Source organism: Anolis carolinensis, chromosome 6 (assembly GCF_035594765.1).
Source record: "Anolis carolinensis isolate JA03-04 chromosome 6, rAnoCar3.1.pri, whole genome shotgun sequence".
Classification (NCBI taxonomy): Eukaryota; Metazoa; Chordata; class Lepidosauria; order Squamata; family Dactyloidae; genus Anolis; species Anolis carolinensis.
In genome coordinates, this window is record NC_085846.1 from 22,612,048 (window position 1) to 22,827,618 (window position 215,571).

Below are 215,571 nucleotides of genomic sequence, written 5' to 3' on the forward strand. Positions count from 1 at the left end.
TATTTTCCGGGGATCCCAAAGAGTGTAAATACATATAGGCAGATAGGTAGATAAAGGAGAATCCATAAAGGTGGGTGGCATTGCATAAAGGGGAATCATGAATGATATAAACAATATAAATGAGCAATAGAAAACATTTGATAGGAACGAAGTTCACAACATCTGGGGAATCCAACATAGAAGTAGGGTTCAAGCAGCATGATTTCACAATCCATGAAGTTAGCCCAACAGTTTGAAATTCATACAACAGTGAGTCATGTACATAGAATATAAAAATTCACAAATACATGAGGGGAAAGAGTTCATAAGGAATTCATTGAGATGGCATGGGGAAGGGGCACATATGGGTTAGTAAGTCTTTGGAGGTATAGGATTTCATAAGTCCAAGGGGTAGGTGTGGGGAAGAGTGTTCTTCTCTTTCATAAAATTATGAAATTATGAATGAAACGTGGAGGGCCCCCGTCCGGGCATCCCTTGGCAGCTGTAGAGGGTGAGGGTCCTTGGTGAACTATGTCTCCCCCGCGAGAGAGCGATCCCCCCCATCCCCATTTCACAGAAGGGGGCCAGGGAGAACCATTCCGCGAGTCGCGGGGAGAGAAAACCCCGGGATAAAGCAGCAACTTGGCTTGGAAAGAAACGCGGTTCTGTTTGACAGTCAGCTGTTGAGATGCCGAAAACTGGACCGATTCCGGGTCTGCTGGTTGTCTTCGAGTCAGGAGCCTTAGAAAGGGTTAAGACTAAAAGAGGAGCGTTCTAGGGGTAATTTTGATAGAGATATGAGCCAATTTATATCGTCCGCCATGTTAATCTATGGCGGAGAACCTCAGCCGGAGTTAAAGGACGGGAGGGAGAGAAACCGCATGCAAAAAGGAAGGAGTCAGAGGGAGATACAAAATAACCAGGTAGAGAGTGTTACTGTTAAAATAAATGCTACTTTTATTGGGGGGATTTGTTACATAGTTCAGGGAAAGGGAAAATGAAGGAAAAAAGGTCTTTTAATAGTGGTCTGTTGCGGTCCCGCTCCGTTCTTTCGGAGAGTAATCTATGGAACTCTCTGCTGCGTTTTCAAATTAATTTGAAAGCGGGGGCGACGGTTATCATACGAAGGTAGATAATCTACAATATCTGCTTTGAACTGGCTTATCTGAGTCCATACTGCCATATAATTCCGTGTTGGATTTTGGGTGCACCTACACTGTAGAATTAATGCAGTTTGACAATACTTTAAAAGCCATAGCTGGACGCTATGGAATCATGCAAGGCCTATAGCTTTCTCTGCCAAAAGCCCCATCTACCCTACACTATATGAGTCCTACACTGACCATATACGGTAATGTGATTTCAAGATGCATCATATGGCAGTGTAGATGGGGTCAAAGATTGCTGGCGTCTCACCAAACTTCACAACTTCCAGTATACCATCCCATAGAGTGGTGTCAAACTGCATTAAATTCTACAGTGTAAATGCATCCGAAGTCGTAGTCCCTGAGGTCTCTTTTACAATGCCATATAATCCTGATTATCAAAGCAGATAATCTATTTTATCTGCTTTGAACTGTATTATGTGAGTCTATGCTGCCATATAATTCATCTGAAAGATAATCTGGGTTTTATATGGCAGTGTAAAAGGGTCCTGAAATATAGCCTACAGGGCATGGTGTTGTTGGCCGTCTCCCATCCAAGTACCAACCAGGGCCTACCCTGCTTAGCTGCCAAGATTAGAGGGCATCAGGCGCCTTTGGGCCAGTGATCCCCTAGTTCTAGGTCTTTTTTGGACTTCAACTCCCATAAGTCCCAGACAGCTTGGCCAAGGGCTAGGAATTCTGGGGGATGGAGTCCAAAACATTTAGAAGACTAATGTTTGGGAAACTGCATTTGGAGGAAGTGATCCATGAATGCTCAGTTTCATATTGCCCTTGGGTGCATCTACTTAGTGGAATTAATGCAGTTTGACACCACTTGGCTTAATGGTATGGAATCATGGGGCTAAATAAAGATCTTGTAAAACTACAACTCCCACAATCCCTTCGCATTGAGCAAAAGAACTGTCCATCTACGTTCTTTCTATAGGGCTGATCCAATTTAATAACACAGGGGCGGGGCCTCTCCGAAGCCACGCCCCTTATTCTCCCTCCGAAGAAGGAGGAAATGAAACTGCCGCCGGCAGCAGAGAGTGAGTGACGCATGCGTAGAGCTGACATTGGAGTTTCGAATTTCTTTGGAGGAGTTTTAAAAGTTTCAGGTGAGTAGCTGTGTTTCTTTCCTGGTTGGGGACTAACTGCGATCGAAAGAGGAGAGTGACGACCGACTGTCTCTAACATGATGGGAATCTAACTTGATCCATTCATCATCCCCAAAAGGGTGAGTTTTTTGGGAGGAGAGAGAGAGATCCCTGGAAAAGTAAATGAATGGGAAAAGGTAGAGAGAGTAAAAAAGGATGAAAGCAGTCATCCAGGGGCTATACTATAGCCATGTATTTCTGTTAACCTGTAAGTGAATCTCATCGAACTCAGTGAGTAGAAAGGATCACACTGCCTCTGTGAAAAAGTGTGCATGTCAGTAAACGAGGAGTAAAAGTTTACAGGATATTGAAATATATTGTAAAAGTTGAAATATATTGTAAAAAAAACTGTACTATAAAGTACAGTTGTTTCTGGGTTGCTGTGAGTTTTCCGGGCTGTATAGCCATGTCACAGAAGCATTCGCTCCTGATGTTTTGCCCACATCTATGGCAGGCATTCTCAGAGGTTGTGAGGTCTGTTGACAACTTGGCAAGCAGGGCTTATATATCTATGGAATAATGTCCAGGGTGGGAGAAAAAACTCTTTTTTTTTTTTTTTTTTTTTTTTAGGTTGTGTCTTTTTTTTTTTTTAATTTTTTTATTGTTGTTTTGTCATCTTATCCCACTCCCACCCTCCCACCCTCCCCTCCTTGTACATACACTTTATACAACAAACTACAGAAGTTACATTTGAAATATCAATCTCAATCTTAATTTTTCCACTCCACATCTTAGTACATTCTCTAAATAGTTCTTAACTGGTTCCCACATCCCCTTGATTATTGCAATATTTTCAATTTTATCTATATTATTCCATTTGCAATTTGTGATTTCTACATTTAACATATCAATTATATACTTATACCAATTCGTCAGAGTCCATTTTGTTTTATCTTTCCAACCGCTCACTAAAACAATTTGTGCACATGCTATTAATTTGTCAATCATTTTTTCTTTTTGTATATTCTTCACTTCTGTTATCCTTGCATGTAGTACATTTCTATTAACTATTACTATTTGTAGATTTAGCATTCTATTGATTTCTCCTTCAATCATTCTCCAGTATTCTTGCACCCGATCGCACTCCCATATCATATGATTGAACACCCCTCTTTGTTCACAACCGTGCCAACACCTATCTTTCATCCCTGGTAAAAACCGTGAAAGTTGTGCAGGGGTTCTGTACCATTTTTGTAACATTTTCCTTCTTGCTTCCCTTAATACATTGTACTTTTCTTTTGCTATATTACTTATTTCCCTTTGTATATCTTCCCTCTCAATTTCCATGTCCATTCTCCATGTTTGGAAAATTTCCTCTACTATTTCTTCTTTTACCGTTATAATTTGTTCATACAGATCTCCTGCCACCTTCTTTTCCTCTCTCAAACATTTCCTAATCGCCTTCTCAAATGGACTGTCCTGTTCTCTAATTTTTTCTCTCAATCTAAAAATTTCCTGTCTTATAGCCCAGCTTTGAATCCAATTCCCTGATCCTATCCAATTCTGAATTTCTTTTTGTTCTACAGGGTCTCCATCTATTGTGTACAAATCCTCCACTAACCTTTTCCCTCTACTTTCAATTGATCTCAATGTTCTGCCTATAATTTCGTTGTTATTGTAATTAATTTGCCATATAGTTGCCATCTTATTCTCATTGCCTGGACTTAGCTTCTTCTTTCTTTTTTTCCACACTTTTATTGTTCCTTTAAAAGGTTCCTTAAATTCTGCTTCTTCTCTCCTACTCCATTCCCTAAATATTATTTCTTTTTCTTTAGTATTATTTATTATCTTCTCCATATTTGCCCATTTTTTTTTAGTATACTGTATTTCCAATAATCTTTGGATTTGAAACGCATCGTGATAGACTTCTAAACTTGGAATCCCCCAGCCTCCCTCTTCCTCTTTTGCATTTAACCATTTGTCCCTTATTCTGGGCCTTTTTCCTCCGACTGCCCATTTTCTTATTCTCCTGTCCCATGTCTTTAGTGTCTTCCTATCTACTGTGTTCGGTAATGTTTGAAATAAATATGTCAATTTTGGTATTATGAACATTTTTAGTGCCCTTATTCTGTCCACTCTTGTTAATGTTTTTCCTTCCCAATTCTTAAACTGTTTCTCTATTACCTTCCATTTTTGTTTATAATTCCCCTTGACTATACTCTTTGGGTTTTTATATATCCATACTCCTAAGTATTTCAGCTTCTTTAATCCTAATCTTAACCCTGATATTTTCCTAATCTCCAGTTGTTCCCTTGGTGGGGTATTAAGACATAGTATCTCTGACTTTTTAATATTAACGAATAGTCCTGATATATTTTTAAATTCTTCCAGTTTTTTAATAATATCTTTTACCATAATTAACGGTTGACTTGTAATAATCATTGCATCATCGGCAAAGAAATTAAGCCTTATTTCTTCCTTTTGTCCTCCTCCCTTTTCTATTTTGTACCCTGTCCAATTGGTGCTATTCCTGATACTTTCAGCTAGCATTTCTATCGCTATTACAAATAAAGTGGGGGATAATGGACAACCTTGTTTTGTACCATTTAAAATTGGTATCTCTCCTGTCCTTCCATTATTCACCCTTATTTTTGCTTTACAGTTGCTGTACAATTGTTGCAGCGTTTTGCAAAAGTTTTCCCCCATATTCAACTGTTGACATAATCTTAACAGATAATTGTGATTGACTTTATCAAATGCTTTGTAAACATCCAATTTGAGAATTCCCATTTTTTTCTTATTCGAATTTGCATGATTCATTGCAATTACTACATTTTTTATTGGATCCCCAATTTTTCTTCCCTTCACAAATCCATATTGATCCTCTTTGATTATTTTTGGCATTATTGTTTCCAATCTTTTTGCTAAAATTTTTGTAAATATTTTATAATCTTGATTGCATAGACTAATGGGTCTGTATGACCCTGGTTGTGTTAAATCTCTCCCCTTTTTGGGTATAGTTATAATTTCTGATACTTTCCATGTTAGGGGGACTTTTTGCTTAGTGTATATTTCATTGAACAATTCTGTTAGGTGTGGTGCCAACTCTTCCATAAATGCTTTATAATATTCTGCTGGAAATCCATCTGGCCCTGGTGACTTGCCTCCCTTTAACCCTTTAATTGCCCTTATTGTTTCCTCTTGCGTTATTGGTTGGTTTAATAACTCTCTGTCTTCCTCTGCAATTTTTTCTCTGATATTTAAGTTCCCTTGCATTACCCTCTCTTCCTTATATAGATTTTTATAATATTTTGCCATTATCTCCCTAATCTTACTTTGCTCCTCTTGTTCTTTCCCATTTTCGTCTTTCAATCTCTTTATCCATGTTTTTTCTTTTTTCTTTTTCAAATAGTAAGCCATCCTCTTCATTGATTTTATATTCCAACTTTGGGAATAGCTTTTAACGTATAGATATTTATTTATTATATTCCTTTCCTCAAATGCTTCTAATTGGTTTTTTTTCTCCTTTAGCTCTCTCCAAATCTGTCTATCCTTAGTCCTTTTATGTTTGTCTTGCAGGGTTTCTATTTCTTTTATTCTCTTATCCTGTTCATTCCTCCATCTTCTTCTAAGATTTACCTCTAAACTTATACAGTGACCCCTTATCACTGCCTTACTTGCATCCCAAATTATATCTTTAGTTACTTGTCCATTGTCATTGGTCTCAAAATACTTATTTATTTCTTTCCTAATTGTTTCATATTCTTCCTCTCTACTGTTTAAAACTGTGTTATATCTCCAGGTTCTTTCTTTTCTTTCTATTTCTAATTTTACTTTTACTCTTAATGGTGCATGATCCGATAAATGTATTGGAAGTGTTTTTGCTTCTAGAATCACTGATTGGTTTGTATTTTTCCCCAGAATATAATCTATTTTGCTATATGTGTCATGTCTTCCCGAGTAATATGTCCATCTATTATTCTCTGGTTCCCCTTCTAATAAATCATTCATGTTGTATTCCCTTATATTTAACTTTCTATTACTATTTTGCCTTGTTGTTACCAATTCCAGGTTATAATCTCCTGCACAATACACTTCTCCTTGTGCAAACTTATCAATTTCCCCAAATAGCTTTTTTAAATACTTTTTTTGATTTTTGTTTGGGGCATATATACACACTAAAGTGATTCTAATTTTTTCAATTTTCCCTTTAATCATTACCCATCTCCCATCTGAATCCCTTTTTACCATTTCCACTTGGAAGTCTATTGTATTTTTAATTAAAATTGCCACACCCCGTGCTCTATTTGAACCTCTCGATTCATACACCTGTCCCCAAATCCTATCATTAAATAATGGAGTATGGTCCTTTCTCTTATGACATTCTTGTAAAAGCAGAATGCCAACTTTATAATCCTTTACCATTTTCATAACTTTTGCCCTTCTTTGTGGAGTTGATAAACCATTAACATTATGAGACATTATTACTACTTCACCCATAACCAGGTATTATTTGCATTTACCCTCCTGTAGTTTCTTTCCCCTGTCTGCTTGTCTTCCCATCCTCCCCCATGCCCCCCAGAGTCCAGACCTCTCCCTCCTCCCATCAGAGGGAGACCTGAAAGAGTTTTCCCTTTGTTCTCTTCCATTCCCAGACTCCCTCCCACCGGTGGGTGACTGCGTTGCCATCCACTGCTCTCCCCTCCTGCATCATCTTTTACCCCTTTAACCCCATTTGTCCAAATTTCATTATTCCACAAATGTTAGGCTGTTCATTCTTAAGTCTCTGTACTAGATCTCGTTTCAATTCTTCTATTCTCCTCTCTAATTTTCTGTTTTTTAAGATCTCTTAATTGTTTTTCTATAGATTTAATTTGTTCTAAATCCAGGTCCTTCAAATTCCTTAAAGTTCTCTTTTCTTCCCTGTCCTTTGGATCTCCCATTGCAAATAGACTCTGAAGTAAGTCTGTCTCTGTTGGTCCGCCTCTCTCTGCAGTCTCCAGCTCCCTCGATGCTTCTTGTCCAGTCGGCTTGTCCTTGGTCTTATCTGATTCCTCCTCCAGACCGTCTGTTTCTTTTCCGTCTGTATCCAGTTTTAACTGTTTAAGCATTTTCCTCCCACTTTCCAAGTCGGAAGCTTTATATAATTTATTGTCTTTATATACAATTAGGGTGGCTGGAAAAGCCCAGGTATAACGTTGTCCTTTCCTTTCCAAAGTTCCTGTAATTTCCCTCATTTCTGCTCTCTTTCCCAATGTCTCTGAAGATAAATCCAGGAGTGGCCATACTTTACTGCCAGCCAAGGTCAGGTTCTTCATTTTCCTCAATTTTCGATAAACAATGTCCCTTTCAGCCTCCCTTGTGAACCGTATCAAAATATCCTTGGGTTTCCTGCCTCCTCTGAAAGCCCAATGTATCCTCTCGATTCCTTGCGATGGGACCTGAGCATTTGTTGCAAGCCACTCAGCTATAACTCCCTTCAGATTCTCCTTTATCTGAAGACTCTCTCCTGCTGCTCTCAAACGCAGATTGGCTCTTCGGGATCTGTCCTCGAGGTCAGCAACTTTATCTAGAAGTTTTCTATTAATGTCTCTCAGAGTGATTAATTCACCTTTTTGTCTTCTGATCTCCGCTGCTGCCTCCTTAAACTTTTCTTGGCATTCTTCCACTTTATTCTCTATCAGCCCGAGTTTGCTATTAATTTGTGTGATTTGCTCTCTTGTCTGCTCATTTCCCTGTCTTAAAATCTCCATGTTTAATTTAAGATGTTCCAATGTAGTTATAATTTTGTTCAATTTTTCTTCCTCCCCTTCCTTCTCCTTTCTGTCCGCCATACTCACAGTTGTCCGAACTTCTGTTTGGATTCTGAGATTTATGGCTTCAGTCACCTTTGATTGTGACCTCCCAGCCTTCTCTCTTTTCTCCTTTGATCCGGACTCCAGTTAAGGAGAGATTTATGACCCTTTATGGGCTTTTTGAGGCTTTAATTGCCTTTATAGTTAGGAGAGCAATTAGGCACGTCTACTCTCGTTGACGCATGCGCAGCTCCCCCCTCGGGAGAAAAAACTCTTGTCTACTTGAGACAAGTGTGAATGTTGCAGTTGGCCACCTTGATTAGCATTGAATGGATTTGCAGATTCAGAGCCTGGCTGCTTCCTGTTGGGGAGATCCTTTGTTGGGAGGTGTTAGCTGGCCCTGATTGATCCTTGTCAGGAATCCCCTGTCTTCTGAGTGTTATTCTTTATTTACTGTCCTGATTTTAGAGTTTTTTATATATTGGTAGCTAGATTTTGTTCATTTTCATGGTTTCCTCCTTTATGTTCAAATTGTCCACACGTTGTGGATTTCAGTGGCTTCTCTGTATAGTCTGACATGGTGGTTGTTAGAATGGTCCAGCATTTCTGTATTCTCAAATACTGTAATATGCTGTGTCCAGATTGGTTCATCAAATGCTCTGCTATGGTGGACTTCTCTGGTTGAGTTAGTTTGCAGTACCTTTTGTGTTCCTTGATTTGTGTTTGGTCAATGCTGCATTTGGTGGTCCCTATGTAGACTTGCCCACAGATTCATGATATATGGTAGACTCCTGCAGAGATGAGAGGATCCCTCTTGTCCTTTGCTGAACATAGCATTTGTTGGATTTTCTTAGTGGGTCTGTAGATAGTTTGTAGGTTATGTTACTTCATCAGCTTCCCTGTGCGGTCAGTGGTTCCCTTGATGTTTATTTTGATTACACTATGTAACACATTTTTTGTTACTGGTTTATAAATGTCATCTCCTAATTGGTTCTCTCATAAAACATGGGAAAAGTTTACTAAAACTGCAAAAACAGTGCTCTCTGTGGCACGAATTGGACCTCAATTGTGTGAGTTTGGATTGTGTTAATTTGTGTTGATGAAGAGGGAGCCTTGTCTTTGGTAGGCAGCTGTTCTGAAAGGCTTCTGGAATCATATGATTCTTGCCAGCTGGTTGGGTTGGCAATGGCTGAAAAGCCCTTAGTGTAAAGAAGTATGTATGCCTGGCCTTCAGTTGCCCAAAGAATGAAGAAGGGATGATGGGGAAAAGAGTGACTATATAATAGGAATAATACTTATTGTATGCTCGGTTTAATTTTCTTCCTTCCAGGGGTGATGATAAAATTGAAAGCAATACATTTTTATCCTGTTGTTGAGTGTCAGCATCTTCTTCATGGCCAAGAGCTCTCTACCCAACAAGAAATGCGTAAAAGAGGAAACGCGCTTGGTGCTGGAAGCATTCCTGCAAAGGGCTGCACTCAACGGACGGCCGCCAGGTCATGTGGGCCGGAGCTACCATGACCCCCAAAGTTATATGTATAGGTCAGTAATAGATTGAATGATGTTCTGTTCCCCCTGAGAAGGAAATGAAATGCAGGAAAGTGAATGGTAGGTTTTGATTTTGCTATAAGGCAGTGGTTCTCAACCTGTGGGTCCCCAGATGCTTTGGCCTTCAACTCCCAGGAATCCTAACAGCTGGTAAACTGGCTGGGATTTCTGGGAGTTGTTGGCCAAAACACCTGGGGACCGACAGGTTGAGAATCACTGCTATAAGGGAAGACAATCCTGAAATGTCAGTTTCTGGACTGGGATTTCGGGTTCGGTAGAAGAACTGTAATGTAAAAGAAACTGCAAGGGCGTGCACCAAGAGCATTCTTCTGGCTTCTCTTTGGGGAAAATAAAGAGGCTGGCCATTTATACTTGAAAGGACAAGTAATTGGGAAATGAAGCTTATGATCTTTGGGCAAAGATGGATTTAAATTTGAGACTATCTTAAAAATGCTATTTCTCTGAATCCCCTGATTTGCAAGGTAAAACAAGTGATTTGAACCAGGGCCGTTATGGCAGTAGTGCCCCATAGAATGCCTTTTTCAGTGGGTTCACTCAATGCCACCTTTGCTTTAATTTTTTTTCTAATAACGTGTAAAGTAAGTAGATATTGTTTTCTTTGCCCAGATCTTTTCACTGCTGTTAAAGAAAAATATATATTGAATTTAATTGTAAATGTTTCTCTTCACTCCCATCTGCTCTACTTCTTTTTTAAATTAATTTTTATTCAGAAATAAATGTTTTTTAAAAGACAAAAAGGAATTTTTGTAATGTGTAAAACTAAAATTGTAATGTGTAAAACTAAAATTGCTACTTTTAACTCAACTAAATCTAAGATAATCACCCTAACATAAAACATACCTAAACTAATAAACACATATTGGTCACCCAACTACTGGGACTATTATCTCACTCTTCGTTTGTTAATCTTTACTCTTTGTTTTCCTACTCCCTGTAGAGGAGTTCATAATACTCCTGTAATTTGTAGTTTCAAGTTTACCTCCATCTGTGCTATAGAAAATGATAAATAAGTTCCAATCTTTTTTAAAGTTGGCCAATGATTTCTCCTTGATCTCATTACCAGTTTGTTCATGTCAATTAGCTCGCCTACTTTTTATGTGATGTACAGTTTCTATTTTTTTTATTGAGTTATGCTTTCGAAGTGTTTGTATGTTAGAGACTGGACGATTGAATCAAAAGGCCACATTCATAATTTTAAAAAGATACTTTTTGTACTACAACTCCCAAGAAGTGTTCAGCCAGCATGATGAGTGGCCTTGCTAAGTGGGGGAGTATGGAAGTGGTAGTCCAAAAAGGTAACCTGTACAACTTTTGGGTCACCATTCTTTGTGCCTCCCTGATATTGCAGATCTCCAATTGAACATGCCCCGAACTGTCCAACTTGGACCACTGTCCATGAGGAAATTAACCGTGTGGAGGAGAAAAAGCATGGCTGCAGCACCAGTTTCAAGCGTTTCTTGCGGCGTCGACCCAGTCCGCAGAAAACCCCAGACAGCCCAACTGCCTCCAAGGACTCCTTAAAGCGGCCCAAGGCAGGGGGAGAAACCGGGGAAAAGGCCCGCCAGAAACGCTTCTCCTTCAAGAATCTCCTGAAGAAGAAAGGATCCACTTCAGGGGAGACAGCAAACCCCTCTGCTCCCCCTCAGCGCCCAAACACATTGCCTCTTGTTCACTGCTATTGTGGAAGTCAACCAGAGGAGCGACAGGGAGCCCAGGCAGCTGGTAAGGAACAACCAGAGATGAGGCTGATACCGCGTTGTCAAAGGCTTTCATGGCCGGAATCACAATCTTTTTGTGTGTTTTCTGAGCTGTATGGCCATGTTCTAGAAGTATTCTCTCCTGATGTTTTACCCAAATCTGTGGCAGGCATCCTCAGAGGTTATATACCTCACAACTTCTGAGGATGCCTGCTATAGATGTGGGCAAATCGTCAGGAGAGAATACTTCTGGAACATGGCCATACAGCCAGGAGAACACACAACAACCCTGAGGCTGATACCATTTCCGTGTGAAGCATCACGACTCTCATGCCTCACCCAGTGATATACACAAAATGGGTGGAGTGAGTTATTGTACAGTAAGCCTTTCTTCGCCTCTTGAGTAGGTGTTGCACAGTGGGGTTTTTTTTTCTTGCCAAAGTCCATGCTGGTCGAGGGTTTCGGTATCTCCACCTACAAGCATAGTATTGTTGTTGTTGTACTGCTTTATTACTGGAAAGCCCTAAACAATCCGTAAATGGTTGCTTTGCTGATAAGGTTCAGAGGTAGTTTTTATAAGGGTTTGAATTACTCAGCATTGTAGTCTTCCTTATTACCACCTTGCTGTGCCACTTTCTCTCCAGAGAGCTTAAGATAGCATGTGATTCTTCCCTTGCCAAGCAGTTTTGGTTGAAATCTAATGTATAGAGTTTGGAAAAATTACCTTTGGGACTGCCCCCAGAATTTCCCAGGCATCGTATCCCCATGCTGACTGGGAGTTTGTTAAAAGATATAATAATGGAAGAAACTTTCCAAACCTGTTTATATTTGAGATGCCCCCAATATGTTGAGACACCATGAGTCCTTATGTCCCTATACTGTGAAAAAATAAAGTAGATAAATAAATAAATCTAAGATTTACAGGTAAATTGAGTTTTTAACCCAGGTATTTCTAATCCTTGTCCAGCATTGTGTACCATACTAGTTGTGGTCCACTAATTTCACTCTCTAGCCACTCTTCTCTGACTTTATGTTTCCACATGATTGGAGTACAACTCTTACCCAGTCCGGTGGAGATGGTGGATGATGGGGATTGCAGTTCAGCCCTTCTTGAGGGCTTTATGTTTAGTAAGGCTGTGTTAAACTGTTTGAAAATGTACAGCCATAACTCCTGAGACTCCAATCTGACTGTGTTCACGTATGTCTTTTTGGTTGACAGGTTTTCAGAATGATCAACTTGTTTTCATAAGTAGGAGTGGCCAAAGCATAGCCTTTCATCCATTGCTGGACTGTAATTCCCATTATCTCTAGCCAGTAGAGCAAATTGTGAGGAATTCTGGGAGTTTTCAGTCCAACAATATTTGGAGATCTGTACTTTGCTAATCCTGCTCTAAAGAAAAACAAATGAGCAAACCAAAGATTTCTCTGACTCCTCTTTCCAAACAGATTCTGGCCCTTACCCTGGGAGCAGAGTGTGTGGATACTCTGGAGGAACATAAAAAGCAATACTTTTGTATAGGATCTGCTTCTTATTAGCAAAATATTATCCATCTAGAAATTTTAATCAAACAGCCAATTCTTAAAGAACAATTGTTTACAGTGCTTCAATTCAAAATATAGGAAGGCGAAAACAATTAGTAAAACCAAAGTGGTTCTTTTTTCTTTGCTTACCTTTCCTTCTTACCCTTTGGAGTGTTCTGTGTAACTCCAAAGTTAGCATATTTTTCACCAACAGAAATTGGTCATGGTGCAAGAGTTATCTGAGTGCAGAATCACTTAACTTCTGCTATATGGTTTAGCAATAAATATCTCACTAGTCCCAAATTTGTTTTGTGCTTTTTTGATTTTACAGCTTTCTGTTCTTTATTCCAGATCATGATGCTGAAGGTGCTGAGCTTTATACACTGGTGGCCCAGAAACTGGACTACTTGGTGAAACAGCAACAGTTGATCAGCCCCGCGAAACCAAAAACCTGGCCTCTTTCCAAACAGCAGCTCAACTCTCTTCCCACAGACACACGATCCAGCACACCAGGTACTGGCTTTATTTATTTAATATGAGGCTTTCTCATCCTGTCAAAAAGTGACATCCCCATCCCTTGTTATTGCTTGAACCAGAGCTTGGAAAAATTATTTTTTTCCTGCGAAAATTCTTCAGCCAACATGGCCAGTGGTCATGTTAGATGAGGGAATTTGGAAACTGTAGTTTAATTTTCGAAAGATCTGGGATTAGGATTGACAAATTCTCTTCTTGCTCTTAACACAGCATGGTCTCTAGTGGGGGGTGTTGTGTTGCATGGTGACAAAAGCAACAAAGGTAGACATAGCTGTCTAAAATTAGGTTCCAGCGGGTAAGGAAATGGGCTTCAGTAAATAATACAATGTAACAAAATTTGAAAAAAATCTGTTCCTGGTTTGAAAGTGTTATTTCCTGTTTAATTGTGTGGTTCTTACTTTGAAAGTAGTTGTTGTACTCCAAAACTTTGTTTTTGTAGCTGCCACAAACTATGTTGAATTGGTTGAGACTCTATGAGATATTAATTGAGATATAGCAAAATGTGCTGCAGGATGTATTGCAAGTTTGTGCAGTGTAATAACCTTTTCCCATGTTTTTATGATAGAACCAATTAGGAAATGACATTTATAACCCAGGAACAAAAATATGTTACATAGTGTAATCAATGGCAGTCTATAAAATACTGAACTCAGGCTATTGTAGATTTTTCCTCTTTTTACATCTCTTCTCTAATTGTCCATATATGTATTACCTCTTGGAATTTCCATGTTCTCTTCTTACAGTCAGTTCAGAGGAAGTGCCAGTGGAACTGGATGAGAAGCAGAAAGAGCAGATCTTCCAGAAGCTGATTACTCTCCTTGAAGAGCAGGCTGGAAACATCAATGCGAAGGTATGCAATTGCAGTCTTGCAGTTTGAAGGGCTCCTGTTCTGCCCTATTCCATTGTATCCCCTTTTCTCTCCTGCCTTTTTCAATTTATTGCTTTTTATGGCCAATAAAAGTTAGTCTTCTGTGGCCTTAGAACGTGCTCAATCTTCCATGGGAGATTTTGAATCCTATTCTCCTCCAACAACTTTGAGATTTCTGCAAACCTTGGGTTTCTCCAGCCCTTCTATTCCCCTTTTTGTCCATGGGTAGTACACTCTGCACAAGAATCCACATTTGAGAATTAGTCCACATCCTGATAGGATTTTTTTCCCTGAAAGTTGCGTCATTGAAATTGTCTCCCTTTAGTTCTTGTTTTGCCTTGTAGCACAATAGAATATGAGTTTGTTTCGTCTTTTGCAAGACCAGCCTCAAATGTTTTGAGGGCAAGTTTTGCCTCCCTGCTTAATCTTTTCTTTTTCAGGCAAGACACGCATGGCTTTTAGAACTATTTTTCATAGTATTAGATTGGCAGATTAATTTCATTGTTTGCCCTCCTCTGAACTTGCAGCAGTTTGTCCATTTTATTCTTAAAATACAAGAACTGGTTGTAAACTCTCACAGTAGAAGAGGCAGATGTTTGTAGACAGCTGTTCAAAGTGGGTATTTACACACAAAGCAGGGTTTGCTTCTTCTTTTCCTACCCAACCTGTTTGGTGGAGCAGTGGTCTTGGATGGAAACAGAGAACGTGTGGCCTTTGTGATACATTGGACTGCAACTTCCATCGGTCCTAATTAACATAGCTCATGGAGAGGGATAATGAAGATGTAACTCTTCACTAAATTGCTAGATTGCATGTAGGCTACAGAATGTGCAAGCAAGAGATGAACTTTGAAAAGGAGAAAGGATATACATCAGCCCTTGGACTGGTTCTATGTATATTATCCAAGGATGCTTACGTTTTGTTTTATGTCTGATATAACAGGTTTCATTTTAAATTTAATTTTAGTTAAGTCATATTTATGTTTATATGTTGGGTTGTCAATTTTCGTTATTATGGGTGTATTGTTGTTGTTTTCAGGCATGGAATGTTTGCCTTTTGTGTTTGGAATCTGCCCTGACTCTCTCCGGAGAGATAGGGTGGGAATATAAAGATGATGGTGATTATTATTATGGTACTAAATGAATGCCGAAGATAATGTGAGACTTGTAAGGTGCTCCAGGTATCATTGAACTACAAATCCCAATATTCTTCAGCATTGGCGACTTTGACTAGGGATGCAGCATCTGAGGAGTTGTGTAGTTCCCACGCTAGCACAGCAGGTCCTCCAAATTTGAATTTACAGTTCACTCACATGCAAGTTCTTACATCCTTCCGCTCTTTTCTTTCCTTGGCAGATTGAGGCTGACTCGTTTCTACGCAACTCCCTCACCCGCCTCTCATATGGTAGTTTTTCTCGCCTGGTGGAGGCCTTCACCTCACGCGCCACGTCTGGCGCTCCCAGTCCACAGCTGGCCAAACTGGCTCTCACCATGGAGCTGACACGGAAAGTGGCCGGCATCAACAGCCATGCAGTACACACTCTCATGGGCTACAGCCTGCAGTATATGGATATGTTTATACCTTGGCTGCAGCAGCAAGGTGGATGGGTATGTAGCACTGGAGTCTTTTTTTGTCAGAACTACAGCCCTTCTTTTCTTTAAATGGCAGGGATGGTGAAGTTTGAGTCTGCAGACCAAATTTAATGTAGTCCATAAGAAGTTCCCCTCAAGCTTGTGACTTGTGCTATTATCTCTGACCAGTGATTGGGAATAAGAGGTTATGTAAAGCCCAATAATTTATCTGTGGGAGACTGAGCTCTGGTTTATACACCAGGAGTTGTTGCACTGGAATTTTCTCCTGTGCAGACATGGTTAGAATTGAGTTCTGATTTTTCAGATGGTGAACCTATTGCATTGGAATATTGCAGTAGACATGCATAGAGTGGACTGTGGGGTTGGAGAGGGAATCTCCAAATGGGTAAAAATAGCCCTGGCCCTGGCTATTTCATTTTGCATCTATCCTGTGACTTTAGCCATGCTCTTGAGCATTGGGCTATGACTCTGAAGACCAGGTTTCAAATCCCCACACAAACATGAAACACCCTGGGTAGCTTTGGGCAAGTCACACTCTCTCAGCCTCGGAGGAAGACAACGGCAAGCCTCTTCTGAACAAATCTTGTCAAAAAAATCCATGATAGATTTGCCCAGAGTAGAGTTTCTTTTCTGAGTTCTGTTCCCTTTCTTGTATTATAGAAGCTTTAAAGATTTAGCCTGGATTCTAGAATTCAAAGTCTTCCCCATTTGATTCTGCCCTTGAGTCATGCCTTTTGTAAAGACTGCTAATTCCTCAGGCAAGTTGCACATCATGGTCCCAATTTCAGGAATTTTTTTAGCTAGAAGAGGCTCTTACCTGACTAAAGGATGTTTCAAAGATGGCACAAAATATGTCATATCAAGATGCTGTGGAAATGACTAGCAATTATAATATGTATTTCTTTCTCTTTAGGAAAAAATTGTAGGCCAAGAAGAGATATTTGACCTGCAGCTCGACTAGTCCTCAATCAGTGTCAAAGATGTAACTGGGAGACAGAAGAGCCTTTGGGAGTTTTGTTTTAAAAAATGACTGCTGGTGGAACCGTTAGCTTTTTAAAAAAATTCCTCATGGAAATTTCCATATCCTCTTCCAAAGTGAAAGCCAATCAAAGGAAACAGTTGTCCTATGAACACTAAGTGGAGTTTGGTTTTTACTGTACTTCTAGGATTAAGACATCAGCATTGATTAGTTATGAATGATATCAACAATTGCACTACTTGACGGGCTGTGTATATACGACAAGACAGTTCTTGTAAAATTTGGATTTTTCTTTTTAAATACGACACTTTAAAAGAAGGAGAAGGGAAAAGCCTAACAAATTGCATGAAATTTTACTTTGCTGATGGAAAAAAAGGACTTGTTAGATGTGCCAGTTTATTCTCTGTGACAGATTTCCCCAACCTGGTGTCCTTCAGATATCTGAATTACAGTCACCCTTCACGTTTGTGGATCTGACATTTGCAGATTTTATTAAAAAGTTTGTTCTAGGATTCTCTACATCTTCCAGTATAACTTTGTTGGATGTTGACTAGAGTCATGCTGGAGGACATAGAGTAAGGGTGTCAAACTCATTTTCATTGAGGGCCACATCAGCCTTATGGTTCCTTCAAAGGGCCGTTGAATCCATGGGTGGATACAGAGGGAGATATATATATATATATATATATATATATATATATATATATATATATATATAAAAACATAGTGGTTGGTGTTCTTTAGTTTTTAACCGACTCTAGGTCGCTAGATGTTATTTAACAACTCCCAACACTTTCGATTATAACAACTCCCATCACTTTTGTGGACTGGGGATAATGGAGATTGCAACCCAACAGCACTTGTGGTCCAGAGGTTGAAGAAAAGTTAAAGGGCATCATATTCAAAGGCTTTGTATTTAAATTCAAACTCCACTCTCCTGACTCAACAAAACAAATTGCAGCCTTTCAGATGAGCTGTATCACAACTCTCATTAGCTCTAGGAATGATGTCTCATGATGAGGAATACAAGAGATGTAGTCCAGAATCTGAAAGGCCACATAAAATGACATGGTGGGACAGATTCAGCCCGCAGGCCTTGCCTTTAAAATGTGACCTAGAGAGTAATATAGAGAACACCTCTCTAGAAAGCTCTAGGTCTTCCATACAATTCTATGGTCAATTTCCAGTTCCAGTTCACATAGTGTCATGCTGGAGGACATAGAAATTCTTAGAGAGGTATTATCTGAAGCAAAAAAAAGCCATTTTCCACTTTTGTCTAATTCCAGCAAATGTGAAAGGATGACTGTCCTTGACCATAGGCCAAGTTTGTCAAGCTAATGCAAGTTGCATTTCAAAGGACCTGATAGACAACAGATTAGAGAAAGCTGGACTTTTTAAAAAATTATTTCTTTAGGAAATGAAACAATACCTGAGATTTCTAGGATTAACAGGAAGGACATAGCCCTCTCATCCTTTAAAATGTCATTGCTTTTTGGGACAGTGCAATATCTTGCTGTGTAACTAATTTCAAAGTTCCACCTCATTCTCAAGGAAATATGCAAAGGTTTGTAATGTAAGGAGCCCTTAAATTACAACCTTGTTCTGTGATAAATATCTCTGGAAATTGAGGCTTTCCTTAGAAGCTGTTTTATGACGTTAGGATAAGGAGTTGCTCAAAGCAGGGCCTTTGTGCTCACTTTATTTTACAGGTGCCAACTGTTGCTTTCCCAAGTTTTTTTTTACAAGAGTTAATTCTGGTTTCTTTGTGTGACTTGTTTTTTGTTTTGCTGTTTTTAAAAAATATATTTATTGTGTTGTTTTACTGCTTGTTAATTTTATTGATTTTATAGAAGCTTTTGAAGAGTGGGATCAATGCTGTAAGATCCCTATAAACATGGAACCTATATCCATGGCTTCACTTATCCACACCAGAGGAAAAATGATCTCTGGGAATTTGCTAGGTTTTCCAGGTGATTCTGTAGTATGTTTTCTCTGGAAGTTACCATAGGGTTGCACTGGAGGACCTAGCAAATTCCTAGAGATAATACTTATATAGGAATCTTTAGATCCTAGTGCATCACTATGATATGCTGGGACTGGAAGTCATGTGATTTAATAGTGTTCAGTTATATCCCAGTGGATATGAGGGTCCTACTATACATGGGAAATTTATCCTGTACAAAATGTACTTGCAAGCTAGTTCCATTAAAGAATGTGAAACACAATGTGAAAATTTACAGAATTTTAACTGCAAATCTCTGAAAATAATTTAATCCACAAACTCAGGGATTCGAGTGTGTTTCTGTGAAGTGTAAGCTTCTTTGAAGCACTGTTTATTTTAAAATAAAACCTTTTAATCAAAATATACATTTTCCCTCAATACTTTTATTGGTACATGTTGCTTCATTCTCTGTAATTCCCCTTTTGTCACATCAGTTTTCCTTTTGCTTTTGTACATGCTTTTATAAAAAATGTATCGTATGGTTAACTATATTTAAACAAGGCTGTTTCCTGAGTGGCTTTTAACTGAAATGAAGGCGGAAAGAACCCTAAAGTATAGTGTCATAAAATAGCAATGTTCATTATAAAATTCCCAGTAAAGCAAAGAATTAGACGTAGATAACTAGAAATATACAGCCATAGAAACAGAACATGTGTTCACGTTTGAATATGAATCTCCTTGTAGAGAGAAAAAGTGGGGTATAATTATACATATTATATATTATTTGAAGAGGTCTGACCATTCACTTATATCAGGATGATTGGTGCCTGCTACTTGTGAGTAGAGACCTAACTACCTAGTAAGGTATCTATATATCTATGTGTGTGTGTGTGTGTGTATGTGTCTCCTAGGCTTCGTGGCCCAACAGCCGGCAAGGCTGGGGGGACGAGGAGGGGGGTTGCGGTGATATATAGGAGTAACATCTCCATGTCTAAGATCCCCTTGCCCTACTCAGAGGATTTTGAAGGTGTCTACCGTAGAGTAAGTGATTGGGACAGACTAAGGATCTTGCTAGTGTACTGGCCATCTCGCTGCTCAACAACCTCCCTACCTGTGCTGATGGAGTTGATTTCAGGCATGGTCTTGGACTCTCCCAAACTTGGTTTTGGGAGACTTCAGCATCCACGGCGAATCAACCTTTGTAGGTGCGGATCAGGACTTCATGGCCTCAATGACATCCATGGGGCTGTCCCAAGTGATAGCTGGCCCCACTCATAAGGCTGGACACACTTTGGATCTGTTTTGGTAGGCGAGGTAAAGATAAAGGTTTCCCCTGACATTAAGTCTATTCGTGTCCGGCTCTGGAGGTTGGTGCTCATTTTCATTTCTAAACTAAAGAGCCAGCATTGTCCGTAGACACCTCCAAGGTCATATGGTCGGCATAACTGCATGAAGCGTTACTTTCCCACCAGAGCGGTACCTATTGATCTCACATTTGCATGTTTTCAAACTGCTAGCTTGGCAGAAGCTGGTGCTAACAGCGGGAGCTCACCCCACTCTCCAGATTCAAACCAACCTTTCGGGTTGGCAAGTTCAGGAGCTCAGCGGTTTAACCTGCTTCACCACCAGGGGCTCCAGGGAGGCAAAGGAGATGTAATCTGATAGTGGAGGAACTGTCAACAGTTCCTTTTACCTGGTCAGTTTTAGACTCACTGGGACCCCTTTCGTCTGCGGAGGTGGCAAATTCATTAAGATGGGCCACCCCAGAAGACTTATGGATCCGGATGGATTCCTGATGTCCCTTGGGAAGTTGCCAGCTATCAGGGTAGGTGATCCTATTGATGCCCTGGTCAGGCTGTGGAATACAGAGGCGGGCAGGGTGATTGATACGATCGCTCTAAAGCTTCCCCTTCCCAGTTGCAGAGCTAAGTCATCCCCTGGTTCTCCATAGAGCTATTAGCAATGAAACAGATGGGAAAGAGACTGGTAAATCACCAGCAGTAATAAGATCTATCAACCGAAAGGTGGCCAGTTTGAAGCCCGGTCAGGGTGAGCACTTGACTGTCAAGTCCAGCTCACTGTTTACCGAAGCTTAGAGCTGTAAGTAGAGAAATTAGGAACCGCTAATTAGTGTGGGAGGTATTTTACCACACCATAAAGAACAAGACCAGAAATGTGATGGTCAAAGGGAAGGTGGAAGGAGGAAGTCCTGATGGCTCTTTGTCATAGAGAATGGAGCAACAGCACATCCCTGTGATTGAATCCGAACTCAACCTCCAAGGCATCGAAGCTGGACTTTGAGACAACACACCTCCTTTCTGTCTGTTCTGTCCTTCCTGTCCAAACGGCATTGAATGTTGGCCGTGTATATGTACTGTGATCCACCCTGCGTCCCCTTGGGGAGATTGGGCAGAATATAAATACATTGTTGTTGTTGTTGTTGTTATAGTATAAGAGTGTGAGTGGTGGAATAATCAAAACAAATCCAACTTGCAGAGGGCAAAGCTCCATCAAAAGGCCTACCTACAGTGAAGTCATATCTGAGTCCACACTGCCACATAATCCAGTTCAATGTGTATTTTATACCGCGGTGTAGAAGGAGCCTAAGAAGGTGAGTTTGAGTTCCAGGGTGTATCTACACCAGTCATGGGCAAAGGCTGTTAGGAATTGTGGGATCTGAAGTCCAAAATACCTGGAGGGACCAAGTTTGCCCAAGACTGGTGTAGCATCACTAGGAAGGCTGCATTGTCTATCCCCTACTAGTACTGAATTCTTAATTATCATGGCAAATAAACATAACTACATCTAAAACCTCATTTAACATAATATACAAGGTGTCCATAAAGTCTCTTTACCATTCAAAATGGTAAAAAGACTTTATGGACAACCTTTATATAGCTGAGCTAGAATGAGAGGCAACAAGGGCTTGGAGGACTGAGGCAGCATAGACGTTCCCTTTGACAGAGCGTCTCGAAACCTGAGGCCGTTTCCTGTTTCCGGTGCTGAGGAGGCAGAGCCGGCTGCCGCTTCGAGACGGCGCGAGAGACGGCGGGAGCAGCAGCATGGCAACGGCGGCGGTGAGCGAGAGCGTCGTTTCCCTCCTTAAAAAATACCCCGGATCAGTAGTTTTATAGTAGTTTAGCCCCTGTTTTTTCTCTCTCTTTTTAAATCTTGTAAAGGGAAGCCCAGAGCAAAAGCACTCCCTGATTTAGTTGGAGTGTATCTTCCATCATCACCATCACCTCTCATCTTTGGCGATGTAGTTTATCAGAGGCCTGCAGTGCCGAAGAATCCACACTGTAGAACAGGCATGAGCAAACTTGGGCCCTCCGGGTGTTTTGGACTCCAACTCCCACAATTCCTAACAGCTGGGTGGAGCGCTCAGTCTCAAAGGTGCAACTGATCCCACTTTCTAGTAAACAACCAACCCATCTTCTACTTCCGAGTTATATAATTAAGATTTAGAAAACTGCAATGGGAAGCACATAAACTACATCAGATTTTAATATGGAAAAAGCAGTGTGGAAGGAGCCTAAGGTGGGTTTGAGTTCCAGGGTGCATCTACACCAGACATTGCCAAACTTTGACTGTTAGGAATTGTGAGAGTTGAATTACAAAACATCTGAAGGGCCAAAGTTGCCCATGCCTGATCTACACAATAGAATGAATGCAGTTTAACTGCTATGGCTCGTTGCTATGGAATCCTGGGATTTGTAGTTTGGTGAGGCACCAGCACCTTTTGGCAGTGAAGTTTAAGGGCCTTGTAAAATTTCAGTGTCCATGACTCCATAACATTGAGACATAGCAATTCAATTGGGGTGAAATTGCATTAATTCTACAGAGACAGGAAAGTCTTATTGGAAATTAACTTTTCTGCTGCTATGGCACTCTAGATCCCAGTGCTCTCACCACTCCATAGATTTGGCTTGTTTGTGTTTCTGTGTTTATATTCTTGCACATATTATCTACCAACATGTTTCTTATTGAGCTGCTGAAAGGGATTTGTTGTTGATTTTGGGAGACTAGTTTTATTTATTTATTTATTGCATTTATATACCTCCTAGGGGGACTCAAAGTGGTTCACAACATACGTAATTAATGGCAAAATTCAGTGCCTTACACATAAAAACATCACATATCAAACCAACCACATATAACAATAAATTAAAACCTATTAAAATTATAGACCTATAAACAGCAATCAAACACCACATAAAACATTTAAACCTTGGATCGATCCTGAAGTTATCTTTAACTAGCTTTTATCTTCTTTTCATAGTGTGTATTTGATAATAATTGTGAATATGAATAGTTTCTTCTTTAAAAATTAATTTACATGGGGATAGGGGGAAAGAAACTTTGGGGATCTGATAAATCATACTAAGTATGTGCTCTTTCTTCAGGCAACCAAGGTCCCTGAAGTCCGAGATGTCACCCGAATTGAACGCATTGGTGAGTTTCCATGGTCTTCTGTTCTTGGATTTACCTCCAGCTGCTTCCATGGAATGGATAGCTAAGATCAGCACCTGGTAAAAGGGCGGCATAAGACTAGATGTGGCTTTAGTTCTGAATCTATTTTCCTACATATTCATCACCCCCATCCTGAACTGTCTCTTTGTCTCTAGGTGCCCACTCCCACATCAGAGGGCTTGGCTTGGATGACACATTGGAACCCCGACAGGTACTTAGAATAAAGAATTTTGGGTGTCTTGCTGGATGAGGACCTATATAGTTAGTAAGAGTAGATCAAGTGAAGATGCTAGGAGATTACAGTAGATGTACAAGCAGTATGGGGAACCTTAGATCTCCCAGATGTTTGTGTGAAAGAAGTACACATAAGTAAATTAAGGGTTGCATTTTCTGAAATATCTAGAGATTTCTTCTCTGAATTATCTGTTTATTTTAGTTTGTCCCTGGGAAGTTAACTGCCTTTCCTATCACTGACTGTAGATGATAGACAACTGTGGTCCTCCGTATGTTTTTTCGGCTATAATCCTTCACAACTGACTAGCTAGATAGGGTTGGTGGAGATTGTAAACCAAAAACCTATTCCTATGCTACTTTGTGTGGAGGAGATAAGTAATACAGATAACATTCTGGGTTCTGATTTTTGCACATTCTACATTTCTTTGATTATGTAACAAAATTTGAAACATTTTCTGTTCCTGGTTTGAAAGTGTTATTTCTTGTTTAATAATAAAAGGTACTTATTTTGATACTCCAGAAACTAGGTTGAATTGGTTGAGAGTCTATGAGATATTCATTGAAAAACTCAAGCAAAATGTGCTATAGGATATCCCTCAAAAACAAAGTTTGTACAGTTTAATATACTTCCTATTTTTTATGATAGAGCCAATTAGGAAATGACATTTATAACCCAGAAACAAAAATTGTGTTACATAGTGTTATCTTATTCCGGCCAGCTTGCTTTAAAAGTTGAAGGTGGTTTTTGTATACAAGCAGGAGGAATATGTTTCTGGGATGGAAATGAGGATGGGGAGAAGATATGGGACTGTTTTGTCTTCCTATTTCTCCACTTCCCCTTCTGTGTTTTCCACGGCTAGGTGTCACAGGGAATGGTTGGCCAATTAGCTGCTCGTCGTGCTGCTGGTGTGATCTTGGAAATGATCAAGGAGGGCAAAATTGCTGGCCGAGCCGTCCTGATTGCTGGGCAGCCAGGCACAGGAAAAACTGCCATTGCCATGGGTAAGGAGCTGATGCTAGAATCCAGGAGAGATTTGCTGATTACTCCATAGGAATAGCTTTGCTAACTTGTGATTTCCCTATTCTGGTGTCTCTTCTTGAGTTGAATGCACTCAGTTGTATCTTTGTGTTAAGCTAACCTTGCTCTCCTTTCTCAGGAATGGCACAGGCGCTGGGCCTTGACACCCCTTTCACAGCTATTGCTGGCAGCGAGATCTTCTCCTTGGAGATGAGCAAGACAGAAGCACTGACTCAGGCCTTTCGCCGTTCCATTGGTGTCCGCATCAAGTGAGAAGTGTCTGGGTTAATTTTGTTCTCTACGGGTGGCTTGGAGTTACTGTTGGGATAGGGAAAATGAGCCCCTCTAGAAAACGTTGAATAGGTTTTTCCTTTATTTCCCACCATTGGCTATACTGGTATAGGAGTTCAAGTTTAGCAATATTCAGAGTCACATACCCCATTTCCTAGTTTAGTGGCTTCAGTGAGAAAGAAAGGGGCTGAAAAGTTGAAACTGGAGCTGGGTGAATTAAACCAGAAATAAGGAAATAAACAACTGGGATCTTAGAGCATTGGAAAACTAGTAGATTTTGGCAGTTGACCAAAAACATGCTTATTGTTTGTTTTGTAGCACTCAATTTTTGTAAAATTGTATATGCTGTCTTTAATGTTATTTTGGGAGATAAAGGTGAGTATAATAGATTGAAAAATTGCAGATAAAATAGTGTAAGCCTAATGGATTTGGAGTAGGAATGAATGGATACAACAGAGCTTGCAGGATTACTTGCTTTTCCAGTTATTTATTATTTATTTACTCTATTTATATCCCGCCTTTCTCTACCCCAAAAGGGACTCAAGGCGGCTTTACATATGACAACTATTTCCATCTTTGTAGGAACAGAGTCTTAACTGGTTTGGAGTTTTCTTTACTTTACCCTTTATCTCCTGTAACTGGTTTGACAATCTGTGCTTTTGTACTTACAGGGAGGAAACAGAAATAATTGAAGGTGAAGTGGTAGAGATCCAGATAGATCGCCCAGCAACTGGTACTGTAAGTAGAGTCTGGGGCAGATATTGTTATATCCATTTGCCTAGTAATGATGGCACTATCTTCTGCAGACTGTTTATTAAATGTAACAGCTATTAGAAGAGTTTGATTGTCCTCTTTCTCCCCTTGTAGGGTGCAAAGGTGGGGAAGCTTACCTTGAAAACAACTGAAATGGAAACCATCTATGACTTGGGCACCAAGATGATTGAATCACTGACCAAAGAAAAAGTACAGGCTGGGTAAGTTTGGGTGATATACAGAACTCGGGATTCTTGAATTCTCCATAGCAAAGGGCTTGTCATCACTGGATGCTGCAGCCAGACACAGAGGGGTTGCTACCATAAGTGCTCTGGAAGCATAATTAATGCAGATGCAAAAGCAGACATGGAAAAAGAGTGAACCCTTCAAAACATTCTTTAAAGTTCTTGAGAATGTATCTTGTCTTTCTGGGGTCGTCGTTTGGAATTGGGGAGGTTGTTCATTTTGTAGGTATCTTCCTTCCAGGGGAAAATAGTATTAAGATTTCCTTTTTCTGTTCCTCAGAGATGTAATCACCATTGACAAAGCCACTGGAAAGATTACCAAACTTGGACGTTCTTTTACTCGCGCACGAGACTATGATGCCATGGGTTCACAGGTATGGTAGTGGGGTTAAGATATAGGGATCTCAAGGTTCAGCTGTTAGTGTGACAGACTGCAGCCTTTACAGCTCATAACTGAATGGTGACTTACCTGATTTGCATGCAGAATGTATTTAGTTCATTCCCACTTTGGGCCATGAGGGGAGGCGGGTAAGAAATACAATGTTTTACTGTTATCCCCAAATATATCAATGGAGAATGGTTTAGGCTCAATACAACATCCCCTCATCATTGTATAAATATTGGCATATAAACCTATGCTATGTTGAGCCACTCCTCTGCATAGCATTGTCACTGTCCTGCACAGCTATTTCATGTCTCATAGTAAGCAGGCAGGTTTTGTGGTGTATTTGTCTACATTCCCCATAATCAGAGATGACATGATTTACAACAGAGCTGAGACCCTGTGAGGACAGCAGTGGATCTCAGGACTGATGTCATCCTTTTGGGTCTGGTTATGAGGGATGTAGCCAGATACTCCTCCAAGCCAACCTGCTCACCAAGAAACATGTAATGGCTATGTGGCATAATGTCAAGAAGCAGGGTTTTGGATGCTGCCGTGAGAAGTGAATACCCCCATGGTGCCCAAAAACAGACAACTGCCTTAGTAAGGGAAATTTGGATGTGCGGATGTCCCTACTAGAACTCTGGCCATTGAGTAGCATCCTTTGTAATCATTCCTATCCTACTTTGTACTGTAGGCACAGCTCAGAGTTTAAGGGCTTGGGAGCAGTGCCTTCAGTCCTTTAATTGTATCTTTCTCTTTCAGACAAAATTTGTGCAATGTCCTGATGGGGAGCTGCAGAAGCGCAAGGAAGTGGTGCATACAGTCTCGTTGCATGAAATTGATGTCATCAACAGCCGCACACAAGGCTTCCTGGCCCTGTTTTCTGGTATGAGGATGGGGAAGGACTTCTGGGAGAAAGAGATAGGGTCAGACTCTGTTGGAAAATTGGATGTGTTACATCAGTGAAAAGAAGTAGGATGTATAGTTAGGTATCATATCGGGCATGGGCAAACTTCGGCTCACCAGGTGTTTTGGACTTCAACTCCCACAATTCCCAGCAATCAGTAGATTGTTAGTAATTGTGGGAGTTGATGTCCAAAACACCTGGAGGGCTGAAGTTTGCCCACCCACGGCTGCTTTATATTCTAAAATGTCATATGAATAAGACCATAAGGTTGTGTGTGTGTTTTGTGCATTTTTATGGGATATCAGACTTTTGAGTTGATAGTGCTCCAGACAATTAGGTTTGAGGCATGAGAGTGGATTTAGTTTTTTAAAAAAGAGTTAAGAAGAATGTGGATAATTTGATTTATTAATGTAATTATAGCTGAAATGCAAATACAGAATCCACAGGCAATTTTTCAAAAAAAATTCTGCAGAGAATGCAGCACAAAAGTAATGCACATAGAGCTAAGTAGTACAGAAAATGGTTTTAGTACTAGATGAGGACCTTTTTTGCTTGATCTGTTTAACTTAACTTAAAAAGAAGTTTATAGTAATATCAGCTTTACTATTACAAATAGGACATTTAATGGGCAAATGTTTTGAGCCCGTAGGAAAGAAAGATAAAATAAGGTTAATTTGCTTGTGATGTGAAACGTGCATGGAATTATGACACTGTTTTCTTACGATGTTGTGGAAATATGATGGTAAAAAAATTTGACAGAATAATCCACAGGGAGAGCCACGTATATTACTCCAATGAAGAAAAGGTTAAAAATGTAACAAATAATTACCTCTTTCCTGCTTTTACTGGTTTGAGTATTCTGGAGCAGTATTATCTTGAGAACACAGCCTGAGATATAAAGTGGATGTTTTAATATAATGAATTAAAATGGTTGGCAAGGCTCTTCAGCTTTTTTTGTAACTTAAAGTTCTCTTCAAACTTCACCGTGAAGTTTGGTTATGTAATGTATCCCTTATTTGCGGGAGGTGGGGGGAAGAGAGAGATAGATAATGTAGGAAAGTAGCTTCTCATAACCATCCTGTCCTATGTGTGTCCCTAGGTGATACCGGAGAAATAAAGTCAGAGGTCCGGGAGCAGATCAATGCCAAAGTAGCTGAGTGGCGAGAGGAGGGCAAGGCTGAGGTGATCCCAGGGGTGAGTTCTATGTTTTAAGGCACATCAATACTTGTATGCCCACTTCTTCCATACCGTTTTGTTTGGAGGATTGTAAGGATTCTTTTCTTCCATCCAGTGTGATTTCTTCTCCCTTCTCCTTAGGTTCTGTTTATTGATGAAGTCCACATGCTGGATATTGAGTGCTTTTCCTTTCTCAACCGGGCCTTGGAGAGTGACATGGCACCTGTCCTCATCATGGCTACTAATCGAGGCATCACCAGGTTAGCCTGATCACTTTAGCACAGGTTTCGCACTATGCCATTTGGTTGTGAGGGACTGATAGTAAAGGTGGGTACAGTCTGCACCAAGGCACATGACTTGGCGTAATCTTCTTTGTTGTGTATCAGCTAAAAGTTAGAATAAGCTGCATCAGACACCAAAATGCTTCCTTTCGCTACTGAAAATCCTGCTGTAATCATGGCTCCTAGTCATAGAGCCTGACATCACATAGAGATGGGCCTTTGTTTAGGGCACTCCGGGGAATGCAATGTTAGACAAGGGCACAGTTAGGCAGAACTTGGGTTAAGGTTACTGTTCGATTACAGTGGCCATACTGAGTTGTAGAGAGTTGTAGTTCAAAGAAACAATGTTTCCTTTGTAGTTTGGGGAAGGATATTCAGGAATATTCAAGAAAATGCCCTCGAGCTGTGTTGGTACTACAAATCCCATAATGCCCAGTAAATTAGTAGCCATCATAGCAGGGGACTGTGGCGCACCCTATGCCAGCACGAATGAGTAATGGGTTTTAGAAGCATGATGATCATGATGATGATGATTTATGTACTTGATTTCTACTCCACCTTTTTCCTCAAGGGGGATCAAGGTGCCTTACAGCCACACACTTTGATCAGTTTAAATCAAAGCACATACAAAAATTTAAACCAATTAAATAGTACTGTGTGTATTAGGTTAAAAATGCAACTAAAATACAACTAATGCAATTAAATGCATTTTAAAACACACAATTCCACCCCAAATCTCATCCACAACCTCCCCAGCAACATCCCCCCCCCCCCCCCACTGAACATGAATAGAGCTCAACATGACAGCAAATGTTGAAGTCTCACTTTTTGTGCCTGTATTTTCTTTAAAAAGATTTCTGTACTTCCCATGCTTTACTCTGGCTTAATGGCCCTGCAGCTCTCCCTCCTTCACTGTTTGTGTTCTTCTTTGGCATAGGATTCGTGGCACCAACTATCAGAGCCCCCATGGCATCCCTATTGACCTGCTGGATCGCATGCTCATCATCTCAACCTCTCCCTACAGTGACAAGGAAACTAAACAGATCCTCAAAATCCGGTGAGGGCTTGTGCTGTTAATGCGTGCCTTTAAGACATTCCTGACATATGGAGACCCTCAAGTGACCCTCTCACAAAGTTTTCTTGGTAAGATTTGTTCCAAGGGGCTTTACCTTGCCTTCTCTGAGGGGAAGAGTGTGACTTATCCAGGATTAACCAGTGAGTTTTCATGGCTGAATGGAGATTTGAACTTTGGTCTCCAGAATCTGAATTCAGCATTCAAATCACTTCATCACACTGGTTCTGGTAGAGTACTTTTTCTGCCAAGGAAAGGAACGTGTGCATTTCCATTCCCTTACGCCACCCATCTTCCTTCTCACAATTATTGTTTTTATTTGTTTCTTGGTGTCTTCTGTGTGGTTAAGAGGAGGCGTTTAAGTGCCATCCTTCTTTTCCTTGCAGATGTGAGGAGGAAGATGTTGAAATGAATGAAGATGCCTACACAGTGCTTACTCGGATTGGCCTGGAGACTTCCTTGCGCTACGCCATCCAGCTCATCACAGCAGCCAACCTGGTGTGCCGCAAGAGAAAGGTGAGCTCTGATCCTGGAGAGTCCTATGGGAAAGAAGATCTTCAAATGAATGTAAAAATATGGACCAATTTCCAGCATGCTGGTTCTCTTATGTGTCCAAGTAACCTGTATGATTCCCCCCATTCTCAGTCTGACATGCAACCCCAAGAATTTCTTGGGGTCCTACTGTGTATACATACCAAGACATCTTGTCCTGTAAAAAACTTCTTTAAACTGGTCTGAAACTGTGGATTAGAATTGGTAGCAAAGCCACTTGATGCTTTTGTTAATGGGCTCAAGATGTTGGATAGATTATGGGTGTATGTTGAAACTAGACAAGTAGAAGGATCTTCAAATGCAGGGACCCCTACATCCTTAGGGAGTTGAGGGATAGAAAGCAAGGGAATGTTTGGAAGCTGAGAGTATGCAGTTCTGTTGTCTTCACTTTAGTTGGTGCTCTCTGCCTTGGATTATGGAAGCTTTCTTTTTTACCCTGGAGTCAGTGAGGACCTTTATTGGCTGGTCCCGTTTCTGCAGGGAGCACTAACTCTCTCCTTTCTCATCCACAGGGGACGGAGGTTCAAGTGGATGACATCAAACGTGTGTACTCATTGTTCCTGGATGAGTCACGCTCCACTCAGTACATGAAAGAATACCAGGATGCCTTTATGTTCAACGAAGTCAGTGAGTAAATGTGGCCACAGAGGGTGGGGAAGGAGAATTGGTTCATATCTCACTGGGGTCAGCCTGGCCATTATTTTGCTTTTGATGCAAAGTCAGTCTTTGCTAACAAAGGATGCAGAAAGCATTCCCCAAAAAATAAAAGAGCTCAGCTTTATCCAAAAATGCACAGGATGGCTTTTCACTAACACTGTAATATTCTTCGTATGAAAGAAGCTCAACAGCCAGCAGAGTCTTGTAGGAAAGAGTTTATTCCAAACATTAGGAAGGCTACTGAGGCTTTGGGTGCACAAAAGCTATATATCCCAGCAATCAGTAGTTCTTACATTACAGCTGTAACAACCAGAGAGTGTGGCTTAAAGGCACAGTATACCACAAACACGATAGTTGAATTCTTAGTTTTGCCTTTGAGGTTTATCATAAATGTTTTCGCCGAAAATAACAAGAGCCACAGTTAAACATCCTGCCTCAATTCCTGTGGCTATATGTGAACCTCCCTTGCTATGTTTGCTCCCTTCCCTGACATTTCAATCTTTAGGCAAAGTATATAAAAATCCTATGTACATCAAGAACTAGTTAGGATTATTCATACTTAGTTCCTTCCTTTTAACACATTTCTGTTTTGTTTTTCAGAGGGAGACACCATGGACACATCTTGAGGGCCTTTGAATACCGGACTGGGTTTGAGTGTGTTAGAATGGATGTTCTTTTATTATTAATTTTTTTTTTGTAAAATAAACCTTTTGGGGAAAATGACTGCTGTGCAGTTAAGTATGTTGTTGCTCCTAGGAACCTTCCCTTTTTTAAAGTGAGTAGGTGCCATAGTTCTTTAACAGAGTCTTTCTTCATACCAGTATAATGGTGGAAAGGAAGGGCGGCATTCATTTCTGAACAATTAGAAGTTTGCCAATGTACTGCTAAAATCATATGGTACTCGATTCATAAATCCAGTCTATGATGTGCCTCTAGATCAAGATCGTTTCCCTAAAGCAAAAACTACAGCAGTATTTTAGAGGAGTCCTTTTTAAAAAATGTATTAAGAAGAGAACAACTATTTGGGTTTCAAAACCTTTATTTTGCATTACTTCCAAAAAAATATTCCAAAGAAATCATGCTTAAACCAAGGTTGCCCTCTGACCAGCAGGGGGAGCTCAAACACTTCAGATTCATGCCTTCTGAGGCAAAGGCAGTGCATTTCCAAAAGACCAGGTCGGACATGGTGTTTAGTAATGGGGCCAGGGTGCTGATGTCCTGTGGGTTTGCTGTCATCCTTCCGAAAATAGACGGTAAAGTGATTCCTTTTGAGAGTCTGCAAACTGAGGTACAAAATGAATCTTGAGGATTTCAGAGAAACCTTCTTCTAGTGATGGTTCCACATACTTGCTCCTGTCAAAATAAAAGATGGCCAGTTAAGAAGTTCCAGTACTGAATGGAGCCTCACCAGCGGTGGTTCTCAACCTGTGGGTCCCCAGATGTTTTGGCCTTCAACTCCCAGAAATCCTAACTGCTGGTAAACTGGGTAAGATTTCTGGGAGATGTAGGCCAAGACACCTGGGGACCCACGAGTTGAGAACTACCACCCTACGGACAATCTTTTTCTTAAAAATAGCGTTTGTCTCAAAAGTAATAGAACTGCATAATGTTACATGACAAAATGACATCATAAAATATTTTAGAGAGTTGAAGACCACTGGGGAAGGTGAGGTAACTTTCATCACAGAGATCAGCTATAACCTGAAGCATATTTTTTCCTCCTGTATAACAATGAAACCTTATATATTAACTTGTTTTATTCAAGGGAAACTGGATTGTGGTCATAGGAGTTAGTTACTTGTTGAAGTAGCACAAATCATAGAATAATTTTGTTAACCTTGCAATATTTGCAGATATACATATTGGGTGCTTTATTCCAGAACAACTCTTTTGAATTATGCAGGGGGCACATCCCAAGAAACAATACCCCCCTTTCACAGCAAGCCACCCTCTCCTGTGTAGGACATACAGAAACTCACTTGTAAGTGTTCAGAACAATATCATTGACAGGCACGTGTCCCTTTTCCGTCATCTCCCGAAACTGAAAAAGAACCAAAGACCTTTCTTTGTGGGCTTTACATGCATACTTTTTTTTTTAAGACAGGAATTCTCTACTTAGAAAACATTTAGAAAATGGTAATCATCTCACCACCTCTGTCTTAAGGAGAGGGAATTTACCCACAAAAATGCTATATCATATATATGGCTATTTTCATGTTAAAATTTAGGATGGAGGCTGCATTTTGCCTACATTTGTCTTAGAGAAACAGGCTTCAACTGTGGTTTAGAACAGAGCTTTCCAAGCATTTCATGTTGGTGACACATTTTAGACATGCATCATTTTGCAATACAGCAATTCAGTTTTACTAGCAAACCAGAGGTTGAATCACCCTTTTGTAAAAGATTCAGAAACCTAATAACAAAATGTATGGGGACACAAATTATCTCATAAAAACCTTTATATATATTTTAAAATATGATTTATTACTTATTTCACATAGATTCAGAGGCTTCTCATTAGGTTTGCTCGACACACTTACACACTGCAGCCCACACACAGTTTAGAAAGCTCTGGCTAGAAAGTTGGCAGCCCTTCTGCTTTGTTTATAAGCTTCATCTACAATATGAGAAGAAACTGAATCCTTTGCATTTTAATTCATTTTTCCAAAACTGAAATTAGAGGTGAAATTAGAATAATGGAAAGGTATTTGATGTGATTCCAGCCAAATAACCTAGTTTCTCTGTTGGTATAAGGAGAACTAAAAAGTGCTGTCATCTTGACAGGGTACTTACTCTATTGTTATGCTTAGCTTGTTCCAATGACGCAGTGAAGAGGAAACAACGGCAGGGAACACCCGCCTCCTTAGCACACTCAATGAACCTGGGTGGATTAAAGGAACGGTGCTTTTTCAGAAAACTGGAGGCATATTTCCTTCTGGTAGTAATCTTACCCTCCAGGACTAGGAACCTAATAGTATCTGATGACAGGGGGATCCTCACCTCTGTCTTGATTCCAGGTCAGGATTGGTATTGTCCACTACTACACGCTTCCCTGCTTGCAGTGATGCCTGGCACATAGCTACACATTTCTGCCAGGAACCAAGTGTGTCCTGTGTGGAAAGGGAATACAGGTTGCAAGAAGAGAATAGTCTCATAGAATAAAGCTAAGGGAGACTTCATATCCTCAGATTTTGGGGCCTATAACTCTACTCCCATCCAGCATGGCCAAAGTAAGGAACTGTGAAAGACGAAAGTGTAATACATCTAGAGGGTGGAATGGCCCCCACTTTTATATTACAGCAACCTTCTCCAATCTTGTGCTCTCCAGGTGCAATGAGCTAAACTTCCTGTCTTTTTTAGCTTGAACAGCCAGCCATACTAACTGGGAATAATTGGAGACACTGGCTGAAATCCTGTATGGCTCACTACATCATAATCATTGGAGCCCCCGATAGTGCAATGGGTTAAATCCTTGTGCCAGCAGGACTACTAACCAAGAAGTCGGCGGTTCGAATCTGGGGAGAGCGGGTGAGCTCTCTGTCAGGTCCAGTGCCCCATACGGGGACATGAGAGAAGCCTCCCACAAGGATGGTAAATCATCAAACATCTGGCGTCTCCTGGGCAACATCCTTGCAGACGGCCAACTCTTTCACACCAGAAGCGACTTGCAGTTTGTCAAATTGCTCCTGGCACGAAAAAATATTATTATTGTATGACACAGCAAACAAGATAGATATGCTGGATTTCGTTTCACAAAATCATAAGTCGAACACTTCCCAAGTGTCTTTAATTATTATTATTATCATTATCATCATCATCTATACCCTGCTCTTTCTTTCCACAAAGGAGACTCAGAGTGCCTATTATGACCGAAGTGTGGGATTGTTAGTTGCCTTGAGCCTCTATGGAGAGAAAGATGGGCTATAGTTGTTAATAATAATAATACACTATACCTGGCCATTCACTGTCCCAGTTGTAAGGTGCTGCAGTCCCTTCAGCTCAATGCCATTTGGTGGGTGGTGAAAGAATGGGACAAGCATCTGGCTATGACCCAGTAGTCATATATGAAATTATTACATCATCTACTGATAACCACCAGGATCTTCTGGAGGTCTCTGTAGATGATGTAATTGTTCTACATCTGACATAGCTAGACATTTCTTTATTCCATTCTATCCCTTCCTCTCCATGACCCAAAGAATGACCATGGGGAAAGTTGCAGGGGCTCTATGGCAAATTTTAGAGGGAGGGAGGGAGGGAATGCCAGACTCCTTGATTACTTCCAGGTGTAAGGTTGACTTATACCTGCAGAGGATGCCAGTCTTAGTCTGAAATATTTGGAGAAGAGTGGATTGAAGTTTATCAACTTACTCGGTTGGAATGGACATAACCAACAGAGACCAAATGTTTCTTCAAAAAAGTTGACTTGCCAGCTGGAATTGGATGAGAAAAGGGTAACATTACTGTTAGAATATGGATGTACAATGGTGATGCAGAAAGCTGAAGGTGCAGCAAACTAAGCCTCACTCAAAGAATAATCTAAACGTCAGATGTCCTGAATGCAAAATTTTGTGAAACTGCTCATTTTTTTTGCACCTCCCGAAGTGCCCTAGTGTATCCATTTTCTTTCTGTGTTTCATGACTTCTGGTGACTACTGCTATGCCAATTACAATAAAGAGACAGAGAAACTTGTTCAGTTCACCTCAGTTTCTCTGGATTTTTCCTGGAGTTTGGAAAAAAATAGTTTTGGATGGTAAACAAGGCATCAAAGCAAACTGGGACATCTAATCCAAAATAGTAACTTTCCTAAGCTCTCTTTGCCAAAAGGGATCTGACTGTTATACTGTAAAGGTTACCTTATTTCAGAGTCCCACTAGAAATCTCTTGCTGTAGTTACCTTCAATCAACTATGACTTATGGTGACTTTTATCATCGGGTTGTCTTGGCAAGTTAAACATTGCTTTTCTCTAGTCTCCCGATATCTTAATTCAACACAAACCATGACATCATGTTGTGGCTCAGACTCTAGAGCAGGCATGGGCAAACTTCAACCCTCCAGGTGTTTTGGGTTTCAACTCCCACAATTCCTAATAGCCTACCGGCTGTTGAAGTCCAAAACACCTGGAGGGGTGAAGTTTGCCCATGCCTGCTTTAGACCCCTTTAGTCGACTACATTTCCACATTCTAAGCTTCATTTCTCCACCTTCATGATCTAAGTGAGAAAAAGACTTAAACCAACACAAGTTCCAACAAGTGAAATTGCTTCTGATTGTATAACAGTTTTGCGGAACTACTGCTGCTCTGATCAAAAATCAGGATCAAATGCATGCTGAAACTACTCCAGGGAAGGGCTGCAGCTTTTGTTTTGGTCTTGATATTCTGAGACTAGAGGAAGAATTAACTTCAAGTTTTCTGGGCATGACCCGAAAGTGCAAGCACAACAGGGTTTGGAAAATGACAAGCTAGAATGAAACTAAAAAAGTGCACAATGAAGTTCTCACCAGCAGGGAAGCCAACAGCTACAACCAGTTCTGAGGAGGATGAAGTCAGACATGCTTCTGGAGGGTCATAAAGGCGCGCTTTGGGATCTAGAGTCCTCTGGGAGGAAGAGTCAGCATGTGATCATAAGGTAATACAACACAACGATTTACATACAAATTGAAGGTGCTATGAATTTGGTGATATAATCTTCTTGGTTCTGTGTGTGTGTGTACGTGTACATAATACACACACACACACCTTCAACTGCCCTCCTGCTAATCATCGGGTGGGGAGGAAGGCAGGTAGCTACTGATGTGTTACATCTCATTTATCGAAGTCATGGGGAAATTAACATTTTGTAAACTGCTCTGAATGTTTTTGTGGCTGAAGAGCAAGATAAAAAAATCTCTAAATAAAAAATAGCAACAAACGTTATGTTCGTTTCCCTTGCAATATTGCTGTACAGATTACACAAAAATACTGCACAGGAAGTGCTTTGACTATTCAAAAGTGAGTCCAGTTACAGAAGTGACTGTTGCTTTTATTGTTTGTTTACAGAGCACCATCAAACAACTGATAACAGTGTGTCCTGTCAATCTGCAACACACAGAGGGAAGGAATAAATGATAAAACTATACAATACCATTATAAAATAAATTATCCAGATAAAATACAAAAAATACAATGTAACGTAAGACAAACTGATAAAAACATGCACACAAAATATAAGGAGTATAAAACAAAATAACATTAAGCTAAATTCCAAAAGTTTTGGAAAACAACAAAGCTTTCAAGTGAGATTTAAAAAATAATAAAGGTAGGGAAAACAATAGTCCAAAGAGTTTTAGCAACAGGATGTTGAATGGAAGCAAGGGGAGTAAAGTGAGATACAGCAGAGTCTCACTTATCCAAGGTTCTGGATTATCCAAGCCATTTTTGTAGTCAATGTTTTCAATATATCATGATTCTAAATGTGTAAATACAGTAATTACAACATAACATTACTGCATATTGAACTACTTTTTCTGTCAAATTTGTTGTATAACATGATGTTTTGGTGCTTAATTTGTAAAATCATAACCTAATTTGACGTTTAATAGGCTTTTCCTTAATCCCTCCTTATTATCCAAGATATTCGCTTATCCAAGGTTCTGTCGGCCCGTTTAGCTTGGATAAGTGAGACCCTACTGTAACAGAAAACCAGTCAAAAGAAGTTTACAAGAATCAATGCAAAAAATGAAGGAGGCACGGTTTGAGAAAATACTTACCGGGTCAAAATTGGGGAGTACAAATGGTGCCTTTTTCCAGCCTAGAAAATACTCTTCAGGCGTGTAGAAGGGCAGCCCAACATTCAGAGCAAACTGTAAGGATGAACAGAAGGAGAGATATTAATCTGGAGGAAGATGCCAGAGAGAAATGTGAACAGATGAGGACTACTTGTTCCAGAACAGATGCATTCTGTGCAAAGTACATGGAGGACATGCAGTTTGCATTTGTTTGTTCATTTGGCTTAATTCTCCCACTGCCTACAAACACTTCATTTTATAGAAGTATTTTAAAAAGAAAAAAATCCAGGTCTTCAGGTTTTTGTGTTTCAAAGCCAAATACAAACCAAGTACATTAACTTGTACACATGAAATGTGCCACAGACTCTTAGTTAGCCAAAAGATCAGTAAGATTTATTCCATACCAGGCGATCGCTGCAAGAGAAATCCTTCTTCTTATGTCCAGGGGCCCAGTTTGCTGGACGCCCGGCTGCATCTATGGGGAGCAGGGAAGAGGACATAAACATCTCTATCACAATGAGCTAGAAAACAAATGCTCAGGTGGCAAATTATAACCAAAACTCAGAAATGATACTTTTGACCTACATTACTTTAAATCACCTACCAGAATTCCTCTGGCTGGAGAAATTTTAGATTTAAGATCTATAATGTTAAAAGGGTTTTCCAAGCTCCATTCTGTAAACATATAGATCACTGTCCCTTGTAAACAGCTGGACTACTCTGTTGCAAAACGGAAACCAATTTTCATTGCAATGTGGCCAAATTAGCAAATGTAGATCCAAAACAATCATATTCAACTGTCCATTAGATACATTGATTGAAATCTGTTGCTTACCTCCTACATAGACACTTTGTTGCAAAGATATTGCTAAGCCACCATTTGCCTTTTGGGGGAAAGTAAACAAGGAAAGTCAGGACGTGCAGCTTCACAGACCCCCTTATTCCTTCTTTTCGTCCTCAAACCAAAGTTACCTTCTCACATAGATGATCCCACATGCCAAGGACAGGTTTACGGTAAATGCCAGCGCCAGTTGCCACAAAGACCTGCAGGGAAAGAGAGGTGACCCAGTTGTATCTGACTGCCTTGATATTTATTGTATTGTCGAAGGCTTTCATGGCCAGAATTACTGGGGTGCTGTGAGTTTTCCAGGCTCTATGGTCATAATTCAGAAGCATTCTCTCCTGATGTTTCGCCCACATCTGTGACAGGCATTCTCAGAGGTTGTGAGGTATATTGGAAACTAGGTCAGTGATGTTTCTATATCTGTGGAAGGTCCAGGGTGAGAGAAAGAAGTGTTGTCTGTTGGAGGCAGGTGTGAATGTTGTAATTAATCATTGATTAGCATTGAAAAGCCTTGCAGCTTCAAAGCCTGCCTGAGGGAATCCTTTGTTGGGAGGTGTTAGCTGGCGCTGATTGTTTCATGTCTGAAATTCCTGTTTTCAGAGTGTTCTTTATTTACTGTCCAGAGTTTTTTCTCCCAACCTGCACCTTACACAGATTTATAAACATCACTAACTTAGTTTCCAATATACCTCAAACCTCTGATGATGCCTGCCATAGGTGTGGGCAAAATGTCAGGAGAGAATGCTTCAGGAACATGGCCACACAGCCCGAAAAACTCACAGCAACCCCTTGATATTTATTTATTTACAAGACACTTATTCTACATTTCCTTAATTTACAACCCTAAGTACAGTCTATTTACCCAGACTGTGTTTGCACTGACATCTGGCACATCTGTTTCTAAGTAATAAACCCCAAGTAATGTCTGATTGATGGTGACAAGGAGGGAACACATAAGCATTATTAGTGAATTAAAAATTGGGATGTTTCATCATAGGGATGGGAAACTGTTGGCCATGAGGGGGTATCACTAGATCCACACCTTTGAGCCCCCTTCCCAATAAAATAATTCCAATTATTTGCCCTCAAATGCCTCCTGAGGCCACCAAGGTAATTTCTGACTTTGAAAAAGGTCTCTCCTGGACTTACAAGCTGTCAATTTCTAGAGGGGGGATTTTTTGCTCTTTTAATTCAGTTTGTGGCCTCCGTTTGAGAAGGTACATCTATTCCAGATTTCGTTTCCTCTTTATTTTCTATTTTGATCCTGTTTTCATTATCATTATCATAATTTGGCTCCAACGGACCACTTTGCTCATTGTGGCACCCCAAATTGATATGAACCTATAGCATAAAATGAGTTGAGAGGGTGGGATCTAGAGATAGTCACAATTCATCCACTTTCATGGGAGTCTTTATCCTGAAAGTCCCCAAAAAGTGGAGGGTTAATTGAATATACATATAACCCATTAAAAATTATCACAGTCCAGGGTTATAGAAGGCAGTACCTATTTCACATCCTGTCATGCCATAGGCATCTGATGCCAGCATCTCCCTCTGCTACTTGCATTGCCAAGCATTTTGGGAGATGCATCGTGTCAACAGCCAACTCACCTGCAGTGGAACCCCCAGCCGCTCAATCACAGCTTCTGCTTTTGATTTAAAAACCTCAGGCCTTAGACGTCCACGGCTAATGCCCATCTGGTTGGTGAAGATCACAAGCTGCTCATGTGATGGGGAAGAGAGAAGAGATGTGTGAAGTTGCGCAACAGGAAAGAAACAGCAATGAAGACAGATTAGGAAAGGAGCATTCTGCCAAAGGACTGTACCTTATAACCCTCACTCTGAAGCTGCTTCAGCTTACGGGGGACTTCAGGGTACAGGATCCTACAAAAGTGGTTGAAAACAATCATTACACACTTTTTGGCCCCTATATGGAAACAAGACAACTATCACTAATATTAAGAAAAGCACACAATGGTGAAACGACATGCAAATCCCAGTTTCGGCCTCTTTTTTCTCACAGTATTACATTTTATGTCTTCTTGTACATCTAGGATGCATCTCCAGCATTTTAACTTTTTTCATTACATTTTTATCCCATGCTTGTTCTGAGGATGATAGGGCAACACATGGTGTTTGCTTCCTCAATTATTTTAAACATCAAATCAATCCTGTGAGGCAGGAAAAGGTGGGAAAAAGTGACTGGTCCATGTCACACTGGGCAGCATAGCTAGATGGAGAGAACCAAGCCTCCATTATCCTCAACTGTTATCTTACCTCCTGACAATTGGCTCATTTTAATTGACTGATATTGGTTTCCATCAAAAGATGTTCTCTGGTGGCTAATAGATCCTCATGGCGAACAAATTAAAACATTTAAAAAATCAAGATGTAATAATAAAGAATAAAAAATAACGAGCATACCCTTCTAATGTATTTCTATGTAATAGAGGTATGAGAGGCTGGGACAACAGCTGACAAAATGAACTTCATGATTAAGTGAGAATTTGAACCCAGGTCTCATCCCGGTTGAATCTCTACAACACCTGAGCTTATACCACCCCCAGCACCCCATACCCTACTATGTAGCCAGGTGCTTACCTCCAGTCATCAGGGCTGGTTGGGAACACTTTCCCAGATTGAGTAGTGATGAGAGTCCCATCTAGATCAAAGCCTGCCACCTGGGCAGAAAGGCAACAAAGGATCAGACCACTGACAGGAGATGAAGTTTGAGACATAATTTTCCAACAGACGTCTTCAATGTTCCTTAAGAAACAAACAGTGCCCTTTGGCAGTTAAGCCCCCAGAGAAAAGAGTTAACAGGCCTTACTTTGGAGCTGGGCACCACTCCTTTCTTTGTAAAGACCAGGAGCTTGCCATGGTCCTCCCAGGAGTCACGGGGCTGGGGAGCCATCTGATAGGCAGGCTGTTTCTGGGGCGATGGATGGGTCTCTTCTGCCAGAGCTGCCGTCTCCTGCAACTGCCTTAGTTTCTCAGTCACATGGGGGTCATCTTCGTCTTCTTCCTCATCCTCAGAAGGGGAGGAAGACTTGATTCGCTTGGCTGTCTGGGCCTTTCTGTCCTTCTCCTCCACCTCCTCCTCTTCTTTCAGAGGGCGTTTGGGACTGAAGAAATGTAGCAGGTTTTTCTTTGGGGAGCTGGGATCTTGCTCAAAACGAACGTGGTATGGATACAATCTATTCACCAAGAACAGAGTCTCTCCTTCCTGGAGTGTTGTGCTGTCCCCACAACGCAGATGTATTTCCTCCACCGATGTAGGGTTCACCCCTCGCTGACAAGACATGAGTTGCATTAGGAATTGCACCCCAAAACCATCTCCCACAAGGACGGGTAGACAACTGTTGTCCTTCAAATCCTTTTGGCCGGAAACTCAAATGAATCCAAACCAGAACAATCAATGGTGAGGCATCACAGCAGTTGCTGCCCAGCAGTATCTGGAGCCCGAGGCCCCTTCCACATAGCTGTATAAAATCCACATTGAACTGGATTATATGGCAGTGAGGACTGAGATAATCCAGTTCAAAGCAGATATTATGGATTATCTGCCTTGATATTCTAGGTTATATGGCTGTATGGAAGGCCCCTAAAGTTATCCATCTGTCACAGGCCCCTTCCACACAGGCCCCTTCCACATTATCTGCTTTGAACTGGAATATATCACAGTGTGGACTCACATAACCCAGTTCAAAGCAAATATTGTGGATTATCTGCCTTAATATTCTGGGTTATATGGCTGTGTGGAAGGGCCCTGAGAGTGCACAACACCTTCAAGATAAAAGAAAACTCTCTATTCTTCCTAGACCAAAAGTTTCCATCTGATCAGAAAATTCAGAATTTCCTCCATCTTACCTGTGTGACTCGAACTGATCGGTAGGCATAGTTTGCCAGCAATTCCACTGCAAGTGAATAGAAAGAGAAAAGAGAGATTGTTATATACAAGAAATTCAAAGTTCCTATGCAAAGTAATTCAGACAGAGCAGGTCACTAAGCCTTTAGCACTAGACTAGAAGAATTAGAGGTGGTGATAGTAGGATTTTTATTTTTCAGAGTAAGAAAGACATGCATAGGTAACAGGCATAAAAGGATTAAAGAGTAAAATCATCTAAAGCCTTTTTCCCTCCAAGGATGTAAGAGCAAAAACTAGTACCCTCAGGGCAGGACATTGAGCACTCACCAATCTTAATACCAATCTTTTGTAATGAGGTGTTTTAAGGCAAAACATTTTTGTCCGACTATATTATTTTTCAATTAAGCATGCATCTACATTGTAAAATTAATGCAGCCTGACACCAATTTAACTGTTCAATGCTATGGAATGGTGAGATTTGTAATTTGGTGAACACCTGCACTCTCTGGCAGAGAAGGCTAAAGACCTTGTAAAATTACAATTCCCATGATTTCAAAGAACTGAGCCAGGACAGTTAAAGTGACGTCAAACTGCAATAATTCTACAGTGTAAAGGAATACAGTTAGATCAGATACAATGCAAAGAGACCACTGGAAATCCTTTTGCATTATTGTACCAGAAGCATCTTCTATCCAGCATCAGGTTACATACCTTGTGTCCGAGAACATTTCTTATCCGTGACTCGTGACTCGGGGCCCCTGCCCAGAATTACAGTTATAGCATCAGGCAGCACAATGGGATCATGACGCTTGTCCTGGCTGACGAGGAGACACCGCATGGTGCAGGGTAAGCTGGGCCTGAAGGAGGAATTATTTCTGTTATAGACAGCACAGCATCATAGACAGACCTTTGCACAAAATCAGGAAAGTCCAAAGACACTTATTTCATCCCATCTTAAGCAATGAGATGCTTTCATTTTCAGAAGTACAAAGATATCCCACCATAAATACAGGGAATAACGACTCTCATTCATAAGGTGACTGTAAGTAACAGCTGCGTAGATAATACACAACAATATGTGTAAGAATGGACTCTAAATTAGGAGAGTTCCATTTTCAGAGATTGGAAAAAAATGTGTAGGCAAGAAAAGCCTCATGGAAGTAAATATACAAAAGATTCTCAAGCAATTGGGAAAAAACCCAAAAATACTTTACATTCACAGAGCTGTTTTTTATAACACAGTAAAATTATGTTACATCAGGCTTCCCTTTATTTGTTTTAATCTGTTTTTATTCAATATTAATAAGTCAATAGAGTTTATGGTATAGTATTAGTTAGGCCTATTTGTAATAGTAACTCTCAAGCAACCAGAGGCTATATTTATCCGACACCTACCAATCCCCAGGAGTGCTAGATTATTATTATTATTGTTGTTGTTTATTTATTATTAAAATAATTATTATGTTTAATGTGTTTTTGAAGGCTTTTGTGACCGGAATCACTGGGTTGCTGTGAGTTTTATGGGCTGTATGGCCATGTTCCTGAAGCATTCTCTCCTGACGTTTCACCCACACCTATGACAGGCATCCTCAACAGTTGTGAGGTCTGTCAGAAACTAGGCAAGTGGAGCTTATATATATGTAGAATGTCCAGGGTGGAAGAAAGAACTGCTGTCTGTTTGAGGCAAGTGTGAATGTTGCAATTGGCCACCTTGATTAGCATTGAATAGCCTTGCAGCTTTAAAGCTTGGCTGTTTCCTGCCTGGGGGACAGTAAATAAAGAACAACACTCAAAAACAGGGATTCCAAACAAGATTCCATCTTGGAATTCCAAGATTCCAAACAAGAAACAATCAGGGCCAGATAACACCTCCCAACAAAGGATTCCCCCAGGAAAGAAGCAGCCAGGCTTTGCAGCCGCAAGGCTATTCAATGCTAATCAAGGTCAACACAATTTATAATCTGCAAATATACAAACATCGAAACAGGATTACCTATCAGCGGTATTTTTAAAAATCGCTGTTTAAATCCATATAAAACGAATTAAAATCGTATTAAAACCTAAAACCGCAGTGAACTGAGAGTCCAGATGGGACACTGCGACGACTCCTAGAAGAAAACCTATACCAATCCTTTGGGAAACTCCATTAACTTCTGTAGGAATTGACACAAAATCCATAAGGGACGCATGTTGGCTTAAATTCCACATTTAGGACTATGCCGTGTTCCCATAATTGGAAAAAGCAACATTTTTACCAGATTTACACATTAAATTAAGGTGATGGTGTACCTCAAGAACTCCACAATCCATAAGGCTGGGCAAACAGTAAGAAAAAAATCCCCAATAGTCAAAGTTTCAATCCCTTCTCTTCAAAGAGGAGCCTCGACTCCCCTCCTCACACTTTCAAGTGGTAGATTCCCGCATTGCTTTTGCTTGGCTCCCTTCGATAGCAGATCCAAAAAGAGGGTGTTACTTTTTTTTTCACGTCTACGGGAAGCGCGAGAGGCCTAAATGACTTGGCTTCGCACATCAGCGAAGAGTAGCCTGGTGTCGAAAGTCACTCTAGCCCGCCATTCTCTATGGGTGCAAAATGGCGTCGCTGAAACCATTGAGGCTCTTATGGCAGTGTGCTCAATTTGCGGCGCCTTTAGATACTTTGGACTTCAATTCCCAGAAGGACTAGCCAGCAGGGCTCATAGTAGGGAATTCTGGGAAATGTAGTTCAAAACGCTGGGCAACTCAAAACGCCTATTCTGTTGTGATGCTGCAAATGAATTACCTCTTTCTGGATCCAGTTAAGTTCCACCTCGCTCCCACAGCTGTGCAAATAAGCTTTATACCAATTATCAGCCTCTGCTGCGTTGGAAGAAAAGCGGTTGGTCTTAAAGGGGCCGCTACATATTCTTTCCTTGGCATAGAATCATAGAATAATAGAGTTGGAAGAGACCACGTGGGCCATCTAGTCCAACCCCCCCCCCCCCCCCGGAAAGCACAATCAAAGTATCCCTGACAGATGGCCATTCAGCCTCCGTTTAAAAGTTTCTAAGGAAGGAGCGTCCATCCTACTCTGAGGCAAGAGTTCCACTGCTGAACAGCTCTTAGTAAGTTATTTCTAATGTTCAGGTGGAATCTCCTTTCCAGAAATTTGAACCCTAGTCCTAGCTTCCAGAGCTGCAGAAAACAAGCCTACTCCCTCTTGTGACACCCTTTCACATGTTTATACATGGCTTTCATGTCTCCTCTCAACCTTCTCTTCTTCAGGCTAAACAGACCCAGCTCTTTAAGCCACTCCTCATAGGGATTTGTGGTCTCCAGACCATTGATCATTTTAGACGCCCTCCTCTGGACACATTCCAGCTTGTCAATATCTCTTTTGAACTGTGGTGCCCAGAACTGGACACAGTATTCCAGTATTCCAAAGCAACATACAAAGGCACCATGACTTCCCTTGATTTAGACACTATATTCTTTTTGATGCAGCGCAAAATCCCATTGGTTTTTTAAGCTGCTGCGTCACACTGTTGGCTCATGTTCAACTTGTCCACAAAGACTTCAAGATCTTTCTCAAAAGGAGTGTTGTCAAGCCAGGCATCACCCATCCTGTATCTCTGCATTTCATTTGGCAGTATCTTACATTTGTCCTTGTCGAAATTCACACCGTCCTAGCCTCAGAGGAATGCAAAGGCAAACCCCCTCTGGACAAATCTTGCTAATAATGATAGGTCCACCATAGTGTTCCTATATATCAGAACTGGCAGGAAGACATATAAAACAAGAAGAGGAATAAATTGCTGTATTATTCCTATTCTAATATTTATTTATACCCCGCTTTATCTCCCCCAAAGGGAACTCAAAACGGCTTAACATAAAAGCATCAGCATAACCATTTAAAATATACAAATATATGAATGTTAAAACAAAATTAAATATAAACAGTATTTTAAAATTCCCAGTTAAAAAACATTAAAACAAATTCAAAGTAAAAACTATGTTGGCTTAAATTCCATGCTTTAGGAATATGCTATGTTTCCATAACTGGGAAACAGCAACATTCTTATTAGATTTACGTATTAAATTAAGGTGAAGATGTACCTTAAGAACTCCACAATCCATAAGCCTGGGTAAACTATATGGGGGGAAACCCAATAGTAAAAAGTTTCAATCCCTTCTGTTCAAAGAGAAGGAGTCTCTACCCCCTGCCCCCACACACTTTCAATTGGTAGATTCCCACATTCCTTCAACAGCAAATCCAAAAAAGGGGGTGTTCCTTTTTTCATATCTATAGGCAGTGAGAGACTGAAATGACTCGGTTTTGCGCATCAGCAAAGGGTGGCTTGGAGTCGAAACTCATGTGACCTTTCGGGCGGCCTTGAAACCACTCTAGACTGCCATTCTCTATGGCCATAAAATGGTGTCACTATATTATTATTATTATTTTATTATGACACAGCAAACAAGATAGATATGCTGGATTTCATATCACAAAATCACAAGTTGAACACTTCCCAAGTGTCTAGGACTGTGTGATGTATTTTTGGATGATGCGTGCAGATCCCAGTAGGGTGGCCTTTTGCAGTTGGCAGATCGTGATTTTGTCAATGTCTATTGTTTCCAAATGCCGGCTGAGATCTTTTGGCACGGCACCCAATGTGCCAGTCACCACCGGGACCACCTGCACTGGTTTCTGCCAGAGTCTTTGAAGTTCAATCTTGAGGTCCTGATAGCCGCTGAGTTTTTCCTGTTGTTTTTCGTCAATGCGACTGTCACCTGGGATGGCGACATCAATGATCCAAACCTTTTTCTTTTCCACAACTGTGATGTCTGGTGTGTTGTGTTCCAGAACTTTGTCAGTCTGGATTCGGAAGTCCCACAGTATCTTTGCATGCTCATTTTCCAATACTTTTGCAGGTTTGTGATCCCACCAGTTCAAAAGTATTGGAAAATGAGCACGCAAAGATACTGTGGGACTTCCAAATTATTATTATTATTATTATTATTATTATTATTATTATTATTATTATTCTGTTGCCCTGCAGACTAGGACGCGGAACAATGGCTTCAAACTACAGGAAAGGAGATTCCACCTGAACATCAGGAAGAACTTCCTCACAGTGAGAGCTGTTCGACAGTGGAACTCTCTCCCCCGAGCCGTGGTAGAGGCTCCTTCTTTGGAGGCTTTTAAGCAGAGGCTGTATGGCCATCTGCCGGGGGTGCTTTGAATGCGATTTCCTGCTTCTTGGCAGGGGGTTGGACTGGATGGCCCATGAGGTCTCTTCCAACTCTACTATTCTATGATTCTATGATTATTATTATTATTATTATTATTATTATTATTATTATGTTTATTTGTATCCCACCTTCTCTCTCCATACAGAAACTCAAAATGGTACACAATTAAAAGTATTACAATACAACTCAAAATATACAATATACAAATATTTAAACATCATTAATATTAAAAAACATTCAAGTTAAAACATAAAAGCATATAAACCTCAGCACCCCTGACTTAAACATCTTCATCTTAAATGCCTGTCTGAATAAAAAGGTTTTATCCTGCTGCCGGAAGGACAGCAGGGAAGAGGCATCCAAAGTCAAGGGGCAGCCACCAAGAAGGTCCGCTCTCTCGTTCCCACCAACCAAGCTTGAGATGGAGGTGGGACCGAGAGAAGGGCCTCTCTTGAAGATCTCAGGACCCGGGCAGGTTCGTACAAGGAGATGCTGTCAGCAAATAGCCTGGACCTGAACTGTCTAGTGTTTTAAAGATCATAACCAGCACTTTGAATTGTGCCTGGAAACAGACTAGCAGCCAGTTGTCCGTTCCTTGTAGCCAGCTCGTCAGCAACCTGGCTGCAGCTCTTTGGGCCAGTGGAAGTTTCCGAGCACTCTTCAGAGGCAGCCCCATGTACAGTGTGTTACAGTAATCCATACGGGATGTAACTAAGGCATGGACTACTGTTTGGAAGGGGCCTAGGATTTGGAGCAATGGGTTCAAACTACAGGAAAGGAAATTACACCTGAACATTTGGAAGAACTTCCTGACCATAAGATTTGTTCAGCAGTGTAACTCTCTGCCTTGGAGTGTGGTGGAAGCTCCTTCCTTGGAGGCTTTTAAGCAGATTCTGGATGGCCATCTGTCGGGGTGCTTTGATTGTGCTTGATTGTGGCAAGGGGTTTGACTAGATGGCCCTTATGGTCTCTTCCAAGTCTATTATTCTATGATTTTAAGGGCCCTTCTACACAGCCATATCAAGGCAGATAATCCACAATATCTGCTTTAAACTGGGTTATCTGAGTCCACACTGCCATATAATCCAGTTCATTGTGGATTTTATACAGCTGTGTAGAAGGGGCCTAGGTTAAACCAATGATCCAGCAATTGTGCACTCTAGCTTTCCCTAATCAGATATTCTCCCAACATGGGATGTTGCAGTCCAATACATTAAAGCCCTTCCACATAGCTATATAAAATCCCACATTATCTGCTTTGAACTGGGTTATATGGCAGTGTGGACTCAGATTACCCAGTTCAAAGCATTGTGGATTATCTGCCTTGATATTCTGGGTTATATGGCTGTGTGGAAGAGTCCTTAGAGGTCATCAGATTGGGAAAGACTGGCCTGGTGTGGTTCACACTACACACAAGGGCCTTGGACATGGTTTGAGCTGCATATGCTTTGTCCTTGTCCCACCTTTTCGGCTTTCCATTGAGACATCTGGCTCACCCCTGGGAAACAAAATGCTCTGCTGTGTAGACCTTTGATCTGATCCAGCAGGGTTCATCTTATATTTCTGACTTTCCTTCATCTAGTATGTCTACTTCTTACAGGAGACACCAGGCACTGAACTGGATACTTTCTGAGCACAAAGGTGTATGTTCTTATATCCTCAGTCATTCTCATTCATATTACACAAAGATAAATATTGCATTTATCCAAGAAAATCTAACAAAAGTTAAGCAAACAAAGATACATATTTATTCATTTGAACTGCTGTCATGTTGAGTTATTCTTTTAAATTGTCTATATCACATTCATTCGCACAGCAGCCTTTAGAGGTGTTAGATCACTCTTGTTTTGATTGCAGAAATGGAAACTATGAGTGAGAGACAGGGTTCTTGCAGGTGAGTTGAACCTGGAAGCAGCAGCAGTTACTTCATAGCCTCCGGGTTTGGTCCTTCCTTCTGTCCAAACATGAGATGTTTAGAATTGTCCATCAGCAATACACAAAGAACGATCCTGTAGTTTTTTTTTCATGTTTGGTTTCAAGTGGAGGTATTTGATTCTAAATGTCTTTAATCAGGGCTAGAGTCCATATGGCTCTAAGTCAACTTGGTGATTTGAAAAGTGCTTATTTCCTGGGCCTAAAACAGCCCAAAAACATTGTAAAATTGCCCTTCCATTGGCAAAAGCACATGAGGCATTTTGCTTTTGCTTTTTTCACACACAACGGTTTAAAAATTCAGTGGGGATAGGAGTGCAGTAGGGAGATGTAACTCTTTTTCTGTGCAGGGCAATGTAGCCCTGAAATCCTGATGGATAGATTGCTACAGATGGCACAAACTGTCCCGTTTCTTCATAAGTGTTTGTGGCAAAGCCATTGGCAGCCTGATGTCTGTCTGGTTTCCACAGTCTTCTGACAATGAGATATGCCTGAGATTTTGTAAGTGGCCAGATGCAAGAGCAATTTACCTCTCCTGAGTAAATGCTAGTCCTTCAAGAAGTTCAGTCTGCAAGAAAAGAGACCAACATGTGAATGGAAAAATATCCCATTGGAAGAATTGCACCTTTTGTGGACTAACCAGGCTAAATTTATACATTATATAAGCCTCACTGAGGCCCTTTCTACGCAGCCATATACAATTCAGATTATCTGCTTTGAAATGGATTATATGGCAGTGTAGACATATAATCCTATTTAAAGCAGATAATGCTTTAAATAGATTATATGGCAGTGTAAAAGGGGCCTAAATGGAAGGATGATTTCAAGAGTGCTGTAGTTGTGTATTCCTGCATGGCATGATTTGGACTAGATAGCTCTTGTGGCCTCTCTCAGGCCCCTTCTACACTGTCCTTATACCCTAGGATCGGACCCCAGATTATCTGATTATCCCAGATTATATGGCAGTGTAGACTCATATAATCCAGTTCAAAGCAGATAAGCTGGGATCAGATCTTGGGATATAAGGAGAGTGTAGAAGGGGCCTCAGACATCTGATTTGAACTGGATTAGTCTACATTGCCATATAATCCAGTTCAAAGCAGATAATCTGGATGTAGAAAGGACGTCAGGAATTAAATTCTATGATCTGAAAACACTGGAAGCAGCTGCCAGACAATGTAGGCAATGTTGAATAAGATAGAGGAGACAGCACCCTTTGCTCCTCATTCTCGAGTAGTGCAGTCTTCTTCATATCTATGTTTATCTTATGGAGAATACTGCATAATGTCTAATTAAACTCATATAAATGGACAAGCATCCTGTTAATACCTGCAAACATGCACACAGAGTGATGTACATTAATAGTATTGTATTTTAGTACTCATGATATACATAGTCAATATTTGTAAAGTCCACTCATCTGAATTGATGTTTTATATCTTACATGTGTTTTATTTTATTGTATTTTATACCGTGTTCACTTTTATGTTGTTTTTCGGCACCTTATGTCGTCTGTAAGCTGGCCCGAGTCCCTTCAGGGAGATGGAGGCAGGATATAGGAATATTATTATTATTATTATTATTATTATTATTATTATTATTATTATTATTATTACATACCCTTCTTCCGAGTGGGAGGAGCCTGCCTCCCCTTTGCCATGTCACTTTGAGCCAAGACATCAACCATCCAAGACAGGACACTGGTGCAGTACTCCATCTAGTCAAAGTAAGTATAGGATAAGAAGTGAGATGGGGGGAACATATCCTGTTGGGTCCTCAACAAAAATGTGGTTCCGTTTCTTTTCCTGTTCTTTATGAATCAACTTGACTGCCTGTCCTCATTTTCCAGAGACTATCATTTTGGTCCCCCTTCCACATAATCCGCATTATCTGCTTTGATCTGGATTATATGAGTCTACACTGCCATATAATCCAGTTCAAAGCATATAATCTGGATTGTATATGGCAGTGTAGAAAAGACCTTTGTGTATCTTGGTCACTGATTTCCTCCCTATTCTATCACAAATAGTTCACAGCCAGAAAAATCCAACAACACTTGCACTAAGGACTGAGTTTCTACAAGGAACACTAGAGAAATACACCTAGGACTACCTAGATTTCTCCTCTTCTCTTGTGTAATCTAATTTCACTTTTCCTATCACAGAGGTGTCTTCCTTTCCTTTCACTCCTCTTTCCTCCAAGAATGTACCGGTAACTAACCAATAACATTCCAGGCTTATCTTACTATCTTTAGGTATAGTGCCCATTATTTCTTTCTCTCTAAAAGGTAGAGGTGCGTGCGATATTTGTTCCATTTGTTTCATTACAGTATTTGTTTCATACCATCCATTCAGATGGCACGAAACAAAAGAGCCCATTTTTGGATGAAACAAAATGTGAAACGAAAGAAAAGTTGCACAGTTTCTGTTTCTTTGTTTGGTTTTTGGCCGCATGGCTTTCCTCATGCGGCCCAGGGAGTTCTTCTGCATGTGTCAGAAGAGGAGGAGGTGATGTTTGGAGATTTTGGCCAATCAGAGGCCAATGAAACTGATGTTGCCAGAGTATTTAATGGGGCGGCTGCCCCCAAAGAAGGGGACCTCTGTAGCTTCTATTTGGTATACTGTAATATTTTAAAATCTTTAAATCTTTTATCTTAATTCTTTGTTTAAAACCCCTCTTTTTTCTCCCTCTGGGTAGTATTGTTTTTTTTAAAACAAACAAACAAACAAACAAATATTTTTCAAAGGAAAAAAACTGTTGGTCTTCTGCTTTTCTTTAGAAAATCTTTTAAAAGTTGGTGGGCTAAAAGGGGTCGATATGCCTTCCATGTATGGCGATTTTCACCCCTCTGGCCCTAAAACTGAGGCGTGTGTAAACCTTGGAAACTTTACCCTTGCCACCAATGGTCTGAAATTTTTCATTTTTTTCAGACGCGAGACAAAAATCCCATTCGGATAGGGTCCCATTTTCAGAAGTGGCAAACAGAAACAAAAACGGAATGGAATTAATGAAACAAAACAAAATGGATAGCGATTTCATACAAATGCACATCACTACTAAAAGGCCTTTACTGTATCATGTACGGGCAAATCACAGTCATCCCCCTCCCTCCCTCATACCTGTGTCTCAAGGGTTCTCAAACGTCGCTCTGATTCCTTGATCTCGGAAAGCTGCTTCAAAACCTGATCAACTCTGCAAGGTGATAGGAGTGAGGTGATTATTACCAAAACGGTTCTCTCCACTCTAGCATGTGCCAAACTGGAAGTCACTTTCCTACCTCCTATAAGGATGCCTGAGATTGTACCTTATAAACTCACTTGCCTCAAAGATCCTTAATGCCCTTTAAAAATGTAGCAGCCACCACAATCAGTGGAGGTCTATTCTCTTGTTGACTGGGGAAAAGCTAACCAATGTTCCCACCTCCTCTTGTGAGCAACCTCCGGTGTAATGGAAAGAGTAAGGATCCTGTCAGAATTCCCCCTTGTGCTGTGGATTTGTCATATAAGAGGAAGTGGATTGATCAACTACTTTGAAGAGATCATGAATAAAGGTTATATAGGGATTGGCCCAGATCCGTGTATTCATCTCCTGTTTTCTAACATTTTATTTTGTATGTTGACCTTTTATGACTGTTTTATTGATGCTGATGTTTTATTGTTGAGTAATTTGTTTTATTGTCTTGCTATTGTTATTATATTGTTGTGTTTGGGCATGGCCCCATGTAAGCTGCCCCGAGTCCCTTTGGGGAGATGGGGCGGGGTACAAGAATAAAGTTGTTATTATTATTATTATTATTATTATTATTATTATTATTATTATTATTATTAACATAAAACCGTGATAAGTGTGTACAGTAAAAACCCCGTATCTGCAGGCAATAGATTCTTTAACTTACTGTGGATGTAGAAAACCATGGATAACAGCAAACCTTATTGAAATGAATAACTTCTATTAGAAGTCACCATAGCGTTGTGCTGGAGGACATAGGAAATACTTTAAAAGGACGTATTTTGTGAGATGCAGGTACAGAGGTCGTACTGTATCTGTTGGTTATGAACTCATAACTACTTATCAGAATTTTGCCTGTGCGTTTTAGGATCAAGTCCCTTAAAGTGTGGATACTTAGAGAGAAATGCATATTTTATGAGAAAAGAGTTGACATATTTCTGTATAAATGGAAAGGTCTGTGGATATTGCTTTGTTCAAAGTTCACAATTTATACAGGAATGGGAAGGAATGCATGTATAAAACACTAAAAACTGACAATGGGCAGAAACAGATCATTTTCACTTGATTTTTCCTGTCATCCCATCCTACTCCTAGCTTCTACATCTCAATCTTACTTTTGGGAGGTTCGCCGAAGCCGCTCTGTGTCTTCATCGCGTTTCTGCCGAGCCTGAGTGACTAAGTAATTTTCTTTCTGCACTGATTCCCAGGTGAGCAGCCGTCCATCTTGAGCCTCAGAAAGTTCCAGCACTGTGTCGGAACAAACAGTTGGACCCAGGGCAAAAGAAAGAACAAAAAACTTCATGTGAGGAAGACATATATTAGGGAAAATATTTCACTGCATTCATAAATGCCCCAAGTCAGCCATCTCTCAATATAATGTCCTCCAGGCAATATAATGTCCTCCTGTCAGCTCCGGCCAGCCCATTGGAAGCGGCAGAGAGTCTACGCTATAGAATTAATTCAGTCTGTACTTTACCTGACAGTGTTCAATGATAAGGAATCCTAGGAGTTATAGTTTGATGAGATGGCAGCCTTTTTGGTAGAAAAAGCTAAAGCCCTTATAAAACCACAACACCCAGGATTCTACAGCATTCAGCCGTGGCAGTTAAAAGACCTTTTCACATGCGGCATTTTTGCCTTGTTTTGCTGCTTTTATGTGCAGCTTGGACGGGGCCTACCGTGTGCCAACACACGGTGCATGGCAGACGCTGCCCACATTATTCCCAAAGTGGTTTCCTCCACCACTACGGGGAGGAAAGCATTGTTTGGGCAGCTCCAATGAACATACTTACACTTTCTTTCCCTCTTTGCCATGTGATGGCAGAAACTGTGATGGACAACGTGCCCCATCTGGACCCCGCACCCTGGACCCCACCGTGTGGTGTGGGGAGGAGGCACCACAGCACACTCCGAAAGGGCCGTGTGAAGAGAAGGAATGTGGTGCCAAACTGCATAAACCCTAAGGTGTCGATGCACCCTGTCCAGTCAAATGCATTATGTTACTTATAAGAGACTAACATGACTGCCTTCTTGGAAACATTCTGAACAATAGCATTCCCTTCCCTGCTGCACTCACAGAAGTGGCGTCCCTTGGCCGACTGCACCTTGCGGATATGGCGCTTGAAGAAAAGGTGGAGATGGCTGATCAGGATGAAAGGTGGGGCCAATGCTGGGCGGCTGTGATACTCCAGAATCAGGTTGTAGCGCTGGGATTTCCAATAGATGTCACTGTTGCCTTGCACCTTGGAAAATGTATAGCTATGAGGGAGCAAGAAAAGGAAATGCTGAATAAAGATTTACATAAAGAATAGGCAGGTGCAAGAATCAGTGCGCTATGCAGTGTGAAAGTTGAACGATGACTCTGGAGATGAGGGTTTTGCATTATAGATTAAGCTACGATATTTTGTATTTACAAACAGTCCAAACCTCCTTGGGTCCCATATGGGAGAAAAGTGGGATATAAATTAAACAAATGAGACTATGGAGAACTATTACAGGTCACAGCATGAAGTACTCGAATAGCTGAACCAATGGTCTGACTTGGCATCAGGCACCTTCCTGTGTTTATAGTTTAATGCATTCATGTCATACATAAAGACCTTATACAATGCACTGTGGTACAGCATATTCACTTGATTATATATTCACTCCAAAAACTCATTCAACAACAACAGTGATACCTGAACATGGCAATGAGCAAATTGAGAAGCAGTATGTTGGCTACAAGAAGGAAGACCACAAGGAGAATGAGCACCAGCCAGTTGGCATACGTGTTGGTGCAGGGCTGTGCGTTCTCCATCACGATGGCCACAGGATCATAGGTGCAGTTTGATGCCGCAATCAGAGCAGCTGGGAGGCAAAAGACAAAAACAAAGTGGAGGGTTACATTATTCATGAGATATAAATCCCTATCATATTGACCCAAACAATAATCACCTTCCATTTCCCCAACTATAAAGACCCCTAAATACTTAAAAAAATAAAAATAAAAACACACACACACACACACACACACGATCAGCTCCTTGATTTTTTTTTACATGACCAAAACACACATTTATTAAAATCGACTTCCATCTATTATGTGGTGTTCCTTATATTATTCCCTTGGTACTTCCAGTACCCTTATATCTCCTATCTTGTTTCTGCATCTGTTCTCTATTCTTTATTCTGAGACAATTCTTTTGCCCTCATCTAGCTCCTTGATGTTTTTGATTACCCTTTTATTTATCTTTCACATTGCTATCCCAATTCTATACTTAAGCATGAGCCCCATCACCCTGGCTGGTAGAAGAGATAGAAATTTGAAGAACTGAACAGAATTAAAACTTCATTTCCCATCCTCTCTTCAACCCAAATGGAACAGAATTTAATTCCCGGAATGTTTCTCTATTTTCTGAAGCTGTTAGAGCTGGAGAAGTAATAGAAGTGTCTGTCCCCTTCTTGTGAATAGAAATCATATAAGCTCCTAGAGAAGAGAAGCCCTCTCCTCCATGCCAAGTATAGAAATACAACTTCTTATCACTCCACTGCCAGCTCCCAGGGGACTGGTAAGAATTATTGCCAAAGTACGAACTTAAATAGCCTCATTTTATACAGTTATTTTCAAGACATGGCAGCCCAAAGCCTTTGCAAATTGAGAATGGATGCTGCTGCCGCCACTGTCAAATACGCACCGTCAATTTCATCAAGCGGGATCTGTCCAAAGATTTGCAAATAAGGTCGGTAAAAGACACGCCGGAATATCCAGGGGAGACGCCGATCATGAGGTAGGAGCAGCCCCTCTGTGGTGACCCCATAGGCCACCAGCCAGACCCCAAGGAAGAAGAGGAAGAGGAAGACATCCTTCATCTGCAGAAATATTAAGGTAGAGTAAAGGTTGTTTAAAAATAACAATTTACTCTTCTGTGCTTCCACTTTTCTTGCTGCTACACAAAGAGGGATGTTTGTGTATACATATTCTGCTACATTGGGCTTAGCACAACGGGCTAAACCACCAGCTTCAGAAAAATCCTGTTGTTGTTATTATTATTAGTATTATTATTTTATCATTTTTACTAAAATATACTAATAAACTTTAGCTGAACAGTACACAAAAAATTATAGACAGACATTTGGTGTCACTCCTTCTGATGATATTACCCAGTATGGTCTGAACCCCGTGTGCCCCACTAATAAGGCCAATGTCCACACATATGTCTGCTCACCATCCTGCCAACAATAATCATCTTGGGCCCCAGCTGTTTGTTGACAGCAAAGATGTGGATGAGACGAAGGGTGAAGACCATGAAATCCAGGCATAGGATGGTGCGTCCAGACTCATAAGACTGTGGGAGCAGCCTGTGAAATCATATCATACAGAAAGAGAGCAGAAACAATGTCACTCATTCTATCTACTCTACTATGATATTTACTTATTAATCTCTAACATTGCAATCGCATTCAAGGTGCTTTATAATTAAGGATATAACTTTAATTATGTCCCAGTGCTATGGGAAGCCTCGCACTGATAAGAGGCACCTTTACTTTAACCACAAGTTGGTGGCATAAAAGCAACAGAGTTCTTCTTCCCACCTGCACACCAGTCCTATCATGAAGAGCAGGAGGGCCGTGATGTCCAGCTGGTTCCACGTGTCCTGGAAGTAAAGGCGTATTCGCTGCCGTATCGGGTGGGGACCCACAAAGCAGCCCTGACGCACCTCCTCACAGACCAGCGTGAAGACCCAGACGTACAAGAAGATCTCTGTGCCCGATGGGCCTTTGGGAGGTGGGGGGTCGAAATCCAACAGCAAGACGTAGGAGAAGAGGAAGAGGAAGAGCAGGTACATCACCACGTTGCTCAGGAATGCTGTCACAGGAGCCACCCAGAACTGACGCCAGCGACGCAACCAGAACTGGCGAATGGAAAGTGGAGAAGGTGGGGAGGGTGGGGAAGGAGGCTCTGTATCGCTGGGACAGTGAGGAGGGGGTGAAAAGGGCATCAGTGAGTGAGGGTCCACCTCAACAAAAGATCTCTTAAATTGATTTGCCTATTAATTTGAGTCAACTAATTCATGCAATAATTTGCCCGCATATGGGTAAATCCCAAGACAAATTAAAACACATATACATAATCTCTGCTGTAGGTAAAAGAGGTCTATAGAGGTGAACTCCACAGGACACTGCCCACCACTCCTTTGGATAACAAGTCATTTTTCGGGACCACGATTCCCTATGGGCACTGGCTACACTTTTGCTGGGGCATTCTGTGTATTGTGGCAAAAAACAACAACAACAACAAAAAAAACTTATAAGCATGAAATCTGATTATACATCTTCCCATCCATCAGGACAAAAAAGCTGTAAGATCAGATTCTTCAAGCCACAAAGAATAACTCTTTGGGACTACCGTAATTGCCAGTTATTCATTTTCCTGGGTAATTTTATGGGCCAGGTTCCAGCAGAAGTTTTTACTCTTGAGCTGCCCGCTCCCAAGTAGAGGGCCTAATATATTTTAAATTTGTTAATGGTTTTAAAAATAAAACAATGACTTAACTATGTTTTAATGTTTGCATTGATAGTATTTGAGTTCCACTGTGTTTTAAATGATTGCAAGCTACTTTAAATCCCACAATGCAAAAAAGACAGGATATAAATTAAATAACTAAATAAACTGAAGGTGTCAGGAGCGACTTGAGAAACTGTAAATCGTTTCTGTGTGAAAGAATTGGCCATCTGCAAGGATGTTGCCCAGGGGACACCCGGATGTTTTGATGTTTTGACCATCCTTGTGGGAGGCTTCTCTCATGTCCCCGCATGGGGAGCTGGAGCTGACAGAGGGAGCTCATCCTTGCTCTCTCTGGATTTGAACCAGCAACCTTCAGGTCAGCAACCTAACCTTTAAGTCAGCCATCCTGCCAGCACAAGGGTTTAACCCATTGCACCACCGGGGGCTGAGTGAACGGGTGGAACAAATTAAACTATGTAACAACATTTGAAAAAAAAAAAATCTGTTCCTGATTTGAAAGTATTAGTTCCTGTTTAATTGTAAATGCCTAACTTTGAAATTAGTTGCTCTCCTCTATAAATTTTGTTTTTATAGCTACTATAAACTGAATTGAATTGGTTGAGACGAGAAATTCATTGAAAACTGTAGCAAAATGTGCTGAAGGATGTCCCACAAAAACGTTTTTGCAGCTTAATAAACTTTTCCCATGTTTTTATGATAGAACCAATGAGGAAATGACATTTATAACCCAGGAACAAAAATCATGTTACATAGTGCAATTCTTTTTAATCGTATCAGATGCGACTTGAGAATTTACTGTAAGTCACTTCTGGTGTGAAAGAACTGGCCGTCTACAAAGACGTTACCCAGGAGATCCCGGATGTGTTACCATCCTGCTGGGAGGCTTCTCAGCTAGAGCTGACAGATGGAAGCTCACTTCGTCTCAAGGATTCGAACCACCAACCTTCATGTCAGCAACCCAACCTTTAGGTCAGCAGTCCAGCCGGCACAAGGGTTGCCATTGTTATCAATGATAACGATAGTATTATTATACTTTCCAGGGTTTTATCCTGCTTCCTACAAGGCCCAATGTGATCACAATCCTACAAGTTATGCCCCCCTCTGCTTCTCTCCTTCCAACCCACCTTCCCCAAAGTATGACTATTTTCCCCTACTCAGAATACATGTCCCTGATGGTACTTTTCACATCTGTGTCAAGGCTGTCCAGTTCAAGTGGGCTCGAGGGATCCAGACGAAGGTCATCATCCATGTTCCTGTAAAAACGTGAAGTCACACTCATGTTTTGAGCAAACAGGTTTAAGGCTACTAAATTTCTTCATCCCACTTCTATTCCCCCTTTTATAATATTCATCCTGATCACCTTTGTGATCCTTAAATGAAGACATCTTCAGCCCAATTTTAGAGAACATTCTCCCACAACCTGAAGATCTTCAGAAATACCGAGATGTATCTGGCAATGTCATTACCCAATGTAGCAGAAGCATAGTGGGAGCTGTAGCACAATATATCAAAGTGGTCCTGGATTTTGTATTGAGTTTTCAAAGGTTTTCAAAGGTTAGGCAGGACTGGGAAGGGTTGATAACTTGAGTGTGGAATTAATTTCTCCCTTTGTGACCCAGCAAAGGAATACAGGTAGCCAGGTAATCCTGGTTAGTCCTGGTTTGGCATCAGTAATGGTATATTGGTTTAGGTCAGTGGTTCTTAACCAGTGGTCCCCAGGTGTTTTGGCCTACAACTCCCAGAAATCTCAGCCAGTTTACCAGCTGTTAGGATTTCTGGGAGTTGAAGACCAAAACATCTGGGGACCCACAGGTTGAGAACCACTGGTTTAGATATTAGACAGAACCCTGGAGATCAGGGCTTGAAACTATGCTTGTCCATAGAAACCCACTGGATGGTCCTGGGCAAGTCAAACACAGCCTCTGAGGAAATATTGGAAAGCCCTGTGAAAGGTTTGTCTCAAGGTTGTCATAGATCAGAAATGACTCCAAAGCACACTTCTAATGGTCAGAAATAAACAAACCCCAAACTCCTGTCTCCTAATGTTGCACCCAATACTGTTGAAGCAAATTATGCCAGTGGCACCCACCTGAATGTGATGAAGCTTGTAAAAATGAGAGGAGGGCAAAAGAAAGTCAAGAGGAGCTGCCAAACTGAAGTGTTTCGCTCCATCTCTCCCCACCAATTCTGGGTAAGCAGGGACTGTGGACAGAATAGAGGAAACAACCATCACTGTGTGAGCTTGGGGCATTCAGCTTCACTATTCTTCCCAATTTTCGTCATTCTCTTTCATGTCTAAAATGCTTGAAACTACTGTTCCCACTTAAGGATGATCTTGAGTATGTGTGCAAAAATATTTCAGTTGACCTAATAAAGATAATTGTCTCATAGGGTCCTACCTGAACACCATCATGAGCAAAAAAAAGACGGGCATCAGCCTCGTGAGCCAATTGGAGGACAGTGGCTCCACCCCAAAGATGAGAACGACGGACCAGTAGTTTATAGGCCCGTGGCTCACCATTGCGGTAACATTCACCAAATACTCCTGGAGATGAAGGGCAAGGGAAGAACAGAAAGCAGAGACATTTTATTTGTACTGTCAATAATTTAAAAGAACCTCTTGTTATACCACAGTTGACATCCTTATTGACAAGTTGTTGCCAATATGGGAATTTAACTGCAGATGCAGTACAAATGAGCAAAATGCTTTCCTACATTCTCATGATCACTTTTAAATTGATATTTATATGTACTCATGTCACAGAGCAGTGAACTATAGAAGGCAGAGAGAGAACAATCTTAAACTAAACAGCAAGTCTATTTGGAGGGCTGCATACCGTCCAACTGTCCAATTTGGCCAGGACTATCTTAACTCTGTCACTCCACTTTTAAAGTTGCTTTTATAATGTCTGTTTTTCTCTCTTCCTCCCATTTTCTCCCTTTGTTCTCAGTTTATTCAACCATTGAAAATTTAGTTCAAAATACAAAAACAGTTTGCAGTTAGCTGAACTGATGGGAAAGAGAATAAGCAGCAGCATTTGCCTTTCCCAGTAAGCTCAGCAAACTGCAGCAGCGTCTCATAGTTTTCTGTTCTATCTTATTCATTAATTTTACCATGTTGATCACACTCTGAGATTATTTGGCCACACGAGTCCCAGTTTTCAACTGTGAAATCTTGGAGGGAACAGGGCCAGATGTTGAGAAACTCTGATCTAGAATGTTACCTTTAGAGTAATGGAGACAACTAGTCTCTCGTTTCTTTCTCAATATTTTTCTCTCTCTTTTTTCTTTTCCCACCTTACACACCTATAGCCAGATTTTCAAAGCGCATTGCCAAATCCTTCATGGCTGCCTCTTCCTCAGCCTCTGTCTCCAGGTGAGAAAGCTCTCGAAGCATGCGAGCAGCCGCCAAAGCCCCAGCCACTGCATCAGGTGCCTGTGATGGAAGGAAACCAGAAAACATCACTGGGGGTAGAAAACAAGCACGGAGCCCTTAAAAAAAACCTTCATAATCAGGTCAAGCCAGGAGTGGGTCACTACATCATATTATCTTGAACAAAGAATCATCAAGATGATGATGATGATGATGATGATGATGATGATGATGATGATGATAACAACTTTACTTCTATTCTGCCCTATCTCCCCAAAGGGACTCAGGGCAGATTCCAACAATGGCATACATTCAATGTGTTCATAAAACAGATAGATATTGTCATAAAATCCCAACATATGAAAACAGTGTTAAAAACCTAACACTACATTAAAACTAATATCGGTGAATTGAACACAACATTGATAAATTAAACCAATATAGTCAGATAGAATCAAACAAGAATTATATAGTGACATAAAATCTAAATAAATGTTTGCAGTAATTTACCATAGCCAACTGAAGTTCAACACAGTTGTGTGGGTTGGATTATGTAAGATTAGGCAATGTGTTCACTGGAATCTGACCACATTCCTAAAGAGATGTTCTCTCTAGGTTCTCAAGCATGATTGGCAGAAGGAAGTTGACTATAGAGTCATCAAAAGGACCTAGAGAATTCTGGAGAGAATGTTTTTTGATCAAATCCATGAATAATCAAATCTACAAAAGTCTAAACCACAACTGTGGTGGGATAGCTCTACAGTCCTTTTTTAAACTTGTTTGTTGTCCTAATGGACATCTTGCATATTTAAAATCATCATAATCATATCTATCTCTATCTATCTCTCTATCATCATCATACACACCATTTCCCAGAAATACATTGCCATCTCTCTACGGTTCAGCAGCACAGCCCATATAAACAGATCGGTCCAAGGATTTGGTGAAAGTTCATTGAGGTATGTAGCATCTCCATTGGGTATTGCCCCTTTGATCTTGGAACAGGAAAAAGGGAAAAGGCAAGTATTAACAATCAGAAAATTATTTTACCTCAGGTATCAAATACAATCCAATATTTACAAGTTAAGAAAATATACATCTCAATTTTTACCTCAACAACATTTGATTGATTGATTAGCTGATAAAAGATTAATTTATATCACACCTTGCTGCTTGCTCAAGACCCAAGGTGATGCAACAGTCCAATGTTTGCTGAGACAATGGAAATGTAATGCTCCAAATGAATTATGTCAATTAATTGTGCATATATTGACTAAAAGAGCATCCTGAAGCCAATTTTCACATATTTTCTTTTTGGATTACAACTCCCAGAATTTCAACATGGCCCCTAATTCTACTTCATGAAGTTTTCTGGGATATGTTCTCCAAAAAACATAAATTTCTCTTCACATTATCCCTGCCTCCAGAATCACTTTGCCACTATCCATGGTCTTCCATCAGACCTGACTTACCCCTGTCCCTTTGTGACCATCAGGGTGGAGTCCAGCATAAAAGGGACCACAGACATCTCCCAACAGCTCATGCAGGACATGGGCCACTTGGGGCAAGTGGAAATCGGGCAGAGATCGTTCCACTAGCAGATATTCAGGGGGAGAGGAGGACTCAGAGACTATCCCATGGCGTCGCTCCAGAAGCTGGTGCAGCAAGGAGGCCTCAGGGGCCCCTGCGTACAGGAACTCTAGCTGTTTCCATGTCAGGAACTGTCCAACATCCAAGCCATTTTCCACAAACAGGCGCACCAAGGCAGGGCGGTCTCCTAGCAAGGCATCCCGCATCGGATCCTCTAGCAGGCGGGGCTGCAGCAAATTGTAGAATATGAATGATAGACAAAAGAGATGCAATGGTGAGGAGTGAGGAAGAAATGGTTGTACAGTAAACATTGAGCATCTGCTGGGGTTTGTTTCCAGGATCTCCCTCCATGTGTAGCAAAATCTGTGGATGCTCAAGTTCCATTTTGCGCAGTGGCAAAGCACTATTGCCCTCTTTTATAAAATGATAGAATCAGTGTTTACATTTTGGATATCTATCTATCTATCTATCTATCTATCTATCTATCTTCAAACTGTGGATTGTCTAATTTGTGGATGCAGAAGTCATGGATGCAGAAGTCCAAGCATACAATTCATGAAAATAACTGATGGGAGTCACTGGATTGTCACTGCTAGAGTTTGGAAATATTACTTTTGGGGGTTAATGACTACTTTAATCCTTCAGTGGCCATGCTGATTTGGGATTCTGGTAACAGTAGTCTTCACAAGTCAGTTTCCCCCCATTTTGGATCAAAGTGCTATTCAGAAAGTCAGGGGTACAGTCACCATGCTTTCTGGAAAGGGATTTGGGCTGAACAACTGCACTCCCCAAACAAAGGATTTCCCCTACACAGTCCTGACTCTCCATCCTTTTATCGATTTAAAACATTGTTCTCCATGTTAGTTCCTAGCTAATAGTACTCTACATCATATTCATCTACTTTTAAAGTGCATTTATGATATGGTTGTATAGTGGAGGCTATTTCAAGTCTCTCTTGGCCCATCTTTCTCACAAGCCTAACTGTGAAGAAAAAGCAACAACACGTAGAACTCGAGAGTTAATAATGTCATTAGCGAGGGGAGTAAAGGGGGGAGAGGGAGAGAGTATTTATTTCTTCCTGTCCCTTCCCTTGTAGACTCACATCCCAGAGAATGTCACCACGGAAGAGCTCAGTGCTGGCAATGTCCACCCGGTTCCAGGCCACAGCCAAACGCAGCTCATCCAAGTAGGAGGTGGCCTCACTTGAGCGCCTACAAGCTGTCAGGAAGAAAGAAAAAGGAGAGTGACACCATTAACATTGGCTTGCCCCAGTCCCTTGTATGGGCAGACTGAGGGTGGAGTGAGGAAAAAAGGACATCATGTCTTCCCACATCTTCCCACTCAAGGACATTTTCATTCAGAATAGAAACAGGATAGCACTGAACACATGTTTAGCCCAGTAGTGAAAAACATGAAGTCAGGTTCCAACTAAATATATGTGGAAGGATTCCTACCTTTCACCAAGGCTTTGAGTAGAATGGTCTCAAACTCCTCTAAACCTTCTTGATCTGAATAAACAGTCACCAATTCCCTCAGAGCCCCAATACGCTCCACCTGGTAATGTAAACAATGGAGAAATTGTTAGAAATTGCTTAGAGGTGGGGAGATCAGAGTTTTCTGACCAGAGAGAAATCAACGCATGCCCACTTAGTAACTGAAGAAGACTAGTGAGTTATCCATAGCTATGGAAGAAAAGTTTCAGATGTTCAAATGGAATAGAAAGAAATCTGAATTAATTTCGAGTGTTTCTGATACAGCAAAGTGAGAAATGGACAGCATAGGTAGTGGCAGAGACAAAGAGGGGCTGGAGAGCTCACCTCCTCTGCCAACTGCTCCAGTTCATTGTCAGGAAACTTCCCCTGCATCTTCTTCATTGCCAGTGTCTTCAGGGATTCTCCAGGCTGTGTCTCTTCCAGTAACTCAGCTAAGCAGTCAGCCGCTCCTCCAGTTCCTGCCAGCAGCAGGCAGGGGATAGAGGCATGAACAGCCTCAGACACACGCTGGGGAAGAGAACAAGGCAGTTGCTTGGGTTAGAGGTGCAGGGTTCTTGCAAAAGTGAACAAATGCTTACTTGAAAGAACACTTCTCTAGAATCCTTAGGTCTTCCAGCATGACTCTGATGGACAACTTCCTCCAGTCATGCAGATCACATCATGATTCTCTAGAAATCTGTTGATTTCTAGAGAGAACACCTCTTTAGAGGTCTCTAGATCCTCCAATGCGATTCTGTGTTCAGCTTACAGGGGACATTGACAATAGAGTCCATCAGAAGTTGACCAGAGAGTTGTGCTAGAGGACCTAGAGATCCCTAGAGAGAACATATTAATCAAATCTGCAAAAGTAAGACCTGCAAATGTAGAAAGCCAACTATATTTGGCATGAACCATTATCGAATTGTCCCTTTCTGAGGTTTCTACTTTACATTTGGGTCCCTAGTCCTTCTCCATACTGCACTCATCAACAGGTTCTTCTCAACTGGTCATACTTTCTGTGGTTGTCCACTGTGACTGGCCAAAAACATTGTGCTGTACCAGAATGAGAAGCAGCAAACAGTCCTCCCTCCTGGAAGCACCAAATGAAAATGCAGGGTACCCAAAGCTGACTACTTCATTTAAGCACATGTGGCAGGTAGCCCACATGTGTTTCTCTCTGATGCTGGCAGTAAAAAAGCAATACTACTACTACTACTACTACTACTACTACTACTACTACTATAACAACTGACAAGTTGCTGCCATTTCTTGACACTCCAGGCCAATTCTCTGCCTTACAATAGACTTTGCCCTGTTGCCTGCATACATGGACATACCCTCCCTCTATTTCCAGTAGTTCTTCTTTGTGCTCACACATCCTGCCATCTGCATCTATTCACACATGTAGTTGCTAGTTCTGTATTTGTGTCCCAACCTCTTCCAACAGCCTTCACAGAATCCCTCACTCATTACCTTGAACATGGATGAATCTCCACTGATAAGCATCACCAAGACAGGAATCTCAATACTCCCACAACCTGTTGGAGTTAAGATGGGGGAATTAAGTGAAGTTATGAAAATCTATGAATGAAGCAGTGTGACTGTTCAAGAAAATCCCTATCTGGATACAACCCACAGAATGATTTCTGGGAAGCAAGTTAGAGTAACTGTGGTAAGCAAAGGAGGACAGAATCACAGTATATAGACATAGCAAATTGTCTCACCTCCAGCTCCTACTTTCTGCTGGGCAATGTAGCGCTCCAGGCGGGCACGGAAGGAGGTCTCACCACCTGCCCTGCCTTCTGTCCCATTGTCCACCAAGAAGAAAGCAGAGTGGTTGGCATCCAGAGGACAGAAGGGACTCTTAGGTGCAGTTCGTTGGTAACGTGCTGGGAACAAACCCTTAAGGTGAAATAAAAGGAAGGAGTGAATACAGGAAAGGCTAGAAAGTTATCTCACATCCAGCCAAAATTTCAACAAACATCATTAATCTTTGTGTGTCTGCTTTGCAGTCACCAGCAGTCACTCTTTTCACTTCTTCGTCCCCTCAGGTTGATTCTACTTTATCCAAAATGTTTGGGACTAGAAGTCTTTTCGATTTCTAATTTTTAAAAATATTGGAATACTAGTATTTGCACATACTCTCCTCTGGTGCAATGACTTTTATTGTATTACACAAAAAGACTTTGACTAGTCTTCTTGGTTTAAAAGGGTCAGGCTAACATTGGATTCCCATGACAATTGCCATAAATGTCCCAAATGTTCCTCCATTCTCCATCATGGTTTTGCCAATGCCACCCATCAATCAATTCTCGTCCTCTCATGCTAATCCTGAGGCAAGAAGATGTACAAACAGTGCACCAGCTGCCATACTAACAGCAAAGCCCATCATGAAGCTCATTTTCACTCTGTCAAAACATCTGGGTTGTGACTGTTTCAGGCATCTTGACTGCTCTGGGTTCTGCCAAATCCTGCTTTGCCTTTCTTGGGGCAACACTTCCCGTATTTGCATATACAGTGACTAAAAGAAAGACTAAAATGCTTGAACTTGAGCAGCCAGCTAAAATTTCAGCAGTTGTCATTAATCTCTGACTATTTAATTCAGATCAAACTGCATTATGGTCAGTGTAGACTCTTATAATTTAATTTAACTACAGTGCACTGCGTTATATATGTCTATTCTGACCATATAATGCAGTTCAAATGTCATTAAATGGTCAATGTAAATAGGGCCTGACTGTGTCTTCATTGCAGTCACCAGCACTTTCCACTTTGACTATTTTGCCCCTTCAGGTTTTTGGGATTTAAGATCCCTCTTGCCTCCCGCCTCAGATTTTGGAATACTTGTATTTGCCTATACAGTATATGCATAATGAGATATCCTGGAAGTGGGATTCAGGCTTAAACATGACATTCACCCTATACAAATAATTTCAGAATTATGCACATAGCCTGAAGGTAATTTATGAAATATTTTGAATAATGTTGAGCATGAAACAAAGTTTGTTTCATTGAACCATCAAAAAGCAAGGGTGTGACTATCTCAGCCACCAATGTGGACTATTTTGGATTTGAGGGTTTCAGATTTCAGAGTTCCAAATAAGGGATGCTCAAGCTGTGTATTCCCTGTACCTTGGGGTTCACAAGACTACGGCGCTGCTCCACAATGCCCCACGGGGCGATGCCCATGGCCACCACATGCGTGCTGGGGTTGGTACTGGCCGTAGTGTGGTCCCTCACTGCTTCGCCAACGTGGCGGCCGACGCCAGCATGGAGCCCACCTGTCATAATCCAGGCCCCTGTATGGGACAAAGAAAAGTAGTGGAAGCACACAGTCATGGTATAGGTACCATCTTTTACAGAATGATGAACGTAGGTAAAGGTAAAGGTTTTCCCCTGACATTAAGTCTAGTCGTGTCTGACTCTGGGGGTTGGTGCTCATCTCGATTTCTAAGCCAAAGAGCCAGCGTTGTCCATAGACACCTCCAAGGTCATGTGGCCAGCATGACTGCATGGAGTTTCATTACCTTCCCACGGGAGCGGTACCTATTGAGCTACTCACATTTGCAAGTTTTTGAACTGCTAGGTTGGCAGAAGCTGGGGCAAATAGCGTGATCTCACCCCACTCCCTAGATTCAAACCTGTGACCTTTCAGTCAGCAAGTTTAGCAGCTCAGCAGTTTAATCCACTGCGCCATCGGGGGCTCCATGAATGTACATAAGGCATATATTTGGAAATAAAACATTTTCATTTGACAGTTTCACAAACTGGCTACTTCCTGGACCTTCTTCATATCCTCTTCTAATGAGGCTTGCTATTATAACTAATCTGTGGTGGATGTATTGGCAATTTTTAAAAAATGAATGACAATCATTTCACTTTGAGACACACCTATTGAACAAAGTGCTCCCTTACTACCCATACATAAACTGCTTATCTCACTAAGTACACAGAGGAGGACCAGCCCTCAAACATCCCTCTGTGTATTTTACCCCCTCCTTCTACTGCAAACTATATATAGACCCACTGAATGGGCGAAGGTACTTTACAGACTGTAAACCATCCACGTCCAGGAATTAAATGTGCATTTTAGAAGGTGTTTCTTTTACACAGCTAGAAACACGCTTCATGCACATGCAATACTTACACACTGCTTCAAAAACAGAGAGACAACAAGAAGAAAATCTGCACATCTAGAAAGGAATACACAGTATCCATAACTCCTTTCAACCATGCATGGAAATTTACTTTGAAAGCATTATGTCCTTCACAAGACAAACTTGCCTCAACTTGTGAAATTGTTTGGGTCACAAAAACATGTCCTTTTAAAAATATTTGTTTATCTTCTAAATCTGGGACTCAAAGCTTCTGACAAGGTGGGGTGAAAGCAGACATTACAGCTAGTATGGTGTAGTAGTTTGAACACTGGGCTATGGCTTTGGTGATCATGGTTAAAATCCCTGATGACCTATGGAAACCCACCGGGTGATCTTAGGCACATCACAGGGTGCATCTACACTGTAGAATTAAAACAGTTTGATGTCATTTTAACTTCCATGGCTCAATGCTCTGGCCAAAGACTGCTGGTGCGTCATGAAATCCTGGGATTCCATAGCACTGAGCTATGACAGTTAAAGTGGTATCAAACTTCATGAATTCTCTCAAGGCAAACCACTTCTGAATAAATCTTGCCAAAGGTTGTCATAAGTCAGAATGGCCTTGGAAGCAAACTACAAACAACATAACTTACATTATATTATTAAATCACAATAAAAAATGGCAATATGAAACTATCCAAAGCATTGCTACATGCATTAATAACTCAGATATAGATACCAAAGCATATATAACTTCCACAGTATACAATCACTGCAATGTGTGAAATTGTATGTCACAAAAGTACACCTTAACAAAAGCACTGATGCATGCATAGAAACGCCCATGGTGCAAACACCCCAACAGCTTTTGATATTTTCTCTGTATACACACAGCACAAAAAAGTGGCAGTCAATACTCTCCCATCTTTTCCTTTCTTGTTCCTCCCTTACTTTATTTGCCTTCATAGCTGGATGACATTGAACTGCAGTAAACCAAGAAAGAATCCTGCGCAAACTGGAACCAAGCACTTGTAGATAAGGAGAAAAGAATTACAATTGGCCTCCCACGTTTATGGGTTTAACTTTTGCGGATTTGATTATTTACGGATTTGATTAATATGTTCTCTCTAGGAACCTCTAGGTCTTTCAAGGCTGGAGTTGCATTGGAGGACCTAGAGATCCCTAGAGAGTAGGGATGTGCAGAATTATGTTTGCAATTTGGGAAAATTCGGCGATCCAGCAGAACCCAGCCACAGCCTTAATTGGAACGGATTACAATGGCACACAACGGTTGGGACTTTGTGAGTTTTTAAAAAATGTAATACAAATGCTTATGACTAGTGGTTTTCAAAAGGGGGTCTCTACATGTTCATGTTCACATTTGCCAAATGGATATGGCATCATTTTTCCTTGTCAATAAGGTTATGATTGCCATTTATTTCCAAAGGGATATGTGCCCAGAGACTGGGTGCAGTTATTTCCAATAGAAATCTGGGTTCGAATTGGTTGGAATGCTAGAGATGTGGGATAGAGATATGTGGGCTAGGATTTATATATATTAAATAAGTAATCTGTCATGTTACATTCTAATGCCGATAAGTTTCCGGTCCCAGTTTGAAGTGCAGGTTATCATCTACAAAGGCCTAAACGGTGTGGGTCCTGCCTATCTTCGCAACCGTATTTTCCCCTATGAACAAGCATAGACCCTAAGATCTGCAGGATGGCCCTTCTGTCGCTCCCGTCACCGTCACAAGTATGGTTGGTGGCGACAAGAGAAAGGGCCTTCTCAGTGGTGGAGATGAGCACCCCCCCCCCCCCTAGAGTCAGACACGACTAGACTTAATGTCAAGGATAAACCTTTACCTTTACCTTTATGATTACTGTAATTGGAGATGTCCTGGTTGGTTTGATTACTGTGTGGTGCAAAAGGAGTGGAGAGGTTATGTTTGCAGGTGAAAGGTAATGCATAGCTCAATAAACCAAGATATGATCATTTGGCTGGGCAGTTCCAAATTTGTGCACACAGAGCCTCATAAAGCAACATTCACAAAGTCAATTTGCATGTAAATTACTCCAGTTATCTATATCTTGTAGAAAGGGATCCAGACTACTACAATAAGAAATGTCAGAATCATATACATATTCATTCATTTAATTATTCGTCCATTCATCAAAGCATTCATTGATTATGCTAAACACTTAGGACAATGTCCATAGGTTTCAATTTTGATAACATCAGAAATGTCCATGTTGAAAGTGTAGAGGAGTAGAATGAAAACAGGACCAAAGGATCTTGCCTTACCTGTGCTCTGGGCAGCTTTCACCAGTCCTTTTCTTAACACATCCTTAAGCCAGGCCCTCACACGCACCTCACCTTCACCGCCCACCACAGACACTACCAAGTTGGGGCGTGGGATTTTCCAGGTGTGTGTTACCAGGGCATAGGCAGCTGCAGGGTCAGATGTGTCTGACAGACGAATGAACTGCAGTGGAGAGAACAAGCGGTGTTTGGGACAGGGTTCGGAAGAAAGTCCTCAGACCATGACTCAGATTGCCCCAAATACTAGTATTAGGTTACTCCAAAATATACAGTGCCTTCCCCCTTGTATTAAACATCAGCCTCTTTACTGCAGATACTTTGGTTTACAATTCCCACCAAAACAAATCAGCATGACTATTGGTATCTTGAGAGGTGTAGTCCAACAAATCTGGAGATGATCTCATTGGGAAAGGCTGTTGTCAATGCCAGTCGGCAATGTTGCCTTGACTATAATACCTTTGTTGATGCATAACAGTTCTTCTCATAATTTCTCCTTACTCATACAATTAATTCATTTAGCCTTGTCTTTTGATAAAACTCACCTTGCTAGGCCTGCGGCCAGCCCCCACAAACTCCACCTCACCATAGGCATCAGTGGGTCCCTCTGTGGTGTGTTGGGCTGAGTCCCATTTGCTAACAATGGCTGCTCCAAAGGCATCTTCTGTGGCCACAGATCCATGGTTACTACGAAGACTTCCACACTGGCACAGGCTGGGTGGCATACAAAATTAATAAAAACATAGAGATTTCATGTTCATATTTTAATGCATAGATCTCAGACAACTCCATTTAAAGTGTTGTCGAAGGCTTTCATGGCCGGGATCACGAGGTTGTTGTGTGTTTTCCGGGCTGTATGGCCATGTTCTAGAAGTATTCTCTCCTGACGTTTCGCGCACATCTATGGCAGGCACAACCTCTGAGGATGCCTGCCATGGTGTGGGTGAAACGTTAGGAGAGAATACTTCTGGAACATAGCTGTACAGCCCGGAAAACACACAACTCCATTAAAAGGTTTTCTTTTTTTCACTGTCACAAACTTGAAGTCCACCCATTGGAGTTTACAGCAACATAGTGTCTCCAAAAGTGGATGAAGCAGAACTGTGGAACAAACTGCTGATGTAGTAAGTTGTTTTCAGCATCACAACTGAATTTTGGGGACCAGTCATGTCACACAGAAATGTACTTGCATGGAAATGAAAAGATTGTGGAGGATAATATAAGCACACCTTTCAAAAGTTCTCGGATGAAACTGGGACAGATATAGCCAAGCAACCTCAGAATGTAGTCAAGAAGGCAAAAGTTATTAATGAAAATAATACACAAGCCAGGAGAGACTGTAGCAGTTTGCTTTTTCCTGAGCCTACTGGGAAGGGAAAGGTTTTACACCTTACTCCTCTACTTCTGCAGCAACTGAAGCTGATGGGAAAGGAGGAAAGCGAGAGGAGAAAGGGAAAACTGGGACAATTGAAATCTGCTGAATAAGTGGGATGACAGAGAATAAATCAAATTGCCAATTTGAAACAGTTTAATATATAAACAGAGAGTCTGATGCCCATAAGAGTTCTTCCACAGCTGGAGACATGGAAAATAGGTTGGAATGCTTCTTCACTGCTGAATTCAAACCATGCTAAACTGATAGTTTAATTTATTATAAATCATTCTGAAGTCTCTTGACATGGAGAAATTTGTAAATCATATCTACATCTGCATAGCTGCAGGGACAGGTGGCAATAAGGCAAAGGAGGCGGCTAAGTGAAAATACCGTACATGCTTTGGGAGAACCCGGAACTTACTCCTATCTGAATTTTGTGCAAAGAGGAGCGGGGTAGGCTTTACTCACCCTGGTTCACCTGGTTGCTCTATAAATGTTGTGCAGATTTTCTTCTTGAAGAGTTTGGGGATCCATGCCTAAGGAAAAACCGAAGATTTAGGAATGAGCGGGAAAAAACTCTCAGGGAGCCTCATTACTCCAGGCGAACAGTTTTGACTAGCAGCCAAACAGAAGCAGTCCAGAGGCCACAGTACCTGGTCTTTCTGGTTGGAATTGGCCATGGAGCGGACCAGGGAGGCACCGCTAGTGCCACGTTGGAGCCGGAGTCTCCAGGTTGTTTTGCCGGTGCCTCTCTTGCCTAGAATGAGTAAGTCAGATATCACGCAACAGAGACACCTTTAAAATCCAACCCTCTGGCAGTCTCACCACACCCACTGCAGGAACTTGCTTAACTGGATAAGCGCCTCTGAGAGCAATACAGAGTTCATGTACAATAAATTTGGATCAGTTATTTATGGGAAGACATTTAATTGTTTGGGTGGCAGTGGTGTGGGAATTACCCACACACACAAAAATCACTCCAACAGTCCTTTTAAGCCAAGTCATCCCATCTTTCCTTCTCACAGGGCCTTGTATTCCAATGTGTGCACCCTGCTTTGAATAAACAATAAGAAATAGTGATAAATAGGCTAAGTTGTATTTCACTCTACAGTTGCATTAAATACGTGGCACTTTGATACACTTTCTCCTCCATTGTACATAATAGTGTGTTAGGGAGAACTGCCCCACAGTGTGTGTATGTGCGTGTGTGTATCATGAACTTGTACACTAAAGGAAGAGTTACCTTGCTTTCCAAAGTAGGATTCTTTTGCGAATTCTCCCAAAAGGTGTTGGAATGTCTTGGAGACAGATTAAACTACTATCTACTAGTTTGAAAGACCGAAGAAGTCTGAAAAAATGGCTTTTAAAAAAGGGCTCATAAACCTTTTTTGGGGGTGAAACAAAACAAATTATTTTTGGGGTAATATGCATATTTATTAGTTATAGTTCTATCCCTCCAGATTTAGATCCTTCTTTTCCTCCGGTGACCATAAGGCAGTATATATGTCTCTCTAACCACCGCCTTGTCATGTAGATCAGGTTGTGAGAGAGTTAATTGTTATGTGATTTCAGCCTTCCCGGCCACCACCGGCACCTGAGCTTCAAGTGTCAGCACTGAGTCCAGGAGAACCCCCAGACTGCAAACTTGTGTCCTTCGGGGGAGTCTTAATTCCTTTGAGTACAAGTTGCCACCCTATATCCCAATCGGCCTTACGACTGACCAGGATGACCTCTGTCATGTCTGGATTAAGCTTCAGTTTGTTAGCCCTTATCCAGCCTGTCACAGCTGTCTGGCACTGGTTCGGGACTCAGGGAGCTTCCTTGGATTGGGATGGAAACGAGTATACAGATGGCATTGAACTCCAAAACTCTGGATGACCTTACCCAGCAGTTTCATGTAAATGTTGAAAAGCATGGGGGATAGAATACAGCCTTATGGGACACCATAGGCCAGTGGCCAGGGGTCCGAGCAGGCATCCCCCAGCACCACCATCTGGGTCCAGCCCTTCAGGAATTAGCAGAGTCACTGCAGTGCAGTGCCCCCAAGACCCATCCCAGAGAGCCGCCCCAGAAGGATACCATGGTTGATGGTATCGAAAGCCGCTGAGAGATCCAAGAGAAGCAACACGGATACACTCCCCCGTCTAGCTCTCTGCGGAGGTTATCCACCAAGGCGACCAAAGCTGTCTCTGTTCCGTAGCCAGGCCTAAAGCCAGACTGCGACGGATCAAGATAACTGGTTTCATCCAAAAATCCCTGGAATTGAGTGGCCACCAAGTATTGCATTTGTGATACTATACTATAAAGTATCACATATGTAAAACAAAATTCAACATAGAGATGGAATCAAGGCACTCGAATGGGCAAAGTTTCAAACATAACATGTTTTCATATAAGCACAACTTTGGGATGCTAGAGTTCAAATCTGCACCCAGCCATAAAGACCCATTGGGTGACCTTGCACAAGTCACACTCTCTCACCCTTTGAGCAAGACAGTGATAAATTTCCTTGAGATAAATGTTGTCAAGAAATTCTTAGGGTGGGGTCACTGTGAGTCAAAGCCAACTCAAAGGCACATTACAACAACATAAATAATTTGTGTTACCAGATCTAATAGCACAGGCCCTTGGGATTTTCCAGTTTCTCTTAAAGGTATTGTATATTTCCAGTCTCTCAAGGTAGTGTATATCTGTTGATATCACAAAAATATGCTCTCCGGAGATGCCTTATGTTTGTGGGCTTGCTGAAATAATTATTACTTATTTCTGAAATAATTATTACTTGAAACATTTGCTTGCATTTCACTGGGCAAGGTTTGGATATGTACAGTCCAGATATTTCTTTGAGCACCAGTAGAAACAATCTTGACTTTGTGCCTTGTCTGGCAGGTGTCTGCTTAGCTGGTATTCTGTGATTATTTTCCTAACTGATGAGTTTTCTAGTCCTGTCTCCTTATCTCTTTATGGTTTCTTGTGTGTTTTGATCTGTTTATGGCATATTTGTGTGTGCATGGGTGTGTGAGTCGGGGAGTTATTCCATGTCCAATACATTTAACTGAACTACATGTTGTCTGGGCACAATTTGTCAGCTGCTAGATCTGGTATTTGCATGGGGATTAACTGCTTGGCTCTCTTCTCAGAGCCTCTTGAAAGGCTTGTAGAACAGGGTTTTTCTTCCTTAGCTTTGAAGATCAGAGCTAGTAGTTTAGTCATTTGTGACATTTCTTTTATATTTTTGCCCCTTTAGTCCTATCCCTCTAGCTTTATAACTGTGAATCATTTTTGGCATTCTCATATAAACCTTTACCTTGGTTAGAAATGGATGAACTGGTTTCTGTCCAATACTGGAGATATGTGATACAGGTGACCTCTATACTGGTTTGCTCCACTGCATTGAGTCTAACTGCTGATGGACAGCTTCAAGGTCCTTTTCGGCTCTCTCTTCATGAGATTCTTCAGCCTCAAAACAGATTTGGAGTGACAAATAGAGGATACTTACCACCAAGGTACAAGATACTCAGATAGCCTGTCAACTAGAAAATCAACTCCTGTAAAATGGAATGTGTGATAAATTTTGAGCAAACATTTCCATGTGGACAGAAATATCCCAAAAGTGAGGACTCATTTACCAGTGAAAGGAAAATCACTTTCTGCTCTTGAGAGCTACATTTTGCTTTCCATTGCTAGAAACTTTGGGATTCTAAGACTTTTGTGTTTTACAAAAGGAATTCTAAACATGCAGTGACTGTAATGGACATCTTTTTTGGCCAAATGACAAAGAGTGTACACTTTTTGCTGCTGCACATTACATTTGCCAGCGAATGCACTTGTTTTGCTTACAGAGTTTCGAAAATAGAAGCGCATATTAGATTCAATGGCACATGCGACTCGGGTGGTTATTTGTGTAATGTAGGCAAGTGTTATAAAAATATTCTCTATCTGAAATCTGAAATGGGACAGATCCATTCTACTTGTTTCTAGAGCTAGATGAGTAGATTCAGCTTTAGATTTATTTGAACAGCTAATAGAGCTCCTCTCTGAATTTGAGCATCTAACACTTTTGCATTGAAAAAAGGCATTTCTTTCCGCAGTAGTTAGTATCCTTCTTATTATCTCTAATTCATTACACCCACATCTTTACAAAAATTGTAAGTCATTTAATGAACTGTCTCTTGGGTTCCAATGCTTTGAAACATAGCCAAGATTCCTTTTTCAAAAACAGAATTGGTCAGCATCTGGTCTGGAAGCTTCAGGAAGGTTTTTTTTGGCAGAATAGTGTTAAATGCATTCAGAAGTCACACTGAACACGTGTAGAATTCCTTTTGTAAAACACAAAAGTCTTAGAATCCCAAAGTTTCTAGCAATGGAAAGCAAAAACCTTGAGATGCATCTACATTGTAGAATGAATCCACTTTAATTGCATTGCGCTGTAGTTTGACAAGGTCTTGAACCTTCTCTGCCAAAGAAGGCTGATGCCCCACCAAACTACAAGTCCCAGCATTACATAGCATTGAGCCTTAAACCATGAAATGAAAGATGAGATCTCTCAAAGAGGAGCTCCAGATGCTCCTGAAGCAGCTTCCAGTTTGACTTTGGCTCAACACTAACTTGACTGTGTGACATGAATCTAATGTGCACCCTAATTTGGTGAAGTATTTTAGCCCAAAAAGGTGAGCATTAGATTGAGTAAATACAATAGTAGATCAGGCTGGGTTTCGTAAGTGTTTGAAGTCCAAAACCTCTGAGCAGTTAAAGGAGACTAGCATGCGCTATTCATTAAGAATGCATCTGAGGTCAGATTTCAGCTATTTGCTAAGACCATGGGTTGAGGTTGGGTGCCTGGCATACTCCGCTACACCAATAGCCAAATCAATACACATCCCGGATTTGAAGACAACAGGAATAGAGGTTTATTACTTTCAGGCCCGAAAGGATGTCAGATACAGAGTCTGCACTCTCAAAAGATCCACCAGAAAGCATGCAGCAGAGTACAGAACATTTTATTTACTTTGACAGCCATTCAAAATGCTGTCAATTTTCCCCTGATTAGCTAAAAAGCCACCCTGGCTAGGGTCCAGGCATTTGTTTGCTGGGGATTCCTCCTGTTGTCACTAGTGATTGGGGTTTCCTCTGTGGTGAGAAAAATAAACAGCTGTCATTCATGGATTTGAAGTCTGAGTGTATTGGAAGGTCCACCCTGAGAATGATGCATGGATCTTTGGAATGCAGTGGGGCAATATAGAAAGCAGTCTATGATGAAATTAATTGCCCAGCCCCGGTATACACAAAAGGTGAACTTCAGAGAACACAATGAGTTTTATGTAAATAGAAACAGTTCAATAAAAGGTATACTGAGTTAATTTGTACACTGATGTCTGGCAGCTAATATCTCCAGATCCCCTTGGGAATCTGGAAAACTATTTTACATGATGGCATTATCTTCACATGTTGGCATTGTTCTGTTCTGATGGCCCCAGTCTCTCAGTAGGTGGGAAGCCAAAACATATGTAGGTACATCATATTATTTTAATTTCCCAGGAGATATGTACTGGACTGTATGAATGCAGATACGGTTACTCAGCTTCATCACATCCAGTTACATTTATTAATAAATATGTTGAGATCACAAAGCATTATGAAGGGGACTGTTTGAGTTTCATAAGCTATTCTTAAGAATGATAGGTGTGTAGCTTTGAAACTGTGGGCAAACTCCTTTTATTGAAGTGCTTTTATTATAGACATAGGAAAGGTTTCAGCCTAGGGCCAGTGGTTACACGTTTCCTGTCTAGCTCCCCTGAGGCAATCTGTTGATGTAAAATGAGTTAATCTCTTTTGGAATTTGTTGTTTGCCTGCCCCTCCTGGCAGGGTTATTGGAAATAAAACAAGGAGGAGGAATACTACTCTTTTGGAATTGCACAACTCTAAAAAATCTATCTATACACATAATAAAAGTGAAAAACGTGTATATGTGTATGTGAAGGGGGTGTCCACTTACACAGAGAACCTCCCACCTCCACGAACAACTATAATTCCCACTGATCAGGAGACACCAATGGCCCTCCCTCTACTGACATGTAGGTTATAGTGAGCATCTGAACATGCAGCCCAAATCCTGCCAGTGTTCTCCACCAACACCATTCTGCCCCTGACCCAAGTGAAGACTTTCATGCGGGGACAATTTCATCCTAGATGTTCTGTTTTTCCTCTACAATGGACATCCCAGGGTTCCTTAATTTGCATGACACCGCCCACTGCCTGTACTTTAACCCTTTCCTACCCTTTCCTATAGCATACAGCAAACAGAGGAATTGATCAGCAACTGAATAAGAGATTTGGGGAGAATTCACCATGATTTACAAGTTGTACTTGACCTACATCCAGTGAGCACTCTTAAACAACCAACAATGGATCTGGACCAAACTTGCCACAGATAATGGGACTTGCAATACCTTTACTGATACTGTGACCCCCACCAACAAGATACTGGGACCAAACTTGGCCCCATGACCAACTGAACATACTGCAGGGGTTAGTGGGAATGGTCTTTGATTTTGGAGTTATAGTTCACCTACATCCAGAGAAACTATGACCCCCACTGACAATGAACTGGGACCAAACTTGGCCCCATGACCAACTGAACATTCTGTAGGGGTTTGTGGGAATTGACCTTGATTTTGGAAGTTATAGTTCAACTGCATCCAGAAAGCACTGAACCCAGCTGACATCAGATCTGGACTAAACTTAGCACACAGTGCCAGATAATAATATAATAATTTTATTTTTATACCCCGCCCCATCTCCCCGAAGGGACTCAGGGCGGCTTACATGGGGCCAAGCCCAGGCAACAGATAATATAAAAACACAAAAATAAATCAAGTCAATCAACGATAAAACAAGTCATAAAACAAATGAGGTTACATACATTAATAATAAATATACTATGATAAAATCCTGGGTTGGCTCCAAAAAAGAACTGGGCCAAAGAAAGTGCAAGTAGTGTCAGTTACAATCAGGGAGAAGTAGATCTGGACCAAATATGGCCAACTGTTTGGGAGTGATTGACCTTGGATCTGGGAGTTGTTGTTCACCCTTATCTAGAGAACCCTGAACAGAGCCAATGATGAATCGGGACTAAACTTGGTAAACAGACCCAACATGGCCAACTGTGAATACTGGCAGTTTGGGGGTGATTGCCCTGGGAATCTGGGAGTTGTAGTTCACCCTTATCCAGACAGCTCTGAACCCAGCCAACATCCCAAAACAAACAATGCCCAAAGCAAACAATCCAAGCACTGCAGGGTCCCCAAGCTAGTGTAAAATAAAATAAATTTCATATTTGACTTTGGAATTCATGTCAACTTCATTTGGGGGGGGGGGGTCCAATTTTTCGCTAACATGAACAGTGGTCCCCAGATGTTTTTGGCCTACAACTTCCAGAAATCACAGCCAGTTTACCAGCTGTTAGGATTTCTGGAAGGTGAAGGCCAAAAACATCTGGGGACCCCAGGTTAAGAACCACTGCTGTAGAATGAATGCAGTTTGACACCACTTTAATGGTCATGGCTCTATGCTATAGAATACTGGGAGCTGTAGTTTTACAAGGTCTTTAGCCTTCTCTGTCAAAGAGTACTGGTCCTTCACTAAACTGCAATTTCCAATATTCATTTTCATTGAGCCATGGCAGTTAAAGTGGTGTCTAGCTGCATTAATTCTACAGTGTAGGTGCGTCCTAGGTCTTGGCCAGCTGGGGGGAGTGATAATGCTTAGTTTGTTAATTAAATAAATGTCTATGTAGATAAAAATAATATTTCTGCAAAGGAAAATGGCAATGTTGTATCAGAAGGGGCAAACCGTCCTGTGGGTAGGAAGATCAACCCTTTCTACAAGAAAAAAAAAACCCAGCCAACTACAATTTGTCTAAGTTCTTGACCAAAGATAATTAGGAATATTTAGAAATAACATCTTCTTGTTAAATGGAGCTATTTTTAGACAACCAAAAGGGTTTTAATAATCTTTCCGGCAAACTGACCTAAATGTTGCAGCCCCACATTCTAAGCTATTTTATTAGTAAAGAAACGTGTTATTCTAGTTTTCTTTTTCTCCGTGTCCCAACTTCCTCTGTCTGATTACAGATATGGAGTCTTGAAGTACCTTCAAAACCAATGGGAGTATTTTTTGTCAATTAAGTGGTCGTTTTTGAGCCCCTCAATCACTAGGAGATCACGTTAAAAATTAACAGCAACATCTTCTTGAAAAAGACTCACAGTGAAATCTTCTAGAAGTATGTAAATATCAAAAGTCGTTTCTTTATATCGTAAAGGTAGAGGTTTCCCTTGACATTAAGTCTAGTCAGGGGTTGGTGCTCATCTCCATTTCTAAGCCGAAGAGCTGGCGTTGTCCGTAGACATCTCCTAGGTCATGTGGGCAGCATGACTGCATGGAGCACCGTTACCTTCCCACAGAAGTGGTACCTATTGATCTACTCACATTTGCATTTTTTCAAACTGCTAAGTTGGCAGAAGCTGGGGCTAATAGCAGGAGCTCACTCCGCTCCACGGATTCGAACCACCAACCTTTTGGTCAGCAAGTTCAACAGCTCAGTGGTTTAACCCACTGCACCATTGGGGGCTCCGTTTCTTTATATACTGTATATAAATTTACACAGATATATAGTCAATAATGGAAGTGTAACTAAGGACCTCATCATATGTGCCACTGGAATCGCTACAGATTGTAGCAAATCCGGCGGTGCCCAAGGGTGTGTTGGAGAACCCGTTGTCCCACACCCCGCATCTCTCAACTTACCCCAGACTTCATCCCACGAGGGGAAACATCCACTGCCCAGCTTCCCCCTGTTAATCCCAATGCAAATCGGGAGTGTCTCGTGTTGCCGCAGTGGCAGCACACGCCGGTTCCTTTTCAGTTTTGAAATGGAGCCCCATGGAAGTAGACGTACATTGTGGGATGGGAGTCGGACGGCTCTGTTGCAAAACTGAAGAGGAATTGATATATGCCGCCGATTTTTACCCTGTCTGATGTGGTCGCAGGTTACATCCTGTTATCGTTGTTTTGCAAAGTTCTGTGTTCTGTTACTGCAACTGATGGGTTCAACTATTTCCCTGCTTGGGAATCAAGTTCAATAGTGTGTACTTTCAAAAAGGTGTAAAACCTTTTTAAAAGAACACACCATTGAGCTTGATTCTGCTGCCTTTCCCTGGCTCCTTTCTGAGAAACATCTTCCTACCCACTCAAAAAATTAAACTAGATCCAAGGATTTCTGCTCAGGATTTATTCTGGGTGAAATTGAAACATCATCCTTGATGATGTGGGTGTTTGAGGACCTGCCTTCTGCCATTATATTTTATAACAAGTATGATAAAGTTTCTCTGTCATATGCTTTCCCATTCCATCTCTTTTGAACATCATGTCTGATGAAGGTGTGACATTTTATGCTTATATATATGTACAGTAGAGTCTCACTTATCCAACATTCTGGATTATCCAACGCATTTTTGTAGTCAATGTTTTCAATATATCGTGATATTTTGGTGCTAAATTCATAAATAAAGTAATTACTACATAGCATTACTGCGTATTGAACTACTTTTTCTGCCAAATCTGTTGTCTAACATGATGTTTTGGTGCTTCATTTGTAAAATCATAACCTAATTTGATGTTTAATAGGCTTTTCCTTAATGCCTCCTTATTATCCAACATATTCGCTTATCCAACATTCTGCCGGCCCGTTTATGTTGGATAAGTGAGACTCTACTCTGTGTGTGTGTGTGTGTGTGTGTGTGTGTGTGTGTGTGTATATATATATATATCTTCTTGTGGTTCACCGCATAATGATGTCTACACTATGGAACCTGGTTTTTAATGAATTATTTTTAATAGATTAAGTTATTGATTTTACTGTTTCCTTATTACACTTTTCAAAATTAGTGTTTTTCACAGTGCTTCAGTGCACAACATTAGCAAATCAGCCCAGGTGAGGAAGTTTGGGACTTGTAGTGCAAGAAACTAAAATGTCCAAGCTCTAGCTCTGCACTGCTATGTAGAAGAAAACAGGACGTTAGCAGGAAACATTTAGGCTTCTACTGCATTAGTATTTATAGATCTCGATCAACTCCATGGATTCGGTTTCAGCTACTGGGATCCATCAGCACATTCCTGACACTGTTTTAAATTGTGCTCTCTACAGCTTACACACTTTCTTTTTTGAAATACTCTGGTGCATCACCCTAGCTTTTAAGTGCTCGTTTCTCTGAAAACCTTTGTGATTCTTTTCTATACCATTGTATTATCAGACCTATCTTAACTTTGAGGAGCTCAAAGAAGTGTAATTGTGCTCCTGTTTCCCATTTTATTTTCACAACAGCCCTTTGAGGTAGATCATGCTGAGCAAGACACTTGCTCAATATCTTCGCATGGCACAGTTCTGACCGGAATCCAAATATTGCTATACCATCCTAGCTCTCCCAATCCTTTTCTTATACTTCTTATTATTTTATCCATGAATCCACAGAGGTTATATTTTTCATCAAGGGCACATTCACTTCTTCATTTTCGCCAAATGTTTTGCGTTTCTTGTGAAACATAAAAATAGACCTTGGTAAGATAACTATCATTATTTATTTCAGTGCATGCATGGCTTGCTAGTATTTAGAGTGAGCAAAGAAACAGAACAAAGCAGTTACAACTAACAGATGATCATTTTGTTTTTAGTTTAATAGGCAATTTGTGTCATTTTACCCCTCTTTCTACTAAACCTGTTTGCTGCATGACTTAACAGTATAGCACACGTGAATTCTACAGTCACTGCATATTACTCTGATCAAGAAGCACAGGCTACTTTCTCTAACCTCCAAATACTAAATAAACTTGGATCCCGAGCTTCTACTTTCGCAAACAAGCTAAACCAGACAGCCTCCTAGAGAACCTAGGGGTCCTGACTCAGGTTTCTCCCTCCTCTGAAGCCCTGCTGACATCCCCAATGCTGAGAGTGAGTGAAGTGCAGTTGCTCCTAAGAGCTAATAATAGCGTGGCAGTGTGGCAAACAGCTTAGCTCCTTCTCTCTGCTTCCCCACCCCCTCCATCCCGGTCACCTCATATAAGGGCATGGTAGGGCCCATGGCTTGGTTTTCTCATCTGTCTTGGAGGCTGGGTCAGACAGTCATTGGCTGTGGTCTGAAAAGATAATCTAACCCAGCTGTAGCCGTCGCTCACAGAAAACCCAAGCTGGGAACTGTGTGTCTCTATCCCCTTAGTTCTCCTTGTCTGCCTTTCATAGTCTCCTCTATTGAGACTTCCTCCTTTTGTGCATTTCCAAGTTGCCTCTATTGGGACCTCTACCAAACATCTGGGTGGAAGCTGCACATATGGCTTCCCGGAAGGTCTGGATGCTGGCCCTTCTTTTGGCCCTCCTCTGTTCGTTCCAGCTCCCTAAAGTAGAGGGACAGGAACACGAACATCACCATCATGACCATGGCAAAGCAGAGCACCAAAGCCATGAGGATGAACACCATCTTCACAAGGAACATGACTACCATGGGCATCACAATCAGTACAGTAATGATGATGATGATGACGACGACGACGACGACGACGATGACGATCACCATCATGAAGCCGGGCATCACCAAGAAAGCCATCATTCCCACAAAGATCATCATGGTGATGACAGCGATGACACTGGCCACAGTGCACATCATCATCATCATCATGAACATCACAGCAGCCATCACCATCATGATGATGGGGACGATGATGATGATGATGATGATGAAGATGAACATCACCACCATCATCATGAGCATCACGGTGAACATCATCATCAGCACCATGATGATGATGACGATGACGATGATGACGACGATGATGACAATGAAGATGAACATCATCACCACCATCATGAACATCACGGCAAGCACCACCACCATCATGATGATGATGACGACGACGATGAGAATGATGATGATGATGACGACGACGAGGATGACCACCATCACCATAAGCATCATGGCAATCATCACCAACACCATCATCATGGTGATCACCACCATGAAAATGATGACGATGATGATGATGACGATGACAGTGATGACAAAGAGCATAGCCGGCATCACCATCATCACCATGACGATGACAATGATGACGATGATGATGATGATGATGACGATGATGACGAACCTCATGGCCATCATCACCATGGTGGCCATCATCACCACAATAAAGAAGAGGATGATGACGATGACGACGATGATGATGACAATGATGATGATGATGACGACGATGACAAAGAACACCACCATCACCACCACCACCACCATCACCCTGGTGATAATGAAGAAAAGTCTGATGAAGATGCTTCTAAGAAAGAAGATAAGCATAAAGGTCACAAAGAAAAGCATCACAAACATGAAAAGGCCAAGAAACATCATGAAGAAGGTGAGAAAAATTAAGTGGTTGGGATGGGGGATGTGATGGCTCCATATTTGTTTTTGTTAGTAGGACTTATGAGCCAAGTCAAGCCAGAAACCAAACTATCCATTCCACCTTCCAGTGCTCTTTCCAATTGGATGTTTCCGGAGGGAGGGGCATAAACTATGATTTCCAGTGGCTTCAGTTCCACACAATTAAAGAATCCTGGCTCTAAAATGCAGTTGCTAATGTCCTTCAGGCCCATATATCTGGGACCAATATTATTCATGATTTCATTTATTCGGGTCCAACAACAATATCCACTTTATGCATTTTCTACATTTTCCATTGTGACTCTAGAGGATATTCTTGGGTCGAAATGCTTCATTTCAATAAGGTTCACCATTATCCATGGTTTCATGGATCCTGAGAATGTATCCTCCATGGATACAAGCATCGAGACTGTACTTTTCCTTACTGTTTTCAGAAAACTCAGGAATCCCAGTACCTTCCTTTCAAGCACCAACCCTACTAGGAACCCAGTGGCCCTCTTGATCTCCTTTCTTTTCCACCAAGATATAACTGGATCACTGTGTCTGTTTTTATCTTCCATTGAAGATGATGATGACGATGATGACGATGATGATGACGATGACGACGATGACGATGATGACGATGAGGAATATGAGGCAGGGTCTGTTTGCCACTACTGTACCTTTTGCAAGGTAATGTGCAAATGCATGCATACCTGCTCAGTACTGGGTCTCTTCCTGCATGTTTCACAACAGGTTTGCCAAATCTCAAGAATATAATGATCTGCACCATTATTTATTCCTGCTGCCCTCTCCAGAACAATGCAGAGTTTTCTTCTTCTCATCACTTTTGATGACAGAAACTACTAGCCTCTTTTTATATGGATTCTGAAGCATAAAGTGTGAGCCTCTCCACCTGCCTCTCATTCTGTCTTCATTTGTGATTATGTCCTTGATGATTATGTCCTGCTATTCTTGGGGCTCTCTAACTTCAAGTCTCCCCTGTGTTCCTCTTCACCATTATATTAATTTCCTTTCCATCCCAGTTTATATAATCTATCATGGTCAAAATATCTATGGGAGTTATCTATGATCAAATATCCCAATGTTTCGATGTTTATATAAAAACAGCATAGATAGAAATACATTGGGTTGGATCAATTGTGCTTACTGAGTAGAGCTTGGAAAAGTTTCTTTTTCAGATTATAACTTTTACAATCCCTCAACCACTATGGCTAATGGTCATTTAGTTGAAGGATTCTGGGATATCTAATCCAAACAAATGATTATGATGAGATTACACTTTCTCACTGGGTAAAACATGCAAGCAGCAGTCTCATTCGGATGCCATGGTGTTGTTCTTAAATGAATGCAAAAACATTGTGAGATTTGCTCTTTGTTCCATTACTGGAGTTCCACAGCAGAAACATCCCTTTCCCACATGCTCAAAAACATGCCCAGATTAATGGGACACAGAGAACATACCCTCCAGCTGTCCCAGTTTACCAGGGACTGTCCAAATATTCCTCTGCCATCCCACATTTTCAACTGCTTTTAAGGAGCCCCCAGTGGTGCAGTGGATTAAACCCTTCTGCTGGCAGGACCGATGACTTGAAGGTTGGAGGTCTTGAAGGTTGGGTTGCTGACCTCAAGGTTGGCAGTTTGAATCCAACCCGGGGAGAGCGCGGATGAGCTCCTTCTATCAGCTCCAGCCCCATGCGGGACAAGGATGGTAAAACATCAAAACATCCGGGCATCTCCTAGGCAACATCCTTGCAGACGGCCAATTTTCTCACACCAAAAGCGACTTGCAGTTTCTCAAGTCGCTCCTGACACGAAACAACCCCTGCTTTTAAAATGTCCTCATTTCGTTTCCTTATCCCACCTTCCTTTTTGTCCTTTATTTACTTAAGTAACTGCAAACTGGGTTATGACCGCGAAACAGCTTGTATTCCTTCTCAATGTGAGGAAGGAAGTAGTAGGGTTTATCCTTTCCCTTTGGGCCCGGGGCAAAAAGAAATAGTTGCAGCTGCTCAGGCTTATCTGTCCATCCTTTTTACTAATGCTTGCCATCTTGACCACACACCATGTTGCATCTGGAAGACAAGGCTGGTGGTGAAGTGGTAGGTAAACCATGCTGCACCCTTTTCTGCAGTAAAAGTTGCCACATTATAGGGTAGAGATTCCTCTTGAACCTGTTACGTTAATGGCTGAAAGAGGAGTTTGCAACCTCCTGGATGCCCATAATTATCATGTAATTATATAGTCCAGTTATTTGGTAGCAGTGGTTTTCACTTTTTCTGGGTGGAGTTTGAAGGAGTAATCTCCAATCTTGGGTCCTCAGATGTTGTTGAATTTTAAGTTTCACAAACTTCAGCAAGTCCATATAATCGTGGACTGGGATTTGTAGTCCAACCCATCTGGGGACCTACAACATCTTGGAAGAAAGTTCTTGTTGGAGAAAGACATTAAAATTCTTGCCTATCTTTTCTGACAGTTGTGATGTTTAATCCTGCCATGACATCCTCCTCCCCAAGAAAATTCCAGTTTCTGGGAGTCTTCCACATCACAGCACAGAAGAGCAACTTATACATGATTATAGTTCCCCCCCCCCTTAATTCCCCAGTAATGGCAAGTCTGCCTAAGACTACTGTCCATGGCCTGCCAATAATGTTTGAAGATCTACAGCCATGTTTTAAAAAATTCTGCAGCCAGTATAGAAAAAGCAGAACAAATGAAAGGCAATGGAAATGGGCAGGAGAATAATAGCCACTTTGCTTTTCAATTTATGATCTGGCAATACTGAATTTTGAAAGGGGCGGGGAGAATTTCTAGGTTACAGCCTGACAACCATAGAACAGAATGAGTTGCACTACAAATTTTCAGGGGAATATTGAATAGTTTCTGAATATTTATAAGATGGTGGAGAAAAGAATAGTTCCAGTGTTGTGTGTCCAGGGCCCACATTGTATCTTAGAAAGTCCATAATTCAATAGCAAGCATATGCTTTGGATGAGGATGGTCTAAAATTTCAATCCTTTGCATCACCATTGGGCAGTGATGGCTTTCTGTAAGAAATACCAGTTAGTGTAGACTAAGCCCTACCCAACCTGGTATCTTCCAAATGTTATGGACCATAACTTCATGATGAATGATTTTGCTGCCTGGAATTGATGAGTTCTAGTCCAATACATCTGGAGACACCAGGTTGAAGAAGACTGGGTTGAGCTGCATGAATCAATGACCAGACTCAATATAAGAATTAAGAAGGCTTCGGGTGTTCCTATAATTCAATATGATTTTGTTGTGGCATACATTTGGATGAAAAAAAAATCTCTATTCCCTACTAATGCCTAAATACCCTAAGGCACCATATCCTGTCTGATCTATAAGAGTGGGTAGACTCAGTTATGGTTAGTACTTGAATGGGAGAACGCCAATGAATATCGAGTGCTGTAGGGTTTATTTCAGAGGAAGGAACTGGCAAACACCTCTATGTATTCTTTGCCTAATAAAATGCTATGAAATTCATGGGGTTGTCAAGAGCAGCATGAAGGCACATAAAGACATGCACATTCGTCACTGCTAGGATATTGTCATTTCCCTGTTTCTCCTTTTCTTTCCAGCATTGTGATGAGTGTGACAAATGTCCCTGTAAAGAAGGAGATACCAGTGAACACTGTGCAAGCTGTCAGGTTGGTCTTGCAAGTTTCCTTCCTTTCCCCTACAAAAACTTGATTGTCTGGTTTTTTTTAAATCTTATTAACCAGAGCAATGTCTTGACATTTACTTTAAACCCCATCGCTTTGTTTCTCTTCTTGCAGTACTGTCATTTCTGTTACATTTGCCCTGTTTGTGAGACAGCCTGTACACCAGGTGAGTAGATTAACCCCTTTGTGGCTTGAGGCAGATGGCTTTCAGATATTCATGGGACTAGTGTCCCAATATCCCATGCATTTAGCTATTTTGACAATGGGAGCTGCAGTCCAACATAATTTCCAGTGTCACAGTTGCCCATCCTTGGTTTAGGGGACTGAGTTTCAGACCAGGATTAATTGGCTAAGCCTTAGCTGCTAGGGGCAGTAGTTCCCAGGCTGTGGTCCTTGGATCACCAGTGGTCCCCAGAACTAAAATATGGTCTCACCATTACTACACTGTTGCAAAGAGAGCAACTGGCCTCACAAAACTCTCTTATAATGCTAAGGCAACAGGGATGTCAGTAGGGGAGAGGCTGATTACCCATGAAAGTTGTGACAACAAGCCTCCTGACTGCTGCTTCTCCTCCTGCTCCCTCCTTTTGAACGGAGCCATTCCATATGGCACCTGGAAGGAGGGGGGCTTTGGTGACTTTGTTTTTATGCCTGTTCCTGGGGTTATTTAGAGTGCTGATTCAGAAAATTGCTTTGGATAGACCACATCAGCTCTAGATTATGAAATATGGTTTTCTATGGGCAAGCAGATGGCGACTACTGTATGGTATATGTTCTGTATCAGAAACTAGAGCTTTGTGGTCTATCTAATGCAATTTCTGAATCGGCATCTCAAATAACCAAACCGAATCTAAAGTTGACCAAAAACTGATTCATAACCCTTTTAGTACTAATATTGGAAAGTGATCCCTGGTCAAGTGGTCGCTAGTCAAAAAAAAGGTTGGGAAACACTGTGCTAGGAGAAGGGAATCTGAATTCACAAATGCAAAAATAGTTTCCATTCAATTAGGTCCAGCAGAGGGAAGAAGAGAGAAAAAGGTAGGATTTTGGTGTTCCCTGTAGATTCAGGCAAAACCAAACTGCTACAACCTCTTTTGCCATCCTGATCACACTCTGGTGTTACTTGGAGACATGTCCTAGTTTTAATCAGAAATGCTGGAAAATGCGTCTTAATCGCCTGAAGAGGATTGTGGAAAGATAGGAGAAAAATCCCAAAGAAAGCAATTCTGTATTTATCAAAAGAAGGAGATATCTTCAGTGCTTGGTATTTTCAGTTCTTGGTACCACAGTTTAAGACAGATAATGATGAGCTGCAGTGTATCCAGAAAAAGATATGCAAAAAGTAGAAAGGAACCTTTTTCCATGCTTGGTGGACTTGTAGGATGGTCAAAAAAATTCAGAAAAGATGACTAAAGAAACTAATAGAATTATTACTAAAAAGGTTAAGAAAAAAACCAGAAATGTGTCTATTGGGTTTGTTTCATGAGAGAATTGGTAAGGAAGATGCAGAAATTTGCCAATATAGTTCTGTGGCAGAGAGAATTACAATAGCAAAATCTTGGAAGGGGAAAAAAGAACAACTCATTAAAGACTAGAGTAGAAAACTAGTAGAGTATATATATAAGGTTTTGTTAGAAAATGGAGACTTGCATTCGGGTACTTTAAAAAGAAGACAAAAATAGACTTTGAAATAGCCCCTGGGAAATCTATTAGTGCAATGATAAGGATAGGCTTTTATTGGATACTAATTCTATACTGAGTGGTTTCGGAAGTCATGGCTGGTGGTGGCTAATGGGTGGGGAAGGGGGGGGAAGGGGAGAAATGAATGTATGTATATGCATGTGTGTATGCTATTTTCATAAAACACAATAAAATTATATCACAAAAAAGGAATGACTTAGGGAATTGTATATGTTTAGCTTAAAAAACATAGAGGCATTACATAATAGCGGTCTTTAAATATCTGAAGAGATGTCATGTAGAAGATAGAGTGAGCTTGTTTTCTGCTGCTTCACGAAGTTGAACATGAACCAGTGGATTAAAAATACAGGAAAATATTTTTTTCTAAACTTAGAATGAATATTTTGTTGTAGGAGCTGTTTGACAGTGAAATAGATCGCCTTGATGTGAATGAGACAGAGTCTACAGAGTCCCAGTCTTTGGAGATTTTTAAACAAAGGCGGGTGGGCATATTTGAGAGTGCTGTACTTGTGTATATCTGTATGGCAGGGGTTTGGACAAGATGTCCTTTATGCCTTTTTCCAGTTTGAAAAATCTGTGATTCTGTGACTTCATTCTCTAAATTCCCCCATCAGCCTTTCCCAACCTGTAGAGGGGATTGAATTAGCAAAGTCAGATCAAAGGAGTGTCAGAAACTTTGTTTTAGTGAGAAAACTTCAGTGCAGAACAAGCAGAGAGCAAATTCCTTAGAAATAATAAGCATCTGAATTGTTCTATTTATTTACTCTACAGGGAGCATCGTAGATGAATTATCAGGAGCCTTATTTCAGTAAGTACTGCTTCCCTTCTTCCCATGTCTAATCCCAGGGAGAGGCAGAGCTTGGACTCCAAATTCTACTTCTTCCTAGTCCTGTATTCTGGAGAGAAGACAATCTGGCTCCACCAGAGATCCAGAAATAATATGTATTTTGGACTTGAGCCTCCAGTTTTGACATTATTTTATCCAGAAACACTTTAGGTAAAGTTGGATAAAAATATCACTACCCAGTCCTGAGTTTTCTCAGTCTGCAAATGAAAATATTATGAATATTTCTCATATTCCACCATTGGAAAAACCTACCCTTCAACTCAACCAATTGTCAGAGATGGTCTCAATTAATCGTCTATCATTTCAGTCATTTAAAAAATATCCCAGCTTCTCTCGCATCTTACTTAATTTGCTACTTAATTAACTCATCAATTGGGAGAGGAAAGAGAAGGCTAGATACCGGCCCTTCTCGGTAGAGTCAGGGAAAACCAAGTTGCATTATTTTCTAGCTTGTGTTACTTACTTTACTTAGGTAATCCCTTGTTGTCCAAGTATGATGGCCTTCCAAGTACAGTGTCATGGCGGTGGATGCATAGGTGACTGTGGAGCCCTATTCTTGACCCCCATGCTCTTCCGCAGTGAGGACATCGGTTTTCCACAGCACTGCTTGCATCTTGAGGATATCTTCAAATTCCACAACACTGTTGGTCACAGCTGACCTCCAGTTAGAGCGCTCAAAGGCCAGGGCTTCCCAGTTCTTGATGGCATCACCTGTGTATTCTCCCTTATTAATACCTTTTGCCATCTGTTCACATTTTGATGTTGCTTGGCCACATACGTATTCCGGGATAAGTTGGAGATATGTAAAATAGGAATGGAAAGAATATTCAAAAATATTTTTATATGGTCAAAAATGTGTTTTTGCTGTATAGAAACTGATGGGAAAAACTCCTGGACTGAGTAGAATTTTCACAGTTTGGGTCTTATTCTGTGCAAAATTTGCATAAATTGTTTTGCGCCAAAAACAGCATTTTCTATCCAGGATTAATATGTATGTTGAAATACTATTTTCAATGCAAAAAATGCTGCTTTCTGCACAAAAACAACCTCATGCAAATTTAATGTAGATGAATGGTTAATCGTCTTCAACAACTGCATGGTTTTCAAAGCCTTTCTCACAACAGGACAAGCATTCCTGAAAGCTCTAATTGTTGCCTTTGAGAAGAAACCCAGTGAAGAATAACATCTGTAATGTAAAAATAATAATTCAATGTGAAACGAACAACTTCAGGCCATTAACGTTCTTCTCTTTCTCTTTCAGGACAATTGCCACCATTTTCGAGCAGCAACAGCACTGAAGCGCCCCCTGCTGGAGAGGACAAAACTGGAGAGGAAAGAGACAGTAACCCTTGACCTTTAGGGTCAAAATGCACCAGATGCTTCCACGATTGTTCTTCCCAATAGTTTTAATCCCACCCTTGTACTATCAAGGCTTTTCCTTCTATTATTTCACCCTCAAATGATAAAGGGTTCCTCTACTGAGAGTCTCAACCTGGGGTCCCCAGATATTTTTGGTCTACAACTCCCAGAAATCCCAGCCAAATTACCAGCTGTTAGGATTTCTGGGAGTTGAAGGCCAAAAACATCTGGGGACCCCAGGTTGAGAACCACTGCTATACCATATTCTTGGAAAAGTTACTTTTATGGACAAAAGCTCGTGGAACTCATTAGCTAAGGATGCTCATAGTCCAAAAAAGTATTTTTTTTCCAAGTCTGCCTTTTGTCTTTCACAAGTGGTAAAAGAAGCTGTGATTGTGAGTAGACAGCAAGCAAGGAAAGAATTAAATAACCTAGCTCCTCCACGTAATAACAGTTTCCAGCAGCTTTTCCTATAAAAGAAAACTTGTTGGTAGGAAGAATCACAAAACTAATTATTGTGTAATTTGGTTCTTACAGTTTTGTTGGAAGGCCATTCCATGCAGGCTAGGACCTGCTGGGCCAGGAGGGAAATCCCCAAAGTGAACTAATCCACCTTGGGGCAAGGGTTCCCATAAGGCTTACCTAATACCTCTGTGCTCTATGCTTTCTCAGCCTCTAAATTACTAAAAGTTTAATCCAATTTGTGGATTGCTTCAGAGGGATAGGCTTACTGCTCACACCTATCAGATCCCTAGAGTGTGTTTGCACTGTAGAAATAATGTAGTTTGATACCAATGGCTCCATGCTAAGGATTCTTGGGATTTGCAGTTTGTTATGGTGCAAGCACTCTTTGGGAAAGTGGGCTAAAGAGTATCTAAAACTGCAACTGCCATGATTCCATAGCATTGAGCCATCACAATTAAAGTGGTGTCAAACTACATTAAGTCTACAATGTTCCTGCATCTCTAGAAACTGGTTGCGGTACAATCCCTTTGAAATATTTTAAATGAAAAGCAACACATCATGTTTCATAGATTAAGTATGTGTGAATGCTTTCATCCCATCTCTGGGAGTTATAATCCAACAAATTTTGGTACCGTACGATTTCACTTTTCTTGATGACTTGCTGCTGAATTCTGAAATGACTTCAATTGTGTTTTACACCTTAGGCTAGTTTGATTTCTGGTATTTGATCCATGATCATTTATACGCAGTAGTCTATACTAGATACCTTCTATCATCAAGGGATAAGTATACCTGTCTAAAAAAACTTTTATGTTGCCTTACAATGCTAAAGCTGCTGCAACCCCAACATGATTGAAGTCATTTCCCCCAAAGGAGTCCTGGGGATTGAATCTTTTCTAAACCTGCCAAAGAATCAGATACGATTATATCCTCGTAGAATAATTGACACCATGATCCAGTTTTAATAAGCCATCACAACTGAAACAGCGTCCACTGTCATACTCTCAAGAGATGTTCCCTGTGGTACAAAACTGGTTTTATAATTGTTATGAGAGGAATGAGGAACCTTGGGCATTCCAGATGGGACTATGGCCCCTTCTACACTGCCATATAATCAGTTTGAAACAGCATCATATGTAACGTAGTTTAGACTCATATAATACAGTTCAATGCATTGTATGAGTCTACTATGACCCTATAATGCAGTAATATGAGTTTCATCTTCACTTACCATTGTCATGTAGACTAAAACTGATGCAGTCAAACATTTGGAGTGCCACGAGTTCCTTTTCTACATTCTACAAGTGCCTTTGCTCTGTTTTACATCATACTGCTTCTGAAATTCCTCTGATTAACTGTTAAATATATATTTTTGTCCTCCTATCTAGGGACTGACTGTGGTACCATAAGGAAGTTTCTTCCTGCTTAGAAAGACATCTTACAATATTAAATCTAGCTAAGAACTACTGCCAACACTGTTTTGCAAAGAGAACTCAAATGGAAGTATAATATGGGCCTTTGAGTAGAGCAAAATATAGCAAAGGCCATTTTCCGGCCGTTGAATAATATATAGAGCCGTGGCTTCTCTTCTGAAGCCCAGCTTCTGTTGCTCCTTTGTACCAGAGTCCAGAGGTTGACCCAAACACAAGAAAGAGCAGCCTGTATGGTCAGCAAAGGTGCCCTTTGCACGCTAAAGGCTGGGTCTGTTGGCAAGGGTCACCCCAGAGCTCTAGGACCAGGCAGCTGTGGCTATGGGACAACCAACAAGTCCCATCTGAGTCGTCATTTTGTTATCGAGCAGCAGTGGATAGTGAGATTCAAGCCACTGTGGGTTAAGCCTGGTGAGAAAAAGAAGCCAATATTCCAGAATAGATGGCTATACTTCTGCTAGAGAGCAAAATCCCAACTTGTTATTGTTAGGTGCCTTCAAATAATGTCCAATTTCTAGTGACCCTAAGGTTAGACCAACCTGTGGTCCCCAGGTGTTTTGGCCTACAACACCCAGCAATCCCAGACAGTTTACCAGCTGTTAGGATTTCTGGGAGTTGAAGGCCAAAACATTTGGGGATCCACAGGTTGAGAACTACTGGGATAGACTGTCATAGCTTTTTCGTGGCAAGATGTGTTCAGAAATAGGTTTGCTATTGCCTTCTTCTGAGGTTGAGAGAATGTAACTTGCCCACGGTCACCCAGTGGGTTTCTGTGGCTGAACAGGGATGCAAACCCTAATCTCTATGGTCATAGTCTATGTGGCAAGGAGATCCTGTCGCTTCAAAGTTCAAACCCTGCCTGAACAGTATCTGAAACAAGATGCAAAGCTTTATCTTTTCATTTTTCATGTTTTGAGACTCTCCTGCTTTGGCTCAAGTAAAAGAAAAACCTCCCCTACTCCTTTGTGACGCTGTTTCCCAGCTGCCTTTTTTATTTTTAATTTATAGCCGTTGCTTTGTTCTCGTTTCATGGAGAATAACAATTCACAAAATTCTTCTGACATGACTGGTGTTTTCTCTAAAGCCTTTGTTATGACAAAGGGAGGAATCAGGAAAGCTAGGGGGATATTAACAGAGCTTGAAAACTAGTTGTTAAATATAGAATGTTTGCTCCTAAACTTAATACTTTCAGCCATGATTTTACATTATATTAATAGTTAAATCATAATGATAATTTTGTGTAGGAATCACAGAATTAGTAATCATAGTTTTTCCACTTTTGCAGGGGTCCTGTGCCCCAAACCCAACAAATGTGGAAGGATGACATTAAAACGAATGCACTGTTCACTGGCCAATACACATTTTGGTGCCTCAAATGTAGTCCTATTTCTGGGTATATTTGACCTGCTGATTCCAAAAAATGGCACCAGTTTCCCTTATCAGCTCTAGTTTTTGAGGTACAGATATGCTATATCCCAGTTTTCATCTGCTCGTCTATAAGAAATCATGATAACAATATCATGAATGGATGCGGTCTATTCACTGCAATTTTCTGATCATCGCCTCCAAGCCCAGGAACAGGCCTAAAAATCAAGGCACCAAGAATTATTTTATTGGGCTGAATAGTACATTTCTTTAGGTACTTTATTAAAGATGCACTTCTTTAAAAAACAAAACGTTGAATATATTGGCACAAATGCTAATGCTTTCAAGCTCTGTTATGAGAGTATTTTTCCAGACTTTAGAAACCCACCTTGTTCAAATATTTCTCTTGCACATATTCATCTTCTTTCTTCCTTTCCAAAGACCTGCCCCATTATTTTGTTCCTACCCAATATGTCACAAGAGGTGGTTTCCTTTTAAATTTGATATGGACTGTTCTTTTGGATAGGTCTCTTGCTAGATGTGTGTTCATACTATTTATCTACTCATGGTTAACCAGATGAAGGTTGGTTAGACATGGTCCGAAGTACTACTTTGCCATCTGAGCTGAAGGACAATATGGCCCTCCTCTTGCACCATAGATGAAAGTGAACTTGACCAGCCATTGAAACTTCTTCAGCACTGGCAATAGGACAGCCATCTCCACCATGTGTTGAAGGCTTTCATGTCCGGGATCACAGGATTGTTGTATGTTTTCCAGGCTATATGCTCATGTTCCAGAAGTATTATCTCCTGACGTTTCGCCCACATCTATGGCAGGCATCCTCAGAGGTTGCCTGCCATAGATGTGGGCGAAATGTCAGGAGAGAATACTTCTGGAACATGGCCTTTTAGCCCGGAAAACATACAACAACCCCCATCTCCACCATGTTTGAAGCCCTCAGGCTTGGTCAAGCAATGCGGGTCAAACTATGGCCCACAGCTCACTTTTCTAACACTTTTGTTGCTGCCTGCCTGCATCTGTTGCCTAAGGCTAGCATTTTACTTTCCCTAATTATAGGGCCAGGCATTGTTTTGACAATACGTTGAGTTCTAGAAGACTTGATCATTTACTTCTTGAAGGAAACAGACAAATGGTTCAAATGAAAGAGTAACAATTACTGTCGTTACCTAAACACACCCAGCCAGAAAGGATAGGTTTAATCCAGATTTAATTATACCACCCCAAGCTGGGTTTGCACTGCCATATAATCCAAATTATCAAAGAAGATAGATCTACATTGTCTGTTTTGAGCTGGATTATATGCATCCACACTGCCATATAATCCAGTTCAAATCAGATATTCTGGATTTTATATGGCAGTGTAGGTCCAGCCCCACTGAAACCAATGGGATTTAAGAGAGTCAAAGAAATGGCCCAAAAGACTGAGGTTAAGGATAGTCCTGATGTTGTGAATTCAGCCATGTTGGTTTCAATGTATGGCAATCCTATGAATGAGAGACCTCCAAGACACACTGCTATTAAGGGCACTGCTCAGGTCCTGCACACTCAGGACAATGGCTTCTTTAACTGAGTCAATCTACCTGTAATGCCATCTTCCTCTTTTCCTACTGCCTTCCACTTTACTGAGCATTTATAATCTTTTCCATGGAGTCACACTGTCTCACGATTTGTCCAAAGTACACAGGCCTTATTTTAGTCATTATGGCTTCTAGGGAGTACTTAGATTAAACCACTGAGCTGCTGAATTTGCTGACCAAAACGTCAGAGGTTCAAATCCAGGGAGTGGGGTGAGCTCCTGCTGTTAGCCCCAGCTTCTGCCAACCTAGCAGTTCAAAAACATGCAAATGTGAGTAGATCGATAGGTTCTGCTCCAGTGGGAAGGTAATGGCGCTTCATGCAACCATGCTGGCCACATGAACTTGGAGGCGTCTACGGACAACGCCGGCTCTTCGGCTTAGACATGGAGATGAGCACAAACCCCCAGAGTCGGACAGAACTTGACAATGTCAGGGGGAAACCTTTACCTTTACCTAGGACGTATTTATTTGCCTTTTGGCCATGATATCTGCAGGACTCTGCTCCAGCACATTTCAAATGAGTTGATCTTCCTCCTCTAAACCTTCTTCAATGTCCGGCTTTCAGAAACGTGGACATTGGTAATGCTATGGCATGGATGATCTTGACTTTGGTATTTAATGACATCTAATGGAGCAGCAGCTGAATCTTTCTTAAGCATTTGCAATGGATCAACACCTTTCACTCTGCCTAAGGGCAGCTCATTTAAGGGGCACCAGGCAGATTAGTGGCACGGTTATATACACCTCTGTCCTCAAACAGCTCTGTGACATTCTGTGTCATTCATTATCTGCCACCTGAAGTGACTGCTACATACACTCTGGGTGCATTTACAACAGGCATGGGCAAACTTTCTACCTGTAATTCCTAACAGCCGGTAGGCTGTTAGGAATTGTGGGAGTTGAAGTCCAAAACACCTGGAGGGCCGAAGTTTGTCCATGCCTGATCTAAATTGTAGAATTAATGCTGTTTGATATGACTTTGGCTGCCATGGCACAATACTAGGAAATCATGGGACTTGTGGTTTTACAAGGTATTTAGCTTTCCCTGCAAATATTGCTGGTGCCTTACAAAACTACAGCACCCACAACTCCATAGCACTGAGCCATAGCACTTAAAGAAGTGTCACATTGCATTAGTCTACAATGTAGATGCGCCCCACGGTCTAATGGTAGGGCTGGCTCCGGTGAGTCACAATTAAATTCATTGACATCAACGAGCTTACCCTAAAATTGTGTGTGAATCCAACTTAATGTCTTAAAATCAATAACAACCCCGGCTAGAATTGTTGCGTGAAATATCAACTGCTTGATTCAATTGCTCTGCTTTAGTTGGGATTCACAGTTGGATTTAGGCTAAATTCATTTCCAAACGGAGCATATACCTTTTCTCAAGCAAGGCCCAATATTGGATAACCATATTTTTTTTCCTGGAGGAAAAGCGGGAACATTATTTACACTCCTTAAATGCGATAACATGAATAATACCGTGGTTAGGATCTTTACTGCTGAAGTTAAAGCAGGCGTGAATTACCTTCTGAAAACACAGATCAAACTCTGCTTGATCAATTCAAGCTGGATGTACACTGCCATATAATCCAGTTTCTGAATCCATATTACTTGCTTTGAACTGGATTATATGAGTCTGCACTGCGATGCAATCCACTTCAAAGCAGATAAGGATTCAGAAACTGGATTATATGGCAATGTAGATGGGGCCATGTACATTGCAGAGGAAATTAGTGATAAATTATGTTCCGACTTGAAAGTGGAGTGCAGACCCTTGCTCCTACTGACATAATTTTAATTTTTGAAATAGGGTGAACATAAGTTGTTAATAGGGGGCAAAGGGCGAGTTTGAACCTAGTGTCACGGAATGAGAGGAAGACTTTGCACACTCAGGGGCCATCTACACTGACAATTTAATGCAGTTACAAACTGGTATTGAAGAAAGCAGTTTCATTGTGAAGGTAATTACATAGGAAATCCTGGAACCAGTTTGAGGCCGAGATGGTGATGACAGAAACCAAAAAGTACTGATGTATATTAAGGACTTCTTTTTGTGTGCTTTTGTGGACATCTGTTGTCCGGTCACAGCAATTTGAAGCTAGTATAAACTGCATCAAATGGTCAGTGTAGATTCTGTCCCAGTTGGACTCTAGAATGTAACCTGTTTACATGGCAGATGTTCAGGAAGAGGGACTTTAGCACTACCAAGCTAAAGTTACTGTGCATCTATGTCATCTTTTACTTCTTGTTGTGTAAAGAAGGAACAAAGAAGGCTGGGCTTTAGCACAGCAGGTTAACTACCAGCTGCAATAAATCTTACCAGTCGAAAGGTTGGCAGTTCAAAGCCTGGGTCAGGGTGAGCACCCGACCCTCAGCTCAGCTCACTGCCCTCCTAGCAGATCAAAAACAGCTGTGAGTAGATAAATGGGTAGCGCTTAAACGGGGAGGTGTTTTAATGGCACCATAAAAGAAATACCAGAAAAATGCCAGCGATCAAAAAAGGAGGAAGTCTGTGAACAGGGCTCTTCGACATGGAGGATGGAGAGACAGCACCCCCATGTCAGGTATCAAGCACAACCTCCAGGACGCCAAAGATGGGAAATGCCTATATACCTCTATCTGTTGTCTGTCCTTTCTGTGTATAACGGCATTGAATGTTTACCATATATGTATTCTGTGATCTGCCCTGAGTCCCTTTTGGATGAGAAGGGCAGAATATAAATACTGTAAGTAAATAAAATAATAAATAAAAAATTGATGGAAGAAATTGCGGCACAGCAGAATGGCTGCAAGCGAAACACACTATTTTCTGGCTGCTTTGTGAATCCTATGCAAATATAATCTTGAAATACCCTTAGAAAAAAATGGGAAAGAATAAGTGAAGCAACTACAGTAGGTTGCTTTTTCCAGTGCAAGTCACTTTCTGGAGAGCTTTAAGCAGTGTCCACATTGGCAGAACTGGACCAATGTCATGATTATACTGGTGAAATCGAAAGACCGACACAACATTGGTGATGCGCAAATATGAGTGATGTCTGCAGTACATCCTAGAAGGAGCAGACCTTACTTGGCATTTCAGTTTACTTAAGACCTCAATACCACAATTTTTCAGAAGAAACTGGAATGGTTAGAGAAAGCTAAACAAGGCTTTTGTCTCATAGGGAGAGAACCGTCTGGCTGGATTTCATTTTGTTCCGTACTTGATGGTGAATTAAACAAAAGTCTGCAGATTCTAGAAAATGTTTTCAAACTTTTTTCTTTTTTTCTTTTCTTTTTTATCCCCCAACATTTCCTATCACTCACTCAGCTTTTACCCATCCCCTTTCCCTCACCTTGAGGCAAACGGAAGCTGAGACAACCAGGAGCTTCCCCTTCCGACGGCCTCAGCTTCCTGCTTGCCCCTCACAATCTCCCTGATAGAAAGTATTTTTTTTCATCAAGATTGAATTTTTTTTCCTCCCTCCCTCCCCACTTTCATGCAAAACAACCCCCTTTGGTTTGCCCCTCACCCCCGCACACCCTCCCCAGGAAGAAAAATACATTAAAATAAAATTAAAAAGAAGGCAGAAAGTATAAACATCAAATGAAAATTATGGGCGTGCAGGGGAGAGGGGGGTGGGGGGGAGAAACAGGACACATTATTAAATTAACAGAGAACTTGTAACAGCGGTCGAAAAAGAAATTCAATTTACACGAGATTCCACAGCACAGATATACACAGAAAATACAACTCTTATATTACAGTAGTCTTGGAGGGAGAGGAGGGGTCTGTGTGTGCCATATTGTAAAAGTCTATTGCCCGCTCCAGGTCGAGATCTTCCCCTTCCAGTTTGAGCGTCTCAGACCTGAAATCCCCATCCCCTGCTCCCTGCTTAGTGGGAGAGAAAAAAATAAATAAATTAGAGATTTCACACTCCACCAGGATACGTGTTTGTCCTATCATGGAACAGGATTTGTCTTTGTTCGCTGGAGTAGCTTCACCATCAGGACGCCGAGGTTGGGAGATTCTCCCCCTGGGTCCTCCCCTCTCTCCGGCCACCTTCTCATGTCATCATCCCAAGATCTTCTCCTTGGAGAAAAAAAGGGAGCCTGAAATGGATGGCGGGTGGAGAGAAGATGACGGAGGCGGGCTTTTTTACAAAAAGGATCCCTTATTTGTGCCAAAATGCAGCTGCTTCTGAGTAAAGGCAGCAGCTGCGTAGACAGTACTTCCCAAGTCTCTGGAGTTCAGCTCCAAGGGGAAAGTCACTGCCAGGGCTGGGCATGGCTCTTTATTCAGCATTTCTCTTCTCGTTCCCTATTGTGGGTTGGGAATTTCGGAGGAGAAAGAGGAAAACCTGTCCCTCTCCAAGTGCTTCCCCTCCCTCCCCCATGTATTTTTTTGAGAAGAAGAGGCACTGGAAGGGGGCAGGAAGAGAGAGAGAGAGAAAGAAAGGGAAAGAGAGACGGAGGCAGAGAAAAGTGGGCTTTAAGACCTTAATCCTCTTCTGGAAATTGAAAGGTGAAACAGAGTACACCTTTGTAGCAGCAATGCAAAAAAAAAGAAAGAGAGAAGATGGAGAAGAAGAGCCAACAGAAGACTTGGCACTCATGGGAGGGCAAGAAAGGAAACAGGTTGTCAAGACAGATGAGCCATTTAGTCCGTGGCAACAGGACGGGGAGGAAGGATGCCCACCTCTCACCCAACCCTCAGGCCCATGAAGGATAGAGAGAAGAGGTGGAAAGAACAGGCTGCGGTGGGATGGGGTGAAGGGTAAGGTATGGGGGTGGGTGTATAGCTTCATTCACATTCTTATGCCCCTGCCTGGAACAATGATACATAGACACCAGAATTGAAGGCCCCACTTCCCCAGGAGTCTTGGCAAGGGCGCCTTCCTCCTTAGCTTGAGTCTCTTGAGTTCCCCAGTGACCCCAAGCCACCACCGCTAGGAGGAGGAGGAGGAGGGTTGGGAGGAGCTCTTTCTTCTCTCTCTCTTTCTCTCTCTCTCTCTTTAGCATCCCCATGGACTCCTTATTCCTTCTCCGCAGCAGCAGCAGCAGTGATGGCAGCGGCAGCGGCAGCTCCTCTCCACAGCCCAGATTGGAGCACATGATGAGGAAAGAGAGGCAGCAGCAGCAGCAGCTGTGGGGAGCCCTCCTGTCCAAGGCAGGGTGGCCCGGCTTACTCAGGACAGCGCCTGTAGACAGAAAGGGAGAATTTATTTATTTATTTATTTGTTGCATTTATATACCACTTTTCTCACCCCTGGGGAGGCGGGGATCAAAGCAGTTCACAGCATAAACAACGGCAATATTAAATGTCTCACATATGTAAACATCAAATATCAAATCAACAACATATAACAATAAAACAGGCACGGGCAAACTAAGGCCTGGAGGCAAGATGTGACCCCCTGGGTGCTTACCTCAGGCCCTCCTCATTTCCCCTGTCCTATTGGCATAAAGTTGTGGCGGCCCACCACATCCTTATGCAGAAAGGATGTGGGAGGAAGGCACGCAGCAGCTGAGAGCTCTCTGAGGTGCTCTCAGCACTGCGTATCTCTCCCTCCTCCTGGCATAAGGACAGTGTGAGCAGCCTTGTCCTTATGCTGGGAAGACGGCTTGAGGAAGGCACACAGCAGTTGAGAGTCCTCCGGACTGCGCTTGGACATTGCCTGTCTCGCTCTCCTCCCAGCATAATGCCGAGAGAACAACCTGAAGACTGAGGGAAGAGTATTGGGGAGGAGGATCGGGGCAGCTGCCACATGTCTCGTCTTTCTCGCAGCCGAAGGATGGGATGAGCAGCCCCATCCTTATGCTACGGTAGGACAACCTGAGAATGACCTGCTCCTCCTGGCTTCACCCTCTCCCAGGCCCTCTCCCTCCCGGGTCCTCTTTCCCAGCCTGGCCCTCCTGGCTGGGCCCACAATGCGGCCCCAAGGAAAAAAAGTTTGCCCATGCCTGCAGAGCACTTGATGAACCAATCTGGACACATGATATTATTCAAGAACATGGAAATGCTAGACCACTCTAACAACCACCATGTCAGACTACACAGAGAAGCCATTGAAATCCACAAGAATGTGGACAATTTCGACAGAAAGGAGTGTTCTTCTTTATTTACTGTCTTGATTTTAGAGGTTTTTTTTAATACTGGCAGCCAGATTTTGTTCATTTTCATGGTTTCCTCCTTTCTGTTGAAATTGTCCTCATGTTTGTGGATTTTGATGGTTTTTCTGTGTAGACTAACATGGTGGTTCCTGAAATAGTTTCTAACTTGCCTTGTGCCCTGTTATTGTCGAAGCAGTGGTAAAAAAATACATCACAATTCTGGAAAACCCTGTTAGTGTATACTAACCTCTATTGTCTTGGCATTAACAGGAGTACGTTCGCACTGACATACTGTCTGCCCGTTGGCTACCTAATGAGTTCCCTGGAAAAAGAAGAAGGGAAAGGAACAAGAAAGATATAAATCATAATGCTCTCATGACTGGAATAAAGCAAGACAATTCCTCTCAGATCAGCCCAAAGCTTTCTAGTTTCACTGTGGTCAACCAATGGAAAGTCCACCCACAAAGTTACATGAAGAAGTGTTTCCTTTCAATTGTTCTGAATCCACAAGCTAAAGGGTACAGTGGATGCAAATCCTGGTTTCCATTATTATAAATTTTCACTCACCTGCTGTGTAACTGAAAAGGCAGCTTTAACTATTGAGCCATGATGTGTTGGAATAAGGAAATATCTGTTGTCGAAGGATTTCATGGCTGGAATCACTGGGTTGCTGTGAGTTTTCCAGGCTGTATGGCCATGTTCCAGAAACATTCTCTCCTGACGTTTCACCCACATCTATGGCAGGCATCCTCAGAGACCTCACAACCTCTGTGGATGCCTGCCATAGATGTGGGTGAAACGTCAGGAGAGGATGCTTCTGGGACATGGCCATACAGCCCGGAAAATTCACAGCAGCCCAAAGAAATATCTGTTTTCTAATTCTCTCATACTATCCTATTCTATCCTAATGGAAAGTTCCCTCAAAGTTACTTCCCAATAGTCATGGGCTTTATGACAGCAATGATTGTCTTCCAGGAAAAAACAATGATTACACTGATGAGGCAAAACTGCTTTTATGTACATATGCCACAGGAACTGGATAGTTAAAAAAAGCCATTTTACTCAAACTCAAAAACATTCTATGTTGCTCCCAGAATTCAAAGTCAAAGTGGTCAGATATACTCTTTGTCAAATTCTGTTCCTGACACCAGGAAGCATTTTATTTTCTTACTGCCCAGTAAAGTTGTCTTTTTATTGAACAACCCTCCCTGAGAGTTTTGATATCAAATGGCAACAAGAGGTTCACCATTCACACTGTAGAATGAATGCTGTTTGACACCACTTTAGCTGCCATGGCTCAATGCTATGGTATCATGGGAGTTGTAGTTTGGTATGACACCAGCCCTCTTTGGCAGAGAAAACTAAATACCTTGAAAACCTACAACTCCCATGATTCCATAATATTGAGTCCATGGCAGCTAATATGGTGTCAAGCCCCTATTTAGCAGAGAAGACTAAGGACCTTGGAAAATGACAAATCCCAGGATCCCATAGTGTTGAGCCAAGGCAATTAAAGTGTGATCAAACGTCATTCATTCCACATTGTAGATGCACCCAAAAGTGTACTGAAAATGAATCACAAGCCTGCCTCCACAACCCAAACCATCCCTTTTAGGATCCAAGCCCAAGCTCAGCTCCATTCACTACTGGGGATTTCCAAGGGCCGTGCTTTGCATACCCTCTGGCTGCATCTTTCGAAGCTGCACCCCGGGTGAGGTAATGGAGGCCACGGAGGCTGTGCGGAAATTGGCTGGCAGCATCTCAGCTGAGTCAGGGCTGACCCCGCGGAGGTCCTTTTCCCGGAACATCTTCCGCCAAGATGGGGAACGGCTAAAGGTCTTGGCACTGTCCTGAAAGGCAGAACACAAAACAGCATGGGATGGGTACAGGCTCTTTTAAAAAATAAACCTTCACAAAGTGTAGGATTCTGGAAGGAGGAGGAAACTCACCTCATCTAGTCGCCTGTCTGTTCCCATGGTAATGAGGTTCCCAAATTCCTTTTCCAACATTTGGCGAGCCTAAATAGAAATGAGACATATTGTTTTGTTCTCCAGTGTTGGAAATAGAAACCTCCCAAGCCTCTCACTATTTATTTGTTAGTGTATATGTTTGCTAACCTGTATTCTATGTTATGTTGATTTGCCAGTTTGACTGTATCTTTTTGGTGAGGGAAGGGTTATAGGCATGTATTTGTACCGAGCATGTTCAGACTCAGGACTCCATTTTTTAATTCAGAGTGTGTTTGGTCTTCAATAAAAGCAGGTGTTTTGGACCTCAATGGAGGTGGATGCATGTTGCTGTTTGGACTTCAATATAGAACTATGCTTATGGACTTCAGTGAGTACAAGTATACTTAAAGACTATGGACTATTGATTAAGAATGATATCCTGTGTACTCAACACAGAGAATCTACATCCTATCTGTAACTGAGCTTTAATAAGAAATGTGCCTGTATGGTGAATTAATGCAAGATATTTGTGAGTAAACAAGATATGTTATTTTTCAAATAAGACTTTTTAAAAAAATCTCTGAGTGCATATTTTAAACTAAAAGGTTTTAAAGGGAGTGTATATGTTTTGGGGAAAATGCAACTACAATTTCAACGTTAAAGAAGCAATTATCCCCTGCTAACAAAATATATTTTTTGTAGTGGCATGTCTTTGTCCTTGGCAGTTCAAAGACATGGTTCTTGGACATTCTTAAAATTTTATATAATGTGATTTTATTTTGTAATGGTATCTGTTTTATATGAACTGTTGTTTTGTAGATTGTTTTATATGAATTGTTGTTTTTACATTGTTTTTAGGCATTGAATTTTTGCCATTTACTGTAAGCCGCTTTGAGTCTCCTCGGAGAGAAAGGCGGGGTAAAAGTGATGTAAATAAATAAATTCTTCAGTTTAGCAGGTGAATTATCTGTATGCCATTACATGGATGCTTGTGAATATCACTTGTTCAAAGAGTTGACTTCTAACAAGGTCATGCTTTTCTTGACTAGTGCTTTTCAAAAGGTGGTCTCCAAATATTCATAGAAATTCACATTTGCCAAAAGGATATGTGCTCAGAGACTGGGTGCAGCTATTTTCCAATATCCATGTCCTCCTCTGCCTGTTTTCCCCCCAATCTCTTAATTCCCCACAGGGTATCCTCAAGATACAGGCATCTACACTGTAGAATTAATGCAGTTTGATACCATGGCTCAACACTGTGAGGTCATGGGAATTGTAGTTTGGTGAGGTGCCAGCACTCTTTGGCAGCAAAGGCTAAAGACTTCCAGGATTCCATAACACTGAGTCATGTCAGTTAAAGCGGTGTCAAACTGCAACAATTCTACAATGTGGAGTCAGCCTTACTCCAAAAATAAATTTCCCAGCTCTATACTAAAGATATTGGTGTGTTGAAGATATAAGGAGTCGCCTGCTTCCCTCCTTTGAGAACCCCTGAACCCAGTTCATTCTGTGCTGCTCAATGGGCTCCCAGTTTCTCTCCACTCTTTCAGGCTGCCTTTCCATTGCATGCTTGCTCCTGACCTGTGTGTTCTGCGTTGGGATCTGTAGCAGCAGGGCCAAATCATTGCAATCGAAGGTGTCATCCAGGGCAAGGAGGGCCCCATGCACACCGCTCTCAATCAGGTTGTTGGCAAACTCTTTCAGCCCAATCATTTGAACCCAGCACATTACACGCTCATTGGACCAAACCATCACATCTAGAGAGGGAAGAAAAGACAGACTCAGCTGTGTCACTGATGTTCTTATTTCCTTTCCCAAGGCACACTTTTGCACAGGTTGCTAGCCCTGAATCTTGTTTCCTAACCACAGCAGACCCCAGAAAGCAACTTTTAGAATGAAGAAAGAATTATAGGTTCAAAAGCCCTTACAATTATAACTGTGATTGCTAAAAAGTAACTTATTTTCCTGCTTAGTTTTTTTTTTAAAAAATTGACTATTACACACTGTCCTCCCATCCCCATTATTGTCACCTTAACATCCATAATGAGTAGCCCAAAGCAGCATTTAAACCAGAGGTTTCCAGTCTGTGTCACATATGTTAGTGTGTTGGCTGCAGTGTGTAGGTGTGTTGCGCAAACGTAACATTGTATATTCTTAAAAATACAAATGAAAGGTTTGTATAAGATGTGCTGTGTCCCCAAACATTTCATTATTACAGTTTCTGTATGTGTCTGTATCTCTTATAAGAGATTGGTTTAATCTCCAGTTGCTAGTAAAACTGTGTTACTGTGTCACAAAATCATTAATGTCTTAAAAGTGTGCCACTAAGATGAAATGTTTGGAAAGCTCTGATTTAAATCATGTAACATTCCTTCTCCACACGCTTTTGGAATTACAAAAGTAATAGGACCCAAAGCGGCTCACAACAATATATAAAAGACAATACAAAACAGGATACAATAATTTATAAAAACAAATTTACAATAAGAAATAAATATTTTAAAAATTGTCTAATACAGTTATTGCAGGCAACTCAACAAGACAGATGATAACATTAGCGGGACTCAATAAATGTTAGCCTTCCTGTCATTGCAGCTGAGTGTCTTCATCAAAAGCTTGTGCAAACAGGAAGGTCTTTAGCTGCTTTTTAAAAGGATGTTAGAGAAGAGGCTGTTTTAACCTCCTTGGGAAATGAGTTCCAAAGAGTTGGAGCAGCCACCGAGAAGGCCCTCTCTCTCATCGCCGCCAACTGCATTTGTGATGGTGGTGGCAACGAGAAGAGGGCCCCGCTAGAAGGTCTTAACATTCAGGCAGGTTGGTATGAGGAGATGCGGTCAGATAGGTAAGCAAAGCAATATAACTTTTCACAGTTACACCACGCCATATAATGTTATCTCTTGTTACGTTACCATATTAACACAGTATAGTTATACTTTCATTTTTGGGGATATGATTTAATTACAAATAACCAGCTTCTTGTAAGCAGTTAATTGGAAGCTTGACTACCTTTAATTTGGTTCTGACTTTCTTCCCGTCTTCTCTCCAGTTCCTTTCGGTCATAGTTAAGACGTTTCAGGCACATGATCCCATAATGGAGGCTCACCCTGGAAGAAGTACAATTTAAGCCTGAAAAATCATGTAGAAGTATATTGTGGTGACTAAAACAAGGCTTCTTTATTAAGTGAGGTATTTTTGTAATGTTATCAACCTTGGGCATCCTTAAAATGAGCTGCGGTGGCGCAATGGGTAAAAACCCTTGTGCCGGCTAAACTGCTGACCTGAAGGTTGGGTTGCTGACCTGAAGGTTGCTGGTTCTAATCCACGAGATGGGGTGAGCTCCCATCTGTCAGCTCTAGCTTACGGGGACATGAGAGAAGCCTCCCAGCAGGACGGTAACGCATCCGGGTGTCCCCTGGGCTACATCTCTGTAGACGGCCAATTCTCTCACACCAGAAACGACTTGCAGTATGTTTTCAAGTCACTTCTGACATGATAAAAAATCTTTAAAATACAACAATGGCTACAATTTTTTGCATGCCTATCTGGGAGTTAGCTCTAGAAATATGGAAGATCTTACTTCTGAGCAAATCAGCATAGAATTACACTATATGTTATGTTTGTGATGCAGATGTATGCCCAAAGCCTAAGCAGTTCTTTCTATCCCTCTCACCTATGGAAACTGTCGACCATCTTGAGCTGCCCCCGCAGTTCCTTCTTGTTTAGGTGGTCCAGCATCCGGGCATCTACTAGCGACTCCATGAAATAGCTGCGGTATTGAGGCAAGCCCAAGCTGGGCAACCAATCATTCCCTACCCACTCATGATTCATGTCACCATATGCCAGGATCTGGAAAAATAGAGAAAAGAAGGCCCAGCAAGTGAGAAGGAGCAACATACATTCACACACATAGTATCCACATCAGGCTCTTACCATTTCTCCTGCCTTGGACTGGCAATTTCTGGACAGACAGTCACCATTCACTATAAGTTTTTTATATGAACATCTTACACTGCCTTTTTCCTACTGTTCCAGCTAAGTCTTGAAATTTGAACTAAATAAAATTGGGATAAGGTCTGTACTCAGTCACACAACTCACTTGGTGAGCTACCAAACTATTTAACATTGGCAATAGACATTGTCATTACCATGCAGTGAAGAAAGGTAGTTGCCAAAATAACGAACATGTTTATATGTTATTAATTATATATACTTTCTGTATATATTTCAGATTTCAAGATTAATGTCAAAAATACGTAGTATGGTTTTACATAGGATTTGTGCTACATTAGAACAGTAAAGACAAATATTACTTAAGTAAAATAAGCATTAAATATTAAATAACAAAAAATAAAATAAAATAAAATAAAATAAAATAAGGCTGTCTTTTCTCTAATGAGTTCCAGGAAGCATACATGGTTCTACCCTCTACATCCTCACAGCAAACATGGTCCAACTGAACTTTAAGACCTTTGGGGTGGGTCTTTCTCCCAGTTCCCATTAGGAAAAGCAGGGAAGAAATCTTAGTGGCTATTTCAGGTTATGGATTCCTCCCCTTGACTGCTCTCTTTTTACTGGCAAAGACCTTTTTTATTTAGGCTTTTTATTAGTTGTGGCAGGAGCCGTGGTGGCACAATGAGTTAAACCCTTGTGCCAGCTAACCACTGACTTGAAGGTTGGCGATTCAAATCCACGAGATGGAGTGAGCTCCCGTCTGTCAGCTCTAGCTTGTGGGGACATGAGAGAAGCCTCCCAGCAGGATGGTAACACATCCTGGCATACCCCCTGGGCAAAGTCTTTGTAGACAGCAAATTCTTTCACACCCGAAGTGACTTGCAGTATGTTCTTAAGTTGCTTCTGCCACAATAAAAATAATTAGTTGTGGCAGAGGGAGTTTTAAATGGACATCGTCCACTTTTATTGTCATTATGTTTTAAACATGTTTTAAATACATTTGAAATGGAATTATTTAATGGTTTTAAAAAACAATTATTCTATGCATTATATTAGTTCTGTTCCATTTCAGCCTACAGTGTAAACTGCTCTGAGTCCCTCATCGGGGAAAAGATGACATACAAATTAAATCAGCTTGGCTGAGAAAGAGTAATCAGCAGGGTAATGCTAGTGAGTTTCATGTAAACATAAATCTGACAACTTTCAGTCTAATATCCTACCCATTGCAAATCACTCTGTCTGTAATGTGGTGAAAGGGAAAATGTATGCATTTTAGGCCATTACAACTTCCATCTTTGGGACTTGTGCATCTCACCATAGGGAAGATGGGCAAGGGAGATAGCAGAGCACACATCTATTGTACACATCCATTTTTCACCTCTTTAGGCTGACATACAAAGCAGCCCTCATTCAACATCCTACCATTTCCAGTCCCAGGTGGCCTCCTAAAAGAATGAGCAAACAGGTGCCTATGATACAATGAGAATGGCAAAGGAGAGACAAAGAAACAAAGGGATTTATAGATATCTTTATCTCCCCAAAATTTGCCATCTCAGATTAATGCCATAGAAAATAAAAGGCACCTGAACTAATAATTCTTTTTAAACAACTTGTCAGGCAGAATGTCCTCAAACAAGTCATACAATAAGGGATCATTGAGAACCACGGAGAGATTCTCATTCATGTCAATGAACTTGCTGGTTATGGAATAAAACAAAACCATCTATATAGTCGAGAGGGTAGGGAAACCTCCCATTCACTCATTGTATTGCAGATTCTCCTTGCGCTGTTCCCACTTTTCACAGAAATCATAATTGTAAAGATAACACATATTAACCCTTTTCATTCCAGAGCTTGGAAAAGTCCCCCTTTGGAATGTGGCACCAAGAAGACCGTAGCCACTAAGGCCACAAGGAATCATAACCCCCCAAAAATGTTGTTCTTCAAGCTCTTTTTCACACACATTCATACACACACACAGAGGCATGCAAGTAAAGAGAGGGCCAGCATCTGAGTCCCTCCCCTACCTGCTCCCAGCTGATTTCTTTTGTCTCCTGGGCAGATATTAAATGAGAAGCAGGAAGGAAAGCAGAAAGGAATTATTAAGGCAAGATTAGACACAGTTTGTTTACACGCTCACACACATACACACATGCCTCAGAGTAAAAGGGAAGCACCTCTATCTCTTTAATGCATTATAATTCACCTTAAACACATGCATTAGAGCAGCGTTTCTCACCCTGGGGGTTGTGACCCATTTTGGAGGGGGGGGGGTCATGGGAGGGGTGTCAGAGGGTTTGCTAAAGACCAGTATTTCTTGTTGGTCGTGGGGGTTCTGTGTGGGAAGTCTGGCCCAATTCTATCATTGGTGGGGTTAAATGGGCTCTTTGATTGTAGGTGAACTATAATCCCAGCAACTACATCTCCCAAGTGCCAAGATCTATTTTCCCCAAACTCCACCATTGTTCAAATTTGGGCAGATTGAGTATTTGTGCCAAGTTTGGTCCAAATCCATCATTATGTGAGTCCACAGTGATCTCTGGATATATGTGAACTACAACTCCAAAACTCGAGGTTAACGCCCACCAATCCCTTCCAGTATTTTCTGTTAGTCATGGGAGTTTTATGTGCCAACTTTGGTTCAGTTCAATCGTTGGTGGAGTTCAGAATACTCTTTGATTGTAGGTGAACTATAAATCCCAGCAATTACAACTCCCAAATGACAAAATCAATCTCCCCCACAACCCCACCAGCATTCAAATGTGGGTGTATCAGGCATTTGTGCCAAATTTGGCCCAGTGAATGAAAACACACCCTGCACATCAGAAATTTACATTATGATTCATAACAGTAGCAAAATTACAGTTATGAAGTAGCAACAAAAATAATTTTATGGCTGGGGATCACCACAACATGAGGAACTCATATTAAGGGGTCGCGGCATTAGGAAAATTGAGAACCACTGCATTAGAGCTTATGTCCTTCATGATGTTATTAAACTCCAACACCCATCAACCCAAGCCTGTATGTTTTATGAAAATAGATGATGAGAATAGTAGTATTTCAGTCATTATTTCCTTGCCACAGAATGATCCGTCTATGGAAGAGTGGGGGGAGGAATAAGGGAACAGGCTGCACTATTTTGGAACATGCATGGATCACATTGTTCAGATGCTCTATCTCTGGAAAAACAACAACAAAAACTCCTACAAGTCAAAATCTAGCACAAAAGGAAGGGCTGAACTAAAACATTTCTCCCTGAAGAGCTAATCTCTGACAGATATCATAATTTATTTTATACAGATGACAAATAAAAATCCTCCAATGTGGATTTGTGATGTTCGCTCCACTTCCTCACTTTCCTATTTGTGAAGTCCAAGCTTCTGAAAAATCAACAGCCAATTGGCTAAAAAATAGATAACCATTACCAAGTGCCCTTGATTATCTACACCAAGCAATTTTTTTAAAAAAAAAATACAATATTTAGGAACGAGGTGATCCAGTAAAACGAGATACAGATATATTCCAGCCTCTGCAGACACACAACCACACAACTTGATATAAATGAGCAATTTTTTGCAAGACAAGCTTCTGAAAGTAGCTGCAGCAGGTAACCCAACATGAATGGGGCACTGCACATAATAGCGCCACTTACTGGCTTTGTTGTGGCTGTGAGAGATTCCATCTCTTCGTGCGTCATCCATACATTGCCAGTAGACTAGAAAGAAGGGCAATGGAAGGAGAAAGAGGGAAAGGTGACCATTAGTTTTAAAAAATGGAGGAAACCATTCTAGATTTTGAACCCGAGAAAATCAGGGAACAAAACCCAACTGCCCACTTACCGTACGGGATGTGGCAGGGGCTGAGGGACTAGTAAGTGACACCATCTCCTGGATGGCGAGGCGCAGTTTGAGTCGGTGCAAGGGGTTACTGATGCCAATTTCCCGCTGGATTTCCGTATCCGACAGGTTGGCCATAATGGCACCACTCTTGACGTTGGCACGGCAGGCAGCTACATACCAGGCTGGCATACCCACCCACAGCTGTCAGAGGAAACACAGAGAGAAACGGAGGTGAAGCAGACACTCACACCTGCTGTGGTGCTAAATATCTCACCTGAATCTGTGAACATTTTGCGAAAAAATTACGTACCACCCAGAAAGCAGGAAAAGAAAATCAGACTATGATTTGAGGATGGAGAGGAGAATACCTCATCCTCTACTTTAGTCACGACCAAAATGGACTCTTTTCCATGTTTTCTTTAGCTGATGTGCCTTTTAACAGCGAACACGGGTTGTTGCCATGTCATAAGTCAAATGGCCTTTGCCTGTTGCCAAAAATGATCTACTGAAGTAGGTCAGGGGCCAATTTCTTCTGCTTATTTGCAGAGATTGCCAAAACATCTGGGAAATTCTGATTCGTTATTTCAAGGTTTTGCCCTTTTCTGCCTCTGATCCCTTGGCAGATATTTATCAATCCCATTCTTTTTGGGTTGCTGTGAGTTTTCCAAGCTGTATGGCCATGTTCTTGATGTTTCGCCCACATCTATGACAGGTATCCTCAGAGGATGTGAGGTCTGTTGGAAACTAGGCAAGTGGGGTTTATATATTTGCTTGAGGCAAGTGTGAATGTTGCAATTGGCCACCTTGATTTAATGGCCTTGCAGCTTCAAAGCCTGGCTGCTTCCTGCCTGGGGGAATTATTTCGTTTGGAGGTATTAGCTGGCCCTGATTGTTTTGTGTCTGGAATTCCTCTGTTTTTTGAGTGTTCTTTATTAACTGTCCTGATTTTAGAGTTTTTTTAATACTGACATGGTGGTTGTTACAGTGGTCAAGCATTTCTATGTTCTCCAATAATATGCTGTGTCCATCACATGGTTCATCACATGTTCTGCTATAGCTGATTTCTCTGGCTGAATCAGTCTGCAGTGCCTTTCATGTTCCCTGATTTGTGTTTGAGCAATGTTGCATTTGGTGGTCCCTATGTAGACTTGTCCACAGCAGAATGGTATACGGTAGACTTCTGCAAAGGTGAGAGGATCCCTCTTGTCCTTTGCTGAACGTAGCATCTGTTAGCAAAGGACAACGTAGCATTTACTTAATGGATCAGTAGATAGTTTGCAGGTTGTGTTTCTTCATCAACTTCACTATGTAGTCAGTGGTTCCCTTGATGTATGGTAAGAACACTTTTCCTCTGGGTGGATCTTAGTCTTTATTCTTGTGGCTTGTTCGTGACCATGCAGCTCTTCTGATGTCTGTGGTGGAGTATCCATTGGCCTGTACAGCCCAGTTTAAATATAGATTCTGCCAGGCAGGAAGCAGCCAGGCTTTGAAGCTGCAAAGCTTTTCAAGGCAAGTCAAGGTGATTAATTGCAACATTCACACTTGCCTCAAGCAGACAAGCGTTCTTTCTCCCACCCTGGGCATTCCACAGATATATAAACCCCACTTGCCTAGTTTCCAACAGACCTCACAACCTTTGAGGATGCCTGCCATAGATGTGGGTGAAACGTCAGGAAAGAATGCTTCTGGAACACAGCCATACAGCCCAGAAAACTCACTACAACCCAGTGATTCCGGCCATGAAAACCTTCGACAAACCGTTCTTTTTATTCCTCATTTTAAAAAAATCAACCAATTTCTCACAGTACCTTCAAGAATAACAAATTTCTTATGGAACAAGCTTTCAAAAGCTTATGTTATCCAGAAACATCCTTTATTAAAAATGCTACAAGAGTCTTGCTTTGGGTGTGACAGACTAATATGGCTATCCTTGTGGAAATCATTTCAAAAGTAGCATCACTCACAAAAGACCTTCTACCCGCATTACCTCCAGCCACGAGACAACAGTGGGCCCATCCCAGGCAGCGAAAGGCAAGCCTTGTCTGCAAGCTTCTTCTAGAAGCTCATGCCTGAAAGGAGACAGAAATGGAAAGAAGAAATAAGGAGATTTGGAAATAAGAGGTCTTTTTTGATCTGATCCTATACTTCCCACTTTTTCTCTCCCCAGCTTCTCAACAGTCACATTTGTTTGTTGCACGAGTTCTGCTTAGCAAATAGGAATTCTAAAAATGCCACCCCAACTTGGTGTTCCTATTATCATCATTCCCAGACAACATATATTCTAGGCTGAAGAAGGCTGCTTTAAAAATGTGAAGTTTATCATCTGCAATGTTCATTTGCAAAACCAGCCCAAGGAATTCGTTAACATTATTCACATATTCCATGTGAGGAAAATTAAAGCTGGCAGTACTGTATAAATTGGTAAACTAAACTGGGATTTGAAATTGAGATTAATCAATACTAAAGAAAATAGTAATATGGTAAAAAGAGAAGACGCCGCCTTAAAAAAGATAATGAGAGAAAAGGTGGAAGGAATTAACGCACAGGCCAGTAAAATATACACAATGCTAATAGAGACCGACGGGTGTACAATAAGGGATTTGAAAAGTATTTGGGAAATGGAGTTACAAATTACAGAACAAAATATGAGACAAGTGGTAGAGTCAATAGGGACGACAAGGAACACAAAAGTAAGAGAAACGAGGAGGAAAACATTACATAAGTGGTATCATACACCCTGTCAATTAGCGTATATTATAAAAAGGGGAGCAGTCAGTGCTGACATGGATGTCAACAGAAAGGACGGTTTATGCACATGATGTGGGAATGTGAACAGGTACAATATGTCTGGCAGATTATACGAAAGGTGTGAAACCAAATATTAGGAATCATTTGGGTGACAACAAAAAAATGGCAGCCCTAGTACAAAGAGAGGGAATGGGAAATTACAGGGAAATAAAGGAAGCAATAACTGAGGACACACAAGCAGTGACAGTATTGGGATGGAAAGATAAATCAGAGCGGACAATATGGTATGGTATATGGTGGATCAAATGGAATTCAGAATTATGGATGTAAAATCAAAGGATTCAAAAGATAATGAAAACAGAATGCGAGAAGTTGAAGAAAGATGGAACCGGGTCAAGAATTATATTATGAATAAGTCTAGAGGTCAGGCCATAAGAAATAGGATACAAATGTTATATAGTATCTAAATTTATAAGGATTGTCTTAAAAAGGATTAATATGTAAAAGAAAATAATCCTCTTGGTGGTGGAAATTGTAAATGTTGTGTATGTGTATGTCCTAAAATAAAATAATATATATTATAAAAAAGCTATATTGGGATTTGTACTCAAGTCCTGCAGGCTCTAGGTCAAGGCAACCTCTTCACCCTGCCAGCTTTCCATATTATTAGACTCAGCTCCAGTTCTCCCCACATGTACAATATCCCATTCTCACTTCTTTTTATTCCTACGGTCTTTGTCCACAGGTCCAGACAGCTTAGAAAGGCCCAGAGGATCTGCAGGTGACATCTCGTCCGATGGTGTACCAGCTATTCCAGAAAATGAGCAAGTTGCACAGAGAGGAAGACAAATGAAAAGAAACATTCCATTAGTTTTTTATCTTCTCGGCCATCAAGACAGCATCCTATGCAGACAATCTTTTCCTAACATGCCATTAGGAGAGAGAAAGAAAGAAAGGGAAAAGAAAGAAAATAGAGAGTATGAACTCATTCCTAAATTCTTCCATGCATTGGAACGGAATTGGTAAACTTTATGCCTTCCAGATGATTTGGACTTCAACTCTCAAAATTGCTTCCCAGTTGTTACGTTGGCTAGGGTTTCTGGGAGATAAAGTCCACAATATCCACAGGATTCAAAGTTACCCTGACCTCTCTTTATTAGAGAATCAATGTATGCTGTGGGAAGACTTCTCAACTGATGCAGCAAGCTCCACACTCAGTGAAAACGACACAGGGACCCTGCTCAAGTTGAAAAGGTTCCCTCCTGCAGATATTACTTCCAATCCATGGAGGACCATGAGGCAAGAATATGTTGGAGGAAGCAAAGGCAACCAACTCAATGCTGCTTTCCCATTCATATTCCCACAGGTTTCAATCATGGTAGGGGAACTGTCTGCATAGGATTAATGGTTCTGCGAGCTTTAGCATAGCAGGAGGATTGGGAAGCAGAGAGGCAAGAAAACTTGTAATGCACAGAAAACCCTTGGATAATTGTGCATTCATTCAATCAAGGATTTCAGGGGTTTCTAGTGAGCAATGCACCAGTGAGCTCCCTTAGCCTGTGGCTCTTTGGAGCAGTGGATTCAAACTGCAGGAAAAGAGATTCCACCTAAGCATTAGGAAGAACTTCCAGAGGGTTAAGAGCTGTTTGGCAGTAGAGTAAGGTGCCTCGGAGTGTGGTGAAGTCTTCTTCTCTGGAGGTTTTTAAACAGAGAGTAAATGGTCAAAATGTTTGATTGTGTGATCCTGTATAGCTGGGGGTGGGACTGGATGGGCCTTGTGGTCGCTTCCAAATATGATCTTTGTGTAATCCTTTGAATCCTTTGTATATCCTAAGTGCCAATGGGAAGAGCTGTATGGAAATGAGATATTTTACACTGTGTGCCAGGCTTACTGGAGACTTCCAACTGCCCTGCCACAGCAACAGCACCCTTATTCATCTCCTCCCAAAAACTGTCTCATGTGATTTGTGCAGAATTTTAAGAAGACCAGTTATGCATGTTATATGTGTGAGTGTGTTTGACAGAAATCTGCAGAACAGCGTCTATAATGGAAGCTCAATTCAGCAGACCATTCCAACAGATCTGGTGGTACCTGGAAAGATACTGAATTTGGGAAGCCAGCCAAAAACTGAAGGGCATAGAAACTGAAGACAATTCTAATGAGACCACAATGACTTCACAAATAGAGAGTGTGGAAATGAAGAATTCGTGGTGTTTGAGTTTGATGTGACGTATAGGACCAAGATTTATTTCTGGTTGCTATGGTGGATGTTTACTAGGAGGCAGAACAATTGGCATCTACAAGGGTCTGTAGCGTACTCATTTGTAAAAGACAAGGACACATAGTAGAGGTTGAGAAGAAGCAGAGGGGAAGCTGCGGGTGGGCAAAGCATACCAAGTGAGGGGGACTCACGGCCCAACTGTCCCATTCTCCCTTTCTCTTTCTTCCCAAAGAGGCGTCCAATGGAGGACTTGATGCTCTTCTTCTTGGTGGATTTGTGTAAGGAATCCTGGCTGCTGTTAGTGCCCTCTGCTCCCATACTGTTACAATGAAAAGAATCAAAGGCAGAATTAAATAAGTTTTTCTCTGACAAGAAGATTCCCCACAGTTCTGAAAAAAGATCTTTCTTGCCTTTGCCAACCACCAGGTTCATCATTCCAACCCATGGTCAACATCACCCAAGAGCAGAGGCAAGAATCACACGGCCATCTAGCTGTTGTTAGACTCAACATCCCAGAAGCCTCAATCGTGTAATGTCAAAGAACTGTCCTCTGTTTTCATTCAGGAAGGGGGGATATTTTGCACATGCTCAGGAACTCTGTTGCATATAGTCTATATAAACTTTATTCACCTCAGAAAAGGTACACTCATAACCCCTCTGCCTACCATACCAGAATATTGGGAAATAAATATACCAGTAGTGCTGTAGACCAGGGCTTCCCAAACTAAAACCCGGGGGCCGGATGCGGCTCTCCAAGGTCATTTACCTGGCCCCCGCCCTCAGTTTTATAATATAATATTTTATATCATTTTAAATAATATAATATATTGTATATACATATAATATTGATAATAATATAATGTTATACAATATAATACTAATAATACCATATAATAATATTAATTATATGATATATATTACATATAATATTACAGTATAGTGGTATAGTTCAATATAGTAATATATAATGCTAATATTGTGCTATGCTAATATAATAATAATAATAATAATAATAATAATAATAATAATAATAATAATAATAATAATAATATTGTATGTGCATACAGCTGCTCTGAGTCCCCTTCGGGGTTAGAAGGGTGGGATATAAATGTAATAAATAAATGTAGTAAATGAATAAATAAATAATTTTAGACTTAGGCTCGCCCAAAGTCTGAAACGACTTGAAGGCACACAACAACAACAATCCTAATTAACTTGACTATCTCATTGGCCAGAAGCAGGCCCACATTTCCCATTGAAATCTTGATAGGTTTATGTTGGTTACAATTGTTTTCATTTTTAAATATTGTATTGTACTTTCATTGTTGTTGTTGTTGTTTTGCACTACAAATAAGACATGTGCAGTGTGCATAGGAATTTGTTCGTTTTTTCCCCAAATGATAATTCGGCCCCTCCACAGTCTGAAGGATTGTGGACCGGTCCTCTGCTTTAAAAGTTTGAGGACCCTGTTGTAGACTGTAAAAATATGAATGTAAATATTACCATCTATGCTATACTTCAGTTGCACAACCTCTACCAACAAAGCCTAATGGCTTCTGTATTGTCCTACATCTACTCCCGTGCAACTCACCTGGTCCTGAGCTCTCTCCCGTCTTCCAGGCTTCCAGCCTGCAGGGCTAAGGCCTGGGTCATGCGTTCAAGGCGCATTGTGCGGGGGGTGGAGGGAGCCGGGGGCTCACAGAGTGCCAGGGCCTTTTCGTCAGACCCTCTCCCTTCATCCTTGGCAATGTGGTTCTGTTGGGAGGAAAAAACAACACAATGAGAAACTTATAGGGCCAGGCCTTAGCACAGCTGGTTAATTACCAGCAGCAACAGATCATTGCCAGCCGGAAGGTGGGCAGTTTGAAGCCCCAGTCGGAGTGAGCAACCAACCATCAGCCCAGCTCACTGTCCACCTAAGCAGTTCAGAAACAGTTGGGCTTTGAGTAAAGAAATTAGGCGCTGCTTATGCGGGGAGGTATTTTATGGCACCATAAAAAACGCCAGTGATCAAAGAGCAAGGAGGAAAATTTCTGTGATTAAAGCATCCACTATGCTTGTTATCATAGTGGATGGAGCAACAGCACCCCCTGTGGCCGGAATGGAGCATAACCTCCAGGTGCCAAAGTTGGGGAAAAAATGCCGTTATACCTTTAACTGTTTGTCTGTCCTGTATGTCGAATGGCATTGAATGTTTGCCATGTATGTGTGTGTTGTAATCTGCCCTGAGTCCCCTTCGGGGTGAGAAGGGAAGAATATAAATGCTGTAAATAAATAAATAAATATTATGTGTCACTGCCAGAAGGTGACATGTTCAAACAGTCTCAGGTTGACAGTATTCCTCCTTATCTGTTAAGCAAGCTAATTTGACATGCCATGACAGGGAAACATAATCTCTGTTGTTAAGTTTATTATTATTGCATTTTCCTTCCCAGGAATAGAGAGATACTTGTGAGATTTTCTGCTCTGATTCAAAAAATTTTTTTTCAAAAGCCTTTGGGTGCTAGGTATCTTGATTTGGGCATTTGCCTCAGAAAGAATATCCCAGGCTAGATGTGCATTTCAGGTCGGAGGTGCTATTATGAGACAGCTGACAGCTTTGTTTCTGCAGGGGAATTCTATTGCCCATTACAGTCTCAGGCAGTTAGATTTGGAGAGAGGGAAGAGGAGAAGTCCTGGATGTAATGGCAGATCCCTGGGAGATCTGGAGTGTCTCAAAATAGGGTTTTAACTCTACCGTTGAACAGAGACAAGATAAAGTCCTGCCCCATACATTCTCAGAGTAAAAAAAAGATGAATGTGAAAAAGGCACCCTTGTCTGTAATGTGCACAAACCCAGAAATAATGGGAAAATGCAAGCAATAGTGGTACCTAAGCAAACAAGGTACTCCATGTAAAAACACAAGACAATGAACAACAGATCCATTTTATTGGATCAGATAAAGGGTCCATTTCGACCAGCCTTCTATTTCCTAAAGCAGTCACCCAAGTGGGTTCCATGAAGCCAACAGTGAGCTGGACCAATGTAAAGATTCTGGTATTCCATAGTACAGTTCTCTTGAGCATGGAAGCTGACTTCTCTGCCATGTCTATTTAAAGGATTTCAGCTGGAAAAGATGGAAAGGACCTCTACTAGAGGTTCTGAAGGGCTGCTGCTAACTAGTACTACGTTAATTTCCCCAGGAGCCCCGGTGGTGCAATGGGTTAAATGCTTGTGTCGGCAGGACCGCTGACCAAAAGTTAGGCGGTTCGAATCCGGGGAGCGCGGATGAGCTCCCATCTATCAGCTCCAGCTTCCCATGAGAAAAGCCTTCCACAAGATGATAAAACATCCAAGCATCCCCTGGGCAATGTCCTTGCTGACAGCCAATTCTCTCACACCAGAAGCGACTTGCAGTTTCTCAAGTCACTCCTGACATAAAAAACCTCCTAATTAGAGGGAACAATGCTCTTAGTGGAAGACATATGTGTGTGTGTTTAAAAAAAGACAGCAACATCAAGGTTTGGGTAGGGGAGTTTTTCAAGCCCTTTCTTTCCACAGGAGCAATTTAGGATGAGGGCGCTACAACAGGGAATGATCACTATGCTCCCTCTCACAGTCATGACATACCATTTTTTCCCCATCGCGAGCAGGGCTATGGGGCGCCAAGCGGGGGGTGGAGTGGCCACTGCTGGGGGGAGAAGGGCTGGCCAGGGTGGAGCTGGTGACGGAGGGAGGGATGGAAGCGCCTGAGCGGTAGCGGCCGAGGGAACCGTCCAAGCTGGCACTAGTCACTCGGCTCTCGATTTCCTCTGCCCGTTGTTCTGTGGATTCTTTTTCCTCCTGGATCAACCTGGCAAAGAGAGCAAGAGAAACATATATCATCACGAAAATGCCCAATTCTTCCTTCCTTTGTCAAATCTCACATTCAGAAGACTCTTTTGTCAGGAAATGAAGTAGTTTTTATAACCTTCATTTATTTTATTTTTCTGCTTTCACAATTCAGTTTCTGAAATAAATCTGAAGACATGAAGGCTAGGAGTACAATTTTTGTTAAATTCAGCACCAAATGGAAAATCAAATGTTACTCTGCCAATCTAAATGTACACAAGGGATATGAAAACCCAGATACACCTGAATATGTAAACAGAGGTCTATATAACCACAAAAAAGAGGGGGAATGTATGTACAGTGGGCCCTTGATAAGCACTGGGGTTTAGTTTCAGAACCCCCACAGATACCAGCATTAAATTCCATGATATATGATGGCAAAAATCAACTCTTACTTATTGAATTTTTTTCAAATATTTTCCAGCCAGGTTTAAACTGTGGATACACAATCTGTAAAAAATGGAGGGCTGGCTATGCTCCCAAATAAGGCTGTTCTGAATGAAATGCATTTTAACCAAAATTAAGACTTCTGGGTTGAATTCAGATGAAGCTAGCTGCACCTTGGCAACACTGAAATTAAGATCAAAGGTTAATCACAAAATCGTAGAGTTGGAAGCGACATCATGGACCATCCAGTCCAATCCCCTGCCAAGAAGCAGGAAAATCACATTTAAAGCACTCCCAACAGATGGCCATCCAGCCTCTGTTTAAAAGCCTCCAAAGAAGGAGCCTCCACCAAACTCCGAGGCAGAGTTACGGGTTTGTAGAAAAACAAACTGCGTGCAGTCCTGTCCAGACTTATTCAGTCCTTTGTTTTATCCACAATGAGCAAAAGAAAAAAAAAACAAGCCACGAAAATGGAAGAGAAAATCAAAATTTACTCTTAAGTAGCAGAGTCAAAAATCATAATAAAACTTCCAGCAACAAAAACTCACATAGTCTCTTGCATTAAATTCATGCAACTTCTCAGCAAGTATTCAGTAAGTCCCCCAGTAAGTCCCCCAGTAAGTCCCCCAGTAAGTCCCCAAAAGACATTGCAAACATTTCCCAGATATACCCCATTCAGGGAGTGGCTCAAGCCTGTTAGCCCTGATTGTTCCAATTACTCAACCATGAGTTGTAATTAACCAGGTGTTTTTCTCTTAACACACACTTACACAAGTAGTGATCCCACAGAAAATTTAGTCACATACATGCATATACAGTAATAAGTTCCACTGCTGAACAGCTCTCACAGTTAGGAAGGTCTTCCTAATGTTCAGGTTAAATATCCTTTAGTCCTGTCTCTTTCTTGTTTTCTATAGTATTTTGAAAACATTATGATAGCCGCTTTGAGTATTCCTGAACATAGATTACTACAATATTTATGAGGATGTGGGACAGTCTCTTTTATCTCACCAGTACTCTCCACATTCCCACCTCAATCTCCTAACCATGTAAGCTATGCCAGTGATCAAGCTCAGAAGACAACATAAGGAGAGACTGTATTTGAAACAGGTGTGTGCATGTTGTGGCAATGAGAGGGTACTGTACTGGAGAAAAGTCGTGCAGCTCTGGAATGAAGCGGCAAAGCAAGTATGAAAGCTGCAGTCTGCCCAGGGCAACTCACTTGATTTCTTTATTGATGGCTTCCAACTGTTCCTGTAGCATGATGGCCAAGGTTTGCACGTCAGCCTGCCCGCTGGGGGAAAGCAGGTCGGCTGAGCTGAACAAGGGGTCGCGTTCATCTTCGTCGGAGCCGTCTAGCCCACTCTCAAAACTCGCTCCGGCTGCTGCCTGCTGAGCTCTCTCCCACTCCTGAGACAGGAACGCCACCTGTCGAGGAACAGAAGGAAAGAACGAGAACATAAAAGTATGATTCAGTTGCCTTCCCTGATCAACGCACGTTTGCTTACTTGCCAGACAAAGGAAAGCTTTGATTCTAGAAGCCGATCCTGAGAAAAGACCGTGCCTGTTGAAACTGAGGGCAGAGATGCAGCGATGTGGAGGGCTTTTCCAAATAAGAATTCTGCCCACTTGAAATGATTTTTTTTCTTTAGTCTCCAAATTTCTAGCATCACAAAGAATGGGACACTGAACATTCTTCACACCTCGAACTCTTATATTTGCTCTGGAAATTTGATTCTTATATTTACTATTCCTTTGGTAAATTTCACTGCCTTTTTTCTTTTGAAGCCTAACTGTACAGCCTATTATTTGAAAACACAGAAATGCTGGACCACTCTAACAACCACCATGTTGGAGTGCACAGAGAAGCCACAGAAATCCACAAGCATGTGGACAATTTCAACAGAAAGAAAGAAACCATGAAAATGGACAAAATCTGCCTTCCAGTATTAAAAAAAAATCAGGACAGTAAATAAAGAACAACACTAAGATAACAGGGGAATTCCAGACAGGAAAAAAATCAGGGCTAGCTAACACCTCCCAAGACTGAATGTTTTAAGTTTTTGTCAAATATGTTGTGTTGTTGTTTCGGGCTTGTCCCTGTTGTGAGCCGCCCCGAGTCCCTTCGGGGAGATGGGGTGGGATATAAAAATAAAGTTTATTATTATTTATTATTAATTCTCCCAGGCAGGAAGCAGCCAGGCTTTGAAGATGCAAGGCCATTAGATGCTAATCAAGGTGGCCCATTGCAACATTCACACTTTCCTCCGACAGAAAACATTTCTTTCTCGCACCCTGGATATTCCACAGATATATAAACTCCACTTGCCTAGTTTCTAACAGACCTTACAACCTCTGAGGATGCCTGCCATAGAGGTGGGCAAAACGTCAGAGGAGAATGCTTCTGGAACATGGTCATATAGCCCGGAAAACTCACAGCAACCTATCTGTACTTCTAAATGCTCCATTGAAGTTTTAAGTTAGGGCAATGATAGAAACATGGGAACTGAAGGAAACAGGCTGAAGGACAGAATTTTTATTTGGGGGCAGAAAATGCACCCATTTTACCCTTCCTTTTAATTATCTGACTGCCAAAAGGGAGAGAGAATTTGCCTCTCCTGATCGCATCTCTGACCCCTGGTATTGTTCTTCAGTAAAGAAAGGGTTTTCCATAATAATCAAGAGAAACACTCACCAGGTTGGTGTCCAGAAGAAATTGTAGGAAGGAAAGAAGAAATGATTATTATTAGCATTTTGTGGACAAAGAAGGGAGATAAAAGGAAAGGGATAGGACCATTACTATATTCTATTCGCTCGCTGCAATAAACAATCCCTCTTTCTCCCTAACAAGTTTGATAATACCCTTTTCAGCTTCCTATGCCTTCTCTACTTAGATAAAAAGGCTGCTGTGGAAGCACCCTTACCCTGATGCCCATTAAGTGTATAGGACTAAACTGTCTTTTTCTACAACCAGGGACCCTGGAACATTTTTAAGAGGGGAGGGTTAACAATGGCAGGGAGATTAGTTCCATCTCCTTATGGGAATGTGTTTACAAAACAGTGAAACCACAGAACATATGGCATGAAAATGGTCATTATAATCATCACTGTAATCATCATCCAACTGAAACAGGTAACAATCTGACTGCAATGAAAGCAATAGCAAAATACAAAAAAGCCCTGAAACATTACAAAATTTAGTTTTGAAAAAAAATCTTAACTACAAACTCTCTTAACAAACACAATGTTTACTTTTAAATCTCCTCCATGGATTCAGTGTAGTTTACTCACAAATAAACATGTCTAGGATAGATGGCATGATCCACATTGAACTGGATTATATGGTAGTGTGGGCTCAAATAATCCAATGCAGAGCAGATACTGTGAATATCTGCCTTGATATTCTGGGTTATATGGCTGTGTGGAAGGGCCCATAGACTTATTAAAGAGAAGGCTCAGCCATAATACTTGTCTTGCATATATGTGCATGTAATCATTTAGTATAGTTCTAAATGACAATTCCTTAGGTGATTCAACTACAGAGAGGACTTGGTATAATTTTGCCTGCTCATTTTTAACAAGGATGGCTTCAGCAATCCCTAGCCTATTCTGGGTTCCCCATCTATAGCTAACTATTTCTTAGGCCCCTTCTACACTGGCATATAATCCAGATTATCAAAGCAGATAATCCACATTATCTACTTTGAATTGGATTATATGAGTCCACACTGCCAGATAATTCTATGCAAAGCAAATAGTCTGGGTTTTATACAGCTGTGTAGAAGGGGCCTTAGACCTTTAGCCCACCTTTCTCCCAAACAATAGAATCCAAGAAGGCTAACAGTAAAATTAAGAAAACAAAGAATTTTAAAACATAGCAAATTCATTAAACTAACTTTATACAGAATTAAAAACAAACTGGAAGGAGACCTTCCGGAAACATAGCATTATTTTTCTTGGATCTAAGATCATTTGTATCCTGATTTCCCAAAATCCGGAAGCCAAGGCAGCTGAAACAGAACAGTGATGAATACAAAATATAAAATTTAGCTAAACAGTCTGTGGTGTTTGAAAACTCAACTAGCAACTTAAAATTTCCAGAGCAAGAAACTTTGGCTGTCTTATGCTTTCTTCAACCTGGAATTTTCATTTCCCATCTGTTGGTTTTTTTGATAGTTATACTGAAAGTATGGTATATCTGAATATCTGCTAAATATTCATTTTTAAAAGGTTTTCAGCTATTAATTAAAATCATTCTTATTTTAGTATAATTTTACATCTGCCCTTGTACTTTGCTACTCTGATGCTGAATATGCAATATGCTTGGTGTGGAATACATCTCACCACGTTAAAACAGTGGCTGTGGCTCATAATGAGACATGCCGCATTATCACAGGATATCTACGCCCCACTAGAGAAATTACACTGTTTAGCCAGTGTTGCACCACCTGATATCCATCGGGAATAGCAACCTGTAATGAAAGGGCCAAGGCATTGACATCTCTGGTCCATCCTCTGTTTGGATATCAGCCAGCAAGCCAACGCCTTAAATCAAGAAATAGCTTCCTAAGATCTACAGAGATACTTGCAGGAACATCTCAGCAAGCGAGAGTCCAAGAGTGGCAGACTAAAACCTGGAACCTCAATCAGTGGCTGATATCGGATAAGAAACTTTCTCCTGGGCACACAGAAGACTGGGTGACTTGGAACGCGCTGAACTCCAAGTGGCCAGCTTCTGGTCAAAGGATATTTAGTATACAGTAGAGTCTCACTTAGCCAACATTCACTTATCCGGCGTTCTTGATTATTCAACGCAGTCTGCCTCCTGCCCAGATCCACAGCTGTTTCTCTAGGCAGCAAGGACTGAACTCTTTATGCATTTAATTTCCGACAATATTGTTACTGTAAGTTCATTTTATGCAATTCTATCTTTATTTGTAGTCAATTTGTTAGTAGCCAATGTTTTTATAGTCAGTGTTTTCAATACATTGCGATGTTTTCGTGCTAAATTCGTAAATACAGTAATTACTACATAACGTTACCATGTATTGAACTGCTTTTGCTGTTAGTTTGGTGTAAAACATGATGTTTTGGTGCTTAATTTGTAAAATCATAATGTAATTTGATATTTTATAGGCTTTTCCTTAATCCCTCCTTATTATCCAACATATTCGCTTATTCAATGTTCTGCCGGCCCGTTTATGTTGGATAGGTGAGACTCTACAGTGATGCCAAGTTTTTAACCTTGTGGTTTTTCTATACGTTATAACTGTATTCTCAATTTGCTTCTGACACGATAAATAAATAGTATGTGAGATATATATATATATATATATATATATATATATATATATATATATTATTTAATACACTGTGTTTTCCGTTCAACATGGTTGCTATTTTAAGATGCTTGTATTTATTGTTTCTAGTGTATTGTTTATTGATTATATTTAGTGCTTGTTCATGTTACTATTTTTAAGGTCATATTTTAGGTTTTGTAGGATGCTTTTAATTTTTTTTTTAAAACCCTGCAGCGGGGTAAAAATAAACAAACAAACAGGTCAAAACGAAACATTAGAGAGAGGAATTTGGTCACCATCCTGCATCAGGTTCTCTCCAAATATTTTCCATGATGTCTAATAGTACAAATTGTATTAGATTATGTCACCACAACCAGACTTTCCAGTTTGTGCTTTATTCTATCGGCTGCCACTTGTGGGGGCAGAAAAACGCGAGTGCATGAGGATGTCACATTGGGTGTTCTGTATTGCTAGACATTGCCATGGAAACTGAAATGAAGGTTTGCCGACTGTAGTGGCAGTCACGCATTGTAATACTTAATATGACCCCAGATTTCTTTCTAATCAAACGATGCCGACTCTAGACTAGCCTTCCCAGCTTGGTGTCCTTCCATGATACCGCACCAATTATTCATTTATCTATTATTTTTATTAAAATATCCCTCTCTCGCCCTCTCTTATGAGATCTCAGGGTAGGATGCAATCAAAACAATTTAAAGCAGCTCAGCATCAAGACTACAGAGTAATTTAAATTGAATCAAAATATATTACCTAAATACCCAAGAAAAGACTAGAACAGCTAGAACCCAGTTTTTGTGTGCATTCAAGTTGTTTCCAATTTGTGGCAATCCTTATGGAGAAGGTGTTTTTTTGACAATATTTATGTGGAGTGAGTTTGTCTTTACCTTCATCTAAGGCTGAGGGAGTGTGACATGATCAAACTCACCAAATGGGTCCCCATTTTTTTAATCATGCAGAAGCGAATTGGGTCGCTTCTGGTATGAGACAATCGGCCGTCTACAAAGACATTTCCCAGAAGATGCCTAGATGTGCTACCATCCTGCTGGGAGGCTTCTCTCATGTCCCCGCATGGGAAGCTAGGGCTGACAGATGGAAGCTCACTCCGTCTTGCAGATTCGAACTGCCAATCTTCAGGTCAGCAGTTCAGCCAGCACAAGGGTTTAACCCATTGTGCCACCATGGCCCATGACCAAGTGGGGATTGTAGTCTAAGGCTCCATCTACACTACCATATAAAATCCAGATTTTTGTTTTGTTTTGAACAGGATTATATGGCAGTGTAAACTCATATAATGCCGTTCAAACAGATAATCTGGATTATATATCAGTGTAGATCCACCCTATCACTCAAACCACCACATCACACACTCTCTCTTAAACTCTTCTATGTGTAACAATATTAGGCCCCAATGACTATATTTAAAAATCGCGTATTAAAAAGTCTTTAAGAAATGGCCATATCATGAAGTATGGGCCATATCATCTGATAGGCATTACAGGGCAAAACATTTGAAGGGCACTATGCCTGGATTGACATTGCCATATAAAATTCAGATTATCAGCTTTGAAGCGGATTATATGGCTATGTAGACTCATATAACCCAGTTCAAAGCAGATAATGTTGATTATTTGCTTTGATGATCTGGATTACATAGTAGTGTAGATCCAGCCTTAGTTGCAGAAGATGGCGTTTGACTCTGTCAACAAAGGGCCCTTCCAGACAGGCCCTATATCTCAGGATCTGATCCCAGGTTTTCTGCTTTAACCTGGATTATATGAGTCCCCACTGCCAGATAATTTGGGATAAGCAGAAAACCTGGGATCAGATCCTCAATATAGGGCCTGTCTGGAAGGGCCCTTAGAACTAATTCCCCACCTCCATCCCGGGGAGCTCTTTTTCCGGTTGATTCCACATCAGATCAAGAATTCAATCCCATACCTTGGTAGCTTCATCCTTGACAGTCCAGCGGCCCTTCTTTGAACGTCTTGCCACTCCAGCACTGCTGTAATGGTCCACGTGGGCCCCCACGGGCAGCGTGGGTGCCTGGGAGTAACGCAGCTCCCACGCGCTGCCCGGCAGAGACCTCCGTGGAGCAGGAAAAACAAGACTGTGAGCAAGAACGACCAAGGAGCCCTTTCCCACCTTGTCTTGAACCCTTCTCCTATTGGGGTGTCCAGCACTGAAGGACTCTTCCAGGCACCCAATATACTGGGGGCAATAAAGCAGATTTACTTTTCATCCCAGCATGGATGGACATTCCCATTGCATTAGGGGTTGGAAGCTGCATGAAAGGGGTCTCCTAGGAAGATAACTTACTTTCCTCTGTTTATGACTAACTAACAGCCTCCCCACCCATCTCAGGGGAAAACAAGATGAGGAGAAACTGAATTGGTTCTTACCGGGAATAGGTAGAGACTGGACGTCCACGCAACTGGTCAATCTCCATTTGCATCCTCTCAATCTCAGCCAGCAGCTGCTCCTGTAGGGGCAGAAATAAAAAAGGCCAAGTTAACCTCAGAGACTTCCATCTCATCTTCTTCTAGAAATGACTTTTATTCCTCCCTTACATCTACATTTCTCCATGCTTACCCCAAACTCAGAATACCCTCAGATTTTTGCAAAAAAGTAAAAAAATACTGGTGGGAGATCCATAAAGAGATGGAGAAAATACTGCAAAAAAAAAAGTTCGAGCTAAAACCAGAATATTTCCTACTAGGAATTACATATTTCCAGATGGACATCAATACAAATAGGCTATTCGTATATCTAGCAACTGCTGCCAGGATCTGCCTAGCACAATTATGGAAAACCCGTGAAACTCCTGCCTTGGAAAAATGGTACCTAAGAGTGATAGACATAAAAAACATGGACATTTTGACACAAATAGTATCACAGAACAATATAAAAAGGCAGAGGACAGATTGGAGCAAAATGGAACGATATTTAGAAAAAATAAACAATTAAAGAAACAAATAAAGAAATTTATTAGTAGAACATTATAGAGCAGGAAAAGACGAAAATACAAGGCCAATGGAAGCAAAATCTCCAATGCTGGAAAAAGAAAAGATAGGAAGAAAATGGGACCTGCTAAGCAGAGGACCTGGAAGACGCTAAAAAGACGTTTTTGTTGGGGGATTTTTTTTCTTTTCTTTTCTTTCTGGAATATATCTCTGACTCTCTTCTTGTCTTACTTAGCCTATTTTACACAATGTTTTCCCCTACTTTTTATGTATTAATAAAAGCATAAATAAAAACTTTTTTAAAAAAAAGAATACCCTCAGATTTGGTTAATCTCACAGTCTCTGCCAAAAGTCAGTTGCACTCAAGGCCTCACCTTATTTGCCAAGAGTTCATCCTGAACCTTCTTCATGTTGGCAATTTCCTCACTCAGGGTGTTCTTAATGGGAGGAGAAGAAGTAGAAAAGCTTTAGTAAGACCAAGAGCATCAAGAAAGAGCCTCTTCCTTCCTGAGTCCCATATTTTTTTATCCTTTTCTACCAAACAGAGGAAGCAATGATGCATGGCTCAGGATAGAATGGTAGTGTTGCATGTGGAATTCTGCTATGTTGAGTCAGCTTTTGTTGCTGTTAACTGCCCTCAGGTTGACCCTATGAATGAGAGATCTCCAAGCCAACCTATCATCAATAGCCCTCCTCAAGTCTTGCACACTCAGATATATGGCACCCTTGATTATGTCTATCCAGATTAATACAGTCTTCCTCTTTTTCTCCTGCCTTCTACCTTGCCAAGCATTATTGTCCTTTTTTATTGAGCCACGTGGTCTCATAATCTGCCCAAAATATGACTGTCTAAGTTTAGTCATCTTGGTTTCTAGGTATATACCCTATATTGACTCGGGTATAAGACGAGGGTGGAAAATGCAGCAACTACTGATAAATTTTAAAAATAAAAATAGATACTGATAAAATTACATTAATAGAAGCTAAATGTTTTTGAATATTTACCTAAAACTGTAAGATAAGTCTGCCCAATTCTGATTACCGTATATACTCGAGTATAAGCCGACCCAAATATAAACCAGCCAGGACTCTCATCTATATATATAAAAGAGTGATGGCATCACGGCAATTCACAAAACAACAAAAGTACAGGCCCCCCAACCTCAAAATTTGACAACACAACCCATCATCCACGCCTCAAGGTTGATACAACAAAAAGAAAAGAAAAATAAAGTCCTAATTAGAGGGAGAACAATAATTTTTTTTATCCAATTGCTGCCAGTTTAGAGGGCTAATCTCTGCCCACTTGGTTGCCTAGCAACCAGCCAAGGGACAGCCAGGTTTCAGTTAGGGGATAGGCAGATTTAGGCCTCACTGAGTCTTCTTCCACAGATTATCTAATTTGCACTGGATTATATGGCAGTGTAGACTCAAGGCCCTTCCACACAGCTATATAACCCATTTATAATCTTATATTATCTGCTTTGCACTGGATTATCTTGACTCCGCACTACCATATAATCCACTTCAGTGTGCATTTTATACAGCTGTGAAGAAGGGGCCTCAGATAATCCAGTTCTGAGCAGATAATATAAGATTAGAAATATACAGTAGAGTCTCACTTATCCAACGTAAACAGGCCAACAGGATAAGTGAAATGTTGGATAATAAGAAGGGATTCAGGAAAAGCCAATTAAACATCAAATTAGGTAATCGTTATACAAATTAAGCACCAAAACATCATATTATACAACAAACTTGACAGAAAAAGTACTTCCATGCGCAGTAATGCTATGTAGTATTTACAGTAGAGTCTCACTTATCCAACACTCGCTTATCCAACGTTCTGGATTATCCAAAGCATTTTTGTAGTCATTGCTTTCAATATATCGTGATATTTTGGTGCTAAATTCATAAATCCAGTAATTTCTACATAGAATTACTGTGTATTGAACTACTTTTTCTTCCAAATTTGTTGTCTAACATGATGTTTTGGTCCTTAATTTGTGAAATCATAACTTAATTTGATGTTTAATAGGCTTATGCTTAATCCCTCCTTATTATCCAACATATTCGCTTATCCAACATTCTGCCGGCCCGTTTATGTTGGATAAGTGAGACTCTACTGTACTGTATTTACAAATTTACCGCTAAAATATCACAATGAATTTAAAACACTGACTACAAAAACATTGATTATGAAAAGGCAGACTGCGTTGGATAATCCAGAAGATTGTATAAGTGAATGTTGGATAAATGAGATTCTTCTTTAATATGAAATAATTACTGGGATAGAATAATGCAGAACAATATAATCTCTAAAACCAGGACAGTAAATAAACAGGGGAATTCCACACAGGAAACAATCAGGGCCAGCTAACACCTCCCAACAAAGTATTCCCATCCTCAAAGTCTGGCAAATCCTCTGTTTTCTCAGGGCCACAGACAGTAGAAGCACATAAAATATCGCAAACAACACCACTCTGAAAACAAGGGAATTCCAGACAGGAAACAATCAGGGCCAGCTAACACCTCCCAACAAAAAATTCACTCAGGGAGGAAACAGCCAGGCTTTAAAGCTACAAGGCCATTACATCCTAATCATTTTTCCTAATTGCAGCATTCATACTTGCCTCCAACAAACAAAAAAAACCAATCAGAAATATTGTATATTCACAGCCTTTAGGAAATAATATCCCCTGATGGCGCAGCGTGTTAAAGCGCTGAGCTACTGAACTTCTGGACTGAAAGGCCGCAGGTTTGAATTGGGGGAGCGGAGAGAGCCCCCACTGTTAGCTCCAGCTTCTGCCAACCCAGAAGTTCGAAAACATGCAAATGTGAGTGCATCAATAGGTACTGCTCCGGCGGGAAGGTAACGCCGCTCCATGTAGTCATCCCACATGACCTTGGAGGAGTCTACGGACAACGCCGGCTCTTCGGCTTAGAAATGGAGATGAGCCCCAACCCCCAGAGTCAGACACGACTGGACTTAATGTCTGGGGAAAATCTTTACCCTTGACCTTAACTACCACCAATTCCTCAATACTTTATTTCCCATACCACCATACTTCGCCACAGCAACGCGTGGCCGGGCACAGCTAGTTAGAGTATAAGCCAAGGGGGGCTTTTTCAGCCCTTAAAAAGAGCTGAAAAACTCAGCTTATACTCAAGTATATAGGTACTTGATTTGCATTAGGAGCCATTTATTTGTATTTTTAGTCATTCACAATAGAACTCTTCTCCAGCAACACATTACAAATTAATTGATTTTCTTCCCCTCCACTTTCTTTACTGTCCATTTTTCACAACCTTACATAGAAACTGAAAATATGATGCCATGGATCATCCTAACTTTAGTATTCAATGATACATCTTTACACTTTAGGATTTTGTCTAGTTCCTTCATAGTCCAAGTCCTAACATCCCGATTTTTTGACTGTATTCTTTATTCTGACTAATGGCCAAACCAAAATATGGAAATATATTTTAATGGCTTCATTACCTACTTTAAAATCATGTAAATGATCGCTGGTAATTATTGTTCATTTCTTAAAATTAAGCTGCCTTTGCACTTTTTTTCTCAACTTTCTTCAGGAATCATTCCAAGCCTTTACAATTTTCTGCTAGTAGTATGGTGTCATCTGCATATCTTAAATTGTTGAGATTCCATCTTTCAATTTTCAAGTCTCCAGTTAAACAGATAGCTTAATAAAATATAGCCTTGTCTGCAAGAGGCTTCTTCCTAAAATCTCTTTTTCAAAATCAGATTTATTATACCATCTCACACATACTCATCACCCACATACATAAACATACATACCTTCTCCTCCAAGGCTCCCATCCGTTCCTTGAGGTGCAACTGAAGACGCTCATTGGATTCAGAAAGCAGCTTATCTACCGTTTCTGAGAGCCTCTTGTTGTGCTCATCATTCATTTTTTCCCTTTGGCGGGCCTATTATATATATATATATATATATATATATATATATATAGAGAGAGAGAGAGAGAGAGAGAGAGAGAGAGAGAGAGCGAGCGAGCAGAAGTCAGTAAAGTGTACAGGACATCCCTCCTCAAAAACCACTGGAACCCCTTTCCCAGGAAGGTCTCTTATTTGTTATATTTTCCACTGGCAAAGGCTTAAAAAATTGAACAGACTTCTGAGAACTGAGTGTTTTCAAAGAAATGGCTCTTAATGAGGGCATGGTACTGTTTCCATTTTACATATTTAAATTGTTTTCAATGTTATTGCATTGTGTTTAAATCTATTTTAATGTTTATGTTTTATACATCTTAAAACTACTGTATTTGTTTTCATTTGTAATCCCAGTTTTGGGAAAGGCAGGGTATAAATACAGTTAATAATTATGTTGAGAATACTAATATAGAATGGCTTTGTAATTGTGCTTTAGAACAATGAAATTACATGCCTTCCCCCGCACACACCACAAAACAAAACACCCATCCCTCCACACCCCCACTAATACTAATAATAGCAGAGAATATATACTCCACCACAGAGTTATGGTCTTTTCCACCAACTACTGTTGGCCTAACTGCTCATCAGACCCCTTTCCCAGTTCCCAACATCTCCTCACCCGCTGCAGCTCTTGGTTCTTCTCTTCCAGCTGAGCCTCAAGTTGACGTAAGCGCTCCTCAAAATTCCCATGGCGTTCCTCTGCCTATAAAAGGTGAACAAGAGGATCAAGTTGTGATTTTTCCTTTTCTTGGTAGCTCAACCATGTGACAAACATGCACTCCATTCTATCCTTTGACTCAGCTGATGTGTCCCACCAGTCACTTCCTTTGTCCCCAGCAAAGGCCACTCAATCTCCTCTCCACTTTGCACAGTACCTTGTTGAGGGCAGCCACCCGCTGGGCTAACTGAGCCTCTATCTCAGGCAAGGTCTCAGCTTTCTGAAGGGTCTGCTGGAGCTTCTGCTTGGCATCTTCCAACCAATCTTGTAGCTGCCTGTTCTTTTCCTCACTCTGTATGAACGAAAACATTACAGGGCTTAGTCAAGAACAGATCCCCATGCAATGACTTAGAATAAATCATCAGTGATGACTTGGATGGGAAAGTGTAGAAAGTCATGTGCATGGTAGTATTAAGGAGAAACGTAAGGTAACCTCAGCTGCCTTTACACCTAGGGGGTCCTGCTAGAAGTGAGCTCTCTCAAGTCCATATATAGGAACTAGAGAAGGAAACTATGAAAAGAAGTTTGGAGTCTTTGGAGAACTTGAAGCAATAGACCAGGGGTCCCCAAACTAAGGCCTGGGGGCCGGATGCGGCCCTCCGAGGTCATTTACCTGGCCCCCGCCCTCAGTTTTATAATATAATATATTGTATATACATATAATATTGATAATAATATTATAATGTAATACAATATAACACTAATAATAATACCATATAATAATATTAATTATATATTCTTTATTACATATAATATTACTAATAATATTACAGTATAGTGGTATAGTTCAATACAGTAATATATAATGCTAATATTGTGCTATGCTAATACAGTAGAGTCTCACTTATCCAACACTCGCTTATCCAACGTTCTGGATTATCCAACACATTTTTGTAGTCAATGTTTTCAATATATCATGATATTTTGCTGCTAAATTCGTAAATACAGTAATTACTACATAGCATTACTGCGTACTGAACTACTTTTTTCTGTCAAATTTGATGTATAACATGTTTTGGTGCTTAATTTGTAAAATCATAACCTAATTTGATGTTTAATAGGCTTTTCCTTAATCCCTCCTTATTATCCAACATATTCGCTTATCCAACATTCTGCTGGCCTGTTTATGTTGGATAAGTGAGACTCTACTGTAATATAATATATTGTATGTACATATAATTTGTAAACCACTCTGAGTCCCCTTTGGGGTGAGAAGGGCGGGATATAAATGTAGTAAATAAATGCAGTAAATAAATAATAAATAAATTTTAGACTTAGGCTCACCCAAAGTCTGAAATGACTTGAAGGCACACAACAACAACAACAACAACAACTACAACAACAACAACAACCCTAATTAACTTGACTATCTCATTGGCCAGAAGCAGGACCACACTTCCCATTGAAATCCTGATAAATGTATGTTGGTTAAAATTGTTTTTATTTTTAAATATTGTATTGTTCTTTCATTGTTATTGTTGTTGTTGTTGTTTTTGCACTACAAATAAGACATATGCAGTGTGCATTGGAATTTGTTTGTATTTTTTTCAAATGATAATCCGGCCCCTCAACAGTCTGAAGGATTGTGGACCGGCTCTCGGCTTAAAAAGTTTGAGGACCCCTGCAATAGACCATTAATGACTAATACATTCATTACACACATGTTGTCATGGGTTATAACACACCTCTTTAGATGTGCCAGGCATGTAAATTTCAAGCCATAGGAGAGGTGGGCAAGAAATAAAACTATGATATTATCATCATCATCATCATCATCATCATCCCCAGTGGAAAATCTCAATCATCTGGATCTATTATCTAGCAATGAGTAGAAGTTCAGGTGCTGTGTATGGAAAATCCAGGATAATACAACTAGCTACATGTATAGTAAAGGATGCTAAAGGCAGTCAGACAGTAACAGGGAGGTAATGAGAATGGCCACAATTCACTGATTAGGAAAAGACAACCAAATAGGGGGGAGGGACTCACTTGTCTGTACAGTGATTCCTTACTGGCCAGTTCATTCTCCAGCTTGTCATTGACGTCATGTAGAGAGGTTGCCTCCCTCTGAGCACTCAGGTAGCGTTTCTCTAAGGTGGTGATCCGTTCTTCCATGTCCTCCCGCTGGGCCAATGCCTGTCACAGCCGCCACACAAGAGAAGGAAATAATGGAAAAGTGACACGAGGGGAGGAGGCACAAACACTACTCTCCCACCCATTATTCCAAAACACAGGAAGATTATCACATGGATTATCTGTGTTTTCTCACAACTGCCTAATCTGTCAGTGGTGGAGGAAGAAAAGGAGATTTCAGCAGCAGTCACTAGATGATTTTGTTTTCCTGACTCTATTGCCACAACAACTTTTTTTTTTTTGTCAGAAAGAGCTTCCTATACATTTTCTTCGTCTACTCCAGAATATTCCTTCTGATATGGCTAGAAACACACAGTGTGCCATACGTGGATGTCTCACTGGTTAATGGAGTGACATGACAATATAACTTGATGTGGTATTTTCAATCCCATTTTCATAATTTCAAATGCCAATGTTTACCTTTTTAATGCCACAGTACATTTCTACCATGTGAGCCAATCCATCAAATTTAGTCTTACTCTAAGACTCTTCATCCAGTAATTCTGCCATCAGAGGGAGGGAGATTTTTGTTAGAATCTAGCTTTTGTATGGTCAATCTCTCTTATTCTACGAGATTAAAATTCGTCTCCTAAACCAGTAACAGTGAGTGCTTTAAGCTGAAACATGCTTGCAACTTTAGTCCCACTTATTTTGCATTTGGCCCTGTCCACCATCAGAATTCAACCCTGAAGTCTCTGTAACTGAAGTCATGGCCTAAAAGAAGGGCCCTATTGTTACCATCTGAATTGGGGAGCAGAGGATCAGGCATTGTTATTTACCTCCTTGAGGTCTCTTTGCAACTTGGCGTTTATCTCCTCAGACTTGATGACGTCCCTCTGGGCTGTGGCCAGCTCTTCTTCCAGTTCTGCCATCTGCCGGCAGAGCATGGTGAGCCTCTCCTTCAGCTGGGACAGCTCTCCGCGCTGGCGCTCCAAGACCTCCTCTAGTTCAGATTCCCGGCCACCGCGTCCCAAGTCAAGCGAGCCAGATCCATTGGCCTGATGAACCAACAGAGGGGAAAGGAATTGTTCAATGCTATAAGTGTTGCACTTGTTCACTTTCTCAACATATGGGCCCCTTGATTCTTCCAAAACGACATAAAGAAGTGTGAGTTCTTGCAATATTTCTCCTTGAATTTCACTGGTTGTTACTCTGGTCCTTTTGTTCCAGTATGCTTCAGAATTGAAAAGAAACCCACTTGAGGGTGGGAACAAAATGTTACAGTTGTTGCTGAGAATAGTCGGGAACAACAAACATCTTCTTTGGATAGTTTTAAAAAACTGTAGAATTACTGCAACAAATCCTGCAACCCCTCAACACATTTGCCCACTTGGAGGAGTCCTTACATTGGGCTGTAGTTTGCTAATTAATAGCTGTATCTTCAATGTCACAGAAATGAGGGACAGGACTGTCTGAGGTCACTGAAGTTATATGATTCAGTTTCTTTTTCTAATTCCTAATTTAGGATCAGCTGTAACTACAACAGCCAGATAGTACATGCTAGAATAATGTGTTTGGGAAGTATCCTTTAAACTGATTTGTGTGTTGCTCTGTGTCAGATTCAGAAGCCGAGACAGTTTAATTTACTCTCTTCTGCATCTTAATCCTTTCCTTTTTCTTGTTCAGAGCTTGGGAAAAATTGTTACCCACTGGGGTAACAATCCAGAGAGAACTCTTCTCTAAGCATTCCAGATCCTAGGAGCCCCCAGTGACGCAATGGATTAAACCCTTGTGCCTAAAAGGACAATGGGCTCCCCTAAAACTGTAAAGACCAAAATCCACAGTTTGTGGTAATATGAAAATAATTAAACAAATTCAATATATATATTACAATAACATATATCCAGAAAACAGGACATCATCACCTGACCAATGGATTAGCTGTATAAACAATGGTTTGAGCCATTTCCACTCTATACTTGCCACAGAATAAAACTGCTTGCAGAGTACATGGTTCAATAGAGACAAGCTGTGAGTACCATAGTCGTTTTTTGGGTTCACAGGATTTATATTCTTTTATATATGTTGTATTATACATGGCATAATGTAATACTACCTTTAGCCACTATCTATGTCCCCTTAGGATCCACCTATCCAGAAAACTGCTGGTGAATTTCTCAAAAGTTGAACTCTTTCTGTTTATTTAAGTAAGTAGAGTGCCTGAATATACTTTGTTGTAAAAAAAAATTTTTTGTAAACTTTCTTTACAAATTGTTTGATTGCAAGTATATATTTATGATATGTATTATTTGTAGACCCAACCGCCTGACGAAGACTCCTGTGAGTCGAAACCGGTTGCAGGTTTGAGTCAAGTTATATGGGAATTGGAGTCTACTCATATATAATAAAGAACAGAACATTTACTCACATGAAAAACTTGGCTGTATACTTCAAGAGAGGAACTGCTGATTTCTACTTATATCCAGAAAACAGGACTGTCCCAATCGCATATATGTTATTGTAATATATATATTGAATTTGTTTAATTATTTTCATATTACCACAAACTGTGGATTTTGGTCTTAAACCCTTGTGCCGGCAGGACTACTGACCGAAAGGTTGGTGGTTCAGATCTGGGGAGCAGGGTGAGCTCCTGTCTGTCAGCTCCAGCTCCTTGCGGGGACATCAGAGGAACCTCCCACAGGATGGTAAAACATCAAACATCTGGGCACCCCCTGGGCAACGTCTTTGCAGACAGCCATTGTCTCACACCAGAAGCGACTTGCAGTTTCTCAAATCGCTCCTGACATGGAAAAAAATTCTAGGTCCTCCCGCATAATTGCAGGTTGACCATAGAATCATGTTGGAGGTTCTAGAAATGTCTAGAGAAGTGTTTTCTCAGATAAAAGTATGGTGTTTGTCATTTATATTTCAATCTGTGTAACCCTGTGACACCATCACCACAAATATGGAAGGACTACTGTAGATTTTTTTTTTAGGCAATAACAACTTGGGGAGAAAAAGGAAGAGAGGCTGATAAAAGAAGAGGATATCTTATAATCACACATCAAATATGACAGTCCTCACTCCTGAATACACATTTCTGCAGCTAGAGAAAACACGTAAGCCAACGCCACGCCATCAACCTGTTTGGTTTTAAATTGTCAGGTTTATCCCAGCATGAAATAAACTATAGTTGATGTTAGGAAATGGTGCTGAACAGATCTGGACACAGAGTGCTTTATTTGGAATGCCAGAAAGAAAGTGCAACGTCCCATGTACAAACATTCCCCTAGAGCACAGCAATCCCTCCCTCCCAAAATCTGGTTTCCCTACAAGACACCGCTGAGCTTGACACCGCTCTAGCTTGTAAACCTGATGGACTGGAAGACTTCCTGAATCAAATAGTTGGCAGGCTAAAGTGGCCTTTTGCAGAGCCAAGGAAAAGTTCAAAAAGCATTGACAGTTGAGGAAAAAGGGAAAGAACGAAAGTGACACTGAAGACCATTCAGAAGGAAGGAGGGAGGAAAGCATTTGTGATAAATGGAAGGGGTGACTAGCTGAACAAGAAGACAGAGGCGAGCAGGAAGAAAGGACAACACCAGAATACAAATTAGAAGACGAGAAGCCCAGTAGAGTTGAAGCCATTCAGAATGAAAAAATAACCATGGAAGATGCTTCCATAGCTCAAAATATAGAAGTGAGAAGTGCCCACTCCTCCTGCATAGGATCATCGTGTGCTGCCATGGTTCCAATAAATATATCTACCCCACTCCTCCTATACTTTCTTCCCGTATTCCCTGATTTACTGCAAATTTCCTTTCTTGCATTACTTACACAAATCTGACCGTCTCCATCTTTGCTGGGATCATCTAAACCAGATCGGCGTCGGGCAAGCTGCTCGCGAAGGGAGAGAGACTGCAGACAGGGGGGTGGAGAAGACGCAAAAGGATATGTACGCATATTTAAAATGAAATTAAAATGAATGAATGGATGACAGGTAGCAATTGACTCTGAAACAAAAATATGTGCTTTCAGCCATTGCACAGGGTGTCTTCTGTTCAGGGAATATATCGCTCAGAATAAGTTCTGGTTACTATACTGTAACAAATGAAAACAATGGGTTGTGTGCATTTTCTGGGCTGTATGGCCATGTTCCAGAAGCATTCTCTCCTGATGATTTGCCCACATCTATGGCAGGCATCCTCAGAGGTTGTGAGGTATACCATAGATTTGGGCGAAACGTCAGAAGAGAATGCTTCTGGAACATGGCCATACAGCCCGGAAAATACACAACAATCCAATTATTCCAGCCATGAAAGCCTTCGACAACACAAATGAAAACAGGTTGGATCCAGACTTAACTTGACACTAGTTGGATTTACATTTCTATGACTAACTCAAGTCCTAGTGATTTTAATAAAACCAGGGGGTAGATGTCCCTACCTGCTTACCCAGGGGACTGGTAGTGACCCTTACATAGATAATAGATAGATAGATAATCTTCTGGTGTCCTCCATATTAACCTTCTCCCCTCTTTCTGATATGTGAGACTTTTCAGAACAAGCACATATGCTGGGGAAACATTTCCGTGGGATACCTTCCTAACTTCTTGAATGGGAATCAGATGGCATCTTACAATCTTGCTGTTTGAGGTCTTTCAGGATAAATTATTACCTTTATGTCATAATAGATTTTGGTGAATTTCCTTTTGCTATAATTGCACATTCTGTGACAGAGCCAAATTGATTCTGGGTAAGCATTTTAAGGCCTGCATACCAGGAGTGGGTGAGGTGACTCCCCAAAACACTGACATTTACAATGCCACAATTATTTTATTCATTTCAATCCATCATCTTTTTGAAATTTCCTTTGAAGCCCTGCTCACAGGAATGTCCTATGGTCACACGTCTGCATGGCAAAACATCTATTTGTGTCATCCTGAAATGTTATCCTACTACAACTAACTTTTTCATACCTCCTGATTGGACATCTCCAGTTCTTCCTCCAGTACTGCGACTCGCTCTAATGCTACACGCAGCCGTTCTCGAACCTACCAAAGAGAGGCATTAATCAACGCAGGCAAAACAGTAGAGAAACAACTAAATCACCCCCACTTCCCTTTGTTCCATATCCCCACCACCTCCTGTGTGTTGCTTTCAAATTCTCCATCAATGTTATTATCATACCAGGGAACAACCCAGACTTTTACTCAATCACATACTGCTTTCCATCAGCAAAAGGAGCCTGCTTGTACTTCCCCCCCGGCAAACAAAACTCTGGATAATGGCAGAGTAGATACACTTAGAACTTCAGTATACAGTCATACCTCCACATTTGAAGTTTTGACTTTTGCAGCTTTGATTACTCACAGATTTGGTAAAAAAAATGATCTCTCTAGGAATATCTATGTCCTCCAGTATGACTGTACGGTCATCTTCCTCCAATGCAATTCTATGGTCAATTTCCAGCAAAATTGACATATTGAATTGTTCTGAAAGACTTAGAAATTTCTAGAGAGGTGCTCTCTTAGATAATTTTTTTTTAAATTTGGAGGTTTTTTTTTTTACTTTCAAAGGTGCCCTCTGTCCCTAATCCCAACAAATGTGAAAGGACAACTGTAGATACAAGCGAAGATCCTCCATGCTGCTTGGCATCTTGGCCAAATCTCCTCCCTAGCCCATCCCTTTTTCCTTGCCAACCATCTGCCCTGTCTTCACCTTCTCATCCAGGGCCTTGTGATGTTCAAAGAGAGACTTGAGGGCCTTCAGCACCTCCACTTCGCTGGAGACCCCAGCCGGTGACTGGGCTTGACGTTTCACCACCGTCATGCGGAGGGAGCGTTCGTGTCTTGAGACAAGGCATTCTAGGTGTTCTAGCAGCAGCTGGGGAGAGACAAGCCGAGAAGGGACTATGGCTGCATGTCTTTGGAGAGGTACCCTAACTTCCACAGCACTAGAACAGCATGGAAAGATGCTTCATGTTTGGCTTCTGAAACGTATCCTTCTCTTTTTCTTCCCAAAAAGCCACCAATCCCAAAGAGAAAATTAAATTTAGGACTGGAGTTAGAATACAACATCCAGTTTTGTTGTCATATGCAATGACAGAGTCTGCCACCCACTGGAGGAAAGGATAGCCTTCCAAATATCTAATTTCCACTCCCATCATCCCAAACCACTACGCATACTGGTGGGCACTGGTTATTCAATTTCTGAAAAGTTATAGACTGAAGGCCACCATGGATAGATAAGCCCATCTATCCAGTGGAAGGAAGAGGGAAGAAATGTTCTTACACTAATGAGAAAGTTGAACAAAGACTCAAAAGAGCTCTTTACACCAAGCAGTAAAATAATGAACTCTTAATGAAATGCTACACATCAGTCTTCTACAGCCTATCGTCCTCCAGATGAGTTGGATACAAAGTTCGTCATCACCAGTCGGTATAATTTGGTATGCAGAGAATTATGGGTGGTGTAGTCAATAACTCATCTGGAGAGCTGTTGAGTAGAGCTACTGTAAAATACCTTTCTGTTTTTGTTTGTAGCATTCTAGGAACATAAAACCCCCAATGCAAACTTTTCAGCTTCCTTCTGCAACTGAATTCTTGAGTAAATTTTGCCCAAGAAAAGAGAGACCATTTGGAGGGATTGGCTGTGGCTGTTTGAGCAACCCCACTTTAAGCAATTTGCATATTTGGTCTTGAAGAAGTAAAATGTGTGAAATGGTCTGACTGATGTGACTGGCAACCCTGATGCACTCAACTTCCCACCATAACCAGAAGTGTCAATTTTTCATCACTCCTTCATGAAATTAACAGCTAAGAGGGAGACACTGGCATCCTTTTACCAAAGGTTTGGAAGAATTCTTTTTTTAAAAACCTGATGTTCCCAGAATCCCCTAGCCAGAATGGCAACTTTGACGTGATATTATGAGAATGGTGTCTCAAAAAAGTAATTTTCCACAGCTCCACTCACTACAAGTCAACTTTAATTCAGGAGCCATGTTGAACATCAGCTATGATCACAGACTGAGATATCTCTCCCATCTTGAGTCTCAAGCTAGGGGAAAGACTCCCACATTTATATATATATATATATATAAATAAATATATCAACAACAGCATGTGAAATATCAGTATCATCCAAGTTCTAGATTTCAAAACAAAGTTGTTTGTCAGCCCTCCACATCCCCCCCCCAACTTACCCGTGTGTTGTTTCGTTCTGCCTTCAGCTCTGAGATCTCTTCTTCACGCTCTGACAGTTGTTCCCGGCATAAGTTTAGCTCCTTAGTAAGTGCAGCAAATTCCTAATGGAAAATATAAGTCATTGTTATGTGGAAAGATAGCAAATGAGACTTAGAGATTCTCTTTTCCCCTCTTGTACTATCGCAGGAATCCATTATGCTGGTGGACAGCAAATCCTATCATCCCTAACCTGCATGGTGAGGAATCATATGAGCTACAGTCCAGCAACATCAGGTAGGACACATATCCCTTATCCCTGTGCAGGGTTTTCTTGAAAAAGTAGAAATGTAAATTCCTCTGGAAAAATTCTTTGGATAATGTAATCTAGATGGATTTAGCATATAGAGTTGAGAAAATACATTCAAGCACATTCAAAGCTTAATGTGGAAATTGCTTTACTGGAACATATGTAAAAATGTAAAAAGAATAGCACCTACTTATATTAAACAAAAATGAATACACCTGAGAGAAGACTGTTTTCTGAGAGCACACAGAAAGAATTGTACTGATGGGTTTTATATTTGCTAAGTTATAACTCTCAGTTTCGCTCACTCTCTGAGCTATTTTTCAGTTCTGGTCCAAGCTGAGAAAAGACTCTTAAGACTATAAAGCTTCCTGTTTTCAGAAGCAAATATCTATTGCACACATTGTGTTAAGCCACAGTCTACTATGGCTACACTGACCATTTAAAGCAGTCTCAAATTGAAATGGAAAGAAAGTGGGTTTATTTATTTATCATGTCAGAAGCGAAACAAGAGTACAAGTTGTAATGTATTTGAAAACACAAACAAAGTTAAAAAAAAACCTTGACATTATACTAAATGTCCTTTGACCAGTAGCTGGCCACTTGGAGTGCCTCTGGTGTTGCTATAAGAAGGCCCTCCATTGGGTATGTGGCAGGGCTCAGGCTGCATTGAAGTAGCTGGTCTGTGGCTTGCTCTTCACACTTGCATGTCGTGGACTCCACTTTGTAGCCCCATTTCTTAAGGCTGGTTCTGCATCTCGTGGTGCCAGAGCACAGTCTGTTCAGTGCCTTCCAAGTCACCCAGTCTTCTGTATGCCCAGGAGGGAATCTTTCATCTGGCGTCAGCCACTGACTGGATTTCCAGGATTTAGCCTGCCACTTGTGGACTCTCACTTGCTGAAGTGTTCCTGCGATTATCTTTGTAGATCTTAGAAAACTATTTCTTGATTTAAGGTGTTGCTGTGTTGGCTGATATCCGAACCGGGGAGGGGCTGGAAATTTCAATGCCTTGGTCATTTCATTGGTGGCTGCTACTTCCCAGCGGATGTCAGGGGGTGCAATGCTGGCTAAACAGTATACTTTCTTTAGTGGTGTGGGGCTTAGGCATCCTGTGATAATGCAGCATGTCTCATTAAGAGCTACATCCACTGTTTTAACGTGCAGATGATTACATACGAAATCCTGGAAACAGTTTGAGGCCTGGATGGTGATGACACAAACCAGAGAGCACTGGTTCACATTAAAGGCTTTCTTTCATGTTCTTTTGTGAGTTTGTTGTCTAGCTGCCACAGTTTGAAGCTAGCTTTGAACTGCATTAATTGCTCAGTGTAGATGGAGCCTGTGTCAGCCATAGCTTGTTGCTTTAGTCATGATTTTTCCCATATGGCTAAATCGCTTGCAACACTGCATCAGTGTCCAAATGGGCCAGCAAAGCTAAGACCCCGAACTGCCCCCTTGTCCTTGTGTCACCACTGTTGCTGCCTAACTGGGTAAGGAGGTCATTGTGAGAACCTGGCCACTGCAGTTGTGTCTGGTGAGTTTTAATAGGGTGTCTGTGTGATCAACAAGGAGGGGTAGAATGATTCCCTCCTTGTTGGTGGCATGACTGGGTCCCCCATTATGATCTCAGTAGACATGACAAGTTATGATCAGGCTCTACCAGAGCCTCTGGTCAGTGAGGAGAGGTGACAGTAACATGAGGACAGCCCATTTCTTTACTAGTCCTGATTGGTGGAAGGGTAATAATAAGCCTTTATTTGTACCCCACCTCCATCTCCCATAGGGACTCACGGTGATTTACACAATGCCACGCAATACTGCCATAACATATATAATACAATACAATAATATATCATTCAGAACACAATAGATAAAAACTGACACATAAAATTAATAAAGGCAAACTCAGTTAAATAGAAAAAGTAAAATAATTATCGCCATAATTAAAAGATCCATACAACAGTTCAGCATCTCAACTATAGTACCTTGATTGTTGTAATGAGTATATTGACAATCGGTCTGTCCAATTAAGAGTCCAAACCAATTGCTGTTGGAAACTCTGAGTAGACTAATCTATTTGGAAGGCATTGGTCTCTGCTTCCAGGAAAATCCAGAGTATGCCTTGTCTTTGCTTACTGTAGAGCAGGTTCGCATTAAGAGCTAAAAGGTCCAGATCCTTTCTGTAAGTCATCATACCGTACATTGTGAAAATTGGTGTTGCCAACTTTGAGTTGTTGTTGTTTTACCTTAGTAAGCAAATTCCATCAGACTCCAAATAACCTGCAGCCATAGTAACTATAAACTAAGGAAGTTATCACAGCGGGATACATTCTGTTTATATAAATATGCCTCCCATATTTTTTTTAGGAGTAAAAGTATACTATATTCACACTGGATGCATAATGACCCCATCACACCCGATTCTTACATTTTGATACTACACTTTGACTCATCACATCACAGAAGGCTGGCTCTACCCAATCCATTCAAATGCTTCCCCACATCACTTTTTATTTATTTTATTTTATTTTATTTGCTAATACTGTGCAGTGACGCAGAGCCGGCCCTAGGTATTTTTCAAGTGTAGGCGAACAGAATTTTGGCGCCCCCCCAAACCAATCACTGAAAAATAAAAGCGTTGGATAAGCGAAAATGTTGGATAATAAGGAAGTATAAAGGAAAAGCCTATAAAACATCAAATTACATTATGATTTTAAAAATTAAGCACCAAAACATCATGTTTTACAACAAATCAATAGAAAAAGCAGTTCAATACATGGTAATGTTATGTAGGAATTACTATATTTGCAAATTTAGCACTAAACATTGAACAGGGATATAGGGCAGTGTGGACTTAGATAACCCAGATAGCCCTCAGTATTAAAAAAACCCCCTCTAAAATCAGGACAATAAATAAAGAACAACACTCTGAAAACAGAAGAAATCCAGACAGTAAACAATCAGGGACAGCTAACTCCTCCCAAAAAAAGATTCTCCCAGGCAAGAAGAAGCCAGGCCTTGAAGCCACAGGGCCATTAAATGCTAATCAAGGTGATTAATTACAACATTCACACCTGCTTCAAAGAAAAGTTCTTTCTCCCACCCTGGACCTTCTACAGATATATAAACCCCACATATCTAGCTTCCAAGTTCCTACAGACCTCACAATCTCTGAAGGCCCCAAAGGTGGGCTTGCGTGGTGCGAAGGTGGGTCTGCACTGGCCGGAAGGCCCAGCGCGGCCGCTGGAAGGCCCGAAAGAGAAGGAGGTGGAGAGTGGTGCCCTCCTCCCAGGACGATGGTGCCCCCGGGACGATGGCGCCACAGGCAAATGACTATTTTGCCTTATGGTTGGACCGCCTCTGCAGTGACGTAACCTGGAGGTTTCGAACTATTCTTGCAAGGTTTTAGCTGACAGAATGCCTACCGATTTTACGATCACACTTAAAAACAGTGCCTCTGGACTGTATTAAATAAAAAACACAATTAGAATCCCATTTGCCATAACTCCTTTTCTGTGACGTTTTGCAGACAGATTTGACAGATTGTGGATGGAATGGGAAAACATCGTGTGATAGGACCTATTCGGAATTGCATTCAAAGAGTCTCAGAAACAAAGTATATCCCAATGTGATAAGATCCTATGAATGAATTGGTTTTGATGGCCTTTCTTGTGGGCTAAACACTGCACAATCATTTCCGATTATAGCATCCAAATCAGGTGCAAATTACAGATATTATGAAACAGGAAGGAAGAGTGAATATTAAAGTATACAATGCGAGGGGAGCAGAAAGACACATGTGGAGCTCAAGGCCTTGATAGAAAAGGCTGTGTTTTCCAAAACTGGCCAATGGCTAAGAAATGGTCCTGACCACAGATGCAAGTTGTGTATCCTCTAGCTATAGCAAGAGCAACTCAATTGAAGACTTGCATATCTAAAATTACAGGATTGAAAAGAATGATTGCAGGTTTTTGTTTTGTCATATTGAAGCTTGAGGTTCCACTAAATTAAAATAATAGGGAGAGGAAAAATATAATGTTCTTTAAAAGCATCCCACAGACCTAGCTTTGGGGGCTCTAGTATGATGTTCATTTCAGACAGAATACTGTCCAGCCACTAGATGGAGACATCCATATGGCTTAAGCTTGAGAGCCTGCCTTATCTAGAACGTGGCAACATTTACTTTTTTGTAACATCCAGAATTTCCCAGGTAGTATTGCCAGAGGGCACAGCCAGCATGGTGTAGTGATTTGAATGTTGAACTACAACTACAGAGATCAGAGATCAATTCCCTGCTTGGCCATGGAAACCTACTGGATGACCTTGGTCAAGTCATATGCAAGTCAAGACCCCATGAAAGGGTCACCTTAAGAGAACTATAAATTGGAAAAGATTTGAAGGCACACAACAATTACTAGGAATCATGGTCTAAAAATCTCTTAAACTGTGAGTCCTGACACCACATGAGGTCACTTTAGCTTAATGTTGGGGGTCACAAAAAATTTGGTAACAGGAAAATATTTCTGAATGCCACCTAGACATTAACACAAATCTGTAAGCAACAATGTGTCATGTTTACAGTGGGCTCTGCAGACAATGCTTCAACTATACTTCATAACAGGAAATCATCCTGTTTAGGACCCTTCCAGACAGGCGCTATATTTCAGGATCTGATCCCAGGTTTTCTGCTTTAATCTGGATTATATGACTCTGCACTGGCAGATAATCTGGGATAAACAGAAAACCTGGGATCAGATCCTGGGATATAGGGCCTGTCTGGAAGGGCCCTTAGCAAGCCTTGCAAACGCTGATTTATTTTCAATACAATGTTTGATTTTTATACCTATTTAATACACTTGCATGCCTTGGGTCATGTAAAAATGTCTCGGGTGAAAAGGGGTTGTGAGTGGAAATAGTTTAAGAAGCTCTTGTCAAAAGCTCTGCTTAACAGGTTTTTCAGAACTCACTGTTAATGTAGAACTTCAGAACCAGCATCCACGTCTCTCTTTCTCTCAATGTCTTCCCCTCCCCTCTCTATTTTCCCCAATTTTGTTTAGATTATGTTTGTTTGTTTTAGTTAGTTTCTTTTCAGCATCATGCCTGACCATAAAATCAGACTGGAGGAGATAGAGATTCCTAGACAGAAGCCTCTTGAATGCTTTCTGTAGAAACCCAGTAGGCAGCTTTTTGCTTGCACTGCTGAAGATCTCAAGTGTGCATGCAAATGCCACTTAAAACAAGGCTCTCCGTCTTCTTCCGGCAAAGTGCGCCTCCCACTCTCCACCTTAATGCCTTTGCAATGATTGGACAGATGTATTTACCGGCAATTCATATGCTGATTTAGTCATCTGTCTTACACTTTCCCACATACTTCAGGTGGGTTGTTTGCTTATTTCAAGCATACTGCTTGCAAGTTTATCCAATTTGCTTATTGCCTTCTTTTAAAAAATATTAAAGGTTGAAAAGCTGCCTGGGTGTGAAACATTAGTGATGTTGCAGGTCACAGCCAATCAGTGCTACACACTGCAGATTCCTGACACAAATATGCAAGACTGGTTTTTCTTGAGCATGATCGCAATACTCTTTCCTAGTTTCCTTGATTCCTTTATTTCCTTGTTTTAACTACATTGGCATCTCTGTGGTTGAGTTGTACCTTTTCTTTTTTTCATTTATCATTTTTATTAAAAGTTAGCGAAAACAATAAAATAAAAAAAACAACAAATTAAAACCCCCAAAATACTTGTACGTATATAGTAGGCAATCTGCACATTTTTTTCTTTACAGTGAAAGTGGGGGAACATAAATGGTAAAGAAAAGTAGGAAAAAGAGAAGAGAGAGTTACAAACTGAGGGGAAAAGAAAAAAAAAGAAAGAAAGAAAGAAAGACGACAACAACGGGAAGGGGAAAGTTGTCAAGTTCCGATCTTTTGCATCGAGGTTTGAAAAAGAAAAATGTCCAAAAACCTAGAAATATACCTTTCTTTTCTTTAAAGCAAAACCTCCACCCATGTAATCATATTATTCTTCTTGTTGGTAATCTGGATTTCTTCTTATCTTATTTAAAATGTTCTTTCAATAAAGACCAGTCTGCTGATTTTTTTGGTAACCCATGGTTTCTTTTGAGATGTTGTGTTAGATTGTCCATATTCATGATATCTAATATTTTCAAAAACCAATCCTCTATCTGGGGTACTTCTTTCAGTTTCCAATTTTTGGCATAGATCATCCTAGCCGCGGTCACCAGATAATTAAATGAGTTGTACCTTTTCTGATCTAAGCATGTATTCTGATGTTTTAAATGGCCTTCAAAAATCCTGGAGGGCCAGGAGCCTCCTAACTGAACTTCTGATTTTCTTTCTTTGGCCCTCTAAATTTTGATCACTTTTGCCTTTTGAATGGACAGTTGGACAGTTCCCATTATTCAATCTGATGGCTCTGTGATTGCCATTTCCAAACTCTTGAATGATGCTTATTATTTTTGCCAGAAATGACACTTGTTGTTGTTGTTGCTCATTACCAAGGAGTCAGCTCTGACTTATGATGACCCTATGAATGACAGAACTCCAACTTGTTATTGACAGACCAGGTCTTCCAAACTCAGGATCATGGCTTCCTTCACCTGTTAAAATTTTGTTATTACTTGTTATGCAGCTTCAGACTTTCCTTTCACCTTTGAGCACAGTTGAACATACTTTGGGCTTGAATCCAGTTGCATCATTATCCACAGAGCTCTGCATCCTCTGCTTTTTCCCCTTTCATTCATTGAATGCTTCTGACCTCAGAGCCTTGTCTTCTGGCATTATTGCTTGTTTCAATTAGGATTGGTTAAAAAAAACATTCAAAAGCAGCACTGCCTTTCCACGATGATGGGATTGTGTGCTCCTGTGAGGAAAAAGGCACGCTTTTGTCGGACTGGTACCTTTTCATACTTCAGGTGGGCTATTGCTGAGAAACCAGACTAAATGTGGTGAACAGCTGCTGGGAGGCAGGAATAGTGGGGTTGGTAGTGGTGGAGGATCGCTCAGAGACAATGACAGTGGCACCACAGCAAAAATTTATATGCAGAGGAAGGCACTGGTGAACCACTTCTAAATGTCTTTTACCATGAAGATCCTGAGCTGAAGACTGACACTAATGGAACTAAAGATGTATTTCCACCATAGAATTAATGCAGTTGGTACTACTTTATCTGCCATGGCAAAATGCTATGGAATCCTTTAGCTTTCTCTGCCAAAGAGTGCTTGTGCCTCACCAAACTCCCATGATTCCATTCCATAGCAGTTGAAGTGGTGTCAAACTGCATTAATTCTACAGTGTAGATGCACCATCAATCTTTGTATTTTCTCTTTATATTCATGGGTAAATTATATCAAGCCACAGTAATATAAGACACTCATTTTTGCCCTGAATACAAGTCATCAAGTGTCTGATGGCCCTTCCTGACAGGTACTATATCCCAGGATCTGATCCCAGGTTTTTTGTTTATCCCAGGTTATCTGGCAGTGTGGACTCATATAATTCAGTTTAAAGCAGAAAACCTGGGATCGGATCCTGGGATATAGAGCCTGTGGAAAGGGCCTGAGAAAGCAGGTGGTTGGTGTGTAGCTGTCAAGTAGTCAAGCCAATCCAGATCAGGTCATCTGAGCAAGATGCAGGGAGAAGCACAAAGGTGGTCTACAATTGGTCTAGAGGTCATACCAACAAATCAGAGGTCCAGGTACATGATCCAGCATGAAGTAGAATACAGTACTCCAAAATGTAGCCAGTCCAAGGTGAAGACAAAACAATACCTCCAGGCAACCAAATAAGACAAGTTTGTCTGTACTAAGGCTAAGAGAGAATTGTAGGGATATTCAAAAGCCGGATACTTCAAGGACACAGGTGCCTAATAAGTGCCCAGTGAGGTCAGTGTTTAGTACTTAACCTGCATTGGATCTGGTGTTTCTCCCTCCATTGCTTAAAGAAAGACGGGGTCATATCATCTTCAGCCTCTCTGCTGTGGAGCAGGGTGTCTCAATTCCCCAGCATCCATCTGCTCCGATTCAGAGGGAGTTCTACTATCAAGAGCAGTAGCTTGCTGAGTTTTACACAGGAATGGATTTACCAATCTGCAGTTGGATCAATTGATCTACTCTAACTGGTACCACCAAATGGATATACGCTTGTACCTAGAAATTGCCCTTTGTCCTCTTGGGAAATTGCACTCATTCGTTCAATTCGTGAGTAGCTGGAAATTATTTTTATCCTTCCTACCTGTGGTATAAACAAAACAAAACCTTGAATTACATAAATTATAATATATTTCCTAACCCTGAACTCCTAAACTGCAGGGCATTCCAGGGCCCTGTGTCCAAAGGACAGTATGTGTGTAGAGCAAGTCTGTACAACCTGTGGTCCTCCAGGTGTTTTGGACAAGCCGGCTAGGGCTTCTGGGAGTTGAAGGCTCAAATAGCTGGAGGGTCGCAGGCTGTGCAAGCCTGGTGTAGGGATTCAAATGTTATCTCCACACAGAAACCCAGAAAGTGCATGTATTTTGCAACAAGTCATTATAATGGGGGCTAAAATGTCTTGCCACTATGTATAAAAGTCTAAAAGTATAAGAAGATCTATACTGGATTAAACCAAAGATCTGCCTAAACTCACAACATCCAGTCAGATACCTATGGGAGTCACCAAGCAGAACATTAGTGTAATAGTAATCTCTAGAGCATGTTCCTCAGCAATTGGTATTGAGAGGGATCCTACCTCTGATACTAGAAGTAATACTTAGCTATCAAGGCTAATGACTACTGATAGCTTTATCTCCCATTCATACACCTCCCTGATTTTATCACTTTATCTCATAAGACAACACTCCTGTCCTAGGATGGATCTACACTGCCATTACTGTACACTGAATCCAGATTATCTGCTTTGAACTGGACTATATGAGGCCTCATCTACACAGCCATATAAAATTCAGATTATTCACTTTGAACCGGATTATATGGCAACATAGACTCATATAATTCAGTTCAAAGCAAATAATTTGATGATCTGGATTATATGGCAGTGTAACTCCAGTCTGATTCTACACTGCCATACAATGTAGTTCAATGCAGATGTGGATACAGAAACTGGATTATATGGCAGTGTTGTTGGGGTGTATTTTGTTTCTAAGGGCCCTTCTACATAGCTGAATAAAATCCCACATATTATGCTTTGAACTGGGTTATATGGCAGTGTGGACTCATATAACCCCGTTTAAAGCAGATATTGTGGGATATTCTGCCTTGCTATTCTGGGTTATATGGCTGTGTAGACGGACCCTATGTCCCTATACAGTATGACCCCCATATCCCTGACCTGTATATGTAGTTTCATTTATCCATGTCTAACAAAACATGCCCATTTTTACATGTTCTAAATTCTCCAGTCTAACTCTATGGCATTCTTGGGCCAGAACTCCTTCCTTTTACTATTATTCACAGTTTCACATCTCTGGGAACATATCCCCTGCTGATATAGAAGTCATAATGTACTACATCGACTCATGATTCTGTTCATATAACCAATTATTACACATTTCTATTCTTTCTTCTGTTGCCCAGCTACTTATCCCTCATAACCAGTTATGTGCTGCCTATGACACCTCATGCTCATTACAGCTGAATTTCATGCAGTTGCTACCTATCCATATCTCAAGTTCACGGAGATCATTCTGCATTATTTTGGATTTCCTTTCTATTCTATTCATGATATAAGTGCAATATTAACAGTACTGCAAAACTCATTATCTGGAAGGATGCAAAAGTAGTTGATTTGCAAGAGTAAAATTAGCATTATATCAGTACAGAAAGCATCTAGCACAGGGAGGGGATTGTGTGGCTCTGTAGATGTTTTTAGAGTACAACGCTCATCAGTCTCAGCCAGTATAGCCAATAATTAGGTATCATGGGAGCTGCAGTCCAACTACATCTGCAGGGGAACAGCATATGCAGTTTAGATTTTCCAATAACTGCAGAAAGATCAAGACAATAGTTTGTGCCCACAAGCTTACTACAGGTATAGCCATTCATCCAATCCCTGTCTACCACTTCTTGAAAATACACTAGCTTGAAGGCAGTTTATTTGTACTATGGAGGAATCCTAGTCTGCACACAGAGTAAGGCCAATAAGCAAAAGAACTTAAATGAAAAACCTCATCTTATTTATAGATAGATACATCAATACTCCTATCCAATGCTGTCAATACAGAAAACATAAAAATATTTTCTCTTTTGTTTGTTTTAAATTGTGTTTTGGTGATGATTGGAATATGTTTTGAAAAAGTGTACAAACTTGAGTTGCAAGTTACTTCCATATGAGGCTCTTTCGATGCAATTACACTGTTTCCTTTATGCAAATTTTCTGTAATCCAGTCAATTTCTTCCATTTGCAATCTTCCCATATTTTCCCACAGCTGCTCCCGTTTGCTTTTTTAATTGATCAAAAAAGATGCCTCTAGTCAGAGATCTCCTAGTTCTTCTAATCAAATGGCACTGTGCAGTAATCCCATATTTTCTTCCTTGTTATTGTTATGGAAACTCTATGAACGACAGCTGTCTAAAAGACCATTATTAATAAAAGCTAAAGTCATGTGAACTCAGGGCTATGCCTTCCTTAACTGAATCATTCCATCAGTAATGTAGTCTTCCTTTTTCCTACTGTCTTCATCTTTACTGAACATTATTGTCTTTTCCAATAAGTAATATCATCTTATGATGCTTCCAGAGAATGAAGGTTCCAGTTTACAGTTATTTCTGGTGAGAGTTCAGATCTGATTTTCTCTTGAACCCATTTATTTGGCAATTCGCGTATCCATCAAACTCCTCCAGTGCCACATTTCAAATGATTTGATTCTCTTTCTGTCGGCTTTCTTCACCGTCCAGTTTTTGCAACCATACATAAGCATCCAAAATTCTAGGACATGGATGATTCTGACTTTTGTATTCAATGGTATTGCATTATGTTTTCAGGATCTTGTCTAGCTCCTTCGTAGCTGCCCTTAATAGATCTTTGCTCTGCCAAAAAAGCAATGCAAGGATTTGGAAACACAACTGTGTTTTTTGGGTCCTACTGAAACATTCTGTGAATGATGGAAGGTGATGCAGTGACAAGAGGCTTGTCTCGATGCAGTCTGAAAAGCCTAGGGTGCTATTTTAATTTGAGTTTTGGTCTAGGAAATCTGGAAGACCATGGTTTGAATCCCCATGGAAAGCCATGGGGTGATAAGCACTCTCTAAAGCAGGCATGGGCAAACTTTGGCCCTTCTGGTGTTTTGGACTTCAGCTCCCACAATTCCTAATTCCTAATCATGCCATTGGATTCCATATTAGATGTTATGGTACACAACACAGTTGCACTTTTGTACATTTTCATGGATTGTACAATTAATAGGCCTATTATTATTATTTGCTTAATCCTTAAGATTTGGGGAGCATTTGGACATCCAGTCCCAGCTGAAAGTATTTCTATGGTTATTTTAGTGTGGGCTACTACTGTCGTCCAGCCTAGTGATGTAGTGACAAAGCAATCTGAAATTGTATTCACTTTTCTAATCTAAGTATGATTTTTAATCACTTCATCTCACACCATGTTCCTTGTCTTAAGCAGGTACAGGAACAATTAATCCACTTGCTATTATCTTACTGCTAACAACTTCAGAAAACAGTGCTTGGTTTCTATGGCACGTGTGTTTGCATTCATGCACATATTTTATATTCAAAGGAGGCTGTGGCGGGGCAATGGGTTAAACCCTTTTGCTGCTGAACTGCTGGCCTAAAGGTTGGCAGTTCGAATCCATGGGACAGGATGAGTTCCTGCTGTTAGCCCTAGCTCCTGCCAACCTAGCAGTTTGAAAACATGCAAATGTGAGTAGATAAATAAGTACTGTTTCATTGGGAAAAGGCAAAAAGATGCTCCAAGAAACCTTGCTGGCCACACAACCAGGAGGTGTCTACAGACAACGCAAGCTCCTTGGCTTGAAAATGGAGAAGAGCACTGCCTCCAGAGCCAGAAATTAAAGGAGAAGCCTTTGCTTGTGTATTTGTCTCACTGTATGTCATTGTAACAAGGCATTGAATGTTTGCCTGTGTCTGTGTATATACTATAATCCTCTCTGAGTACCCTTGGAGAGAAGGGCGGAATATAAACAAAATAAATAAAAATAATAATAATTATTATTATTATCCTCCTTACCATAATGAGTGCACAATGTGGTCCTCCAATTTATTCTCACCTACAACTTCCATCAGTCCCAGCCAGCACAGACAATAGTGAAGGTTGTTGGGAGATGCAATCCCAAAACCTATGGAGGGCCATAGTTGCTTAACCCTGCCTAAGAAATATAACACTGCCTAATGATTTACTTAAATATGAAATGCTTTGTAGCAACTGGGAAAACATGTTTATTTTTTAAATGTCTACTACTACTACTACTACTATTAATAATAATAAAATTATATCCCATCTCTTTCACAACTCTGGAACTCAAGGTGGATTAAAAATTAAACAAATACCTGTACAGTTAGAAGGACTTACAAAGGTATACATAAAAACACAAGGGGTAAAATGTATTGCTAAGGAACCCTTAAACTATCCATAGAATCAAGTACAGTGTAGTGCAGTGGTTCTCAATGTGTGGGTCCCCAGGTGTTTTGGCCTACAATTCCCAGAAATCCCAGCCAGTTTACTAGCTGTAAGGATTTCTGGGAGTTGAAGGCCAAAACATCTGCGGACCCACAGGTTGAGAACCACTGCAGTGGTCTGAATGATGGAGATCAGAGTTCAATTCCTCACTTAGCCATGGCAGCCCATTGGGTGGAACTTGGGCAAGTCACTCTCTCAGCCTCAGAAAAACTCATGATAGGATTGCCTTAGGGCCACCATAAGTCAGAAATGACTTGAAGGTCCACAACAATAATCCCTAAAAGCAAAGAACTGTACTGCAGTTCCGCCCTGGTTTCTGCCCATCCTTTTAGCCTTTTATAGGACAGATGAAGCATGATTTTCCCAGGGCCTTTTCAATCAGTTTTCCTGAATACCCTGAAATGACAAGGAGCTGCCTCTCAGATAGCATCCCAGTACCTGTAAGTCTTCACACAATCCCACTTCCTACATCTGTAGCCTCCTTCTATTTATACAAGGTGGCAATGTCAAAATGACAGTAAAAATAAAAGCTGCTACATGTGAGCAATCGCATTCATGACTATGGAACAGAAGAATATCTATGCTGACATGGCTGGTGATCTTTCTGCCTGGGGAGTTCTGGGAGTGTAGTCTGAAAAACTAACATTCACAAGTGTATCTAGCAAAAGGGGCATTCCTTCTGTTGCTTTTTAAGGAGATGGTGAGCAAATACTAGTAAAGTCCTAAATACCCTAAATAATAATAATAACAACAGCAGCAACAACAACAACAACAAACCTAAAGTCACCAGATCATGCCTGTTCTTGAATCTGAGCAGGGTTCAGACTCATAGAATAATATCCTGGTTAATAGTTGGATGGGAGGCCACCAAGGAATACCAGGTGCTGTAGGCTACATTTCAGAGGAAGGAACTAGCAAAACCATGTCTGGGAAAACCCTATGAAAAATTCATGGGGCAGCCATATGACTTGAAAGATATTTTCGCACATCTAGCAAGGATTGCAGAAATAACAGGATGTGACTACTGCTCACTTCCTATTGTTAAAAAAACCCCTCTCCTCTAGGACTAAAATGGCCTAAGCAGTCCAAAAACATGGTGAAAATTTCCCCACACTTCTTATAAAGAACCTTTTAGGGACATCTGAGACCAATTTTGCAGGGGGTGAAATAAGGAAGTGCAGCCACTAATGTGAGTCCCACAGATATCTCCCTAGATTAGAGTCACAATAATAATGCAGAATGAATGATTCTGCATTTCTGGTTCATTCCCAAAATAAAATGACAAGCACCAGAGTTGGAACACACATGGTCCTCTTGATGTTATTAATAGACAACAACTCTGCCCTTTCCTTCCATTGACCATGCTGTTTGAAAAAAATAACAGCATCTAAAATATCACACATCTTCTACTCTTAGTATACAGAAAAGCAAGATTCAATACATCTGACCAAATTAAAATTCCCCAGTAGTCTCCAAATGCCAGGATATCTCCTCTCCAATACAAAGGGTATCCTACGGATGTGTCTACATTAAACAATGCACTTTATCTTCCATAGTTCCATATCTGGAATATGTAGTTTGGAGAAGTGCTCAGAATTCTCTGCTACTGAGGCCTTTCCCACTCCTCAGAACTACAGCAGTTATTGCTCTAGGAGGAAGTTCCAACTATCTAACAAAACTACATATCACATGAATCAACAGTGTAGGTTCAGGGCCCTTCCACACAGTCCCTATATCCCAGGATCCGATTCCAGATTATCTGATTTAAACTGGATTATATGAGTCCCCATTGCCAGATAATCTGGGATAAGCAGATAATCAATGACTGGAGCTTGGATATAGGGACTACACAGCTGAATAAAATCCTACATTTTCTGCTTTGAACTGGATTATATGGCTGTGTGGAAGAGCCCTTGGGTGCACTCTTCAAGCTGGCTGGAGGATTCTGGGAGTTGTAGCCCCAAAAAATAACATTCTGAAGCTTTGTGCTGAGTCCATAATAAAACCCATACAGTCAGTCCATTGATTCCCACATTTTCATAAGCTCCACTCACTGATCTTCCTTCTCATTCTCCGTGTATGTAACTCTTTATGAATCCATCAAACAAAAATGAGACCTTCTGCAATCCAAACACCGCTCCACACTGTTCAAGAAACATGGTCATTGAGTTTTCTTCCATAAGTTATACCTAGTGGTGTAGAGGATCCTGGCCATAAGGTGTCACACTTCTGGGATTTTTTGATTATCAGGTACAATTATGTCATGTGCTACCCCACCATCTTCCCAACTTTTGAACTAACTGGCGATCTGCACAGTAGCTAGAGGTGAACATGGATTTTGCAAGCAATAATGTATCGTTGGTGACTTATAACCTTAACATAACCTCTGCTAAGTATGACAGGATGGGGAGCATTGCATAAGGAGGTATCTAGAACCTTCTTGCACATCATCTGCCAGCTTCACAATGGCATTCAGATAGCTTCCAGGAGCAGCTCCATGTCTTTGATTTGCCAGGAGATAGTCTTGCTCCATCCAGATGTCAGTATTCAGCCACAAAATAAGGAGAAACCTTTTGCCTTCTCCAAGGGGAACAAGCTATGCCTCAACAGCTGGACAGTACTTTGCTGCAGCTCCACAGTCTTTTAATAATCCAGATGTGAAGTTGTACCTAGCAGCCATCAGCTGTCATTAATCAGCCAAGGAAGGACATATAGTCTTAATCTCTCCACAACCATCAGCATAAGCATGCCGGGCAGAGCTTTATGTTGCCTTGACTTAGGTGATCCCTTGATGTCTGAGTATGATAGCCTTCCAAGTGTAGTATCTTGGCAATGGGTACGTAGGTGACTATAGAGCTCTATTTTTGACCCGCATGTTCTTCCACAGTAAGGACATCAGTTTCCAGGTGGTTCTGGTCAGGGTTGGCTTGATGCACCTTTCTCTTGGCACGTTTCTTCTTTTTGCCCTCTATTCATGCCTCTTCAAATGCCAGAGCACTGTTGGTCACAGCTGGCCTCCAACAGCATCTTGCCTGTAGTCAACTATCCCTACCGTAATGTAAAGCACTGATGTGGTTTGGCTTTGAATATTCAAGGTCCATTGATTTTATAGTGGCGATGGAAACTGCTAAAACTGGTTTACTGATATATATGCGCATTGGCATTTCGGCACTGTCTGTGCAATCATAGCTATGGGAGACTGGCCAAGCAAGTGCCTGTACTTCAGATTTTGCCACGGCAGCACTGGTTACCAAAAGAGTACCAGAAGAGTAACCAGTGTATATCTTTGTGAAAATATACACAAAGGATGACCAATTGCACAGCAGGATTTTGCAGACAACTATGCGCTTCCAGCACATCAGCACAGTTCCCCCAGTCAGCCACATGACCTCCCACCCCTCCCTCTCTTCCCACTCCTGACCTGTGGCAGAGCAATGTTGAGCTGGCGCTGCAGGGACTCTTTCTCATGCCCGAGTTCACGCAGGCGGAGCTGGGAGGTGGCCAAGCTTTCCTGCGTGTCCCGCAGTGTCTCCAGCAGCCGTTCACGTTCATTCAGCATGTTGACCATAAGCTGCTCGAAGTTGGCGTCGTCGGCCCCATAGGCCGAGCCACGGCGGTTGTCCTCATTGATGGTTGGCATCACTTCGCACATCATCATGCCAAGAGGGGTGGGGAGGGGCACCCAGGGGCCTCCTCAGGAAGGAAGAGAAGTTTACCCTTGGATCCTACAGATCCTACAGAAGAGAAAGAGACATTTATTTATTTATTTGGTATATTTATCAGATATGTCTTCCATGACAGCAGAGCAGCAGTTATACCAGGCCTGGGTAAACATTGGCCCTCCAGGTGTTTTGGACTTCAACTCCCACAATTCCTAACAGCCGGTAGGCTGTTAGGAATTGTGGGAGTTGGAGTCCAAAGCACCTGGAGGGCCGAAGTTTGCCCAGGCCTGAGTTATACCATGCCTTACTTCCAATAATAACACACAAGGTATTCAAGAATGATAACATCAAATTTCAAATATTCAGTCAAAACATAAAATCCAATTAACACATAATCCCAACACATAACAACACATCAACGAAAGAGCAGAGTTTTGGAGTTTGGCCATATTAGCCCAGAGATTCTAGGAAAAATAATAAAAAAAAGGAACTCTTCCAAATCCAGTGAAAGAAAGAACAGCACCTTTAAATGTCACAGATTTGAGAAGGTAAATCAAAGAGAGGAGAAAATAGAATATTTTGGTTTGAAGAAGTATTCATCCAGGGATGAAAGTCCCATATTTCACCAGTGGAGCACCTGCTTTCAATGGAGAAGATCCCAAGTTCAGCCTCCAGCATCTCCCGTTAAAAGGATCAAATAGAGCTGAAGGGAAAGATTTCTGTCTGAGATCCAGAAAAGATATTACCAATCTGAGTCTGGGCTAGACAGAGAACTAGTCGGAGCTGGCACACAACGGCTTGCGGCAATCCTCTGATGCTGGAAGGCTGAGTCCCTGGGCTCCATGTAGTAAATCCAATTCCAGAGTTTTGTTGAAAGAGAAGAGCAGCCTAAAGGCGGAGGACTGAAACAGTGTGCATAAACCCACCAGTTTCAAGCAAGTTAGACAAGCTGTAGGATGAACTCACAACTTCTGTGATCTCTTAACACAGAAGCACTGCCCTTGTATGTGGGAGGAAGAAGGGAGGCCTAGAGCCATGTGTCCTGAAATCAGCTGACAAGATGACACACATATTTTTGCTAATTTATTGCAAATGGAGATAATGAGATCGGAGATGTTATGGGAGTAAATATGACATTCTTGCCAGCACCTACCAAGTCAAAGCATTGGTTCCATAAGAATGTTGAACAGGCTGGGGAGGAAGAAGACCTGAAGGAAGAGGGAAAGCTTGAGATAAAACTCTGTGGGCGGACAAGAGGAGCAAGCATAAATCACGGGGCAGGCATGAAGTTGAGCCGGTTGGGGAACTGGAGCTGCCAAAAGCCAGCCCCACCCTAGCTCTTTATTTCCCACCCCATATTGGGACAATTACCTTCCTAGAGCAAAGCCGGCCAAGCTGTGGACCTCCAAATCTCATCAACATCAGCCAACGTGACCATGAGATGGGGAACCATGAGATATTTATTTATCTGGAGTATTTATGAGTCCCTGGTGGTGCAGCAGGTTAAACCGCTGAGCTGCTGAACTTGCTGACCAAAAGGTTGGCAGTTCAAATCTGGGGAGCGGGGTGAGCTCCCACTGTTAGCCACAGCTTCTGCCAACCTAGCAGTTCAAAAACATGCAATTGTGAGTAGATCAATAGGTACTGCTCCAGCAGGAAGTTAATGGTGCTCCATGCACTTGACCTTGGAGGCATCTATGGACAACGCTGGCTCTTCAGCTTAGAAATGATGAGCACCACCCCCAGAGTCAGACTTGACTAGACTTAGTAAAAGGTAAAGGTTTCCCCTGATGTTAAATCCAGTCATATCTGACTCTGGGGGTTGGTGCTCATCTCTATTTCTAAGCCGAAGAGCTGGCGTTGTCCGTAGACTCCTCCAAGGTCATGTGGCCAGCATGACTGCATGGAGCGCCATTACCTTCCTGCCAGAGCGGTACCTATTGATCTACTCACATTGGCATGTTTTCGAACTGCTAGGTTGGCAGAAGCTGGAGCTAACAGTGGGCGCTCCCGCCGCTCCCGGGATTTGAACCTGTGACCTTTCAGTCTGCAAGTTCAGCAGCTCAGTGCTTTAACGCACTTTGCCACCGGGGCTCCTTGACTAGACTTAACATCAGGGGAAAACATTTACCTTTACTATTTGTACCTTGCTCGTCAGATATAATAGCCCTCAAAATAGCATATAAATTGTTAATCTGACAAGTCTATGCTCTCAGGTGTACAATCTAAACAACACACAAGATACACAGAAGAGGGTCTGGAAAGGTGTGTGAAGGATCACGTCCACCAGATACAGTTTCTTCTTCTCTCCCTCTATGGCCAGGGCAGTGGCAGTTGGGATGGAAGGAGTGCCTGTCATCTGCTTCTGGGCCAAAGCATGATGAAGTTGTGGCTCCCTCCTCCTCTCACCCCTTGAGGTCAGGAATAGTTTTTTTATCAACATCTGGAAGAATGCAAATTGCTCAGTCCTGATTGAGAAATTGAACTCCAAAAAGTAACTTTTCCAGGCTATGTATTCTGCATAGGTTCGGTGGTCAATTTAGAATTACTTTTACATGGAAACACTGCCTGGCCTTTTGCAGAAATAGTTGAAGAAGAACACAACAGAGCACTTTTATATATGTCCTATGCTGCTGCCTATTTTGCCTCCAGATGTTCCAGCCCAGGGATTATGGATCTATATAGCCTGGATTCCCATTGTTGTTCAATTACAAAAAAATGTCATTGGGCAAACTGGAAGATACAATAATGTTGTAAGCCACCTTGCGTCCAACTGAAGAAAGGCGGGGCAAAAATGCCCAAAATAAATAAATAAATAAATAAATAAATATCTTAGCCAGTGAACTTTCCAAAATGTAAACCTCGAGCACTGGCCAACACACATTTTGGTGCCTCAAATGTTAAACCTGTTTCTGGATAGATATGATTTGCTGATTCCAAAAATGGCACCAGTTTCCTCCTATCAGCTCTAGTTTTTGAGATACAGAACATATGTCATCTACCAGTCGCCATCTGCTTGCCCATAGGAAATCATGTTAACCACATCAAGGAAACTAGAACTGATGTGGTCTATCCAATGGAATTTTCTGAATCAGCACCTCAAATAACCCCAGGAACAGGCCTAAAAAACCAAAACACAAAGAATCTTTTTTTTTTCCTGGTCTGTGGAATAATCCTTAGCATTTATGTATCTCTTTTTCAAACATTCAGAGCATTTCTCACACATAATAGAAATAATAACGTTGACTTTCGTTGCAGTGTGGAAGGGCAAAGGAAATGAGGAAGGGATGACAGTGTGTTCAAAGTTCTATGCATTTGTAACATTTGCACTGAGTTATGAATTATGTAAGAATTACATTGCTGTTTTACACTCTGCTTAACTCAGTGCTAATTTTGCTCTAAGTGATAGGGCTGCACAGAACGCTGAAACGGCATAGTTCCCACTTGGGTACGGAGGGGGCTTACATTTATTATTGCAAGCAAGACGAATAAGCAATATCAGGGAACAACTAGTAAGAAAAAAAGGGATTAGGGAAAATCACAGGGATCTCCAGCTTCAGATTAAAAAAAGACAGAAATCTCTAGTTTCACTATTTTCCATAGAAACCAAAACTATGAAGATGAGGGGAAATTTCAAAGAGCGAGACATCTTAGCCTATATTTTATTCATTTTAGGTTTGTGCAATTTTGTACAGTAAGTTGGCCCCTGTTTGAATAGGAACCTGCAATACACGTTCTTTGTAAAATGCAATATACAACCGATAGGAAGAAAATATGACTCTTGAGTTTGGTATGATATGACCTCTAGCTCTCATAAACCTCATTACATCTAATAACCATTCCCCACCAATGTAGTAGGGGGTTGAAGAAGGAAACAATACTATAATCCGTATCTTTCTGATCGCTCCTGTCTCTGTTCAACTCATCTCCTGTCCATCCTAAACACGTCTGTCAGATTAGCCACTTATGCATCACATAAAGAAATAAAATTGCAACAACAAAGTCTCATTAGCAGGACAAAAAGATAATACCAATATACATGTCATTTGCATATACTAATTTATAGGTATAAGCATTCATATGTATAGATGCAAATTTAGAAACATCTACTATAATTGAAAAAGAAACACGCATTTGCATATGCTGACTTACATGACCTTTAGAAATAATTATAATTTAGAGAGCAAAACAATGCACATTCCCATAGTTGGAAAGACAGTGACCAGTTCAGCTATCTGCCCAAGCTGTTCAGTTTACTCCGGTCCAGGTTCTCACAGCTGACATACAAATTCAAAGGTGCTTGTTTGGTCTTTTTGATGGTGTTAATCCTTGAACAAGATTTGGATTGGACACCCTTTCAATAGAGGATAATTTAAAGTAAGGGTGAGAAATGTGTCGTCCACAGACTGCATATTGTCCTTCATTTATGTATGGTCAATTTGTGTTGTTTTACAATGTTGTGAGTTGTTTTAGGTCCCGCTTAGAGAGAAAAAGGATTTTTTATTATTATTCTTTATAATTATATTAATATAATACTAATAATATTGGCATTTGTAGTTTACTAAGGGCCTGTTCCGTCCCCCAGGACGATGGTTTGCCTTACCTATTGGTCGTTTGTTTGTTTTCCCTCCTTTGCATTCTGTTTCAGCCTCTGGCTGCAAAAGCCTAGGAAAAGTGACTTGGAATCTGCAAGAGCTGGCTGCAGTTTTCTTTGCAGTGATTGGTCAAAGAGTGCAACATCTTAGGACCGCCCTTTTTACCAGGGTCTAGTCTCCATTTTGGAGCTTCATTTTGGCTATAGTCTTCCAACGTGCTGCAGCTGTGCAAAGCTAACTGGGACAAATCATCCTCAAAACCAGGCCAATCTAAGCCTATCCAAATTAGATAAGTATTGAATTATATTGATCTGGAATAGGAACTCTAGTTAGAGGAGCAGGGTTATTCTGTCGCTTCTAGAACTAATCTTTGCTGTAAAGATAGGGAAGGAAAGAGTTTCTCCTTCTAATATAGGCAGCGTGATTAGGGTATAGTGGTTTTATAATCACCTTTGCTTTCTGGAACCAGGGATAATTCTGTACCTAAAACCTATAGAAATTTGTTTCATTTTCTGCAACTTTAAGATCTGTGCCAGGTTTACAACCTTGTATGAATAAACATCCTTTTTTGAAGTTATCCAGACTCAGTCGTTCAATATCTATAGGACAGCTTATAGGGATTTGCAGTTCGCCCGGATAAAGGACAGCACGTTTCAGTTTTATAGTTTTTTATTGTCCGGCGGACGGCACAGTTTTGAGGTAGATCAGCGGTTTTTCCGCTTGAGCTAGCTTGCACGGCTTATAGTTTTTTATAGTTTAGGAAGTTTAGTATAGGCCGCGGCTTTTCCGCCTGAGCTCAGTCTGCATACCTAAAGACTCTACCAGCGTCTGAGGCAGTGGAGCCCGCTCTCAGACCTGAAGGAGTCAAATAGTGGGGCTCTATTTCCTTGCTATTTGGCTCGCGTGTGCGCACGTGGCCCAGTGGCTTTCTGGGTTTGCACAGGCTGTGCAGTTCCCAGCAACGTCCAGGGCTCCCTCGGCGGTAGACCTCGAGCCGCGGAGCACCAGCGACAGTTCTTTGGCTGGCTCTGAGGCGTGAAGCCCACCAGAACCAGGCTAGAACCTGGACAGGCCTGGCAACGCTGCTGCGAGTTCGGCCGGAGCACTCGGCCGGCTTCGACCTGCCTCATCGTCCTGCGGTGGTGACCTGCCTCATCGTCCTGCGGTGGTGACCTGCCTCATCGCCTGGTGGTGGTGACCTGCCTCATCGTCCTGCGGTGGTGACCTGCCTCATCGTCCTGCGGCGGTGACCTGCCTCATCGTCCTGCGGGGGTGACCTGCCTCATCGTCCTGCGGTGGTGACCTGCCTCATCGTCCTGCGGTGGTGACCTGCCTCATCGTCCTGCGGTGGTGACCTGCTTCATCGTCCTGCGGTGGTGACCTGTTTCATCGTCCTGCGGTGGTGACCTCCCTTCACAGCGGGGAGGAGGCGTCTCTTCTCTCCTCCTTTCCAAAGCCAGCCTCGGTGCTCCTTCGGCGGCAGGCCTCGAACCGCAGAGCACGAGGTGCTTGAAAATTTGGCGAAGTCGCCATTTTGGCAGTTTACGTCACTCGGGCAAGGGAGGTATCAAGTGGCAAGTTGCTGTCAGTTGACATTTTGCAGCTTGCCTACCAAAGTCTGGCGCCAAAGGTCACAATCTTTGTAAAGTATAGTTACTTAGTGATATATATTGCTATGGTTAAGTGTTGTGCATTGTATTATATATTGCATTTGCTTTTATTGTAAATTTACTTGCTGGTATGTTGTATTTGCTTTTGTTGTAAATTTACTTGCTATTAAGAATACATAATGTCTATGCAATTTCAAGATGATACAGATGGTATACCTCCTTCTGAGGCTGAAAGTAGGAATGAAAGGCCCCAAAGGATAAAGCACCCTTCAGCCAAGATGCTAGCCCATCTAATAGGTGAAAAGGAGCTCCTCCATGTGAGGTTAGGTTCGGCATGGGAGCGAATTGTAACATTGATGGACAGAATTGAGAGCTTGGGTATTACAAGGGTGCCATCCATATTACAGACCGACCTTGAAGAGACCTTCGGTCTCTGGAGGGGTTTGGTGTCTAAGATAGTCCAGGTCCTCGAGCGCATTAACGCCAAGGATTCAGAGTTAGAAATAGTGAGTGTCTTAGCTGACACTAATGAGAAAGAAAATAAGGTGAGGGCAATTCTAGATGCCTTGGAATTTAGTTCTCCACCTGTTAATCTAAGGTCTGAGCCAAAAGGAAATCAGTCTTCCTTATGCAGCCATGAGACCAATCTTTTAAAATCACCTGCTGTGGCACTTAGTCTTAAGTCCAACCGCTCTAGCCAGGTATCTAAGCTAAGGGAGTGTGCATCATCTAAACATAGCCACTCTAGCAAGTCTTCTGCTGCTGGGAGTGCCATCTCTTCCCTAGCTGCCTTGCACATTAAGGAGGCTGCACGTCTGAAGCTAAAGAGCAAGGTAGCGGGGGCGGAGGCTGATGCTAAGGCAGCTGATCTCACCCTTCCCTTTAAAGAAGAAGAGCAACGACTGCAAATAGAACAGGCCCGTAGACAAAGCGAAATGCAAATGGAACAGGCCCAAAGGCAAGGTGAAATAGAAATGCTTAGAATAAGGATGGATGCTACAGCCAAAAGGGTAAGGGCTGAGACTTTGGCCAAAGCCCTAATTGAGCCACTCACAGAAGAAAATGTAAGCCAGTTACCAATACAGGATCCTTCTGCCAAAGTGTTTGCGCACCTTGGCAGCATGAACAGCCAGTTTTCGGATGAGGAACAGGGAGACTTCTCTCCTTACCCAGAGCAGGGCCCCAAAGTCACTTTTGAGTTTCCTGCAGAGCAGAGCGTCATAGCGGGGAGCTCACCCTTGCTCGAGCTACCTGTGCCTCCTGCTAAAACCCTAGGTCAGTCAATCAGGGCCTCAAGGCCGAGTGCTAGTTGGCCCCTACAGACAGCTGCACAGGGAACCATCGATTCGTCAGTGGTCGATGTCATCCCTCCAAGAGGCCAAAGGTTGATGCAAGGTGCACGGTGGGAGTCCACTCCACAACAGCAAACTCCTCAATTGTTCCCTTCGACGCCAGAGTCCCAGCTTGTCTCCATCATCAGAAGCCCCAGAAGAGATCTTAAGGACAAGGGTGTCGAAAAGTTTTCGGACAAGCCTGAGGAATTTCTTCTCTGGAAGGCCACCTTCCAGAGAGCAATCAGAGACTTAAAGTTATTGCCTGAGGAAGAACTGACTCTTCTGGCTGCATGGTTGGGCCCAGCCTCATCCTCACAAGTTAAGAAGATCTACGCAGCCCACGTAGCCGATCCCGACAAAGCCCTGGAAAAGGCCTGGGCCAGGTTGCAGCAGAGGTATGGGGCCAGCACAGAGATTGAAGCATCTCTTATGGACAAGCTCCAAAGGTTCCCAGCTTTGAAACTCAAAGACTTCAAACTCTTGTGGGACCTCAGCGATCTCCTTACGGAATTAGAGTCGGCCAAGGAGAATCCAGAACTGCCCGGTTTGAAGTGCCTCGATCAGCACCTGTCCCAGAGGCAGATCTTGACCAAGCTGCCCTTCACTTTGCAAGAACGCTGGGGACAGGAGGTCTTCAACTACAAGGAGGCCCACTCCCAGGCATACCCTCCATTTTCTCATTTGGTCCAGTTCATCACCAGGGCGGCCAGAGAAAGGAATGATCCGCAGACGGGCCTCCCCACCTTATACCAAGGGACCCATCCAGGGAAGGCATCTGAAGTGGACAAGAAACCACCTAGAGAGGCCAATAGACCTGTCAGCGTAAAGGCAGTCGAAACTCAACACAAGACTGATGAACCCAGGTCGGAGGTAAAAGAGTTGCTTTGCCCTATTCACCAAAAGCCTCACAGCTTGGCCAACTGCAGGGAGTTTAGTAGAAAGACATACAAAGAAAGGCAACAGCTAGTTCAAAAGCAGGGAATCTGCTTTAGATGCTGTGGAGCAACTCCACACTTTGCATCCAACTGCAAAGAAAACATCAAGTGTGAGAAATGCAACAGCCTCAAGCATTGCACTGCAATGCACAACTCCAGTGTCATCTCCCACCCCAAAGGGAACGCTTCACCAAAAGAAAAGTCAGCAGTCGAAGACACCGACAAGCCAGCTGTACCAGAGATGCAGGTGGAGGTTTCAGCAGTCGCCTGCACAGAGCTGTGTTCTGACTCGCACCAGTACAGAGTTTGTCATCCTATCTGCCTAGCGGATGTATATCCAGCCAAGAGCCCTTGGCTTAGAAAGAGACTCTATGTGGCCCTGGATTCACAGAGCGACGCCTCCCTGGCTACTCCAGAGTTCTTCCGCATGTTTGACCTTAAAACCAAGATGGTTGACTACACTATGACTACGTGTGCAGGAAAAAAGAAGTTGCAGGGTCGCATAGCATCTGGCTTTGTTGTCTCCTCTTGCGACCAGAAGAGGCAGTTCAAGTTGCCAGACCTGATTGAGTGTTCCTCCATCCCTCGGAACAAAAAACAAATTATAACTAGAGAAGTTGTGGAGGCTCATCCACATTTGCGACGATTAAAGAATGCCATACCTGCTTTCCGTCCAGATGTGGACATTGCCCTTCTGCTTGGTGCGGACTGTCCGAACTTGTTCTATGTGAACGACCAAGTTAAGGGACCTCCAGGGGCGCCCATTGCTCAGCTGCTACCACTAGGCTGGACAGTTACAGGCCCAGTGTGCATAAACAAGATGCACCCACCATCGTCGTTGGACTCCAATCAAGCACAGGTGCTTAAAGGTGGACGTCCTACACTTGTGCGCAGTTGCCTAAGTCACATCTCAGTCTACTGCCAAGCAATAACTCCAGAGTATTCCTCCATCTTCAAAGTCTCTGAGAGAGACGAAGCCACAGCGCTCTCGAAAGATGAGCAAAGGTTTTCGGACATTATGAATGCTCAAGTCTCACGAAGTGCAGAGGTGAAAGCCTGCAAATCAACCACAGAAATCAAGATGGGCCAAAGATCTTGCCTGGAACCACACCGTTTTGAACGTTTTTCGGAGTGGCACAGTCTTCTTAGAGCAGTTGCTAGGCTTATACATCGTTTAGCTTGCAAAGATAGTGAGCCTTTACAGGTCCAGGATATGATAAAGGCTAAGAGCGTCATATTCAAGTCAGTACAGAGATCTGCTTTCAAGCAGGAAATAGCTAGGCTAGAGCAAGGGCTCAACATCCCTAATCAAAGTCTTCTAAATGAGTTAAACCCATTTCTAGACAAGGAGGGTATTTTGAGAGTTGGAGGAAGGTTAGCCAAAGCTAAACTCAAGGCGTGCATAAAAAACCCCATCATCATACCCCCTAATAGTCACACTGCATTGCTGCTCGTTCGGCATCACCATGAAAGGATCCATCATCAGGGTAGAACTCTAACTGAGGCAGCCCTTAGAAATGAAGGTCTGTGGGTAGTTAATGCCAAAAGGTTGGTCAACAGTTGTATTTTCAAATGTGTTAAATGCAGGCGCCTTAGGCGAAACTGTCAAAGTCAGTTGATGGCAGAACTACCTCAGGATAGGACTTTGACAGACCCACCCTTTTCCCATGTGGGAATCGATGTGTTTGGTCCTTGGGAAATTGTTACCAGAAAAACCAGGGGTGGTGTTGTAAATAATAAAAGATGGGCGGTTTTGTTTACTTGTTTGTCAGTACGAGCTGTCCATATAGAGGTTGCAGAGGGAATGGACACTTCATCATTCATAAATGCCTTGAAAAAGTTTGTAGCCCTCAGAGGGCCAATTAAGTCAATTTGGTCGGACTGTGGCACCAATTTTGCATGTGCAGACCTTAGCCAACCACTTCTGGAAGAGGTGGAAGGCCGAATACTTAAGCCAGCTTCCAACCAGAAGATTCTGGCAAACCCCAAAGGACAATGCCAAGGTGGGAAACCTTGTGTTGCTAAAGGACAAAGACTTGCCCTGCTATGCCTGGCCTATGGGCATTATACTAAAGACCTTTCCTTGCCCTGACGGTAAGGTTAGAAAAGTTCAAGTAAAGGCTCATAGTAAGGACAAAATGTCTGTCCTGGACAGACCAATTAGTGACCTCGTGTTGCTTATTGGAGATGTTTAAAGTTTTATACTGTTGTATTGTTGTGTATACAAAGGTGTTTGTATGTTTTTGATTGGTAAATTCCCACATCCTGGGAATTTAGCGGGGAGTGTTCCGTCCCCCAGGACGATGGTTTGCCTTACCTATTGGTCGTTTGTTTGTTTTCCCTCCTTTGCATTCTGTTTCAGCCTCTGGCTGCAAAAGCCTAGGAAAAGTGACTTGGAATCTGCAAGAGCTGGCTGCAGTTTTCTTTGCAGTGATTGGTCAAAGAGTGCAACATCTTAGGACCGCCCTTTTTACCAGGGTCTAGTCTCCATTTTGGAGCTTCATTTTGGCTATAGTCTTCCAACGTGCTGCAGCTGTGCAAAGCTAACTGGGACAAATCATCCTCAAAACCAGGCCAATCTAAGCCTATCCAAATTAGATAAGTATTGAATTATATTGATCTGGAATAGGAACTCTAGTTAGAGGAGCAGGGTTATTCTGTCGCTTCTAGAACTAATCTTTGCTGTAAAGATAGGGAAGGAAAGAGTTTCTCCTTCTAATATAGGCAGCGTGATTAGGGTATAGTGGTTTTATAATCACCTTTGCTTTCTGGAACCAGGGATAATTCTGTACCTAAAACCTATAGAAATTTGTTTCATTTTCTGCAACTTTAAGATCTGTGCCAGGTTTACAACCTTGTATGAATAAACATCCTTTTTTGAAGTTATCCAGACTCAGTCGTTCAATATCTATAGGACAGCTTATAGGGATTTGCAGTTCGCCCGGATAAAGGACAGCACGTTTCAGTTTTATAGTTTTTTATTGTCCGGCGGACGGCACAGGGCCCATCAGAATGCTCTCTTGGAGAGATCCATTTCCATGGTCCAAAGGGGGTGGCGTGTAAATATAATAATAATAATAATAATAATAATAATAATAGGATTTGTAGTTTGTTAAGGGTTATAGTTATAAATTGTATCGTATTTTATTGCAAGCCGCCTTTTAAAGAGGAAAAAGCGGGTTATAAATAGTAATAATAATCATAATCATCGTCATCATCCTGGGATTTGTTTTACTGCAAGCTGCTTTTTAGAGAGGAAAAGCACAGTGTAAATAATAATAATAATAATAATCGTGGAATTTGGCACCTAAAACACCTGGAAACCACCTGCCCCCGCACATTTTGAGATGGAAAGCTTGTCGCTTTTCAAACCCATTTTAAAGGTGAAAAAGGACTTGGAGGTGCAGCTGTATGCTTCTTGGGGACTGTTCTCTATCACTAAATAGCAAAACAAATAAATAAATAATCCACCCCAGCCAAAAACAGCCTAAAAGACAGGTGAAAGAAACATGTTAGCACTTTCAGTCATGAAAATGGCAGCTACCATGAGAAACTGAACCCTCTGGAGTCTTGGAAGAACCCAATGCGGTAGCCTGGCTTTTCAGGTTCTGGAGAATACCAACCCTGCCTTAAAGAAAGGCGGTTGTCCTCTGATATCCCTTCAAACAGAGTTGTCCCCTTTGATGCCGAACTCATAGCAACCCGATATTCCGTGTCCTACTTTTCCTTTCCTCTTTCTCGAGAAAGGTTTAGATCCAGCTAGAGTACATCCATTGACTAAATGGGAGCTTTGTAAATTAGCATCTATGGAACTTCTATTGATTCAATGGGTTTACTTCACGAAAGACTAATAACTGGATCTAGGTCGGAAAATTTAACTCGAAGTTTTTTGAGAGAAAAATATAGCTTCATGTTAAAGTGAGTCTGTTTCCTAAAATACTACTCTGTTCTGTCAATTCGCATATTTTCCCTCTCTATTGTCTTGTCACTCCTGCCTAGTGGCTGTCGGTGACTCCCAAGTCACTGGGTCAGCAAAACTGACTGAGTTTTAGCCTAAACCTTAAAGAACGTGGGTTTCTGTGAGTTTTTTGGGCTGTATGGCCATGTTCCAGAAGCATTCTCTCCTGATGTTTCACCTGCAACTATGGCAGGTATCCTCAAAGGTTGTGAGGTCTGTTGAAAACTAGGCAAGAGGGGTTCAAATATCTGTGGAAAGTCCTCAGTGGGAGAAAGATCTCTTGTCTGTTTGAGGCAAGTGTTAATGTAGCAATTTGCCACCTTGATTAGCATTGGAAGGCCTTGCGGTTTCAAAGACTGGCTGATACCTGCCTGGGGGAATCCTTTGTTAGGAGGTGTAAGCTGGCTCTGATTGTTTCATGTCTGGAATTCTCCTGGTGTTTTTTTAGTGTTGTTCTTTATTTACTGTCCTGGTTTTAAAGGTTTTTTTTTAATACTGGTAGCCAGATTTTGTTCATTTTCACCGTTTCCTCCTTTCTGATGAAATTGTCCACATGCTTGTGGATTTCAAAGGCTTCTCTGTGTAGTCTGACATGGTGGTTGTTAGAGTGGTCCAGAATTTTCTGCATTCTCAAATAATATGCTGTGTCCAGGTTGGTTCATCAAGTGTTCTGCAATGGCTGACTTCTCTAGTTGAATTAGTCTAACGAAGGATTACCCCAGGCAGTAAGCAGCCAGACCTTGAAATTGCAATGCCTTTCATTGCTAATCAAGGTAGCCAATTGCTGCATTAACACTTGCCTCAAACAGATAAAGAGTTCTTTCTCCGACCCTGGACTTTCCACAGATATATAAACCCCTCTTGCCTAGTTTTCAACAAACCCCACAAGCTCTGAGGATGCCTGACATAGATGCAGGCGAAATGTCAGGAGAATGCTTCTGGACCATGGCCATACAGCCCGGAAAACCCACAGCAACCCAGTGATTCCGGCCATGAAAGCCTTCAACAACACATTGAAGAACATATCCAAAGTGCTGAGTTTTATCCCTAAAATAAGTTTAGTACCTTGGATAGCTCTGCTAAATTATGGATAACAGCGGGGATTAGCTATTCCAGCAAATACCCTTGCTCCTGTTTCTTTATCTTCAGTTAGACTGCGGCCGATATATCTGGAAGATCGGGTTGCCAGGGTGAAAATGGAACAGCTCTTTTACCTTTAATGGTTACAGAGAGTTCCCTGGTTGTGTGACAAGAAACACTTTCCGAAATTCCCTCTTTTACACAACCATTAAAGGTATACATGTGCCCTCCGGTTTTCATTCTGGCAGCTCTACTGAACAAAGCTCCATATTCCAGCTGTTTCCCAACACATTGTTTCTTCCACGAGGTGATGCCTGTACCATATCTATGATTCCTCATTCTTGCAATCGCAACTGGGGAATTCTTTGCCCAGTTTTTGCTCAAAAGAAGTAGAAACTTGGGAGCATCCAATGGAATCCTCAGAAAAAACAAGAGGCACATCTCAAGATGTCTCTCCCTCCCACACCGACACCCCTTTTCCTTTTGTGTCTTGTTTTAATTAACTTGTAAGCCTGAGGGCAGGGAACAATTTTGGTATTCTTTTACTTGTAAAGCACTATGTACAATGATGGCAATAGATAGATATGCGGAAATAGATAGATGGATGATAGATCGGATCCTTGAAGAGCAGTTGTTTTATTTTGTTGAAAAGCCCAACACTTCTGAACCAAGAACTCTCAAACCATTTTCTGAACAAATGAAATTTCTGAAGTTTGATTCTCAAAAGAGCCCTGAAGGAGGTCTTAAAAATACATACACAGTGGCAGCAACAAGCTTTTCTATTAATAAAAACAACCAACTTTTGAGCATCTTGAGACATGTCTCTTCTGCCTCAGTCATGGATGTGCTAAGTAACCTTAACCACAAGACACATGGTTCTTTGTAGATAGACAGTGATTCTAGTTTGGTATAAAATGCACACCACTGAACAGAGAGTCCAAAAGTGGAAGGTTAAAACCCAGGACCTCAATCCATGGCTAATGCTGTTTGAGAAACTCCCTCCTGGGCACACAAAAGACTAGGTGATTTGGAAGAGACTGAACAGACTGCAGTCTGGTGCCACGAGATGCAGAGCCAATCTTAAGAAATAGAGCTGCAAAGTGGAATCCACGATATGCAAGTGTGGAGAAGAGCAAAACACAGACCACTTACTATAAGGCAGTCTGAGCCCTGCCACATACACAATGGAGGACCTTCTCACAGCTTTTGGTCAAACAAGAATTTTACTGGCTTTTTTGGCTAGCATATCATACATTTAACTTGTGGTCTACCAATGCCCCTAGATTCTTTCCACATACTCACAATATAAGAACAGAGCTGCCAAAAGCCATCTCACAAGCGCACATGGCCACAGGTGCTGACTTTACCATAGACACCTCTAATTCTTCAAATTCTTTAGAATTTGTCACATACACATACATATTTAAGAAGGGGAATAGTTGCTTCTTGATCTCAGGCCCAGCTCTGCGTGTTATCTGAGTTTCAGGCAACCAGCTTTCAAGTATATTCCTTGCTTCAAAGCTCATTCCATATTGTTGGTTGTGTTAAACAACAAAAGGCCCTCAGGGAAGGTGCCCTCAAAAAAAAGGTCCCTCCATTATCAATTGAGAGAGGAACAGAAAGAATATTTGTGATTCCAGAGTACAAATGACCTAAGTCGTTTGTAACCGTGTCGTTTAAGTAAATGGAAACATATAATTATTGGAACAATCACTTTTACATTTCATGCAACTCTGCTATGCTGTCGAGTTCCCACAGTCTTCCACAAAGCCTCCCTTCCTGAATTCACTTTACCTAACACATGCTCACAGTTTTCATTTTCTATTTTATTTTTTCCCCATCTATTTTGCTGCAACTGTTTAGTAGTGACATTTCGGCATTCTTGCAAGACCTTCCTCTGTTTTGCAATATCGGGTCTGCACAAACAAAGAGTGCTAGAACAACAGGGATATTGGACTCACTGGTGAGTTTCCCCATCAATGAAAAGAGATGCTCCAATCATGATTCAAGTGAAATGTAACTACTGAAAAGACACAATCATGTGATAAACCCCATGTTTTTCTGCTGTAATTATGCTTTATGTGCCTTGTGTGATAAAGTCCTATGTTGATGAGTTGCTAGCTAGCAACCCATTCCTCTTGTTTCAGTTGATCCGAGAAACTTGGCTATCATGGCATCCCTAGGAGATTGTACTTCCTGGCGTAATGCACACATTGACTTTCCTTCATTCTCTACATCAGTGGTTCTCAACCTGTGGGTCCCCAGATGTTTTGGGTCTTCAATTCCCAGAAATCCTAACAGCTGGTAAATTGGCTGGGATTTCTGGGAATTGTAGGCCAAAACACCTGGGGACCCATAGGTTGAGAACCACTGCTCTACATAGATATTAATTCCATTGGTAGATCAATCTTACTTCAACCTCTGCTAAGTTTTAAAATATGCTCCTATGAATCTAAAGCTTGTTTAGGTGCTTTAGGATAAGTCAAGTAGTGCACACACAAAGGAGACTAGTTGGGAAGCTCAGGAGGAAAGACCATTGAGCTGTCCTTGCTGAAGCCTAGCATTTGCTGCCTGAGATGTCTATCTCACTCTCCTTGATGATACAGTCAGCATTGCTGAGGAATTCTTCATATTCTAACAGCCATGCGTTGTATGTCCAAGTGATATAAAAGAGTTAAAACTATATCAATATAAAACACAGCTAAGACCAGATCTAGAAATATAATTAATAGCCGTAAGCTAAACATTATATGGTAGGTTATCCCACAATATCTAAATAGTCAAATAAAGTTTTTGACATTAGCCTAAGCTGTAACAGAGTCAGTATATATTCTGTTTCTGGGAGGAGCATATTCCAGAATGTGGATACCACCCTAGAAAATGTCTTCTTCCTGCTTGTCACCAAACAGGATGTGGCACAAACAGGAGGTTGATATGCAGAAATGAAGGGTGTGGATGGAGATAGGTAGATCTGCATTGTTCTGTTCCCTCAGGGGTCCTGATCTCAAGCAATTGAAAACTTTATATAGACAAAACCTTAATTCTAACCAGGCAGAAAATTTGGCAGACATTCTTTCAACAACCAAGGTGATTAGCAGCTAGCTGTGTTTGGACAGAACAACAAACCAAGATTTTGGCTGATTGGGAACAGGCTGAAGCATCAGTTCACTTCTACTTGGCTCTTCCTGCCAGCATGACCAGGAACAATGTATATGCCAAAGTAATGGGAACCTGTATCTCTCCAGATACAGAAAGGAACCTTTAGCCTTCTAGATATTTTGGCTTACAACTGAAATCAGGCCTATTCAAATTGCCCAATTATAAAGTATTGTAGGGGTTATAGTACAAAAAATCTGAAGGGTCAAAGGTTCCTTCCTCGCCCCTTATATATAACAAGATCACCATAAGCATCCAAGTGCAAATCCTATGGCTATTCCACAATCCTCACGAATATCCATTGCTAATTTCCCCTTAGCATTACAAAACTTGTTACTAATATCTAACCCAAGTCAATCTTCCATGGTTTTCTGATAAATACTCCTTCTACATAGTGAATGGATCTACTCTTAGGTAAATGTTTTCCCCTGACATTAAGTCGAGTCGTGTCCGACTCTGGGGGTTGGTGCTCATCTCTATTTCTAAGCCGAAAAGCCAGCATTGTCTGTAGATGCCTACAAGGTCATGTGGCCAGCATGACTGCATGGAGCGCAGTTACCTTCCTGCTAGAGTGGTACCTATTGATCTACTCACATTTGCATGTTTTTGAATTGCTAGGTTGGCAGAAGCTAAGGCTAACAGTGGGAGCTCACCTTGTCCCATGGATTCGAACCGCTGACATTTTGGTCAGCAAGTCCAGCAGCTCAGAGGTGGGCCTGCAGTAAATATGTTGAATTGGGTCAGCCATGGTACAAGGAGTGATCCCTTCTACCGCTCTGCCTTGCGGTCTACCCTGTTTGCCAGGTTCCCCAAGACCTGTGTATAATATTGGAATGAGGAGAGAATTGAGACAATCTCCCAACACAGAAGGAGTGGAGAAGTCTGCTTTCATCAGGACCATTACATATAGCTAAATTGGGATCCAAACCATGGAAATTCAGACTGAACAGAAACACACTATACAACTAGTATGGCATCCCTCCAGTGGTGGTAAAGAATTTAAGTTCATCTTCTTTGGAGCATGACTAATATATGTTTTTCTAAGAAGGAACTAGATTAGTCTTTCCTAAACTCTGGTCTTCAAGGCTTGGGACTTTAGCTCCCAGAATCCCTGATTATTTGCCAAGGCTGCTGGGGCTTCTCAAACTCTAGAGGACTAGAGTTCGGGAATCACTGTACAAGGGAATCAATCGTCTTTGATTCATGACCAAAGGAAGTATATTCCTCTAAATGCTAGGTGCCCATCTATAATGAGAGAAACAAGCACTCTGTATAATATGCCTAGTGCAAGGATGGGTTTTTGGCTAACTTTCTGTTTCTAGGATCATTAAAGAGCTACAAAGATTGCGAAAATAAGAAAAACTCTGAAGTGGCTGGAGGTTCTCTTCTGTTTCTGAAAAAGAGTTATTGCACAGTATAGTAGATATACTGCTACTTTTTGATGATGAATTAATTTGTTCAGAGACATAATGTCAAAGAGTGCAGAGGGATCAAGAACTTCAATAATTGTCTCTAGGGCTGCATATAATCCCTGGGCTACCTGTTGTCCATTTTGGGCCACCCTGAAGGTGCAGGAAGCCACTGAAATCCACAAGCATGTGGACAATTTCAACAGAAAGGAGGAAACCATGAAAATGAACAAAATCTGTCTACCAGTATTAAAAAAAAACTCTAAAATCAGGACAGTAAATAAAGAACAACACTCAAAAGACAGGGGAATTCCAGACAAAAAACAATCATGGCCAACTAACACCTCCCAACAAAGGATTCCCTCAGGCAAGAAGCAGCCAGGCTTTGATTCTGCCAGGCCATTAAATGCTAATGAAGCTGGCCATTTGCAACATTCACACTTGCCTCAAACAGACAAGAGTTCCTTCTCCCAACCTGGACTTTCCACAGATATATAAATCCACATGTCTAGTTTCCAACAGACCTCACAACCTCTGAGGATGCCTGCCATGGTTGTGGGTGAAACATCAGGAGAGAATGCTTCTGGAACATGGCCATACACTTCAGGAAAAACTTTGGTTCGCAGTACTGAACCCAGAGATAGATATAGATAGATAGATAGATAGATAGATAGATAGATAGATAGATAGATAGATAGATATCTGAGCTCATCTTTTTGCAAAGCTGGCACTTAACAAGCACTTTGTTTTGGTGCAGCTACATATATTACATCTCTAGCTGGAGATCTTTGGATTTCCTGGAATTACAAAATTATCAAAATGTATTACACATTCCTGTAAAAGAGCACGGAAAAGATGCTAGCTGAGCTTGGAAGGTAGAAATGCTTTTGAATAGATGGAAGGCGAACTCTCAACCAGTCAGGGGCTGAACTGTTATCAGTCATGAACATTGAAGCTCAAACCTGAACAATCCTGGCTCAGATGGAGCCTTACTATGTCAGGGTAAGGAAGTGTTCCTGTGTCAAGGGCTTTGTTCCCTTAAGGTAATCTATCAAAGGCTACCTGTCAACAGCGTACAAGGCTGAAACCAGCTGTGGACAGGGACAGAGCCAAACACAGGTGTGCATGTCCTTTTTTCTTTTTCACTTTCTGCTGCTCTTATTCCTTACCTAGCAGGGAGCTGGGAAGGGGCTGCTATTTCAGGGGGCTGATTAGATCACTTTCAACAAAAGCTTCTAAAAATAGGCTTATTCACTCTGTCCTGCGCAGCCAGAAACATAAAGCCATGAACGTCAACACACATAGGAAGATGGCTGTTTTATACATAGTCAAGCCATTATCCATCTAATCCAGTGGTTCTCAACCTGGGGGTCCCCAGATGTTTTGGCCTTCAACTCCCAGAAACCCTAACAGCTGGAAAACTGGCTGGGAATTCTGGGAGTTGGGTTGCGGTGAGTTTTTTGGGCTGTATGTTCCAGAAGCAGTCTCTCTGATGTTTCGCCCACATTGATGGCAGGCATCCTCAGAGGTTGTCCTTGGTTTTTTCAATTTCCTTGTCTTTTGGAACAGTTTCTCCCCATAACATGCCCATACAGTCTGAAAAACTCACCGCAACCCAGTGATTCTGGCCATGAAATCTTCGACAATACATTGAACATCTCTCTGGGGAGAAAATGTTCCAAGAGACAAGGAAATTGGAAAAAACTAATGACAATCTCAAAGGATGCCTGCCATAGATGTGGGCGAAACATCAGAAGAGAATGCTTCCGGAATGTGACCCTACTACCTGAAAAACTCACCACAACTCAGTGATTCTAGCCATGAAAACCTTCGACAATATATTTCTGGGAGTTGAAGGCCAAAACACCTAGGGACCCAAAGGTTGAGAACCACTGATTAAACCAGTATCATCCATTGATTAGCAATAGCCATCTTGGCAAGATTATTTCCTGGCCCTGTCATGGGATTCCTGGTATTTACATGCATGCAATCAGGCCTACATTGGCTTAGTTTCCCAAACTAGAAGAGATATAGTGTGTCCAACTGACATGTGTATAAAGATGAGACATACAATTCCTGGTGCCTCACCTTCCACCCCAGCTCTGTAATCCTTCCTCCCACCTGCCACATTACTGGTAGACAAGAGCCCAAGAGACATAGCTGCTGAGGATGCTTGCAAATCAGAAAATGCAGATTCTAGGCATATGCAGACCCACAAATGCTCCATGATTCTTATAAATTAAAAAGACATCAAACCCATGTAGGACCAGGCTACAGAAATAAGTATGCATTTACACCTTGGAATTAATGCAGTTTCGAACCACTTTAGCTGCCATGATTCATTGCTATGGAATCATGGGAGTTAGAGTTTTACAAGACCTTTAGTTTTCTCTGACAAAGAGTGCTGGCGCCTTCCAAAACTACACCTTGTAGAACCATAGAAAACCAATGGTGAACTCCATCACATTTTTAAAAATCGTGTCAGAAGCAACTTGAGAACATACTGCAAGTCAATGTGCTGGCGAAGGCTTTCATGGCCCGAATCACTTGTGGTTGAGTCTGCCTCAACCTCTGAGGATGTCTGCTATAGATGTGGGTGAAATGTCAGGAGAAAATGCTTCTAGAACATGGCCATACAGCCCGAAAGACTCACAACAACCCATACTGCAAGTCACTTCTGGTGTGAGAGAATTGGCCATCTATAGAGACATTGCTCAGGGGATGCCTGGATGTGTTACCATCATGCTGGGAGGCTTCTCTCATGTCCCCACAAGTTAGAGCTGACAGACGGGAGCTCACCCTGGCAACCTTCAGGTCAGCAACCCAACCTTCAGGTCAGCAGGTCAGCTGGCACAAGGGTTTAACCCATTGCACCATTGCAGTTCGACTCCATCACATGAACATATATAACTTCTGGCACACAAGAATTGAAGAACTCATGCATAGAGCCATGTATACTGAAGGTGATGTAAAAAAGAGCCCATTGTTTAGATGTTCATGTGCTCTTTCACTTTACTTGCCTGTGCAAAAGGGTTTTTGGGAGGGTTTCTAAAGAAATGCCAAGCAAGCTCATAATCATATTTAGACATTTAGCAAGTTTCTATTTCTCCTGAATAGTCTAGTCAAAGTCTGTAAGGTCTGAAGTGAGCAAGACAACCCCCCCCCCCCCCCCGGCAAAGCCAATAATCACACCTTCCCTTTCTTCTTAGCATCCCTCATTACTATTAAACAGTCGAGGTTATCTGAAAACTCCTTTCCTACAGATGCAAAATAGTAAAAATAAGTAAAATGTGCCTACATGAGCCTTATTTGGTTTATCAGTAGTGCATTAGTTTATTCTAAGTGAAGAATAAGCATATTGTTGACATATAATGTTGAACTTCATCAATACTACAAACAGTTTTGATTATTTCGCATTCATACCAAGTCTGTGAATGTCTTTCCGCACAACTCATGTTAGGATATGAGTGGTATTGCTCATGAATTTGTATGTGTCCAATATTGCTGACTTCTGCTTGCACGTCCATCAACATCTTTCAGTGCATATCTCAGGATAGGTTCACATCACAACCACATGGAAGGTTACAGGAAGCACCTGCTGAACCTACTGACAACGTTTACACTTATTTGAGAATATACAATGAGCAAAGCTATGCAGGCACACATGGGGAAAAATAGCATCACTGCAACATATAACATAAATGCCAACTCTGGAGTTCTGATCCTCTCTGTGTGTGCCAAATTGTTAAAGGATATTTCATATTGAGATAATATAGGAGCTGCGGTGGCACAATGGGTTAAAGCCCTGTGCCGGCTGAACTGCTGACCTGAAGGTTGTCAGTTTGAATCTGTGAGTCTGGGTGAACTCATGTCTGTCAGCTCTAGCTTGCAGGGACATGAGAGAAGCCTCCCAGCAGGACGGTAACACATCCAGGCGTCCCCTGGGCAACGTATCTGTAGACAGCCAATTCTCTCACAACAGAAGCCACTTGCAGTATGGTCTCAAGTTGCTTCGGATATGAAAAAAAATCTATAGATAATAAAATAATGTTTTATGTTGGTGCATATGGAGGAGATGGAATTATTTGGATACATCAATCTATACAACAGAGATATAAGTTACTACCTCAATTACATACATGCCATATCTAATATGGATACTTCACTCACGTAATACACATCTGTAACAGACATATTCTGGTATAAATTTGGGCCAAAAAAAACTTGCAACTCACATATTAATTTGAATTTCTGCACAAACAATACAGATGTTGTCCACACAAGTGTGACCATATGCATTTGACTCTTTGTAAGAGCATGAAGGACTCGGGTTCATATGTACATGCCCAAATACCTGTACAATGTGTCTAAATCACAATGCATATGCAACAGCCATTTATAAGCACAAATTGCCCATATATCATCTCTCATTTGCAGAAGTGACAAATACATCACTTTAATTTTCTTGTGCAAATGGGTTTCACATTAACAGCTTGTACGAAAGGAACTGTGAAGCAGCGACAGTGCACATCGCATGCTTGCCTCTAAGTGCCTGACCAGACTATCTCCCACACACACATCTTGTTTTTTAACCACCTACACCTTGGCTATAAATATAGGTTTACCAAAGTTAGCTATGGATGAGTGATGAACTCCGACATGTGGAGGTGGAGAACACACAGACTATAAACCAGAGGTGGGGGACCTATGGGCTGCCAGGCGTTGATGAACTATGACTCCCAGAATTGCTCACCAATGATGAGGCTGGCATGGGCTGATAGGACCTGGATTCCAAGAATATCTGGAAGGTCACAGGTTTCCCACCCCACTTGCACACCCATTGTTGACATCTCCAGTAGACAGTCTCGATACTATTTTAACACGAAGATGAAAGGAGTCGTCCAAACCTCCCCAAAACGCCCCATCTTTTCATCACCATATCAAAAACTCTCCTTTTTGGTAAATGGGAATATGACACCTACAATCCAACAGTTTAAGGTGCTGACACAATTCTCTAACATCTAGTGCTAGCAGCAAATGCACCCATCCCATGTATTGTCTTAACCATATGTCATAGCCCAACAAAATGAAGGCCTCATATTTTGCAGAAGCAGATGATAAAAGACTGAGATGGCACACACCAGCCTGGAGGGACAAGGAGGGGATGTTCAAATACATATTCCAGCATGTATGTGATGGGGGGGGGCAGATATAGTGCAGGTGCTTGTGAGATGGCAAATACATGCAGGCCAAGAAAAGGAGCAGAAATGTTGGTTCAGTAAAAATGGAGGGGCATAGAAACAAAGATAACAGGAATTTCCCTGTTGCAAAGGGGGAAGCAATGCTAAGACAGGTCAAGTATTTGTTTAAGAAGAGATGAGGCAGCAAGAAAAAGGTTAGAATTCTAGGCCCACGTAATCTTTAGCATATGAGTGGCATAAGATACAACCATAAATTCAGGACAGGCGCAGTGAGACAGCTGCTTTAGGCAGCACATTGCAGAATAGCCAGCAAATGGTTACCAATTTATTATTATATTGTGTTGTCAAAGGCTTTCATGGCTTTCACTGGGTTGCTGTGAGCTTTCCAGGTTGTATGGTCATGTTCCAGAAGCATTCTCTCCTGATGTTTTGCCCACATCTATGACAAGCATCCTTAGAGGTTGTGAGGTCTGTTGGAAACTAGGCAAATGGGGGTTACGTATATATTTGTGGAATGTCCAGGGTGTCTTTTTGAGACAAGTGTGAAAGTTGCAATTGGCCAGCTTGATTAGCACTGAATAGCCATGCAGCTTCAAAGCCTGGCTGCTTCCTGCCTGGGGCTATTCAATGCTAAGGTGGCCAATTGCAACATTCACTCTTGCCTCAAACAGACAATAGTTCTTTCTCCTACCCTTAATATTCCACAAATATATAAACCCCACTTGTCTAGTTTACAACAGACCTCATAACCTCTAAGGATAACTGCTATAGATATGGGCAAAACGTCAGGAGAGAATGATTCTGAAACATGGGCATACAGCCTGGAAAACTCACAGCAACCTATTATTATATTATTATAGCCAGAGATGACAAGAGGCGCTTGTAGGATTTTCTGCCTCACAGACCAAAATAACTCAGTTGGCTTTGGGTGCCGCAACTCTTGACTTGGGTGGTTGGAGTAGGTGCTATTTCTTGTCCTGCCTTAGGCAGCAAAGCATCTTGGGCCAGCTTTGAATGGATGAATGGATAAAGGCAGCAAAGGCAAGAGGGATGGGATATGGAACAGGAAAAGGGTGCATGTCGGAAATCAAACAGGGTGCGAAGTGAAGCTGGGACTGCGAGGAAATCCTCAAATGAAAGAGCAATAGGGGTGCATGGAGATCCTATGTGCTGCAACCCAATGATGATTGGAAAAGGGAGATGTTGGATGGAGTTGGGGAGACCTGGGGAGGACAAATGGTGGAGAATGTGGACTTGTTGGGTTGCTGTTAGTTTTCCAGGGTGTATGGCCATGTTCCAGACACATTCTTTCCTGATGTTTCACCTGCATCTATGACAGACATCCTCAGAGGTTGTGAGATCTGTTGGAAACTAGGCAAATGGGTTTAAATATCTGTAAAATGTCCAGGGTGAGAGAAAAAACTCTTGTCTGGTTGAGGTAGGTGTGAATGTTGCAACTGGTTACCTTGATTAGCACTGAATAGCCTTTCAGCTCCAAGTGCTGGCTGCTTACTGCCTGGGGGAAACCTTTGTTGGGAGGTGTTAGCTGGCCCCTGATTGATTCATGTCTGGAATTCCTCTGTTTTCTAATTTTCTGTTGTGTAATGTGGACTAGTGCTTTGCATGGGGAAGGGCAAAGAGGAAGTGAAGCCGGAAAGGAAATGTGGCTTCTATGGAAGATGGTTGGAAATGCAGTACCATCAAATATATATGGCGGGGGCGGGGGGAGCAGATGAGGGGAGGTTGTCTGGGTTTGCCTCTCGTGGGTGCACACGAGGCTCAAAGGGGAACTGGGGACAACCGAGTGGAGCACAGGCGAGGCAGGAGAGGAGGAGAATGTCAGGTGGGGGAAAAGGGAAGGCGGCAAGCAAAGCCCAGGGGCATTTCCACAGGGGAGAAAAGCGGAAGGCCGGTAGGTCCAAAGGATGCCTGTTCCTGGGGTGAGGCTGGGATGCACAGGAATGAAAGAGGATTCTAGCTCATCCTTCCCTCTTTCATTTCTGTGTATCACAGGGCCTTTCCAGATAGGCCCTATATCCCAGGATTTGATCCCAGGCATTCTGCTTTAAATTGGGTTATACGAGTCCAGACTGCCAGATAATGTGGGATAAACAGAAAATCTGGACTATAGGGCCTATCTGGAAGGGCTCCCAGACTCACCCTTTGGAACACTCTGCCCGCCCTATCAAAATAACCCTGTCCTTTGCTGGCCGGTTTCCTTAGGATGCTGAGGGAATTACAGACAGGAGTCCAATGTGTGGGGTGCAAGGCAGATCTGGGCTTCCAAAGGGATGCTCATGGCTGGCGAGGGGAGAAAGCTAGTCCTCAATGTAGGGGGAGGTGCAAACTGCCACCTGGGTCCAGGTGGATTGGGGAGGTGCAAGTGGAAGGTGGGCCTTTGGGATGGAGGGGTTTAGAAGGTTCCAGGAGGAGAAGGAAGGAAAGCTGGGCGCAAGCTGGGGCAAGACTTTGCCCTTCCCCATGCAAAACACTAGCCCACATTCTCCACCATTGCTCCCCCCACATCTCCCTTCTCTAATCACCATTGGGTTGCAGCACATGCATCCCTGTAGCTCTTTCATTTGAGGGTTTCCTCACAGTCCTTGCTTCGCACCCTCCCTTGTCTGATTCCCCACATGCACCCCAAATCCCACCCCTCATTCAGAGGATGCCTGCTTGGCTGGAAGGCGGGCCTTTGGGATGGAACGGTTTTTAGAAGGTCCCAGGGGGCAAAAGAAGCCAAGCCGGGGCAAGTCCGGCAAGGGATATGCCTCCTTGGTTGGCTATTTGGCAGGGTGGGTGGCAGCAGAGAGGGTTGTGTTGGAGAGGGAGGGGGAGATGGCGTGGAAAGGGTCCTGGGTGCTGTGAGGAAGAGGAAAGGAAGGAGAAGGCTTGAGAAGATAGAACGGGAGAGAAGGGCTTGGGGTCCAAGACGAGGCTGGGGATGCAATGGTTTGGCAGAAGGCGAGTGCGTGGGGAAGGTGTGGGTCGGGATCGGAGGCTGCGGGAGAAAGAAGGCCATTGGAGAGGCAAGGAAGGAGGCAGGCAAGGATGCAGAGGGGGCACTGTGTCATGGATGTGCATTTGGGGGGAGAAGATGGGGAGACGGAGAGCAGGGAGGGAGCGGCAGGGTGGGAGCCTGGGATGCACAGGAATGGGAGACGGGCGCCTTTGGGGGAGATCCGGGCTTCCCAAGGGCCGGCCGGGCTCCTTACCTGGCTTTGCAGCAGGTGGGGGAGGCGATGCAGGCGGCGCTGCTGCTGCTGCTGCGGGAGGGATGCGGGAGGGCGCCCCGGCGGTGCTGAGCCTTCATTTGTGCCCGGCGCCCGGCCCCGGCATCCCTCCCTCCCGCCCGCCCTCCCTCCAGCCGGCCGGTCGGTCGGCCACCGCCTGGCAGCCCCCCTCCAAAGGCAGACCCAGCCAGCGGGAGGAGGAGGAGGCGATCCAGCCAGAGCCCGCCCCTCGGCTCCGCGCAAAGCTTGCCCCTTTAAGAAAGCCTTGACTGATCAGCCCTCTGTCCAGTCAGCGCCTGGGAAGCTTGGGGACAACCCTTGAGGCACCGCCCCTCGGTGGGGAAGGGCGGGGGAAGGAGTGGCCAATGAATGGGGAGGCGGGTGGGCGGAGGGGAGGGGGCCGCGGGGAGCCAATGGGGGAAGCCGAGTTTTAGGATGATGTCATGCGGTGGTCCTTTCGGAAAGGGGAGGGGGGAGGAAGGAAAGGAGGAGGAAGGAGGGGGGAGAAAGGAATCAGAGGCATCGCAGGTAAAAACGGGGTGAGGGTGGGGAGGCGGAAAGGGAAAGGGGGAAGTCAAGGCATGACATCGACGAAACATCTCGTGCTCCAAGGCGACTACTGTCCGGAGGAAAAAAAGAAGGAGACGCTGCAGCAAAGGGCGGAAAAGAAATGCACCAAAATGGGGAACTGAAGCAGAGGAAGGCACCGATTCCTGCAGCGCTTCCCAAACAGGGGCCACTTGGAGATAAGGCTTGGATGGGGCCATTGGAAATGCAAGGAGTCCCCGGTGGCGCAATGGGTCAAAGCCTTGTGCCGGGAGGACTGCTGACCCAAACGTCGGGGGTTCGAATCCGCTCCTGATATACACACACACACACACAAATATTGGAAATGCAGCAATCGGGGATGAAGGGGAAGAAAGGAAGGAAGGGAAGCATCCAAAAGCAAAGCAAATGCCCAGCCACAACTCCAGGCGGAAGGATTGGGCTGGAGGAAAAGGAGGGCAGCGAGGTAGGGAAATGCACCAGCCCATGCGACATAAGGACGTAAGAGAGAGCTAAGCCACCAAGCCTCCCACTCCAAGGAAGGGGCAGCAGCTCCGTTTCACTCCAAGGCCAGAAAGAGCCATATAGGTGAAGCTGGGCAAAAGGAGGGGAGGAGGGTGGCACATCCTTACAACCACGTGCTCCAAAGAAATGCACCAATTCGCACAAGTCCAGGGTTGCAATAAATAAATAACCAAATATAGTAACTGTATGAATCCGGGGCTTGATGAATCCAAAGCTGGAGTTAAAATTGTGGGAATAGAAACATTAACAACCTGAGATATGCAGATGATACCACTCTAATGGCTGAAAGCGAGGAGGAGCTGAGGAGCCTTATAACCAAGGTGAAAGAAGCAAGTGCAAAATCTGGGTTGCAGTTAAAAACATTAAGAAAACCAAGATTATGGCAACCAGACTGATTGATAACTGGCAAATAGAGGGAGAAAATGTGGAGGCAGGGACAGATTATTTACTTCTAAGCATGAAGATTACTGCAGATGCAGACTGCAGCCAGGAAATCAGAAGACGTCTACTTCTTGGGAGGAGAGCAATGACCAACCTCGATAAAATAGTGAAGAGAGACATCACACTGGCAACAAAGGTCCCCATAGTTAAAGCAATGGTATTCCCCATATAGGGCCAGCCCTGGGTAAATTTCAAGCTCTTTCCCTTTCCAGACTGAGGCTGAGCACCCTAGCAGATTTTGCGCCACCCGCAGTTGCTTACCCAGCTTACAACTTCAGACACCCCTGTCCCCATAGTAACCTATGGTTGCGAGAACTGGACCATAAGGAAGGCTGAGCAAAGGAAGACAGACGCATTTGAACTGCGGTGTTGGAGGAAAATTCTGAGAGTGCCTTGGACCGCAAGAAGATCCTACCAGTCCATACTCCAGGAAATAAAGTCTGGCTGCTCACTGGAGGGAAGGATATTAGAGGCAAAGATGAAGTACTTTGCCCACAAAATGAGAAGACAGAAAAGCTTGGAGAAGATAATGATGCTGGGGAAAATGGAAGGAAAAAAGGAAGAGAGGCCGACCAAGGGCAAGATGAATGGATGGTATCCTTGAAGTGACTGGCTTGACCTTGAAGGAGTTGGGGGTGGCCACGGCTGACAGGGAGCTCTGGTGTGGACTGGTCCATGTGGTCGCAAAGAGTCGGAAGCGACTGAACGAGTAAACAACAAAAAGGACTCACTTACCCAACATAAATGGGCTGGCAGAATGCTGGATACGTGAAAATGTTGGATAATGAGAGATTAAGGAAAAACCTATCAAAACATCAACTTACATTATGACTTTACAAATTAAGCACTTTTTTCGTGTCAGGAGCAACTTGAGTCGCTTCTGGAGTGAGAGAATTGGCCGTCTGCAAGGATGTTGCCTAGGGGACGCCCGGATGTTTTGATGTTTTTACCATTCTTGTGGGAGGCTTCTCTCATGTTCCCGCATGGAGCTGGAGCTGATAGAGGGAGCTTATCCGCACTCTCCCTGGGTGAGATTCGAACCTGGCAGCTTTCCAGTCAGCAACCCAACCTTCAAGTCACTTAGTCCACTACGCCACCTGGGGGCTCCTAATTAAGCAGCAAAACATCATGTTTTACAATAAATCGACCAAAAATAGCAGTTCAATACATGGTAACGGTTATGTAGTAATTACTGTATTTACGAATTTAGCACCAGAACATCACAATGTATTGAAAACATTGGCTACAAAAACTTTGACTACTAACAAATTGACTACAAACAAAGATAGAATTGCATAAAATGAACTTACAGTAACAACACTTCGGAAATTAACTTCGTAAAAAGTTCAGTCCTTGCTGTCTACAGAAAGAGCTGTGGATCCGGGTGGGAGGCAGACTGCGTTGGATAATCCAGAACGTTGGATAGCGAATGTTGGATAAGTGAGACTCTACTGTAAATAAATCAGCTCTAAAATAAGTATTATAAAACTCTAAAATCAGGACAGTAAATAAAGAATAACACTCAGAAAACAGGAGAATTTGATACAAGAAACAATTAGGGTCAGCGAACACCTTTTTAATACTGGTAGCCAAATTTTGTTCATTTTCATGGTTTCCTCCTTTCTGTTGAAATTGTCCACATGCTTGTGGATTTCAGTGGCTTCTCTGTGTTGTCAGAGTGGTCCAGCATTTATGTGTTATCAAATAATATGCTGTGTCCAGGTTGATTCATCAAGTACTCTGCTATAGCTGACTTCTCTTCAGTGCCTTTTATGTTCCTTGATTCATGTATGGGCAATGCTGCCATTAAATAAATAAATAACCATAAATAAATAAATGCTAAAATCAGCATTTAAAAACTCTAAAATCAGGACAGTAAATAAAGAACAACACGCAGAAAACAGGAAAATTCCAGACAAGAAACAATCAGGGCCAACTAACACCTCCCAACAAAGGATTCCCCCAGCAGCAAGCAGCCAGTTCTTGAAGCTGCAAGGCCATTCAATGCTAATCAAGGTGGCCAATTGCTACATTAACACTTGCCTCAAATAGACAAGAGTTCTGTGTTGTGAGTTTTCTGGGTTGTATGGCTATGTTTCAGAAACACTCCCTCCTGGCATTTTGCCCACATCTATGGCAGGCATCCTCAAAGGTTGTGAGGTCTTTTGGAAACTTGGCAATGGAGTTTATATATCTGTGGAAGGTCCAGGGTGGGAGAAAAAAAACCTTGATTAGCATTGCTTAGCATTGAAAAGCCTTGCAGCTTCAAGGCCTGGCAGATTCCTGCCTGGGAGAATCCTTTGTTGGGATGTGATTTTTTTCATGTCAGGAGCGAGATACAGCAAGTCGCTTCTGGTGTGAGAGAATTGGCCATCTGCAAGAACGTTGCCCAGGGGATGACTCCTTGTCAGAGGCTTCTCTCATGTCCCCGCATGGAGCTGGAGCTGACAGAGGGAGCTCATCCATGCTCTCCCAGGGTTGGATTCGAACCAACAACTTTCAGATCAACAAACCAACCTTCAAGTCAGCAGTCTGCCAGCACAAGGGCTTAATCCATTGCACCACCAGGAGCTCCTAGCTGCCCCTGATTGTTTCCTGTCTGGAATTCCCGTTTTCAGCATGTTGTTCTTTTTTTTTTACTGTCCTGATTTTAGAGTTTTTAAATACTGGTAGCCAGATTTTGTTCATGCTTTCCTACTTTCTGTTGAAATTGTCCACATACTTGTGGGTTTCAATAGCTTCTCTGTATAGTCTGACATGGTAGAGTGGTCCAGCATTTCTGTGTTCTCAGATAATAAGCTGTGTCCAGGTTGGTTATTCAAATGCTCTGCTATGGCTTTTTTATCATGTCAGAAGCAGACCAAGGTACAGTTGTAATGTATTTAAAAACACAAACAAAAATTTGGCATTATACTAAATGTCCTTTGACCAGTAGCTGGCCACTTGTAGTGCCTCTGGTGTTGCTACAGGAAGGCTCTCCATTGTGGTAGGGCTCAGACTGCATTGCAATAGGTGGTCTGTGGTTTGCTCTTCTCCACACTCGCATGTCAGCATGCTATGGCTATGGCTGACTTCTCTGGCTGAGTTTGTCTGCAGTGCCTTCATGTTCCTTGATTCGTATTTGGGCAATGCTGCATTTGGTGGTCCCTGTGTAGACTTGTCCACATCTGCCTGGTATACGGTAGACTCCTGCAGAGGTGAGAGATTCCCTCTTGTGCTTTGCTGAACATAGCATTTGTTGGGCTTTCTTAGTAGACAAGAGTTCTTTCTCCTATACTGGACTTTCCACAGATATATAAACCCCTCTTGCCTCATTTTCAACAACCTCTGAGGATGCCTCCTCTAGATGCAGGCAAAACATCTGGAGAGAATGCTTCTGGAACATGGCCATACAGCCCAGAAAACTCACAGCAACCCAATAAATAAATAAAAACCTCATCTGTGTAAGGCAGCATTTGAAACAAGGCCCTGTGAAGGAAAAATAAGCTCCTTTCCTGGAATCTGCCAATTTAAGGAAAACCCGGCATAAGATACGGAAATATATCACGAGCCGCAGTAGGAGACAAGGCAAGAAGTAAAAAAATAAAATCAATGCGTGGAGGTAAAGAACTGCCAATCGATGTGAGAGAGAGGATCCGAAGGGAGAAGGGAGCGAGCCATGCATCACGAAGGAAGGGCCTTTCCAGATGGCATTGGATTGGGGTGGGGGGTGGGGGTTGGTCACACATTTTATTCTGGGCGCCGTATTAAATGTTAGCTCTGAATCAACACAGCAGCAATATTTTCTGCCCTCATGGAAAGGAGCGGAGGGTGAAAAATTGGGACAGGTGTGCACGTCATGGCTGGAAATCACAGAAACACCCCCCAAAATTGAAATAACAGGTCATTAGTTGCCAGGACAATGTGACTTGAGAAATGATAAATGCCTCCTTTTTGCTATTGTTTTAAAGCGCTCAGTGAATATTTTATTTATTTATTTATTTATTTATTTCCAACATTTATATCCCGCCCTTCTCACCCGAAGGGACTCAGGGCGGCGTACAAAATTGGCAACAATTCGATGCCTATACATAATTAAAACAGCAATAAAAATCCAATAAAACAATTAAAATAATATAAAAATATAAAAACATATGATTAAAATCCATTCCTCCAAAATCCTCGTGCTGTAGCCGTAAATCAGTCCGGGTCGTCATTATCGTTTAATCTTCAAAAGCCTGCGCACATAGCCATGTTTTCAGGACTTTTCTAAAACTCAAAAGGGTTGGGGCTTGCCGTATTTCTCTGGGGAGGGTGTTCCACAGCCGGGGAGCCACCACCGAGAAGGCCCTGTCCCCACCAGCCGTGCCTGTGAGGCAGGCGGGACCGAGAGCAGGGCCTCTCCAGATGACCTTAGGGATCTTCCTGGCTCATAGGAGGAGATACGTTCGGACAAGTAGATTGGGCCAGAACCGTTTAGGGCTTTATAGGTCAAAACCAGCACTTTGAATTGGGCTCGGTAGCATATCGGCAGCCAGTGGAGCTGGCTTAACAAGGGGGTGGTATGCTCCCTGTAAGCTGCCCCAGTTATTAATCTGGCTGCCGCCCGTTGTACTAGTTGGAGCTTCCGGGCCGTCTTCAAAGGCAACCCCACGTAGAGAGCGTTGCAGTAGTCCAAACGGGATGTAACCAGAGCATGGACCACCGTGGCCAAGTCAGACCTCCCAAGGAACGGGCGCAGCTGGCGCACAAGTCTTAGTTGTGCAAAGGCTCCCCTGGCCACCACCGAGACCTGGGGCTCCAGGCTCAGCGATGAGTCCAGGAGAACCCCCAGACTGTGAACCTGTGTCTTCAGGGGGAGTGCGACCCCGTCCAACACAGGCTGTAACCCTATTCCCTGTTCAGCCTTGCGACTGACAGGAGGACCTCTGTCTTGTCTGGATTCAGTTTCAATTTGTTCGCCCTCATCCAGTCCGACACAGCGGCCAGACACCGGTTCAGGACCTGAACAGCCTCCTTAGTGACAGGTGGGAAGGAGTGACAGAGCTGGACATCATCTGCGTACAGATGACACCGAACCCCGAAACTCCTGATGATCTCTCCCAGCGGCTTCATGTAGATGTTGAACAACATGGGGGACAGTACTGAACCCTGCGGGACCCCACAAGTCAATGGTTGTGGGGCCAAGCAGGTGTCCCCCAATGACACCATCTGGGAACGCCCCTCCAGGAAGGACCGGAGCCACTGCAAAATAATACCTCCGAGACCCATCCTGGCAAGGCGCCCCAGAAGGATACCGTGATCGACGGTATCGAAGGCCGCTGAGAGGTCCAGCAGAACCAGCAGGGACACACTCCCCCTGTCCAGTTCCCGGCGTAGATCATCGACTAAGGCGACCAAGGCTGTCTCGGTACCATGCCCTGGCCTGAAACCAGACTGCGTCGGATCTAGAAAATCAGTGTCAACCAAGAATGCCTGGAGTTGTGCGGCCACCACACGTTCCACGACCTTGCCCAAAAAGGGGAGATTGGAAATAGGCCGATAGCTATCCAATTGAGTGGGGTCCAGTGATGGCTTCTTCAACAGCGGTTTGATCACAGCCAATTTAAGGCTTGCTGGAAATATGCCTTCCCGAAGGGAGGCATTCACCACCACCTTCACCCACTCGGCCAATCCCCCTCTGGCTTCTCTCACTAGCCAGGATGGGCAGGGGTCTAGGATGCATGTGGTAGCCCTCACCTCTCCAAGCACCTTGTCCACGTCCTCAGGCTGAACCAATTGAAACGAATCCATCAAAATAGGACAAGCAGGTGCTCTTGCTACATCCTCGGAGACTGCCGTTAATATGGTGTCAAAGCCAGAACGGATCAAAGCGACTTTGTCCGCAAAGAACCGAGCAAATGCTTCACAGCGGGCTGCCGAGTTGTCAGGGATCCCGTCTTGAGGGACGGGATATAACAAACCTCTGACAACTCGGAACAGCTCCGCCGGACGGTTCTTTGCAGACGTAATATTAGCTGCAAAGAAAATGTTCTTTGCAGCATCTATTGCCGCGGCATATGCCCTAAGATAGGAACACAGCCGTGTTCGGTTTGGCTCGCTCGGCTTCGAACGCCACACACCCTCTAGTCCCCTCTTCTTTCGCTTCATCGCTGCCAACTCCTCGGTGAACCAAGGAGATGGTTTAGCTCGGGTACTTGAGAGGGGACGTTCTGGAGCGACCGTGTCTATTGCCCTAGCCGCCTCCTTGTTCCAGAGGGCGACCAGAGCATCGACAGGGTCACCAGCTGAGGTGGCAGGAAATTCCCCAAGAGCCGTCAGGAATCCATCCGGATCCATAAGCCTCCTGGGGCGGACCATTTTGGGTCCTCCACCCCTGCGGAGGTTGGGGGGCGCAGTGATTCTAAACCTGATCAGGTGATGGTCGGTCCATGGCAAAGGAGCGATGGTGAGCTCCTCCACACCGCCACCTTCCTCCCATCCCTGGCAGAAAACCAAGTCAAGTGTGTGCCCTGCTCTGTGGGTAGGGCCAGATACTAATTGGGACAGCCCCATGGTTGCCATGGCGGCCATGAAGTCCTGAGCCGCACCGGAGGGAGTGGCCTCGGCATGGACATTGAAGTCCCCCAGCACAATGAGCTGTTGGGACTCCAAAGCCAGGCCCGAGACCACCCCAGCTAGCTCAGGCAGGGAGACTGTAGTGCAGCGGGGTGGTCGGTACATGAGTCAATAGTAGTAGTAGTAGTAGTAGTAGTAGTAATAATAATAATAATAATCTTTATATTCTATCTCCTTGAGGGGACTCGGAGAGGATTACAGGTACATATCTGGCAGACATTCCATGCCGTTATACATTGACAACATAAACAGTACATAAACAGAGGCAAGGCTTCTCTCTTTTTTTCATCTCCAGCATCTGGAGGCTGTGCTCGGCTCAGCCATGGGGAGGTGCTGTTGTCTATTTTTCCACACCAAGGATCCTGTTGTCCATGGACGCCTTCCTGATCAAGTTGCTGGCATGTTCTTCAGGGGCGACTTTTACCTCCCTACCAACGCGGTACCTATTTATCTACTCATATTGCTGTTTCGAACTGCTAGGTAAGTAGAAGCTAGGGCTGATGGTGAGAGCTCACCCCGACCTGCAGCTTAAACTGCCAACCTTCCGGTCAGCAAGATCTTCTGTAGCCAGTGGTTACCCACCATGCTAGCCACGGCCCATGAAAAGCATTCAGTCCTTTTCCCTTTCTTTCTTTCTTTCTTTCTTTCTTTCTTTCTTTCTTTCTTTCTTTCTTTCTTTCTTTCTTTCTTTCTTTCTTTCGTATTCTGTATTATAAAACACTACCCACCTAATATACCCAGTGTTGCTTATGTATGTCTTTTCTAATGGAACCATTTATAAATCGTAAAGTTAACAACCTTTCTAATAAGTTGCATTAGAAAACGCTTACCTGGAGAACGCTGGGTGCATAATCTAGCTATTCATTGTTGTTTGCACAAGACACACTCTTTTGACCTCGAGTTACACTCTCTCAGGCCCCTTGCTGTATAAAATCTAGATTATCTGCTTTAAATTGGCAGTGTAATCCAGTTCAAAGCGGGTAATACACATTATCTTCCTTAATATTCTTGATTACATGGCAGTGTAGAAGGGCCCTAAATCTCATAAGAAAATACAAGCATTTTCCAGGCTGTATGGACATGTGCCAGAAGCATTCTTTCCTGACATTTCACCTACATCTATGGCAGGCATCCTCAGAGGTTGTGAGGTCTGTTGGAAACTAGCAGCCAGACCTTGAAGCTACAAGGCTATTCAATGCTAATCAAGGTGGCCAATTGCAACATTAACACTTGCCTCAACAGATAACAGTTCTTTCTCCCACCCTGGACCTTCCACAGATATATAAACCCCACTTGCCTTGTTTCCAACAGACCTCACAACCTCTGCGGATGCATGCCATAGATGTGAGCAACATATCAGGAGATAATGCTTCTGGAACATGGCCATAAAGCCTGAAAAACTCACAGCAACCCAAGGACAAAGTTTCTTTAAATTTACTACTCCTTTCCAGTTGGATATATTGTAGCAGGATGGCATTTTTGGGTAGAGGAAGTAATGTTGATCCTACATATCAATGAATTCTGCATCCATTGGTTCAACCGTTCATCTCTTGAAATTATTTTTTTAATTCTGAAAAACAAATCTTGATCTATCCATGTTATATATGGGGACTTGAGCATCTATGCCATTGTATGTAATAAGACTTAAGCATCTATGGACTTTGGTAGCCACGGGAGATCTAAAAGCAACTTTCCGTAGATACCAAGGGCTCACTATATAGCCTAATAGCAAAGATGTAGCTTCCACAACAAAGTACAAAGCTCACTTTAAAAGCTGATGGAGCTAATAGCAAAAATGGTGCAGCAGGTTAAACCGCTGAGCTGCTAAACTTGCTGACCAAAAGGTCGCCGGTTTAAATTCGGGGAGTGAGGTGATCTCCCCCTGTTAGCCCCAGTTTCTGCCAATCTAGCAGTTCGAAAACATGCAAATGTGGGTAGATCAATAGGTACCATTCCGACGGGAAGATAATGGTGCTCCATGCAGTCATATTAGCCACATGACCTAGGAGGTATCTATAGACAATGCTGGCTCTTTGGCTTAGAAATGGAAATGAGCACCAACTCCCGGAGTCAGACACAACTAGACTTAATGTCAGGGGGAAACCTTTACCTTTACTAATGGCAGAAGCATCCCCTCCGCATCCTGGAGAGGTCAGAGTAGGCGATGGTCCCTTCCACATAGCCATATCGCCCAGAATATCAAGGCAGATAATCCATAGTAACTGCTTTGAACTGGATTATCTGGGTCTACACTGCCATATAATCCAGTTCAATGTGGATTTTATACAGGTGTGTGGATGGGGCTTAAGTTGTCCAAAATGGAGAAATCATCTCACTGAAGACAATTTATATCATCCTTGCTATGACTCCTGACTCCTCACCACTTAGTGGTTCTGTGGATATCTCTTCTCTTTTTGGAAACCCTGTGAATTTCATAAAGTTTTCTTAGGCAAGGAATATTCAGAGGTGTTTTTGCCAGATCCTTGCTTTACACCCTATAGCACCTGGTATTCATTAGCAGTCTCCCACCCAAGAACTAGTCATGACTAAGCCTGCTTAATTTCCAAGATCGGAGAAGATCTCGTGCCTTAGAGTATTTAAGTACTTTGTTATTTTTGCCTCCCACTCTCCTCCAAAACTCTTTTATTAGATCTGCACATGTTACTTTTTTGGACTAAACTCCCAGAACCACCATGTCAGTTTTTTGCCTCTATATACAACTGTTTGGGATGGAATATACCATTTAGTGTCTGCTTGAGCTCCTGTAAAATTCCACTTCTACGGCTGTTTGGGCACAATTCCGTATGTGTATTTACGCAGTGGGTGAGTTATGGAGGAAAAACAAACCTTCAGGAAAACAACGTATCACTTGGCTGACACACTGTAGTATTTATTTTGATTGGTTCATTGAGTAAAAATTAAATGCTCAAAAATGATAAAACTGAGCCAAAACTGTAAGCAAATGATAGCCCAGGAGGAGAGAAAATGAGAGATGTGTGTACAGAGAATGGAGTAGGAACTGACAGCTAAATGAATAGAGGTTAAGCAAAGATGACACCGAGTCAACTCAAATGCACACACGCACACGCTCGAAATGCCCAGGGCTGAAGTTAGCCAGCAACTGTCTTAAAAAGAGAGAGAGACTGAACACTAAGAAAATCTCACTCTGAGTTCAGGAGGAGGTGTTTTGTTTTTTTCTTCCAGGAAAGAGTGGCTGAACATTTTTTTTAAAAAAAGATTGGGGTGTAACAATTAGCAATGCGGAAGCAGGCCTGCTCGAGTGGGGCTTAGGGTAGGCAGGTGAGAACATGGTGGGAGAGATGTTTCAGCTACTTTATCTTGAATGTGTGTACACAGGAAGTTTGATGTGACCAAGCAAAGGAAGTAAGGCAAAGAGTTCGTCTACACCAGTGGTTCCCAACCTTTTTTTGACCAGGGACCACTTTGACCAAGGACCACACACCAACATTAGTACTAAAAGGGTTACAAATCAGTTTTTGGTCAACTTCAGATTCAGTTTGGTTACTTGGGGTGCTGAATCAGAAAACTGCATTGGATAAACCACATCAGCTCTAGTTTCTGATACAGAACATATGCCATCCAGTCATCGCCATCTGCTCACCCACAGAAAACCATATTTAGTAATCTAGAGCTGATGTGGTCTACCCAATGCAATTTTCTGAATCAGCACCCCAAATAACAACAAGAACAACAAGAACAACAACAACAGCATTATTCTTATATCCTGCCTCCATCTCCCAAAAAGACTCGGGACAGCTTACATGAGAACTAAGCCCAATATAAACAAGATACAAAATAAGCACAGTTAAAACATATAACAATAAAAATATTAAAACAATAAAACCAATAAAATATAAAACATAATAAGCCTAAAAATGAAGGCAACAAGGTGCCCACACTTCCAGGCGTCACATGGAATGGCTCCTCTCAGGAGGAGGGGGGAGGAGGAGGAGGAGAAGCAGCAGTCTGGAGGCTTGTTGTCATGCCTTTCATGAGTAGTCAGCCTCTCCCCTCCTGACATTCCCGTTGCCTCAGCACTATAAGAAGGTTTTGCAAGACTAGTCGCTCTTGTTGCAACGGTGTAGTAACAGCGAGGCTGCGGACCATATTTTAGTTCTTGGGGACCACTGGTGGTCCACAGACCACAGGTTGGGAACCACTGGTCTACACTGTAGAATTAATGCAACCAGACACCAATTCAACTGCCATGGATCAATACTATGGTATTATGTGATTTCAGCATGGCTAAATCATGGGTTCGGAGGCTCAGAGTGTCTAGCTTCCTAGAAATCCAAATGAGACAAAGACAGGTTGAAGGCAATAAGAGGCCTTATTCTTAATGTCCAGAGAGGATGTCTGCAGAGATAGCCCTCCAAAGAACTGACATGCTGCACAGAGCATATTTATTTCATTTGACTGCTATTCAAGTAATCTGACCAACTCCTGATTGGTTCAGAAACTGTCCAGCTAGCATTCACGTCCTGAGTGGCTCAGGACTCCACCAGACATCATCACTAATTGGCTCTTTATGGTGGTGGGAAATTCAATAAACTATCATTGGAGCATTTGAAATGTCAGTCCGTTTTTTGATCAGCCTCCAAGAGGGGTGCAATTGGAAAGGAATGTGATGTGCTATTGGGAAATGAGTCCATAATGGACTTAATGGAGTGGCTCCAGTGAACACAAAAGGGGTTAGTCTGAAGTACACAATGGGTGCTTGAGGGTGATGACCGTTGCAATGGGTGAGTCTGATGTGAGGCATGGGTGATGAATCTTTCCCACAGATAGCTCCAATCTTATCAATGGGAGCAGGAAACGGAAGACAGAAACTCTGATGCAAATTAGTTGTGTTCTTCCCTCCACACCTCCTAGTTCATTGTGAGGGGATTATGGAAATTAAAGGAAAGGGTCTGGGTGTGTTTGGACAGCATTCCAGAAGCAATTCATAACAAAAGTTACGATGAGGCAAGGGTGCATATGCTCACTATGTCACTGGCAATAGGAATGTTCTTCAACACTAGAAATGGAAGAACACGGAGAGACCATCCTCCACGTTATCTGAAGGCAGAAAAGCAATTAATTGTGGATTGGGAAACTCTGTGATGTTCAGATCTTTCATCCAACGCCTTGCTGCTGCCCTTCCATATCCATTGCTTGATATTATTGCTTCAATCTGCCCAATGGTAGGACTGCTCCTGATAGAGAAGACTTTTGAGAAGACTATGTACATGCTCAAGGATTTTGCCAGTGCATGACCGCTTATCCAGTGTATATGGACAGTGGTGGAATAGCTGTATATTATCCTTGTTGTTAAGAGTTGTTGAGTCAATGTTGACTTATTGTAGGGTTTTCTTGGTAATATCATTCAAAACAGTTTTCTTGTTGCTTTTTAATGCCAGTGGTTCCCAACCTTTGGTCCTCCACATGTTTTGGACTTCATCTCCCACAATTCCTAACAGCTGGTAAAATGGCTGAAATTTCTGGGAGCTGAAGTCCAAAACACCTGGAGGATCAAAGGCAAGGTTTCTGAAAGTCACCTAGTAGATTTCAGTTAGATAAATAGGGATTTTGATCCTCATTTCCCAAAATCCTAGTCCAGCACTACAAACTAATACATCACACTGGATAAGAGAGTGAATTACACCTTTTTATCTCCTCGGGAACTCACACTTCCTGTCCCATCCCTCTATTTTAACATCACAACCATTTTGCAAGGTTGTTTATGCTGACAGTGAGTGATGAGGGACCTCATCTCACTAGAGTGTCTATCCACTTTAAATGCTGTGGCTACCTCCTGCAGAATGATGGGTTTTGCAGTTTAGTGTGGCCCAGGACCCCTCTAGTTGAGCAGATTAAAGGTACCTCCCTAAACTACAAAACCCACAATTCTGCAGGAGGCAGCCGCAGGATTTAAAGTGAATAGACTCTCTGGTGTGATGAGATCCTAGGTGAACGCCATGGCTAAGTGGAAACCTGATGCTGGAAGTTCTTAGGTCTACTCTTAAATGAAGGAACCTATTTTTTTTGAAGAGCCTATGGAAAAGGGGACATGGGGAGAAAGGTAGAAATGAGGCAGTTAAAGAGGCATCAAGCTGATGGTGGATGAAGCCAGATCCAACTGTGGGTAGAGTTAAAACGAAGTGGAGTTTGCAGCACTGCTGGAGTCCATAACATATTCTCTCTTTCTGCCATTTCCCATTAAATTCAGTGGTGGGGGCTCCAGGAAATTAGGCTGCGGGCAGCATGTGGCCCATGGGGTGCAGATTCCCCAAACTGTCTCAAATTATTAAATCATATTGCTTCTGCCTATTGCTCATCACATCAGTGGATATATATAAACATCAGTTTGCTTAGCTTGGTATGCATGGATCCCATTGAAGAGGCAAAAGTCAAGCCTTGTCTTATCAGGAGATGTAAGCAATCATACCACTCTGTCTTTTTCTGTTCAGATTCCCAATCCAAACACTAAATTTTGGCAAAATTATTACATTTTATTTGGCGCGAGGCTTTGTGGACTGCTCTCCCCTTCAACAGATATCTTTGGGCTGCAGTCCATAAAAGTTTGTGTAGGGTCCATCTACACTGTAGAACTAACACAGTTTGACACCACTTTAACTGCTATGGCTCAATGCTATGGAATCGTGGGAGCTGTAGTTTTATAATATCTGTAGCGCTCTCTTCAAAAGAGCAGTGGTGCCGCACCAAACTATAAATCCCAGGATTCCACAGCATTGAGCCAATGCAGTTAAAGCAGCATCAAGGCTGCATTCATTCTTCAGTGTAGGTGCTCCCCTAATCTTTAAGATGCCACAAGATGCTATCGTTTTGGGTGTGATGGACTCACAGTTATCACCCCCATGAAATATTTGCAGCGTAACTTTTTAGTTTGTAAAAAAAAACAGTGGCTTTCCTTTACTCTCTGCTAGATTGCAGAGAATAAGGCAATGCTAGCTTGCAGTCCTTTCTTCTCTTCAACCCTCCTAGCTGAGGAATCTCTAAAGGGCAACCCAACCAGTCTAACCAATTTGGGGAGAGTAGTGGGGTGAGTCACACACCCACTGGGCAGGGAGCAGCACAGAGTTTTCATTTTCTTTCTGAGACAAGACAGGTAACAAACGCAGGCTAAAACAGAGCCATTACTTCTCCACTTGCTAGTCTGCAAAGAGAGGCAAGGAAATTGGTACTGGGCAACTGGATGGATGGGTTCTCTGCTTTGGCATCTCTGTGTGTCTGTTTTTTCTAATGGCACAGGCTCCACTGAGCAAGCAGGGGCCTGTCTGTTTTTTCTGTGACCTTCCTTCACTTTGGGGAGCAGGGTGGGGCGAAAGGGGAGTTGTAGGATGCCCTGGGAACCAACAATTAAAAAACCAATTTGGAACCTGAAAACTGCTGAGCCCAAAGGCTACCTGTCTCTTCTCCTTACCCTGTTTGACATTCATGGGGAGCGGCTGGTGAATTAAGCAGGAGGCATGTGTGCAGACAGAACATGTGGGTTTGCAGGGGGCATCGTCTATTCTTACTCCCGTAGATGCTTTGGCTCTGTGGGGAAAGAAGTCCCTTCTAATTGTCTATTTTAAGCACAAAAGCCTCGGGGAATACATGTGTCCCCTGAGGCTTTTGCACTGTCCTCCTCTGGACCCTTGATATTTCGCTGTGGCTATCAAGAAGGTGAAGATCCTTTTTAAAAATAGTCAGAAATGAAGGGTCATGCCTCCAAAAACCACCAAGGGGTGCAATTCTCCTGTAAACTAGTTACAGAGTCTCTCCATACCATGCTTTATGTATTAAAAATAGCCATTTTGAAAAACCGGGAAAGACATGGTCCAGAGTATGTGAAAATGTAATGTGTAAAAACCTTTACCTTTTTTACCCATCCCATTTGTTTGGACAGCTACCATTACCTAGGTCAATTTGCTTCATATTTTATTCTCCTCTCTTTTTCTCCTTTGGGTGCCAGATCTACACCTTGACATCAGGAGGTGGAAATAAGTGACACACTTGCTGTTGATGGACCCTAATTCCCATAATCCCCAGCCATTCTGGTCAATTATCAGGGTTTACAATTAGAGTAACATTTAGAGGGCCACAATTGTCTCTCCTTGCCGCCTCCGCTTTAGACTCTGAACTTGAAAACCAGGTCAATGTTACATCATGGCATACTCAAGCAGCAATTTGAAGCCACAGCATCCCAGCAAGGCATATCAACACTATTTGCTATGGGCTCCCTATAAAACATTTTGCTGATGTTTTGCAGCAAGCAGATGCCATTTTAATTTCTTACAACATCCCTGGCACAGAACAGTTCTAAAACATGGTGGGAAATTTAAATAGCGGCTCCCTAATGTGAATGAAGGGCCCCCGGTGCCGCAGTGTGTTAAAGCACTGAGCTGCTAAACTTGCAGACCAATAGGTCACAGGTTCGAATCCTGGGAGGGTAGTGAGTGCCTGCTGTTAGCCCCAGCTTCTGCCAACCTAGCCGTTCGAAAACATGCAAATGTGAATAGATCAATAGGTACCGCTCAGACGGGAAGGTAACAGCGCTCCATGCAGTCATGCTGGCCACATGACCTTGGAGGTGTCTATGAACAACGCCGGCCCTTTGGCTTAGAAATGGAGATGAGCCCCAACCCACAGTCAGACACAACTGGATTTAATGTCAGTGGGAAACCTTTACCTTAACTAATGTGAATGAAAGTTAGAAGAGCAAAGGAGGAGACCTACGATATGGGGCTATGCTGAGGGTCATCATAAAACCGGTTCCTACACATAGAGGATATGCTATATTTAATTTATGTACACCAACTAGCATGAAGCCCCTGATGGCGCAGCGGATTAAACTGCTGAGCTGCTGAACTTGCTGACCAATAGGGCGCCAGTTCAAATCCAGGGAGCGAGTTGAGCTATTAGCCCCAGCTTCTGCCAACCTAGCAGTTTGAAAACATGCAAATGTGAATAGATCAATAGGTACCGCTCCAGCGGGAAGGTAATGGCACTCCATGGAGTCATGCCAGCCATGTGACCTAGGAGGCGTCTATGGACAATGCTGGCTCTTCAGCTTAGAAATGGAGATAAGCACCAACCCCCAGAGTTGGACACAACTAGACAATGTCAGGGGAAAACCTTTACCTTTACCTTACGCCAACTAGAAAATTTGAGCATAATTAGTGATACTATTAACAAGTATGGTTCTGATCATACAGATGATGATGATGATAATAGCAAGAAGGTAACATAAGAGCATGTATTGGATAGCCCATATTAGTATTTATTTTTTTCAAGATGCCAAACAAAATCCAGGAGCCAGACTGGCATAGTCACTGTCTATGACAACAATTTGAATAAAAATGGATTGACAAAGCTGTTTTCAAATTATGAAATGCAAGCATCCTATATGCAACTGGAACATGAAAAAACTTTATAGTATAGTTGCTGGGATCTAGCAAAGGGATCCAGGGTTTCCTCAATATCATTGTGAGAAGACCTTCTGATTCTCCCTTATTTCAATGAAAAAGTTCCCAATTCAGGGGTGTCATTTCAAATACCCTAAAAGCACTAGATCCCATCTGATCTTAGAAATTGGGCAGGGTCGGCCCTGGTTAGTATTTAGATGGGAGACTGCCAATGAATATAAAAGATAAATACTCATAATGGAATTAAAGAATTCTCCATCTGCTTTAAGCCGTTCCGAGTCCCCTTGGGGAGATGGAGGCGGGGTACAAAAATAAAGTTGTTGTTGTTGTTATTATTATTATTATTATTATTATTATTATTATTATTATTATTATTATTATTATTATTAACTGGTGTGAATTAAAAGAACTTCCTGCATTTTTGGGAGTAACAATTGTCATGCTGGTTGTAAGAAGTACCTGCAATTCAAAATGTATCACTTCTTCACTGAGCTGCACTTCTATATTTAATTTCCTAGGAATAAATCCCAAAGAATTGAATTTGGGATAAATATATATTGATAATAACACTTTACTTATATTCCACTCTATCTCCCCAAGGGGATTCAGAGCGGATTATAACATACAAAGATAGGCAAACATTCAATGCCTTTAATACAGTGGAAATAACAATGACATAAAAATACACAGAACAAAGGTTTTCTGGAGGTGCTGCTCAACTCTGGCCATGGGGAGGTGCTCTTATTCCATTTCCAAGCCAAGGAACCGGTTGTCCATAGACACCTCCTGGTCGTGTTGCTGGCATAGCTGCATGGGTGCTTTTATTACCTTCCTGCCAAAGCAGTACCTATTGATTCACTCGCATTTGCATGTTTTTAACTTGCTAGGTTGGCATGAGCTAGGATTAACAATGGGAGTTCATCCTGACCCACAGCTTTGAACTACCAACCTTTAGGTCAGCAAATTCAACAGTTCAACAGTTTAACCTCCCACCTTTTGGTTTTAAAAATTGATTCTAGTGTTGTGCCTTTGGCAGGCACAACATATACTGGTGCTTTTTAAAAATGTAATCAAAAAAACTACTCCTAAAGCAAGCCTGCCTTTCAAATTGGCTGATAAATTGAAGGTTGATCTTCCCATCAAATTCTGGTCAATTTCACAGCGTTCACAGAAGTATCTCTCATGCTGTTGGATAGAAATCAAATAAAGCAAGGAAAATGAACTTGCCCCTCAGCAAGGCTTGTGAGATCAAAACAAAGCCCTCTGGGATTCGCTTGTTTATGCAGAGTCTTGCAAGATCTCGGTGTGTTTATGATTGGCTTTGTTGTAGTAAAATTGTCCAGAAAATTTTGGTTACCATTATTTAATTACCAGACAAATTGTTTCAGTAACTGACTGAATTGGATCTGTGGGTTGCTTAATGAGCCAAGATGATTAGTTTTATCAATGGTTTCTGACTATTCAAAAATGAGCTCTTGGTAGGTAGCAATCTCTCTCTGGTTTTATGAATGAAATACCTATGAGACCTCGGAAAGATAATAAGTAAATGTATAAACCCAGTGGCTGTGAGATTTCCAGGCTGTACGGCATATTCCAGAAGCATTCTCTCCTGACGTTCCGCCCACATGTATGGCAGGCATCCTCAGAGGTGTGAGGTGTTGGGAACTAGGCAAGTGGGGTTTATATATCTGTGGGATGTTCAAGATGGGAAAAAGTCCATAGAATGTCCCTTACAACTTCTGAGGATGCCTGCCATAGATGTGGGCGAAACGTCAGGAGATAATGCTTCTGGAACATGGCCATACAGCCCAGAAAACTCATAGTAACCCAGTGATTCCAGCCATGAAAGTCTTCGACAACACATTAAATGTATAAAGTTCACAGCTAAGAGATGGAACTGAAATTTTAGAGCAGTGCAGTTCTGAAATGCTGCCTCCAAGTTTGGTTTGCCAGGTATTCTCTTGGAGATGCCCTTTGGTTTCCATTTCTTATCTGTTTGTGGATTTATCAATAATACAATCCAGATATTATTACAATTCTAGTGATTTGTCCAAAGAAAAATAAGTTTAGTTGTGCTGGTTTTGGAACTTTTTACTGGGTGTCTCATTTTAAGAATATAGACAAATTGGAGCAGGTTCATAGAAAGGTAATGAGGATAAGAGGTATGAAGAACAATACATGTGCCAAGAGGTTGAGGGAACTTGGCATATTCAATGTGATGAAGAGAACACTTCAAGTGCTGTCACAGAGAAGAAGGGCAAGTCTGTTTTCTGCTGCCCAAAATGGTTGACATTACAGGAAGATAGCTTTTGATTGAACATTAGAAGAACTTCTTGACAATGAAACCAATTTCCTAAAGAAGTGATGGAATCTCCTTCTTTGGATAACTGCAAGAAGAATCTGGATAGCTTTTGACTAAACATTAAAAGAATATCTGGAGTGTAAAAGTGATTTAGCAATGGAATTAATTTTCTAAAGTAGTGATGGGGTCTCCATCTTTGGATGTCTTCAAGAAGAGTCTGGGTAGCTTTTGATTCAACATAGAGAGAACATCTTGACAGATTGGTTTGGTAATGGACCCAATTTCCTAGAGAGGTCACGGGGTCTTCTTTGGATGCCATCAAGAAGAGTTTGGACTGATACCTGCTGGAGATGCCTCAGTTGAAGATCCTGCGCTGAGCGAGGAGATGGACTCAATGGCCCATGAGGCCTCTTCCAGCTCTATCTATATATATAAAAGAGTGATGGAATCCTGGCGACTGACAAAACATCAAAACTAAACACCCCACAACCTCAAAAATTGACAGCACAACCCCTCATCCATGCCTCTAGGTTTATACAACAAAAAGAAAAGAAAAAACAAACTAGTAAAATGTGGGCTAGACAAAACTACGGTTAGGTGGATCTGTAATTGGCTAAGCGAACGAACCCAAAGGGTGCTCACCAATGCGTCGTCTTCATCATGGAAAGAAGTGACAAGTGGAGTGCCGCAGGGCTCCATCCTGGGCCCGGTTCTGTTCAACATCTTTATTAACGACTTAGACGAAGGGTTAGAAGGCACGATCATCAAGTTTGCAGATGACACCAAACTCGGAGGGATAGCTAACACTCCAGAAGACAGGAGCAGAATTCAAAACGATCTTGACAGACTAGAGAGATGGGCCGAAACTAACAAAATGAAGTTCAACAGGGACAAATGCAAGATACTTCACTTCGGCAGAAAAAATGGAAATCAAAGATACAGAATGGGGGACGCCTGGCTTGACAGCAGTGTGTGCGAAAAAGACCTTGGAATCCTCGTGGACAACAAGTTAAACATGAGCCTACAATGTGATGCGGCAGCTAAAAAAGCCAATGGGATTTTGGCCTGCATCAATAGGGGAATAGCGTCTAGATCCAGGGAAGTCCTGCTCCCCCTCTATTCTGCCTTGGTCAGACCACACCTGGAATACTGTGTCCAATTTTGGGCACCGCAGATGAAGGGAGATGTTGACAAGCTGGAAAGCGTCCAGAGGAGGGCGACTAAAATGATTAAGGGTCTGGAGAACAAGCCCTATGAGGAGCGGCTTAAAGAGCTGGGCATGTTTAGCCTGCAGAAGAGAAGGCTGAGAGGAGACATGATAGCCATGTACAAATACGTGAGGGGAAGTCACAGGCAGGAGGGAGCAAGCTTATTTTCTGCTGCCCTGCAGACACGGAACAATGGCTTCAAACTACAGGAAAGGAGATTCCACCTGAACATCAGGAAGAACTTCCTCACTGTGAGGGCTGTTCGGCAGTGGAACTCTCTCCCCCGGACTGTGGTGGAGGCTCCTTCCTTGGAAGCTTTTAAGCAGAGGCTGGATGGCCATCTGTCGGGGGTGCTTTGAATGCGATTTCCTGCTTCTTAGCGGGGGGTTGGACTGGATGGCCCATGAGGTCTCTTCCAACTCTGCTATTCTATGATTCTATGAAAATAAAGTCCTAATTAGAGGGAGAGGAATAATTGTTTTTATCCAATTGCTGCCAGTTAGAAGGCTAAGCTCTGCCCACTTGGTCTCCTAGCAACCCACTCAGCCCAGGGGACAGGCAAAGTTAGGCCTCACTTAGGCCTCTTCCACACTGCCTATAAAATACAGACACCACCAGACAACGCCACAGCAACGCGTGGCCAGGCACAGCTAGTGGTTCTATATGACTCTATTGCTCTATGGCAGTGGTTCTCAACTTGTGGGTCCCCATATGTTTTGGCCTTCAACTCCCAGAAATCCTAACAGCTGGTAAACTGGCTGGGATTTCTGAGAGTTTTAGGCCAAAACACCTGGGGACCCACAGGTTGAGAACCATTGCTCTATGGGGAAAATAAAATGATCTATGAATAGTGAAAGCACAATGAAGATCTGCCCCAAATAGGGCTTTTTCATTAGTGGCACCCTCCGGGGTAGGCTAACCAATCTTCAGACCTTTAGGATATGAATTGTGTCTTATTCTGGCTTTGGAAAGTGCCAGTTTTCATATGTTGCTATTAATAATTGAGTGAAATTGTTCTGACTAAAATTAATATGTGATGCTGTTTCATGTTGTGTTTTTTTTTTACTGCGCTCTATTGTTTGGATTTTACAAATTGCCTTGTGGGTATTTTTAAAAAGCCAATGGATAGGACTAAAATATTATTTTATTGTATTCTTGCAAATACATTCAGCTTTTCTCCTTGCCCTCCTTTCTAAAAATATGCAGCGCTCATAAGAACCTGCCTCTATCACCTTAGGCCATTTTTCATTATAAAAGACACATCAGGATACAGTTGCCCAAACCAGCCATACATCTGGCAGAACTGGTTGGACTAAACTTTACAAACAGCCTTCGTGTTGGCAAAACATTTGGTTTTATGCCTGTGCTGCTTAAAGCAACACCACTCCCCATTTGGCAGACATACCACTGAAATGTCCTTGCACGTATATGTATTCACATTCATGCTTAGAGTACATCTATACTGTAGAATGAATAAAGTTTGACATCACTTTAACTCCCATGGCTCAATGCGATGAATCAAGAGAGATATATTTTCTTCAGTGTTTTCTGCTGAAGTGTGCTGGTGCTTGACCAAACTACAAATCTCAGGATTCTATAGCATGGAGCCATTGCAGTTAACGTGGTATCAAACTGTATTGATTCTGCTGTGTAGATGCACCCTTGAAAAACTCAACATCAGAAGGACAACTAAGGCCCCTTCCACACAGCTGAATAAAACTCCACATTTTCTGTTTTGAACTGGAAGATATGGCAGTGTGGATAACCCAGTTCAAAGCAGATATTGTGGGATTTTCTGCCTTGATATTCTGGGTTATATGGCTGTGTGGAAGGGCCCTAAGTGTGTGGAAAGAGATACATTATGTTCTGCCAGCCTTTAAGATTAACCTGTTTGATCTGAAAGGCCATACCAGGCAGTGCCATACGGAACCATGAAAGACCAATGATAGTGAGTACCAGAGCTTGGATCCAAGAGCACTAAAGAACTGCTTGCTTGTTTTTCTATGCATTTACACAACATATAGAGGCGTTAAAAATTGGATCCTGCCCCTGGATGACCCACTATAGAAGCATCCAGACCCTATTACACATGGTGCGATCAGGGGCTATTGGGGGCTCTTGCCCATCTGTAGCTTTAGGGTGGCTTCATCACAGACAGACCAGCAATAGATATCGCACAACATCATATAGTAGGCACCATCATCAAAGGGGACAGTCCTGCCTCTTATGCTGGTTCACCACCTCTGTGTGATCAAGTCCTTAGTCCCGTGTTCCAACATGGGTCTCCATGTATGTCTGTAATGTCCCTGATCTCATACAACAACAAAAACACAACATCCCAATGCTGTGGAAAAGGTAAAAATTAAAGTCAGATACATTTCTGAGGAAAAGAGCAGAACCTACCTCATTATTTCTTTAATATACTGTATGATGCAAAGTATAGATCCAAAGTGCTCTCCATACAGGTCGCCCTGGTCCAATCAATCCATCTTTATACGACGCAAGAAAACACGGATGCTCTTTTTCCGATATTTTATTGAATTCCAATGTTCAGTATAAGATTTATGATATTTATTTATTTAATCTATTGAACAACTGCTCCCCCTATCATAAATACTGCCAGATTTATTGGGATATGCCATCGCTTTACTGTAAAGTCTTATGGGCCTTTTTTTAAAGCTGAGAAGTGAGTGGACTTGAAGCCTCAGGATTTATTTTTTAACTAGAACTCACCAATTACTCTCTCCAGCTGAAGCCAAGTGCAAAATGGGAACTCATGGTGGTGGTGGCTCATACCCCTTCTACACTGCCATATAATCCACATTATTTGTTTTGAACTGGATTATATGAATCTACAGTGCTATGTAATCCAGTTCAAAGTAGATAATCTGGATTTTATATGGCAGTGATGAAGCGACTCAGTGGAACAATGAATCCACTCTAGGTTTTAATTCAGACTGTAGAGGAACTATTGACATTGGTAGACCTTATTTCTAAACTAGTTCAGCAGCTTTTGTTAAGCCTTTAACATTCTGGTTAAATTCAGAGCACATTTAGAACCATCAGCTACTACTAGAGCTGTTTGATGTCAACCTTCAAACCTGTTTCCCCATATGCTTTATTTCCAGTGATGAAAAAACTAGTTCTTGGGAGGTTTCATGCCTAAGTTCTGAAAGATCCAGCCAGCATAGGAACTATAAGAACTGTAGTTTTATTAAAATCCAGTAACCCTAATTTTTTTATTTCTGCAGCCTCATTTATAAGGCAACAGAAGCCTTTTTATTGTTGATGTGATTGACTGTGGACCATCTAGTCATCCTAATAAATCCCAGTCTATTTTCTGCCTACTCTTGTTACACCATAGGGTAGACTTCTGGAATAACATGATACACACACACATATATGTATGTATGCATGTGACTTTTAAGTTAGAAAACTGGAATACCCTTTGAAAATCTAGCATAGTGTTGCCTACTTCGATTGTTTAGTGATTGTCTAGGATTTGGATGTCGTCCAACCCTTTTAGCTCCAGGCTGAGGAAGAGATGGCCCTTCATTCTTGCAAGAGTGAACCTCCTTTGTTGTTTAGGTGTGCCTTCAAATCATTTCCAACGTATGGTGACTCCAAGGCAAACCTATCATGGGGTTTTTCTCAGCAAGATGTGTTCAAAAGAGTGTGACTTGTGTGACCCCAGTAGGGTTTCCATGGCCAAGTGAGGACTTGAACCCTGGTTGCTATAGTTGTGGTCCAATGCTCAAATCACTCTGCCATGCTGGCTCTCTATAGCTCCCACCATTCTTCATTATTAACTGGGTAGAAGGAGGCTTTGGGGAAAGTACTTTTATGGACTATAACTCTCAGCATCCTTCATCCACAATGACTACTGGTCTTTGTGTTGTCGAAGGCTTTTATGGCCAGAATCCCTGGGTTGGTATGAGTTTTCAGGGCTGTATGGCCATGTTCCAGAAGCATTCTCTCCTGATGTTTTGCCCATATCTATGGCAGGCATCCTCATAACCTCTGAGGATGCCTTCCATATATATGGGCAAAACATCAGGAGAGAATGCTTCTGGAACATGGCCATATAGTTCAGAAAACTCACAGCAACTCACTACTCGTCTTGCTGATTAAAAAGGACATTATAGTAAAACATGTAATTTTTCTGTGCTTAAATTGATGGGGGTTGTAGTCCAAAATACCTGGAGAGGCATATGTTCCCACAGAGTTTCCTGGCCTTAATGATCAGAAATTGGACCTCTGGAACACAATATATCAACAGAAAGCTGCCACTCCTATGCCTATCTGAAGACACTGCTACCTTGCCTGACAATACTCACACTCTGCCCAGTACTGTTTGCCCTGGCATTACAAATAAAAAGCTTGGTATATCTTTAGCACTTACATTTGCATGTGAAAAACCGGTTCATGCTGAATCCAGCATGTGGTTTTGGTAACCAGTATGATGTCTAGTCATCACAAATAGACCATAACTATAACTTTCCCTTACCTAAAAGTGTTGCAAGGTTTAAAACATCAAACTGCAGTTTGGATCTCACAGATGGGTCTTTTTCAACAACAAAATAATTAAAACATGGTACTTTTAGAGTAGGATCCCAAGGTTGGTATCAACATTGGCCTCCAGTTTCCCCCTAAAATGACTTTTTTTCAGGACTCTGAGATTCTGCCCAGTGCAGTTACAGCAACATCTGCTGGTAGAAGGATAAAAATGCATCAAAACTCCCTCCAGTTTTATTTGTTAACTCCAGTGAAACAAAAATAGAAAAACTGTACTGCCTACAATCCTAGCTGCAAAAGCCTTGTCAGTGATAGTTTAGCAACACAATTGTTTCAATTTTTTAAAAGCAGCTACAAATTGTCCCTTTCATCTCCTTTCTATAATTATTAATAAAATCTATTTAAAAGTCCCTCCAAAGCATAACAAAAATGTTGTGAAATAGTAGTAACTTGCTCAGCCTATTGATGGACATCACATTTAATAACCGTTCAAGCTGGGTTGCTGTGAGTTTTCTGGGCTGTATGGCCATGTCCAGAAGCATTCTCTCCTGACGCTTTGCCCACATTTATGGCAGGCTTCCTCAGAGGTTGGGAAGTCTGTTGGAAACTAGGCAAGTAGGGTTTATATATTTGTGGAATGTCCAGGGTGGGAGAAAGAACTCTTGTCCATTTGAGGCAAGGGTGGACGTTGCAATTGGCTACCTTGATCAGCATTGAATAGCCTTGCAGTTTCAAAGCCTGGCTGCTTCCTTCCTGGGGTAATCCTTTGTTGGGAATTGTTAGCTGGCCCTGATTGTTTCTTGTCTGGAATTCTTTATTGTTCTTTATTTACTGCCCTGGTTTTAGAGTTTTTAATACTAGTGGCCAGGTTTTGTTCATTTACACGGCTTTCTCCTTTCTTTGAAATTGTCCACATGCTTGTGGAATTCAAAGGCTTCTATGTGGTCTGACATAGTGGTTGTTAAGGGTGCCAGCTAACAGGGCCAGCTAACAACTCCAAACAAAGGATTCCTCCAGGCAAGAAGCAGCCAGGATTTGAAGCTGCAACGCTATTCAATGCTAATCAAGGTGGTCAGTTGCAACATTCACACTTGCCCCAAGCGAACAAGAATTCGTTTTCCCACCCTGGACATTCCAGATATATAAACCCCACTTACCTAGTTTCCAACAGACTTCACAAGCTCTGAGGATGCCTGTCATAAATGTGGACAAAAAGTCAGGAGAGAATGCTTCTGGAACATGGCGATACACATTCACAGCAACCCCATGATTTCAGCCATGAAAGCCTTCGACAACACACAGTTAAAGTTGTTGTCAAAAATTCAGCGAAGGAGGGGTATCAAAATCATTTTTAAACAAATTACTACCACGTTCAAGTTCAGATCTCTGGCAAGATGAGGCTGTCCCTCCTCTGGCAGAATAGGGCAAAAAAAAATTGAGAGCCAAGAGGATTACTATTCCGACTTTGTCTTTGGCCCCTAACAGTTTAAAGCAGAACTTAAGATAGGTCACATTTTGAATTAAGACTCCCAGAACCGCCTGTCGGCAGGATTATGCTCTCTGGGGCTCTGGGAACTAAAATGTCTAATGTAGCCTTTTGCAGCATCTTTAGATTCTCATGCAGATTTCAATGAGGAGGGGTCTCCCTGTATCAGGAACCCGTGCACAGTATTGATTGCACCGTATCCCAGCCTTCCTCCAAGGGTACCACACAGCAGGCTTCTTCTACTTTAGCCTCACGACAACCTTGTGAGGTAGGTTATTTATTTATTTATATTTATTTGATGGATAATATCCCACTTTTCTCCCAAATGGGACTCAAGGTTAGGCTGAGAAGCAGAAATATGGTCCACTGGTGATATCTCAACCAAGATCCAAACCTAACACTTCATATTATTACAGCACACTGGCTTCTTTTCATCATGGATACTTGATAGCCCCTCCCTGGTCCAAAGATGCAATCAACTCACATAAAGAGGAATGGATAGAATGGGAACCCTGACCCACAACACCAATAAAACCCACTTCTGAAGGAGAGGGGTTTCATGCAGGAACATCTCCCATTTTCATATCCCGGTACAATTGACCCTCCACATTGTCTAGGATTAGGAATGCAGGACCCTGCGGAAGTGGAAAAGACATGGATATATCTTGTGTCCCTCACTAGACAATATTTAACACACACAAAAAGTACAACCTGCAAATTCAGTCTACTATGGATGCCTTCAAGGCAACAGGGTTCCTTTACAGGTGACTGATGGGGCTTTCTGT

General features: G+C 41.9%; 6 protein-coding genes across 15 annotated transcripts; 3 read left to right on the top strand and 3 right to left on the bottom strand.

Annotated features, from left to right (window-relative positions):
- The first annotated feature begins 2,071 nt into the window (after positions 1–2,071).
- On the top strand, positions 2,072–19,143 carry bcl2l12 (BCL2 like 12). Of its 3 annotated transcripts, none has more exons than XM_008113581.3 (7): positions 2,072–2,242; positions 9,347–9,558; positions 10,934–11,307; positions 13,155–13,316; positions 14,081–14,187; positions 15,561–15,812; positions 16,711–19,143. In XM_008113581.3, exons 2-7 carry the CDS (start codon positions 9,410–9,412, stop codon positions 16,756–16,758), a joined length of 1,092 nt encoding a protein of 363 aa, XP_008111788.2. In that variant the 5' UTR covers positions 2,072–2,242; positions 9,347–9,409; the 3' UTR covers positions 16,759–19,143. The 3 variants fall into 3 exon arrangements, with proteins under 3 accessions (XP_008111788.2, XP_008111789.2, XP_062839804.1); XM_008113582.3 differs by lacking the exon at positions 2,072–2,242 and adding an exon at positions 2,252–2,361; XM_062983734.1 differs by lacking the exon at positions 2,072–2,242 and having other exon boundaries at positions 8,283–9,558.
- Positions 19,144–21,692: 2,549 nt separating this feature from the next.
- ruvbl2 (RuvB like AAA ATPase 2) lies at positions 21,693–31,482 on the top strand. 2 transcript variants are annotated; one of them, XM_003222686.3, is made up of 15 exons: positions 21,693–21,795; positions 23,122–23,170; positions 23,344–23,399; positions 24,283–24,424; positions 24,580–24,709; positions 25,403–25,469; positions 25,599–25,705; positions 26,010–26,103; positions 26,877–27,000; positions 28,121–28,215; positions 28,339–28,457; positions 29,416–29,535; positions 29,937–30,066; positions 30,615–30,729; positions 31,360–31,482. In XM_003222686.3, the coding sequence occupies exons 1-15, from the start codon at positions 21,781–21,783 to the stop codon at positions 31,383–31,385; spliced, it is 1,389 nt and encodes a 462-aa protein (XP_003222734.1). In that variant the 5' UTR covers positions 21,693–21,780; the 3' UTR covers positions 31,386–31,482. The 2 variants fall into 2 exon arrangements, with proteins under 2 accessions (XP_003222734.1, XP_062839803.1); XM_062983733.1 differs by lacking the exon at positions 21,693–21,795 and adding an exon at positions 21,988–22,255.
- Positions 31,483–31,780: 298 nt separating this feature from the next.
- Positions 31,781–45,120, bottom strand: pnkp (polynucleotide kinase 3'-phosphatase). Of its 2 annotated transcripts, none has more exons than XM_008113584.3 (17): positions 45,019–45,120; positions 42,951–43,096; positions 42,242–42,288; positions 41,202–41,663; positions 40,973–41,052; positions 40,198–40,255; positions 39,983–40,090; positions 38,500–38,571; positions 38,363–38,411; positions 37,932–38,002; positions 37,510–37,602; positions 36,262–36,358; positions 35,131–35,192; positions 33,760–33,869; positions 33,553–33,640; positions 32,739–32,800; positions 31,781–32,112 (listed from the first exon to the last, which is right to left on the bottom strand). In XM_008113584.3, the coding sequence occupies exons 2-17, from the start codon at positions 43,075–43,077 to the stop codon at positions 31,992–31,994; spliced, it is 1,707 nt and encodes a 568-aa protein (XP_008111791.1). In that variant the 5' UTR covers positions 43,078–43,096; positions 45,019–45,120; the 3' UTR covers positions 31,781–31,991. The 2 variants fall into 2 exon arrangements, with proteins under 2 accessions (XP_008111791.1, XP_003222735.1); XM_003222687.4 differs by lacking the exon at positions 45,019–45,120 and adding an exon at positions 44,529–44,826.
- Positions 45,121–49,193: 4,073 nt separating this feature from the next.
- trpm4 (transient receptor potential cation channel subfamily M member 4) lies at positions 49,194–73,194 on the bottom strand. Its single transcript, XM_016994646.2, has 25 exons — positions 73,015–73,194; positions 72,830–72,897; positions 71,532–71,700; positions 70,972–71,152; positions 67,705–67,871; positions 66,297–66,474; positions 66,046–66,110; positions 64,918–65,100; positions 64,555–64,654; positions 64,203–64,318; positions 62,983–63,327; positions 62,377–62,505; positions 61,444–61,573; positions 60,537–60,682; positions 60,227–60,339; positions 59,292–59,390; positions 57,204–57,578; positions 56,837–56,969; positions 56,306–56,480; positions 55,310–55,478; positions 54,706–54,887; positions 53,744–53,876; positions 52,520–52,592; positions 51,021–51,117; positions 49,194–49,968 (listed from the first exon to the last, which is right to left on the bottom strand). Exons 1-25 carry the CDS (start codon positions 73,039–73,041, stop codon positions 49,964–49,966), a joined length of 3,558 nt encoding a protein of 1,185 aa, XP_016850135.2. The 5' UTR covers positions 73,042–73,194; the 3' UTR covers positions 49,194–49,963.
- A 10,375-nt stretch (positions 73,195–83,569) lies between these two features.
- hrc (histidine rich calcium binding protein) lies at positions 83,570–92,467 on the top strand. The gene is made up of 6 exons (XM_008113585.3): positions 83,570–84,812; positions 85,404–85,510; positions 88,444–88,512; positions 88,642–88,693; positions 91,000–91,036; positions 92,337–92,467. Exons 1-6 carry the CDS (start codon positions 83,744–83,746, stop codon positions 92,371–92,373), a joined length of 1,371 nt encoding a protein of 456 aa, XP_008111792.2. The 5' UTR covers positions 83,570–83,743; the 3' UTR covers positions 92,374–92,467.
- Positions 92,468–100,539: 8,072 nt separating this feature from the next.
- Positions 100,540–187,908, bottom strand: ppfia3 (PTPRF interacting protein alpha 3). 6 transcript variants are annotated; one of them, XM_008113588.3, is made up of 30 exons: positions 187,718–187,907; positions 160,984–161,296; positions 144,611–144,712; positions 143,128–143,292; positions 142,386–142,460; positions 141,245–141,325; positions 138,247–138,465; positions 137,324–137,470; positions 135,492–135,626; positions 135,236–135,319; positions 134,461–134,592; positions 131,015–131,077; positions 130,080–130,159; positions 129,619–129,679; positions 123,582–123,769; positions 121,712–121,934; positions 119,693–119,856; positions 118,275–118,420; positions 116,594–116,687; positions 115,119–115,200; positions 113,132–113,332; positions 112,945–113,007; positions 111,317–111,343; positions 109,009–109,184; positions 108,345–108,442; positions 106,920–107,095; positions 105,339–105,407; positions 105,068–105,239; positions 103,637–103,711; positions 100,540–102,476 (listed from the first exon to the last, which is right to left on the bottom strand). In XM_008113588.3, the coding sequence occupies exons 2-29, from the start codon at positions 161,218–161,220 to the stop codon at positions 103,653–103,655; spliced, it is 3,519 nt and encodes a 1,172-aa protein (XP_008111795.1). In that variant the 5' UTR covers positions 161,221–161,296; positions 187,718–187,907; the 3' UTR covers positions 100,540–102,476; positions 103,637–103,652. The 6 variants fall into 6 exon arrangements, with proteins under 6 accessions (XP_008111795.1, XP_016850136.1, XP_008111793.1 ...); XM_016994647.2 differs by having other exon boundaries at positions 129,619–129,682; XM_008113586.3 differs by having other exon boundaries at positions 118,293–118,420; positions 129,619–129,763.
- Positions 187,909–215,571: the final 27,663 nt, after the last annotated feature.

Excerpts from the sequence above, each read along its gene's own strand:
- bcl2l12 (XM_008113581.3), top strand. The coding sequence starts at position 9,410 with ATGGCCAAGAGCTCTCTACCCAACAAGAAATGCGTAAAAGAGGAAACG. Across the intron at positions 9,559-10,933 it reads CCCCAAAGTTATATGTATAG|ATCTCCAATTGAACATGCCC; the intron begins GTCAGTAATAGA and ends CTGATATTGCAG. Across the intron at positions 11,308-13,154 it reads ACAGGGAGCCCAGGCAGCTG|ATCATGATGCTGAAGGTGCT; the intron begins GTAAGGAACAAC and ends TCTTTATTCCAG.
- ruvbl2 (XM_062983733.1), top strand. The coding sequence starts at position 22,226 with ATGGAAAAAGCAGTGTGGAAGGAGCCTAAG. Across the intron at positions 23,400-24,282 it reads ACACATTGGAACCCCGACAG|GTGTCACAGGGAATGGTTGG; the intron begins GTACTTAGAATA and ends TTCCACGGCTAG. Across the intron at positions 24,425-24,579 it reads AAAAACTGCCATTGCCATGG|GAATGGCACAGGCGCTGGGC; the intron begins GTAAGGAGCTGA and ends CTCCTTTCTCAG.
- pnkp (XM_008113584.3), bottom strand. The coding sequence starts at position 43,077 with ATGCGGTGTCTCCTCGTCAGCCAGGACAAGCGTCATGATCCCATTGTG. Across the intron at positions 40,256-40,972 it reads ACCAGCCCTGATGACTGGAG|GATCCTGTACCCTGAAGTCC; the intron begins GTAAGCACCTGG and ends CCACTTTTGTAG. Across the intron at positions 35,193-36,261 it reads AGCTGTTGGCTTCCCTGCTG|CTGGCAAGTCAACTTTTTTG; the intron begins GTGAGAACTTCA and ends ATCCAATTCCAG.
- trpm4 (XM_016994646.2), bottom strand. The coding sequence starts at position 73,041 with ATGGCCAATTCCAACCAGAAAGACCAG. Across the intron at positions 66,475-67,704 it reads GTAGTCTTGTGAACCCCAAG|GGTTTGTTCCCAGCACGTTA; the intron begins GTACAGGGAATA and ends TTTCACCTTAAG. Across the intron at positions 56,970-57,203 it reads ATGATAGGACTGGTGTGCAG|GCTGCTCCCACAGTCTTATG; the intron begins GTGGGAAGAAGA and ends ATGATTTCACAG.
- hrc (XM_008113585.3), top strand. The coding sequence starts at position 83,744 with ATGGCTTCCCGGAAGGTCTGGATGCTGGCCCTTCTTTTGGCCCTCCTC. Across the intron at positions 85,511-88,443 it reads ACTACTGTACCTTTTGCAAG|CATTGTGATGAGTGTGACAA; the intron begins GTAATGTGCAAA and ends TTTTCTTTCCAG. Across the intron at positions 88,694-90,999 it reads TGAGACAGCCTGTACACCAG|GGAGCATCGTAGATGAATTA; the intron begins GTGAGTAGATTA and ends TTTACTCTACAG.
- ppfia3 (XM_003222688.4), bottom strand. The coding sequence starts at position 161,220 with ATGATGATGTGCGAAGTGATGCCAACCATCAATGAGGACAACCGCCGT. Across the intron at positions 141,326-142,385 it reads TGGAGATGTCCAATCAGGAG|TCTCTCTCCCTTCGCGAGCA; the intron begins GTATGAAAAAGT and ends CCCTGTCTGCAG. Across the intron at positions 113,333-115,118 it reads CTGTTGTCTCGTGGCTGGAG|CTGTGGGTGGGTATGCCAGC; the intron begins GTAATGCGGGTA and ends TTCCTCTGACAG.